This window comes from Tachypleus tridentatus, chromosome 7, assembly GCF_004210375.1.
Source record: "Tachypleus tridentatus isolate NWPU-2018 chromosome 7, ASM421037v1, whole genome shotgun sequence".
In the NCBI taxonomy this organism is placed as follows: domain Eukaryota; kingdom Metazoa; phylum Arthropoda; class Merostomata; order Xiphosura; family Limulidae; genus Tachypleus; species Tachypleus tridentatus.
In genome coordinates this window covers 56,692,627-56,980,984 of record NC_134831.1, presented here as the reverse complement: position 1 = coordinate 56,980,984, position 288,358 = coordinate 56,692,627, and the positions used below count along the sequence as shown (strand labels likewise).

The following is a 288,358-nucleotide window of genomic DNA, read 5'->3' as shown; positions in this document are numbered from 1 at the left end:
ACACGTAAAGATTATTTCAAGATTCCAGTTTTTAGTATCAAAGGTGTTCTAACATTTGCGTCTTGTCACACCCAAACACTTCCAAATAGCTCAGCTGTAAATCCAAGGACTCACACCTCTAAAAAACAGGTTTTGATACACGTGATGGACAGAGCATAGATAGGTCATTATGTAGCTATGTATTTAGCAGCAAGCAATCGTACTTATATATATTACTTTCAGATTCAAACCAATATTACATGTTTCTTTGAAATTAAGCACAAAGCTACGCTGTTTCTCTGTTGATGACATATTTTTCATTTAGGTAGGAGACAAGGATTCATTACTATCCTTCCATACACATACTAACATCTTCCACGGTTTTATTAACTTTAATCTACACTACTCCACTACCCAAATAGGTTTGTTCGATGTAAACTTAACTTTTAAAGTTGATATTCTATATTCTGATTTGTATCGAAAACCAACGGATAAACTATAATATTTACATTATCAAAGCTGTCACCCTCAACTCACCAAACTCAATCTCGCATTCAACCAAACACTTAGATAATTATAGAAGATATGGTCTGACAGTGAGAACTATGACCGTCACGTTAGTTCTTTGAAACAGGCCATGACTTAAAGAGGCTAGAAACGAAACACTGTTATCCAATAACTTGACAGAGTTAACAATATACCACCTGCATCTGCCTTAAAACAATTGGCTAAAACTAATTCTTCTCTTGTTCCACTGGTAATTACTTATCACCCAAAATTAAACAAATATTTTTACTTCCTTCAACTTAAAGATCGACCCAAATCCATTTTTTTTACGTTAGTTCTGTCATTTCTTCGAGAAAAAATAAAACTTTACGCTCACACTTAGTTCACGCTAAGTCGGCACCAGATGGAAATCATACTTACAACAGCACGCGTTGCCAAACATGTAAGCTCATGCAGGAAACGAAAACATTCTTGATAAAGACAACCAAAAGCAGTTTAAAATGATTAAACCCACAATCTGCTCTGCAAAAATATTATTTACTTAATCTAATGTAGAAAATGCAACTTCTAATATGTATGTCAAACCAAAACAACTATACAGGAACGTTTTAATAACTTCAAAACAACAATCACAACAAACAAAGAACTTCCGGTTGCAAGACACTTTAACATGCCTGGACATTCTTGAAGACATTAAACTCTCGAGGATAGAGACAACTTTTAAATAAGAAAGCCACATCTACTATCCATTTAGTGAATTACATTTTAGGTGCATTGAGGAATATAAAAAGTCATACCAGTCAATGAATGTTCTCCATTTCATACACCAGTGTTGGCCTAACTTAAATGTACCAGAAACCTTTAATAGTAGAATTAACACAATGTTCTAACAGATACGAAGTAGTACATATTTTGTGATTGCTTATAAAAGGCACACACTGTTGTTGAATACCATTTTTGCACAACATAGGAATAAATACTTACAGCTGTAGCGTTATCAACATTATACATGAATAAGGATTTACATTTATATTGGATCAAGTACCAGTAAATGAGATTTAAAGAACCATAAGGAATGAATAGAATGTTGAGCAATATTGTTAAAAGAGAAACTTTTAGTGTACAAAGTTGTCCAGGTTAATAATATGAAAATACTGATACACTCTTCTCTGTTTTAGTTGTAATATGTCTGTTTGTTGTCTTGAGCTTGTGAATAAGGCTTTTGTGGAAGTGAAGGCTGCTAAAATGATGAATAAACAAGGCAGAAAAATAGCAAGAACTTGTGTTTACCAGAAGATTCTAATGAACGAATTCTGAAAGAGCAACTTATCTATCTATACCTAGTTTGAAAGCTCAACGTGGCCTGGCAGTTATGGCGCTCGACTCGCAATCTGAAGGTCGTAGGTTCGAATCCCCGTCACAGAACATGTTCATCACTTCAAACATGGAGAAATTTTACTAGTCATTAATAGAAAGATGACTTAGAGTTGGTGGTGAGTGGTGTTGACTAACTGCCTTATTTTTATTCTATTACCACTCAACTAGAGACAGCTAGCGCAAATAGCCCGTAAAGCTTTGCGAAATTAAAAACAAACCGAACCTAGTTTCGATATCAAAAGTTAACTATCAAAAGTGTAACCTTCACGGCTTGAACAAAGAAGCCCATAATCTCTAGTAATTGTATAAATAATTTTATATTAAATCAGCTTATAACTTTATCTGTATGTCCGGATAACTCTATATTCATACCTCCTCTTACCAGCTATTTGGACTAAACGTTGCACACGTGCTCGTGTACCACAGATAGGTTCTTGGGGATGAGTATAGAAATGATTGGGGACAATAGAAGAGAATAATTGGTACATTGGAGCCTCTGAAACAATCCATCCATTCTGGTACAGGGGAAGGATGTGAGGACCCCATTGGAGAGTTCTACCCTTTGCAATCCAATCTCATATCTAGTCTTTGAATATTTTCAAACTCTCTATACTGTGAACCTTAGTGCCACAAAAATATTCACTTATCTACTTCCCAAATCAAATAGTGCTCATCTTATGCCCACAAATTGGAAACTCGTCGTGTATAAAATAATGGTTCTTTAATTTAAATCAACTAATATTATACCGCAAAGTAACATACTAATCACGAGAAATAACTAACATTATACCGCAAAGTAACATACTAATCACGAGAAATAACTAACATTACACAGCAAAGTAACATACTAATCACGAGAAATAACTAACATTATACCGCAAAGTAACATACTAATCACGAGAAATAACTAATATTATACCGCAAAGTAACATACTAATCACGAGAAATAACGAGATGGCCATGCTCCATTATAATATTCTGGTAACGCGTTACCTAATGGCATTAATAACTCTGGTCCTTCAATAAACGTTTGCTACAGCCATATTCATTTATAAGCTTAATTTCATACAAACCTTTTCAACCAAATCTCCAAACTTCAAATACAACGTTTCAACAGAAAATCCAAAAATTAAGGTATGCTTAACTTACTCCTAAATTAACTTATTAGAATTTCTCACTGATCAACTACTCACAAATATTTTGTTTCGCCAATTAGCTTACGAAATGAATCACAGGTAACAGACATGAACTAACTCTCCTTAAATTGAATAACTTTCTTACTCATTGCTCATTAATACTCTAAATTTGGTATTTCTTGTTTTGAATTTCGCACAAAGCTACTCGAGGGCTATCTGTGCTAGCCGTCCCTAATTTAGCAGTGTAAGACTAAAGGGAAGGCAGCTAGTCATCACCACCCACCGCCAACTCTTGGGCTACTCTTTTACCAACGAATAGTGGGATTGACCGTAACATTATAACGCCCCCACGGCTGAAAGGGCGAGCATGTTTGGTGCGACCGGGATTCAAACCCGCGACCCTCGGATTACGAGTCGAACGCCTTAACACACTTGGCCATGCCGGGCCTTTGGTATTTCTGTTGTAACGTTCTACATCACAAAGAGTTTAGATCGCAACGTCTTCTACCCTATATCAAACAGACATCTTAGTTTAAACATCAAAAATATTGCGTATAACAACATATTCAACAATAATATCGAGTTGAAGAGACAAGGAATTATATAAACTTTAAAAAGTTAGGCTTAAGCGCCAAATATGCAACAAAAACGTAACTGTTATATATTAAACAGATATTGTGGTAACAAAAAAATAAAAAATATGAAATTTATACCATACATAACACTTACATACCTAGCAAATGTATGGATAATTATCGCGTTAGTCGACTGCAGACAAATAGACCGTATTATGAATGCAGTTCGTTATTTTCAAACTAATTTATTTCAGCTTTGATGAAGCCAGATCGTTCTGCATAAACTAATCTCTTTTCTTCCATCAGTTGCTTCACTTTTACCTTTTCACGATAAAATAATCTCCCTACTCGATTAGTAATTCCCTTGTTCTGTTAAAATAACTGGTTTTGTTTTCCTACCACCTTCATTACACCTACAATACCTATCGTACTGCATACTAGATTCTCAATCCTTCTGTTATTCGAAGATCAAATAATTATGTACTAGATTTAACATTAAAATTACCATACACTTAGTTCGTGGAACAACATTTGTGTGGGTGTTACAATCCTTTTTTTCTGAGCTATCATTTAAAAGTTTATTGTAAGACATTGCACTGACTTTTTGTAATAATTGTTTGATCTTTTAAGTGAATTAAAGCAGCTTTAAACGGAATAGATATTGTTATACTGGTGGGAGAGATGTTGTCAGATAAAATGTTAGTGAACTGATGGTTGAAGACAACTGACAAACTAATAAGTTGAAAAAAAAACTTTGCAATCGCTGCTTTCCAAGCTCTGAAATTACGTTTACTGGCGAATGTAGGTGGGCATTTCCCTGTAGAATCTTCTTTTCTAAACCTGAAATCTGGCTCATAAGTCAATCTAAATTTGTTAATTTTCATTATATCCCTCGAATTAGTATTTGTTAGGTATTGACTTAAGGCCGTATATGAACTTTATTTGACAGTAAGTTCGACTGATGCTAGTGTTGGTTGCCATATCTATCGTATTTTCTGTTAAATGGTAACGTAATGTGTTACAAGTGTACTTGGGTTAACAGGTGAAATTGAGATAAATACGTTTCTGTGTCTTACGTTATGTGTGGACCAATTCATTTGTACTTAATTGCATGCATGAACATTATATATATATATATATATACAACAGAATTATATTTCAGGCAAATAAAGCATTGGCTTAACTACTGAAATGTTTAAAGCTTCGCAAAATAATATGTGTTTAGCTGATACAGAGAGACATGTAGTATTCTTTGCTTTTTTTAATATTGTAGTAATATTTTTGGTTTCGTACGGAACGAATCCCCCACTGGCTCAGCAGTATATCTGTGGGAGTATAAAGCTAAAAACCGGGTCTCGATTCTCGTGTTTGGCACAGTACAGATAGTCCACTGTGTAGCTTTGCGATTACCACAAACAAACAAACGTATTGGGTATTCGTGCCTAATTTTCTCCTGAGCCATCTCTATGGATGATCCAACCCTAGGTAAGAGTGTTTGTCGCAGACAATTTTTGGCTAAAATGTTTTGTGATAATTTACACCCAAGGAAGATTGTGGCAGAGAATTGACGATTACAATATTTTATGAAAGTGTTCAGTTTTTCTGCCGTTTCATTTTCTAATTTTGTTTAATGATTTTATAATCAACTTTATTTACTTTTTAGTGCCTGTTCACTCTTTTGGGCCGAGCATGTACAAAGTTTCTTGAAACTGTCAGAATTGTATGTACATCAGTAGTTGACGCACGTGATCCAATGACTTGCTGGATACCAAACCAACGTTTGTCCGACTATAAAAGTGAGATATCCATAACACAGGTCTTTGTCTCGATTCGTACTGTTCTTACCCTACGTACACATATTTAGAAGCTCTCTCTTCACACCAGTAGTCAGTTAAAGGTGGAATGGAAAATAAAAATCAGCTGTTGGGTAATAAAAAAAATGCCCTGATCAATAAATATTTTTGTTCCTTTGCAGACTTGTGTTGATCTCTCTTTAGATGCCCATGTTTACTTATGTTTCACCAATTCTCTGGAGTAAGAATACTGCTTCAGAGTAGAAACGACATCTTTATTAAAATGCTAAAACATCTCTAACAGCACACTACTCTCTACAGTTGACCAATCACAGAATTAGATACCTAGAATTCAGAAGTATCTCTTCTTTATACTATAATCGTAAAGCGATCTCACATTCCAGATCATACGATACAACTGTTCCATGAAACTATATAACATTTTTGGTCAACCTGCATCACTAGAATAACATCAAGGGTTCAATAAACTCGAGAGTTAATCCGGATTTAGCAAGCTCCAGTTTAGTGTCGAAAATGTTAGTGTTTGTTTATACTTACTATACATATATATATATATATATATTTAATATGAGAGTAAATTTGTATTATCTCAATACCTCACTACACAGTTTCTATATTAAAATATTTAGTTTTAAAATTATGACTATTCTACTTTTTTTATGATGAAAGTAAAACGATGTTTTAATTTTACAGTCATCATAGTTTGTGAAAGTAATGTAGAATTAAATGAAGAGCTTCTTTAGGTAAGTTTTGTTAGATTTTTGATAATGCTTGTGAATTTTAAAACTAGCTAAATGTCTGTTTATTTGTGGCTGGTTTGTTGTTTTTAAAACTACTTCAATACACATGCTGTATCTAATTCCCTAAGTTCAATACACATCCTGTATCTAATTCCCTAAGTTCAATACACATGCTGTATCTAATTCCTAAGTTCAATACACATGCATCTAATTCCTAAGTTCAATACACATGCTGTATCTAATTCCCTAAGTTCAATACACATGCTGTATCTAATTCCCTAAGTTCAATACACATGCTGTATCTAATTCCCTAAGTTCAATACACATGCTGTATCTAATTCCCTAAGTTCAATACACATGCTGTATCTAATTCCCTAAATTCAATACACATGCTGTATCTAATTCCCTAAGTTCAATACACATGCTGTATCTAATTCCCTAAGTTCAATACACATACTGTATCTAATTCCTTAGTCTGACTTTAGACTTAGGCCTTGGTATTTTTCTCAACCCTGTTATGTGAATATTTATTTAAATTACCAAAGCTTCTCCAGAGACATTATGAAGCGTACTTACTATATAAAAAACATGTGCCTATTTCTGTTATTTATAGTTTTGGATTCTTTAATCAATTTATATAAAAATTGCAGAGTCAGTAGGTTTTTCTCTTTCTTTCTTTTTCTTTTATTGGGCAACTTTGTTTCGTTGCTCGTTTTAAGTTATTATCCCTCATCTTAGTTTAGCTTACAACTGACAACATCTAAACTGGCCTAAATTTAAGTAAAAAACGTAAGAGCCAAGAAGACAGATTGGAGGCGCCAGACTATGCAACAGTGATCCAATAGTACAATATAAAAAAGCTTCTTTGTCTAATTGAAAAATATACTCATAAGTGAAATCTGTTAAGTGCCTTGTCAGGAACATAAACATAGAAAGAAAGGAGACTGTAGTTTTGGTAGGTGCTGCTTACCTTTGGATTTATATTCGAATAAAGCAAATCATATTACCTGAAACTGAAGAAATGATGGTAAATGTAGAGAAAGAAGAGTAGTGAGAAGGACAAGTGACCCGAGAGGTCAAATCCAAACAGACTAGAAGAAAGCAAAGTGTATGATATTGATTCTGGAGAATATGGAAACGCTGAAGTCTCTAAAACCATTAATGCTACACATATACAGATGTATCTTTTTTTCATACGTCATGAATTTTAAATCTGAAAAACAATCTAAATAGTAGGGTCAAGTAGTTTATTTTCACCAGTCAACGTCTTCTGGAACATAATATTTTAACATTTGGCGCGATGGTTAGAAGGTTCAATTGTTCAATTGTTTTGTTTTTGCCGACCGGAGTCATAAATTTAATACAGTTTATCTTTAAATATATTTTTTTAATTAGTTGTTTCACTTTTATCACAAGATTAGATAAAAACTATCATGTCTGCATGAGATAATGATGGACAGTTATATTTTGTTCATGTGTTTTTTACCACCATAGAGAAGCCACTTGATTTGCGTGATCTTTGTATCGAGTCTGTGATTGGCTAAAATGCTTTTGAGAGTTGAAACAAAAACATTGATCTAAGTAATATGAAAGAGTATCTCAATTATTACAGTTTTCTTTAGAGATACCGAACCTAACCTGGCATGGCCAGATGGTTAAGACACTCGACTCGTAATCCGAAGGTCACGGGTTCGAATCCCCATCACACAAAACATGCTCGCCTTTTCAGCCTAAGGGCGTCATAATGTGACGATCAATCCCACTATTCGTTGGTAAAAGAGTAACCCAAGAGTTGGCGGTGAATGATGATGAATAGTTGCCTTCCCTCTAGTCTTACACTGCTAAATTAGAGATGGCTAGCACAGATAGCCCTCGAGTAGCTCTGCGCGAAATTCAGAACAAACCATCCAAGTTTGTTTTAACGTTTGCTTGATATTGTTTGGTTAACCAGCAATAAAACGTAATATTCAATAATTTCGCTTTATCTTCTAAGTTTTGAAAATCATTATCTTTATTCGTTCAATAAAATACGTTTGTGAGAGCACTGTAACTATATTTTTACATCAGTTAGGTGTCTTAAAGTAAAACAAAATTAGACATGAAAGTGCTCCAATCTACGACTTATCTCAGCAGACAAATATATTAACCAACTAAGTCATGTGATTCTAAGAATTAGTTTTATAAACAGTACGAACAAGTTTATCATGATTACATAGTTTACACTAAATGAAAAAACCAATCAGCTAGTCCTATTCAGCTATCAATACCTAATCATTCGGATCTATGTATCACCACCAGTCAGTCACATCGGAACACTCAGCATTGTTTTTGGTAACATATCATTAGGATATTTTTCTTTTCTAGTTTAAAAACAGACTCTGATTTCACTGAATCACAACATTTATGTTTTTCCGTCTATGTTGCTTCTATATGTTTAGACCAGTAATTTAGTACAACATGCAGAAACTGGTTAGTAAATGTGTTTTTTTTATTTTATGAGTTCTAAAAAATATTTAAAAGGTGTTGGAAGTTTCATAGAAAAATGATTTTTCCATACTAAGCTTTCAGAAGAGCATTCTGATTTAGCATACTGTGGACACTGGTGGCTTGACGTTTCTAACTAGAATTCAATAGGACCTCTGATAAAAATGTTAGCAATGATAACTGACGTATTTCTTGTTACGATGCTTCTTTATTTCACAACTAGAATAACTTGTCAAGAAACAGAAGGTAACTTAAGAATGTCTATTGTAATTATGGTTATCATTTATATGTCTTTAGTTCTATCATGTATTAAATTATCTCCACTGTTACAACCATAAACCTATAATTTAGTGTTTTAACATTTATCGAGAGGTTACAACCTTGAATTATCTTCTTCAGTTTAATATTACTAATACATGGTACAGCTTTCTGGAGCGTATTATTTAGTTACCCCAGAATAAATGAAAATGTGAAAGATTTATCCTGAAAAATACGATCTATGTCCAGTACGATGTAAAAAGATTTGGTAATTGTCTATTCAGGCCCGACATAATCAGGTGGTTAGAGCATTTGACTCGTAATTTGAGAGTTGCGGATTCAAAACCTCATCACATAAAAAAAATTATCTCCTTTTTAGCCGTGGGGGCGTTATCATGTTACGGTTAATTCCACTATTCGTTGGTAAAAGAGTAACCTAAGAATCAGCGGTGGGTGGTGATGACTACCTGCCTTTCTCTTAGTCTTACACTGCTAAATTAGGGACGGATAGCGCAGATAGCTTTCGTGTAGCTTTGCGCGAAAATTCAAAACAAGTAAACAAACTTGCCCATTCACACTGTACTGAAGAAAGGACCGCTGTCTTTTCATTAGGTTTCACTGCTTTATAAATGTGCTAAGGAGTAGGTATGGAAACACATTGAATTAATGTTTATTTAGGGTCAAACATGTGGCATGATTCCTGACGACGCTTCTAATCTCTTTGTTTTATGGCGTTATGTCACTAAGTATTTGTTAACGTTCCATGATAATACAATGATCATTTTACAGTATTGTGTGTACTTGGTTAGAGCTAAGAAGTGTAATTTATTTCTTTTATGACTCCCACATCTGTAGTCTTGAAAAGTGAATTTATTCTTTATTTTTCAGAAAATTGTCGACTTACCTTTTAATATCTTATAAAGTGCAAACTTCCACTAACGTTTCAATGCTTCTTCATTTCAGTTATTGAAAGGCTCTGTGGATCAATGCTTAGGCCTAGGTTTTATATTATATTCGTTGATGATATTGATAGTGTTATAATTAGTAAATTGGTAGAGTTTACAGATAAAATTAAAAGCTTAATTATTTCTAACTGTACTGAAAATGTCGAGGAGTTGCAGATAACTTAAAGTCTAATCTTTGACTTACTTATAAATGCTGGGAAAAACATTGTCTTAACTTAGAAATATTACATGAAAAGGGGAAAAGATAGCAAACATATCCTCATTAAGGGGATTTATTTAGTTAAGATAAAAACTACCGTGAAGAAGAGATTAAAAATTATTGCTTCTTAATGAGATATTTCTTACCTGCTCAGAATGAAAGCTACCATTATGAAAAATAGACGATCCTTAAGTAAATATTAACTACATAGATAAAAAGTCACCTGAGAAAAAGAATTGGGAAATAAACTTTTTATTAAGAAAATTTCTCCTGTACAGGGAAAAAGATACCGTACTGAAAAGATTGAAGAATAGATACTTCTTGTAGGGCTGTTACATACCAAGTGAAAATACCCGTAGTAAAAGGACTGGAGACTAGATAGCTATCATAGGAATAGGATTAAAAATAGTCTAAATTAAGATCTCACAACTCGCTGAATGATTATTGAATTATATATAGTCAATAGACGATTACACTGGGGAACACTCATTTTGTTGCATTTAAAAAAAGACCTTTCTATAGTCAATTTGAGTGTGTTGATTTCAAATCTGAAGTCGGTTTTTGTCTGCAAGCTACAGATTTTATGCAATTTGACATTTATCGTCCAATGAAGGCAAGCCTTTGAAAACTGGAACAGGAACTTCTTCAGAGTGCGGAGCAGGCCGAATAGCTGAGGGAATGTTCGGATACGTAATCTTATGACGGTTTTTCTTCCCAACACCCGTTGTGTTTACCATGCAGAAATAACAGTCAGTTACATGGTTGGTGGGTTCGCGCCAAATCATTGGAACACCAAAAGGCAGACCATTGCGTTTTCCTTTGGTCCAGTCTCAAAGCATTTTCTCACAATTGTGGCACACAACATGAGGAGCCCATTGCTTCTCTTGATCACCAAGATGAACTTCAAAATATGCCTTGTAGGCACGCTTGACGAACAAGGATATGTTACGTCTCTGACGATTGAGTGTGTAGCATCCACATATGTAGCAGAAGGCATCAGACTTGTTTCTGCAATGATATCTATTTTTGGAAGCCATGTTTGATCTGAAACAAAAGAAGAATGATCAAAATATTAGAAGCTATCTATATATATGGACGTGAAAATGCTTATACATGGTTTACGCAAGTTCACATTTGTACAATTTCATTAACCTCAAATTGCATACAAACTAAAGGTTGTAGAGAAAAACTAATTTCAGATTTGAAATCAGCGCCTAAAACTCCTTCAGAATCAGTTAAAATATCCAATGCAACTCAAAGTTACTGAAAAAGTGTTCCCCAGTGTTATCACTCACAAAAATAACAACAGTAAGTGCAGGGTACAAAACTGAAATAAAGTTTAACACTTGAAATCCAGCTGAGATTTAGGGTACTGTTACTTTTTACACTGTTCGAAAATCTCACTATCCTATGAAAAAACTCAAGGAAACAAAATATTAAATAATCAAATCATTTCTTTTATATGTTTTTCTAACCTAACTGTCAATTGTGTATTTGGTTTAGTTAAAACAATAATTAATTTTAATAAATATTTTTTAAATAATTATAATATAGCATTTTAGAACAACATAGAACCTATTGGTCAATCGCAGCTATACCATCCTGTAAATAACATTTTTAAAAAAATATTATCAAGTTTTTTTTTCTTAAACCCATCCTAAAGAGCCAACCACCCTATTAGAAAAAGTTGTTGCAGCTGAAGCTGACTCTTACCTTCCCAAACTTTATATTTGTGTCCTACTATTTGAAAATAAATGATAATACATCATCATTAGCAATTCCCTTTACAATCTGAAACACCTCAATTAAATCCTTCCTAACTCTTCACTGTTCAAGATGAACCAATCTGAGATGTTTCAGCCTCTTCTCGTATAACAACCACTCCACCCCAGCCACCATTTTATTAACGGAAAATTTCAATGTCTTTCCTGAGGTAAGTAACTTAAGATATATATCATAAGAATACGTGTTTGATGTTGGTTAAAACTGTTCTGGAGTTATGGACTAGTTCTATTCAGTACTGTATTGTTCTAGCAATATCTATCCTTCACTGAATATTTCTACGACAGAAATTTCCTGAAAAAGAAAAGTTTCTGTTTTTTGTATATAATAGCATAAACCAGTAAGTTCTATTTTTTAGAAATAGATAGCTAAAACCATATTAGTAAAAAATTCAATTTGGTTTGATTTTCACGCAAAGCTACTCAAGGGCCATCTGTGACGATTATCTCTAATTTAGCGATATTGGACTATCATTCACTAAATCTTGGGCAACACTTTTACCGCTGAATAATGGGAATGGCCATTACATGGTAACGACCCTACGGCTGAAAGGGGGGAACATGTTTAGTGACGAGTATTCGAATCCACGACTCGCATATTGTGAGTCCAGCGCCCTAACTACCTGGCCACGCCAGACCTAAAATTTCAATACTTTAATTCTTTTTGTATTTATATTAAACTTATCACCATCCAAAATTTTGTCAAATAAACGGTTTCTAACAATCTGATACTATTATCTCTTTTTGTGTTTTTTACATCAATAATCATACAGCTTGTTGACAATAACGCAGTTTACTCTGCATTAAAAACTAACAATAAAGTTGCGTAGTTTAGAATAACTACTTACTAAACTCAGCGTTATACACTAAGTGATTATTTGGGTTTATTGGTAAAGTCCTTCTGCGTGTTTATTGAATACAAAGCTGTGAACACTTTTTTTTATATATATTGTGAAATATTGTTTAAAAGTTTTAAATTGCTGATGGTATTAACATTGTCTATGTAAAAAAATTTAAAATTGTTCGTAAAATATTGAATGAAATAAACATTTGAACGTTTGTTTGGAACCTATTATGTGAATATGTACAAAATTTTATCTATTTTTATAAAATACCCGATGACTCTGATCTTGAATGTTTTGTAAAAAACTCAGCTACTTAACACGTTTTAAGCATAAAATTAATTTTATAATATGGAATTCGTTTTCAAAAAATAAAATACGACACTTGCAAATTAACTATCATTTAAGCTTCAAATTGAGTATATCTGGCTTTTTTTTTTCTACCGTAACAAGTTTGCGAAAAAATATTGTAACGTCACATACTTGACAGTTAGGGTGTGATATGCGTAAATCAGTTTTCGAATTACTAAATACGAAATAGAATTTTAGATTTCGAAAAGTAAATCCATATATATGTATACTTTATACCTTTGTTTTTTGTATTCAAAAATAACGTATAATTTCTGAAATAAACTGATAAATAAAAATTCACTAGCTTATAAATAAAATATGTTCAAACTTATTTCTTAAATAATATCAATTTCAATTTAAATCAGTTTTCATCATTACGAAGAATAGATAGGGACAAAAATACTTCTGCAGCAGTGGTTCCTAATTTTTTATTATTATTATTCAACCTGTACTCCTTGAAACAAAGACAATCTCGCAGATCTTCAAATACAAATAGAACCATCTGATCTTTCACCGTTTAATAATAATAATATCTAAAAACAGCTCTGAAACAAACATACAACATAATAAAATTTTCAAACAAGTTTTATTTAATTGAACACAGAATATTTTCGTATTTTACCTACAACATAAAACCTGGGTCTTTACCATCGCGGCCCGGCAAGGCCAGTGGGGTTAAGGCGTTCGACTCGTAATCTGAGGGTGGTGGGTTCGAATCCCCCTCGCACCAAACGTGCTCGCCCTTTTAGCCGTGGGGGGTTAGTGTGACGGTCAATTCCACTTTTCGTTAGTAAAAGATTAACTGCCTTCCCTCTAGTCTTACACTGCTAAATTAGGGACGGCTAGCGCAGATAGTTTTACGCGAAATTAAAAAAAAACAACTTTACCATCGCGAACCACCTTTGGAATTTAAACGAACTCGTTGTGGTTCAAGGACCACATATGTAGGCTGAGAACCGTAGTTTTACAAGTTTACACTAGATTAAGATGTTATACGGTTTTTGTACAAAGCACATTAAATTGAAATAAGATACTCCAGATCAACCACATCCAAAGTAAAATGGCATAATTCTAGCCATAGAAAATACAATAATAAATATCCATTATGTATTTTGTATTTGTGGCAAAGCTACTAATACTAGCTACCACGTTACTGATTTGAACTACTGACCAGAAGAAAAGTGGCTAGTCTGTAGCACCTAACCATCCATCATACACTCTAAGGAATTGACTAGCACTCTTATAACACACTCAGAGTTGAATTTATGTTGAGTTCGATTACTAATATACCTGAGACGCATCACTGTATTATATTGAATAAATTGTGATGTGATGAATTAGAAACTAAGATGAATATAAACTCACTTTTTACAGCACAAGGATAAAATTATGCCAAGTTTTACTTTATGACATAACACCTATTGTTTGTGCTAAAGCAAACTTTTATTGTGTTTTGTATTGTTTTTCATTCAAATATATTTGGGAAGATTTTACATAATATTATCTGTTACATCAGCTTAAGACATTTATAGTAATTATATACAATCAAAAACTATGTATTTTTTGTTTTATTTTTTATTTTTGTATTTTAGCTACAGAATTATCGTTTAATTTGAGGTCATGAAAATAAATTTCTGAGCAAGAAGCTTTTTGTGAATTATTAATAATAATTACATATTTTGTTTGTTTGTAATTAAGCACAAAGCTACACAATGGGCTATCGGTGCTTTACCTGCCACGTGTATCGAAATGTGGATTTTAACGGTGTAAGTTCACAGACATACCGCTGTGCCACTGGGGCTAATTACATTAACTATAAACTATTTAGCTTTACACATACTAAAAGCCCGCCGCTATTACAGCGGTAAGTCTACGGTATTACAACGCTAAAATCAGGGGTTCGATTCCCCTCGATGGGCTCAGCAGATAGCCTGATGTGGCTTTGCTATAAAAAAAAAAAAAGCCACACTTTTTGTTGTCCCATGCTGGTACAGCGGTAAGTCTACGAATTTACAACGCTAAAACCAGGGGTTTGATTCCCCTCGGTGGACTCAGCAGATAACCTGATGTGGCTTTGTTATAAGAAAACGCATACATACATTTACTACTAGCAAATTTACATTATTCAATATGTTTAATCTTCCAGGATTAACATGTTCGTACAAGAACGTTTAAATAGCTTAGATATGCTATACTAATTCTTATAGTACTGCGCAAAAATGTTAGAACAAAGTAGAAATTAGAGTTCAGGCTATTTTAAAAGAACAATAGAATGTAGATCACAGGCGAAACATCAAAATGTTATTAATCTTCAAATTATTAGAACAGAAGCTCAGTGGAAGTATTTGAGTTCAGTAAACAGTTAATATTTTGTGTGACACCTTTTGTTTTCATAACTAATATTTTGTGTGACATCTTTTGTTTTCATAACTACACTTTCAGGCAACATTGTTGCAACATACTTAATCAGAATAAATTTTATGGGAATGTATTAGAGACGTTTGGAGTAAAATTCCAAAGAAGCTACTGGAGTCATTCACATGATGCAATGGCCCCCACAGAACCTTTTTTCTTGGCTATGTAATTTCTACACAGGTTGGATGAGTGCTTGAAGTCATTATTTTCCTGATGGTAAAATTATTTATTAATTATATACAAACTACTTGGTATCCAATGACGGATCAGTATTTGATGGCACTTGTTTTGGCCCATTATTCCATCTATTTTGCAAATACTGTCCGTCGCCTCAGCAGAAAAATACCTCTAAGCTACCCCACTAACTCCCTTCATGGTAGGTGCGACACATTGAAGTATCTTCCATTCTACTATGTACAATCTACGCTTTGAACTAAACCTCTCAAAATTGAACTCGCCCATCCATAACACCCTTTTCTAATCTCTATTATTTGTACTTTTAATAAATTTCAGTTTTTTAAAATATTTGGAGATCGAAGTAAAGATATTTTAACTGCTACATGACCAAATACTCTATTCTCGTTGAATATTCCTTATACTGTAGATCTGGAGGTTTTTCTCTCATTTGGTACATGGTCATTTATATCATACTTGTGATCAGTGTCAGTTTTCCTTCTGTTCCGAAGGTTGTATAAACGAAGATACTTAACATCAGTATCATTGAATTTAGGTGTTCTGCCTCTTTCTTTACTATTTACAAATCTACCTGTCTCGGTCTCACGATCCACGGAGTACTTGACAGTGTTTGGGAAGCATTTCAAGTTTACAGCAATTTGTGGAAGAGCCCAATAAGCATCACATAAAGCTTTTATCTGCTCTACTGACAATTCTCTACGCCTTTTGGGCCGTGGCATGATAACAAAACTTGATATGTGTATGTATATATACTCTTCAAAAAAAGAAACGCAAAAGGCAAAATTTGAGACAAATTGTTAACAAGTTTATTCCGGGTAGTTCTGTATGACATGTGTGAAACTTTGCACATTCACTGCTGAACATTCAAAGTCTGCAAAGGCGAAGTCCACGCTCACTAGTTGAAGTTTAACGTCACTCAACGTCAATAACGTGTATGTCCCCCGTAAGCATCAATAACAGCTTGGCATCTCCTGCCCTTGGAAGCGATGAGATGACGAATCACATCCTGTGGAATGACTGCCCACTCAGCCTGCAAGCTGCTGCAAGCTGAGGTAGAGTCTGCGGTTGAGGTTGTCGCCGTCGCAGACGTTGGTCCAACTCGTCCCAAAGATGTTCGATGGGGTTTAAATCTGGTGATCTGGAGGGCCAGGGATGAACGTTGATGTTGTGGTGTCTCAAAAAGACAGTGGTGAGTCGGGTTGTGTGAGGACGGGCGTTGTCATGTTGAAAAACGTCGTTGACGTTCACCATGATGGGTTGCACATGGGGCCTAAGAATCTCGTAGACGGTTGCGTACGGTCTGATCGGAAATCCTAAGCGGCTCTGGTATGGTTGAGGCAGTAGACGTCGCAGTGATGGTCCTATCCCGAAGGTGACGTAACCGGATGTAGCGATCTTGTGCGAGCGTGGTCACACGAGGTCTGCCAGATCGTGGAATGTCACGAGTTGATCCATGTTGTTGGTGACGATTTAATAGCTTTGTGATGGTGCTTGGGTGGACATTCACAGCTCTGGCAACATTTGATCGAGATTTGCATGCTTCCAAACGACCAATGGCGTTGTCGCGTTGTGCTTCAGTCAGTCTTGGCGTAACTGTATTGCGTGTCGGTGGCTTAACACTGAGCTATGGAAACCGAGAACTAGTCACATTTATAGGGATTTTGCACATGTTGCACTTGCAGAACATGCAGATCTCTCAAACAAATTTATTGGACACGAATGCGTTTTGACGAAAAATCCGATGTTTTCCTCCGTTTTCAAAGTGCACAACTTTTATTGTCATTTTGGTCTGACAATCAGTGCCTTAACACATGTAGCATCACATACTCTGAGCTTGTAACGTTATTACATATATTTCTCTTTAAAATAAAAAAATATCCCTTTTGCGTTTCTCTTTTTGAAGAGTATATATATATATATATAGTGTTAAATATTGTTTTATCAAGATTCATTTGTGGAATGCTATTAAGTATATATACTGATACTATATGCTAGCTTCTTTCAAAATAATTAATATACTGCATGGGGTACCATCACAGTTATTTAATACCCTAAATTTGATCAGTATGCTGATATAAACAGAACCCTTATGACATGCCTTTGGTACAAGTATATGGGAATTCTTAAAAATAATAAACAGTACTACACTATCTCATTCGGTTGTCAACATGGATCAGTGGAGCATTACCATAATGTTTTGTAATGGTATGGAATAATTAGCCTCTTAAAATGGAAAGAATGACAACATATTCTCTTGTCCTAACACTTTTACACATTACTATATATACGGCATCATTTAAAAAAAGAGTTAACACACATAGGATTTTGTAACTAAACCTTAAATGTTTTATGTTATGACAAGCCACGTGTTTTATTAACCTAAACGAGTACTGTTTTATGTTTTGATTCTACTTATATAAGGCTAGTTGTGAGGAATGTGAAACACAGCTATCATTTTTTGTCCTTTATTTTTCAGGTATTTCCAGCAACAACTGCTCCTTCTGCCACAACAACCTCTATGTCAGCTTTGTGGCACATTTGACGAAGTCATTACCTAAAAGTGTAATTCCTATCCTTGTGTTTGACATTGGATGCTGTAAGTGCCAATGTTTTTAATCGACTGTATATAATCCTTTAGGCTGACAGTGTATAATCCTAAACTATAAAAGTATGGAGTATGTGTCTTATACCAGTTCATCTATGATGTCAGTCATATTCATCGTTATCTTATTTGCTGAAAACAAAAGAACAAACGTTATTCTCTCTATTAGAAAACCTACCCTAGATAAAAAAAGAAAATCGTAAGGTAGGGCTATTGAACTTATTTTGCGAATTACAAAACTAATAAATATCTAGTAAGTCAGCAATGTACTTATAGTTGTAAGGAACTGTAAATATATAGGAAACACAAATAAACTCTTGACTCTGTATTAAAATGTTAAATTTTCCAGCTCAACACAGTTTGTATACCAATACGATAAACGTACAACGAAAAACGTGCGACGTGTAAACTCCCCCAACTAAATTTGGTTTCTCTATCAACAAAGTAAATTGATGGTAGGTTAATGTATTATAAGTATCACTATTTCATGATTTTCAACACGATAAACATGGAGCAATTTAATATGCACGCCCTTTCAGTCGTTGGTGCGTTATAATGTCACGGTCAATCCCACTATTCTTTGGTAAAAGAGTAACCCAAGAGTTGGCGGTAGATCGTGATGACTAGCGACCTTCTCTCTAGCCATACACTGCTGAATTAGGGATAGCTAACACAGATAGCCCTCGTGTAGCATTGCGCGAAATTCAAAAACAAACAAACATGCTTTGATATAACACTCCATAAAATTTCCCATTATATTGTTAATAACGAAATCACAGGATCATTGATATGTGTAATATATTTATTGTTGTTTCTCAGTTCATAGTTGCTGAATATAAGTCAATTATTTTTATGTAGTATTTTATAATGAATGAATTTATATGCAAAACACGTTGTTCCTTTTATTCGCCTTCAAACTCAAACAGAGACGAATTGAAATGAGGGTCTCGACCCATCTTTTTTTTTATTTAAAAATCTATCGACGTGTAAGTAAGGGGAATGTCTAAAACGATGGAAGATTTTTATAAATGTTAAATTTATTTTCTCACATCATTAATAGAATAACACATATCTTAATTCATGTTATTTTTGTTCTCAAAAATCTTACAGTACATTAATTTTTGGCCCGGCATGGCTAAGTGTGTTAAGGCGTTCTACTCGTAATCTGAGAGTCGCGGATTCGAATCTCGGTCGCACCAAACATGCTCGCCCTTTCAGCCGTGGGGGCTTTATAATGTGACGGTCAGTCCCACTATTCGTTAGTAAAGGAGTATCCCAAGAGTTGACGGTGGGTGGTGATGACTAGCTGCCTTCTCTCTAGTCTTACACTGCTAAATTAGGGACGGCTAGCGCGGATAGCCCTCGAGTAGCTTTGCGCAAAATTCAAAATAACTAACTAACATTAATTATCTTTTATTTTTGTTTAATAAATCATTCGGCTGAAATAAACGTAAAATGATTTTACTAATAGCACAAAGTTTGTGACCAAATCAAACAAAAACGGTGAACAGTAGTTTTACCATCTTATAACAACAATAACAAGTTAGCAAACTCTGAACTTCCACCCCATTTCTGAAAGTAGACAAATGAATGGCTAATCGGCTAAAAGAAAATGTACTTCATTGTGACCAAATTAAAATAAAAGAGATAATCTGTGCTTAAAAACAAAAGAGTAAATGAAACAGGACTTTCTTACATCAACAGGTATTAATGTAAAACAAGAATCCGACAAAAAGTTCTAACTCTTGAAGAGCGGAAATGAACCTATTTGAAACAGTCAAATCTGCGTTCACAGTTTATTTTCTCTCTGTAAACCACGTGCATCCCGAAACAAAATATCACCCGATACAACTATTCCACGAAACATGAAACAGTTGCCATGATAGAACTTTTCTACAAAATTCATGTATACCATAAAATAGTTACTTTAATCGAACTCTGATGCATAATACAAGCGTACAATTATCCAACAAAATATGAAACTTCTGCATGAGCGAACCTTCCTACCTTATACAATTATATCATGAAACATGAAACAGTAGCCGTGATCGATCTTTCCTATCTAATACAACTGTACTATGAAACATGAAAAGAGTTGAGTAATTGAAACTTGCTGCATAATAGACTTGTAGTTAAGAATGTGGTAAATCCAGTTGTGGTCTTGTACTCATCCTTCGGCAAAAGTTACTTAATGTGTTAGTGTTTGGTCAAAAAGGCTAATATTATGTATGAGACTATAATGCTGACATATGGACCAGAGATATCTCTGGACAATTTTATTCGATTTTATAATTTCTCGCTATTGTCGTGAAGGCAGATTTGTTTTCATCATGAGAGGGTAAACGCTTGCTTCAATGTGTCAGATTTATTTCCTTCCTGCATTTTAACTCCTGATTACCGTATGTCTTTACCTTCAGTCAGATTTCAGTTCTCAAAATATTTTGGTAGTTTTTCTTCCTGTAATATGAAGTTCCTTTTATTGTTGTTTTATTCGAGTACGATGCAGCTAAATATAATGCATGTACTTTCCATCTAAATGATCGGCTGATATGTAATCCGCCCTGTTAAAAAAGAGTTCATTTTTGTTTATTGTGTATCTTTACACCGATTCATCTCTCTTTTATCCCCTTATTGTGTTTCCACGAGCCTCTTGATATTGTGATAATCAGATAACTTAGTGCTTCGTATATACCATGAACCTTGTAATAACACCTGATATTTTTTAAATGCTAAATATTTTGAAGTGTTGTTAGACACTTTGTTCATTGAACAAATTTATACTTAATATACCAGATGTTTATCTAGCTGAGCAAGTTTCAAGTTCAATAATGGAAGAGATATACATGACGTCGAAAGGAATAGTTTTGCAGTCCATTACATTTCAGTCATCTGACGAGACCGATTCCACAGTTACCAGACTACAAGACGTTATCCTGACGATGTCCAAACGAACAAAGAAAATCTATGTTTTTTGTGTTTGTGTCCTCCATCCCGAGCTCGTGCCATTAGTAAGTTGTTTTTACTTCCTCTGTATATATATATATATATTGTTGTGCACTCTATTAACCTATTCTTGAGGTGCAATTTTTAGCTCGAAAGATGACGATCCAAATGAACACGGTACGTGAAATTCGAGGTGGACACAGTGTAGGTAGTCCATTGTATAGCTTCACGCTAAGAACATAAAGCACATTTTAAGATTTAAGTCTACTTAATCAAAACTTTAAACAAAGGACATTATAAACTGAAAGAAAGCTACTGCAAAAATATGTTGTTGTTTTTAACTTAGTTGTTGTTTTGAATGAAGCAGAAACCTATACAATTGATTCTATATGATCTCCCCACCACGGGTATCAAAACCCGGTTTCTAACGTTGCAAGTGCGCAGACATACAGCTGTTATAGTTAGGAGTTTTTAAATTAGAGATAACGAAATAAACGGTTTTATCCTGAATAAAATAAGAAAACATGTCGATTAAGCCTTCTTCGCCAAAATTGTATGCGTAGAACGCTATAAACCAGCAAAGGTTACTGGTAAAAATACCAGTTTTGATTTGACTACAAATTAACGTACTGAATAAAAACGGTAAGTGCTGTTATTTTAAAAGCACGAATATTGATAAGGTATTTATACAAAATACGCATCGTCGACAGTATGAATATACCCAACTGAAGATTCAAAACGTCCTAATCTTGTGTACTGATTTGCAGCATATAACAACTTTCGTTAGTTTTTACATAGACTTTAATTTATATTTTTAGTTCTATGTAGTCAACTTACTTTTGATAAGAAGTTACTAACAGTAATATTTAGGGTGAATCATTGCTATATTTTTTCTAAATCTATAGGTAATTTTTTAATAATTTTATTGAGCTTAGAATAATTTTTATAGAAAAACGAACATTCTCAATAAATTAATAAAGGTATGTGTGTGTTTTCTTATAATAAAGTCACATCGGGCTATCCGCTAAGTCTACCGAGGGTAATCGAACCCCTGATTTTAGCGTTGTAAATCGGTAGACTTACCGCTGTACCAGGGGGGGTACGAATTAAGATAGGAAGATCCCTTATTAGCTACCTCCGAATGATAAGACTAAGTTGTATTTAGCTTATTTAAAATGGGATTTACGGGTGTATACCCTAAATGTTACGATTCCTGCTGGAGTCACAAAGCAGGATTCCCATTGTAAAGCTAAGGTTGTTTGGTTGTCTACTTTGAATACAACATAAGAAATACAGATGCTGATTTCACAGGTCATGTGATGAAGAAAGAAAAAGATGGAACTCGTAGAAACAAATGACAAAATAAAAGAAGAGGGAAGTAGCGAAAGACAAGTAATAAAAATGATTGATGCACTAGCGGAAGACAAGTAATAAAGACGATTGATGCACTAGCGGAAGACAAGTAATAAAGACGATTGATGCACTAGCGGAAGACAAGTAATAAAGATGATAGATGCACTCACAAAATGATCATCAACACCTGTATGAAGACATGACGATGAAAAGAAGAAGTAACTACAAACCACAAGTTAAAAGATTCAGATTATCATTTTGATACAAATATTTGATATTTCAGAGTTCTAACACTCGAAAATTAAGTCAAGAACATTTTGATTAAATTACAACTATTTCAACTGAAAAGTTTGAGTTTCATTCTTAATTATTCTAAAACTTTCTTTATATAAAAAAATTAGAATTATAGTTTTATTAGACATTTACCATCATTCAGTAACGAAACCTCTTTTGTCTTCGATTGAATATTATATTTCATACCGTGCAGATTTATATTTATTTATGCATTTTATTAATGGCTACCTGTTTCGAAGTGGTGTGTCATTTGGCCTCAATTACGTTTAACAACTTCGCTCGTCAGACCAATAAACTATTCAATGGTTAGAATACCACGGCATGCTGCTGATGCGATATACCACAAATAGTTGAATAGAAATTACGTTATTTCCTTATAGTGGAACTTCATACATTTAAGTGAAATAAAATCATTAGAGACTGTTGTATTTGAATTACATACGGAATAAAAAAACATTAATGGTGCTCTCTTAAGTGTTTTCACAAAGAGAAAAACTTGTATAACAGATCGCTGGAAATGGCTAGGTTTTCTAAAAATGAATCCCAGTCCAATCTGAAGTTGAGCCAAGTAAAAATTACGGTTATAAAAGAGGATATTCCAATCCGAAATATCCATTGAGGTGAAGTAGGGCATATCGTTAACAAGGTAAGAAATGACGACTTTTCAAGTTGACAAAAGCCACATCTAGGAATGAATGCCGTTTTTATCAGAAAGAAAATATAAGAAACTGAAATCGCAACAATCCTATTCGACGACTTACTTGTCATGTCCCCTGATATAGTTACAGTTATCTTTTGTACTTTTGGTCTACTTACACGTCTGATGTCGACGTAAATTAGAGCGTCTATAGGAAGCCTGCCATTCTTCGCAGGGTATTTCAATGAGTAAAACTAAATATACACACGTGTAATAATGGCTGTCAGACCAAGCATAAACAATGGCAAAGAAAGTAATTCCACTGGTCTTAAAACATATCCATAATAATATATATATATATATATATATTGTGCCATCATATAAATTAGGTCTACATTAAAAAATCTTTTACTCCTGTGTACTGTGATAAAATAACAGAAACAAAAAATGTAAATTACGTTTCTTTATTGACCGAATATGAGAATGTGTAATGTGTGCTTATAGGTCCCTACGGAAGTCGCCAAAATATCTTCCAAATATTTGTGAGTGATGTTAATTCTTCTCATTACTAAATTGGAAGAATGTCCTAAATGTTTCATTGAAGTTTATCCCGTTTTAGTAGAAAAGAAATTTTACAAAAAATATGCTGGAGGTTTGGATTCTTTCCACAATTAGGCTGAAAGGATACTTTACAAATATTAGCTTATAAAACGGATGCTTGTTTCCTTTTTAAGGAAAATATACTTTTCAAGTACTTTTGAGTAACTTTAATTCTTTTCATAACTAAGTTTACAGAATATTCTACAAACATTAATATGTTGGGTAGATATTTGTCCCATATTTTAGGTTTATAACATATTTTACAAGCATTCATGGTTGAAAATTATTCTTTTCTTCACTAGACACAATATTCTTCAAACATCAGTGAGTAAGCGGGATGTTTGTCTGCTTTTAATGGTCAACAGAATATTGTCAGAGTATTAGTAAGTAAGAAGGATTTGTTCTTACTAGACCAATTGTTAAAGATGAACAGAAATTCAAAACGAAATATTCAAAAGTAAAAAATCTGTTGCCTGAATAATAAAGTGAGTATATCGGGTGAACAAAAGTATGACAATATAGGATTAAGTATTTTGAATTAAAAACCTCGTTTTAAGTTCAATACTACAAAAAACAAATGTATAAAGTAAACATTATGACCTAGGGTAAGTACTGAACATCATAAAACCTTTAGTTTAATGGTCAAAACCAAGCAAAATCTGGGTTGAAAATCTTTTACACCACATATCTGTCAGAGTTTCCAATACAGTTACAAATTTTAACATTCTCTTGTTTGATGTACTAATGCTTGGTTTTTGGAAGTCGATATCTTTAAAAAATGGACGATCTATACAAGAATTTGTCTAGAAGTGTGGTCTGAGATTATCCTCATTATTTTACATTGCTTGTTGCAATTAATACTGATTCTATTAACCAAAATATATAAACTTGGTAGTAAGTGAGATGATGTTTTAATTTTTTCAACATTCAGTGGCATGTCCACCAAAGTGGGTGTTGTGAAGATAGACAGTTATGCCCACCAACAGCCCTCACCCCCTTTAATCTGAGATATCATGGTTTAGTTTTTCATGATTTTTAAATTTTCTCTACCATGTGACTCCTATTGATGAAAAGCATTATTTTTTTTCTTCGATGGATGTAGGTAGTAATATTATGTAACTTACATCGAAACAAATATCTATCAGATGAGACTCAAGTGGTGATGGATTTAATGGTCAGTATTTCTAATATTCTTGAATTAACTGTCGTTGGGTATTCATTTAAAGTTACAAAACTATGTATAAGGAGCGGGGAGTGCGCATACATTATAACAAAACTTGATAAGGCATTATTATAAGTATCCGTTAATGACATATATGTTTACTGTCTTTTCCAGATTGACAAGATATTCTACAAGTTTCCATGGGTAAGGTGGGTATTGCTAACTGTAAAAAAGGATCATTCTTATACATCTTATCCAGCGTTATTCCGGAAGTATCCAGTGTCAGCTTGCAAAATTGCCCTGTCGTATAAGGAATCTTTATCTAATACATCTTGTACCAGCGTAAGTAACTGAATGTCCTAGTAGATGTCACTACTGTAACCATTAACATTTAAAAACTCGTTCAAGCAGTGTTGAATGAAAAACCATATGAGTTTTCCAAGGAAGATAAAGGCTTAATTCTTAAAATTTCGTACATAAATCGCCTCGCAGTGTCACAGCGACACATCTGAGAACTTACAACGCATAGCCTTATGCTTAACTTCAAATATAAATAAATAACTTTATAAACAGTTCAAGTTAGTAACCAAACGGCCCGGCATGGCCAGGTGGTTAAGGCACTCGACTCTTGATCTGAGAGTCGCGGGTTTAAATCCCCATTACATCAAACATGCTCACCTTTCCAGCCGTGAAGGCGTTATAATGTGACGGTCAAACTCACTATTTGTTGGTAAAAGAGTAACCCAAGAATTGGCGGTTGGTGTTGATGAATAGCTGCTCTCCTTCTAGTCTTACCCTGTTAAATTAGGAACGGCGAGCACAGATAGTTCTCGTGTAGCTTTGCGCGAAATTCAAACTTAGCGAACGGTGGTCACTATAACGCTTAATAAATCCCATAAAAATATTAATATAATTATTAATTCCACAAATAAATTCCAAAATGTCATCAACTCAGTGACTGGAGAAAGATTAAAATTATGTAAAAACTAGAGAAAACAACGTATCATATTGTAGATACAGTAAAAGAATAACAGTAAGCTTAAACACTGTCTGGTAAGTCTACAATCTTGATTAATTAAATACTTTTGTGCTTATAAAAATTATAATGTATCTATAAATACATATTCAATTTTTCAAAAGATTTATTTTTAGACATTATATTTAGGCCTGGCATGGCCAGGTGGGTTGAGGCATTGGACTCACAAGTTGGCGGTGGGTGGTGATGACTAGTTGCCTTCTCTCTAGTCTTACACTGCTAAATTAGGACGGCTAGCGCAGATAGCCCTCGTGTAGCTTTGCGCGAAATTCAAAAACAAACAGACATTTTTTTTATCTAAATATGTTATATATTGGTTATATTTTCAAGCTAATTACCATATAGTGTAGAAAATTGAAAACGTTTAATTTTAACTACAAATAAAATTAACTCATGTTCGAAGAAGCATTGTTAATAATGAATAAACACACATCAAATAAAATGAAAGTTAAATCGCATTACTGCTGTTTGAAAATTACCTGAGCTGATGTATTATTTTAACAAAAAATTCTATCAATGTCCTAACAGTGATAACAAGAACTGCTTGCTTACTGCCTTCCCTCTGTCCACAAGCTCAGAATTTGGAATAGCTAAATCTGATCGACAGGAACCTCTGACGTGACCATTTAGCCATTGAGCGTGCAATGTTTCCTTCGGATAAAAAAGAAAAATTCAAAAGCTACACTCTTGTACATTTACAAGTCATAAAGTTCCTCACTGGGTGAGCAGTAAGTTTGAAGGTTTATGTAACGTTAAAAATCTGGGTTCTCTACCTGAGGTGCAAGCCCGGATTAAATAATTTTGTGGTTCTATGTAGCACGAAACATTTGCGTGTTGTTCCTTTAACTAAACCAGGGGTTCTTAACCAGGGGTGCCCGCACCACTAGGGGGTGCGAAGATGATTCCCAAGGGGTGCGAGGATGCCCATGAATAATTAAAGCAAATCTATATTTTTACATAAGAGTATGCTTTATATTTCTCCTAAGAAGAAGTTTCCTAAGTTTCCAGGGGGTGCGAGAAATGATTACTGATTTGAAAGGGGTGCAAACACTGAAAAAGGTTAAGAACCACTGAACTAAACGGAGTATATGAAATATACTATATATATGTTAGAACAGTTCCCCTATAATATTAATATTATTAACAAAAAATAGATCTATGTCAGAAAATAATTTGATATTCTTACTCTAATGATTTAATGAAAATACATAAGCTGAGAAAGAATTACAGTCATTCTAAAACACGAATGAATGAATGAAGTTTATGCGTATTGTTATTTTAAAGTGGTTGTCTTATATCACATCCATCTATTCACATAATCTCATTGAGTATTTTATGGCCCGGTAGTCAAGAGCGCCCTCTCTTGGGGACCTTGTGCAAGCTCACTCAATCCAGGCCAACTGAAGTAGACACAGCGCAAATAACTCATTATGTAGTTTCGTGCTTAAACAGGAAATGAGGAAAAAATAAATTAATTACTATTTACCTCCACTTTGGAAATTTTTATTACATATAGTTTTATCTATTCTTAATTATCACTACCTTTCTATAGTTAAATTTTGTTTTAAAAACAATATTTTAATTCTGTTTGGCTAAAATCCTTTGTGGTTTACTTGTTGTTTTTTTCTCAAAGTGATCACTATCGTTTTATTGTTATGTAATGTTGCCAAAACTATTCTGGTCAGTGACCATTACCCTTTCAGAAAGGTAGTATTGGAAAAAAAATAATAACTTGATTTACTAGCAGTGGATAGTACGTACCTTTGGTTCAAACATAAGATGTTAAATTGATCTGGTACTATGGTATATTTACAGTGGCTATTAGCCGTGTAGCATTTACATCTTTGTTGAAAGTTAATTTGGTTCATTCAGAATGAGTTTTCTTTTTCTGTCATGTGATTTATATGAACAAGTAACCAGTGTATTCACTCTGGCTGTTTAGTCTGTCGTTACTAAAAGTATTTGTTTAGTGATAAGAATCGCTAACGTTTTATGAAAGCTCACAAAAAAAGACAATCTTTGTTTTAAAGGTTGTATAACTTTTAAGTTTTTTTTATACATTTTTATAAGACATAAACTGCTAATAACAGTTGTGAAAATAGTAGTATATTACGCTTCTTAGCAAACCTCTAATTTTTAGAAACTGAAAAAAATTTACTCAACAAAACACGTTTTCTGTCTGAGCAACGTAGTACTTGATCATGTTGGTGTTTTAAATATTATCCAAATCCAATGTCCTCTTTTGTTAGTTGTTGTTATTTTCATTTACTACAATTCATAAACAAATATGGCCCAGCATAACCAGGTGGTAAAAACGTTCGACTCGTAATCTGAGGGTCGCGAGTTGGAATCATCGTCACACCAAACATGCTCGCCCTTTCAACCGTGTGGGTGTTATAATGTGACGGTCAATCCTACTTTTCGTTGGTAAAAGAGTAGCCCAAGAGTTGGTGGTGGGTAGTGATGACAGGATAGCTAGCGCAGATAGCTCTCGTGTAGCTTTGCGCGAATTTCAAAAAAACAACAAACATAAACAAATAATATGTAATTTAACACATAAATTCAAACTCTACTTGAAATTATACTAGGGACACTGTAGAAAAACTGAAAGCAACTTCATCATTGATGGTCCCGATATTGAGCATAATAACTGTAGCCAACGGATAATAGTAGGAAAATGGATTACCAAACGCCGGAAACTTCTACCCGGGAAATCTAACGACTTCTTCCGTTTCACAAGACGCCCTCATTTTATTGGACGAGAAGTAACTGTAGCATCAGTTGACGTGAGTTTCAGGTTGTATGTTATACACAATATAATTTGTTGGTCCCATTTGTTTGTCTTTTATATATACATTTAACTTTAAAATAAGCAACTGATATATTTACCGTTGACTAAGATCTTAAAAACGATCAGAGAAAGTTGCATACATAAAGCAAAGCTGGTAGTAATTTCTTGCTTATAAACATTAGAGGACCTAGCATGGCCAGGTGGTTAAGGCACTCGTATCGTAATATGAGGGGCGCGGGTTCGTATCCCCGTCGTACCAAACATGCTCGCCCTTTCAGTCGTGGGGACGTAATAATGTTACGTTGGTAAAAGAGTAGCCCAAGAGTTGGTGGTGATGACTAGCTGCCTTCCCTCTAGTCTTACACTGCTAAATTAGGGATAGCTAGTGCAGATAGCCCTCGTGTAACTTTGCGTGAAATTCAAAACAAACCAAGTAAACATTAGAGTTCATTGTTTCATCAGTTTGATGCCATCGCTACCTATAAGCTCGCTCATAAGATCAAGGTTATTCATAAATACATTTATTAAGCTAATAATGCAAACAGTCTCTCTAATAAAAGTATAATAATTCAAATTAAATATATTAAACGTTCTAATCAATACTGTCAATTAAAGTGACAGTACGAAATGATAAAGTGCATATTAATTACGAAACACGTAAACGCTAGCTGTTGGCTTCACGTGCTGTCTTGTGTTATAAACTATAGGTATTGCAAACCAAATTTCAAGAGAGAGGTCAAAGTTGAAAAGTCAGAAATAGCTTAAAGGAGGCGTGATTCTCTTTTTGAATGTACTCACAATCATGGTGGCAATTTGTGGTACAAGATTTACTGAAATCAGTTTAAAATAAGCAATTTAACATTTTTCTTCAGTATATTTCGATCTTTATCTCTAGTTTCCAAATTCAATTTAGAATCTTATATGTTTATAATAAGTCATGATTTTATACTAAAACCTCAATTCAAGTTGAGCAAATTACAAATTTATTGAAATGTATTGAGTGTACCTAGTGGGAATTTGGTCTAGTGGAGGTATAATGCAGTTCCGACACCTATATGCTCCAAACACTCGCACTCATATAAAACCTACCGCTTGTGAAAAAATGTTTCATTCATACATAGTAAAGCTAAGAGAAATTTTAATAACTATCTGGCCTGTGAATCACAGCGTTTTCCTTCGCTCCACGTTTCTGTTATATATCTAAGCTCAATTCAAAGAAATAGCTTAACATAATTGCACACCATTTGCACTTTTATCACTTACAGAGCAAACGTTTATTACTACTATTATTATCTTACACCGTTTCATCAGGTTAACTTGGAATCCTCAGGTTATTTGCATGAAACGATTAAGTTTCGCTCTTTTAAATAGAAACTGTGAAAAAAGTAAATAACTTCTACAAATCTGAATTCCGGGAGAAATTAATATTTTAAAGCAAACTGTCCTTCTTTATTTTACGCCACATAATCAATGATGATTGTTACTAAGGGTCAAATAAATCAAAAATTTAAGAAACAGAAAATTGAAATCAAAGTAATAATAATATTAATTAATAATACCGTACTTATCTATATTTTCAGACTTTCCCGTTCGTCGCCCATGAACATGATTCAAATGGCAATTTGCATGTAAAGGATGGTATTGATATAAAAATGGTACAAGCTTTTGCTCAAAAGTTTAATTTCAGGTACGTTTGAGCCTAAAATCCATATTCGTACAAAAAGAACATTATGTAAATTTTAGCGAATAAAATAATTATGCCAGTTTTCACTGCTAACTGGCTAGTGCAGATACCCTTTATAAAACTTTGTGCGTATTTCCGAAGACAAACAAAACCTGTACAGAAAATATTACATATAAATTGCTCGATTTGTATTAGTTACTGGGCATTTATTACGCACTTAGTGTGACGAGTAAAGTCTTAATACATATTTAGAATCTTGAAACTTATTTTCTTTGTTCAGATTTCTAAGTTGGCATTTAGATTTTGGTTGAAAAGCAATCATTGACATTGTATTGTAAATTTATTGTCTTTTCTTGAGTGATTTGTTTAAAAGCAATAATTTACTGCATATTAATAAATATTTTACTGAAAGAAACTGATTAAATCAAAGTGTATGGATATAAATATTTGACACAAAACTGAGCTCATACCAAACATGCTCGCCCTTTCAGCCGTGGGGGCGTTATAATGTAATGGTCAATCCCCCTATTCGTTGGTAAAAGAGTAGCCCAAGAGTTGGCGATGGGTGGTGATGATTAGCTGTCTTCCCTGTACTTTTGTACTGCTAGATTAGGGAAGGTTAGCACAGATAGCCCTCGTGTTGTTTTACACGAAATACAAAACAAACAAACAAACAAACAAAACTTGGTCAGTTAAGTTAGTCTTAGGGCATCTTCTAAGATACGTTATATTACCACTAGTATAACACCTCTCGCACGTTTAAGCCCTCCTATAGCTCAGTGGTATTCTTGAGGAATTATAACACTAAAAATCGAATATTTTAACTACAGTGGGAAGAACATAGTTAGACCACTGTGCGACTTTGCTCAAATCAACAAACTTACTCTGCATTATTATACTTTGTAGAAATTCAGATGTAGTTATTACATATATTTATGATATATATCAAATGTAATTTTTATAATCATCTCCAATACAATCTTCTATTTTAAAATTCTAAACATGTGTTAATTAAAACCATTTGATCTTTTTCATCCTTTAAGGAATTATACCCATATTTACCTAATGTGTTTCAAATTCACTTTACTATAAAAATTCCTTGTTTTCATTAAAGTGAGTAAATAACTATTTTAAAAGTTCTTACGCGAAGCTTATTAAGAACTTAACTTAAAAATGTAAGTTCACTGGGAACAAAACGTATCACATGTTCAGCCTTTACTGTTTCCTGCGTTTAGACTACGACATGTGCCCTCTATAGACAACAAATTTGGTGCAAAGTTGCTCAACGGAAGCTGGAATGGTCTGATTGGAATGGTTCAAAGACAGGTTAGAAATGTTTGTCACATATAGTTATTTCAAGCAAGAAACTACTCTGAATAAGTTTAACAACATAAAAGTTGGTTTCAGTAATTATTTTACTGTAATTAAATTTTAGTTGTTGTTTTCTCTTTATAGCTAAGTTATAAAATATTACCTTATTACTCCTATAGGAAGCAGAAATCGCTGTGAGTGATATAGGAATGTCAAATTCACGTGCAGAAGTAATAGACTTCACTTATCCTTACGTCAATGATCAAATTAATTTTCTTATACAAGCTCCTCGTGAAAAGCCTCGCGCTTTAGCTATCATCAGACCCTTCAGTTTGGAGGTAAGTAACAAGATTTCTACGTCATTTAGAGATCTGGGTAAATGTTGTTTTACAAACAGAAACTATACTTTAAAACTTAAAGAAATGTAGAACATTATAAGGTGACTTAGGATCAAAAATGATATCCTTGCAATTTGAAGTTTTCGGTAATTTTGTTATACAGTTTTATTTATAATGTTTCATTTTTCCAAAGTTATTTATTGCCACCAAACATCATCTGTGTGATCGTATTCATAATGTGGAGCTAGTGTTCTGTACCAAAACCACAACCTAATTTAATTGTAAAGAACAATATTACGTACAGCTTTAATACTATAATGTTAGAGCACAGTTTTAGCAAAAACAATAGCATGTGGATCAAAGCTGAAGATTGATAATATCATTGTAAAGATGTTGGACAAACTATGTTAAAAAGATTTTGGTGGTTCACCACCTCTTTACAGGCCACGTGCGGTTACAGTCTATCTTATGACCGTGTTTCCTGAAAATAACCCTGTAGCACAGTATTCACTACAAAAGTCTCCACCATAATTTTACCATTCCTCCTTGCATGGTTTCTATAACCCATCTAGTGTACGATAGTGATTGTCTCCTATTGTCAGTTTCAACAGACAAATGCTACATAAATCCAATGCCTCTGCATAAGATCAAACATATTTGGTGGATAAATAACTGAATACTATTTCATCTCAATACAAGTTCCAACAGGCGCCTAAATATCGATAATTAAATTCTAAGTTTAAATACACCTCGTTCGTGAAGCACAAGTTCATCTGATATATAACCTGTGACACGTAGCCTTAATAATCATTCTCAAAACTTCATTCATTTTCAAGGTTTTATGGCTAACAGATTGCGAGAAATAGAGAATTCTCTATTTTATATCTATTATAAGTTTGAACTTCCTCAATGTAGGTAACTAAGCCTAAAGTTTAAATACGTTTCATTGTTGAGGCATAAGTTTACCCTCAAGGAAAGTATAATACACCATTTCCATTATTAGTAGTGGTGGACCTATCGTTTTGCTAATGCTGTAAGGAAAAGTAAAAAAAGAGAGTGTTGACTATTATAGAAGGCAATACAAGAATAGTTGAAATAGCGAAAAGTACATACAGTTTATTTCTTTTATAATTCTCCATACCTTATCTCAATACAGTCGACTTAAAATCGAAAATAACGCCTAGAATTATTGATAATAATGACAAAAATGTTTATATCACTATGGAAATAGAAATAAGTGAGAAAGCAACAAACGAAGAAACAGTTTTATACTTGATATTATAATTATAAGAATTCACTGTTTTATAACGTTGTATTAAAGGAAACACTTCAAGATCTTAGTTTAAAATGATGATTATAAAAAATAAAGTGTTTATAGAGAAAAATTATATACAGAAATATATTTCATTTACAGCCATTCCACATTTTTATGCTTCTTGACTTTAAATCTCACTACAAAACTCTTTATTCTGTCTAGTAAGTTCGTTCCATTCATATCCAATGATATAATACAACAGATTTAAAATATTTATCTTTTTGCATATACCGTTCTAAAATATATATAGTATTTCACTTGCTAATTCTGCAAAGGTGTAAAATGCTTTGACCATTAAGACACAGTATAAACATTTAAGTCTGTCTATAACCATGTTTTTAATTTTTTCTTTGTTTACTGAACAGTGTTTCAGCAATCAAATAATTTTAGTAAAACTTTAGGTATAAATGTATTTAGTAAACAAAACCTCTGTTTCATATTACACGATTATCCGTAGGTATGAAAGTCACGCCAAGCTAAGAATAAGACCACTGCAAGCTGTATTCACCACATATATTATACACAGTTTAATTAAGAATAATAAAACAAATTTTAGTAATATAATTTTGACAATGATCTCCGCAGATAAATTTGATTTGATATAACTGATTGTTTAGATGTGGATCGCCATCCTAGTCGTGGTTATAGGAACTGCCCTGACGACTGCCTTGGTAGCAAGAACGACCATTAGACCTCAGGCAAACAGTTGGACATTTGGACAGTCCTTGTGGTATTACTGTGGCGCTTTGACCTTCCAAGGTTTGCCTTTATTCCAATTTATGGTTTAGTCGATTTTATTTATATGGTAACAAATAGTGATAGTACGATTTGAGGTAATATCGGCATCGCTAGCTTGTTTGTTTTTTGGAATTTCGCACAAAGCTACTCGTGGGCTATCAGCACTAGCCGTCCCTAGTTTAGCAGTGTAAGACTAGAGGGAAAGCAGCTAGTCATCACCACCCACCGCCAACTCTTGGGCTACTCTTTTACCAACGAATAGTGGGATTGATCGTCGCCCCCACGGCTGAAAGGGCGAGCATGTTTGGCGCGACCGGGATGCGAACCCGCGACTCTCAAATTACGAGTCGCACGCCTTAACACGCTTGGCCATGCCGGGCCACATCGCTAGCTACCAAAGTGTAAAATCTAAAGCTAAATCTCAACAGCGATGGCACGTTGAGAGAGATCTTGCTTTTACAACTCGACAATTCTACCACGTTCAAACTCTGTCAACTTTTTAGCTTTTGCCATGTTTTTACCCAATGTAACACAGGAGATGTCAGAGGGAGATATTGACAACGCTAATGCTTGAACACAAATGACTAAATTTCGTTACGTGTTTACCGATTAACGCTTCGTTTTAGTATGGTTTTAAACTTTTGACCAGCTAGTATTTAGGTTAATTTCATAGTGTTCACTATTAAATGCTAAAAAAGTTCTTTATTTTTATTTTCCCTTTTCTTATTTTCATCTTTCGAAGCTGTACTCAAATAAGTGGTTGAGTCTAACAACGCAAATTGCATATTTTTTTATGTTCATTGGCCTTAAGATTTTAACCAGCAGTGTATTTGTAGTTGTATGACACTTTTATACATACTTTAAAACAAGAGAAGATGGTTAAGTTTTTTATTTAATTTTTACAGGCCACATAAGATACATTTGTTTCAATTGACGTAAAACCGTTTTTATTCATCTTGTAAAATGTTCATGTCAACTTAATAACAAAATATTACTTGAAAAATAAAAATAAAAGTTTTTGAAATAATGTAATATTTCTATGGTGTATATGTTGGAGACAACTTGTAAGTGGGATAATTTTTGAGGCTAAACCAGTAGTGATGGCGATACAATCTGATTGCTAACTTCTGTGCTATCACAGTGCATAATGCATCATCTGATATTTATGGTACCTACAACTCATCATAAATATTTCACAATAATGCCTTTTCTGAGCATTTTGTCAGCTGGAATAAGCAGATGGACTGTATTATAGGTACTCCTAGATCTAAAGTTAATACCAAGATGTTCTCAATGTAAGGAATTTACTATTATATATCTATTTTAATATCGATTTTTGTTTAAATTCAATTTATGTTTAGAAATGTGCATAAATTGTACTTTTCAATCTGTTTGGCGAAATTCCCTCCTATTCACTAAAGTTGTAGAAAATTCTCGAGTGTAAGAACCAACAATTAGCGTATCGTCAGTATCACTGTGTAGGTTGAACTTTCTAGAAACTCTCCTTACGCCTATAAATGTAACTAAAAAACAGTATCTATTATTGGCTAATTATGTTTTTTATTCTATAAACTTTGGACGCAAAAACTGTGATTAAAACTTATTAACAGAGAACTTCAAATACGTTGACCAGAAATATTTACATATTTCAAATATTATAAAGTATTTAATTTCAGCAGACTCAGATTGGACGTTAATATTATTTTTACGAAGACATTATATAACCTTAGAGGTAAAAAAACTAGACATTTAATCATGAAGATTTAGCTAGTTTCTCGTTAAGTAAATTGTACCCGTTTCAACTCAAAACTCATTCGCTCATCGTGAACCATCGAAAATATATCTAGTTACAGACCAGATACAATTCTAAATATTATCTGTAAGTTTGTGAAACTTATGTATATAAATCATTACTTGTAATACTCTTATTATAAACTGTATTATTGTTTGTACATTAAAATATATTTCTACTAAGAAAGAAAACTGTGTGTATCAATCTTGTTGACAGATATCATAAACTGAAAACATATCGACATTGATTTAACTTCTGAGTATAAATTACAATGTAACTCAATTTCAGGTTATTTGAAATTGTAATATGTAACATAGTAAATTAGGTGGTCGTGTCCGAGATCTGAATCAGAAACAAAATTCGATCTAAATTCAAATTATAATTTAAATTATATTTATCAGTGTCAACAAGAGTTGATCATGTCTGGTTATAAAGATTTCCTTAAATCACCCTCTCTCGAACAACTAGAAAGATATAACAAAAGTGAATTGATCGAAACTGTCAAAGTTTTAAAACTGAAGGTTAAGAAAGCAATAAGATAAATTAATATAAAAAGTCTATTATTCAAATACTAGTCAGTTTGTTGTCTTAGGAAGCATTAGAAAAATTCTAAAGTGTTACCCTTATCCAGTCGGGTTGAGTATTGAAGATAAGTTAGAAATCCAGCTAAACTCAAGCAAATCAAGTTTGAATAAGTTCGTATAGAAGCCGAGAAAAAACGAGTTTGTATCGAAACCAAGAAAGAACAAGCTCGTATCGAAGTCAAGAAAGAACAAACCTGTATTAAAGAAGAGAAAGAAGTTCACACTGAACCGTAAAACAAATTATACTGATAGAAATGGAAATTAGACTTAACCTGATCTACCAAGGCAAAATGACAACTTTGAACGTAATCGATATGTTAAAGTAACACCATTCAATGAAAATTAAGTTTTTAAATATTTCCAATGTTTTAAGAATATTGTCTAAACCATAGAATGCCCATTAAAAGAATAGTCATCATTATTACAGTGTTTTATCTGATCAACACAAGAAGCTCAGTTGCTCTTTCTCTCTAGAAGATTGTACAAATTATAACAAGATTAAAGCAGATACTTTCAAAGCATTTAAGTTATTACCGGAGGCTTATTGCCAAAAATTTCAGATTATCGCAAGCAAGATAATTAAACTTATATGGAATTTGCCTATGAAAAAAAAAAAAGTTATTTTGATTGGTGGTGTAATTCTATACATATTGATAACAGTTTCGACAAACTAAAATTGTTGTGCCCAAAAACTGAGGAATTCAAGCAAACGTTGTGTACGTGAGGACCTCAAAACTTATTTGGACGAAAACAAAGTTAAAATACCAAAGGAAGCAGCTGCTCTTTCCGATTATTACACTTTAACAATAAAACCACTTTTGATAAAAAGAAATTCCTACCATCTCAACAAAACCATTATCTGTTCAGCCCAATAAAGTTGAGAACTTTTGTAAAAAAATTTCATCTCTTCTACTTCAAAATCTTGTGACAGTCAGGATGAAACTTCATCAAAACCGTCAAGGTCTACCTGCCATTTCTGTAAAAACACCTGCTCGTATTAGGTCTAGTTGTTGGTGATTAAAAATGAAGAAAGAAAATGCGACAACACCCAATACATTCGTGTCCACATATGAATAGAGTTTTACCAGATCACCCGACGTCGCAGATTTGGCTACTGTTATAAAGACGTGTAGTCAAGGAGGAATTTAGATCTTCTGTGTCTGTTGATTCTATTTCTTTTACAAATTACACTGGTAATCCTATACCCATAGTATTTTACGTGATACTGTGCGACGCAATCGTTGTTAGAAGGTATATTACATTTTATGTCGAGTTTTGCTCCTGGTGAGTATGTTATTGCTCAGTGTATTCAAGGTTATCTTTAATATTCCTTTTCATGACAATAATTTAGCATCAGACCTACTTTCAGGTCCAGTTGTTGATAGAGTAAGACCTACTCTGCTAATTAAGGGTGTATCGCTATTGTTTGGAAACGGTTTGGCTGAGGGATGTTGTTGCCAACTCAGAAATGGTTAGGAAGCTGATCACTGTTTTATCTGAGGGTGACGATGTCATTGAGGAGAATTCTGATGTATTTCCTCATGTCCTGTCACTGGAGCTTAAGCTAAGAAATTAAGCCAAAAATAAAGACTGACATTATAGATTTGTCTCAAACACTTTTTGAATCCAACAGAGATCTTGTGACTGGTTGTCCTACCAGTGATTTCTCAGTGAGGGACAATGATGGACGTAAGGGATCTAGTTCATCTGGTGAAGTTACGTTTGCTAAAAGTAAACTGACCATTGAACAAGAAAAGGATCCACAGATCCCTTCACTTTTTAAAATTCACACCTAAAAGATAAACTAAAGAAAGTTCCAAATGGCTACTTTTCAAAATGGTAAGCTTATGATGAAATGTAGACTGCCAGACGTAACAGCTTCAGAGGACCAAGCAACAGTTTACCAAGTCGTTGTTGCCAAAGCATATCGTGATGAAATATTGAAAGTTACCTATGAACTCCATATAAAATGTCATTTAGGTGTCAACAAGACATGTAAAAAATTATAAGACATTTATTTTAGCCAAATATTAAATAATATGTTTCCCAGTTTTTGTAAAACTTATCATACCTATCAGTTGGTCGGAAAGCGTAATCAGAAAATTATGTAGCCCCTTTGAAACCTATCCCAAATTTCGGAGAACTCTTCAGTCATGTTATTGTTGATTGTGTTAGGCATTTACCAGAAAAATCAATCAGGGAACCAATATTTGTTAACTATCATGTGTGCACCCACTTGATTCCCTGAAGCTATCTCTTTGAAAAATATTTCAACCCAAAACAATCCTAAGGCTTTGAGTAATTTATTTACTTTTCTCGAGTTACTCAAAGAAATTCAGTCTGATCAAGGATCAGATTTTATGGAGAGATTGTTTCAAGAAGTTGTTTATCAGCTTTGTGTTAAACAGATCAAATCTAGTGTGTACCATCAAGAATTGCAAGGTGCTTTTGAAATATTCTTCCTTGAAAAATGTGATGCGGACTTACTGTCTCTATAACGAGAACAACTGAGATGAAGTAATTAATTTACTATTAGTTGTTCATGAGTAGGTACAGGAGTTATTAGGATTTAGCCTGTTAAGCCTGATGTTTGGCCATCCAGTGCGTAGTCCTTTGAAATTGCTGAAGGAACAATGGTTAGAAGATGATCCAAAAGAAATGTACTTATTGGATTATGTTTCCAAGTTTTGGTCCAGACTCTTATGTGCTTGTAAATTGGCTAAAAAGTCGAAGCTATCCTAATCTAAAATAAAAAAATCTTTTACAACTGTAAGGCTGAAGAGTGTAAATTCCATCCTGGTGACATGGTTCTAGTGTTGTTACCCACTAGGAGACATCCACTCAATGATAAGTATCATGGTCTCTATGAGGTCGTTCAGAAAGTTAACGATATGGACTATGCTGTAAATACCCCTGATCATTGAAAGGCTACTCAGCTGTGTCATATTAGTATGTTGAAGCCCTATCACACTCGAAATGCATCCAAAATATTTTAGCTATTGAGTGTGTTCATCTGATACTGATGGCAGTTACTTTGACTTAGACACCCGTATATTTAAAAATACTGGAAATGACTGCAAAAGCAAACTGAGTAACTCTGACATTCTGGCCAATCTTGATTCAAAACTTTATCACTCGCCCCCTGAAGAGAAAAATCAACTTACTAGTTTATTGATTTAATACAAATGTATTTCCAGACATTCCAAAGCAAACCAACATCAATGTTCATGATCTAAACTTAAATGATTCTTCTGTGAAACAACATCCCTATCATATGAATCTAATCAAAGCCGATAAAATTTATAAAGAAATATCTTTTCCACTGGAAAACGACATTATAGAGCACAGTGAAAGTGATTGGTCTTCACCTTGTGTACTGGTTCCTAAATCAGGTGGTTCAGTTAGATTCTGTACAAACTTTTGCAAGATAAACGCTTTGACAAAGATAGATTCCTGTCCCATTCCAAGAATGAAAGATTGTATTGATGAAATTAGAAAAGATATATATATCTCACAAAGTGTGACATATTGAATGGATACTGGGTTATTCCTCTAATTGACAAGGCCAAAGAAAATTCTGCTTTTGTTACTCATGATCAAGTTTTACTAATACAATGTAATGCCGTTTAGGATTAAAATTTCCCAAGCAGCTTTTCAGTGAATGATGAATCAACGTCTCAACAATCTGTCAGATGTTTGAATTTATGTTGATGATATTGTGATTTCCAGTAGCACGCGAGAAAAACATTTATATGTATCATGTGATGTTTTTGAGAGGCTTAATAAAGCCAATCTCACAGTAAATTTGGCAAAACGTGACTTTACTTAAGTCATGTGGTAAGCCACAACCAAGCTTCTCCAATTCAATCAAAAATTGATTGTATTGTGAATTATCCAACTCCTACCAACAAGAAAAGTTTTATAAGATTTTTGGAAATGACTAGTAATTACAGGAAGTTTTGTAAAAGGAATTTCTGACATCACTGTACCATTAATAGACCGATTGATGAACAAAATGAAAGTTCAAGTAATCTAAAACATGACAATCTGCTTTTGATCTTTTGAACAAACCAAATCTTTATTGTGCACTTACCCTGTATTAAAGACACCTGACTTTGATAAACCTTTCGCATTAACTGTTGATGTCAGCAATTATAATGCTTGTGCTATTTTATGACAATCTAACGACAGAGGTATTGAACATTGAACACCCTGCTTGTCTAAAACGTTACATTGGCACAGTAAGAATTATTCTACTGTGGATAAAGAAACATTGGCCTTAGTGTTAGCTTTAGAACATTTCAATGTATGTATACCTGCATCACAATAATCTATTTTCATTTACACTGATCATAACTTATTGATGTTTCTGAACCAAATGAAGAGCAAAAGCAGAAGGCTGTTAAATTGGAGTTTATCATTACAAGAGTATAATTTAAAGATAATCCATGTCAAAGAGATTATGAACATATGATTTTATGCACTTTCACATGATATGAAATGTTATGATCGTAAGGTTATTTGCAATGATTGTGCAACGTACTGATACGGTTACTGAAGTTTTGTAATTTTCTACCAGGTATAATATTTTATGTATTGTTCGCAATGTATATATGTAATATCTTAGTTGAAAATTGCCTAATGCCAATTTCTAATTCATTAAAGTGGGAGATGTGACGGATTTATTATATATATACTCTGATATTGATGTTCATTTAAGTTAAATTTACATCTAGAAATGTGCATAACTTCTACTTTAAACCTGTATTGTGATATTCCCACCTATTCACTAAAGTTATTGAAGATTCTCGAATGTACGAATCAACAATCAACAGTATATTATGTGTACATAAACATTTGTGCATCGACTATAAATGTAGCCAACGCGACCCGCCGAAAGACAGTATATATTATTGGTTTACTATAATTGTTATACAAGAAACTTCGGAAGCTACAACTGTAATTAACTATTATTAATAAATAACTTTAGGTATATTAACGAGGAATATTTATAGATTTCAAACATTACGAATCATTTAATTTTAGCAGATTCACATCAGATATTACTATTATATAACCTCAGCGGTGAAAAAAACCTCGACGAGCATATCAGCGAATAGCTAGCCAGCTCCCGGTTAAGTGAATTGTACCCATATCACCTCAAAATTAATTCACTCATAGTGAACTATCGATATAATATATCTAGTTCCAGACAAGACAGAAGACTCAATATTGTTTGTAAGTTTGTAAAACTTTTGTATATAAATCATTGTTTGCAAAAACCGTTATTATAAACGTATTATTGTTCGTTTATTAAAATATATAAATATATTTAAAAAGAAAACTGCGTGTATTAATCTTGTTAGCAAATATCATAAATTGGAGGTATATTGACATTTATTTATCTTCTAAATCTAGATTAGAATTTAACTCAGTTTTAGGCTATTTATAATTGCAATATATAACATGAACAGCCTTATATTATCCCTTGCAATAACAAACTAAAGTTAACGGCAGAAGTGGCTATAATCTTCTCTTGGAACTTCCCAATGATATTTTGTAAGATGGAAATTCGATATCCTTAAGTAAAAAAGAGTGATTCTCCATAGGGTTTTGATAAAGGCATCACTTCATATTTTAGAAATGTTAACTATCTTTTTACTCCAACAATAAATTCAACCGATCAGATTCCGTTAGGCCTTTAATGCTGTGAATTTTTAAAACATCTGCGCCTGAAGAACCGAATTTAAATACATTTGTGGATATGTATATTTCATCCATGCTAAAAATGGCTTCCAGATCAGTATTTAGTTGTACTTCAGGTCAGATTCTTGTATCATGCGCCTCTCCTGCATGTCACTTTGGTAACATTGGTCAAAATACCTCAAACTACAAAATGTACCAGAATGCTTACGTTAAACCTTTAAAATAAATTCTTGTTTGAACGGTTCGTATTACAGACAACTATTAAATAATCATAAAAGTGAAAATCATTTCAGTAAATATAATACAATTACATTCAAAAACACAAACACAGATATGTTCACCCTTTCAGCCGTGGAGGCGTTATAATGTGACAGTCAATCCTACTATTCGTTGGTAAAAGAGTTGGCGATGGGTGGTGATGACCAGTTGCCTCCCTCTAGTCGTACATTGCTAAATTATGGACAGCTATCGCAGATAGCCCTCGAGTATCTTTGCGCGAAATTCAAAAATAAACAAACACAGACATATATATACGTTTAAGAAAAAGGTATTATTCATACAACAAATCAATAGATCATAATGACAACACCAGAACAGAAGTTACAGTGTGAAACAATATAAAATGTATCGTGATGTCTGATTAAATATTACTTGCATAGCAATGGAGATGCACTATCTACCAAACTTAGCTTCCCTTCGCTTGTCTTATAAATCCTATCTCTTGTTTTGTGTATTATTTAAAGTATTTATATATTATATACATATATATTTGTTTTTAACTTAGAAGAATTATAAGTTTTCAGATAATACCATAATGATCATAGGTAGTTTAACATGACTGTAGGCCACCAGGCATCAAGTGAGTGGACTAACAATATGTACTTTTCCTTAAGGAGCTGATGAACTCCCTGACAGAAATTCACAAAGAATCATCATCGGAAGTTATTGGTTGTTTGCTATCATCATCGTAGCTGGGTTTAGTGGAAGTTTAACATCTTTTATGAACGTGCCTGGGAAAGAGTTACCTATAGACACCATATCCGAACTGGCCAGACGGGTCCAAAACAAGCAGATAAAAGTTGGAACAGTTTCAAACTCCCTGATGTATGCAAACCTAATAGTAAGACTCATTCGTAATCAGTAATGCCATTGGTATATTCTCTTACCTTTTATATAAATAATTATAAAGAATATTCTCTTATTTTAACATGTATTCTAAAACCACTACAAAAGATTGTTGCATGATTATTTTGGCCATAAAAAGGCACTCTGAATTTTACCTGCTACTTGTCATAAGGTACATAAAATACAACATGAAACTTTAAATATACTTTCAGGTTTAAGTAGGGTTCATATTTTACATTATATTAAGTTTATGATTTTTATGTTACAATACTCAGCATAAATTAAAAAAGAAGGTGAAATTATTCATATTCATAATAAATAATGAGCCCCAGTACTGAAATTAACTGCAGTATTGATGGTACGTTAAACATCTTTTGTATCTTTTATGTAATAAGCAACTTTAATCTCATTACAAGTCCGTACACTTTCTGGTGACACGTAAAGATTGTTTGTTTTCTGAATTTCGTGCGAAACTACACGCGAGCCTTCTGCGCTAGCCGTTCCTAATTTAGCAATGTAAGACTAGAGGGAAGGCAGCTAGTCATAACCACCCACCATCAACTCTTGGGCTATTCTTTCACCAACGAATAATAGGATTGACCGTACGTTATAACGCCCCTACGGCTGAAAGGGCGAGCTTGTTTGGTGTGACAAGGATTCAAACCCACGACCCTCACATTACGAGTCGAGTACCCTAATCACCTGTCTCTGCTAAGCCAACCCATGAAGAGTCAGATTTCTGACATACAGGATTCGTATGGACTTAATTAGCCTGTTGTATGCATGGTTGGTATAATGGTCTATTTTAAGTCTCATAACTCAAAATGTTGAGGGCTGTTGTTAAACTTCATATAAATACTAATCAGAAGACAGAAGAAATGTTAGTGGTGAAATATGTCAATAGAGGCACTATTTATTATGCATAGCAGAATGATTACTTTTAATTATTACGTGGTCAGTTTAATTCTGTATTATTTGAAATTGCGTGACACACAGTTCTCTGATTTCAAATTTCCAACTTGTGTATTTAACGATGGGTATTATATTTAAGGAAAACACAGTAAACAAGCGATCTCATCAGTACATAAAATGTTATTAAGCAACGTTTTGAACTGTTATTCTAACCAGAAACTTGAGTGCACCATTTAGACTTTCATTTCCATCTCTTGGTTCAAGTGGGTGAACTATCTGTACCTTATATGGTTACAGATCCAACATCTTACACTCAGCCTTCCAGAGTATCACATTTATGTGATTTAACAATATTTGGTAATCTAACTGGTGCTACATTCATTGCATACATTTGTTTCTGAAATATTCAGCTGAGTTATTCTAGCATTTATGACAGCGTAAACTGAAGGATATCTCTTTTATAAACTTCAGGAACATAACCTGATTGTTCAATCGATTCGCGATTAGCTGTAAGATTACATAGCCTTTTGCTGCACTTGTGTTTTGATAATAGTGTACACAACTCGGTTAAAACGAACAACAAGCATCTATTTCTACTACTTTCATACTACCCAGTATTATATTACTTCATACTACTAGTATAAATATATGTAAACATAAGCAGCTTATGTATATACATATATAAAGTTCAAAACGGGGGTTTAGAATTTTTCGGAAGGGAGTATCGTTTATAATTAACGTAAATGGAAAACAAACGAATATGGATCTACCTATGTATAAGGAACATTCAAAATAAACCTGCAAAGAGTCATAATCCAGCAGTGGAAGCGAAGTGCAAGAATCCATAAAAATAAAGGTCAGTGGTCAAAGCTGTCTATGTTCTCCAGGCAACAGTAAATATTCAAAAAGGAGCTCCATCTAACGACGAGAGCAACAGAGTGTGTTTTTACCAATCATTCCTTCCATTCAACAGTCAAATGCTAAAAGGGGTATTCATTCTATTCTGCACAGATGCAGCACGTTCAGATAGTTAAAATACACAAGAGTAGTAGGGCACTTTTATACACTTGTGACGTTTTCAAATTATTCAACCATTTCTAGCAAGGAAAATCCAACAAATCATGTAATAACACGAGTTTAATACAGACCTTAAAACGTGTCATAATTAACTGATTTAGTAACAGTAGAAATAGCTGTACGTATAGAACATTTACTCTTTTGTTTATTACAAATGTATTATAGTTAATAAGCCACATTTCAGCAAGCATGTACACATAATTATCTGCTCAGATATAATACATATATATACAGAGATTGATTTTTCAACACCTATAACTACTAACCTTACATTTTCTAAAACGTTATTGCAGAGCGCAACGAAAGGAGACCTTGCAATAATTGGAAATGGCATAAAAAACGACATTAAAGGAACACTGGTTGACACCACGAGAAAGGGAACCATCAAAGCCATGCAGGAATCCTATGCTTTCGCGTGGTCTGGTACCATAACGGAAGGTGTTCTCGTTAACCTTGGAATCACAGAATATCATTTTGGCAAGGGTGTTTTTTCCGACATCCTGTATTCAATTGTTTTGCCTAAAGGATCGTTAATGACGGAACCATTTTCCAAGGCGTAAGTAGATGTTCGTCATTTTTCACACTAAATAAACACATATCTAACACCAAAGTTTCCAAAGTACTTTTTTTTAATCCAGACTAAATAAAAAAACGTAATGGTTGTTTGTTCGAAGTTAAGCACAAAGCAACACAATGGACTATCTGTGCTCTACCCACCACGAGTACCGAAACTCGGTTTATATCGTTTTTAAGTCCGCAGATGTACTACTGTTCTATTGTAAGGGGATACGTAACTAACGACGCTTGTCACATCCACACTGGCCCGGTATGGCCAGGTGATTAAGGCGTTGGACTCGTAATCTGATGGTCGCGGGTTCGAATCCCCATCCCATCAAACATTTTCGCCCTTTCAGCCGTAGGGGCGTTATAATGTGACGCTCAATCCCACTATTCCTTGGTAAAAGAGTATCCCAAGAGTCGACGGTGATGACCAGCTGACTTCCCTCTAGTCTTACACTGCTAAATTGGGAAATAAATTAGATTTGTTTTGTTTTTTAGAATTAAGCACAAAGCTACACAACAGGATATCCATACTCTGCCCACCATCAGTATCAAAATCCAGTTTCTAGGGGTGGGAGTCTGCAGACATGTCGCTATAGGGTAATAAGTTGGCTAATGTGCGATTATGATCTAACTATCTTAATATCTTTAGCGTAGCTGGGCATACTCTTGTTTGTTAATGAGACCTTAGCATTATAACGCACTCATGGCTGAAAAGGCAAGCATCTTTGGTATGACGGGGATTCGAACCAGCGACCCTCAGATTACGAGTCGAGTGCCTTATCCAACTGGACATGCCGGGTCCTAGTCATTTGCACATGTACTCTTACGTAATTTGAACAATTAAAATACAAACTGTCTCTGACATGCAGGCTTAAGTATAGGAGTCATAAAATCTTTTACATGACAAATCTGGTTAAGTGTTATTAAATTACGACAGTATACGCACAGAATTACAAATGTAACTTGTTACGTTTAGTTATACATTTTAATATGTTATTATTATATTAATAAATTATATTTTATCATTCTATGACAGCACATCATTTATAAAAGGAGTCGTTCAATACAAAGGCATTTGTATTATTATTATTTTAACTATTGTGACTGATTACTATCTCCTAATAAAATTTACAAAAACAGACGCAAATGCTCAAAATTTAAATTTTAACAATACTTTATGTCGCCTGTATGGTTAATTTTTTATTAATTATAAACGCAAAAAAGTTATCAGAATGTTCCATTTAAGGGTTAAATTTTAAAACTTCACTGATGAGAGCCCGTCTTACGCATTTCTTTCGTGGGGAACTAAAGAAATTGCGCCTTACTTCACCCCTGATATCAAAGTAATTTCATAAAAATTAGACTAAACATTTAGTCAGAGTAATTCTATAATAACCTTACGTAATTTTTGTCTTCTAATATCACATGGATTATTTATTTAAATACGATTATCCCAACAACTTGTAATATTTTCTAATAAAAACAAAACAGTAACATCTACGACGTGTACTAATCACTTTTCCAGAATACTGTATTCAGGAAGTTTATTATTAATATTTTCTTTACTTTTTTTTACCAGTCGAATTCTAACAAAAATCATAAGCTTAACTTTCTTTTACGCTAACATGGAACTATGTAACTTAGGGCTAAACAGTTAATTAATTTATGTAAGTAAGTAAGTTTGTTTGTTTTGAATTTCGCGCAAAGCTACTCGAGGGCTATCTGCGCTAGCCGTCCGTAATTTAGCAGTGTAAGACTAGAGGGAAGGCAACCGGTCATCACCACCCACCGCCAAGTCTTGGGCTACTCTTTTACCAACGAATAGTGGGATTGCTTGTAACGTTATAACGCCCCCACGAACCCGCGACCCTCGGATTACGTGTCGAACGCCTTAACACGCTTGGCCATGCTGAGCCCGCAAGTAAGTTTTTCTATATTCATATAGATAAGCTGGAATGGTTATTATAAATCAAAAATAGAAAAGTAATGTTTGTTGTATGTTCATGTAACGACGTTGCAGGGCGTTCATGGATCTTCACTAAAAAAAAAAAAATGGTATGAAGGTTCGTTAGATCCACCCAAGGATACATTCATATTTTCAGTTTTGGGTACTTTGTGAGTGCGTTCGTGTTGTTTACCACTACTCTGCTCTCTTTTGATAGAACTTCCCCAACTTTGGCAAGAAGGTCTGTTGGATCTGTTTACAGTTTCACATTTTGTGTTTTGCAGCTGTGATGACATTTTTGCGTTTCATATCCTGAGTTACTCTTTCATTAATCATGAATTTAAACAGCTTCCGTACAGGAGACTGGTACTTTAGCTAGTTATAAATAATGCTTGTAAGTTATAGCTAAAACCAAAGGTCTAACAATCTATTTAACCGTGTTAAAATTGGTTTAGAAAAATCACTTTTATTTTATTTTTTTTGCTGATAGGTTAGCCAAGTTCCTAGCACTTCATTGTCTAAGCGCTGTGCTAATCTTGACGCATAACAGTGAGTTAAAACTATATTTACATAATATTATGATCTAACCTACATAAAAGCCACTGTGCGTCACGTCATATTGCGCTTGATTTCCCGAAATAAGACTGGTCATAAAAACCAAAATGTATTTATCCAGAAAGAATAGTTTGATTGTTGTCTGCCGTTACGATTTTAATGAAAGGGGTGAAAGGGAGCCCTGAGGAGTGTGTCTGTTCTGTGAAACCTTACAAGAGTAGTGAGTGTTGATATAATAAGCCTTAAGTAAAGACATAGTGTGTGATCATCTAGCCTACAGTCAAGTACATAAAATATATCATTAAAGTGAAAATTTCGGTTTCGTTTTAAACTTAAATCGGTAAGCGACATAAGATTTTATCATATGAACAAAATGATATGTTTCTTACACTCGTTGAGCTTATAAGAGACAAATTACAGTTACATTAATTTATCAAACATTTAGAGAAACTTGGTTTGTTGCTGAATGCTTGTAATAGTATAATTTGTGGTTCGATCCTACTGTGGACATAACATATCCAATCCAGTATCTTTGCGCTGAAACAACCAAACACCCTTTATGAACAATAATCCTAAGATATTGTGCTATAATACTCTTTACTTGTGTTGTTTTGTTTTTGTTCATCTTTATGTGAATATCTAAGAACATATGATTTACAATCCCAAAGAATGTTATTTGCTTGCGGTGGCCATGATTCTTTAACAAAACTCGGTATAAAAATTGTTGGCGGTAAGAATTATGAACAACACCACACCCATCTTAAGGAATTATATGTACAGTCATGCGAAAGAGTTAGGACACCCTATGAAAGCCTGTGTATTTTTTTAACATTTCTGGATATATAGATATTTCATCTCAATTTTAACAATACTGAGAGATTATAGGAATATAACTAAACAATTAAAACTGAAGAAAAGACTTTTCAAGATCTTCTGTAAATGTAATTCTACAAAAATGCATATTCTAACTGAGGAAAAAGTTAGGACACCCCCACATTTATTCCCACTTAAAATGGCTCAACTCACTCACAGGTGTATCACACCAGGTGCATATGATCGTTACTCAGCATTTTGAATGAGACTTGCCCCATTTGAACCTCAGACATTTAGTTTGGTGTGCTCCTAACTGTCGAAGTGAGAGTGAGCACCATGGTGAGAGTAAAAGAGCTGCCTGAGGCCTTCAGAAAGAAAATTGTAGCAGCTTATAAATCTGGTAAGGGATTTAAAAAGATCCCAAAAGATTTTGAAATCAGCCATTCCACTGACCGGAAAATAGTAAACAAGTGGAGGGCTTTCAAAACAACTGCCAACATGCCCAGATCTGGTCGTCCAAGCAAGTTCACCCTGAGGGCAGACCACAAGATGCTAAAAGAGGTCCCCAAACACCCTATATGTCATCACGAGACCTACAGCAGGCTCTGGCTACTGTTGATGTGAAAGTGCATGCCTCTACAATCAGAAAGAGACTGCACAAGTTTAACTTGCATGGGAGGTGTGCAAGGAGGAAACCTTTACTCTCTAAGAGAAACATCAAGGCCAGACTGAAGTTTGCCAGAGAGAATGTAGACAAAGACCAGGACTTCTGGAATAATGTTCTTTGGACAGATTAGTCCAAAATTGAATTATTTGGACACCAAAACAGAGGACATGTTTGGCGTAAACTAAATACAGCATTCCAGGAAAAGAACCTCATACTAATTGTGAAGCATTGAGGCTGGAAGTGTCATGGTTTGGGGTTGCTTTGCTGCAGCAAGACCTGGACAGCTCACAATCATAGAATCCACCATGAATTCTACTGTGTATCAGAGGATGCTTGAGGATCATGTGAGACCATCAGTACGAAAATTAAAGCTGAAGCGGAACTGGATCCTGAGTTGTTTCTGAGTGTATGGTTGATAACAAATGTCATTTTCTGTAATCATCTCTAACCCAGTCTTCCATTTTAAAATTATAAGTGTGTGTTTGTTTGAAAAATGCCAAATTTGGTTCACCAACCAAAATCAAATGTTAATCCACCGTGATAAAGTCGAGCTCCTGTTGTCTCAGCTATGAACGTAAGTGTTATAAAGCTGAAATTCTGGGCTTGATTCCCGTAGAGGACACAATGTAGGTAACTCATAATATACCTTTGCGATAAAATAACCAACCGAAGATGAAATTGGATAAGTCTATAGTCATGTTGACGAAGACATTGTTTATAGTAATAAAAAATAATTTATTCTCAATCAAATTTTCAACAAAAAAAGTAAAAAATAGATATGCAGTTAATTTGTATCAGCTTATTATAATTATTTGGTATCACAGGAGTACACAGATTTATTATTTAAACTAAAACTTTCTTCTAGAGTGAGACAGTTGAATGAAGGAGGCTTAATAGACAAATGGAAAAGGGACGTGTTGGATCGGCGAGCTCGTGAAAACGCTTTCTCTAAGAATAATAACAGCTCACCAGTGCTGATCTCAGTGAATCAGGGAGGACCGCGTGCTTTAACTCTAGAAGACGTACAGGGTAGTTTTATTCTTATCTCGGTAGGCCACGGGTTATCTATAGTCGTGCTTCTGTTGGAATTGTTTTATTCTAGACATAAAATAAAATCTGTAAAACAGCTGAAATGAGTACCACCCAAAAACAGCCTGTTGGAGTTAGTGGATTAATGTCATGGAAGAAACAATAAATGATGTAGTAATCGTACTGCTTTGATACACTATTTAGCGAATCACTAATCATAGAAGCCTTCTAAAACACACCACTAATACTCCTATTGTAAGCAAATTTAAGCCATGTAAATTAGTATGACATAAAATAAACGCTCGTGTTTTATGTAGTATAGTATGTCTTTCTGTAGATATTTCTTTAAGAAATTCTCCAATAGAGAGAAGCAGATCAACTGAATGTGTCATATGGTACAATAAATAGTTACGTTATACATTCTAATTAAACACATTAATCTCAGATATTATAGGTGTTTTACTCAAAAACTTCTGCAAGTAATTTGAAAATAGCTATTGGAGAAATTCGTGTCATAAAAAATGTTAAATATCTCAATGGTTTTTCTTTTGTTTCTAATACACATTCAAAATTTCAAGAAAAATTGTGTAAATTAAGCAATAAACAGCAAAATTAAAAAAAAAAATTATACGAGTTTGTATTTTGTGACGTCATATTTTTTTACTTGTTTAAAGTATATTGAGTCTGGTTTTCAATGTATTTGATCTAACATGTGACCCAATCAAACAGCATATTGTGTATCTTAAAATTTTAACAGTTTATTTTTTATATTAACTAGAAAAGTTAATATTTAATTTAGTTATTTCTGTGTTTTTATTCTTCCATTGTTAACCTTTTCTTGAACCAGTGAAGTGGCTGCCTCGCCTCAAGCCACTGCCTTCTTCCTCTTATATCCACAAGTGCCCTTTTTCATAGTTTTAAAAATTAGCTACAACTATGAAAAAACGCATCTGATTCCACACTTTACGTGGTACGAGTTTTTTTTTTTTTAATATTTTCACTTTAATATAAATAGCATAAAGGGACTTGTAGGTCTTTACAATAAAAATAATTGTGATATGCTATTAAGTGTTAATGCGTAAAAATTAACTTCTTAAGTTTAGATTTTAAAATGTTTGTAATACCGATTGAATTGGAATAAAAGAGAATCTGTTTGCTTCTCGTGGCTCTTTACTCTATTGTGTATCAAAAGAAACCCACGATCCTCATAGGCTCCCATATCACCTCCCCGCACACCCCATGAATGAAAAAAAATATTCCCTTATAATACTTAAAAATTGCTCTTTTTCTAAATGAACCCATCACCCTTTTAATGCCATCCGTACATTATTACATTATTATTTTTTCTAAATGAACCCATATCCTTTTAATGCCATCCGTACATTATTACATTATTATTTTTTCTAAATGAATCCATATTCTTTTAATGCCATCCGTACATTAATGCATAGGACCTTTCTTTAGCTTACTTAGCTCAACAAATTTGGTTTCTGTGTTTTCTATCACTTGTTTGCTATTTTTTATTGTTCATTATATTTCCTGAGCATTTTGGAAGATTATTATATTGTATCTTCATATTCTCCTAATAAACTATTTGCAATTAAATCCCTCAGTCCGAGAGATTATTGTTCCTACCACAACATATGTAATTAACAGAATACATCTCTCACATCGTCCACACCTTTAAATATATGTATATAAAAGTCACGGGAATATAACAGACTAACTGTTGTCTCTCTCCTTCGCAGCCTAAGGCCCCAGAGAATATTTGTTAACACTATTGTTTTAACTACTACATTTGGAAAACAAAAACTTTTGATTTTTTCAGATATTTTAAAGAAATGAATCTTTTATAGAAAATGCAGCACATAGTGTTTTGCAAAATACTTTTCACGGTAGTTACCATTCATATAACGTAGAGAGAGCCCTTGCTCTCAGTAAATATTCAAAAGGTTTTCAGCTGTGTCGAAAATAAAAGCTCATAGAAATATTTTACTTGTAGGTAAACGCTGATAAAGGTATTTGTTTAATCTTATGAATAAAAGTAACTTTGGAGCAATTTATAAGATCGTTCGAGATTGCACTTAAAATAATTAATTCATACGGCTATTGTTCTGCAATATTTTCAATATAAGAAAAACATCATCGAGTAGCAAAACGATCAAGAATTGTGCGTTTTTGTTTTGTTTTTAACTAAGTGATAAGAATTGAAAAAGTAAGTTCTGAAAAATCAGTAGCATACAGTTTTTACTAAACGTAATTGTGTAGATCTGAGAAGAAATATTTAAAAATGGGTGGTAAAAATAGCTGTAAAATTGTGATAAAATAAATAGAAAGCAATTCATTGATTTTTTGGAATTAAGCACAAAGCTGCACAATAGGCTATTTGTGCTCTACCCACCACGGGTATCAAAACCCGATTTCTAGCCCTGTGAATCACTAGACATTCCGCTGTGTTACTGGGGAGCAAATAGAAAGCAAATGAACTACAATAATGGGCAAGGTAAAGAGATAAAAATATTTAAATTTATATCGAAAGAAAAACTTATTTTTAAATTATAAGTATTTATAATAAATAAATACAGGTGGCATTATTTGCATATAAGCTTCGAAAATTCGGATTTGTTATCTGATTTTTCGATACTAAGTAGAACATATGTGTCACTTATAACTGATTTAATTTCGTATTGATAAACAAGAGCAATGTAATAATTTACATAATAATTTTAGGCCTTATTCTATATAATTTTGCATTTATAAAACATCTTTTTTACAAATTTCATGGTTTGTTGTAGAGTTCTTTACTTACTACTAATTACATAAAACTCTTTTAGTATTTGAATACAATATTACTATACAGTCACAATATCATGATTACAGGGTCTAAGACGATTTTATTGTCTTGACATTTTTGCATGTTTACGGTAATTCTTGTACGGTGAATTCAAAAATGATATCTGCTTTTCTCCATCACAAACAGGTTTTCTCAAAACATCACGCGTACTTTTACTTTACACAAATAGATCATTTTCATTCAAATTGGGTCACCTTTTGTTATGCTGAAAATGTTGGCAACCACAGGCTACAGATTTCTCTAAATCAGTCGCAACGTGATAGTTCTATCCATCGTTATAGAACCCACGAGAAACACACCTCTAGTATACAAACGGTTAAAAGGCCGTATGGCGTGTTATTTTTAGATATAATTTGTTGTTGCGTATACTTTGACATCATTTTATTTTCAATACTATTTCTTCTTCACAACGACAACAATAGGTTTTGTAAATGACCCAAACATATTCTATTATATGTGTGGTTAATTTATTGTAAAGAAACGAAGGCAAAACATTTTAGAATTTGTCAAAAAATGTATTACGCATATTTTGGAAATAAAACCTGGGAACCAAGACAAATGATATGCTTTGCACACAGTTTACCACGTTTATGTCGAAGACAGTGGACGAGAGGGAAAAAATAGTCTTTGCTCTTTGGAATTGCAGTGGTATAATATAAGCCTAAAATTCAAGGAGATGACTGCTATTTTAGTTCGTGTAACGTGCTAGGCTACAACACTCGAGATAAAAATAAAATTTCTTATCTGAACATTCAATCTTCTATCTGGCCTATTGCTCATGGAACCTGATGTGCCTACTCCACTGAAGACTCTGGATACAGTTTCATCTGATTCTGAATCTGATGTCAATAGAAATGACGATAGGGATTGTTGTTAATATAGAACGTCTGGAAAAGTTTTGTCAAAACGCCAGGAGGATAGAGAGGAGGTATCATGGAAGGTGCAACATCAGTATGATGGCTGATTACTGCTGGTCATTGAAACGAAATGCTCCAGACGTAATATATAAAAGGAAGGACACAACGCGTAGCTTTGATACTAAAAGACTTAGATTTCACAAATACGTCATGGTGAATGAAAATGCACATTTGTTTGGCAACAATGTTCTTCCCTTTTCTTTAGTTTGTCTGCACGTTTTTAACGTACATATTTTTTAATTCTTCATTGTAGTAAATAAAATAACAAGTTAATCTATGTAAAAGTTTTATTTTATCACAATCTATACAAATTCCTTATGTGAAAGAAAAAATGGATATCATTTTCGAAATCTACATAGCTGAATTATGTAAAATCCATTATTAAAACCAAAACGACTGTTACGAAAATTAATTTGGAAATTCTTGTTATTTGTTTGTTTTCAATTTCGCGAAAGCTACACGAGGGCTATCTGCGCTAGCCATCCCTAATTAACAGCAGTGTAAGACTAGAGGAAAAGCAGCTAGTCATCACATCACCACCCATTGGCAACTCTTGGGCTACTCTTTTACCAACGAATATTGGGATTGACCGTTACATTATAACGTCAGCACAGGTTGAAAGGGCGAGTATGTTTGGTGTGACAGGGATTCGAACCAGCGACCTTCAAATTACGAATTATGTTTTAACCATCTGTCCATGCTGGACCTCCGTGTTAGTTGAAGGAATAGTCGTTAACTAACTTAATATTTTTTTTCTTTCTGAAACAAACTTTGCATACACTTCTCTGTTTGTAAAAGTTAAACTAAACTTGTTTCATAGTAATTCATCTGTCACGAAAACATATATTTATTGAAAATACTTAAAGAAGCATGTATTATTAAATTTTGGCCCGGCATGGCCAGGTCGTTAATGCACTCGACTCGTAATCCGATCGTTGCAAGTTTGAATCCCTCTCAAACCATACATGCTCGCCTCTTTCAGCTGTGAGGGCGTTATAATGCAACCATGAATCCCACTATTCGTTGGTAAAAGAGTAGCCCAAAAGTCGACGGTGGGTGGTGATGACTACCTGCCTTCCCTCTAGTCTTACACTGATAAATTAGAGACGGCTAGCGCAGATAGCCCTCGAGTAACTTTGCGCGAAATTCAAAAACAAATAAAATAAACAATTATTAATTTTCAGGAAGGAAGCGAAGCAGATGCAAATAAGTATTGTTCACTTTTCCCTTGTTTCTCATTACTGTGTAGCAATGTCAATGCTAACTGTTTTTTATTTAGAATTCGTGTAACATAGTGTGATGTGTTATATCCCCTATTACAGACAAACAATAAACAATTATTGGCTGCTTATGAGGGCAACAGGTCGTTTGTTGACCAAGGAAATGATAGTTATTTATTTCCAGAGGCTAAAAATTCAGATTCGGACCAGCTGTGCCAGTGGGGTTTCTATGTATTTATAGATATATGGAATCACCTATTTCCTTGGTCCCACTGTATTCTTGTCAGTTGGACCAGGTAACCACTTATGATACCAGTTCTTTCATTGATCAACTAATTTCTGAGAATGTTCACCTCATATTCAGTAAAATAAGGTCTTCCATACTTGGTGATACTGAAAAATTAAAATCATTTCCAATACTAGAACATGGTTACCCTGCAATTCACATTAAAGGTAATAACTTTCTAATTGAGATAGTATTTTTGTGTGGTTTCCCAAATAAAACATACCAGGTAGGTCTGCCTTACAACGAGTGTTTAAGCAAGATAAATTATGAAGTAAAACTGAATTCCACTAAACTTTGCTGATCCTGAGCTACGAAATAAATGGACTGAAGAAATAATGTAAAACACAATGATAAACAATATTTATTATAACACAAAACAAATTAACAATATGTGTACTTCGTCTTATTGATGGCAAACACACACATTAGCGTTGTGAATTGTTTTATCTGGATCTATTTGATCAAATACTTATTTCCAAGTTGATTAATTCACTCAAGATGATGTTACAGACTGACTAAATCTCGCGTTTCTTAATTAAATCAGTTACGTTAGACTTATCCATAGTGATTAATACTATCCACATGACTGGTCATTTTCATTCAAGCACGAGGGAGATTTTAACTTAGAGATATCGCTTAATCTACCATTAAAGCACACTACTGTAAACCTTAATGCGCGAGATGCAACTTCACAGCAATACCACCAACAGGTAAACCAGATGTTATTTTCAAGGGATGACAAATAACAAAATTAATTAGAACATCAAACTCAATTAAAATATCAAGTACACATGGCCAAGAAGTATTGTAATTTTCTCTCGATTTTAGGAAAACTTATATGTAGCACAGGCAACACAACCCTTTAAAAAAGATACAATTTGCCATATACAATTAAAACTTTTGAACAATGATAAAATAACATTCAATAATGAATTACAGTCCATAATAATGTATAATAAAATTAAAACGTACTTAGAAACAGAAAAAAATATCTCTTAGTTTTACATATATAAATTATTACGCACCACACAATTAAAATCACACATTTTCTTTAACATAGATACTAAAAACACAATAATGTTTAACAATGAAACAGTCGCTACTGTACAAAATATATTTTCAAAGTTGAAATGAAATAAACCTTGTCGCATATAAATCTCAAATGCAATTCATGCGAAATAATAAAAATTAAGAAACAAACTTCTCATATTTATGGACAATAATTATTACTATAATGTAATACAAAACAACTCAATAACTGTATTTAACACTAAATCAAAACACAAAATAAATCCGATAAAAATACAAAATGCACAGAGATACACAATAAAACACGAATCAATGTGAGTCGGATATGAGAGAAAGTAAATTACCATTTAAGTGAAAAATAAACTCTCTAAAATTAAGTTATTGTCCCAACTGGTATAATCCAGCAGCTTTTATATGATAATGTATTCAAGATAGCTAGAATGTGTATTAAAACTTTAATTAAAATAAAGTACAAAACAACGTTTTGACCCTCTTAGGTCATCTTCAGGTTACAAAACATGCGTGAGAGGAATTTAGTTTTTAAAGGAAAGTATACTTTCCTTAGTTGGGGTGGTCAACATACTCACCCCGTCGCTCTACTCGAGATAGAATTTTAATTGTTGTAGTCGTGATTTTTAAGATTATATTGGGGCTTGATCTTACTTTAATTAGCTGGTATTTGAAGTAGTAAGTGTAACAGAGAAATGCGGAGAAAGGTCCAGTAGGGTCCAAGGTAATGAAGGAAAGACGATCAAGACTGATGACGTGACGTTGAAGATGATGGTTAAAAATGAGTTAGCAACTTACCGTTGCTAGACGCATCTCTTAGGGAAGAGAGTGTGAACGGGTTCGAAATTTTAGGGGCGTTGCAATTAGACTGTTTGTTTGTTTTTGAATTTCGCGCAAAGCTACTCGAGGTCTATCTGAGCGCTAGCCATCCCTAATTCAGCAGAGTAAGACTAGAGGAAAGGCAGCTAATTATCACCACCCACCGCCAACTCTTGGGCTTCTCTTTTACCAACAAATAGCGGGATTGACCGCACATTATAACTCCTCCACGGCTGAAAGGGTGAGCATGTTTGGTGTAACGGGGATTCGAACCTGCGACCCTCAGATTACGAGTCGAGTGTCTTAACTGCAGTTATGTGTTAGGTTACTGATTAAAGTAGGTATAAAGGAGTTCCTTTCTATTCGTTTAATTTTGGTTTAAGTTCTTATATAAGTAGGACTGCTTTGATTTTGCGTTTGTTTGTATTTGTTTCCCTACTTAATATTTCGGTGTTTTCGTTGGTTATTTTGTAATTATTTAATTCACAGTGTTCAAAAATGTGCAAAGGTGTTTTTGTTGTCATTGTTGTTCTTTAAATCTGGTTTCATTTTTCTGCTTGTTTCTCCGATATAGAAGTCTTGGAAATTGTTGCACGAGTGTTTCACATACAACGCATATATTAAAAATATTTGGTCCTGTTAATCTTACAACGAAACACACTGTACAAACTTTTTTCAATTGTTAATCAGTTTCAATTATATTAAATAAGAATTAGACTTTTAGAAAAAAATCACCTTTAAAAACTATGGTTTTTAAAAATTATTTTTTCTCTAAAAATCTAGTTTCTTTATTTTATAACCTTCATATTTTTCTACTTATTTATATATTGGTTAGGAGGTTAGCATTTTCTCCAGCATTTTCTCATCTGACTCATCGTGGACAACCAATTAAGTACAGTTGAGTACAATAAGTTATGGGGTGAATTAACATGAAAAGCATCTTCGTTTTTCTCTAACACATTGGTCTCATTTCAAAATTTGTTTCCTAGTCGACCCAATGTATTGGAAATATTTTGTAGTATATTGACAAACATCATTTTACTTTATATGTTGTGGTGTCTATCCATAAGTTGAATCCCCATCTGCATAATTTGATGTTGATAAGGCTGAAATGGTTTATCTCCCACATGGTGTCTACATTCATTCTTGAGAAAAATCACCTTTACTCTCATGTGTAGTTTATTGCCATTTGCCATAATTAAATTTGTTTTCACTGGTTAGGATGATGATTATACTTGAAAACCCTGATACGCTGTGATATTTACCAGTGATCCCTCACTCTTCTACCTTTACAAGTATGCACCAAGCTCTTCCCAACCCTAAAAGCGTTGTCCTAATCACCAAACCTTTTACTGTACCTCTACATACCCTATGAGTTTTCTGAAAATGTAATGTCAGCATTTACCACCTGCTGTTTGTTCTTGACTTTCTGAGCTTACAGCATAATTTTATGGGTTTAGAGTCCCCCGCTCTTGATGAATTATCATTCAAAACCAGTAAATAGCCTAACCTGTAATGCTACTTGGCAAGGTATGGATATTTCACTTAAACGTGATCCAACATTCCACACCCAAAACATACACTTTGTTTCTCTTTTCCAAACCAACATACAAGTAGAGACATCACTGGTATAGTCTGCAGAATGAAAACTAATGGAAACCAATATGCTTATTTTGCAATGTTGTGATATGTGCGAGTGTGACTGATTAATCCTGAGGGTGGCTTGAAGTCAGCGTGCAGCAGACTTCTTTTTTCTGGTTCAAAATTGTCACTTCTTACTTTGTCATGACAGAAACTGCTTTTAAAGGATGTGGATATCTTACATGCCCAGTTTCATTCTACCGAGATGTTCATTGGATATCTCACTCACAAGAATATCTCTGCAATGTGCAAAAGTGATCACAGTTTATACTTTGATGTGCAGATGACAGGTCATCCAAGCAAGTGACCAGACTTTTTATAGCACTTCTCCTATAAGCCTTAAACTCTGACTGATGGGCTGCTAAATTTTCCACTGGGTCAAACCTTTGACCATGATTCTATCCCCGCCATTTAGTGATGCCTAATTTATATTCTCATTGGAGTCAGGTTTAGACCATCCAAGTTCAGGATCATGCATTAAAATACATATTCCTGAGACTGGCCATTCTGACCAGATGGTTAGGGCACTTGAATCGCAATCTGTAGATCGTGGGTTAGAGCCCCTTTCATACCATGCATGTTCGCCTTTTCAGTCGTTAGCGCATTATAATGTAAAGGTAAACCCCATTATTCGTCGGTAAAGAGTGTCCCACGAGTTGACAGTGGATAGTGAAAACTAGCCATCTTCCCTCTAGTCTTTCACTACTAAACTAGTGCATACAATCTCGTGTAGCTTTGCACGAAATTCAAAAGAAACCAAAACTAACCATTCCAACCAGTTATATACAATGCTTCAGGAAATGGCCTAAGTCTGGTTTTGCGACACATTTGAACGTTAAAAATAAAATCTGCTTTGCTTTACCCACAGGGACGTGATGTTGCAGTCAAAGCCTCTCTATTGGAGGTTATCAGTGAATACACCGCAACTGTCATAGATACAGTGTTGCAGGCTTACTCAGGAACTTCAAACATCTGAAGAGTAGTCATTCCATAATTAATGGTAGCAAATCATTCATCATCTTAGTATAAACTCAGATATTTTACAATCCACAGTTATTCTAGAAGAATGCCCCTCAGCTTAAATAAGCTATCAAGTGTCCCACGGTTCAGGATTTTCAGTAGTTTGTGTCCACTATCACATCTTGTAAGGAAACAGTCCTGATTGAATTGGTACCTTCATCCACCAGTAACACTTTGTGTCTATCTTTGCCAATCTCAGGTGATTATAACTAGAGCTGAGGTTGTGTTTTTATTGATGATGATCGCGTGGGATTAATTTACAAACTTACACTCGTCAGATGCTATTCAACCTCAGAAATCTTCAATCATCCATGCATCCCTTGTGTTAAGATTATATTTCGGGGATAGTAACTGATCTTCCATTAAGAGCGCTCTAAACATTAACTGATTTTTTCTGAGTCTGTGGTTGAAGAGAGTTCAAAAGTATAAACTTTTGTGGTATCGTCAAAACTTCATTGCCTAGTAGAGAACTTCTCCTGGATACAATAATTCAAGCTTTGATAGTTAAGTCTAGTTCTTTGTCAACCAGGAGTACTTTTACTTGTAAGAATATCATATTTTAGTAAAAAGCATTTCGTTAGACTCGATTACACAAAAGATTAAATAAGAGCAATGAGCACGTTAGAAATGAACAGAAATCTCTCCAATAACAACCTGAGGCTGTGTTACCAAATTTTTCTTCCTACCTACTATGTGACATTGTTAAGTAGAGTTATTTTCCAAAAGGCAAATTAAGTAGGCTCACCATATAGTAGATTGTTGTTTGTAATTAAATACAAAACTACAATTGGGCTATTTATGCTCCACTCACTAAGGGTATCAAAACCCGGATTATAGCATTGTAAGTCCGTAGATATACCGCTGTGCCACTTGAGGATGTACATAATAGGAGGTTTGGCAAAATAAATAGTGAATAATACTGTGTTTTACTAGAAATAACTGATTTTGTGCTAATAAATACACGTAATGGACACAAAGTTGATACATAATGAAAAATCATTTTTATTACAACACAACATGAATCAACAACATATGTACTTCATCTGACTGTTTTCGTAAATTAATGAGCTTGGTTCTGCTTCATCAAGACTTATTTTCAGGATGACTGACTCATGCAAGATGATGTTCCATACTGGCTCAGTGAATCAAACTGATTAATTTTTCATATCATAATCGGTAACATCAGACTCATCCAAGACGCCTCTTTCTATCTGTATGTTATCATTCCTATTATTCAAGCATAAAGGAAGTTCTAACCTCGAAATAAACTACACGGCCAAAAATATGTGAACACCTGACCATCACGCCCATATGTGCTTGTTGAACATCTCATTCCAAAACTATCTGCAGTAATATGACGTTGCTCCTCCCCTTTGGTGCCATAACAGCCTTCACTCTTCTAGGAAGGCTTTTCACTAGATTTTGAAACAGGGTTGTGAGGATTTGCTTCTATCAGCCACAAGAGCATTACTGAGGTCAGGCACTGACGTCGGGCGAGAAAACCTGTCTCGCAGTCGGCATTCAAATTCATCTTGAAGGTGTTCGATGCGGTTCTGTGGAAGCCAGTCAACGTCTTCCACACCAACCTCGAAAAACCATATTTTTATGGGCCTTGCTCTTTTGCACTGGGGCATTGTCATGCTGAAATAGAAAGGGCCTTCCCCAAACTGTTTTCACAAAGTTGGACGCACGCAATTTTCTAGAAAGTCATTGTATGCTATAGCATTAAAATATCCCTTCACTGGAACTAAAGAGCCTAGCCCAAACCATGAAAAACAGCCCCAGACCATTATTCCTCCTCCACAAAACTTTATAGTTGGCACTATGCATTCAGACAGGTAGCATTCTTCTGGCATCTACCAAACCCAGATTCATCCGTCAGACTGCCAGATAGTGAATCGTGATCCATCATTCCAGAAAAAGCGTTTCCGCTGCTCCATAGTCTAATGGTGGTGTGCTTTACATCACTCCAGCCGACGCTCGGCATTGTGCATGGGGATCTTAGGCTTTTGCGCAGCTGCCTGGCCATGGAAACCCGTTTTATGAAGCATAAAGTGTTGCAACTGTGGACAGACATTTTTCATGCGCTACGCGCTTCAGCACTCGGCGGTCCCGTTCTGTGAGCTTGTGTAGCCTATCGCTTCGTGGCTGAGCTGCTGTTGCTCCTAGACGTTTTTAATTCACAATAACATTACTTAACAGTTGACCTGGGCAGCTTTAGCAGAGCAGAAATTTGACGAACTACTTTGTTAAAAAGGTGGCATCCTATGACAGTGTCACGTTGAAAGCCAATGAGCTCTTCAGTACGACCCATTCTACTGCCAGTTTTGGTCTATGGAGATTACATGGCTGTATGCTTGATTTATATACCTGTTAGCAGTGGGTGTGGCTGAAATAGCCGAACCCACTAATTAGAAGGGGTGTCCACATACTTTTGGCCAGTAGTGTAACATCTGATTTGCTATTAAAGAACACTACTGTTGATCTTCATGCACAAGCTATAACTTTACAGGTATACCAGACTTCCATGAGCAGACTAGATGTTTTTATCCAAACAGTGAGATAGAAAACAAAACCAGCTATAATGAAATTATCATAAAAGCTTTTATGACTGCATGTCATATGAAAACTACAAATACTTATATTAAATGAATTTTTACCATTAAAATAAAAGGGTAGAAAATTCATCCCCCCCCCACACACACACACACATGCCTTCATTTACATTTAGATAAGCAACAATCCAATAATCGGGACGCAGTTATTACTGATTTATATACCAGAGTCAACATTGTGTGTAAATTGAGTTACTCACATTGCTGAGTTAAAGTACTGGATATGAGGTCATAAAAGGTTAGGTATTTAAGTGGAAGATCTAAGGAGGGTACACGATAAGACATTCCCAATAACGTTTTCTGTTGATTGTAATGAAGTACTCATTAATACTTTGCACGAAAAAACATACCATATTAACTAAAACCATCCAAATAGTTATAGGGAATGCTTCAGAAAATGGCCTAAGTCTGCCTTTGCAACATCTTTGAAAATTAAAGACAAAATCTGCTTTGCTTTACCAACAGGGACTTTCATCAAAGAATTATATAGTGAATCCTGTGATGTCATATGTGTCTTAGGAACATACTATCTCCAAAGGAAGTATTTTTATGATAATATGAAGAAAAGGAATTAAGTTGTCAAAGATTCCAAAAGTGTGAGGGTAGAAGTGAGTGTTTCACCTGTGACATAAACATGATGTATGTCCATATCCTGTTACAATACAGGATTGTTGGGCACAAGAACAATTTTAACCGATGAAATAAATATAAGAAGGTTGATGTTAAGCTGTGGCTGCTCTTTATAGTTTGAATTAATGGAGCTTCTGTTGGCTCTGGCCACCAAGGTATGTAAACACAGTAGTCAGCATGCAACCAATAGCATAGTGATTAGCTCAGATAACAATGAACTTGGAACCATTTGGAATGTAATGTGTTTATAACAATACATTGATATGAAGTTATATTTCTAATGGTAAATGGAGATACCAGAATCTTACTCGGCCTCGCTGTTTATCAAGCACTGTAAATGACATCTTCATGTTGGACAGTTGCCTCAAACTACTTTCTGCTACGTGGTGGTAAGGTAGGTCTCCTACTCTTCTTCTAAATGCTGCTCTCCAAAAAAAGTAGTTTGTCCAATCTTGTTTCAAACACTGGTATTTTAGGGATCGACTGCTAAAGAAGCAATCAGCTGTGAAGAAAAAAAAACATCCAATGGCAATCAGTTTGTCTGAGAAAAATAGCCTGTAAATGTGCGTGTTGAGAAAATAACGATTACAATTAACCTTTATATAGTGTTTCAGGGTGCGCTACTATGGATGTAGTCTGGTATATGTTTGCTACCTGCTGTGATGATAGGACTGACAAATGAAGCACCGTTTTCTTTCTGTAAAATATGTTGCACTTGTTTAATTAAATATCCATATAAATACTCACATCTGCTAGTATTCTGCTATTAAACGACCAACTGTAATGGTCATCATCATGGTAATGGAAACAAAATTTATACAAACCAGCAGGTAGTTAGCACTGCAAATATTGTACTTTGTCCAAAAATTAATATGCAACTTTCTCAGCCCCTGTATCTCTTTTTTTTTTTACGATTGAGCTAATAATCTGAACTTGATACAGGAGCATGAACTCTGTTAATGGTTCAATACGTTTTTTTGATTGCTGATGTATTTGTTGGAAGCAGATGACTTACTGGGCTAGACATTATCCACGTGTCATTAAAATATAAAACAATCACCACATAGGCTTCATTAGATAACCAGATATGTTTACTATGGTAAGTTAAAGGATAGGATGATAAACTTTCAAAAATAGTTGATCTACAACTGTGAATTTCAGAAAGAAAAAAATATAAATGTTATGAGTACAGCTTAACTGGTAACACACAACTGTCTTTCTTATGCCATGTACAAAATGAATACATTATAGAAAGCCAACTATTTCAACTATTTTTATAACACTGAGTTCACGAACATAGCTGAATCTGTGTGTGCGAGGAGTGATTTTGTTTATTTATATTATATGTAACTTGTATTTGTTGTGGAGAGACATTTAGGAGTAGAAACTTGTAAGTTATTTTGGCTTAACTTCAGTTTCAAATGTAAAGCATTAGTTTGTTAACCTTCTCTTCACTATTAAAACTAGTTCTCTGGTAGAATAACACACTTGTATCTAATACAGCAATACCCTGTGACTGGTAAGTCTGTTAAAGGGTATGAATGATTAGGGATCTTATGTGCTATTCCCTAGAAAACCATGTGTTTTGAGAATTCAGTGATGCTTGTGACAGTTGCGTTCTCATAAACAAAGGTGAGTGCATTCACCACACATACTAGGTGCATATATGCAATATTCCATTAAATGGAATTTTTCAATGAAAACGTCGGAACATTGCCCAATTGGCCATGATGTTTGCTTTCACATAGTTTACTGAATTTTTGGCTTATAACTGGTTGTGTTGATATCAAGTCCTCAATCCTCGCTTTTACCTTAAAAATCATGATTATTAACTTTTGTTTTCGAAGATAGTGAGTGTTATGTCTTTATCCCTCGAGTTTCAGTGATAGAGGAAGACTATAAATCGGCATATCTGGAAAAAGAAAATATTAGTGATAAAATGCTAGAGAAAGACATGCCATAACTAAAGACAAAGGCTTCGTACAATCTTGTTGAATCTTGACATGTTAACAAGCAAGTCTTCACCTGCTATCTCACCTTTAGTCTTCAATTTTGGTCTCATATGACACTTCCAAACTAACTGTGACAATTGTCACAATAGTTTCAAGAAACAACACCAACATTGTATGAGGTGCAAAATAATAAAAGTGTTCTGAGAAAATTTCAACAGTCTTCTGTAGGAAATATATAACATTTCTGACCCACAACGTGCCTTTCCTGGCCTGAAGTGTCCCTCCAAGTCTAGCAACTGTATAAATCCTGCTCCAGTCTCCAGCACCATATAACCAATAAGTGGCTACTACCCTCTATTAACCTGTTCTATTTTCTCAAAAAAGCCCCTTTCCCAGTGGCATAGCGGAAAATCTGCAAGTTTACGATGCTACAATTAGGGTTTCTATAATCCCAACGGGCACAGCACAGATAGCCCATTCTGTAGCTTTGTGCTTAATTCTAAACAAACATACAAAATTCTCAAAAAATTGTTTTAAGTAGGTTTGATCGAGTGCATAGTGAAGTAAAATTAAATCCCTGACATGTACACTTAAATCGTCACAGAGGAACCACCAACAAAAGAAATGAGCTTCTAGTCAAGGAAAAGTATCAATTTATGATGAGATAATATATCTCACAAGGACATTGAGAGGACTGAAAGAAGACATCTATGGTGGATCTGAATAGTTCTGTCTCTCTAAAATAATTTTGAGAACTTTGTATATCTTATTATTATGTGCTCAAATATATCTGCATTTTTCGTATATATATTTTACGCAGATTTAATTTAGTTTTATTTGTTATGTGGCTGTCTCTAAATATGTAAACTTTTCTAGTTCTTTATAGTCCATTATGCTTGGTTCTGATGCACTTATCATTTTGTTCAATTTCACAGCCAGTTTTATTTAATTATTACGTTTACTTAACATTTGAGAAATTAACAAACGGTTCAGTTTTTTATTATTTTTTTAAAATACTCTTCTATTATCATATTAAAATGTTTAAGTAATTTCTTTCCTTTCTATGTAAAATTTTTTGTATTTCTAATAATTCACAATACTTTGTACTATCATCAGCTTTATTATATTTTTTAATATATTATTTTATGGCCCGGCATGGCCAGGTGGTTAAGGCACTCGACTCGTAATCCTAGGATCACGGGTTTGAATCTTTGTCGCACCAAACATGCTCGCCTTTTCAGCCATGGGGAAGTTATAATGTGCAGGTCAATCCCACTATTCGTTGATAAAAGAGTAGCCCAAGATTTGGCAGTGGGTGGTGATGAATATCTGCCTTCCCTCTAGTCTTGCACTGCTAAATTAGGGACGGCTAGCGCAGATAGCCCTCATGAAGCTTTGCGCGAAATTCAAACCAAACCAAACTTACGTAAATCAGTTCACTGATATTTGGTTATCTTATCTACCAAAACATATCCCTGACTATCTCTTTCGTTATGGCACTTTTTTGTTTTCGAGAAATGTTCAGACACTCTCGAAGAGGTGTCAACTATTTTACTAAAATACAATAAAGTTCAATTCATCGTAAACATTATAGACATTTTATTAACCTAAGGCAAATACTCTAATATCACAGAATAATAAAATTGAGTACACGTATAACACGTAATCCATACTATATTATATTTGAAATCACCATACCGTTTATAAAAACATGACTTATGTAAATATAATGGAACAAATGCCTTAGAACAGCATACCAACAATATTGTTACTTTTCATAACAACATACGCATTGTAAGTCAGTTGACATAGCGTTTTGCCACTGGGAGGTAACATGGACATCACAGAAACATATATAGCTCATAAAGTTTTTCATAATTGCTAACATGAATATCTATTTTTAATTATTTTAATTTCCCTGTCATCCTGGATGCTCATTATGTCTTATGACTTGTAGCGCTTAACAACACGAAAAAGAAAGGGAGAGGCTGAGGAATTTAAATGTAAGATATAGTATTATTACTGTTCATTCTAGTTTTGCAGGGGATTCGAGCATCCAAAATATTAAATAACATACATTTAACCATCTACTAAATATTTAAAAAATGATACAAGAGATGGCGCTTTATATAAATTTTCTGTTTATTGAATTTTTATTGCTTTTTGCCCTGTGTGCGCTGAGTCATGAGTATTTACGACACGTATGAAGGTTTTGTCAAAACAACAGCATTCCCTTTACATTTTGTCTCGTAATAATAATGAAGAAAGAGTTATGTGATGATAACGTGTAATATATCCACCAATAACTCTTATTGTTTTGAAGAAAAATACACTTCAGTTATGTCGAGGTTATACCCACTATGAAGGGCACTTACAAAGTTTATCTGACGCTCTTCAAACCTGTGCAGGTTAATAAAATTATAGTTTAAACAATTATCATTGCTAATTTGAACAAATATTAATTATAAATATGTTGGAAAAATTAAAAATGTAACACAAAGAAATACTTGAGCATCCATGTTTTTTTTTAAAAAAATTAGCCTGCATCAAAGCAAGAAAGTGTATTTCACGCCGCAATCACGTGGACAACACGCCTGTTGCTTCCATCCAATAAAAAGAGGGTAAGACGAAATGTTTATACCATACTGAATCTTTTATCTGACATCAATCTTCAGTATGTAAAATACTAATTAGCATTTGTCGTATATTTTAATCAAGATTACCGCTTTACAAAGTACTTTACCTTTCAACATTATTCACAGAATTCTGGTACTTTGTATTGATTAGTAATATTACGTATTTCGTTTTCTCAGAGCTTATAAACATTTAAGTTCTTCTGAGTTCGATTTTACTTTTAATCAACTTACAGCTACTTTAACAGACAGAGCTGGTGAAATTAAATATTAGCGAAACTTTCGAAAGCACTACATCTTAGTTATAATCTTGAAGAATGCCATGAACAAAAACTAAAGATCCCCGTCATAAATAGTAGAAAGTTTGTCAATGAAATATTACATAAAACAAATATGGAAGTTTCTTTGATTTAGTTTGCACGTCTTAAGTTTAAAATCATGCTGTATGCAAAACTGTTGCTTCATTTTTATACAAAGACAATTGAATAAATGCATTTCTCCGTTTTAGAAAAGCCTTGATAAAAACATGTTAATTGAGCAACTCCTCGCGAGATGAAATATAACAGATATAAGGGAATGATTGATATCGTTGACAGGTCACTGTTAGGTGTAAAAACGTGCCTGTTTTATAACTGTACTAATCTTGAACTATTTTATTATTATTATTATCACAAAAAGTATGAATTTGTTCAGACTCAACGATTATAAGCTTTGGTTTGGTTTGATTTTCGCGCAAAGCTACATGAGAACTATTTGTGCTAGCCATCCCTAATTTAACACTGAGAAACTAGAGGGAAAACAACTAACCATCATCACCCATCGCCTATTACCAATGAATAGACGGACTTGCAGAAACTTTATAACGTCCCAACGCCTAAAAGAGCTAGCAGATTGCGAGTCGAGTGCCCTAACCACATGGCCATGCTTGGCCTCGATTACAAGTAGAACTTACTTAAATAATTTTATTTCAAAGTAAGAAATTGTAAAGATATCATACTTGATATTTATAACGCATAAGAATACAAATTTGTAAGTAATAAAAAGAGATGGTGATGACAGCACCCTTCTTTCTTGTTTTAACTGCTTTTGTGGAGAAATAAGGAGATTTAAAGCAAAGCATACATAGAAATGAGAATCAACATGAATAACAGCAAGAGTACATAATCTGCATCATGAAACATTACACACAGAACAAAAAATAAAAGTTTAAATATTCTGAACTGAAAACTGGCGTCAACTAAAACATTTATACAGATACCTACCTAGAGATATTTGCTAAGAAAAAATGAGAATGTAAATATTTTGAAATTTTAGTTGGTTATGTCGTTTGTTCATGGCTTCACAAACTTTGCAAATATTCACTCAAAAGCTACAGATGTTGTTGGAATGCATAAATACTTTATGTATTATTGGGAGCATATTCCTTTAAATATCTCAATGCTTAAGGAGTCATTCATCACGAAACAGAACCTATTTCTAATAACAGTGTAATTTAATGGCTGTTTCGGTATTTTGAGTTCAATGGAATGTGGCTAATTCCACCTTTTTATCGAAAGATTCCAACAAAATAAAAGTGCTGGTGTTTCGCTGGGGTTCACGTGACTTCGCTCATTTTGCTCTCGGTTGTTAGCTGTGCAACAAAGTTATTCATCTGTCATTCAGTCCTTTTCTGTACTTTATCCAGAGCATTTTCCTTAAATCGTGGGTCCATCAAGGTTGAAGCACCAGACACATTGCGCATTTAAACCATTCCAGAGTTCACCTTTTGTAAGTGATTCAATAGTATTTTTGGAAAAAGGTCATGTGATGCTGATGTCATTTTTATAAAAGTGCATCACAATATGATCAGTTTACTCAGCATGTTCACCTCCTCTGCATTAATTTCTGTTGTAGGAAGATCAAATGGCCGCAACGCATCTGGAACTTGCGCATCATAGTAAAGTCCTCCTGATCACAGATATTAAGTTTCCTATTCGAAGCAGATTTAGTGTTGTTACTGGTTCATTTTGATCTGTCATTCACTGGAACATTTGAAGTGTGGAGTTCCAATGCATTTTCACATTGCTGATGAGTTTGTACTGTAGGGAGTTCTGCTGGACTTATATCTACTTATTTTTGGCAGTGGTCTTGATAACAGTGCAACAAACGTTACAAATGTAATTTTTTGTAGTTCCATTATCTCTGTACAGGAATCCATCGATTCTTTTTTGCCGACTTGCTGCTTCTCCATAAGGCTGTCTTCTGGATGGCAGCAAATAACATCAATTGCTGAAGTATCTTTTTGTTTTCTCGCTTGTGACTTTTCACTTTTCTACCTATTGAAACCTTCACTTCTCGTCGAATGTTCATTTTTCAAGTTTGTAGCGTTTATGCAATGTTTAAGCCTCGAGCTGCATAACGTGCATGAGGGAGTCTGTTTTATCTCTTTCTAAGAACTCCCATGCTGCATTGCGAAACGATCTCTGTCTCTCTCTTGTTGTTCTTGTTTTGTTCTTTTTACTTTCGCCATCCAATCAAGAATAAAAAAAGCAAGGGGGAAACTGCTTATTTCGAAAGTTATGGAAATTTATAGACGGATTAGAAACATTTTGTTCGTCCTCAGAGTGGATAATCAATCATGTAGTTAAATCTGGATAGATTTAAACAACTATGGATAAAAATTGGAGAGAAAATGAATAATTTGTAAAAAAAATATGTATTTTATTACTTTAAAAATCTTGTTGTTATTGTTATTCAGTTTTCTCAGTAGGATTTTTTCGAAAATATAGGAATTCATCAATATATTTCAAAATTTGAAAATCTATCTATCTATATATATATGCATATCTAAAATCACAGCAGATAGCTGACTGAATATAGCTTTGCTCTAAAACCTTCATTACTGTATATGTTGGGTTATTGTTTTTAATGAAGTAATATGGAATCGAAAGGTACGGTACGTACGAAAAAATAGCAAGTGGAACTTCTGTTGAAACTATTTGTGAAGTAAACCTGTCAGTTAACTAAAAGTTGGCCCGGCATGGCCTAGCGCGTAAGGCGTGCGACTCGTAATCCGAGGGTCGCGGGTTCGCGCCCGCGTCGCGCTAAACATGCTCGCCCTCCCAGCCGTGGGGGTGTATAATGTTACGGTCAATCCCACTATTTGTTGGTAAAGAGTAGCCCAAGAGTTGGCGGTGGGTGGTGATGACTAGCTGCCTTCCCTCTAGTCTTACACTGCTAAATTAGGGACGGCTAGCACAGATAGCCCTCGAGTAGCTTTGTGCGAAATTTCCAAACAAACAAAAAAAACTAAAAGTTGTAGTCGTTGTTGAACTTGTAGTCAAAGAAATAAAACGTTTTCGTTATCACTAAAAGCACTTTGTATTCTTCTTTAAGTGGAAAATCCAAAAGTAACCATTTCAATAATACTTACACAGCACCTGAAAAATTATATAGTCGTCTAATTTATTTCACTGCTTTTAATTTTAACTAGTTCAAGTTTCTTGAACTTGCTCATCACCACCCACCACCAACTCTTGAGCCACTCTTTTACCAACGAATAGGGGATTGATTGCTACATTATAACGCCCTTACGGTTGAAATGGCGAGCATATTTAGTGCAACAGAGATTCAAATCCGCGACCCTCCGATTACGAGTCGAACGCCTTAACCCACCTGGCTATACCGGTCCGTCTGCACAAGAATAGCGCCAACTTCTTTAAACAACTTTACTCAAAACTTTAAGCAATGAGTTTTAATTCTTTATAGTTATCTAATACATTTTTATATTTGTCACAAAATATTTTAATAAATTTTGTTTACTTAAAGAAGTAAGACTTGCGAATGGAGGTTAAGACTGGTAGACGGTGCATTCCCACCGTAAAGTGGGGCCGAAAAATGTATCTCAAAACGGCTGGTATGAGGATTAAGATTTTTATTAAAATAAAGGGCCCCCCGTTAGTACAGCGGTAAGTCTACGGAGTTACAACGCTAAAATCAGGAGTTCGATTCCCCTCGGTGGGCTCAACATATTGCCCGATGTTGCTTTGCTATAAGAAAAGACACACACACATTAAAATACATAACGAACAACGTTTCGGCCTTCTTACGTCATATTCACGTTTGCAACTGACTGTTGTCGGGCGCATGTCTTAGAGACGAGAGTATAAACGGGTACTGAATTGTAGGTGGTTTTGCAGTATATGTTAGGTTATTAATTTGTATAGGTATAAAGGTGTTCCTTTATATTGGTTTAATTTTGGTTTTGGTTGCTGTATAAATAGGGCTTATTTGATTTTGCGTTTGTTTATGTTTGTTTCCCTACTTAGTATCTTGGCGTTTTTTTATGGTTATGTTGTGTTTGTTTGATTTGTAGTGTTTAAAAACGTGTGAATGTGATTTTTGTGTCTGGTTTCCAGTTTTGTGCTTGTTTATCCGATATAGAGCTCGTGGCAGTTGTTGCATTGTATTTTATAAATAATGTTAGTGTTGTATGTGTCAGTGTAGTTTTTACATAGTATGGACTTTAGTTTTGTACCTGGTTTTTGAATAAACTTGGTGTTTACTGGAATGTTGTGTTTTGTTATAAGTTTGTTTTTTTTCAAATGTTGGTTATTTTTTCGCTGATGTCGGTAACATATGGTTTGCAGCAGTATAAGGTTTTGTAGTTTGTTGTATCTTGGGATTTATTGTTGTTGGTCTAGGTGTGTGCATATAATTTCCTCAACAGTTTTTGGAGGAAATATGTTGATGCTGATTAAGTGTTGTTTTGTTAACTTTATCAAATGAACATGGTACCGATATACAATTCAAAACAGAAATCCACAGAGACATCATACATACTACACTATACATTCCCTGGAACTCGGCACATGAAACAAAACCAAAACTCAACATACCTGGGTATTAATAAACACAGCCACAAAACTATGTTCACCCGTTAAAATTAACGCCCCTACAATCCCGTGCCTGTTTACACTTTCGTTTCTAAGACATGTGCCCGGCAACGGTCAATTGCAAACTCTTTTTGTTAACCTGAAGATGACCTAAGAAGGTCGAAACGTTGTTCTCTACTTTATTTCGATAAAAGTTTTAATATCCATACCAGCCGTCCTGAGATACATTTTTACTTCAAGTGAGGCCTACTTCCACAGTCATCTTCAAAACCTAAGGCACATTTTGTACCCTGAGATCCTTTTAATTTAGCGTTCTCGATTTTGTTGTTTGTTTGGGCCTACTTTGAACTCATGTGTGTGTGTGTGTTTGTGTAAATAGCTGTGATCCTGTTAGCTACAATAATTGTTAACAGGCAATTAGATCAGCACTGTAAAATAAAAATTTTCGGTCCTAATAGTCAGCTTCGTGTCCTAACGGGTAATGCTTGTGGCAATAGTACCCAAATTCGTTGGGGATATCCCATCTGTCAGACATTACCCATACACTTATGCATACTAGTTAGTTATCACGGAAAACCAGTTCTGGGTATGGAGCTGAGTGCTTACATCCTTATCATCTCACCCTAAAACTTCCACTATGTGAAACTCTGTTCTAACAAAAGGAGATTATATGGAACTAAATAATCTTAAAGAACAGCAAACCCTACCTCAATAGTTCTTACATAGTTCCTGTATATCCGACCTCCTCCTTTTCTCTTGGGTCCGACATGGCCAGGTGGGTTAAGACGTGCGACTCGTAATCTGAGGGTCGCGGGTTCGCATCTCCGTCGCACCAAACATATTCGCCTTTTCAGCCGTGGGGCGTTATAATGTTATGGTTAATCCGACTATTCGTTGGTAAAAGAGTAGCCCAAGAGTTGACGTTGGGTGGTGATGACTAGCTGCCTTCCCTCTAGTCTTACACTGCTAAATTAGGGACGGCTAGCGCAGATAGCCCTCGAGTAACTTTGCGCGAAATTCAAAAACAAACAAACAAACCTTTTCTCTTGAAGATTTGAAGATTAATTCAAGTATAACGTGCTAATTATTCAACTTTAAATACTAATTTTGTAGAAGACAAAATAAAGTTGGCTATTTTTGACAAAAGATGGGAATTTAGTTTTCCCATTGTTGGTTTACCTACCCCAACAGTGTTATTCTGTGTATAATGTTAAAAAGTATTACTGTGTCTCAGTAAAAAATATTTTAATATACTATAACAATAGTAATTCTTTTATGGATAATTGTTTGTTATTCATAAATAAATGTTGACTGGAATTAAGCACAAAGCTACACAATAGGCTATCTTTTCTTTTTTCACCATGGGTATCAAATCCTGTTTATAGTGGTGTGAGTCAGTAAACATATCGCTGCGCCACTGGGAAGAAAATGAATAAGCCGAAGGATGAATATAAATAGTGGTAATTATACAGATTCTTTATACTTTTTTAAAATTAAATACGAAAACATCTTAAAAATTAAACACTCTATTATGGAAAATACCTTATTAAGTCATTAGAGGCCGTTATTTTCTCTTGATTTCGAAGTAACTAACTTTGAAAATATAACGGGACGAAAAGACATGACTTGAAGTAGCTGGATTTGTCTCGACTATCTCGTGGTGTGCTGTATAGATCTTCGAGAGAAAGAGGAATGTTAGGTATATACGAAATATTAAGGTTGTTCTTTTCAAGAACATTTCGTCCAGTTTAAAATCTTTGTAAGTGCAATGATTAGGAGCTTCATACAGTAGAAATTTTAGCGTGGTGTGTGGTTCCACTTCTATTTTAAGAAATTTAAGAGTAACTACCTTCCTACAACTGGCTACAGAAAATGAAAGACAGAAGGTGCTGTGACGTCGTAGTTGAGACAGTCCACAGTCGGTTTTCCTTAATAGCTAACTACAGTAGTTATCAGCAGCGTTTGAATATTGTCTGATAGATTGGATGGATGTCCATAAGGAACTTGGGTGCTATTACCACAGGCATTATCCATTAGGACATCTAGTTGACAACTATGACCGTCAATAGCAATGAATAATATATATATATATACCAAGGAAATTCCTAATATTTCCAAAGTACACCCTAACCTCACATTTCATTGTTAACTGAAAATAAATACATTTTTAAAAATCAAACTTGATCAACAAAGAGATAGAAAAGTGCAACTGAGGCAGCCAAACGTCGGTAAATTCCTTTGTAATTCAATCAAAATTAAGACCACTAATAAAATGAATTCATGGTATATTCATATAATAATTATTGGTAAAAAGCAATTAGATTAATAGCTTCTAATATATAGAAAGCTAGTTCGTTTTGGCAACACTATGTTCCAAAAATGTTTTTTATGACAATGTTTACCAAGGAAAGTATAACCTAATATTGTCGTTAGTCAACATACTGAAATTATCAAATGAAATATACAGACAAAACTGGAAAAAAAATATTTGTTGGTTTCCTAATCTAGAGTTTCCATTCATTAAAGAGATTTGTTTTTAATTCAAAGCTCTGGTGATATAACAGAAAATACGGTCAATCCCACTATTCGTTGGTTAATGGTGATGAAATGAGTCTTACAGCTAAATTATTTAGCACAGATATATGAAATTCAAAACAACAACTTTTAATTCAAATTGAATGAGAAATGATTAAGTTTATATGATTGAATAGATGTTTTTACGATCTTATAAAAAGTAAAAAACATAAAGGCAACTAAAGTTTGCAAATAGAAAAAAAAAAACAAAATAAATGGTTAAAATCACTAAAAGGTAAAAAATAGTTTAGAAAAGTTAACCGTTTTTTATGTTTTACAGTTTATACTAATACTTCAGTAACTCCTTTTACAAAGTAAAAGAAACAAACTCGGTTCTTTAATTTAACTTGAATACACCATCACAACTTACATATCTACTGCTCGAACGGATGCTTTTTTTTATATTTGTAATTAAGTATTTATATGTTCCATTAACAAGTGATTTCTCAGGTTGCTTTGCCCAGGTGTTAGCCTCTGTAACGGTTTGACAGCACTCAAGCAATAGTAACTGAGTTATCTTGACTATATGTATCCTTTTTATTGGTTGCAAAACACCGAATAAAGTCTCTGTCTGTTACGTATTGTGATTTATCTCGGACAAGCCTCCAATGTATTATATTAGGTATTAAGATTTCAAATAGCCTGAAACTAAGTTTAATTTTAAAGTGAAACAAACTTAAAAACTTTAGGGTTCATTGACTTAATAATCATTGAAGATGAGATGAGCCTAAGTGAAACTGTATAGATTCTTCAGATATAATAGATTTTATGTGCTATAGTTCGTTATTAAAGTTGGATTTATACATAGCAATTATATGTATCTACATTATCGTATTACAGGCATAGTTATTATAGTTTCTTTTGTTTCTTTCGAAACTCTAAATTATGCACGTGTATGTTTTGTCTGCTTCTAATTTAAAGTTTTGATTACAAGTTTAATTGTTAATTTTAGTCCACTCTGTCGGCTTGCTATATCCCTTCAATGATCTAGGTACATGCACTTATTGAAACTTGACTCAGGTGAACACCTTTTCGTCAGAGAGAAAAGACCATGACAGACTGTTACCAAAGGTTCAGATTACAAACATTAGTACAACTGCAAATACTTATATAGCTTATTTGTCAATTGTAAGACTTCAGGCAGATAAACAGCGTTACAACCCTTTAAAAATAGTATCTCTCTCAACCAATGTAGACGCTCAGAGGTAAATCACCTGTAAGAAGTATATTCAAATGAAACACGTAAATGACGTAAAACATTGTGTTGTAACTGTAACTACTTAACAAAAGGAAACCTGAAAGAAGCGTACATTGTACTGGAACTCTTTTATATATGTGTAGGTGTGTGTATGTATGTATGCGTGTATCAATATATAGCGTGAATTTAATTACCTCATTAAGCAGTTTTGAATTAGATCCAAATTATGGTTTAACAATAACTTTGTATAAAATAAACATATTAACCAAACATAAAAGTCTCTTTACCAATGGTTAATGGAAATAATGTAGAATCGCTACAAATCTCCATTGGCACGAGATCAGCCAGCGAAGTCTCATTCTCGCAACGTTTCACCACGTGCATTATTCAGTTAACAAGGAGGACAAAACTGATACAGCACCTAATATTGGGTAAGCCAGTAGCCGTATACATAAAGGGTAAATATGTTAAAATAGAATTATCAGTATATTTTGTCTCCCCATAGGACAGCGGTAAATCTACGAACTTACAACGCTAAAATATTTGGTTCAATTACTCTCGATGGACACAGCAGATAACCCATTGTGGCTTTGCTCTAAAACAAACAGTATATTTATATGCGCAATTATGAAAATTCTTATGAGTTTGTTTGTTTTTGAAGTTAAGCACAAAATTATACAACAGATATATCTATAATCTGCCTATCACGGGTATTGAAGCCTGGTTTCTAGCGTTGTAAGTCCGTAAACATATGACTTTGCGTTCGACCAAGTAATATAAGTTGCGTGTTTTGAAATTGGATTTTCGGCGTTACTGATACCAACATCTATGGAGAATATTGTACGCGCCTTTCTTTATTAAAATAAACCCGCAGCATCGATATCTTAGCCATGAAACCCTCCCCCCCCATTGGCACAGCGGCATGTCTGTGGACTCATAATGGTAAAAACTGGGTTTCGATACCTGTTGTGAGCAGAGCACAGATAGCCAATCAATCAACCTTAGCCATAGAGGGAGGAAGAGGTCATCTGGGTCTCATAACCAAAAATCACAGCCAACAAATCAACGTTATTTATTTTTTAACAATGGAACGGTTTGATATGTTATAAATTTTGTGCAAAGCTACACGAGAGCTATCTGCGTTAGCCGTATTTTAGGATGGGGATTCTAACGACCACACTGTAATTTTAAATACGAATCTTACAATTAACGATTGGTCTCATTAAACTAACTTGAAAGGATCAAGAGAAAGAATGAAAATATATAAATATATGTAAAGTCGTGTACATCAGTCTTCAACTCAAAGAAGGCACTTGGTGATAAAGGTGAAATTTTCAATCTGGAAGGTATCTTATATTCACATGGGCTACTGACCAGAATGAAGGCAGTCATTTGTCAAAAGCACTTGATCCTACGAGGATTTTTGTCAAGTTCATGAAAAATAACTGAAAACCAGTGTTTGCTAAAAGAAAGAAAAAGAAAAGCGAAATTTCAGCCGAGATCATGGAATGAAATTAGATGTATTTCTGGCTGTTAGGAGAAACACTGGATCTTCTCTATTAAGTGTGGAATCATTAAACACAAGTCTACCATTATTAAATAATGCTTGGAAGGAAGTTTTCAATACTATCTTAATTTCTATAACTGAACGTTCTATTAAGACGCTAGGCATGTATAACTAAAAGCTAAAGCTAAAAGTAGGAGATTTAGAACTTTAACACTCGTTTTACTTTAGCAAACAGACAGATTTAGAAACAGATGGTATCTTAGGGCAGAATTTATTGTGAGATTATGACGTTGAAGTACCTATTACCAGAAGTAAGTTGCACATAGAAATGGAAATCTTAAGTTGTGAGAGAATCATGACTTCAGACTTATGTATGAACGTTAAAACAAATGATACCTTCTCATTGACTAAAATAAGCATTCAAATGACAAATACTAACATTGGCGAAGCTAAGAAGTCAAAAGACAAAAGCAGTGATATCCCTCTGCATAGTGAAACGTAACAAAATCAGCATGGTGAGGTTAGTAAGTGTTTGAAGAGAAATCCAATTAGGTGAAATTAACAAAAAAGCCCTAAATCTAGTGATATTGTTAGCAGCAACACTGATTGTAGTAATAATATAAGTTAAAATAAATAATAATAAGATAAGGAGAAATAAACAGAAAAAAAGAAACTGAAGCAGGTAAGTAACTATGAAGATCATTTAAATAACTCTACAATTATACCTGAAGTAAACAATAGATCCCAACAGTAATGTCTGATAGGAAGAATATCTGTAATACTAGTTGAAGTAACTGAACTATTCTGCAAAAAGTCAAATTATTGTTAAAGCTAAAGCAAATGTTTCTTATTAATACAATCTATAGAAATACAAGAAGCACAATTATACAACTGTTTGCATTAGTAGAGTGCTTGAGAGAAAAACGGTGCCCATGAAAGTTCTGAAAAACAAATAAGGAAAAATAGTACTATCTAAGTATATTGTAATAGGTAATGGCTAGTAGTGGAAAGAAAGTAGCTGTGATGGGGCAGTATAACATAGAAACTACTAAAACAAATGCTACAAAATAAGGTTGACTGGGATTCTGTATTCGGAGCTGTAGGAAAGAAGTATGAACAGAGATTAATAAAATTACTAGAAGTGTATAGAGATACATTTGTATCAGAATACCTGCACAAACAATGTATAAAATTGTGTTAAATGATAGCAAACCTTTTACACATCGACCCTGTAGAGTACCATAGGAGCACAGGGTAGAGCTAAAAGAGTTTGTAAAGGAGATGCGTGAACAAAAATAATAGATGGTAGTAGTGTTACATATACATCTCCTAATCCCGAAAACGATGGTTGTTTGAGGTTCTATGAAGATTTCAAGAAGACAAGTGGTATCATTACTAAAGACATTTATCCATTACAAAATATCCATGGAACATTAGGTAGACTTTGTAAGTGTGGGTGGTTATCGTTTATAGGCTTACAAAATGACAGGTAGAGACAGAGGAAGAAAATAAAGCAAAAACTACACTTGTGTTACCTGTGAACAAGCACCAATTTACTAGAATGCCATTTCGGTTATTCAATGCCATGTTGAAATGTCATATCATCTATTTTACAATATCTTAACTGTTTCTGTTATTTAAATGATGTCATTATTTTTACAAGTTCTGAGGAACACGTAAAAATATAAAGATACGTGTTTGATAGACTAAATGAAACAAACTTAAACTGAGACCAAGAAAATATCAGTTTCTACGCAAGAGGTAGAATATTTAGGTCACGTGGTAACCAGACAAGGTGTAAAACCTTACTTAATAAATTTCTTGTTAGATACATTTGTTTTCAGTTCGCATATTGTAATAGAGATTTTCTTTTAGTTAGTTTCTGACAGTAACTCAGGGACTAAAAATTTTCATTATTTTATTGTATTCAAAATATGACAGTTTTATTAAACGATTTTGAACGATTGAACTTAACCTGCAAGATTATGACCACATAGATGTAAATTCGTAAGAATATGATTTTCAAACTTAAAGCATGGATTTTCATTCGTCAAACAATTAAAATCTGAAACATTTGTAAAAGTACTTCATGATTACATACTATATTTAAAATGGACAGTTTCTTTTTGTACTAGTAAGTCTGTTATGTGTTATCTAGTTAAGCCAAGAAAACAAAAACACACGGAAGTAGAAATATCATATCTAGAAAACGTAGGGCATAATGAATTATGTGTTCATCACAATTAAACTTATTAGTAACCAGCTGTTCGAAATTCTTCAGTATTGACTACAAGTATCTGAGAATTCCTTTCTCCTCCTTAATTTCGTTTGTCTTATATGGGATTTTCTACTATGAATGCAGTGAGCTAATGCTTATGCATGTGTTTTCTTGTCACTCTCTAGATGTGTTTTCAAATTTCAAGTGTCAACTAAATAACAAAAGTTTCCACGTAAGCCTATGCTATGAACTTCACCAATACAATTGTGTTTTATGATTGTGATGTGAAATGTTTAAAATTTATTTCTAATTTGATATATTGGCAACAATATCACTCTGTACGAAACTTCAAGAAAAATCATTTTTAATGTTTATTTTATTTTTAGAGATGCATTTCAAAATAATTAAAATATTTATATTTTATATATTCAATATTTTATGTTATTTTACTTAACAAACCTAATTAGCGCAATGATACCAGTGCTAGAAAACTATGAACAAGTACGATGTAACACAATTTTATAACTCAATCTACAAACAAATTCATGACATCTTCTGTTTTCGAATACCTGCTGTCGGTAATACGTACCATATTATTGAAACTTGTGTATATTATAAAAACAATAAATAATATAACCACAATTTTAAGATCAATACACAACCTAAAACATTTAAATTCAGGTTACTCTATGGCTTCTAAAACGTGGTTTCAACGTTTACCACATCATCATCATAAGTGAATGTGTAAGGCAAAAAATGTGGTGCCATATTTATTCATATTAGATAGATCCTATGGCCTGTGTACGTTTACGTTTCTGCATAAATTTCAGAAGAGGTCCTCCACATTCTAAGATGGGTATAATTTCAGAAGAGGTCCTCCACATTCTTAGATGGGTATAATTTCAGAAGAGGTCCTCGATATTTCAGAAGAGGTCCTCCACATTCTTAGATGGGTATAATTTCAGAAGAGGTCCTCGATATTTCAGAAGAGGTCCTCCACATTCTAAGATGGGTATAATTTCAGAAGAGGTCCTCCACATTCTTAGATGGGTATAATTTCAGAAGAGGTCCTCCATATTTCAGAAGAGGTCCTCCACATTCTTAGATGGGTATTTGGCAGATCTTCTTCTCTATTTGATAACTCAGGATCTTTTTTAAAACTTTATTATTTCTAAATATTCATGAATATTATCTGCTCTAATACCTTTAGGTTGAGCCAATAATACTGTTTTTAATAATATTTGGTGTTTTATTTTTGTACATGTTCAACTATGGCTTAATTTTCAGGTCTTTTATTTTTTAGACATCTCTTATATTCTAGAAAACGATATTTCAAATAACGTTTTCTATCCAATATAAACGCTTCCACATTCACATTCAACTTTGTAAATTCAAACTTTTTTTGTTAACTGTATATTATTTTTAATATTATGTAAAATTTGTTTTATCTTATTTAACAATTTAACTATAGAGTAAAATATCTGTTGTTTGTTTAGGCACTATAAATGAGCTAGAAGTTAACCTTGAAACATATGGCAATACTAAACATTCCTTTTTAATTTTGTTATAACTAGGTTTTAAGGTAATTCTTTGGTTCATCACAACGTTAGTGAATTTGTTAACTGCTCTATCTATGATAACTGTGTTAAGTCCTTTTTCAATGCACATGGCTAGGTGGTTAGAGTGATATACTCGCATTCTGCTAGTCGCTAGTTCCATTCACCGTCCCACCAAACATGCTCACCTTTTCTGTTTTGGGGGCGTAACAATGTTACGGTTAATCCCACTATTCCTTGTTAAAGAGTAGCTCAAGAGCTGATGGTGGGTGATGATGACTAGCTGCCTTCCTTCTAGTCTTTCACTGCTAAAATAGGGACGTGTAGCTTTCTGCGAAATTCTAAACATGTCTTGCAGTGCTATATATTTCATTAGTAACAATTCATCTCTCAAGACTTATTGTTTTGTACATCTCTACAAAATCCATTGAACATGTATATGAAATGCAGTGATTTTTGTTTTGTATTTCAGAATGACATGATTTCTGATGTGGTGACATAAGAACAGAAAAAGATGCCTGATAAACAGATGTTCCTAAATTCCGTTGTTTATTCCATTCTATCACTACATCTAAAAACGTCGTACTGTTATTTTTCTCAATTTCACAGAAGAATTGTATAGAAAGAACATTGCTATTTAAATAACCTTCAAACTCTGTTAATGCCTTATTACCATAGCTCCACAAAAATAATGCGTCATTCACATACCTCATCCAAATATCAAACTTATATTTTGCACCATCTATGCCTTTAGTTTCAGATTCATTCATATATAAGTCACCTAACAACAGTGAAAATGAGGATCCCATTGCTAATCCTTCATTGTCTTTATAAAAAAACGTACTTTACCTACAAACATTACTTTTAGCCACATGCTAGCTAGATTAATTATATATATTATTTCAACAGCTCAAATTTAATTTTGTAACAATGTATTTTTGAAATACATAATTACATCTTCTACTAATAATAATAACACTACATCAAATAACACTAACAAACTTCCTTATTTAATTTTTCATTTTTGATTTTCTTTTACAAATTTTAAAGAATTTTTAACTATATATTTATTTTTATTTCTCAAACAAGAATATTTTTGTGCAATATATATTTGGATATCTGATATGATGATGTACCTATCACACAAAAACTATTATTCATCTTATGTATTTTTGAAGTGCATCAAATCTGGAAGTAATAAAAATAGTTGGAATAATTCTAGTCTTCTCTCACCTTGTTAAAGCTAAATAGTTTATAACTCTTGATTTTTACCAATTTAATGTATTTATTTGTAGTTTTTAATAAGTATTTTCATCCCATGCCTTTAACATAATCACTTTTATTAAGTGCCACAGCTTGCCCTCCTTTATCTGCTTTAGAAATACATTTTCTTTATTATCGCTTTATATGATTTTATGGCTTTTATATACCTATATTTTGTTTTCTTCACACACGGTTGAAATTCCTTACAAGTCTATGACATTCAGCTCTAATTACGTTTTTATAGTTCTCATCTCTTACTTTACCTAGATTAATTTCTATATCACTCTTCATTCTTCCTTTATAATGCTCTAAACCTTTATTAAATACCCCCAGCTGGCTGTTATTGAGAAGTAGATCTGACTTATTATTTTAGAGTTTTCCCATAATTTCAAATATCTTGTAAGTAAATTATCCAATTGGATTACTTCTTTCTTTTTATTTCTTATACTTCTGATCTAACTTATATTTATCAATATATCTCATTGTTTTTCCAAGCAAACCTTCCTCCTTCAATCCAAGGCTCGTCATAGTTTTCTTTTGCCACTTCTAAGTGTAGTTGATATTCCTCCTTTTTGAGGTTGGCTGTGGCACTTCTTTTCTGTTGAACCATAATGCACAGTATCTGTTGTTAGAAATTTTACACACAATGTTCCACTTTTATCCTATATCCTTTTTGCTACGGATAGGACTCAGAGGGTATGTCATCATATTTGTAGAGTTGCATTCAGATTCTATTGAACTACTGTTTTATGAATGTATGTCAGTAAGTTTGTTACAAGATTGTAGATTTTTAATCAAATATTAATATTGCATTTTAATTAATTTCTTAATTTAAAAGTAAATATTAAAACAAAATTGCCACACACACCCACAGTGGCACAGAGGTATGTCTGTGGACCAACTTAATATTAGTACACTCTTAGTACATGGGGCCACTACAAGAGGTGGTAGATGGTAATTTTCCCTGAACCATGTCAATAAGAGAGCTTTAAAGGTCCCACTCTCTATTACGGGTGTCTCTTACAGGAGCGAAACATAACATGTCGGAGGTCCTATCTACTACATAAGAAAATAACTTGGAAAGAGTCTCTTTTACGTAGGCGAAAATATACAAACTCTGTTAGGGGACTCACATAAGAAAATATTAATGTGTCCTTATTTCACGGAAGGCAAAAAGATATTAGTTCCACTCTCCCAAAATATAATGAAAAGTACAAAATTACCAAATGAGTGTTGGAAATGGGCACAAGCAGGTTGGACACTTTGGACTGATTCCCATATAATGGAAAGCGGAGTGCCATGGATTTGCTTCGGAACCCAAAAAACGTTATGACAGTTTTGTAAGTACAAAGAATAATAATCAACCATTCATTAATATATCTAGTGCTAAGGATGATAAATTTGAAAACACACATACAGTGTGTTAGCTTACTTGTCTGATTCATACGTTATGGCACATCGAATGATGCTTCCTGTTTTTTATTTTCTACAACGTGCGCAAATTGCAATCAAATCTAACTCGACATTGTTTGTTTTAATTTTCTTACTGTTTATGAAATTTGAAAATTTTTACACTGTGTGTACTTGATTTTTTTGTCGAAAAAACACATACCTTTGTTATAAAATTACGAAATCTTACATATATATAGGCGTTCGCAGGATAGAGCTAGGGAAACATTTGCCCTCCTGGAATTTCAGAAAAAAATCTATATTAATATTTTGTTTTTAAAATGTATAAGAATACAATCTAAATATAAATGACATAATTAGTTAGAAAAGTTATAATCAGCCAGAAACTCGCATTTAAACTCCAAGGCTTGTCCTCGTCTGGAATAAATTCCGCGAGACGCCCGTGCCCATACGTGTGCAGGAGTAAATAGTCATAAAATCCGAGAATATAGTACAGGTTATCATATTTCTTTATTCATTTAATTTACTATTTCTTAAAGTGCTGGAAACAAAATAAGTGAGAATAGCAACCGTAGTAATTCACGCAAGACAATTCAGAAAACGAAGTTACAATATGGTTGTTACTAATGCTTTGTTCCTTGTTGGCTACTCGTAACAGCATGGTTTAAGTTCATTGTAACTATAACTTATTACGGTTATCTACGAGTTTTATCACATACTGTAATGTCGTGTGTTTTATTCAACAGGATACGTGTATCAACAACCAAATATGTGAGTGGGACCAGTATGACCCGTTCACAACTGTTTGGAAGGTGTGCCGCTGCAACAAGGACATTCGTGTTTGCCGAAAATAATTCGTGATGTCACTATCACCTACGTCATAAAGATGGCGAGTCGATGCTGTACGCCCACAAGAACCTGTGCACTATATTGACGTTAGGGCTTCGCTTTTGTCACAATGAACAAATTAAAAATTGTTGCAAGACGACAAAACACATAAATGCTATTTTCATTGAAGTACAATCTTTATAAATCATAAAAATACTAAAAAATGGAACTGTTTCAAGCTTACACCATAATCTGCCTTAATTATTTGTTTATTGTCAAGCTCAAAGCTGCACAATAAGCCATTAGTTACTGTTGTAATGGAAAAAAGATAAAACTTTTGGTAAACAAAAAGTCATGGAACACTTGAGTAACTGTCCTAAATACAAATGGATAGAATTAATGCAGACTTTGTCATTAAACATTATTTATTTTTTGTATGGATTAGTGTATTCATTTTTTTATAGTCTAACAATTTATGTCTCCAAAAGAAAATCGCTTATCTGACTAGTTCCATAAATCATGGTTCTTTACAGCTTAATTTGTTGATAGTACCTAGAGGGTGAAATGACGCCATGCCTGGCATACTGATATCAATAAATTATATCTATTATTTTACAAAAAATGCTGTGTATTATATCAACCACACAATTTTTAACATTTCATTGAACTCCGTAATATTTTGCAAATTCGTATAATTTTCAATTAACCAAATAAAACGTAAGCATCGTGATATCTAGTGAAACGAATTAACGAATTTTTTTTAGGTAACAATTATATAAGTGAATTAACACATAAGGCTAAAACACTTGAAATAAGACGAGGAATCGCAGTGAATTGAAAACGTAATTTTTCAGTAACGGAGTGTGAATCGCTTACTCGCTGTTATTTTATAATACCTTAAGTAGTGTCTTTATTTTTACTCATACAACACTAATCTGTGGTATATTTATAATCCAAACTTAATGATGGAATTCTCTATTTTGTCAGTTTCTCATACAGATGCTGCATGTATTAAACGAGTAATCGGAAGATTTTAAAGAACACTTTAATAACTTCTTGGAAATAAATAAAATTATGATCAGGGCTCTCAGTTGCTGACGGTTTTCGTTTAAAACAACAATTACAAATCAAGCACGTGGGTGGACAATTTATGAAGATTCAAAATCTTGTACATGTTCATTAACTTCTCTAAGTAAAATGATCTGAGATAAAATATATAAAAATTGCATTTTAATGAGAAGCCTTACACGTCGTATATTTTGAAAAATAATCTACAGTTACCAATAGAGGAAACGAATCTGTGTATCTGGTAACTATTTTAAACCGACTGCCTCAACTAAACGTTTATTGTAACATAAAGTTCAATCAGTCCCTCTCCTAATACTGTGGAATGTTTTCAGATGAAGATGGTTTAAGAAGGCGAAAGTAGAATATTTAGTTTGTTACTAATTTTAAACACCTCATAAGCTTTCTCATATGTTAAACTCTGACAATCGCCATTCTTACACGTTATTATTATTCTTTCTTTAATATCTTATGACGTATAATATATTAATGTAACACATACTCGAAAATTTAATGTTGATATCACAACATAATCGTGACCATATTTTTGTGGTAACAAGTAAACAAACTAGTAGCTGTTTAAAATACTAACAAGTGTTTCCAATGTGAATTGTTTTGTAAAATTTCGAACAATATCCGTCAAGCATGTATTTCGACATAAACCAACATAAACGATACGTGTATAACCCACAGCAAAACAGAGTCGCATGGTTACTCATGCTCTTGTCATAGACGATGCACGTGCTCAGCAGACTTAGTTTCACGCACCGATCACATGAACACTTAATGTTGATTGGCTCCGTTGACTGTCCCTCGAATCTTATTTGATGCTTGATGGGCAAACAATTCTACCATACAGCAATTTGTTTGAAGCAATGGGCACGCCTTTTCTCTCTTCAATAAAAACTCATTTCGAGGGGTGTAGAAACTTTTATGTGAAATAAAATACAGAAGTGAATGTTGCAGCTTTAAAGATGTCTAGCCTTTCAATTTCTCCATCATGTACTCCTCCACATTCGTTCTCTGTAAGTATCGGGAACGAAGTAGCTTATTAACATGTATATTAATTATTATATCCATTTTATCGTGAGCTACAACTTATTGATAAGAAGCATGTGAGAATTTTCTCTTGTTTGCTACATCATACGTGATGAATAGCGTTTTGAAATTATTTCATTAAAAAATGATAAGGGCAAATAAAATAGCTTTGGCTTGTCACAATTTATGTGATTTTCTTAAATTTGTTACCCGAATTTTTTTCTTATTAAGTTATAATTTTAACCTCGCTTGTCGTTACAAACAAATGTGCCAGTACTTGTTTAAAATCTATCACTAAGGAGGGAACCATACATTGAGCATGCGTTTTGGGAATTGTGCTGTACATGTGGTGTGCACGTGAACTGTCGTTTGTAGGTTGTACTTCATGTTAGCGTTTATTATTTTTGTATACTATTAATGTAAGAAAAATATAAAGTGGATGAAATGATAACTATTATTTTACAAGTAACACAATGTAATTTGAATAAAACTATAAAATATTTATAATCCAAAGTTAAATTTTAATTGAGGTGTCTTGTATACAAGTTACTAACTGTATGTTTAAAACTGTTCTACAAATTTATTACACATCAGTACGTGTAAAATATTATAAACGACAACTTTTGGTACGAATTTGTTGACACATACAATTTGGTTAAGTGAAAATGATTGTTAAGAATTTAAACTTATCTCTGCTGACGTGTACTTGGTTTAAATTTTATGTTTATTTTAAATGGATGGAATATTTAAAAAGATTCTGATGAAACTTAGTTAATTGGTTAAATATAAAAGTAGACTTACTAACTCTTAATGTTAACTTATTTTAAGAATAGATATATAAATTGAAATAGACTTGATGTTAAATGTTTGTTTCAAATTAATTTTATATATGACATAATTTTAATAAAATACAAAATTCTAAACAGTTTTTAACTCTACACAAAATATTACTATTTTGTAGTGTCTTATAACTTGTATGTCTGAGATACAGAATCATATAATATGAAAATTCAGAATATTGTGCTGAGAATTAGTGCAAGTATGAGTGAAGTAGAGGCTGGAACCTCAAAAGTGTATAAAGTGGGGAATTGACGATTTCCTGAAAATTTGATTAAATTTAAAAACAATACTCAATGTGACACTTAATTTGTATGTTCTCAAAGTAAATTTTAAAAAATATTCTTATGTGATATATTCTACCTTATTGTCAATATTGTTACTATTGTTTTTGCATTGTTTCTAGTGAAAATGTATTTCAAGGTTCCCATGTTGATGCTAAGTAGCAGTTATAACAAATTGTAATAATGAGTAGCTTATCATAAATGCAATTTTTTATTATATAAGGATTTAATAAAGTTTTAAAATTTTTATATGTTCAAAGACAATTAAAAGTGCCAAATGATAGACAAGTTAGTTCAAAACCAAAAGTTACCAATAGGCAATACTTACAATGTAAGTTGGACCTCATAGGATTCTGTTATATACAAATTCTGCCGTGTTTTGCCATCTGTTTTAAAGATTCTCTAGATGAAATTTGCATAGCTTGCACCTTCACAGAAGACTTGAAATTAAGTTTGGTTATTAGTTAGTCACATGTTCAGACCCCAATTCAGGAGTACATTCAAGTTGGAATTGGAATTTAGTATGATAGTCAGGATATGAACTTTGACTAACTACTCATGACTTCTTTGTTTGGAGAAGTATATAGTTCTTCCTGGCCAATTAACAAGAGAATTGAAGATGTAGTAACAGTAGGATAGTGATTAAAGTGAGACTGAACTTTGTTTTTGTATATAAGTTTAGTATTGATTAGTGATTCTTGAGAAAGTAAACAGTTTTATAAGTGTTTGTAAAATGACCTTTGTTTTAGTTTATCATCTCAAATGTTTTCCTTAAGTTGATTTAGCATGGTGAAACAATAAGGTCAGATTTGTTTCAAAATGCAGTCTGGTATGTAAATAACTGTTTGTGTGTGTAAAACTTAAACATGTTGATATTGAAGTGAGACATTCTTAGGACAAATTAATTTTGAAAATGTTTATTTAAAAAATGGAATACTTTATGATAACTTTTAGATGCATTTTTCAATTTTTTAATATTATCGGTATTTTCCTAGAAAGTAACCTTTGCCCATTTGACTAGATGAAAAAATGATAGCATTGTATTTTTTTAAATTGTTAACAATCGACATTGAAAATTCTAAAGTTTAATTAGAGAATATGAAACATGAAATTAATTCTTTTATAACTATGATAGTAGATATCAATTAGATAAACAGGTGAAGTAAATTTATTAAAATTTAAAGGTCGTTTGAAACTTAACATTACAGGAGAACGTTCATCATGGAATGGTACAAGAGAGATGTGATTTTGATGCAGTACAAACACTATTGTCCATAAGTCAACAGACTTTTCCACAGCATGACAGTGGCCTCCAAGATAGTATGGACTTTTTCTGTCATAGGCATATAGAGATGACACCCCCAAACTCTGAGGATGAATCAGAAGAAATTACTCAGGAAAACAAAAATGGCTCTGAACATGATAAGGTACGTTGTGCATTTATCAAAAGTTTTTCCATAGTAAACTTGGCATTTCTTCACTATTTTAATTCTTTACTGTGTAAGGTAATTTATATTTTATCTTATGATAATTATAAGTTTATAAGCAGTCAAAACATACATGTGTATGTGTACAAACCTAAGTATTTTGTTTTTTGTGGTGTATAAATTAAATTTAGTATTCAAAAGTTGTTATGGTTGAACATTTAGCTTGTGAATCAATGAAACCAAATTCAGGGGTTTGGGTGGGCTATAGAGGGTTGCCACTATTTCTAGTATTCCAGTTTTAAAAAAAACAACTTTGATAAAGAGCTTGATCTGTTACCCTTAAAAAATCACTTTAATATACTGCCAAAAGTTTTCCTTTCAATTGTGTTTGGTCACTTAAAAGTGGATTTTGTGGGGTTGGGTAGGCTATTTTCCTTTTACACAAAATAGAAGTATTAATGTTCAAACATGTATGGCACGTAGCCACTTTACAGTGCAAGTTGCTTTTGTTGGCCACCTTTATCAGGGGAACTTGTGAAACTACAGAGAAAATTATCTTGTATTGCACAACACATGCTGTCATTATCACGTTTGTATGCAATTTTTGGATTGGTGAACAAGTTATATTTTCTGAGTCTAAAAGTTAGTGTGAATTTAGTCAGATTAATGGGAATGTGTGATTAATATTATTTTAGGAAGACTACTGAGTTATTGGAGAGGGTGTAGAAGAGTGCCAGTAAGATTGATTGTAGGAATAGGTGGTTTTTCATTAGAGATTTCTTAGCTTGTTCTCTCTTGATAAGAGGATGGTCAGGAATAATATATAATTGAAGTATTGAAAGTTTTAAAGGGAGCTTATAAGACTGAACCATCAACTTTTTTAATGTAAAATTTTGGAGCGGTAGGGTAAGAGGTTGTAGGTTTAAAATTTGAAAAGATCAAACACATCTCTAGTTCAAACAATTCTTTTTTTTTCTTTAAAATGTTAAATTTGGATCAGATTTATCATCTAGAATGGAAGAAGTCACAATTTTATAGGAGTTTAAAGTTTGGGAAATAGAAGCTGTATATAGTGGTTACTTTTGTGCTTATTGAAGGAGGTTGTGAATAAGGTCATTCATGATTAGCCCAAGGGTATTTTGATGCCTCACAATTTATATATTGCTGATATTTAATATTTCTCAGTGCTATTCTGACAATGAGACACTAGGAAATTGTACTTGAAAATGAATAAAATACTCATTATTTAAAAACGTGAATTTTCTGTAAGTAAAGTAATGAAATATGGTAACAATTCTTTTGATGCAATATTTAAAATATGGGATGAGTGGGTCTTACTTATAAACACTGTCACACAACTCTGTTTTTATTGCAGAAGAGAATTTGAAACTGTTGAATTTCTCAAATTCAGTGCTCTATTTACATTACCTAGTGGTAGTGTTTGTTCTAATATTATAGCCTAGTGATTCTAATTTGGTTAAACTTAATGCCATGACTATCAGGGAACCTTAATGTATAAGTAAATATGGTTAGTAATTGAGAATACCAGTAAATGTTTTAGCTAAGTATAATTTTTAATTAATATATATTCCCCTTAAAGCTGAATTTACCACTGATTTTCATCACTTTGTGGTGCTGTAAAAATAATATTTCTGTTCAAACATTGGTTCTTAGCTGACTGTCATCATGATATAATAATTAGTACATAATGTGAGCAAGTTTTTTATGACAATACATTTTCTAAGATTTAAAGCTTTTATGGCTAGATAAAATAAATGGCTTGATTTTATACATAGGGCACTTTTATTTCTCATTTATTGAAATTTTTTACAGGTACTTCTGACTCCATCTCCTCCACAAACTCCAAGTTCACATGTAACAGGCATGCCAGTGTCAGTCATTAGGAGGGCTCCACGGACACAACATTTATCAGAACAGAGTGACTGTGAAAATATAAGAACGCTTAATGCTGATAACTTAATGCATCTCCCTTCCTGTAATGAAAGTAATATGTTTCCTATTAAAAAATCAGTTGTTTGTCATTCTGTTAACCTACCTCTCACAACCACTGCCCAGAATCCTGTAATTTCTAGTTCTGTAACATTTCAGAATACCCCAGTTACAACAGTTCTTCCACTTAGTTCTAACAACTCATCACAGCAGTCTACATTTGGCAAAACTATTTTACAATCTACTGCTAAGCCCATTGCTATTGCTCCAAAGATTACTCCCAATACAGTTATTCCATTATTTTCCACTGTCACTCCATTAGTTACAAGTAGCAGTAAACAGCAAGACATTTCTGCTAAATCTTATATTGTTTCTCAATGTTCATCGTCTACTAACATGACTGTTAGCCCTACAACCTTGATACCCATAACAGGAGCAAATGGAGGAGTGCTTCAGCTTATGGTCACAGGAACTTCATTTGGATTATCTGGAACAGCAATGACCTGTAGTTCTGCCGATGGACTTTTTACAAAACCAAGAATTCTCTCTCCTGCATCTGTAGTTTTTTCATCATGTGATAAGTCAGATTTTGTAGCAGATACAAGACGAAGAGCTTATCATTGTTCCTTTCCTAGTTGTTCAAAAACTTATTTCAAGAGTTCCCATTTGAAAGCTCACATCAGAACTCATACAGGTAATACATCTACATAGTTCTACAGATTTACTGTTTTAATTAATTTTCAACAGGAAAAAGGAGATTGGATAAATATTTAGTTGAAGTTTGTATCTGCCATTATATATCTAAACATAAAAAAATTTAGATTCTGTCCAGTAAAACATTAATTTATACAATAAATACACACACACACACACACACACATATAATTTTTTTTAAAGTAATCTTTTGAATTCATCAATGAAGATAGTTTTTGTTGTTTGAGATTAGAATAGTCTTGATTGAGACTATACTTACCTTATTTGTATTCCATATGCTCTGAAGAAATAATTCAGTATCGTTATTTAATTAATATTGCTTTTTGTTAGTTTAGTAGAACTCATTCCTTGTATAACATCTCTTTTTGTTTTACAGGAGAGAAACCATTTGCTTGTACTTGGGAAGGGTGTAACCGAAAGTTTTCGAGATCAGATGAACTTTCACGTCACAAGCGCACACATACTGGTGAGAAGAAATTTGCTTGTCCTGTTTGTGATCGAAGATTCATGAGGAGTGATCACCTTGCTAAGCATATAAAGCGACATTCCAGTGGGAAGCGAGTTGGACTTTGGGTTGGTCAGCATTCTGCCAATAGTAGATCTAGTGTAGATGGATCAAAATGTGGTATTTTAGGAATTGGAAATGGAATGGGAGCTGCTACACTCCAAGTACTTTTTCCAGCAACTACATAGATTTTCCTGAATGATTTCTGGAATTTTGGCTGTGATTCAATGTATTAATAATGTTACAGAAATAAATATATCACTAGAATTGTATAGTTTAATTGATACAAGGTATTTGAAAAGACCTGATTAAAGGTAACTTAGTTAATATCACTATCAAAAGAACAAGTTTTTAAAAAACGTAATTGTTCTTATACAAGAAAATATATTTCTTTATTGGAGATAAGTGTTCTTGGTCAATTCATGCTTTAGAAGCAAAATATTTTTCTTATAGATCTCAGAAATATGCATTTTATCTCTGTACCTGTTAAACAGATGAGATTTTTTTTCAAATGACATTTTTTTACCATAATGCTAGTTTTGAACATTACTGTAAATCTTTAACATTATTTAATATTAGAATTTTTCTACTACATGGTTGGACAATTTCTTGGGTGGCATTTCCAGCTGTTCTGTTAAAAACACTTGATTTACAAATATTTATTTATAAGATATTATAACTTAACTAAGTCAAATTGTGTAAATATGTGATTTGTTTCTTACATATGGAATAAATGAAAACTGGAAAAGTTTCGAGTTTTGTAGTTTTTATTGTGTTGTGTATTCATGCATGAAGAAACCATAAGCAACAAATCAAAAGTAAGGCCAGTTCAACTATCGGATGTTTTATAATAAATGGGATTCATAATAAATGTAATTAACAGGTTTAAGTTTCCATTACACATACTAACATGTTGTATCCATTGGCATTTTTCATATTTGTTATTACTCTTATTACCTGTGACCAATTATACTGTGCCCTCTAAACAGTAGTATTATTTTGTGTGCTAAATTTTAGAATGTTTCAAGTGCTCTTTTCATTGCAAACATGGTAAGATAATTTAACTTTTGGGGTGCTCATGAATACAGTGAACTTTCCCATTGATTTGTTCAATTTGAGTCTCAATTTAAGAAATTCAAAAATGATAATAGCATTGGTTTCAGTCGAATAACACATGTTAAGAGAGCATTTTGGTCACAAAAGGAAATAATGAATATCTCTATGTACACTTTTATCTACAAGAGTATCTAGATGGAAGAACAAAGTTGTTACAATGTAGTTCTGTCAACCTGGATGAATATCACAAATAGCGTACCTCAGGGCTCTGTCTTAGGACCTTTGCTCTTTTTGATTTACATGAACGTTATATATGAAGGAATAATCAATAAATTACTCGAATTTGCAGATGATATTAAAGTCTTGGGTGTTGTTAGTTGTGAAGATGCTAATGGATTTACAAAAGGATTTGGATCATTTAATGAATTGAGCAAATAAATGGCAGATGGAATTTAATTGTAATAAATGCATGTGGATTATCATAATTTTAACATGCATAATTTGGAGGGTAATAACCCTTCACTGTTACAAAGGAAAGCAATCTTGATTAATAAAAAGTATGTAAGACCCTCCAAGCAGTGTGCTGTTGTTAGTGGTAGGGGAAAATAAGATTTAAGGTTGCATCTATAGAAATGTTGAATACAACTCTTGAGAGGTTATAATTTCATACCACATTTTGAGTATTGTGCTTTAGTCTTGAGCTCCTTACCTCAGGAAAGACAATGAAGTGTTGGAAAAAGCTCAGGGAAGAGTTACTAGAATGTCTCACACAGAGGAGTTGTCATATGAGGAGAGGATGAAATTGTTTTCCGTTGGAAAAATAAAAAGGAATAGTTAGGGAGGTTATGATTGAGGTGTTTCAGCATATAAAGGGAATTGATAATGGTAGTGCATCATTTATATTTCATGTTCAACAGTATAAATAGGGAACACAAATTTTGGCAAGGTAGGAATCATCTTTAAGATAGTTTTATTTTTCTAACAGGGTGGTTGGCATTTGAAATGGGTTACTTTCTCATATACAAGCAATACGTTTAAGTGAGTTAAAGAGAAACTTGATAGGTATACGAGGGATAAGGGCTGGCTCTAAGAGTTTTAGTTTAGACATTCTCGCCCTTTCAGCAGTAGGGGACGTTATAATGTGATAGTAAATCGCATTATTTGTTGGTAAAAGAGTTAGTGGTGGGTGGTGATGATTATCTGCCGTTCCTCTAGTTTTACATTGCTAAATCAGGGACTGCTAACGCAGATAACTCTCGTGACGCTTTACGCGAAATTAAAAACAAACGAAAAAGAGTTAAATGTCAAAATAAAAGTCGTTAATAAAATATCAAATTAGAAAATAATATTTAATCTATTGTAAAATATATTTTACGTTCTGGTTAGAAAAAGGGAAAGCTTTTGAAAAATTAATTCTTACAGTGTTAAAATATATCGAGATTATATACATTATTGAGTGAATTGTTAATATATATGTATGTATGTGTGTGTGCGTGTCTTAGATTTATATATTTCATTGTATGTATAGTATTTAATAAAATCAACTAATCGCCGAATAAAGACAAGTATAAAATGTCAGGTTGTCAAGAAATAAATGACGCTTTTGAATTGCGAAGTTTGGAAAAGTATAAACCAGTATTGTACAACATGCTTTAATCGAAGTAATCACCATTTGCTTCACACTTTCGCCAAAGTGTAAAGATACTGTTTATGCCTCTGCTGTAGAAATAAGTTTCTATGGACAATGAACTCCCGGAAAGCTTATTCTGCAGCTACCTGGTTTTGAAAGCGTTTATTGTTCAAAATGTGCTTGGAAAATTGAAAATACGTAGAGGAAAAGTTTGAGGAATAAGATGGATGAGACAGAACCTCGATTTCTAATTCGTTCAATTTTTGGAACGTCATTCTTGACAGGTCTCATAACACCGACTTTGTTGATCTACAGTCAGCTCATGCAGAACACAGTTATTTAACTTTTTTGTCTTTCCAATCGCACTCAGGTGGTTGGTAATACTTGTGCCTAGCTTTTCTGCGAGCTCACATACTGTTTTGTGAAGGTCTATCTCAACTGCTTCCATTAATGTGTTTTTATCTAAGGATGTCTTCCTTCCACGACCTTCGTGATCTTCAAGACTTTCATCTCCATGTCGAAATCTTTAGAACCAACACTGAACTGAACGTTCAGTAACAAATCCATGGTCGAATGTCTGGTTGATGTTCTGTATAGTTTTGGTAACCTTTCGTTCAAGTTTAAATTCTTAGAGGAAAATCAGACAAAATTCCTTGTTCCTTGTTCATGCTGCCTTAGGGGTTACGAAACTAACTCTGAGTAGAGTTGAAAGAGCAGACAATTAAGACACTTTGTTAGCGACAAACGTCGGATTAAACCGACCAACCAACGATAAGTTACTCAATATTCAGTTTCTAAATGCCATCCTGAGAATTACAAGATTTATTTCTGAACAACTTAATGCATGTATTGTGTGTGCATATATAAAAGTATAAACATTTATAAGTTAATTAATTATAATAAGTAAATATTTCATAAATATACATACATTAATTAATATATATGTGTATATCTATTGATTATATTTCAGTAGATTTAATAACCTGCCACTAGGTTTAGTTTGTAATATAAGCATGTCAAAAGGCGTGAGAAGAGTTTAGGGGTGTTTATTGGAAGGAAAGAAGATTTTGTGTGTTAAACTTGGTTTTACGAAGTTTCTAGTTTGAAAGACAAAGATGGGGTTTCAATTTCTAAAGAAATCTCCGGCATTACTTTTCGTAGCATTTTCCTTTTTCGGTAGGTAGCTAACAAAAGTAGTATAATAATAAAAATAAACTCGTAGAAGGTCGTGATTCAGTGTTTCGTTTTAAAATTTTATCTTGATTTTATTATAAATTATATGTATATCTAATAGGGATTAAAACTTCAATTCGAAGTACTATTCTTTTAGCAGTATTATTAATAATATTACTGTTACTAGTATAAGTAGAAGTGGAATCTAGATTTGTGCCTCCTTACCCCATAGTTCTTACCAGTAATTGATTAATAATGACAATTTTAAACAAAGTACTGCTTAGCTTTTGGCCCATAACAAAATATAAGATATAACTTATAAGTATCGTGCACTGTAGATATTATTTAAAGTGACTTTAATATTATTTATGAACTTTAACGTTTGTTATTTGATAGGAAAAAATTAAATTTGTGTTTGATTTTCTTAAATAGCTAACATCATGATTAACTGATTTTTTTTTTCTTAATGTTATTCTGATAAGAATCTTAGTAATAGAATAAAAATACTTTTGGATTACATCTTGGATTACTTTTATATAGCATTATTTACCTATTAGAATAGTGGTGAAATTATCAGAATATAGATGTAGTTATAGAAGGTAAGTAAATCTTGTAAATTTAATTTCCCAGTTAATTGATCTTAAACGTAGTGTACGGGCAACAAGGAGTATTTAGTCCTTCAAAGCTGCCCTTATTCACCCTGAGAAAGTAAAATTTAAACTCTCCCTTTATTTTGTGAGAAATCTTAATTTCTCTCTCTCAGACTTCTGTGAAGTGCTAGCCTTCATTAGTGCTTATGACAACTCATTTCATAAGCCAGTCACTCTAACCCCAAAAAAAAACTGCCCCAACTGAAGCTTAGTGCATTTTTTTTTCTGAATCTTAAACCTATGTCCTCTCATCTTTAGAATATAGAAAAAAGAATTAAAAGGCTTTACTCCTATTGATCCCCTAGTTAATCTTGCAAATGTAAATTAATTTTTTGTTAATACCCATGTATAGCCCTATGGTTTAAAGTAGCCCTTTAACAAAACCATCATTTTGACATTAAAAAATGTCTGAATAAATCTTAATGAGTATGTTAGAACATTATACTTGTTTTTTTCACTATTTAAGATAAGTCTTTACTAAACTAGTGTAATTAGTAGTTCATAACTGGTTGTTAATATACAAGTAATTTTATAAATGTATTGTAAATTGCATACTTGGGTAATGTTTAAAAGAATTGATAATGATGAGAAAGTTATTTTGCACAAAAATTAGACAGAACTTGTTTATTTTATTGTTTGTCAATGAAATCTCTGTTCTCGCTATCTTTAATGCCATATACTCAATCTTTCTTTATTGGTAATCATAACTTGTGTCTAAAACTGGGTATTTTGATTATATAAAGTGGAAAGTGGTCATTAGTAGACTTAATTGCAAGGTATGGCCATACAGATGTTTCCAGTGTTGGTGGTTCAGTCGCTCGAAGATATGTCATAGTTTCTTGATGTATGCTCATTGTGGTGGCAAGGGCCATGATGCCAATGAGTGTGAAACAGACCCTCATTGCATTAATTGCAATGGCTTTCACCGATCCTACTTTTATTCTTGCTCTAAGTGTTTGAAGACAATTCAAAACATTACTTAGTGTTTGAAGACAATTCAAAACATTACTTACCCTGAGGCCCGAAAGTTATTTTCTATTACTTCATCTCGGACGTATTCTGCTGCACGTATCTCTGTGCCTCCAAAAGAATCATTTTCAAACCATGTGAAAAACCTTTTCACCTCCATAGTTAAAAAGTCAATGAATCAATGTAAACACCTATCTTTCTCCTGAACATTCATTCCAGCAAACCTCAAGATCCACTTTCTTTGGTTCTGGGTACAGGCATTTCCTTGAGTACATCTTTTTTTCCTGGTCTAAGATGCAAAAGGATCGTTCATTGATGTCCTCAGTTGCTGGAATCCTCTTCCAACAACACCTGCACAATTGACCCAGGGCAGGATTCATAGAAGTTGCCAAACCTCCCTCAAATAAAGAAAATAAATAAAAAAAACATGATCGATAAAAGGACTCTCAACCCAATTTGCCTATACGTAAATACAAATGGCCACCTTGATGCAATGGAACTTTCGAGGTTTATGTTCTAATCTGGATAACATCAAAGCTTTGATTGCTTTTCTTACCATCCTGTAGATATTTCCTTAAAGAAAACATTTCTGAAACCTGCCAATATCATCACTTTTCTGCTGTTTTCTTTGTACAGAAATGACAGGTTGTGTGATGGATGAGTGCATGCAGGAGTGGCACTGTTGGATGATCAGCATGTGCCCACCCTGTCTTTGCCACTTGACACACCCTTGGAGGCTGTAGCCATCCATGTTTCCTTTGATTGTACTATCACTATTTGTTCTCTCTATCTGTCTCCTTAAGAGACATGATTAATCAGGCCTTGATGCTCTCATTGAACAGTTGCCATCTCCCTTTTTAATCCTGGGGGACTTTAATGGACATAATCCTCTCTGGGGAGGTACTGATATTGATGGGAGAGGTCAATTCACAGAGCATATGCTCTCAGAGCACAACTTTTCTCTTTTCAATACTGGTTCTTATACTTTTTTTTCATGCACCCTGGCAGTCCTTTACTGCCACTCATCTCTGTTTGCTCCCCTTCACTATTCTCTCACTTTCCATGGAGGGTTGATAATAACCCATGAGGCAGTGATAATTTTCCTATAATTTTGAGAGAGACTGGCTGTGGTTGATGCCACCTGACCTATGTACCTTGGTGGAAGCTGGATCAAGCCAACTGCCTTTGCTGCTCTCACAGAACTTGATTCTGCCATCGTCTGTAAACCATCACTAGATGACTGCTTGGCAGCAAAGACTGACTGTATTATACAGACAGGTGTTCAATGTATTCCTAAAACCTTGACACACTTTTCCATGATATCCTCATCTGTAGTGGAATCCTGCCTGCCACATGCTGCGGAAGGCTCAAAAACAGGCCTGGGATACTTTTTGTAGGTATCCCATACTCTCAAACCTCATCGCTTTTCAGCAGGCCCGTGCACATGCTTGGTGAGTAAGACATCAAAGCCAGAAGGAAGCTTGGATGAAATTTACAACCAGCATATCTTCTACCACCAGTTCCAAAGTTGTATGGGACAAGATTCGAAAGATGGCCAGGAAGTAGCTGATACTCTAGGTGAAAACTTTTGCTAGTTATCTAGCACTTCTGCTTCTTCCTCCACCTTCCTAGCCATCAAGACTTGGCCAGGTTGATCATCTCTTTCTTTTGAGCTGATTGTCTCTGAATATAATTGCCCCTTTACATTGGTAGAACTCAAACTGGCTCTTCATCAGTCTGGCAGTACATTGGACTGACTGATCTGATGATGCACACCACAATATGCTGCACCATCTGTCTCCTGCTTCTCTTGCTATTCTTCTGATTGTTTTTAACTAGATTTGGCAGGATAATGTTTTTCCTGATGCCTGGCACCAGGCTATTGTTCTACCTTTCTCTAAGTCTGGAAATGATCCCAAGATTCCTTCAAACTATTATCCAATTGCTTTGAAGAGCTGTCTCTAAGACCTTAGTGAGGATGGTTAATGCTAGTCTTGTATGGTTCCTCAACTCAAAGAACCTCCTCTTGCCCACCCAGTGTGGGTTCCACCAATGATAGAGTTCCACTGTGGACCACCTCATTCAACTTGAAACATCAATCAGAGAAGCCTTTCTCAAACAACAACATCTTGCACCAATATTCTTTGACCTTGAGAAAGCTTATGATACTACATGGAGCAATAGCATTTTGTGAGACCTCCAATGAGTTGTATGGTCATTTGGCTATTTTTATTACATTTTTTAATGGACAGGCAATTCCAAGTTTGTGTAGGTTCAACACTTTCCTGTTCTTTTCTACAGAAACTTGGAGTTCCTCAGGGCTGTTTTTTGAGTGTCACATTTTTTAGTATAAAGATTAATGCCATCGCTTAACAACTCCCTCTTACTAGTACAAACAGACTCTGTCAACTACTTTCACACCTTGTGTCAGTCATCAAACATGAGATATATTGAGCAGCAGCTACAGACTGTCTTCAGTCATTTACTGAAATGGACCACATCAAACAGTTTTGCCTTTTCAATCTCTAAAATCATTTGCATACACTTTTGCCACCAACAGGGAATTCACACAAATTTTGAACTCTGTATCAGTGAAGTTGTGCTATGTGTAGTCCATGAGACAAAGTATTTGGGGCTTATCTTTGACTGTAAGCTGACCTTTATACCATATAACAAACAACTATGAGTCAAATGTACAAGAGCACTGAACATCCTCCATGTCCTCTCTTCCACCTCTTTGAAAGCAGGTCAATGTTCTATGCTAAAGATGAATCGTGCTGTTACTTGATCAAAACTAAACTATGGGTCACTGGTCTATGGCTCTGCCAGAACCTTGGCCTTGAAGATGCTGGATTCCATCCATCATCAGGGACTTTGGCTCTGCACTGAGGCTTTCTGCACTTCCCTAGTTCAGAGCTTATACACGGTCTCATGAACCTCCTCTACACCTCTGCCATTTACAGCTGTCTTTACTGTATGCTTTGAAACTTTGATCCTTACCATAGCATCCCATCTGGGGTTGTGTTTTTTTCTTTTTCAGTGAGTCTTGCTTTTTCAGAGTAGATGATCTGCCATTGCTCCTTTTGGCCTTTGTATCCAGACACAGTTGGATGACTTGGATCTGTCCTTGGATAACATTACTATATCCATTAGTCAACCCATCCCACCATGGCTTATTACAATCCCCAAATGTGACCTTTCTTTAAGTCATCTGAGAAAAGTGGTTACTCCTGATGGGAAGTACCATCTTTTATTTGCTGAATATCTTTTGAACCATCCTTCCATTCTTATTCATATGGATGGTTTAAAATCAGGTGATTCTGTGGGATCTGCATTGGTTTGTTGTGGTTCAGTGGTTGCACACAGAATTCCCTCTACAGTTTGTGTTCACTACCAAACTGTGTGCCATTTCTCTTGCCCTGGGTCACATAGAAGCTAAGTAGTATTCAAATTGTACTATTTATACTGACTTGCTTAGTTCTCTACTGGCCCTGGAATCACTTCACATTAGTTCTCACCCTGTTCTTGCTGATATTCAAGACTGGCTAGCACATTTCTCTTTAACATCTACTTCTTTTTAGTTTTTCTGAGTACCAGGCCACATTGGTATTTACAGGGACAGGGTTGCTGACACTGCAGCTAAATATGTCTGCTCTGGCACTATCACTGCTGTGCCTGTTCCATACATGGATTATGGTCCTATATTCAAGGCTTGGCTCAGTGCCACTTAGCAGTAAACTTAGAGTGAGCAATGTGAAAACAAGCTTTTCAAAATAAAACCCTCTGTTGGACTTTGGCCATCTTGCTTCCACAAGGATCAGAAAGAGGAAATTCTCCTAACTAGACTACGCATTGGTCACAGTTTGTTAACCCATTGTTTTCTTTTATCTGGGACTGATGTACCAATGTATTTTCTATGTGACACTTGGGTCACAATAAGCCACATTTTACTGTCTTGCCATTGTTATGATTCTCAACAATGGCACCATTTTAAACATGTTTTGTCCAAAGGTTTACCCATAACGTTAGTGTCATTGGCAATGGTGACACTGTCCACCTTACAAATGTTTTAATTTTTTAAAGGCCATTAACCTTTTTAAGACTATTTAAGTTTCTAGTTTATGAATTAAATCTTTTTTTAAATATGCTTCTTTTTAAGAATTAAAGTACAACTAGTTTGATATGAAATTAGAAAATGACCATAACATCAAATAACTCAAATCCAGGACTGGAAAGGCTAACTTCAGGTGACTAATGCTGACTTTTTAACTTATCCATTAGTCATCCTGGCAAATTATAATAATTAAAATTATGCTGTAGAAAGTCTTAAAACTTGTATTACTTTACTTTTTGAAAACAATTGTGATGTCAAATAACTTGAAACCAGGACTGGAAAGGCCAGCTTTAGGTGATTAATGCTGATGTTTCAATTTTCCCATTAGTCATCCTGGTGAGTTATAATAATTAAAATTATGCTACATAAAGCCCTTTACAACTTTTATTACTGTAGTTTCTCTCTTACTACTGTAAACTAGATATAAAAATTGGATTTAATGTTATTTGTTTTTAGTTCAAAAATTACTTTTTGTTTTACCTTGATTCCTTTTTTAAAATTTTAATAATTTTACTTTAATTAAAACTTTTTCCTGGATGTTTGGTGCAGGCAGTCTAGTTGCTTTGCCCCATAAGATGCCAAACCATTCATTAGTAGACAATATTTTGATATGAAGAAGTATTACTTATTTTATGATTGAAACAGTTTATATTTAACAGTTTCATAAACCTAAGATTTAAAAACAAGAAACCTATTGACCCATCTGGGCTGTTCAGTTTATTAAACTAAAACAAAGTGGAAGTCATTCCTTTTGTTTTAAATATTTATCAAACCTTCAGCTAGTCTCCCTCAGATTTACTGCATTAAACATGTGTGAAGTCAACACATTTCAGAAGCTTACCACCATTTTAGAAAAATAAAACCATCTTGGTTCAAAATGACTCCTACTAGTTTATACTGGTGACTCCAAATCCTATAATTCTCACCAGTAAATACAAAATAGGTGATGCATCCACCAACAGTGTAAATTATTTATCAATCTTGAATATCTCAATTAGGTTCTCTTTAACTTTTTTTTAGAGAAGAGAGTTCCAGAGATTTTAACTTATTGTGTTATGACAACCTTTCCAACCAAGGGATCATTCTAGCAGCCCTGCAGAAGTTCAATGTCCAGGAAGATAACTGTTGCTTTGTGCAATGATATTGTATTCTCTTTAAACTTGTATTCAATATTTCTGTACATGTTTGCATAACCATCAGCAACAGCAGATTGCTTGACTGAGTTCAGAGACTGATTAACCAGAAAGTCCTTTTTTACATAACACTGTTAAGATTATTTCTATCAAAATTATATTTCTAATTCAAACTATGATATCCAAAATGCATTTATTGTAATTAAAAGCCTTCTGCTTTTTATTCACTTGTCAAATAATCTAAGTATGTAAAACTTGTCTATCCTTATTTGTTATTGAGGATTCCTGTTTGTATTTGGAAAAAAGTATTTCTTTAAAAATGGATAGTTTCTAGAAAGTCAAGTAATTAAATAGGTATGAGTAAAGTTGCAAAGTTGTTTGTTTTATAAGTATGCTTGAAAAATTACTTTTATTAGTTTTTGTCCAACAATTAGTTATTCTAGATAAACTTATCTAGGTCTGTATATCAATTATTATAGTTTTAATGTTATTCACAAATTGTTTTGATACTAGAATGCAATTGGTTTTTACAGATTTTGACCACTTGTTCTTATTTCCACAAAAACTTTTTTGTATAATAAAATTGTTTATAGTTAAAAACAAAGTATTGCTTACCTCAATTTTTTGTCATCAGAACTGAGGGTGCTACAACACCCCCACTTTTACATATTTTGCTTATATAGCAACTAAATAGTTATTATCTGAATATATAGCCAATTACCCCCTCTTTGCTACTTCTTCCTATGTAACTGCAATTGTTTTAACACTTTTCTTTGTTCCTCTGATTCTTTACAGAATTTTGTATTGGGAAAATGTCAGAACTGGTGTAAAATGGATGTTGGAAAATGACTCATATTTCAGTTATCCAAATACAAGCATGCATCTTTAACAAACATGTAATACAGTAGAACATCAAGAAATTTTTCTCCATGTAAGAAAATACACATTTAAAGATAATACCACTAATTCAATTGGCAATAAATAGTCAGTCGGTTTCTTTTAATATGTGGTTGTGTCCTTCTTAAACTTTAAATATTTGAATTACCATAGCATAAAATGCATGAGGGACTGATACTATGCATAAATTGGTACTTCCTGCAGTTCCAAAGCACTTCGTGGTTTCTCCTCTTGTTCTTTGTTACCCACTGCCTTCCAGCAGCTTTTGATAGAGTTGATCTGGATTGTTGTTTGGCTAGCATAGTGTCTTGATCCTATCCCTTCAAAGATAGTCCTTTACCAGAAGCAATGAAATAAAACCTGAGATGTCTTTTGCAATACACTTAGAGTAAAATATCTTCTGTTTCATGTATACTGCATAGAGTGTATGAATGTTAGGAACTTTTATAGCTCTGTGGCATAAAGCAGACACATTCTGGAATGTGCGCTGGTGCACTCCACTGAAGTGATCTCAAATTGTTGGCTTTGTGACTCAAGGATCTAAATTTCCTTATTGGCAATGCCAGTGTCCTTTACAAAATGCAAGTGTCCCTCTATTTATAGCCAAAAAACAGCTGGTGCAATACCTAGACAGCCTATATAGCTTTTGATGTAACAATTAACATTTTGGAAAACCATGAGACCTCTTTGTCCATATCAACTGTTTCATCTTTCAAATTAAACTAAAAGGATTTATACGTTCTTTAAAAACTCAAAGCCAGCTCTGATCATTCATATAATTACAAACCATTTTCTTAAATTTGTTTAAATTTACTATCTCTACAACATCTGAAGGCAACCCATTCCAATGGCCAACCATCCTGTTAGAAAAATAATTCTTAGCTGCTTTAATACTTCAATTGGATCCTCCTTCCAACTCTTCTCCTCTCAAGAAAAATGTTCAGTGATGTTAACCTTTCCATCCCAGAATCCATTCCAGTAACCCTTCTTAACCAAGGCTGAACACAATATTCGACATGTGGCTTAACAATATAAAAGCTGTACAATGAAATTATAACCTTTTTAGACTTGTATTTGAAATTTCTATAGATACAACCTAAAATCCTTTTTTCCATACCACTAGCAACAGCAAACTGCTTAGATAGATTTAGAGACTGATCAACTATTACACTGAGATCCCTTTCTTTAATGACACTGTTAAGGTTATTCCCATCCAAGTCATAATTAAAATTATGATAACCTACATATATTACCTTGCATTTATTATAGTTAAAACCCATTTGCCATTTATTTGCCCAATTCACCAAATGATTGTAAATCCTTTTATAAAGCACTAGCATTCTTTCCACACTTAAAAACAACCAAGACTTTAACCCTTTGACCTCCCATTACAGGTTGAGTAGAATAAACCCAGCTCATAACCACAAAATTATACTGTGATTTTTGATAATGTGCATGTATTTTTACAAAATTCTGCAGATTATTGGCAAATAGTTGAAAGCTTTCAAACACAAAATGTCAGGTTTTTAAGTTAAATATTAACATTTTTTAATTAAAAATGTTCTCTTTTTTTTTTCAGAACGTTGACTACTCAACATATAAAATTATTGATTTTAAGATTAAAAAGAACTTCTGTATTGGAACATTTTTAAAGTTTTTACATGCAAAATCTTTATAACCTTCAGATAATTATCAAACTTTTTGTAGAAAAAATTATATTTTATCTGTAATTTTCACTACTATACCTTTTGAATAGTTCACTTTAACAACTTAACCTTTGTTTGAAAAAAAAATTCTTTATGGAATATAGTGACTACAGATTCTAACATGTTTAGTCTAAGTAGCTTAACTTTCATAACATAACGCATGTATGTGCATATATTTATATACATATTTATTGCTGTTGTTGTATTCACCTTTCAGCCAGGCTTGGCTAGCATTATAAATGTTGCAATGTGTAAAAAGATAAGTGGCATTTAGTCTTTACAAAGTGGTCTGTCTTAGCTGTGTTGTAGTGAACTATTACTCTGTGAAATACTCACATTTCAGTTTTAATACATTATATTTACATATAACTGTTTACAATAAGTTCATAAATTTCAATTTTTTTTTTAAACATTGAACAACAAATAAAGACTTGTAGAAAAAGTTTGCTGTATTTGGGTCTAAAAACAATATTGCAAGTATGCTAAGGTTTCACACTTTTTACTGTAAGCATTGAAAGAAGGAGGTTGGTACTGAATAATTCAATTATGCTGAGAAAGCCACTAGGGAGACATTCTGAGCTTTTGATTGGTTATTTGCACATTGTAGACTAGTGGTTCTTAACCTTGGTTCAGTTAAACCTCAAGGGTTTGGCAGAGGTCAAAACACACACACTGTGTGTGTGTCCGTTCCGTTCACCCCACTCGTATGATGTCATGCTCCACCTGGCCACCATTGGCTGTGGCTGATCACGTCACATCACTTGGCCTGAATATCTGTGCTGCAGGGAACTTTGTGTACTTAGCAGTCGACTTGTGACTGTAGTAACTGTGTCATTTGTGAATTTTTTCCTAATCTCTCAATCCCTTCATACTAACTATGTTGAGCAAAAACAGGAAGTGGTTGGACAAATATGTACAATATGGATTCATGTGTATAATGGAACATGATGGGAGTCAGCATCCTCAATGCATGATTTGCAATGCCAAGTTGAGCAATTCTAGTCTAGCACCAACAAAACTAAGAGAACACTCCCTAAAGCTGCATGAAGATGGGAAATACAAGAACACATTTGCTGAATTCAAGATAAAGAGAGCCAGGTTCGATGAAAAGGCTACTTTGCCTGTTCTCTGCTTTGTAGCCATCGACAAACTGATCCTCGTGGCATCGTACGAAGTTGCTTACTTGATCGCAAAGCAGGGCAACCCACACACCATTGGTGAAGCACTTGTAAAACCAGCTGCATTGAAGATGGTGAAAAGCTGCTGAAAATAAGTTATCTCAAATTCCTCTTTCAAATGAAACCATCAGCAGCAGAATAGATGACATAAGTGATGACATTTTGGCTCAAGTAGTTGTGGATCTGATTTGAAGCCCAGCAAAATTCAGCCTTCAACTCGACTAGACTATCGACGTTTCCAATCTAATCCAGCTTGTATTCGTGCGCTACGTGAAGAATGACAAGATTTTTTATTTTGTAAGCCTCTACAACAACAACAACAACAACTAAGGCAGCCGACGTGAAGAAACTTGTGGATGACTTCTTCAGAGACAATGATCTTTTATGGGATATGGTTTCTGCAGTTTGTTCAGACGAAGCTCCAGTCATACTGGGACAATACTCTGGTTTCGGTGCCCTGGTGAAAGCCGATGCGCCACACATCATTGTAATGCACTGTGTTCTGCACAGGCATGCATTGGCAACAAAAACCTTGCCCTGAAGCACTGCATTTTCAAAGAGCTGTGTAATGAAATGGGCTCTGAATTCAAGGTACTTCTGTAACATTCTAACATTCAGTGGTTATCCTAGGGAAAGGTGCTGAATCATGTTTATGCCATGCGTGTGGAATTAGCCGTGTTTTTGCAAGAGCACCAACATTGTCACGCAGATTGCTTCAAAAAATCTGAGTTCATTCTCATTTTGGCATATATGACTGATATTTTCAATGCTCTCAATCAACAGATGCAGGACAGTGGAGTCAACATCATCAAAGCAGAAGAAAATCTGAAGGCTTTTCAAAAAAAGCTACCATTATGGAAACGATGAACAGAGAATGATAACTTCACAAACTTTCCTCTGCTGGATGACTGTGCAAGTAAGATTGAAGATGTCTGAAATCAGAGACATTTCTGTACCCAGGGAACTGAAGCAAGCAATTGCCATGCACTTAGATGAGCTTGCAAGGTCTCTCGATGGATACTTCCCCACCAGAGAGTCATATTCAGCATCGGTGAGACAGCCGTTCATGTTTAGTGTTGAGACAGCAGATGTCAAAGATTAATACCTTGATGAAATCATTGAACTTCAGCAGAGCCAGGTTCAACAGCAACTTTTCAGAACAACAACGTTCTCAACGTTTTGGTGTCATCAAATTGTAGCATACCCTCTTATTGCTAAGAAAGCCCTTAGGATACTCATACCATTTGTTACAACGTATCTTTGTGAGCAATCCTTTTCGAGGATAGTAGACAAAAACAAAGAAAATGAACAGACTTTGTTGTGAAAATGATGAGAGTGGCACTTGCCAAGGTGAAACTGTGCATTTCTGAACTTGTCTCTGAAAGGCAAAGGCAAAAGTCACATTGATTTGCAGTAAATATTCATTAAGCTATGTTTTTGTTTTTGTGTGAAATTCATGTTTTGTTGGTTTTGTTCTTTGAACACGGTGATATTGTGTGCAATTGATGCATGGTTCATTTTGTACACTAATAAAATATCTACTTATGTTTTGAATTTGAAAAAATCATATTTTATTTTTTCAATTATAAAGGATTCAGTGAGTGCAAGTACAAAACTTCCTGGGTTCAGTACCTCCAACAAGAGTAAGAACCACTGTTGTAGACAGAAGTATATACAATGTAGCATTTTCAAAAATGGAAAGAGGTGGTTGAGGCCACTTTTTGTAGTAAAAATAGCAACAGCTAAGTAAAACGAAATGATAGGAGATTTTTGTTCAATATTCTAACTTGTCGATATTGATAATTTGAGTTTCTAATTCAGAAGAAACTATAGAATTTGTATTTGAACATTGGAAACATTTAAGTTTAAATCAATGCTGCATTCAACATACCAAGTGACACACCATAATCAATATTTAAAAATTCATTTTAATATTTACTTTTAAAATAAGAAATTAGCTAATGTATAATACATGAATTATAATCTATAATTTGATAATGAACTTGATGATGTGAAGTTATAAAATAGTAGTTCAATAAAATTTTGAATGTTGATAAACAAATGCAGTACATGATCTTTCATTCATAGTGATAGAGTTAATATCTTCAAATTAAGTAATTTTTATTGACCATTCCTTCATCCATATCATTGATGTAAATTAAAAAGACCAAAGGTCTTTGAACTTCATTTCTAACAACCCTCTGATATCTGACACCCAGTCAACTTGTTAGATTTTTTTTTACAAGCCTTTTATATGGCACCTTGATAAATGTTTTCTAAAAATTTAGGTACATCAAATATACAACTTTACCCCTATCTACATAAGTATTTTCCTCTTCAAAAGATGTGCAAGGCAAGATCTTCAATTAGTGAATCCATGTTGACTATCCGATAAGATTCTAAACTTTGTTAAATGACTTTGCAAAACATCTTTTATCAGAATTTTTAACATTTCCCACAACTGGCATTAGACTAACAGGTCTATAATTATTGGGAAAATTTTTATAATTTTCCTTGAAAAGGTACATTAGCTAACTTCCAATCCTTCTGTACTTGCCCACTCTTCAGGGATTGATGGGAAAAAAAAAAAAAAAGTAGCAAGTAGCTCAGAGTATTATATTATCCATGAAACACATTTCCACCAAAATGCAATAGGATCTCAAAAACATGATGGTTTGGAAGAAAAGAGTGATGAGATTAGGATATGCAACACATTTTTCACTACTTGTATTAAATCTAGGCAAATTTTTAAAGAACAAATAAATGACTGTATTCACTTGGTGCATTTTAATATACATTTGATTTCCCTATTCTCACATGTTTTTGTATTTGTCATAATAATATGCAAGTTGTGCAGACCAGTACATTTGTACAGAATCCTTGCTGTGTTATTGAGGTAACAAAATAAACAAGTTAGACACAAAGCTTTCCTGCACTTGATACATCACAACTAAAACAACTTGCCTGTTTACAAACCAAAAATAAAATGACTTTTAAACATATGTGCATATCTTAAACTTAGAATATTGAAATGCTTACCCTCCCACTTGTCTGTACTGCTTTTCTATGCTACCGCTTTTTTCCACTACAAGCATTGCTTTAAGGTAATTATGGATACTTATTTAATAAAACTGTTGATAATTTTGTTCAGGTTTTGATAATACTGTGACTGTTATTGATTGTCACCTACTTGTATGTATCTTCCTGCAGTATTTGTATTTTAATTTGCCAGTTTTTGATGTTCAGAGAAGTTATTTGTGTGCTTCTAATGTCATTCATTCGTGGTATTACCATTTAATTTTACACTGAAAACTTTTGTAATCTGTATCTTCATTAACAATGTAATGTTAATTTGCTCATTGTATCTGTCATCCTGTTATTTAATAAAGGCATTCATCAGATCTACCTTCATTATCTTACATGTTAGCATTCATTTCTTTGCTATAATGTAGGTGTCAGTGACAGGTGGATTGGTGAAGTGGGTAGTCTTGGGAAGTGATATGTCCCTCTTAAACTTTGGTACTTTTGGCATATTTTCATTTTCTTTATGAGTCTTTTACTGCATTGATGTTTCCATATATGTGCCTTTCTTGGATAGTGAATGGTAATACAGGCCTGTACATTTGAACTTTAAAAGTTTTAGTTTTAATAATAAATTTTCTATAATTCGGCTACACTGATATTAAAGATAAAAATAACATTCATGTTTTTCTATCACAAAAGGATTTTTTTACAAATTGAGAAAATAACAAACTGATGAAATTATTTGGTTTACCATAATGAACATTTTTTTTATTATGTTTGGGTTCTAGAATGATTGGTAAGGCTCTTGTACTTCATGATTGTTCAAGGTTAATCTGTAGTCAGTGGTTGCCAGCATGTTAAACATAAAATGTGACCTCATTTCAATGAAAATTATTCACTTGTGTAAAAGTACCTACGTTTTGTGAAAACTCTGTATGTGGTGAAGAAAAATGGATATCATTTTTGGATTCAACTTCCAAGAATTACTTTGGAACATATGAAAATTTCAAAACAATAAAACTGTCAGAGTTGTGTAATCTGTGTTAGTAATAATTTTGACCATTGTTTTGAGAGTGATTAGCATTGGTGACATCAAAATTGTATACTATATTTAAAATTTGAAAAGAGCCACTAACCTACCTTTACTGTACTTTTAGAAACTTTTCCTTCAATTGTTTGACAACAGTTTGTTAAACTGTATTTATAATGTTGTTAATACAATGTTTATCCTTTTTATCTTTTGACCTTTTGGGTTTCTGACTATGAAGAGCCGGGTTGTTAGAAGAGTAATAACATAGGCTAATAGTCTTTGCTATCTTCACACTAAATGTCACAACACAGACCAAGGTAGTATGGTAACATCAAATTTGATCTTGCATTCTTCAACTCTAAAGATAAATTCTTTAACCAAGATGTGTGAAGAACACTGAGTTACTGACTGTGAGAGCATGACATTTGTATACATAAAAACAATAATGCCATCCCTCTCTTGAGTGCTAGTGTTACTTAAGCCATACAAATACTGCATAAAAACATATGTTATTCACTAACTATTTCATATAATTTTTTGAGATAAAATAAAGGGAACCATAAAGTGTATTGCACTGGTGCACTCGGGCATAAAGAAGTTAAACTGATGAATTTTAGTAGTGTATTCTTTGTGGTATTTATTTGAACATGTTTAAAACTCCAATTGTAATAAATGCTGTTGTGGGTAATATATGTTTTTATGCAATAAAATAGATCTGCAGACAGCTGTTTGTTCCATTTAGAGACAAATGTGTTGTGTTACAACTATGAAAATACATAATTAAAACTGTTCCAAAGTTTATTGCAAAAAGAAAAATTAATTGTCAATCCTAAGAAATAAAGTAATACTAATTTTGTACAGAAAATATTGTAATAAATATTTAATTGTAAATAATAAAGCTAACAATTTTCACCGCTTGTGAATTGTATGTAAAATACCAATGCGATTTCCCTCCCCCCCAGGTTTTGGATATAAATCTGTCCAAGTGAAATAATTTTGACAGATTATCCATTTTATACCTGCAACATTTTATGCTAAAGTCTCTAAAATTTAATACAAGTGCAGATCTGCAGACAGCTGTTTGTTCAATTAAGAAACTAGTGTGTTGTGTTAAACTGTGAAAATACATAATTAAAACTGAAACATAACTAAAACAGTTTTTCGATATATGAAATATAATATTGTCTGTTTTACAGTTTCATGACTGTATTTTTAATTTTTTTACCTTTGATATATCGTTTTGTTTATTATTTGGTTATGTATTTTGTTTTCTGATTTTTAGGTCTCATTTCTAAACTTAATTGAAATAATGTAAAAGTAATTGAAATTTTAAACTTTTGTAATATTGCATGCATACTTCTAATTCATTTGTAATTTTGTTTCACTAGAAGTATACAGTCTAGAAGAACCTCAAAGCTTTCAGAAAAAACGCTTGCCAGTTTTCAGTGACACTTATACTGTAAATGGTCTTTTGCACTTACCATATGCAGAGATTAAGGAACCATTTAAAGCTTACTTCAACAAGTCCAGTAATAATAGTCGTATAGACTATTATGGAGGTATGGTATGTGTATTATAGCTATGTATTTGTAGGTGTATCCTAGCAAAGAACACCTGGTTTTTGTTGTTTTTTTCTTCATAGGTAATCTGTAGATTAAGTTAAATCATTAAGTTGTGTCAAAAATTATAATTAATGATTATAGTTAACCCTACTTACATGGGTGAGGGTCAAAGTGTATGTGCCATGGTATTAGATGTCAGAGCTACCAACTTTATTTCACCCTACATTTCTGATTTAGTAGTGGTTAATGGTACAGTAAATACCAAATAAAATTTACAGGGATATACAATTAAGAGGTTCTAGAAGTTATTTCTAAATGAATGAGAATATAAATGTTTAATAAGTCTGAATTTTTTTTTTAATTTTACATGAAAAAATGTTTGGAAACATTTAACTTTTGAATACTTCAATAAAACTACTGATAAAAAGGTTCTGCTTTATTATAAATGACTTGTGGATGTAACTGCAATCATGTGTATTGTTTAACTGTTAAAATATTTAATTTTGTTTTGTTTTAAGGACCTATGTATATTCTATTTGTTAGGGAATGATAACTTTTGGTGCTTTGTAAAGTAAAATATCAATCATATTCCCCTGTCTCTTCCAACTTCTGTTATTGTAGTATTTTTTACTAATAGAAAAACTTGTTATATAAAAATAATCTAGGTTGGATGAATAGTCACTACTTATTTTGTGTTTGAAGTTGTTAATTCAGAATTTATACATTATGTATAAAATATTAACCCCTTCTGTGATTTGCCAAAGATGACTCAGATGCACTCCATGTTTAAAAGAATATTTACCCAAATTTATTCACATATATATTAAGATAGGTTACCAAAAAGCAAAATAAAATGGCCTAAATTTTTTAAACTCCTGTCCAAACCAAGCTTGACACTGAAGGGGTTAATATATTTTACAAACTTTTTTGAATTGGTAATTTTATTTGAAGGAGTGAATTTTTAGTATACTTATTTACATATACTGTTACAGACTTAGTACAGACATACCAACTTGAAAGTGAGAACCAAGCCTTTAAAATTGCCTATATGCCAGATGATCAAGGAAAACCAGTCCATACATGCTTCAAACTCAATGTAACTGACAATGAGACTGTTACCATACAAAGTGTTTTGCCAGACTTGACAAATTTTACGGTAAGTATTAAGCTACAAATTATCAAATTTTTCTTATTGCAGCTTGTACAACTTGACTAAAAATTATCTTTCATCCTATTCCACTAAATGAATAAAGTGTGTGTGGGAATAAAATTACACTATTAACATATTTTTTGAATGTTAGTAAGACTGTATAGTTGATAATATAAACAAAAACATTTCGTAGATGGAGACTCATGAGTAAAATATTAATTTTGTAGCTTTTTTCTTTAAAAGTTGTACAGCTTTGTGTGGGTATTTTAACATCTATAACCTTTATAAATAATTTGTTAGACTATATCAATAATTCAGAAATGCAACACAAAAAGCTGTTACTTCCCATCATGTTTGTCATCTTGATACCTCTAGCTGCTTATGTTCCCTGCTTGAAATCTTTACAGAAGGAATCACATTTTCCTCTGTGACTATAAGAGTCCCTTTACACTGGTGGAACTCAGACTGGCTCTTCATCGGTCTGGCAGTACGTCAGTTGGACCTGATGATGTACACTATGACATGCTGCTCCATCTATCTTCTGTTTCTCTTGCTATTCTTCTGATTGTTTTTAATCAGATCTGGCAAGAGAATGTTTTTTTTGATGTCTTGAACTGGGTTTGTCCTACCTTTCTCTAAGCCTGGGAAGGATCCCAAGATTCCTTCAAACTACTGTCCAATTGCTTTGCTGAGCTGTCTCTGTAAGACCTCAGAGAGGATGGTTAATGCTCATCTTGTTTGATTCGAGGAATCAAACAACCTCCTCTCGCCCACCCAGTGTGTGTTCCGACGACAGCACTCTGCCATGGACCACCTGATTCGACTTGAAACCTCAATTAGAGAAGCCTTTCTCCAACAACAACATCTTGTATCAATATTCTTTGGCATTGAGAAGGCTTATGATACAACATAGAGGTATGGCATTTTGCGAGACCTCCATAAATATGGGTTACTTGGCCATTTGGTCATTTTTATTAAAAAATTTTTAATTGACAGGAGATTCCAAGTTCATGTGGGTTTGACACTTTCCCATTCTTTTCTACAAAAACTTGAAGTCCCTCATGGCTGTGTTCTGAGTGTCACACTTTTCAGTATAAAAATTAACGCCATCACCGAACAACTCTCTCTTACTGTTGCAAACAGGCTCTATGTCGATGACTTTCACATCTCATGTCAGTTGTCAAACATGGTATATTGAGTGTCAGCTACAGACTGCCCTCAATTGTTTACTGAAGTGGATCACAGCAAATGGCTTTAACTTCTCTCTCTCTAAAACTGTTTGAATGCACTTTTGCTGCCAACAGGGTATTCACCCTGATCCTGAACTCCATATTGGTGAAGTTGTGCTACCTGTGGTCCCTGAGACAAAGATATTGGGGCTTATCTTTTACCGTAAGCTGACCTTTATATCACACTTAAAGCAGCTGCGTTTACCACCAGTTGGGAAGGGTATAGATGTTCCATGTTAAAGATATATTGTACTCTTATTCGATCAAGACTCGACTATGGATCACTGGTCTATGGCTCTGCCAGACCCTCGACCTTAAAGATGCTGGACCCCATTCATCATCAAGGACTTCAACTCTGCACTGGGGCTTTCTGCACCTCCCCAGTTCCGAGTTTATACGTAGAATCTCATGAGCCTTCTCTGCACGTTTGCCGTTTGCAACTGTCTTTACTATATTCTTCGAAACTTCGTTCCTTACCAAAGCATCCCACCTGAGGATGTGTTTTCCTTCCTCGGTAGGCCATACTTTTTCAGAACAGATGATCTGCCATTGCTCCTTTGGGCCTTCGCATCCAGGAGCAATTGGATGAATTGGGTCTGTCCTTGGATAACATTGCAGAATCCACTGGTCAGCCCATCCCACCATGGCTTATTACAGTCCTCAAATGTGACCTTTCTTTAAGTCATCTGAGAAAAGCAGATACTCCCAATTGGAAGTACCATCTTTTATTTACTTAACATCTTTTGAACAATCTTTCCATTCCAATTTATATTGATGGTTCCAAATCAGGTGACTCTGTGGGCTCTGCCATGGTTTGTTGCAGTTTGGTGGTTGCATGCAGAATCCCCTTTAGAGCTTCTGTGTTCACTGCTGGACTGTACGCCATTTCTCTTGCCCTGGATCATATTGAAGCGAGGCAGTACTCCAACTGCATTGACTCGCTTAGTTCTCTACTGGCCCTGGAATTGCTTCACGTTGGCTTACATCCTGTTCTTGCTGATATTCAAAACCGACTGGCCCATTTCTCATTAACATCTACTTCTATCCAGTTTTTCTGGATACCAGGCCACGTTCGTATTCGCGGGAACAAACTTGCAGACACGGCAGCCAAATCTATCTGCTCTGGCACTATCACCACTATGCCTATTCCATACATGGACTATAGTCCTGTTTTCAAGGCTCAGCTCCATGTCAGCTGGCAGTCAACTTGAAGTGAGCAATGCAACAACAAGCTTTTCCAAATGAAACCCTATATTGGACTGTGGCCGTTTAGCTTTCAGAAGGAGGAAGTTGTTCTAACTAGACTACGCATTGGTCACAGTTTTTTTAACTCATTGTTTTCTTTTATCTGGAACTGATGCACCAGTGTGGTTTTTTGTAACACTCAGATTACTGTAAGCCACATTTTACTTTCTTGCCATCATTACGACTCTCAACGATAGCACTATTTTAAACATGTTCTGTACCAAGGTCTGTCCATAACATTACAGTGTTATTGGTGACGGTTACACTGTCCACCTTGATAAACTTTTTAGTTTTTTAATGGCCATTAATCTTTTTAATGTCATTTAAGTGTTTGATATTTATTCATTACATGTTTTTTAATTTTGGTTCCCTTTTAAGAGTCACAATCTCTCTAGTTCGATTTGAAATTGAAAAATGGCCATGTCATTAAATAACTCAACACCAGGACTGGAAAGGCCAACTTCAGGTGACTAACGCTGCTGTTTGAACTACCTGTTAGTCGTCCAGGTGAATTATTATTACAATTTTGCTGCATGTCTTTTAAAATTTTTATTACTTTACTTTTTGAAAATGGCCATAATTACATATAACCCAGAACCAGGACTGGAAAGGCCAACTTCAGGTGATTGATGGTAGTTCTTGTACTTACCTGTTAGTCTTCCTAGCAGGTTATGATAATTACCATTATGCTACAGAAAGTCCTTTACAACTTCTCTTACTGTAATTTCTCTCTTAACATTGTAGACTGGATGTCAACATTGGTTTTATGCTATTTATGTTTTGAAATGCTATTTTGTTTTACCTTCATTTCCTTTTATGAATTTTACTACATTTACTTTATTTTTACTTTTTTACTGGACATTTGACGCAGATAGCCTAGCTGCTTTGTACCATGAAACACTAAATCAACCAACCAACCAGAGGCAGTTTGGAACTCAGTAGTGAGCATTGCAACTGTGGATAGATGATTTTTACAGGATTCAGCACTCGGTGGTCCTGTTCTGTGAGTTTGTGTGGCCAAACACTTCATGGCTGAGCTGCTGTTGCTTCTAGACATTTCCATTTCATGATATCAACACTAACAGTTGACCAGGGCAGAAATTTGATGCAGTGACTTGTTGGAAAGGTGGCATCCTATGACAGTGCCATGTTGAATGTCACTGAGCTCTTCAATATGATCCATTCTACAGTCAGTGTTTGTCTATGAAGATTGCCTGGCTGTATTCTTGTATGTCTTTGCACCTCTTAGCATTGAGTATGGCTGAAATAGCACCTGTTAGCATTGAGTATGGCTGAAATAGCCAAACCCACTAATTAGAAAGGATTTCCACATACCTTTGGCCATGTAGTGTGTGTGTGTGTACATAATTTCTCATGGAGAAGATGGAGCCTATGTGGTATTTTATGTTCTGTGTTTCCAGTTGAGATGAGTTTTCCACAAGACTGCTTTGGTAGTGTTTATAAGGTACGGGTTCTGCTGTGTGCTTGCTGTTTTTAGTCACAGCAACCTATAACACTGTCTCATGGGTCCCAATTCCAAATGATTGTGCCTGATGACACAATACAACCAACTCTCTGTTCCTCTCCATACAAGAATTTATTCCAATATTTCTTGTATTGGAGTGCAGAAGTAGAGCTGTGCAGTTTAAATGATATAATCAATTATTTAAGAGCAGCCATTGCAATGATTAGTATGCCTTAAACTAACAGGTTAATCATAATTAGGGTTTTCAATTATTTTCAATTTTTGATTATTCTGACAATCCATGTGGTCAAACTATTACCATTAAATTTATTAAGTATAAGCCTAAAAAGGGGTGAATGAGAAAATGTTTAATAATTTGAGAATTTGAGGTTTGATTCCTATTGCCACTAAATTTGCTGATCCTGTATTTGTTATTATAAAGCTGTTAGGGCTATCTGCCAATGTCACTGATTTTGAACTGATGACTAGAGGAATGATAACTGACTGTTAGCACCCACCTCTAACTCTCTGGTTACTTGATTACTTGAGTATTAGTGTCAATTTATTGTGTTTTATACACAGTATTATATTTTTAGTTTATAACTGGACAACTGCATTATTTAATGTATAAGTAGCCACAGATCTAGGGGAGGAGCTCAAAGGGTTCAGGTTCCCACTTGTTTTTCAAAAATTAATAACTATTTAATATTAATGATCAAAACCTCACTCAAACATTCAACTTTTTTTTTTAAAAGTTCATAAATTATTTTTTTTAATATTCTCTAAATAGCATAGATCTAGGGTGTATAAATCCACTCTATTTTCTCTTCACCAAAAATTAATTTTCACACTGCAGGCAGGTCAAAGTGTGCATGTCATAAAATTTTTATGGGTTAAATTCAAATTTTAATTAAACTATGCTGTAGTCATGGTATATGAATAAACTTGTCATAAAAGCATTGTTAATAAAACAAACTTTTTTAATTTTAGAGCAAAATACTTTTAAAAATTCTGTCTCATCCTAGTATGGGAATTGTGACACTCTTTCTACATATCCCCTCTTCTCTAATTCATTTACCACTCCTCTAAGAAATGGAGAATTTAACATAAATTACACAGTGTAATATTATCACTCAGGTAAAAATTAATTTTTATAGCCTTCAATCTTTGGTTAGAAAATCAGATCCTTCCTGCCATGCCCAACCTGTCACTTCCTATCTTTTACAAAATGTCAGTAATTCTTTAATATTTAAAACTATATGACTTATAACCAATAGAAAGTCACTTTTAATCTGTCAAATGACATATTACATTGCTTTATTTTCTCTATGGAGAATTATATATTTTGCTTCTAGTTCAAAGTTTATTTTTATGGGAAATATATTGACAAAATTATGAGAATCCTTAATGGCTCTTAAAAAGACAGAGAAATTATGGTAGGTGTTGCACATTGCTTATGTTTTGTATGTGATTAAAGTCTGTTCTTTGGTACATTATTTAAGTAGTTATTTAGTAAAGTTGTACCATTAGTATAATAATAAAAAACAAGGTTAAGTTTCCATAACAGTCAAAGAGTAAAAAGAAAAAAAGGTCCATGTAAGTATTATGTTTTATGGGTTTTTTTTTGTGTGTATTCTATATTTATCATCACAAATTTAACTGAAGTTTAAGAATTATTCATTGTGTTAAAGTAAGTAAGATAATGGAAAACAAAAGGTAATCATGAAAACAAATATTCATGAGGGACACTTGCAAGCAGCTCAGTAACCTGTGCATTATGTAATTCAGTTGAGTAACATGAGTTACTAGACACTTTCTTATTCAAAAAGCCAAGGAGACCACAAAGTTGAAAAGATTAAAATCTCAAAAACTAATAATTTCACCACACAACTCATAAATAATTTGTTTTTGAGATTTTAATCTTTTCACTTTGTGGTCTCCTTGGCTTTTTGAATAAGAAAGTGTCTAGTGTCTTTTGGTCATCCTATACTATGTGTTTTTATGAAGAAAATAGAGAGATATTGTTCAACTGTAGTGTCTTTGCAAGCTTTCATTTTGTATTTTAATATGTACATATTTAACCGTAGCTCAATGTTTATTTACTCTTCATACCAATTTAGTTTTATTAAAATGCCTGCATATGTGTGCATGCATTTAATTTTCTCTCCCCAGGTATCTGTTACTGTGCATGACACAGGATTTTAGTGTCTTATGTTTAAAATTTTTTTAAACTACTTTTTTTGTGATATCAATTTATATAGCATAAAAGCTTAGCTAATAACTCATATTTTAATGGTGTATAAGTTTTAAGATATTTTTTTTATAAGGCAATATTTAAAATAATCCTGAATTTACTCTAGTGTGAATCACCTAACACGTTTCTAAGTATATAATATTTTTAAAATTTCTATTTAAATTTAATTGTATCTTACCTACAATGAATAGAAAGTTGAGGTTTTTCATCAGTCAAATGATTTATTGTTTAATGTTGTATTCAAAATAGTCAATTTCACTTTTAATTCAACTTTAGTTCCTGTAAGAATCACAATGGCTAGCTTGTATACATTTGTCTCTTGTCGTATATTTAGAAAACCAGAAAAATTGTGATTGTTAGAGTGAATTGTCTGCTTTTTGCACATTATTAGTCTCTTTTGTTGATGCATGTAAACATTATTTAATGCACTTAAAGTAGGGTTAACTGTCTAATGGTAGAGAGCAAAAAAAATACTCTGTTAAGTACTACATTTAATGTCTGTTATGTTTATTTATCATTATAAAAGTAACTATGTCAGTTAAGATTAGATTAGGTAAAATAAATAAATTAATATAATAAAAAGTTTCACAAGGCATGCACATGAGCAGCTCAAAGCAGCTTGTGGGTAATGTAATACAATGCCACAAAGCAAGCTGCATGTTCCCCGAGTGATTTACGACTTTTAATGGCACAAATAGTAATAAGACATTAGTAAAAGGACAATAAAGCAATAAAATGTATTTACAAATAAATGTATACTGTTATTAGTTCAGAACTACTTAGAATTAATAAATGTAGTTTCATGATACACTTGGAGTCATTCTAGAAAGAAAAAGAGAATAATTTAGGTTATTGTATATGGGTGAAAGTGAGATCAGTCATATTGACCAACCTTGTATAAAGTAAGGGAAGATAAAATAACAGCTAAAATAGTTTTATTGAAAACAAGCTTTTGAAATGTATTTAGGAGGTTTTAGAGATTACTAAAATGAAGTTTGGATTTTTGAGATGAAAATTATTTTTGTCTTAATATGAAAAACACTTTGCACATGGTTTATTCAAAACAAATACTCAATATTTTCATGGACAAATCTTTATTTTAGTTTATTTAAAATGCTTCACTGAGAAATATGATGTTTTGTGTGTACAAAGACTTGTGTTAACCAAAAGACTGCTTCATTTTCTGAAGATGTACATACTGTATTGAAAGTTAGAAGTATTAAATCTGTAAAGAATTTAACAAGTACAAAGGGTTTACATGGTTGGTTATCTTTGCCGAACCCATGTGAAGAAAGTTAATGTATTTCTATTCCAATATATGATAACATTGACCATTAGATCACTATTGTATGAATTACATGAAAAAAAAGTATAATGCTACATCTGTAAGTCTACCTGTGCACTGAATGAAAATGTTGTGGTGTCTTTTGTGTTGACTTGAAACTGGAATACAGGACGAGATTTGTATGTTATTTCATTCACTAAAAAATGTCTAGCATTGAAAATAACCAATTGGTAACTTAACACTGAGAATATGTCAAAATGGTGAGAAGTCTTTGTTAATGTATGTAACTACTGAAAGATTTTAAGTTTGTTTTTTTTATAAACACTTAAGGAAATAATCTTGTTTATTTTTAGTATGTTGTTGATGAATTTTGTGAGAATACCTATTTTCAAATCAAAACACTTTGTTCTCGCTGGGAATTCACTGAAATCTATGGGAAAAAAGTGAACAAGTACACCATGTGGGTCCTGCAGAACGATACTATTCCTATACGTTACCAAATGAAGGGTTATAATTCACTTCTGGGATCCCATTATGACAAGTATGAAATTTACTATGGAAACTTTACAAGAGATGTCTCTGATTTGGTTTTCAACATTAGCAAAAGTGAGTTTGAGATTCTTAGCATTGTAGATAAGGTTTTTTTATCTCTTAAATAATTCTTAAGAATGAAAATAAATTATGTAACTGATGATTAGTAACCAAACATCATTATCAGACCTAGTATTCAATTTCAATTAGAATCCATTTTAGGACTATCATATCTGGGGGCACTACCACAGTAACATACTGTTTGTACTGAAATAGATCAAAAGTCTTAGCTGATCATTGTTTGGTTCTGTTTTGGGTGTAAAGCACTCAAAATATTTTGCACGGAAACATTGGTTTCACCGCAGAAATTCAATTGTAAGTGTTCATAGATGTTTAATTTTTTTCATTAAATGATAAAAAATGAGTTTATTGTATATAAAATTTAAAAATATATGATCATTATGCTTAGATTTTTAAGGGGGCTGGGATACCTTTTTCCTCCTTACCTCTGTTTTGCTTTCAGGATTTTATGGGGCTGGACACACTCGTAAACCAAGATTTGTTCCTGTCCACTTCTAATTGGGACTTATTGATGGCTCTTTTATTCCACAGGCCCCTTTATTTTATTTTATTTTTAGAAGGGGGATCTATGATTTTATCATGTGTGATATCTGTATTGTTTTGTTGTTATTGTTTTTTTTATCTCTTAGCCATTGCATTCTGTATTCATGCTCCATTTCTGCAACATTCCTGTCATTTTTCCTACCCTCTATTATGGATGCTCATGAGGTATGTTCTTTCTTTTAATTTTCTTGTATCTGTCACTTTTAATCCTAGACAGATCTGGTTGGCTCTCTTATGTCCTGTACTTACTATGGGTTGCTTCATTACCTTCAATGCTTCTTTCCATTGGTTTCCCTTCCTGATGTTTCATTCCCTAGCACCTCTTATCTGTTTGTGATTTTTTTTTCCTTCCTTCCTTTGCCTTTTAGATTCAGTTTTTGATTCAATTGGCCTTTGTCTTTCTTGTCTCCTTTTTACCTCATAATCAATTCCTGAAGTCTTCACTCTGATTATGCACCTTCCCTTCTACCTGTATCTCACCCTCATTGTACATTGAAGATACTTTTTCTGTCTACACCTCATGCATTTATATCCCATGTTTCTCCCTCGCCAGGGTGCAGTCTTCCACCTGTTTCCATCCTCCTCTTTTAGTAAAGCTGTAACTGGGTAAGATACTTTGTGTGTGTATCTTTACTATCCTTTTTTTTTAGGAGCATATCACAGTTGTTTTTTTTATGGATCTCATTCTGTGGTACGTGGTCCTGTCCATATATGCAAGATTGTTTGTATGTTATCCTCAAAATATACTTGCTTCATTCATACATCTGTTCTGGATTGTACTAACCCATGTACTTTGTAGATAAAGCATATAGCTGCTAATCCCTGCCCTTCCTTAGACTAAATAAATCAGGAATGGTCTGCTTTTCAAAATAGTTTTTGTGGTTTATAATGTTAATTCCTTTGGACTCTTCACTTTTTTCCAGTGGAGTATGGGAGTCCTTACCACTTTCCAGTTCCAAGTTACTGGTGTGGTGGACAATGGAAATATCCTTCTGAATGTGATAATGATGTATGAAAGCAGTAATGATAAAAAACCATTCAGTTCATACTAGGATGGTGGTGTTCTGCTGGTGTAGATAATATGTCCTCCAGTCTGATACTCCATCTCTGTATGGGTTTATCTGAGGTAATATGGTAGTTATGGAATGAGGCATCAAAATTGCATTTTAGTCCTTTGATTGGGATCTGTCATCCTACCCTCACATGGATTTTGATTCTCAGTAGCTGGGTTTTGGATTCACAGATGTTTCAATCAGACACAAGTCCTCACACATGTATTACAGATATCCTTCTTTCCTCATTCAATTATACTTTTATTCCTTCATCCACATTGTGGTTTATGGTTGTGATACTTGCAGATTAATGATTCTTCCTCTTATACAATATCTCTTATTTTATTGTATTGAGGTTGTTACTCCTCTTTGATTAAGTGGAATAGTTTATATTTAAGAGACATATTTATTATCCCAGTCATCCAGATGCTGGGTTCCTGGATCAAACAACTTTTCTCATTGCTATCATGCATCCTGTTATAGGTTGGTGATATGAGATTCCCTCTAGCCTGCTGAACTTAAGGTGAAGATAGTATTATCTTCTTTCCTATCCTACATGTATGTTGGTTCCCAGTTGCTGGGTTTTGGATTGTAGTTATCTTACTGATGGTATTATCCTCATTCTACGTTTGCAAGAATGTCATTTCCCAGTGGACTGAGTTTTAGATGCAATTGACATGTAGTGTATAGTCTGTTGTAACCTAGCTACTCTATGCCTAGGGGCAAATCCTTTTGCTTTCACTCACATTCCAGTACTCTGTGGGACTGAGATTTGTTATATGGTGGTTCAGAACCCTATCTCACCATTGTTCTCATTCCTTTCTTTCCACCCATGTCTGTGACACCTTATTCCACACTGGACGAAGAATATAGCTGGTATGGATGTGGTGTGGTTTTCCACATCTGATGCTCTGTTAGGATCTCTTCTTTTAAGAGGTGCTTTGGATACTTTTGAGGAATGCTACTTTGTTTTTCCCTTGCTCTGATCTCTCCATCTATTCAGTGTAAGATTCTAACTACTTATGAGTGGAGATAATGTACTGTATCAGAAGTTATAAGTTTCCTATGCTGAAAATATATTTCTGATAGACACTTGCTTCTATTCATACTTCCACCCTTTCTTCCTTATTGAAATATAGTGCTTCCATATTCTGCCAGATCTCAAAGTGATAGTTTGAAATCAAATAGAGGTAGTCACATGTATCGGAGAGTGTGCAATGTTATTGAGTGAAAAATTGTTGCATGACGACTTGCATGCAAGATGCATTTGAATCAGTTAATCGTAAGGTACATGTGAGCTCAATATTTGCAGCATATGAAAAAAATTATATTTGGGTATAGAGGGCAACACTTTCAGTGAAGGAAAATTATTACATTTGGCAGTTCCTCTCAATTGCAGTGTAATGGTTAATCTTCTTACTTGTGACTAACTACACATTTGTGTGTGATGTAGCAAGAAAGACATGAAGAAAAAACTTGTTGCATTTGTTCTTTCCAGGCTTGATTCCTGTATGAATCCAGAATTATGTCACTAATTTACAATAATATACACAGTGCTGAAGATTTCTATATTACTTATTTAAGGCATTAGGCTAGTGGTCTAGGCTATACTCATCTCACAAAGTTTGAGATGTCATTGCTTTTCAACCTAACTACTGTACTTTTGCTTCCTGTATTTTTCTTCTGTTGAAATCAGAAGGGAAAAATATATAATTCTGATTCCTTTTCTGGATGATTCATGTAACCCCAAGCACAACAATCTGATATTTCTACAAATTATTATCAATGCTCATTCCTTGCATATGGTAAGTGACATCTAGGCTTATAGACCTTTGGTCCAAAATATTTCATGGATGTACATTGTTACTTAATTTCCAGTATCTATGTCACAATGCATTCTCTCTATACATATTTGTGATGCTCCTATACTTGACTCAGTGTTGCTATTGCATTTCATTGTTTTCTGGCCCAGTTTCACTGCTGGAGATAATAACAGTTTCTTTGCTTTTGGCATATACAAGGTCAGTAGATGGATATATTTTGTATTATCTTTAAAATCTTCAAAAAAACAAATGCAAGCATATTTACAAAGTAGTAATTCAGAATTGTTTTTCTAACCCCAAATACTTTATAGAATAAGTGAAATTGCAGTACATGAAAACATATTTCAAGTGGTATCTTGACCTTTGACTCCCATATTTCAAACCTTCTCCAGGTTATGTAGCTTAGAAATAAAAGTGACATATGATGGCACTTTTCTGTTTCAAACTAGTTAGAACACTGATCTGCAAACTGAGAATTGTTTTAAAGAATAAACAAATCCTGGTGCTGCTTTTGTAGCTGGATTTTTTTTAATTCAAAAAGTTAAAATTTTCAAATATAATTTTCATTTGCATTAACATTTCTTCTAGTTGCTGGAGAAACATGCTAAAATATTGTTTTTATAATTGCCTCACCTTGCATATGCAAAGTTTTGTTTTTTTGGGCACAATTAGCGCCCTCTGAACAAATGCCCATCTTCTTGTTTCTGTTCATGTTATAAAGGTTTTCATAATTTCTATGAAATGCTTCTTGAATACTAATTCTGATATTGATTTTTAATGACTGATGTTACCTGTATTTCTTTGTTTATATTAATATACAAAGAGTAAGTAAATGGTTTATTGAGCTTTGGTTTTAAAACCTTTCAAAATAAACAACAAGAAATGTAATAAAAAAAGAAAGATTTAAACTTCAAGTGAACCATTTCTTGAACATTGTTTTCCCATTTGTACAATATATTTTTCTTCTTACTGTAATAAACACATTAATTATCTTTTTTATTAGTAAAGTTTATTCTTACTGTAAGTTTTAAACAGTTTCCATTAGTCATGTTCCTGGTGGATCAGCAGTAAGATTCAGTATATATAATGTTAAAATTTGAATTTTGATCACTATGGCAGATGCAGTGCAAACAGCTCATTGTACAGCATTTGCACGAAACAAACATAACCAGTTCTTTTTGAAATGCTTCTCAATAATGGGCAGTTAAGAATTTAAGCAACTTTTATATTAGTACAAGTTCAGCAGTTGTATTTTACACAAGATTCAATCTACCAGAATATAATTACAGCCATGTCTTTTGTTTTCTTTTTGTTCCTAAAATATGTTCTTCACATTGAATAGTTCATATGCATTTCATACTTCTTTGGATTCAGCATATGATCCTTGTTATTTAAATTCCTGATCTTATGTGGTTTGGGTGGTTTGGGCCCTTAACTCCCAATCTGTGGACTATGAGTTTGAATCCCCACCCCACCAAACATGCACATTGTTTCAACCATTAAAGCATTGTAATGGTCAATCCAACTATTTGTTGGTAACAGAGTAGTCTAGATGTTGGCAATGGGTGATTATGACTAGCTGCCTTCCCTCTAGTCTTTCACTGGTAAGTTAGAGAAGACTAGTGTAGCTTTGCATGAAATCAAAACACTAAACTCATAATGTGATATAATATGACCTGTATGTTTTGATAAAAGTATCATTCTCCCTCATTCCACCTAACAAACAAGTGGGGAAAAAAATTGCAATGTGCATTAGATTTTTGTAAGATAATACTACATCAAATGTTAGTTTTCAGAGTGTAGACAAAATTTAGATTGTAACATAATTTGCTTGGTCTGTTCATAATTTTACAACACAATTACAGCTACTTAAAACTACTTTTTCAAATATTCAAAAGCTAATTTCTATATATTAATCTTTTTGTTTATTAATTAATTAATCCCTCAAGTAAAACATCCATTAATATATATCATACAAATATGTATTTACAGGTATTAAAAAACAAAACAATATAAAACCTTTAGTATGTGTTTAAAAGTTATTATAGTAAAATTTTCTTATGAATCTTATTTTTAAAAAAATCTGTATCTAAAGTAAGGTATACAAAATTTTACTGTCCACTTAAGAACTTTGCAGACTTTTTTTTAATTCTGTTTGATTAAATGAAGCTACATTTTGAAATCTCAAGCTAAATTAACATCTGTCCTAATAGATATCTTTTGGATCATGATATGGAATAAGAATCTCAGTTGTGGTTCACTTGAAGCTAGTTATGATCTAACATTTATTAAATGTTGTATGTACATGAAAATTACATAACTCTAAGCCACATAAAAGCCTAGAGCATCTAATTCGGAGATTAGGACCAAGTCTTAAGAGCACTGTAGGCGATCATATTTTATTATTTACACTATTTATTTGAGGTTAATATGGCTTCACCTAAGAATGTGCTACAGGAATAATTTTATTTTTTTTCCTTTTAATATCTTATGATTAATTTTACTGCTGTTAATTGTGTTACATCTGTGTTGGAATGCCAGTTTTGTAATTGTTACTTAAAAACACAGACCTAAAAATTCATTATCTGATAATCTTACAATAAAGATGTATGTGTTAGATCTATTAACTTGAGTGTGCTGGCTTAACTACCATAATTTATTTGTATATGCTAACTGGAAACTATTTGACAATATACATGGGCTATCTTATTAGGATTTTTGCTTGAGATGAGAGATAAAACAAACATCCTGAAATAGGGCAGATTTCCACTTTCTTTATAGACTTTTATATTAATTGTAAATACACACGTATTTAATTAGTGTAATGAGTTGATTATTACTTTTCATAGGGCAGGATATGCAATTATACAATTAACATCTAATGAAATCATTAGAAATTTAATAGGAAAAGAAAGAAAGAAGGGGAACATTTTCTAATATCATTCTTTATACAAGTTTTGCTCCTTCATGGGTGTGCTTAGCTGGTAAATGTAAGGTTTGTAAATTAAACTATTTTAACATTCTTGGTTTAGTAGGTTAAGCCATAATAAGATGCTCGACTAATCATTATTACTGTTTGCACATTTAAATTAAATCTTAACACATTGTGTTAGGTAAAGTTGTATCTGTTTTCTGAAAGCTTAAATCTAAATGTTTTTAAAAACTGTGTATTACATATGATTTGAAGTATTTTAGTGTGGATCCACTGAAGTAATAAAAAATTAATTATGTGTGCATTTAAACATATAAAAAAAAATTTTTCTTTTGCTTTAAATGCAACATGTAATTTAACTATTTAACACACTTTTTTCATTTTTAAGATTTGACTTGTAGGAGTTTCCCAGGACCAGGTTTGGAAAATGTTGGGGAACACAATCCCATTAAGGAGTTTATTGACAAGCATGATTATCACATAAATCAAGCTTTTGAAGACTTTAAGCAGACTCATGATAAGAAGTATAAGAATGAAAAACATCATGAAACAAGGAAGAACATATTTCGTCAAAACTACAGGTGATACATTTAGCTCTGTTTCTATGGATACGACAGTTTTTGAAAAATGGTGCAGGGGACCATATGTTAAATTCCTTCCTGTGTATGGCACTACATTAAAAATTTAATTAAACCATTCTACTTTCAGTACATGGCAATGAAGTTCACATTATAATGCATAATTTAAATTTTATATTATCTAAGTTGTAATTCTTTTGTTTCAAAGGAAACAATTTTAAAAAATTACTTTAAACTGTTGTTCTCATTGCATGATTCACATGCTGTGAAAAATCTCTACCTCAACAGCAGTTGTTCACTGTTACACACATAAGCTTGCAGAGTACATGAGTATTTAAATGCTAACATACATATGTTTTAATACTTTGATATGAGATCCAAAGTATGTAGCTACTTTGTCTGAGAAAGATAAAAAAATTCTATTTTTTAATGATTGTCACATCCACCTTCTGTATTTCGTAGATATAAGTGTATTTTGTCATTTTCGAATAAAAAGCATCTTGCAATCGAACTAATCAGAGTCTGAGTGTAAATAACTAAATTAAAAGGTCTTTATTAGAAAGAATAGAAAAAGATTTTGTTTTCTGAAACTATGAACTTTTAAGAACATTCTTGTCAAATCTTAAATTTATCTACCAGTTTTACTTTTGGAATGAAATAAGAACAACATTAACTGAAAAAAATCTTGGCATCCATGTTTTTAGGGTTAAGGTATGCCTCAAAGAGAAGAGTAGCTAATGTACAACAGATAATCTAAAGTTTTATTAAAGTTTAATACCTTGTGAAAAATATAAACTCCAAAGTTTTTGTAGAACCTATATTTATGTTGTTTTTTAATTTTTTAGGTGTCAACAGTTACAGCATAGTATAATGGTCAGTTAAACTCGGACTTAAGTTTAGCAGTAAAAAAGTGCTTGATGTTATTTTTCATGCACTGTGAGCAAATCTCATACTTATCAAAATCCATGTATTCATACATGTGTGTGGTAAACATTCATGAATGCATTAGACAAAATGTACAAAATAGTTTGAGCACGTAATTCAGGAAGTGAATAAAGTCATGAATTGTGAAAAGAAAGTACTGCAGAGATAAAAATATTTTGTGTCATTTTAAATGTAAGCTATAATTTTGTGATTTGAATAGTTCAGGAAAGCTGAGTGACTATTGTATTGTACAGTGGAGGAAGTAAGCAGAATCTAATTATAACATTTTTTGTTTTTGGATTAATGAAAGTTTCGAATTTTACACTGTTTCTGATTTTTTAAAAAAGTATTCTCATTATGTGTAATAAAAACTTAAATTGCTGGTGTAATGTAATATCCTCCAATGTAGCACACGAAAACAAATGAGAGTGAGCCATCAAAATTTCAGTTCATCCCTTCAGTTGAGATCTCTTGTCCTACCTTCTCATGAATGTTGGTTTACAGTGGCTAGATTTTGGATTAAGAGTAGAACCACTCAACATTAAGTCCTCATGCAAAAGTACAGAATTCAATATTTCTCATTTCTATTCCATCAGTGTCGTGGATCGTGGTAGAGATATTTGGGGATTATTCTGGTTTTTCCTGTTCAGCTGTCCCTTGTTTGTTATTCTGAGAATGTTACTATGCTTGGAGCATTTCTGTTCAATTTAACTTTTGAGGGAAATGGTTTACATTATACAGACATCTTTTCAATACTAGATGTCAGGTTCTTGAATTGAGCTGTCAATTTATCATATTAATATGTGGCCCTGTTCATGAGTTAGGGATTACCAGATTCACTTCAGGTTTATGAACTTGGTGAATATGGTATGGTCCTCTTTCCTACCCTTGCCATATGGCTGGGTTTTGGATTGTAGTTGACTTGCTGTTGGTATGATTTCATCCTACTTCTTGGAAATGAGTTCTTGGCAGACTGAATTTTGGAGACAGTTGACAAGCTGTGTTAGTCTTTAACACCCTAGCCACTCTGGACCTAGGGGCACATCTACATTTTACCTACCACTTTTATTAAACTTTCTGGGATTGAGTTTTTCATAAATATTGCATGGTTCAGATCACTATCTAGCCATAGTTCCCTCTCCCTTGAATTTTTTTTTATGATGTATACCTGTTTCAAAAGCTGTGTGGTCTCCCACTTCAGATCTTAGAATCTAACTATCTCATCTTTGGGATTGTCTTTTGGACACTTTCAAATGATGTTTTTTTTCCCTTGCATTGGTCACTGTACCCATTCTGTGTAGGATTCTAGCTATATGTGTAAGTGGAGGTAATGTACTGTATCAGAAACTGTAATTTTTTAATACTGAAAACCTATTTCTAATAGATACATACTTCACACTTCTTCCTCACTGAAAAGTGATGCTTCTGTTTTCCTTGTCAAAATTCAAGTGATTGGTAAGTAGAACTGAATAAAGGGAGTTACATGCATTAAGAGAGTATGAGAATCGTTGGAATCAGTCAGTTCCAATTCAAGAAAATTAAAACGTATAGTATGCATAAAAAATATTTTTACGTGTGAAAGGCAGCACTGAATGAGAATATTTATTTACTTTAGCAATAGTAAATACATTTTCAGTAAAAGAAAATTATATCTTTCACATTTTCTTTCCTATTTATGTGTAATATATACATTTTGATTTTCACAATTTTACTGTGTAAGATATTTAGTCAAGCATTTGCTGTTTCTATATTAAAGGCTTTGTTATTTTGAAATTATTCTTAATGAACTGTAAATATATATGCTGTATTAAATTCTAGTATTTTATTTTTGTAATAGTGTATTTGGAAATTTAAAATTTTTTATCAGTTTGTTTTGAATGGTGCTACTTCTCTAGTGTTTGTTTTTGTGGTATGTCTGTTAATTATACATGATGTATCTAGTATCTTAACATTATACAGTATGATAAAATGCTGTGCATCCAGTGGTTTCTTTGTTTGCATCCAGTATGATTGATAGTGACCTTTAGGTAATTTTTTCTGGTTTACATTGTAACTTTTACAGTGGTGTTGAACTTATTCAGATGAAGGATACATCTAATGTAAAGGAAGAAATGGTTGTAGTACACAAATATTATTTACCTTACTCTTCTCTATTTTTATAACATTGTTTTTGAGATTTCTCATTGTTCTAGACTAGAACTTGCTAAATCTATTTGGTGTCCTTTGCTGCCTTGAGCCTTGAGTGCTATTTATTTGCTTAGTCCAATTGAGGAATGTACCTTGGGTTTCATGGGTTATTACTAACATCTACTCTTTTACTCTGCATTTGGAAAACCACTTTGTCCCAAACCACTTTGTTGCTGTAATGCAGGGAAGAGATGCTTTTGCATTCCAGAACCCATTTACTGATTGATCAGTTAGAGACAAGTGTTTTATGACTACAAATTTATTACCTTTGGAGCAACTTCTCTCTGTTTTCAGAGAAACAAAACTTTCTTGTGAAATTTCCTCTATGTGATTGTCATCACTGCTTTTTATCATGCACTTATTTCTCACTTCATTGATTTTTCCATTCACCTTTACTTATATTTTCATAACAATACAATAGTTCTACTATTTTGATGATTGTTTAATTTTTTAAATAATGTTTTATTTTCATTCTGACCAGAACACACCATATCTTTTTCTTCAATCCAACTGTAACAAATCATTACACTCATCATTTTATGTAAGATACTTGAATCTTCAATCCAACTGTAACAAATCATTACACTCATCATTTTATGTAAGATACTTGAATCTTTAGTTTTTGCAGAAATCAAGAAGCTGTGAGTTATGTTTGACCTTGAGATCACCACAATGTTTTAAAAGTATTGTTCATTTATTTTATCTGAAATGTATATTTAACAGGTTTATTAAATCTACAAACCGTGCAAGTAAAACATATAGTGTTAAAGTGAATCACCTGGCTGATTTGACTGACTCTGAAATGCGAATTCTGAGGGGTAGACTACCAACTCGTGAGAGAAACAATGGCAGACCGTTTGATAAATCAAATTACAATCCAAATATACCAGAAACACTGGACTGGAGGCTTTATGGTATGGCATTAAATGATAGTTGCACATAATATATTTGAAAGTTGTAGACCTTTGGCTAGAATGGTTTTGAGAATATCTTCTTCCACAGGTATATGTACTTGTAAAGAAAGACCCTTATTAAAAACATGAGTTAAGTGCTTAAAATGAATTCAAAATATAAATGTAAGTTATTAAAATGTATAAACAAAACTTAAACTATCCTTCAAATCACTAACAACCCCATCTACCCCCATCATTACTCACAATCATGTAATGCTATTTACCTGTATAACATTCTTGTAAGGATTAGTTGATTGAATTTTGAAAGCAACTGAACTTTTAAGTTGCATCATGTAGTAGTAGAACTAATTGCATCTTCCAATAGTGACATTCATTGTTTTAATTCTCATCATTCATACATATAAGCAGGTAGGAGGTGCAGTGGGTGAGATTACACTCAAAAATTGCTGACATATGTAAAATGTATATTACAATTAATGTACCTTAGTAAATCCTTTAGATTGCACAAGGATAAAAACTTTTAAAGTAGCATACTATAAACTTATACTTATGTCCCTGTTATTTCTCTTGGCAATGGATCTGTCTAGTTAAATGCGTTTAACAAAAACACCCTTTTCTGAGCATAATGTTTTCTTTAAATGTTGCTTAATCATTTGTATAAACTTTAAATTTTAAGATGTAGCAGGACTAATGTTGTTTTTCTGAATAATGTTATGTAAATGAGAAGACTACAGTTTAATGGGTTAAAAGCTAAAGGATAATGCCGCATGTAACTTGTTTTACTATAGATGAGTGTAATTTTTAAGTCAAGGACATTGAAATTTCTACTTGGTGAACTCTGTACTATCAAGAAGACTTTTACAGTTACTAGGGTAGATGGTGAATTGTTTGTATTAGTTTAGGAATGTCATTTTGAATTATGCTATCAAACATAATTTTGCTATCATCCATGCTGTTAAGAGTGTGTGGATGCATATCCATTCTTACGTATTAAAACACTTTAGTGATACCTATTTAGTTCTGTCATTGGTTTATAAGTCTTATTTCAAAGACAGTTACCAGATCAAATGGCCTTTGAGGTTGTTGTTGTTTGTTTGTTTTAGAAAAGGAGTGGGTGGCATGACATCCAGGTATGCAAGGCATGCATGTGCATCTCAGTTCAAACAAATGCATTTTCTACAGCATTTTTAAGATTATCAAATATATGTAGATGTATTTTAGCAAACTGGTTACATCAATTATTTTCTTACTTTTAGGTGCATGCATTGTTCCATCACATTGTCAGGCAAGTGAATCCACGTGCAGCTAACCTTCCTGTTATTCATGCATTGAAAAATATAGAAAAGACATGTAACTGAAGAATTTAATTATCTGTAATAAAACATTTGCTACTAAAGGATACTTCACTTACAGGTCACATCACCACTTTAATCAAAGCTAGTTCACGTACTGTCCATAACTTTGAGCAGTTATGCAGCTAATAGGTGGGGTATTTCAACACTTATCTTGCAAAATTACTTACTTCATAAAGTAAGATATTTAAATAAAAATGAACATTTGTGAAAAATAACATTAGGTATATGCAAATTTGCTAGATTTTTCATACACTTAAGAACTACAAATTGATAACAAAATGTGCCATAGACATACTGCAAAAGTATTATTACTCCTATAATTATGTATCTATATAAAATATTAATACTCAACAGTCTAATAAAATAAAATCAAGTGGATGGAGTGCATTAAAAACAGGAAATTCAAACCTGTAATAAGTGATATTTTATAATAAATAAAAACAAGCCCAAACAAAAAGTAAAATGCTGTACATATTTGAAAGATCTCCAGGGTATAGGCTATAATGTGGGGTATACAATGTACCTTAGATTTTGAGGAGACTGTTGAAGTAGTATCCACATTGTTATGGGGATAAACCATCTAATTAAGTCCAACAATATTTATTAACAGTTTATTTTAAAAGCTTTATTTATTAACTAATAGCTCTAGTTTTTTAAGAAGTTTTCAATAATGTTAAAAGATGATTTAAAAATAAAATATAAAACAATTAAACAGCTAGGTTAAAAATTAATTGTTAAACTACTGTTTTACTGTTTTGTTGCTGTAGTTTAAGTGCATCTAACAATCTACTTTTACTGTCACTACATTTTAGCCAGTTTTAGACTGTTTCTGCTTTAACCACCTTGAAAACCAGATTTTTAGTATTATAAGGTATCAGACTAAGTGGTGAGCCAGTAGTTGGGACTATTTTATTTGAAAAATTTTAAATTTAATTTAATATAAAAAATTTACCTCCTATTATTATTTGTTTAGGTGCTGTAACGCCTGTGAAAGACCAGGCTGTATGCGGTTCTTGCTGGAGTTTTGGCACTACTGGAACAATTGAGGGAGCATATTTCTTGAAGGTTAGATAGAATATGTAAATTATTTTCTTGATTAATTAAGAATTATTGAAACATTTGATATGGTGGTGTTGATTTATAAGTAACTTCTTGACATTAAAGGAAAATTGTTGGTCCAAAACATTACTATCTGGATGGCTGACTCCATCCAGGCTACATCACTTATCCAAGAGGTGGCTATTCTGAGTTAGCCAGTCAATTTTCTAAGTTTTTTTTTTTTTTTCTAACCCACTATTTGGTCCTTCACGGAGTCTTCTTCAGTTCTCTTTCTTTATTCATATACAGGGCATGGAGCATCGAGTCACCCCAAATCTTGTCTCTCCTAGATGTTCTATCTTTTTGAGGATTTACATATCCCTAACATCTTGTCTGTCAAGGCTGTGTTTACACTGGGTTTTTTAAATGGACTCTGAATAATCACTGGTAAATTTCTCTGTTCTCAAGAATTACTAATTCAGTAACTTGACATTTTTTCTTGGTTTTCAAAAATTAATATTTGAAGCTTACAAAGTTTATCTCTGGATCCTCCACCCAAAAGGAAAAACAAAACTTACAGAGGCTTAGCACATTTGATGCATGAGCACAGCATCTCGTAACACAATTATGTACTCAAAATCAGTGTTTTCCAGTGTATTTTTCATTTAATTTCTTTGTTTTAACAAATGTAACTAAAATTTAAATATTTGAGTAATTAATTACACACACACACTTGTATACATATGTACTGTACAGTAGCCAAAATATCACTGTAATTTTCAGTATACTTGTAGTTATCTTTGTATTTTCTAGGCCAGTACAGTTACACCTACTGAATGTATTATTTTATTTGTCTAATTCATGGGTAAATTAAAACAAAATTACACCGTGTTCAAAACTTGACTACTTTTTAACCCTTTTACAATGGGTCACTGGTCAAAGGACCATGTTATTACATTTGTTGACTTGCATTCTAAATTTTGTTGAACTATTATTATATGAATTTATGTCTAAATTTGGAATCAAATTGTAGATATAATTTGAACTTTAATATTATATATGAGTTAATTTCTTAATTTAAAAGAATTAAAATAGGTTATTAAAATAACCTATCTAATTATAGATTTTAGTGAGTCACATGGTATGTTGAAGGCTTAGCGAGTCACATGGTATGTTGAAGGCAGCACTGGTTATATCCATAGTTTTGTACAAATTCAGAACTTAAATATCCAATATTGTCAACCTAGGATATAAAATACAAGCCTTGTATTTTTTTTATTCTGCTGAAATTCAGTTTGCACAGTGGTTCCATTGATCTCTTTTCATTTTTAGAAATGGTCCCTTGTATATTCTTACTACAATATATGCCATGTGAATAACCAGTTAATAGCTCAATGTGTTCTAGTGGTTTTCTCAGCCATTTTAATCTATGAAAAGGCTATTATGTTAATTTGATCCAATATTTCAAGGAGGTATGTTGTCTTTAGTCTGCTTGAAGTTTTCTATATTTTTTTAAACTGAAATACATTTTAGTTACTGAGCTTAAAAATTCATAGTGGAATTCTATGGTTTTGGTAAAGTTATTTATGATATACATATACACTGGTGAATAATGAATATAAAACTTAAAATTATTTTGTTTGGTATCTTCCATGTTCAAAATTTTAAGAGGCTTGTCAACCTGTCTGGTAGCAATTGAGTTCAAAAGTCATAGAAGAGATAATTGTTTGCTTTACGTCTTGATTTATTGTTCTATATTTTGAGAAAGATAAGTTTCGTAACCTATTTCTAAATAGTAATAATCTGTATACATATATAACTTAAATGTTATTGTATAATACAAAATACTAGTCCACTAAAACACAGGAGGTATGTTGTCTTTAGTCTGCTTGAAGTTTTCTATATTTTTAGACTGAAATACAGCTTAGTTACTGAGCTTGAAAATTATAATGTATGGATAAAGGAAAAAATGCAGTTACAAAATGCATAAATCAAAAACAAATGCATAAATTTGCACACAGAAAAATCTATACAAATGAATAGAAATGTATAGAGATCCATTTTATTACAAATATTATAGAATACTACAAAAGCCATACTTATGATACTTTGTATAGTATAACATTATAAGCTCATTTTGGCACATGAAAGGGAGCATCACTATTGTACCTTTTATCTTCTATATAATATTAACTTCTTTTAAGACTAACACTAGTGCAATACTTTTAAGTGTTTAATACAAAGAAACTCATCACACATTTTACACTTTGTACAAACTTTAATTTCAGAAAGGTATAATCTGCATCTTTTTCTGTTACCTGTTTCAACATGTGTATGGAAATGCCTGCCAAGAGCAACAAGTTTCAGAGGTGATAAGTCCTGTACAGTTCTAGAGAGTAGTATACTACAAGGACTTGGTCTGCTTTGAAGTAGAGGCTCAACAAGGTCTTGACCAAGTCCATTTTAAAACCATTTTGAATTAATGCAGGCAGAATGGTCTGTTGTATGTACAAAATATAAGCATTTACAACTGTCAAGTCAGAAAGTCAAAACAGTTTTTGTTCCATTTTATTGTCAGTTGAATAGAAGCTAAAATTTGGTCATTTAGGTCCACTCCTACTGCAAAGTTACTGCAGTTAACAATTAACTGAGGTTTTGTGACCTCTTGTCAATATTGTCATAGTACTAGAGTGTATAATCAAAAGTGCATAAATATTTTTTGTCAATTCACTTTACAGCTTTCAAGAGTTCCACATTTAAAAACACTCATGCTTTCCCTCTGTTTTTAGAAACCAGTTGCAATAGGAAATTGTCTTTCCTGCATGTCCCACAAGCATAATTTTCTATTGTCAGTAGTTTGTTAAATAAACAAGGGGGAAGTACAAAAGTTGTCCATGAAAACCTAGTGCTCTAATCTGTTATAATTGTCCATCAGTTCTATCACAACAATATCTGCTAAACCTTCAGCTGGTATTTATTCCCCTTTGCCTGTACAGATTTTAAACTTCGGACACTATTCATTCAGTTTTTGCCAGGACTCAAAACTTCATACTGCACTTGTTTGGTTTTTTTTTGGCAAATGTTGGAGAAAACCAATCTGACATTTTGTGCCAAACATCTATTTGTCTATGGTTAATTCTGTTATGAGAGTAGTGTAAAACAAGTATTTGGTAGATAGTCTCTGACAGATCTGACCTAAAAACGTGTGTCAAAATTAGGGTTAGTTCTAAGAAGAACATTTGTGTTATTGAAATTTAAATTAATATGGATAGCAAAACCACTTCCCTAGAAAAAATGTCATAGACCCAAGGAGTATGGAAAGAAAGATGGGTAGATCAGAAGTTTCTATTAGTTAACATACAAGTGTAATGAAAGTGAAAGAGATGAATAAATCTTGTAAGTATGTGCCTAGATGACACCATCGTACAAAATTCCACACACCTCATATAATTACCACTATTACTGAAACACCTCTGATGTAATTGGATGGGTGTGGCACAGAACCTACAATGTTTACTGGACCAGCTTAACTCTGATTCATATAATAAATGTTTTTTACATGTTCTAATCACAACTCTGCAAAATTTCTTTTGTAAAAGGTGTAGGAAACATAAGCCACTTAGTCTAGTATTGTGTTCTTGGAACAAGGGATATATATAACATTTTACTGCTTTGTACATACATTGTTGCTCTCAAGAGTATTGTATTGATTGTATGTAAATAGTAATAACATGGGTAATGATTTAAGTTTTATTTATGGTGGGTTTCAACATTAGAGGTAGACAGAAAAATAAACACTGAAAACGTGGGATGTTGAAACTTTAAAACTTCACGATTAATAATGAAGAAAAAAGGACACAGCTGCTAATTTTTATTTTCAATTAAAAAAAACTTTGTTTATTATATTTAAGTTGTCTATAGGCTGTAGAATTAAGCAATAAACATAATAACAGATAAACCAAAGTTTTACTAAAAAAAAAAAGATATGTTTACTTAAGTTTTGGAGGTTGTGCAAATGAAATGAGATTTTTTAGGCAAAAATTATATTTTTAATCTTAAAAAGAAAATCGTTTTACCTTGGTACTAATTAAAATTGATATTTTTACAGACAAATTTTTAAAAATACTTCATTAAAAAAACAAATTTTGCATGCACAAAAGACTTCTTCACTAAAAGTCTACCAAATTTTGTGGAGATACACTTAATATATTAATATGTAAACTAATGAGTACAAGTGGTTATGAGATCAGTTACATAGACTGATCCCATGTTGAGAACTCTCTCAATATATGTTTCTAGATGCTCTTACTCATTCCTCATTTGAACCTTTGGCCACATGCTTCTTTTATAATCTCTTTCTCTTAAAACGTATTTCCTTTTTTCTTGATTCTGGTAACCACAGCTCTCATCTTCGTACACTGTGTGCCTCCTGTACTTTGTTTTACACATCTTTTTTTGACTGCTAATTTATTCTTACAACTTTGGTGGCTCAGAAGAGATTGTACCTTTTCTTCCATATTTCTTCCATCAGTGGTTGTACTGAACCTGATTGCCTTTTGTATCCAATTTGGGTGGTCAAATATTACTTGGCATATATGGTTCCATTTTGTAATTCTCACAGTCCTTTATTTTTAACATTGAATCCTTCTTGTTTAAAGGATCTCTCATCTACCATGTTTATCAGATGGATTTATCAACTCATCTGGGTTATCTGTTCCTCCTCTGAATGAAGAAACTTGCAGGTTGTATCACATCTGCTGCTTGACTCACTCTCTAGCCTTGCACTTCCAACAACTTCTTGATCCTCCATACTGGAATTTGAACTCCAATTTTGTCTCTCATTATCTCCACCATCTGGCAGAATCATCTCCTTCAGGATATTACCTTTAATTGGTGCTTTTTTTAATTTCTTATCTGTTTCTATAATTCTCACATTTGCTTTTAAGAACACTCCTGGTGGTTGATGTTGCCTCACAGGATATATTTACTTCCCTAGTCACAAGTCTGTGATAACAGAAAGCATCAAACCCATTTGTGCTGGCAAGATCAGTATGGTGGTGTTTGTAATATTTCATTGTCTATTTCAAATCTTTCATCGACTGTTACGGAAAATGCCTGCAGGGTTCCCTAGCTTGTGCATGCTGGCTTTTCATGCCAGGTATCATGGTAACCCCTTACATTTTTTTTATTAAAAAAATATATATATATCTTTACAGTAAGTCCAGTTGAGTCCAGAAATCAATGTTCCCTCTAATTGTGTTTAACTCTATGTTTGGAATAAATCTTTTCACGTGCACCTAAAGCAGCATGTGGATATTTGCTACCAGTTTTTGTTTTTTGAAGGGGGGTGTTAAGCCCTTGATTTTATTGGATTATTAAGCCACTTTGCAATGCTACCAGTTGATGATTTGGGCTTTAGGCCTATCAACTGCCATGGTCATTGTCCATCAGTGTGTTGAGAATCCTCACCATTATCGAGTATGTGCATTGCTTTAATAATAGCGTGCAACATTTTCATTAGTTGTCATGCAGTCATGTAGCTGAGGGAACACAACCATGCTCCTCTGTGATATTTTCCAAATGTAAATTTCTCCACTCTTGTCTTGTGTGAACCATGAAAAACCTTGGCACTTTTAGTTTGTAGTTGTTGAAGTAGTTGACATGGAGAATTTTTCACACGTTGCATAGACTGTTCTGAGGGGGGCAGAAATGGTAGCAGAATGCAATAGCAAGTAGCAAAGGAGTTTCCATGTAAGTGCAATGCAAGTCTTCCTCATTATATAATATATCAGTTTTCCAATGGTTTGGCCAGGGATGGACTCTGCTCCTATTTCTATTTGTAAGGTGAGTAAATTATGCAACAGAATACATATCAAACTTTGTGGTTTGATCATTGACATTGCTACAGTACATCTCACGTCCAACTGACCTGTTGTGTGCAGGTAGTTGGTTGATCATTTGTTGTCTGTTTTTTGCCTTTCTCCTTTCATACTTCTATTCAAGAAGAGTGTACCCTATATGAGGTGGATGAAGCTTCCAGTAAATGTTTCCCGTTCAATTTTATAATGTCACACTTCATAAGTTTTCCCCTTCAGTCATCTTCTATAAAGGGAGCTCATCTTAACTTTTGCAGCTGCACCAGCTGCTTCATCACATCAATAGAATTCTAGAAACTGTGTGAAGAAAGGTAAGTGTATTGTTTCTGAAGTAATTTTTTTCTTACCTGAAAATGTATTTCTGATGAGTTCTTACTTCTCTGCATATCTTCCCACAACCAGTACACGTTATTCATGCAAAGCTTTAAGAATGAAGTTTAAAAAGTGAAAGTGCTTGTGGAGAACTACTGCCCATGAAGGATGTATTGCTTCTTCTATTGCTAGAGGGCTATTGTTACATGATTACATTATTATCAATTGGTGCAGTTCACATTAAAATGTGGCATGCACAGATTCTCAAAAGCAGATTCACAAGGAAGAGGTAGTGTGTGCAGAGAAGTAAGGAAAATGTTAACTTTACTACCCCGTGTAAAAATGTTTTTAAATATTCCATTACATTCTATACTTTAGTATATGTTATGCAGTAATTTCTAAAATAAATAGAATAAGAAAATGAAATTGTTACACTTTTGTCAGGGTAAAATATTAAAGTTAGTCTATTTTAATTTGATTATAGATGTAGGGCTCTCAATGAGGTGAATGTTTCACCCACGGAGTTTTTCAATTCTTGTTGTATTCATTCTAGTTGTAATTTGATGTATATTTAAATCATAATAAAGAATTTTTGCCCTTTAATTTAGTACTTTTGTCTTTTTCGAACTGGGTTGAGTGTGCTATTGTGAAAACCTGTTAGGGATGAATGATATTGTAAAAGGTTGATAAGACCTGACAGAGATTTAAGCCTATTTTGCATAATTAGTTTGGCAAAACTAAAATCTAACTTGCTGATTAACTGTACATGTAAAACTTTTTAAACAATATGAACCAAGCAAGGTTCATATTGCACATATATAGACCATATATGCACAAAATCAAAATCAGATTTGAAAGAGAAAGTCTTGCATCTGTCAAAACTTAAACATATACTGTGAAACTAGACTAGAGCTCAACTTGCAACATTTATATTTATATATGTGCATTAATAAAAGTAAATGTCCAATAGATTTTTCATAATAGCAGTCTTTTACAATATGTACATGTAGATGGATGACTCTATGTGGAAAGATGGTGATATATATTTAAATGCCTTATTTGTAGGTATGTGGCTATTTTTGTCCATACGTGGAGGATAATGGTACTACTTAGGTCAATGCTGTGTTCATCAATTTGTTTCCTTTTTTCAGACTGGGAATCTGGTTCATTTATCTCAGCAGCAGCTTATTGATTGTAGCTGGTCTAACCAGAACAATGGTTGTGATGGTGGTGAGGACTTCCGTGCTTATGACTATATAATAAAAAGTGGTGGTTTAGCTACAGAGGAAGATTATGGCCCTTATCTTGGTCAGGTAAAAAGGTTTTTTTCTATCAAGTTTTTTTTTGCCCAGTTAGTCACTTATGAGGACTGAATTTAAAACATTACTTGATTTTTTTGTGTATATTTTAACGTTATTGCTGTAACATTTAGAAGGTGCTTCAGTCATTTTAAATATCCTAAGATATATTTGTAATGTCAGATTTTTAATTCATTTTGAAAAACTTTTTATTTACTGTAATCTTTTGCAATTTCCTCTTTACGACTCAGTTTTTCAAGTTATATGATTGAAAAGCATAAAAGTAAAGGTGAGTTTTATTTAATTTAATAAAAGCTATTTATAACTACCTAGTTTTATTTGTTACTCTGGAATTTTGAATGTTTATTTTAACTGCATATCATTTAAAATGTATACTTCACAATAAATAAAACTGTTGTATAATGGAATAAAATTAAGCTTCACCCTCAAAGAAATGCTTGCCAGGAACTACTTATTAAAATATTAATCATTAACCAATAAGCAACAGATTATGAAATGTTTCATAGCTACAATATCACATGTTTGTGCTGTGTTCTCGAATGAAACCTATCACTGTCTATTAAGAATTACGAGGAATTAAAGTTTAACTAGTTTTGCTAAGATACCAGTCAAATTTAGGTTTGTGTGTAATTTTTTTATAATTAGAATATAATCATATCAAGTTTTGTTTGGCTATGAGCTATATTGTTTTTTGACACAAGTTTGTTAGTAACCACTCAAACTACGTATAGAAAATACTTAAGATTGTTTCTAATTTACAGAACAATTGGATAGTACTGAAGCAACAGAAACCATTGTAAACTTTTACTTTAATATTATACAACTCCTTATATTTTGCAATGTAAGAACAATGTATGAACTACAAGTTCTTTGATATATTGTGATTTATCACACTAACTTACTTCTTGGCTATTAATTTTTTTTTATCAGAAAAAAAATTATAAAATAGGACAACATTTATTATTGTGTTGCGTGCTTCACTCTGGACATTCAGAAATAAAAATATTCTGGTTTTGATTGAAATATCGATATTTGCTTAAGTTTATAAAATGAAAGTTATGTGTAAAATGTGTACAGATAAACTTTACACTGAATGTACTGCATCCCTTTCTGTTAACATAGCTTGGATGAAAACGTATACCTACAATCTGTAATCACAGTTATTGTTTGATAGATTTAATTCTGCTTTTATAATTTAATTTCAAAACCAAATGGAAAAATCTCTTAATTTGTCATCAAAGACAAAAAAAAAAGGTTTAGAAGATAAACATTTCATCCAAAAGTTATTTTAAAAACTACATTTTTTTATTGTTTATTTAGGATGGAAAATGTCATGATAGAAATGTAAATAAGACGGTTCAAATAACGGGTTATGTAAATGTCACATCAAAAGATCCTGATCTGGAAGCCTTGAGACTTTCCTTAATCTACAATGGACCAATATCTGTATCTATTGATGCTTCGCATAAAAGTTTTTCTTTCTATTCTAATGGTGTATATTGGGAACCTAAATGTGGTGAGTATTAGATGATAGATATACAGTGTTTAAAAAGGAAACTGATAACTCTTTCTTTAGAATGAAATGCGAGTAAAATGTCTGTTATGAAATATGCTTTCTAATACAGATAGAAATTATCCTTTTTTTTCATTTAAAGTGAATAATCAGAAGTGTATTAAACTACATTCTTCTTTTTAATTACTGTTATTATTATCTTCATTATAAAATCTGACTAATTTAGTTGTGTAATTTTCATTCATTTTAACTCAAAATGCATTAGCTAAAACCAAAGAACAATGTAGCATGCTTTGAACTGTGTGTTGTTGGATTATGAAATCAGAACACTCATTGTGTAAAGTCACAATGCATTTTTTTGTTTGTTTTGAATATTGTGGTCAAAAAGTAGACAGAGTCATTGTACGAAGTTTGTTTTGGACTTTAGATAGTATAGCATGTTATAGCTCAGCTCTTATCTGTACTTGGAAATGAAACATAATACAACTAGCGTGATTTCATTACAAGAAACCCCTGTCATTAAGTATTTTTAAATGTGCTGTTTTGTAATAGCAAAGGATAATATGGCTAAATGCCAAGATTTTAGGATTAAAGGTTGATTTTGTATGGAGAAATACTGTTTTTGAAACCTCTCTCTCTCCTGCATTAAGAGAATGTTGAATGTGTGACAGTATATGATGATGTATTTATGACAAACCTTCTCTTTATAAGAATTGGATAAAACTCTTCCTTTGTCCTGTTTTGTTCCTTTGAATACTCAATTGTTTGTATTTTATGCATGTTTACATGAATGTAATGCACATTATGATTTGTTCTTAATTAAACAGATGCCTTTATGACTTGCTTGTTTAAATATTTTGTTTTCTGGACCTCAACAGGTAATAAGAGTGATGATCTCGACCACTCTGTCCTAGCAGTGGGCTATGGTACATTGAATGGTCAGCCATACTGGCTCATCAAGAACTCCTGGTCTACTTACTGGGGGAACGATGGCTATGTTCTCATGAGTCAACAAGATAACAACTGTGGGGTTGCAACATCACCTACCTTTGTACTGATGTAAAACGTAGGGAAACTTTTCTGATTATTCTAAAAATGTTAAAGAAGAAAAATGTGAAAATTATTGTGGAAGATAACTTTTTTTTTATTAGTTTCATGGTCATGCATTCCATTTAACAATGACCTAACTTGATTTGTATATGATCACTGCTTACACTGTCCTGTGCCACAACAAAGAGACATTTATTTTTGCTACACCAGTCGATGTTTTCCTATAGGTCAAGCCTTTCAATGACCTAATGAATCCATGATACTGATTGTGCATCACATTGCTCAAGTAAACAAAGGAAACCAAAGTGATAAAAAGTACTTAATTGTTTGTATTTAAAAATTCATTTTTTGTTATACAGTGGTGTAATATGGATATTGATAAACTATTGTAGTATCATTAATTAATAATAAATAAAGTGTTGGTAAACTTTGTACTGTTTGATCATTTGCATCTCAGTCGCCAATAATGAGTTTGTTATAATTACCATAATGCACTAAAAGTTTCATGAATTATTTTGATCATCACACATTAATCATGATTTATTACCACTAATAATAAAAAAAAAAAAAACTTCTGACCAGCACACTTCATGATATGCAAATTTCTAACATATGATTTGAATATATTAAGTATTTTTGTCTAAAATAATTTCACTACAAAAGTATTTGTAATCAAATATGTTCTCTGATTACATAGTTCACATCTATTAGTAGTCTAGTGATAAATTCACATCTAAAAAAACAAATCTGATGGTCAATATTTTATTTCTTTTACTGGTAAAATTTCTGTTTCATTTTTGCTAAAAAGGATAATGAAAAATGCTACCAAAGAAACGTTGTATGGTTTAGGGTGTTTATCAACTTCTTTTAACAAATATTTGTCTATTATTATCTAGACATGTGACATTCTTCTAAACCTGTCCTCTCCAGTGATTCAGCTATTAGGTTAATTGCTTATTATGAAAAAAATCTGTTTTTGATCACAATTTTAAAGGTATTATTTTAGTTCATCCTACAGTTTTGTTGCTCCCTAGTGGCACAATATTTGTATGGACATGCACTGTCAGAAATGGATACCTGTAACGAAAAGTGCATATATAGCCCTTTGTGTATTTTCATGCATAACTGCAGAGTTTTGTTACAGAAGGATCTAACAAACAAATGTTTTGTTGGTATTTCCCAAAACTCTCATGTTAAAGCATTTTTTTGACGCGTCTGAATTGTTTTAACAATAATTCAGTTCTTTTCTGTGAATTCCATATGCTCTTGTCCGGTTATAATGTATACAAACATTGGTCATATTTGAGGATTTTAAGATATTTAATTACAGCTTGTTTTTTTAAGCATACAAGAAACTAACACAGTTGCATTGTTCCATTTTTCTACTACATGATTTTATTTTTACTTATGGGACTAGCTAATTGTTTCTTCATAAGCAAATACTTTATTAGCATAAATTTAAACATTTAATTAAAATACAGAACAACGTATCTTAAGTCATCTTCAGGTTCACAAAGAGACTTGTTCTGTACTTTATTTTAAAGTTTTAGTACCTATACCAGCCGTCTTTAGAATACGTTTTTACTTCAAGTGGGTTTCTCGTAGTCATAATTAAGAGTTGTATACTCTTCCAATCACAAATATATTTGAATCTATTACCAATGTGATTTCACTTGGGTACTGCTTAGTGTGGTATTTAACTTGTTAATCATGTCGATTGTGGCCTCTTGGTTAGTGTAATAAGACCATAAATTCTAAAATTAACGACGGACTTTCTTTCCATTAAAACTTTGCGCGAAATTCAAAAAGAAATGAACAAACAAGTTGGCTACGTTTTCTAGGAACTTTGTAAATCGGTAAGGTTACTTCATATCAGTATGCATTATAGCCTAGTGTAGTGTACGAGTTAAAGCAGCAATGGGGGAAGGGGATTCGTAATGCAGAATAAAACACGAGAATGATGATAAATATTTGTGTTTTCTTATAGCAAAGCCAAATCGAGCTGTCAGCTGAGTCCACCGAAGGGAATCGAACCCCTGATTTTAGCGTAAATATTTGTGAACTAATGTTTTGTTTTCAACGTTGATACACTAAAATTATGTTACATAAAATACGTTTGAGATTATTTTAAAATTTATACTAGGTTCGAGAATATTTTTGACAGACACTTTCGTTCATCATTTAGTAAAGGACCTGAAACATGTTGGCGATTATTCATTGGTATGTATATGTTGTATTTATTGTGTGCTCTCCTGGATCCTAATGAATATGATATTGATTACACAAATTTTACACATATTATACATTAGACTATAAAAAAAACTAGTTACCATTTCTACTTTTTTAATTAGATGGAAATGTGACGGATAGTTATATATTTAAATGTGCAGGATAAAAACCTAGAGGTCCAATCAAACAAAATTTACAATAAAGAGGTTTCTGGACTTATTTTTTTTCCTCGAAAGATGTTAACACTAAACACACTTGCGCAGGGTCTCCAAAAGTGTTCTGTTTGAACAGTAGACAAAACCAAAATTAAGAGCAACAAATATTTGTGTTTCTTGGGTTTGAAACTCGTGCCATGCTTTGTTGTAGCCTATAGGGTACTAATTCTTCCCGTTATTTATGGCATGCGTAGGTTTTACTGACATTACGACAGTACCGATTAAAACGTTATTAGTCCCTTATGTGACGCAGTTTTAGTTTCTATCGAGTGATTGAGAGAGAACATGTTGATAAAATCAATCAACATTAACAGTCTGACGTCTTCTAGTATTTAGACGCAGTGCTTGGTTAGCGGTTTCAAATATGATTTCCTTTTCTTTCTTTTTTGATTAGCAGTGTGGATTTCTGGTGAAATATTTCTTTAAACAGCGACTGATAGACAAACATTTTCTAAAATTGGAAGGTTCCTATTCCTTACCCACTATATAGTAAATTAATTTTGATAAGACTAAATCTTTATATTTGTTGGATTCTATTAATCACCTGATAGACTTTAGTGCACATACAAATAAACATAATTTTAATAAAGCGACCAGTCGATGCTGGGTCCACAGAATAATGGGTTGTATGAGTAATGATTGTAATAGTTTTTGCAAGTTCTTTCGTTGAAGAATTTTTAAATGTTTTATTTAAATTTCTTGCTTAAATATGCTTCTGTTGCACACACATAAAAACTTTTGAAATATAGGTTGTTAAGCTATAAATGGTTAATGGGTACGCTACCTAGAAGTAGCATTGTTTAATTAAAGAACCAATAAAACAGATTTCATGGTTTGGTTAGGCGATCACCAAGAAGGTAAGACCTTTCAGCTACAGAATTGAAGCCTTTATGTGTTTAATGAGCAACAATAAAGCATGAAGCAATAGTTAGCGTTTCGGCCTATCAATAAACACTCCAATGTTCGAATTTCATTACGTAAATAATAAATAGCGCTTTGCAGTTTGGTGCCGACGGTACATTGTAAGGATGATCAAATTACACTATTCGGCAATACATTATTAGTACACGAATTGGTGGTGTGTGTGTTATTGACTAGCTGCCTTTTTCCAGAATGCTATTCCGTGATCGTGTTCGTTACTACAAGGCCCGGCATGGCCAGGTGGTTAAGGCACTCGACTCGTAATTTGAGGGTCGTTCGAATCCCTGTCCCACCAAACATGCTCGCCCTTTCAGCCGTAGGGGCGTTATAATGGTGACGGTCAATTCCACTATACGTTGGTAAAAGAGTAGCCCAAATGTTGGCGGTGGGTGGTGATGACTAGCTGCCTTCCCCTTAGTCTTACACTGCTAAATTAGAGACGGGTAGTGCAGATAGTCCTCGTGTAACTTTGCGCGAAATTCAAAACAAACAAACAATCGTTACAACAAAAATAAAAAATAATCGCAATTTGGAGTCTAGGTGCATTATAAAACTTGCTATTTAGTCATTATAGATATATCACTTAGTTTTTGAACATTCAATTTGTAGTATCATTTTTTATTTTGCGAATATTAAAACTGCCGTATTTTCCAACGTCGAAGACTATTTTTTCCGAAAATAAGTCAAAAATTTACCCTGCAACTTCCAGGCCGAAGGTTGTGTTACTTATAGGCCTAAACCTAAATGGCTCGGTATAACCATGTGATTTAGGCAGTCGACTCGTAATTCGATGGTTGCTAGTTCAAATCCCTGTCACACAAAACATGCTAGCCCTTTCAGCCTGCGGGCGTCATAATGTTACAGTCAATCCCACTATTCGTTGATAAAAGAGAAACCCAAGAGTTTGCAGTGAGTGGTGATGACTAGCCGCCTTCCCTCTAGTCTTACACTAATAAATTAGGAACGGCTAGCGCAGATAGCCCTCATGTAGCTTTGTGTGAAATTCAAACATAAGCTTAGAGGAAGCGTTTCGGTACTATACAGTAATACAAGCCCTTCTATATGACCCAGAATGAAAAGTATAAGTCACTTAGTACTAAATAACAAATAAACAAACAAGAACAGGTTACCGTGCATATGGTGCTGTAATACCGACACTCTTTTTAATTCCCAAGGCTTAGAATGACGTTATTACTATTAATAATGCATATATTCCAGTGGTAATATAAGATATACTTTCAAATTATACATACAAAAAACGAGAAGTGAGCAAGAGGACTTGTGTACCGTAAGTCTCTAAACAGTCCACGAAACATCTTGATAAGATTGGTGGAGGTGCTGCGACTTTATTCTTATGTTTGTTTTTGTTCTTTAATTTAACTAATCAAAATAGGGGTTCGTCTTCGACGCCGGGAAATACGGTAATTTGAAAAAGGAAAATTAAGTCTTACATTTATAACAATCATTTGATTTTAAATGCATCTTGGAAAAGTATTAAAATGCATTATATATGCTATAAAAAATCGAAGGCAGTAATTTGAATATAATTCTTTATATTTACATTTTGGAAGGCTCTAGTGAATATGGGGTTGGTCTTGACCCAGCGTCAAAATATTAAATATTAAACTGCAAAATATTAGAAAGTATGTTATTTCATTTATAGCTCATTGACTTAAAGTTTTCCTAACACGCATAGATAAACGTTTTTTGTTTTTTTTTATGTTACTGGGAATCAGTAAATATTAAAGCAACTAGAATGAAAAAAAATTATAAAACGAAAATCAAATATATTCTTTTCGTAATTGTTTTCTAGTCGAATTTTTGATGGGACAAACGTTTGGACATGAATGTTTATTCACTAGCTTTTAAAATATTTTACGAAAAAAAAGAACAAAAATGCAGTAATAAAGGGTTAGTACTTGCAAATTCTTCGACCACTCTCATCATAGTAAAGTATAAAATATTATAGTTCAACTCATAACATTTATTTTAAAGTTTAACCTTCTTGCCTCATACAAGCCAGCTAATCAGATACTGGAGAAATATGACTCTGTGCCAAGGCCAGCTTAACAGACTGATGGGGCGGAAATTATCTGGATTTGTTCTGTTAGTTTGTTTCTTGGGGATCGTTGTTATGATGGCTTTTTTCCACGTGTCAGGGTAATACCCTGTCGCTAATGAAATGTTCATGATGTTTGTGAGGTGTTGTAGTAGGAGAGTGGAACTTTTTTGAGAATAATATTTGGTATTTGGTCATGTCCGGGGAAGTGTTCTTCAAGTTTTGATATTAATCTTTAGTTCGGTTATGGTTATTTTTCTATTGATTGAATTTGAGTATGCTTCTAGTGTCTCTCCGGGAAATCCTGGTGAGAATGAAGCTTGGTTTGCATTTATGTAGTTGTTGACATGGTGTTGGTGTTGTGTGTCGAAATCTACTGAGTTTAAATCGCTAAAAGCGGATTTGTAATAGTCAGCTAATAAGTCAGCTTTCTCTTCGTCCGTCCTTGCGATTTTATTGTTGTGTGTGATGTGTTGTAACATGTGATTTGTGTTTTTGTCTGACGCAATACTCTTGAATTTTTTCCAGAATTCTTTTGGATTTTTCTTGGTTTTTTCTAAGTTCTTGCAGAAGTTATGCCAATTGTTTTCTCTGACTTTTTTAATTTCTTGTTTAATTTTTGTATTTGTTCTATTGATTTCTGTTTTAATGTGTGGATCACGTGTGATGTAGTGTATTCGTCGTAATTGTCTGCGTTTGATTATTAGTGCGTGAATTTCTGGTGTTAGAGTCCATTGAATAAGTGATTGTTTTCTTTTTGATTTAGGAATTGTGTTTCTTGTGGCTTTCTTTATGGCTTCTGTAATTTGATCAACATATTTGTCTAGTTCTGTTTTGTTGTTTACATGTTCGATTGGGTGGGGTAGGTATGAGTCCAGAGAGGCATTAAAGGTGAGCCAGTCTGTTTCAGTGTAGGTGTATGCGGAAGGAGTCACGTACGCCACAGCCGGGTGGCGTGGATGAATCATACATGACATGGGGAAGTGGTCACTGGTGATTTCATCATGCACTTTAAAGTTAGATATTCTATTAACCATGTCCTTGGGAGCGATGATGAAATCGAGTACATCATATGAGCCGTTAGCGGCTGAGAAGTGTGTAGGTGTATTGTCATTAATTAAGTGCATTTTATTGCTAGAAATAAAATTTTTTATGCAGGATCCTCTGCGTGTGTCTCTGTTACCCCCTTAATTCTGTGTGCGGTGAATTAAAGTCTCCAATAATAATTGGTTTGGGTTTACGATTAACACATTTTTGAAGGAAGTTAATGTCGATATTTTTGGTTGGTGAGCAATATATGGCTAGAATCGGAATAGTTAGCTGGTTGTTAAAGTGTATATTACAAAAATGGTCTCATTAATGTCAGATTTAAATGAATCTTCTATCGAGATTAGATGCGATATTTTTGTACTAAAGTAAGTTATTATACCTCTGTTGTTTTCTGAGTGAGGTATGTTGTGTGAGATGAATCCGGGGATTGTGGTATTTTGTTTCTCTGTGCAAAGTGTTTCTGAAATGATGATTATGTTGGCGTTTATATGTTTGTTTATGTTGTATATTTCTATCCTTTTGTCTTTAAGATTTCCTTGGCAGTTGATGTGTAAGATTTTAATGTGTTGTATCATTGTGTTGTTTTATTTCCCTCGCGTGAATTTTGAGTGAAAGATGGTGTGGTTTCAGGTGAGGGAGGTTAAAATAGTGACTTGCAAGGCTGCAAACAGCCTTGAGTGACTCGTGCCTCGATTCGAATGAGGGGAGATCACTCAATTCTATCAGCATTGCTAGCAAGTTTGTGGTGAAATCTGTTGGGTTAAATGCTTGTGTTGTTTTTGGGCGTGTTACGTCCGCGTAAGTACGTGTTGGTTGAGGTTGAGCGTGTTTGATTTGCGAGTCGGTTGGAGTTGGTAGTAAAGGTTGTTTGGTGTTGTTTTGGTAGCCGTGGGTTTGATTATTGATGTTCGTGGTTTTGAAAAGGAATCTGTTACGTATTTGGGTGTATTTGGGGCAGCCTTTGTAACTGGCTGCGTGGGGGCCCTGATCACTGAGCTAATCAGATACTGGAGAAATATGACTCTGTGCGTTGGTCCACGTGTTAGCATAACATTTAGCCTTAATTATTTACTAAAGTAAGACGCCTGTTGACAGAGGGAAATCCAGTCGTGTATGTGGAAAACAGTGTCGTGTTGGTGTTTTTTAACTGAAAGTAGTTTTAAGTTTAAAGTGTCTTGTTATCTGACACTGCAAAAATGAGATAGCAATTTCGGATTACGAGTCGAACGCTTTAACACGCTTAGCCATGCCGGGCCAAGTCAATTGTAACACAATAATGAGGAGACAAACATGCTATGTATTTCCATTCAGTATAATTTTGATTTTTGATTATACAATAGAGTATAATCCACAAATAGTCAATTGCATGTGAAAATTTACAGGAAACAACTACGTAATAATAATTATTAATATTTCCTTTTCAACGACAATTTACATGTTCTTATAATTTTTTAACTGTCTAAGTAAACTTGATAGTCCCAAATCTCCTTGAGACTAAATTTTAAAAACATCCAAGATATAAAAATTATTTCTTGCCTTGGAAGTACCAAAATATGTGAAGATAATATATAAAGAAATTACTTTTATCATGAAATAAAATTTTTGATCTTGGACTTGCATTTAAAAAGTGACTTTCTTTGTTATATATTTTGATAAAATAATGGAAATGAGATTACAATTTCTTTGTGTTATTTTTTGATTAGAACAACTATTTACATTTACTTTTAGTAATGTCTTTTGGACGGAAAGATAGGTGAGGCCAGGATATTTTCCAAACAACTGTCTGCAGAAGACAGGAAAAACTTTCTTCTCTCTTCATTTGCTGTTATATAAATATTTTCCTGGATATGTGTTCCTGTTTTTGTTAACCAGCTAGATAATTTTACACACTTGCGAAATAAAAAATGTATGCCAACAAACATACTGACTTTCGAGTGTTATGTCTTCAACATCCAAATCACAACCTGTCTATTTGGAATATATATTTATTTAACTATATTATGTTTTGAAAAACATTACTTGGTTTATCCGCAAACAAAACTCTTGAAATGCGTTTTTAATGTCCTATTCATTTGATATATTTTGCATGCTTTATTTTAACTTATCAAACTTTATTACCTTTCCAAAAATGAAAGCTTCTTTATTTTGGAATGAGTTATGTATTATCATGGCGTCACTTTGCTAATTTATAACAAAGGTTAATACATTAACAGTACATACGTATAAGTGGGGCCTGGCATGGCCTAGCGCGTTAAGGCGTGCGCTTCGTAATCTGAGGGTCGCGGGTTCGCGCCCGAGTCGCGCTAAACATGCTCGCCCTCCCAGCCGTGGTGGCGTTATAATGTGACGGTCAATCCCACTTTTCGTTGGTAAAAGAGTAGCCCGAGAGTTGGCGGTGGGTGGTGATGAAAAGAGTAGCCCGAGAGTTGGCGGTGGGTGGTGATGACTAGCTGCCTTCCCTCTAGTCTTACACTGCTAAATTAGGGACGGCTAGCACAGATAGCCCTCGAATAGCTTAGAGCGAAATTCCAAAAACAAACGTATAAGTGTGCTTTTATCTATAATTACTGCGAATACAGCATTTTCGTTGTATTTTTATATTTATGTCATATCAATATGTACATTTCCAGGAAATGTATCGTTTTTTTTTCAAGTTTCATGTAATATATCTGATGTCTCTAAGAAATTCCAAGATATTCACATGTACTGTGGATGCTTGAGCTTTCAACGTACTTCCCCAATTCGGGCGTTGATAGAATTATACTGAGAGGCAACTACGTGTGATGTACTTTAACCAAAAAAAAAAAACAAAACAAAAAAACACCTCCCCCCCACACACACAAAATATTTTAACCAATTAGATCTTCCCGAATCAACGCGGAAGGTTGCCAGAAATTATATTTAACGGAAAGGCTTCTATATTTTGTTGCCAGGCGGTACTTATCTATTTTCTGTAAATCATTTGATTTTAGTTCAGTTTCTTAAGTTATCTGGTAGGTTAAATGTTGTGAGTTCAATCGATATCATTCCGAAATGGAAAGTCGAATATTACTGTTTACGCTGACAGTCATTTTCTTGTGTATACGGATAGAAGCAGCGTGAGTCTTTAAATTTTATAATCAAATATTAAAAATACAGTGTTATACCGTAAATTATGAATTTTTATACTAATTTGGTATTGTATTAAGATTTAAATACATTAAGCCTTACTTGGTTGTACGCCGTAAATCTATAATTTGTGAACCTTCGAAGCTTAGTTTATTATTTTAACCCAATGTATATTAAATAGTACTTTTACTTCGTTCCATTGGTTTAAAAAATGAGCATGTATTTAATGATATTCTTCGAAATCTTAGTTTGTGTTTGCGTTATTTATATCTTCTGTACTTTTTAATTTCATTTCTTTCGGTTCTTAAATTTTCTTCTATGTAAGTTTAATGTACACAAGAGTATTTTGAAGCATATATTAATTTGACTAATCACAAAAAATTACTCAACTGTTATAATTTTTTATTGGGTTAGAATCATGACTGTTTATTTAAAGCACTTTTTACTCCATAATCCACTACCACTTTTCAATAATCTTTTCATTAACTAGTTATTACATTTATTCATGACCTGTTGTCTTCATTAGCAGGATATTAATTTTTAAGTTTATAATTAATTACGATTAACATTTTCTGTCTAAAATATTAGTTTTGAACAAATGAATGTGGCAGAATAAAATGAAATGTTACCATTTTTTGGTTTAACAGTATTACAAATATTTGCTTTTAAAGTTCTTAACAAATATTTCAAAATTCGTTATCAAAATCCTTTAGCATGGTAAAGCAAACATGTTTTGAAGTCATTCACTTATATTTTGGACTCATAATAACTTTATATATAAAATTCTTTAATATATTTCAACAACAACAAACTTGAAGATCAACTAAGAAAGTCGAAACGTTGTTCTGTACTTTATTTTAATTAAAATGTTAATACCCTTACTAGCTGTCTTGAAAATATAAACAACAAAAGACATTAAGTTCAGGTTCCATTCCATACACCATGGTCTAGTGATAGCGTTCCAGAAGGTCCAAGATTTGAGCCGCAATATGCTACTGAAGTGTTGACTGGTTACTTTCCTTCTGGATGGCTATGCGTGAACCTCATGGATATCTATCTGGTCAATTAATCCTTCTGCCTTTCCGGTTGGAAATACTAATTGTCATTCCTTCCAATCTGCTAAGTTTATAATCCGAACTTCACTTAAATAACTTAAGAGTTGCAATTCGGCTTTTGTGGTTGTATCTCACTCTTATAAACATCCAGTTGCGAGTCAAGGAGACACGTTTGGTAGGACAATTCCCAAACAAAGCTTTTCGGTACCAGAAACAGACTGGATCCTCATTTTGGGCCGTGCAATTTCATTATTTGTTGGGGCCTGTACCATCCCATCAGCACTGAAAGTTAAGTATTACCCATGCATTTCTGAAAAGGGTTTTGAACTCATCAGAGTGTCCGAAATTGCATTACTTTCCAAATCACATATCCCAGTCCCAAAACTATACACAAAACATGGTAGTGACCACATGTGTTGCGTAATACTGGATCTGGTTCCTTAATTCTATAAGTCTATTTTCTTCACAGTTTATGCGGGTTAGGCCAATAAAAAATGTCCAAGAAAAGGTTAATTAGGCTTAAGTGGTTAAGTACAGTACCTCTCTCAACAAGAACAATTTATTTTTTTGTGCCAGAGAACATGGTCTGGCCAATCCTCTAAACTCAACATCTCCGTGGCCGAGCATTATTGACAAACTAGCGCATAGCCCGTAAAACAAATTACGGGACAAATACTACCAACCCCACCCCATAGTATCCTCTAACTTCACTCTTCATAGCTAACTGAAATAAATAAATTTTGCGAAATCAAGCTTCAGTACCAAAGAGAAGGAAATGTGTAATCGAAGCAGTCAAACGTTGATAAATTTCTTTATGAGAATCAAAATTAAAATCATTTATAAAACGAATTTGTGGCGTATTCGCAGATTAATTATCGGTAAAAATCAGATTAACAACTTGTAATATGTAGAAAAGATAGTGTATTTTGGTAACACAACGAACCAACAATGTTTTTCATGCTGTTTTATATGCATGTACAAGTATAACCTGATATTGTTGTTAAGGTATAAAAGGATAGAAGTATAAAATAAAATGTAAAGACAACAAAACTGGAAAAAATATTTGTCGATTTCTTAATTAAGAGTATCCGTTGATTAAAAATGTTTGTTTTTTTATTTAAAACGTTAGTAATATGACAGAAAATAGCTTAATTCAGAAACAATTAAATTGTGAAATTATGATTGGTTCACAAACGAATTTACTGACGTTTGACTGCTTCAACTCGCTTCTTGCGTCTTTATTAATCAAGCTTGATTTCGGATTTTCTTATTTCAATTGGCTATGAAATGTGCGGTTAAAACTACTGTGTAACATCCCAAAAATAGTTAAAAAGTCACTATATAACATTCCATTATAGTAAAAAACATTATAATATCAGAAATTACTGTATAACATTCCATAATAGTTTTGTTGCTAAGCGGTGATATCAGTTGTTGAGCATTACTAAAAAGGAGTGTGAAAGTGTTCTCAAAAGAGTGACAAAGGGAACAAGGCGTATTTATAGAGTAATTAATAGTAAAATCAGTTAGATTAACAACTCCTAAGATATAGAAAATAACTTAATTCAGAAACGGTATAAATTTAAAATTGAATTAATATTTTTACTTTCATAATAACTTTTATAGACTTGGTTGTAGGCTTATTACAGTAACACTCACAACACGTATAAGGTTTCACGGTGTGTTCACACATTTAGGGTCACTTGTATACCTGTCACTAAAATCGTTATGAACAAACAGCAATAGAACTGTTCTATCTGGATAAGTGCATTTTGTGGCCTGGCATTGCCAGATGGTTAGGGTGCTCGACTCGCAATCTATGTGTTGCAGGTTCGAATCCATATCATAACAAACATGCGGCCCGACATGGCCAAGTGGTTAAGGAGTTCGACTAGTAGTCCGAGGTTTGCGAGTTCGAATCCCCGTCGCACCAAACATGCTCGCCCTTTCAGCTGTTGGGACGTTAAATGTACGGTCAATCCCACTATTTGTTGGCAAAAGAGTAGCCCAAGAGTTGGCGGTGGGTGATAACGACGACGAGCTGCCTTCCTTCTAGTATTATTACAGATAGATATGAAACTGTGCGTCTTTCAGTTTGATTCCTCAAATATATTATGCTTGATTGCATAACTTCAAAGCGTAATTAACTAATAAAACACTTAGAAGACCATAACGATTTAGTGAAGATTCATCCACAAAGAGTTAAGTAGTGGTTAAAAGCCCGAAATGCAAGATACGAGACAGAAATTTGTCATTGAATGTATTGGAGCGTCCTAATTTCTATCTTTTGCCTTTCATAAGTAATTGCCTAAGGGGTTTTTCATTCAATATCAGAACTTGTCAGCTGGCCCAGACAATGTGCTAAATCAAGGATGGTTAGCGCAGATAACCCTGATGTAGGTTTGCGCGAAATTCAAAACGAACAAATCTATTTCCAAAAATCAAAAGACAAAACTTAACGTGACAAAAATTGTCTTTTATCGAACTCGTACTTTTTATGGCTGTACATTCTTTTTGTTCTAAATTGAATACAGGAATTTGTTGCATTGTTCTGTCGCCCACATTTTCCATAAATTCGTTATTTTCTCGCAGGCTATTTTAAGAGTTAAACACAACCACACATACATGAATACTGGTTTTATGTTAAGTAACATAAATCTGACATTTATTTGGAGCCCTTTTTCATATCAGTAATCATTGATTGATAATCCGACACATGGATTGTTTATTTGTTTTTTGTTCTTTTTTCTTTGGCTGAAATCTTTGTCTGTTGCGAAGCTCTTATATGAATCTATTACAATAAGGAGCTAGGAAACGAGTGATCCACAGTATACAAATAACATAGGTATATCAGCATACGTAGGTATCATCCGAAAGAATAAAACGTTGTTGTTTTTCATTATAAAAATCGCAGTTTTGTAATGTTTAATCTTGTATTTAGATGTGATATAATATTGAATAAGTAAGTACTTGTATATTTTTTACCTGTATAATCAATAACAGAATGATTATGGCATTCTTAAACGTTGGAAAAGTTTATACCTTAGTGTTTCTTAGGTTAACATTCCTCCTAGTTCGAATTTACTCCCCCTTTGCAGCTCTCCCGCGTACTGTCCTTTTACAGTTTTGAAACTGGAACGATTTATTTTTGTTTCTTTTTTAATTTTGCACAAAGCTACTCAAGGGCTATCTGTGCTAGCCGTCCCTAATTTAGCAGTGTAAGACTAGAGGGAAGCCAGCTAGTCATTACCCACCCACCGCCAACTCTTGGGCTACTCTTTTACCAACGAATAGTGGGACTGACCGTAATATTATAACGCCCCTACGCCTGAAAGGGCGAGCATGTTTGGCGCTACGGGGATGCGAACCCGCGACCCTCAAAGTACGAGTTGCACGCCTTAACAGGCTTGGCCATGCTGGGCCTCCAAACTGGAACGAAATAGGCTTTTATGTTCAAAAATTTCGAAATTCCGATCGACAGCATTAATATTTTGAGGCATTTAAAACAAAACGACTCCCAGGGAGATTGTGTACGCGCGAATTTTTAAGAGCTCATTTTTAATTTTAGGATAATAAACTAAATTATTAATTGAAACATTTTTAATAGTTCTTTATTGTCACAATCTCATCATTTACCTAAATATTCACATTTTCCTTGTTTCGTGAATATGGCGCAATTACAGTTTATTTGTATCACAAATACATTTGTGAAATAAACTTTGCTTGCTCAAAATGCCTGGCATGGCCAGGTGGGTCAAAGCGTTCGACTCGTAATCTGAGGGTCGCAAGTTCGAATCGCGATCGCACCAACCATGCTCGCTTTTTTAGCCGTGGGTGCATTGTAATGCACGGTCAATCCCATCATTAATTGGTAAAAAACTAGCCCAAGATTTGGCGGTGGGTGGTGATGACTAGCTGCCTTTCCTCTAGTCTTCCACTGCTAAATTAGGGACGGCTAGCGCAGATAGTCCTCGAGTAGCTTTGCGCGAAATTCAAAAACAAACAAACAAACAATGGCTCAAAATACCTGTTCTAATTAGTAACTTTATTTGATTTTAGTTTAATTTTTTTAATGTTATCACCAATAAATATAAACTGACTTCCATTTCAAAACAATTGCATTTAGAATTTCCTAAATCAATTATAAAAATGGCTGTACATATCCCAGTATGAAATTCTACACTAAACATAGTAGCGGCCGCATGTATCTTGTATATATTATGTAACCCTTGGCAAGTTATGGTCTGATGATTAGGGCACCTGCCTCGTAATCTGTGGGTTACGAGATCGAAACTTGTCACTTAATATGCTGGAGCGTTCTAATGTCATAGTAAAACCCACTATTCCTTGCTTAAGAGTAGCCTAGGAGCTGGCTTACCTCTAATTTTTCACTTTAAAATTATGAATGGCTACCACAGAGTGGTGTTGCGCAAAATTGAAAACAAAACAAAAACACACAGTTGTTTCAGTCTTAGATGTGTGCCATAGTATGTGACATTAACAGTCTTTACTTTTTCCTACAACCTTGGAATTTCAGTGATAGTCAATTTTAAATTAATAACTAGTTTTCTAATTTCATAATGCTGACTGAGAGAAATAAGGTTTTTAGTTCATTAGACTTTACGAATTACGACTAACGTTATTAACGTTAGAAATGATATTAAGATACTTTTTTTTTATGGAATACAGATATTTATTGGTGTAAATATGGGCCTGCACTTGATTGCAAGAGGAGAGGATCAAAGGGCCTTACAAACTTCATTATTTCCGACAAGGGGAAGAAAATACAGTTATTGGGAAATAAATGTAAAGGGCACAATTACTTTTTATAGGGGAAAGGGCATATTTTGTAGTTACGCCACTGTTCACGCTGTAAAATTAAGAAACGTAATCATGATAAACTTGTGTTTCAAAATATGTAATGTATATATGCAATCATACTATTTTGTAATTAGAAATAAATTCTAGCCTGGTGGTCAGCGACAAGTTTAGGGATTTGGAAGACTAAAAATCCGAATTTCTTTTCCTCCTCATTATTGTTTGTTTGTTTTTTTAATTTCGCACAAAGCTGCTCTAGGACTATCTGTACTAGTCGTCCCTAATTTAGCAGTGTAAGGCTAGAGGGAAGGCAGCTAGTCATCAACACCCACCGCCAGCTCTTGGGCTACTCTTTTTCCAATGAATAATGGGATTGATCGTTACATTATAACGCCCCCACGGCTAAAAGGGCGAGCATGTTTGGTGTGACGGGGATTCGAACCCGCGACCCTCTCATTACGAATCGAGTGCCTTAACCACCTGACCTTAACCTGTTTTCGTCCTTTCTTGTCTTCATGTTGAGTTTTATATATTGATAAAATGGAACCAAACGAAGTAGATTTAAGTAGGCATATCACTTAATCCAGGTAATGATCACTTAGTACACTAAACCGTCTCGACTTTCAATAGAAAATAAAATCCCTACATTCTTGGCTTTCACCCTTTGTTTATCGACAGCTTGATGTTTGAGTAGAGTCTTAGTTTTCATCGTCACACATTTCCTTTAGTTAGCTTTAGTATACTGTTTTTATGACTACCTTATAACAGAATAACATTTTATGAATGAAAATTCCGCTTCCATTTATTTTATCAGTGAGGAAGCCATAATGTAGGGATGCATAAAAAGTTAATGTTATCATTAGCCGGATCATGTGATACGTCTACTTTCATCTTTATTTTGTTTTGTTTTGTTTTCAAATTCAGAAATCAGCCATATACCTTTTTCATTTAGTTTCATAATATTTGTTTGCTTACTTTTTTTATAAGAAGGCATGTGTGGATTATGAAGTTATAGAGTGTATTATAAATCTTTATAAATTTTTGCATATAAAATAATAAACTGTGTAGTTAAATATTCGTGAAAACTGTTTTGTTCTATCAAATGATGATAATATTATAGGTCCTGCTATAACTTAATAGACGCTAAGCCTGTTGATGAAAGATGATGAGGAACAAAAATAATTAAAGTCTGTTTTGGCTATTTGCTTCTTTTTTGATTTTCCGAACGCTCTGGATAATTGAAAAGTGGTATATACACTGGAGATAGAGCGACTATTCGAGTTATATCATCATGGCAACTAATACAACAATTATGTTACTGGAAAGACAGATTCAGAAAAATTCCAGATGAGTTTTGTACTGCTTAAATATGGGCGTCTATGCTGTCCTTACACAGAGAATGCTAGTACACTCTTTGATAAATCATCTATTGAGAACTGAATGTTCTTCAATATCTCAGTAAATGTTTCAGTGCTCACACTCTTTCCAATCACCATCTGGTCCTCTCAGGATTGCTGATATTGTAACCTTGCAGATCAGCTGACCTTAAAGATGTCATATAAAAAGTCCTTTTACAGAGGAAACTGACTGCAGTTGCCCTGCGAAAACATACCTTAGCAGCTAGTGTTCTCAACTCCCATAAAAGGTTGAACTCTTATTAATGTCAAAAGATAAGTGTGGTAGGCAGATGTTTTTTACTGACGTGATACTACCTTCTATTAGACAATCAGATCACTATCACACTTAACGTGTGATGTATTATAGATCAGACAGAACCTTTGTCGTGGAGAAAACTTAACTGTTGTTATTTTAAGACCAACTTGAATATCATCATAAAAATACCTTGAGCCACAAAAATATTGATATGATGATGTGTTTTGCAAGTGAAGGTTAGAGGGATATCAGTATTCTACAGAATACAATAATTATGTCACTGGAAAGACAGATTCAACTCCAGTAATTACACCTGCTTTACAACTGTCTATGACAAATGACATATTTACACTTATTCCAAGACCATTGTTAATCAGTAGCATATTTATACTTTGTTTTACACATTTAATTGAGAAGTTGGAGACTTTAGTATCTATATTTATGAATATTTATGTTTTTAAATATCAAAAGTCACTTTAATGATAATTGTAATAGATCAAGTTTGACTTGATATTGTTTATTTGTGTAATAGGATTATTTAAGAAACTCCCCAATCCAGGGTCTAAAGGGACAGTGTTTTAGGCTATACTCTTTACTTTAGACATTTCTTTTATTGTTGGCTGACCAGAATGAGTTGTCATATGACGTAGTGAGTTCGTGGTTGATGACTAGAACTTTCTAGTAATGTATGATGGAAAAATGATTATTGAATTTCGAATCTCTTACAGTGGTGGGTTGATTATTGGGATAGCAAGTTCATTAGTCTGTTGTCTGTTACCTAATTTGTATGCATATCGATATTGTGTTACAAAGAAATACTAGAAGAACAAAAAAGTACACGAAGTTAGAAAAAAACAGCAAATAAGTTAGTGTTTTGTTATCGTCTAATGTGAACTTAGGCTAACCACTCAAAATTAGTTAAGCTAAACGATAATAGTTGTTGTCGAAGAAATAAAATGTTTTTTGTTGTTTTTTTAATTATCGTTAAGTGAAACGGATTTTATTGTTTGCACCAAACGCTCCAAAACAACACGTCAAACAATAAAAATCATTAAGCAATCGGTTTATGTGAATTTTTCACTTGCTACTTTTGACAGTGAGTTATTATTATTATATTGTTGCAACGTATATAGTGGTTTTAGTACCTTGTATTAGGAGAGTTTTCAACCAAGAGTATGTTCTTTATGATTGATACATACTTCCTTTTGCATAGTGTTAAATACTTTTACTTTTATGTTTGGGGCTAGCAGAAATTTTACGAAATTACAACTCTAAAGTAGTGAACAAAGCGCAACTGACCTTTGGTATGCCCAGTAAATGATGATCCTCCTTTTCATTTCGCCCCTCAGTAGCATAGCGGCATATCTGCAGACTTACAACGCTAGATACTGGGTTTCGATACCCACGGTTGGCACAACACATATAGTCCATTATGTGGCTTTGCGTTTAACTACAAAAATACAAAACTCATATAAACACTTTTATTTTATGTTACTAGTCTGTATGTGTTTTGCATTCGTTTGCATTTAAAAGTTTCTTGCATGAACTTTTGTTTAACGGAATAATTTTGAATTTCCTCCTTTAAAAAGGGGTTTCAATTGTTATGTGTTGCGTTGCCTGTTTAATTGTCTATTTGGATCATAGTTAAGACCGCTTGCCATAATCTCATTGGAGGTCATTTATTATTTCTGTGACATGCGAATTATGCCGTTGGGTGACAATAGTATCCAATAGAACGTGGGTTGTAATTCATGATTTAGTCAGTTTGTGTTTAATTGCAAATAGTGTTTTTAAAATATTGAACTTAAGTTACATCAATAAATTTATTTTATTTTCTCTTATTGTTCATGACTAATTTTATGAAACTTGTAAATCTACAGTGATAATATCAAGAGGTTGAGTGAGTCTTATTATGTGAGGACTTTAATGTTTAGACACACTTTAATATAAATTAAAATTCCCTCTGACTCTTCTCCTCTCTAGAGAAAAGAAGTTTGGAGATTTTAATTTCTTCTCATAGGACAATTTCACCATCCTAGGCATCATTCTAGTGGCTTTTCTCTAAACCTTTTTTAACAATTCATTACTGGTGATTTGTACAGTGAAATATTGACATCTGATGTCTGATATTCTGTGTATCTATAGGTGATACCCCAAATGGTTTTAACCCTATTGCTAGCTACAATACACTGTTTAGATGACTTAAGTGAGTTTTATTATGAAACCAAGGTCTTTTTCTTCAACCACAGTATTCGATGTACTCCCATTTAAATAGTAAGAATGATTTGAATTATGAAAACCTTCATGCATCACTTTACATTTTGGATAGTTAAACATCATTTGTCATGTACTTACTCAATGCATCAAATGATGTAAATCTCACTAAGTTTGCAGCATTTTTGAAATAGTTAGCTACTCCAAAAATCTTAATGCCATCTGTAAACTTCAAACTTTTTAAGTCATTTCAGAGTCAACATCATTAATATGAATCACAAACAGCACAGAGCTGTGAGACACATCACTTGTAACAGTGATCTAATCAAATTTGTCTCAATTTATTATTACTTTCTGCTTTCAACTATTCAGTTAATTATCTCTTCAGTTTAATTATATTTGTACCACATCTACAGATTTAATTTTGTAACAAACTTTATGTGAAGCACCTTATAAAATGCTCTCTGAAATTCAAAGTAAACCAAATCCACAGTGTTGCCTTCATCAACTTTTGTGCTATCATCCTAAAAAAATGTCAGAAGATTTGTTTTAAAAATCTTCTATAGTGAAATCATGCTGGCTCATTTATAGTAAATCAAATTGCTTTAAGTGGCTCTGCAGTGCATTTTAATTCACACTTTCCAAAATTTTTCAACTACAGGTGTAAGATTAACCATCCTATAATTGCTTTGACAATGTTTATCACTTCCTTTAAATATTGGACCAAGAACTGCCAGCTTCCAATCTTCTAACACTCTTTTCACTATAGACCTATAGGAATTATTAGCTAGTGCTTCATAAATAAAGCCTTGAAGCTAGGATAAGTTTTCTGATCCAGAGGACTTATCAGCTTTTATATTTCCTAACTTTTCTCTTACAATTTCAGAACTTAAAATAATATCTTTGACATTAACATTTTCCTCATATGTTAAATGCTCAGTTTAGGCATGATACTTGTATTTTCCTTCATAAAAACTGTAAGAGTTGTTTTTAAGAGACTCACTCTCCATTCTGACATTTTGCTTACCCATCATATACCTAAAAAATTCCTTATTGTGTGATTTAATTCTCTCAGTCAACCACCTTTCATATACAGTTTTTGCCCTTTTAACTTCCTTTTTAACCAACTTTCTTGATTTCATATAGTTCTCAAAGTGCCCTTATTAATTTCAGTAAGTTTAAATTTCATGAATTTATTCCTAATGTGATTTCTTAAACATTCACTACATCACATTGGCTTGTTCTGTGTCCTTCCTTTTTTCCTGTGGGGAATATATATGTTTTGTAGGCATGCATATTAATTTTTACCTAAATGCTTCCCACATGTGTTCAAAATCCCCTCTCAACTCTTCAGTCCAACTACAAAGGCCAAATAACGTCTCACTCCATCAAAATAGGATTTCTTGAAACTTGAAAAGGGATCCTCCATTTAGTTTCAGTTTTTTCTTCCTACCTCAAAATCATTAATATAAATAGAAGACTGCCTGAATACAAGCCAAATTACATAAAAGTGGTGTTATGGTATTTAGATACCACATATATTACTTTCCTGTAATATATATTTATAATGTGCATACTATTTTGACTTTTTTTAGAGTTTTAATTTGCAACATAGTAAATTCAGCTTAAATCATGTGTTAATTCAACTGTAGATGTTACTTTTGTGGCAATGTGTAAGTTAAACCTAGTATGCAGATACTTTTTTCCCCTGTGGTACTGGAGGTTTGTGAATTTCATATATGGTAAAAAGTGGTGTGATTTGTCAAATGAAAATTAAAACCATGGTACTGAAGCCAGTGCAACAAACAATGCTGTTTGGATCAAAATGATGAACTTTAAACTATTTAAACAACATAAAGAATGGGAATTAACTTTAATTAAGGATAAACAAAAAGAATATACATAATCTTTAGACATGGAAATGTTAAGATAATAGGACTTTCACAGCAAGTATTGGCTCTCTGAAATCTCAGGTGAAACTTTCTCCTCAACAGTTGAAACCAATCAGACCTGAAAACACCAAAATTGCACCACAATATACATTTTCTCTGCAGTTAACTATTCAGAAAACTGGAAATATCTGTTTAATGAGAAAGTTGCAAAGTATAAGGTAAAGCAACATAATGTAAATAGAATATAATCCAATCAAAGATTAGATAAGCTCTTTGAGTGTACAGTCTACCAAAATGTAACACCTGAGTCTTAATTTACAACATGACCTTAAGAGCAGGTTAATCTGTTCCAAACTTAGACCTTCAGAAAACTTTAACAATTTTGTGGCCACAAAATGTATATTACACTTTCTGTCTGTAAAAGGATTTGATTAAAGAAAATCTCTACTGTTTCATGGGATAGTTTTATTTATCATTAATTTTTATATCTGTGACAATTTTGTAGCTATCACATGGAGCAGGCAATGATGTTTTCAGTTATTACCTGTCCAATTTACTTATTGGTTAACTATGGAATAAATGTAGTTAGTAAGAGAAGTCTAGTGTGTTTCACATATTTTCAGTTTATTCTTGGAAGAGTCCAGATTTTTTGTTGTGTAGCTTTTGACTCCTTTCTCAACTCTAAATTACCTCTCTTGTTTTTCATGTTTTGTTCATCATCCATTTGCTCTGGCTGTTGGAACATTCGGACAAGATTAGATCCAGTTTATAAAATTTTTTTTCTCCCTCTCATTTCATCATTGTTATTCCCAAGGTGGTTTTGATCATGCATGTCATTCTGATTGATCTTTCCTGGCTGTCACAAATTTATTTTTCTTAGCTGTTTTAGCTCATTATGTTCTTCTTGTTATGAATTGATTCTACTAAACTACACTTTGGAACCTACTTTTGGTATTTTTTGTTTCTTACCATCTTCTACCTTTATCCTTGGTTGGATCCAGATATCCTTCTCTATTCAGTACATGCATGGGTTGCTTCATTGCTTTCAAGGTTTTTTTTCATTGATTCCATTTCCTGCAGTTTAATTCCCTTACATTACTTCTCTATTCATGATTTTTTTTTCCTTCCTCTTTTACCCATAGTGTTTGGCTTGTGATTCAGTTGGCCTTTTGTTCCTTGTTTCCTTCTTCTTGTAATCAATTCCTGGTGTCTTCACCCTGGTCAGGAACCTTACCTTTTACCTGCATCCTGATGCCATTGTTTGTTGGTGGTACTTTGTCTGTTGAGCAGTGGGACTACAAGTCATATGTTCATCTCTCATTGTCTACTTGGGATAGCTGTTTCTTTGTTGTCAGGGTACAGTCTTTCATCTGTTGCCATCCATAGCTTTATGGTAAGACTGTAACTGGGTGAGTTTCTTTTTGAACAGATATTATTTTTCATGGCCTGTCCCATGTTTTGACCAGGATTTCACTCTGAGACAAGAAGTGCCTGTCCAGGTATACTTAAGTCATATAAAATGTTGCTAAAACCTCCACTTTAAGGCCATGTTGACTTCATTTTCATAATTTCCATGGCTAAAAAATACACACTCTTCATTGCAATCACATAAACTATAGATGGGGTATTCCACAAGATTACTCATAGGTTATTCCTTGTGATATATGTGTTTCATAAATACACCTGTTCCAGCCTGTATTAACCCATGGGTAAAGCAGAAGGGGATTACTGCTCATCCATGTTATTCCTTAGACTGAACAAATTGGATTTGGTCTGCTTTACAAAATAGGAGTTTTGTGGTCACCCACTGTACTGTCTCGGATGTACGCGTTCCTTTAGACTGTCTACTGTGTTTGTTCTTCTCTCCATTTATTTCAGTAGAGTTAGCAAATTCGTACCACTTTCTAGTTTCAATCTGCTAGAGTGGTGGGTCACAGAGGTGTTGTCCTGAGTGAGATATACAATATAAACAATAAACGCTTTGTTCAGTTGAGAGTACAGTGGTGTCTGCTGATGTAGATGGTGAGATATAGTTGAAATGAATGCCCTATCTAAGCATGAGTTTGTCTTTAAAGTAAACTGTCATAATGATTTGTATCCCTCTATGACACCTAACTTGAAAGTAGGTTTCCAACAGTTGAATTTTGGATTTAGAACTGAAATGATCACCAAATGTTCTCCTGTGTGTCATTCATTTGGAATCCCTCATTCTACTTTCATATGAATGTTGGTTCTTGGCAGCTGAGTTTTGGATTTAGAACTGAACCAATTGACATAAGTCCTCACATATTTGTTCAAGATGTCCCTGGTCCATCACTCAATTTGCCTTCAGTGCACTGCACATGTGTTGTGGGTCATGATGGGTGAACTTGGTTGTTCTGCACCTTCCTTTTGTGCTACCCATCTATATCTGTGTCAAGAATGTTACTGCATTGGATGTAGTTCTGGTCTGTTTGATTTGAGTGATATATGTGTATATGTTATTTTTTCTGCTCATATTTACCTTGTTTACAGAATGGTGGTGGGACTTCTCCCTCTGGTTGTCTGAACGTGAGGTGAAGACAGCATGATCCTTGTTCCTACCCTGCATGAATGTTGATTCTTGGCAGTCAAGTTTGGGATTATATTCAACTTACCAGTGATATGATACTTGTCTTTGCATTGCATGGATGTAAATTCCTGGTGGACAAATTTTGATTGCAGTTGACTTGCCTTGTCCAGTCTGTTATGCCATAGCTATTCTATACCACAGGGAATGTCCCTTATTTTATACCCATATTCTGTTAATCAGGATGTTTGACATTATAATATATTGTGGTTAGGATCACTGCCCATTCATTTTCTTTCCCACTGGGATTTGCTTTTCATAATTTTCTGCCTGAACCTGTCAAACAGTTTCCTCATTTTGGCAAAGAGTATACTTGGTACAAAAATGCTGCTATCTCCAACATATAGTCCTTTTATTACTGTCCTTCGAGTGCCTCTACTTTTTCTATTCCACCAATCTTTTCACCTATTCAATGTGGGATTATGGTTGTGTATGTGAGCAGAAGTAAGATACCTTGTAAGAAGTTATTATCTTCCTTCAAAAAAAAATGTATTTTTGACAGATTCTTCTGCTTGCACTTACACTTTTTCACCCCCCTGTCAATCTGCCTAAACTTTAAATAATAGTTAGGTGTAATAACAAAGAGGAGTCATGTTGGTGTGTGGCACTACTGTTGGTGGTGGGGTTTTTGCATGATAATTTGCATACAAGAATCAAGTAAACCATGCAAATTGTGGAGTGCGTGGGAATGAAAGGATTGTGGTATTCCAAAACATTTGTTCAAATAGAGGGAAGCACTGAATGAGAATAGCTATGTATTGAGCTGAAATAAGTACCTGTAAGAAATACATTTTTAATGCAGGGAGATCATAACGTTTGTGGTTACTGTGCTTCATCTATTTTGAAATTTGGAATACTACAGCTAGATCTTCTTACCCAAATATGTTTCTGGTTCGGCTTTTCTTTAACAAATATTTAAGGATGAACAGTCCTTAGTGCCAGTTTTTGTTGCCATAGCATAAACACATTCAACCATAACATTTGATATGAATTATAAGTTTGAAAATTATTATATTTGATACTGTATGTTGCAGGCCTGCTCAGAAAGTTAATCTAGAAGACTACAGAGTTTTACAGGCTTACAAATATGTTCATTGTGTTTTTTTTGTAATTTTATTACTAAAGGTGTATGGAAAATTAATTTTGTGTATAGTTAGCCTGACTATATAAGAATGAGTGGACTGACATTGTATCCACTGTGCACCATGTCAGTAAGAAAATACAATTTCTGCTAAGTTTTTTTTTCTTTTTCTTTTGCAGAAACATCTTTGTTGCTTCGCCGAACACATTGCGAATAGGTGAACAAGAAACTGTCTCGGTACTTTTAGAAGGAAATAAAGCAGAGACTGTTGAAGTGTACCTTCAGGATCATCCTGGAAAAACTAAGACCTTCTCCAGAACAGTTGGACGTGCTGAGCCAAGTATGTTTAATTTTAAATCATTATTTGAGTATGAACATCACAGTTTATAATACCAACTTTTGTATGTGGTAGACATTTTAGCTTTAAACTTTCATTTTAAGTACCTTATTATGTAAAAGTTATTAAATATGTACTAGGTACTTCTGTATTTATCTTTGTGGAGCTGATGAAATATATGAAAAATGAGCATGCATGAACTGGAAAAAAAGATATGAAAAAAACTCATAATTATACCAAGACATATTATAAAGTTCTCTCCAAACATCAGCGATGCTGCTTGGTTGCATGTAGCTTTATGTGTCATAATTTGACAATTCATAGTTAGGAGTGTAGAAACTTGATTCTCATTCTGATGTATATCAACATAACTGGCTAACTGATTTGAACATCTACGATTGTGTATCTCAACATTACATCAGAAGAGGATGAACCAACTGTGTTATTCTGGTCTTTGATTCTAGCAACTTGACATATCTTTAAAAATAGGGCTGGTTGTACTTGATATTGTCTACTTTTCATATCTGATGTTGAAAACCATTTAAATCCATATAAAGCATCTGAGGTAGAGTAAATGTTTGGCAGAAGGTAGATATCCTTTCTTTTTACTTCATTTATCTTCCATTAGTTCACACATAACCTTTGTGATTTATTATTCTTCATTACAAGGACAAAAACAAAGACAAATACTTGGATTTTCTTATTCCTCATTCTTTCATGATATCTTAGTTCTTTAAGAATCTCAAGCTGTTTTGCAGCTTAGAGACATCTGGCTGACTGAGGTAACTGCAGCTGTATTTGCAGTACTTTATTTGTCTATTCTAACCAATGAGGTCTAATGGAGAATATATTTTGGTGTTCTATAAGCAAACTAGTCATCTGTGGAACTGACCAGTTGTAACACCTTTCCAGCTCCTATAGGCAAAGAGGTAAGACTGCTTTACATGGAGATTTGATATCAAACTTCCTAAATCCTGTATCTAAGGTGACTAGTACAGTTCTATTACAATTTAATTAAATTTCATAGTTTATTATCATTGGTCTAATGATGGTATCCTTATTCTTCAGGATTGTAAGAGTTTTTCTATCAAATAATTCTTTGTGACAAGTTGAAATATTTGACATAAAGTTGTTCCTAGTAAGTCATGGTATGAGTACCTTACTTCTTGGTGGTATAATAACTGTTATTAGTTACAACTGTGATACTGTTTGAAGTAAGTCTAACCTCACATTCATGTTTCTTCATGAAGTCTGTTTCAAATACACAGTTTTCTTTGATGTCAGTTGCACAAATAACATGTTATGTAGGGAAACATTCTATTGTTATGTTTAACTTCAACCTTCCTTGTGCTGAAACTCTATGATTTTGCTGTTTGCGGGTAATTTTCTATCTTTTATTGCCATATTGGACCAAACAATGATAATTATAATCCTATTGTCAATCAACATATTGTAAGGTTTTCTGTTAGAGTATCCATAGATTTAAGAGTGAGTTTTTTTTAAATAGTGAACTACTTATCTTGATTCTGATACTTTGTGAACTGTCAGCTGAACACTGCCCATTAAGCCCTACTAATCCCTATATATATATGCAAAAACAGCTTGTTTGGGTTGAGAAAATATTTTACGTAGAGGAGTGAACAATGTTTTGACCTTCTTCGGTCATCATCAGTTAACTTTTGAGTATTATACATTTTACCCCCATATAAATATAAAAAGATACATTATATCATAGGTAAATAATATCAAATTGAAAAAAAAAATTCAAGTAATTAATATTGAATGCCTAGTTTTTAAAATATATATATATTTCTATATGGCTGTTTCTTTCCATTTTTGTTTATCTCATAATAACAGTTTGGTATAATATTATGACATTTATAGATTCAGAATATTGAAGTTAACACTAATTTGATATTTTATCAAATATAGACTTGAAGCTTATTATTTGAGATAGTACATAGCAATAGCAAGGATATTGCCATTGTGTATAGCTTAATACCAAGTAATTGTAATTAAACAAAAGAACAAACAAACAATGTTACTCAGCAAAGAACTTGCATACTGAGTGCTAACATTTTTATAATACCATAAATTATATTTTAGTAAATCATTTTGAAAAGATAAATGTTTAAAGTAAATTAAAATTATACTGATGTAATGTATCTTTTTTATAATTATTCTTAAACATAATTAATTGTGAGGATTCAAGCATTTTTCTTAAGCTAATAATTTTTCTTTGTTAGTTTGCATTACTTTCTTGTGTTGCTATAAAATTATTGAGTTTATTATTGATTACATAAATTTAAATTTTATTTTTAACTAGTTTTGGTATAGTGTAATTTTTAAAATTTTAAACTCTAACATATCTTTCCATGAATAAAAGTTGATCAATTTCTTGAGTTTTTCAGTGATATTATAGTTTAATGGCAGATTAGAAATTGAGGAACACTGTATGTTATGATGCAACACATGCACTTCTTAAAAACATACTGGTTTTTCCTTTTGTATTGTACTCTGTTAGAAACATGACTAAGAATTGATTTAGGTTAAGTCTTGTTTATGCTTTTGTAGTTACAGACTTAACAGGGACCCATATCTACAGCAGCTTAGAAAGAAGTGTTGTAAAAATAAGCCTATGAAATGCTACATTGCTGTTATAGCAAATGTGATTTAAGATATATATTTGCAAGTTTGAACTTGTTTTGATTACTAAGATTTGCTATTTTTATGGCTCAGTCAATTTATATATAAAGCACAAAAATCTGTGTGTCTGTTATTTAACTTTTCCTAGGTCATTGGAACTATCTGAAACAGTTCTTATTGTGTGCTAATTTGGAATAAGGAGCATGTTAATAGGGCTTCAACCCTTTTACCTCCATTATTGTTGTAATTGAGCATTTATTACCTTTGATGTACATTAATGTTAACTACATTCATTGATGACATCACATTGTTACACAAACAAAAACTGTTAAATTTCCTATAACACAACATACACAGTGTATGGAGAGAGTATACAACAGTATGATATATCTCAGAGAGTGTATTATTTATCTATAGAGGAATGTGATGAGAGAAAAATGGCTGAAACTATTGCAATAATACATAAACTCAGCAGAAGTTTCTACTCCAAGAGCCATAATAAGGTTAACATGAAGAGCTGTTTCTTGAATTATGGTCACTTAATACTTTGAACCCACGATCTTTCAACTTTGGCATGTAAGACACTTCTGTCACTAACAGCCATCAGTTAATCACATGGAACTCTGTGGAAAGACATTAAGGGCTGAATGTTAAAAAAAAAAAAATAAAATAATAGAAAGCATCACTATTGCCATTAATTTGGCCACTACCTCTTTCTACCAAATCAGCTTGAATAATGAACTTTGTATACATATTAAGTTCTTAAAGCTTATATAAAACTTTTGGGAGATAATGATGTGTTATAAATAAATTGTGTGAAAGTTAAGATTTTTGTGTTATTTATCATAGCATTTACTCCCACATTTTAAAGTTCATAATCAGGACAAAGGATGGATACTTCAGCTTGTTATTTATATAAAAGTTTTAGTTAGTACTTTTAAGTAGTTTAATTCAACATCTAAACATAACTTATATTTTTTGGAACAGAAAAAAACTCATACAAAGTACTAGTTGCATGCATTAAGAATTTCATTTTTAATTTGAAAAGAAAAATCCTTAATAATGAATTATATAATGTTTTAGAATATTTAATACCATATGCATTTAGAGTAAATAAATATTTTTTTGCAAGTGATATGTTTTGTGTAGTTAATTTTTAGGAACTGGTTTATTAAATCTTTTACAAAGTGTGAAAATCAGAGCTTACATTTAATAATTTTTGTCAATCTAATATTTATAAATATGGCTTTTGATACAGGAATAAGTACTGAATTCAAAGTTCAAGTGAACCCAGAAGACTTACCAGATAAAGATATTCTGGCTGCAACTGCAAAACACTATGTGTCTCTTGTGGCAAAGGCAGGAAATTGGTTTCATAAGGAGACTTTGCTTTTGGTTAATCCAAGATCTGGATATGTTTTTATCCAAACTGATAAACCAATTTATACTCCAAAGCAAACAGGTCAGTGAATTATGTTATTGCTGTATGCTTGATTAAAGCTTATGTATATTAAAGGATAAAGATGGAAGCTAGCAAGGAACCAAAAAGGCCAAAAAACAAAAGAGTTTAGTTTAGTGGAATCTGTCCAGAACTATTAAATTTATCTTCAGATAAATATTTTAATTTGAAGAAAATGTATACCAATATATTACTTGTCAATAATATTACTGAGGTAAATGAGGAAAACATATCAATTAACTTTAACAACAGTTACAGTTTTGCAACTAGTGTCTTTTACCTTGGTAATTTGTAGAGAATCTCAGTCCATTTCATTTCATGCACTTGGTTGCATGCACATGCATAGACATATTCACACACAACTCCATTTATACACAGTACTTGTTGGATTTGTGAATGGCTAACTTTCTTTACAATTTTGAATACTCCTGAGGAGAGCAGAAATATGTTATTTTTAAAATTTTCTTGAGCAGTGTAGTAATAGATCTTTAAGTTGATGTGATTGTTTGTGAAGAAAAATGGCAGTCATTTTATTATATTACTTGTCAATAATATTACTGAGGTAAATAAAGAAAACATATCAATTAACTTTAACAACAGTTACAGTTTTGCAACTAGTGTCTTTTACCTTGGTAATTTGTAGAGAATCTCAGTCCATTTCATTTCATGCACTTGGTTGCATGCACATGCATAGACATATTCACACACAACTCCATTTATACACAGTACTTGTTGCATTTGTGAATGGCTAACTTTGTTTACAATTTTGAATACTCCTGAGGAGAGCAGAAATGTTATTTTTAAAATTTTCTTGAGCAGTGTAGTAATAGATCTTTAAGTTGATGTGATTATTTGTGAAGAAAAATGGCAGTCAAAGGCAACAGAACCAAACTGGAAATATTGCAAAGTTATGAGAAACCTGAGATTATTTGATTAACATGGTATCAATTGAACAATATGATTCTCTGCTTTATGTCTTTTCCTTCCAAGTAACTAGTAATTAAAGTTTAGTAATCATGTGAACCATTGGAAAATATTTTGGTTTATGCATTAAGTAAATGAAAAAACTGCTGGTAGTTTAGTCACTTGGTCCTAAACCTTTTGGTAGAAATGTTAAATTTTAGTAGTCTTCCTATATGCGTTACCCTTTTTTTGCTAATGGGTTATCTTGTTCTTACAGTTCATCAAATTACATTTATATACAAAATGATACAGAAGGACATGATACATTAGACCAAGAAAGTATAAGCCTTATAGAGTAGTAAGAAGGTTAATGCAAGCCACTTAGTTCTGAGTAGTAAGAAGGTTAATGCAAGCCACTTAGTTCTATTGCTTTTGTGCAGTGTAATTATACTAAGGATCACCATGAATTTTGTTGTTTTTCTTCCTTCGACATTAGTGGTTGTTTTACAAAGGACTAGTGTTCAGAAATAAAGTCATTGGAAGAAAGTTGCAGTTTTGGTTAGGATAAAAGTTTCAAGTTTTTTAATACCCAAACACAATGTAAAGCAGTGCAATAAAGATACATTTAACCCTTTTGCTATGGACTCAGTATAATATATATACAAGTTCATCTACACAGTTGCATATGTTAAGTATTTGCACCATAACTTTTGATACAGCATGTGTGTCTTCACAAAATTTGGTAGACTTTTAATAGAAATTACAAATATTCTGTGTACAAAAAATCAGATTTTATAATGAAATATTTTTATTAAAAATTTGTTTGTGAAAATAGTCTTCTTCATTACTAGTTTAAGTGCAGAGTGATTTCACTTTATGAAAATAAACTATTTTTCATTCCAAAAATTTCAAATATTATTTGAATAATCTCTAAGACATCCTAAATAGGCATCAAATATTGGTTTCCAGTAAGACTTTATATTATGTTATTTTCTATGCTCTAACTATATGGGGTCTATCACTTAACAAACTTCATAATTGTCATAAAAAATTAGGGAACAAATATAAATTATGCTTTTTTCATGCTTGAATAACTACTTATTATAACACCAAAATACAAATGTTTAGTTTAAGTAGCTTAAGTTTCATAGCAGTATATATATATATAATTTTTATTATATTAACCTTCCAGTTATGGGTAACTAATATAACATAACTTGCACTGATGCAGTGCACATGCACTCAGGTCATGTATCCAGTAATATAAAACTGACCTTTAATCTTCCCTGTCTTGGCAGTGTTTTGTGGACTAGTATTTTGTAATATACAATCACATTTCAATTATTCTACATTATATGTGTATATAAATTATTACTATTTAGAAAAAAAATATTAAGCTTATTTTTTCTTAAAATATAGTACAATAAATCAAGAAGTAAAGCAAACAATTATCTCTTCTTACTTCCACCTTTTTACTCGGTTGTTGCTGGATATAGTTTGCTAAGACTTTCAAAATTTTGCATGTGGAGGATATCAAACAAAATTTTTTTCGGTTTTATATGTATAGTTGAATAACCAAAAAATCATAAATAACTACACTGATACCATAGAATTCCATTATAATTTATTAAGCTTAGTAACTGAGATGTATTTAAATTAAAAAAAAAATTAAACTTCAAGCAGACTAAAGGCATAACATAACCTACCTCCTTGAAAAGATAGATCAAGAGAACATGGTAAACTTTTCACAAATTAAAATGGCTGAGAAAACCATGCTGGGGACATTCTAAGCTGTTGATTGGTTATTCACATGTCACACATTGAAGCAAGTGTATATAAGAGACCATTTCAAAAAATGGAAAGAGTGGAACAGGGCCACCATGTTTGATTCAGTACATAAGCCCTTATCTCAGTAAAATAAAAAGATGTGAGGTTCTTATTTTATATTTTAGCTTGTCAATATTAATAATTGGAGTTCAGGTTTAGCTGAAAGTGTGAGAGGAGGTAAATGTGTTTCAGAAATTAACATTTTCGTCAATTGAAAATGTATTTCCAATAATACTAACCTTTTTCATGTTCTTCTGCCATTCCTCTCTATAAGAGCCAGTGTTAGGGACAAGGATTGGGTGAGTCTTAAAAAAAAAATTATAACTTTATCTGAATGAGATGCTTATATACAGTACCAGGAGAAAGGGCATACTAATATAGATGGAGAGTGTCATGAGACAAATATTGCTTAAGGGTAATTAAGTGGGGTATAAGATACTGGAGCAAGCAATGAAAAAATCAGACCAATGCGTAGATGGGCAAAGGAAAGAAATCTGTAAGTTGAATAATACCTGTAAGTGTAAGAAGAGGTAAATATTATTGGAAATACATTTTTGATTTAAGAAAATGTTAACTTTAAACTATAAAATAAGCTTATGTGTACTTAATGGTTTAGAAGCTTGTATTGTTTGTTTCTAATTGAGCTTAATATCAGGTCTCCTGCATTTTTTACTAAGCTGTATTAATATTTTATTGTATATCATTTAATAAGGTATAAAGAGGTTTATTTTTAAATATCTGAGGTTTAATGTGTTACAGTTAACATGGAGACAAAAAACATTGAGTTTTGAGGAGAGGAATGCTGTTTTAAATGAATAGTGTAAGCAGGTTAATAACTATACATTTTCATAGAAAAATAACTATAACTAAACTTTAAATAGAACCAAATATATATGAAATTTCTCTACAAAATAATAGAAAAAAAAGTACATGATATAATTAATTTCACCTTCAGCCTTTAAGAATTTTATTATTTACAATTAAAAGCGTATCTATGCATAACCTGCAAGTTAATTTATTTCTTGCCTTGGCACATAAGGTTAATGCTTAACTGTGGTCTTCTCTGACACGAGCAAATGAGAATGGTACATTTCCAGTGAATGGAATGTCAGTTAAAGGCAGGTTAATCCCTGACTGTCCACTAGTACCAATTATATATCCGAGAAGACTGAAGCAGTTTGGATAGTGTCATGTTTGAGGATACAGCAACATATTCTGGACATGCCTAGAGTATGTAATCTTTCGATTATGATTACCAAATCTTAACCAATTGGCAATGCTGCTCCATAAATGTCATGACTGACTTAATAACTTAAATAAAATTAAGTGTCTCACTGTTATGCTTCTGCTTCAAACTGACATGTGTAAAGTTAAATGAACTATGAAAATAAATGATTTTCATTATCAAATGGATCCGTGGTGAAATTTACAAAACTAATGTCTTTAGATTATTTTATTTACTAAGGAAAAACCTTTATTGTGGAAATATGTTCATTAATATTTAGCAAAGACATGTTTTAAAATGCTAATATAATACTTTTAATTTCTTTCAGTACACATGCGAATTATCACTTTAAATGAAGATCTGATACCACAAAATAAAATGATTACTTTGCAAATTAAGGTGAGTTATGCATTTTTTACTTATTTATTTTTTCAAGGTTATTACTTATTTGTGATGGTAAACGGATTTTTTACATAATTAGTTAATTACTGATGTGTCTTAAATTTTACTTTTTCATAGCTGGACAATTTTTATCACACAGAATAATGTTAAAGTATAAGTGTATGCTAAGACTTGAATGTTAACATCATGATATCTGTATATAAGTATTGCAAATATCATGAAATATGTGTTAAAAATATAGATATTAAGCTGCAGCTTATTTATTAATTTATTAAGCTACAGTGTTGCTATATTTTTATGTTGTTTGTGATATTTCAGTATTTCATGAATGAGACCAGTTATTATATAGTAATACAAGGCTACTACTATAGAGTTATTCATAATGCTGTCAATTTGGGTAAGGATATTAGTGACAAACTAGAAGTCAATGGATCAGTTTTTTAATACATCTTTTACATTATCTTTACCAGTATGTTTTGATTTTTTTTTGTGAGTGAAGAACCCACAGGATATCACAGTAGAGCATCAGAATTGGAAAGTTGGGAAAGTTGGAAGAAGGATAGAGTTTTATACATATGATTATAGTTTTCCACCCTATCCTCTCTTTGGTGAATGGTCTGCAGTTGTTTCATATGGCTATGATGTAAGATATCTACCTTTTCTAAAAATTATTTTTATGCAAATTCATTTATGTTCTATCAGTTTTGAAAATTATCAAAAACATACTTAAGTGTAATAATTTATCAATTTAATTATTATACAGGTTTTTTTATATCTTATGTGGATTACTTTCAAATTCTAATATTATTCAGTTTAGAAATTTTCTACTAAACTATATTGAGAATGATAATATGTCCCTTGCATTTCTGGTCAGAAACGTATTACTCTAAAAATATATGCATTTTAATTTCGTAAAATTTACTTTAAAATATATTCTTAAATGAGAAAAAAAAAGCATCTGAAATATCAGCACTTTTCTAATAGTTATCCTATGTTTTAATCTTCAAATTGTGTTCTTTTTTGTTCAGACTTTCTAACATTAAAAAAAAACTCTTTTGCAGTTTCTTAACATCTCTGAGATAATTGCGAATAAATGATGGTTGGTTTGCACCATTGTCTGTAATCTGAGGTTTTTCAATTTCACATTTTACAAGTCTCAGAAAAAAAACTTAAATAATTTAAAGTTTTTTATATATATTTTGCCAATTCTAGCTGTTGTTATAAAACACATAATGATATAATTTCTTATGCAGAAAAACTGATTTAAGGCTTTCAGTATTTGGAACTTTTTTGGAATTTTATAGATTCATGAATATTTTGGGGGGAATTTTTGAAACTCACTAGTTCTTGGAATGTTGTGCAGCTCACTACGTGTTTGGTTTATTATTTTCTGGCTTACAAAGATCAGTATGCTATATGGGTATTATTTGAAATCATTACTTCTCTTGCCTGCAACTTGTATGTCAGTTTATAGCTCACATTTATATGAATGTTGGGTAAATTCATTACTTCTTGGATCTTGTATGAACTAAATAGGTATAACTTGTTAAGTTTTGGATACTGAGTATAAGGTAAAAAACTGGGATTCATAATTCATTAAAAAAATCATAATATTCTTTTATAAAAACTTGAAATTCATTTTCCAACATTAAAATTAAAAACTGGCTACTCATACATTTTCATACTGTTTGTCAAGAAAGTTTTGGATTTTAGAAATAATAGCAGTATATATATAAACAAATTATTTATTACAAAAAATATTCTTTACTTTAATAGTATTTAGTAATAATTTAAAATCATGTCATTTTAGTATATAGTTAAGCACTATAAATATGCTGTATATTTACACTGAAGTATCAAATTTTAATAGTACTGTAACTACAACACAACATTTGTAGCAGTATTGTAAAAGCTGTATGATTTCTTCATAATGTTTTTCACATGAAATTATCCTTTTTTTGGAGGGGGATATTACAAACTTCTCTTGAGTATATGTTAGAGCAGTTGTTTGTTACTGTTTTAGAATAAGTAATGTACAAAGCACATATAATCAGATTTCAGTTTTTTCCTGCAATTCATAAACAAGTGGAGTAATTTGTTTTTGATATTTAAGTTATCAATTTTTATATACAAATCTTCTTTTTTAGGTATTCAATTCTTAACTGTGAGATGACTAACACAGTTTTTATATATTTTTTAGCTGTTATATAATACAACTGTGAAGTTTGAGGTTAAAGAATATGGTGAGTAGAAAATGAATTTTTATTTTAATAGTATTTTAACTAATAAAGGAAAATTTACCAGTCATGTAGCTTAACTGTTAATTGGTTTTCAAGTAAAATACCAGTAACTTTATAATCTTATAATGCTAAAATCCATGGTTTGACTCCCCTGGTGGACACATCAGATGGCCCAGTGTGGCTTTGCTGTAAGAGGAACAAATGATTTCTGTTGATTGGTAAGCACTTATCATCTGTTTAATACCTCTATCAAGCAGTAGGTTTAAAATTTACTTCATAAATTGTGATATGTTTTCTACTCATTTTATCAATAAGTATTAAATGGTAAATATAGTAAGTATTCACATTTTAATACTCCATTCCTTACATCATATAAAGTAAGTTCTTTGTTCAGTGGTTGAGTTATAATAATTCTAATTTGTTTAATGATTACTTATTGTTTGGAAAACTGCTGAAACTAGAAAAATTGTTTCCATTGTTTATAGGTTGGCCAAAAATTTTAGCCTTTTTTCTAACAGCTTGAAATGGAATATATGTAAAATTACATCAAGATATGATGTTAAAAAATTGTAGTATGCCACAGGTAAAGCTTTGTACATTTACATTCCATCATTTGTTAGTTACCTTTGTAAGAAAACTGGAAAAGTCTTGATTATTGAGAAAACATATTTTTTGTAGCTCACTGTTTATTGTAATAGAATCTTATATAATGAATTAAGGGCTTGAAGTAAAGTAAAAACTTGCATTTCAGGAGTAAAATGCCAATAAATAAATTTAAATCAATTTTTAACAAGTTTAAAAAATATACAGTGATTTTTGCAAGAGAGAAACAATGTTGTTAGATGTGTGTGAACCTTAATATTATAGCTATATTGGGTAGGTCTACTAGATAACACTAGATTTATCTAAGATATTAGTTGCAGCGTAAAACTAAATCTCTTACCAACAGAGTTGATGTAAATTGAAATAAAGAGACTGGACACAAAGTGTAATACAAAATAATCTTTATTAAACACAATGTGTTTACTTGCTGATACTAACATGGAACAATTGCCTTTACTAACAACTGAAGGCAGATTTCCACATTATGCTAACTAAAATGATATTACAGATCAGATTAATCAAGAGAAGATGAAATTCCAGACTTACAAAATGCAACATTCCTTTGTTTGGAAGGAATGTTGCAATTACCCAGGGCAACTTGTGTAACTTATGTGACTAATTATTCTTATTACAACCCAAGTGAGACTGTAACCTTTAGGTTTCACTTGAACAACCACTAAAGGACATTGCTGTCAACAGTCTCTCACAATGTGGTCTATTAAGAAATAAACTCTCTTGGAGGTAACAGGTATTATTTATTTCTGAGAACAACAAAGAAATAAGGGTAATGTAGAACTATATGTTTTGTGATGCATGTACATGACAGAGATAAATTCAAAATAAACATATAGTAAAACGAATAAAAAAGAAATGTTTGTAATATTCAAATACCACAGTAGTAGATTAATATTTTTATCTAACAAATAAAATTTTACATCTAAAGTCACATTACAGCTTTTTTTTTTGTTCAACTGTCATTTTCCTTAGGAGCACGTAAAATAAATACAAAGTGTGGAAGGGTTAGATGTAACTTAAAATGTGTTCTGTTGACTTCTCTAGTTAAACGGTTGGGAATGCACAGTGGAACATCAAATAAGACTTATGACTACATAAAGCTGGTAGAAGAATGATCCATATTTTATTTAAAAATTAATTTTAGTCAATCAAGCATAATATTTTTTTTATACTAAAAACATTTTTTTTTAATTTTCATGAAACTTCAGTTAGGATTTATAACAGAAATAAGCTTTGTTTGTTGTTTAGTTTATTTATAAATTGAGGTGTGAGAAGTAAAATGTGCTGATACCAATGTGACAATAACTAAATCAGCTAAAGTGAACCTTACAGGAAAATATTTAATACTGTAAGTTAAGTATTTGACAATTTATTTTTAAAACAGGTGTATTGAAATATGTTTTGGCCATTTTTTATAAAAAAGAAAATGCATAGCTAATTGGAGATTTTTGTCAGTCAGAAAGAAATTATTTTAACACTCTTACGAAAAGTGGGGCCTAATAGGCCCCAGAGCAACTTGAAAGGTTATTAATATTAGGCTAATAAATTTGTATTTAAATGAAATTGCCATTTCATTTGATGAAATGTTTTAAGCAGGTTATATTTTTTAACTTTTCAAAGATATCAAGAATATTATTTTTTGTAAACAGTAATATTTTACTGGCTGTCTTTAATTGTAAATATTTTATCAAACTTACTTGCATAACCTACCATGCTAAATATGATGTGACTGAGTTAATTCAAAAGCATGTAATCACTAATATGCATTTTCAAACATTTTTTTTCAGTTTTGCCAACGTTTTCTGTTGATGTAACAGCTCCTGAAATTATTTTAGAAAGTACCAAAAAAATCACTGGAAGTGCACATGCTAAGTAAGTTGAAACTTTAATTTGTATAATAAACTTATAGTAGACAACATATAATGCAATTATGATTTATTGTTGCTTTTAAGAGACAAGTCATGGTATATGAAGAGGATGGTGTTAAGTACAAAACAGTTGAAAGGAACTATACAGAATTTGTTTAAATCAAACACAGGTAAAAGAAAACAGACTTTGAAAGAAAATAAGACAAAATTTTGTGGTTGAGTCTTCTTTGAAGATGGCCAACTACTCGAGCTTTCAACACTACTTAGCAAACAATCATATAAGGCTAAGTCTATTTATATTATGACAAATGTGATTCTGATTTGGTGTGCTAACTTTACACATCAAGTAACTACTGCTAACTGTTTTATGCATATGAGCAGTACACTTGTCTTTGTATCTATTTCTGCATACATCCAACATGCTGCACTGTGACAGAAAGATTGATGACTACACTGGCCACTCAATAAAGTCAAACATATCTACACTAGCCATGTCTGTGTGTGTGGGAGCTTGATTCATTTTATTTGCATAGAATAACTCACTATTTATATGGTACTGTAATGGCCCTGCAGGGACTATTATGCTAATACCCATATAATTGAAACTTATGCATAATTATCAGGTACAGTATTAGTTCAAAATGTTCTATTGGTACAAGGAAGAAGGAAATAATAACTGAAAGACATACAGAAAGCTTTATTAATGTATAACAGAAATAAAATTCTAAGTTCAATTTTTTTTATAAACAATATTTAAGAGATTATTAAACAAAATTATTTATCAGTAACAAATGTTTTTATTTATGTGTATAAATCTTTTTAACTTTGATATTTTACAAAGCATAAGATCCTACTTTCTGTTCCAAACAAACAAATCTTTTTAAACTGAACGTAAATGGAAAAATTTAAATATTGTGGGTGAGTATTAAGATTTTCCAAAAATCTTTTCAATTTTTATTAGTTAAACTGATTTTAGTTTAATCAGTCATTTACTAAATAATCCCTTTAAATTTTATCTGGAACATTAGATATTTCTTGTGTAAGAAATTGAACATGTATGATCCAGATCTGGTAGTAATCCAGTATGGGCATTATGGGTCCATATCTGGGCAGGATGCATCTAGATCTGAAACCATCATTACATAAAGATGATCAGATCTGCTAGATCTAAAGTAGATGAAGACAGATATAAAACTTATATTATCAGATCTGAGTATGCTATGGCCAGATGTGGAAGGTATTCTTCATGTTGAAAATAGATATTAATACACTTAGGCCAGAAATGGCCAGTTTTTGAAGGTTTAACTATTATCAAGAATAAATATTACTATGCATGGAACAGATGTAGCCAGACCTAGAAGGATTAAGGCATATCTGGAGTAAAAGTCATCATACATAGAAAAAATGTACCCAGATCTGAAAGTATTAATTCATATCTGGAATGAATATCACCAGATCTGGGTATTACATGCCAAAATCTGTCAAATATAGCTCAGATGAATTTTGTTTTTTGTAAAGGATTAGTTGCAAGCAATCCTACATTTTTAAAGGAATTTATTGTTGCTGTTTTTTCATATTAAGAAAGTATGTATCAATTAGTTTTCAGTAAAAGTATTCAGTAGGCTTAGGTGTTTTTGTTTTACATTAATGTAAAACTAGACTCATAGCAGTATTCCATAAAAGTTTATTACTTATTGAAAGCACACTAGAGTGGTCGCTTTTGTACTAAGATTTCTCACCCAGATAATCTTGTTCTATACTTAAAGTTAAGAAGTTTTGAGTTTTGATGTAAAAACAGTAACTGCTTTACATTTTATGGAAGCAACTGCTTCCTCTTTACCTCAGAAATGTTGCCAAATGAAGCTGACTGGAATTTTCATGTTAATGGGGATAGTTTTAGAAATGTGTCCTTGTTCAGTTTTCAACCAAAATAGTGAAATACTGTCTCTTGAAAAGTGGTACAAATAAATAACTTCTCTGTCATGACCTGTTTGACTGCATCATTAATATCATAGAGTTTAGCTGATGTTGATACCAGAAAGAGTTGCATGTTTCTTGTCATAAACAGGGTAGTGGTGGTGTTTCACATCCTCTTTATTTTCACTGACATTTGAATGTAAAGTTAACCATTTCATTGCTTTCCCCATCAATTTCTTTTCATTGCATGGTTGTTTTTATGTATGAAAAATGCTTTGTGTTTTTGAAAGTCTAGTTTAAAGCTCTTCTCTCAAGGCTACTTTTATTCCAAGGTACCTTTAGCAATCTTACATCTGATGATAGTGGAGAGTAGACAAACTGAAATAACTTTTGAAATTATTGGACTTCTATAGTTAAAATCTTAGTAACAATTTTTATAAACTTGCTTCTGGTAGAGATTTGGGAGTATTACTAAAATTGTTGATGTTGTTGGAGGCATACCACTTTCTTGTTCCAAAAACTTTCCTTTCAAGGAGGGAGTATATTGGATTCAATTTTGTATGGGCATCTTGTACAAGTTTCTTTTGAGACTGGCTTTAACACAACCTTAAAGGTGAACAGAAACAAAGCAAACTCTTAACTTTACTTTGAGTCTTACCTTATTGAAGCAAGAACTATCTCAAAAAGCATGTAAAAGTTTAGGATGCTTCTAAGAAAAAAATATGTTTCTAAATAATTTTCTGTTCATATGACCTGAGCTTATGTCTTTAAGAATAATGGTCAGCTTGACCTTAAAAAGATACCTAACTCACTGGTGATTTATTTACCTCTTAACTACTTGAGATGGTTGAATTTTTCTGGTCACTTCAATATCAGTTTCTTGAAAATAATTACTGTATAATCCCTAGATATTAAATTAAATAACTTAGGAGAAGGTATTAAAAATAATCCACTTTGTCTGAAATTTATAAAGAATAATAATTTATTTGGTAATGAATCCAAGGTGATTTATATACACTGCTTTAAAAGTAAATGTATTAACAGAAATTAAATAATAAGTAGTTCTCTAATGGATCCAAAGTGTTTTACATATCTTGCTTTGAAACTAGATGTATTAAAACAAATTAAGTTTAGCAAAGGTATATTTAAGTTGGTTTTACTGCCAGTAAGGAGATATGTTCAAGGAGGGCTAATACTGTATTATAAATTTCATATTATTACATTTGAATGTATATTATCGTTTTTGTAATGTTTTAATTTTTGTAGAAAATAGTTTGTTTTATATAAAAATGAGAACATAAAACAGCTTAAATTATTTGATTACAGTGTGTCTTGTATTAGAATGTTTCAATGAGCAGATATCAGTCAGCACTTCGAAACTTGTGCAAATTTATTTATTTTTGACAATTTCTTTTTAAATATGACTAACATACATGATTTCATGGTTATTCATTTTTTACACTAATATGATAAATGACAAGTATTAAAATAAAGGTTGTTTCACAAATGTTTCTTTAGAACTGATAAAACTCCAAAGTTTCAGTTCACAACTTCTTACTCTTTTCATTCAGCTCATAAAATAAATCATGGGTATTAGATTTTTTTAAAATTCAGTATCATTTCTTATACATTTATACACATAAATATACAGAAATTTACATTATGATCATATTATAGATTTTTCATTTTACAGAAACTAGGTTTGTAACTGGACAATTGAAATACTTTAAAACCACTAAAATAAATTAATCCAGGTTTTACTATTTAACTGTGTCAGTTACTGTTAAAATTATTGACCTCAGTTGACCATTGTTGGCCAAATTATGAAAAATCTGTACAGTCATCATTTGTTGCATATTAAAAGTTGCTTTCTTTCTTATCATATAAACAAAACTAAAGTATTTATATAAAAAGTATTAAAGTATTTGAATTAGGACAATTGGCTTTGTAGTCTTTTTGATATAATTTCAATGTTGTTACATTTCTCCTGCTGTAAGAAAAAAGAATTCTTTTTTATATTTTTTTATTAGTTTCTTTCAGAATTTATGGTTTCAAATTTTGAAAAATTAACAATTCTATGTTAATTTGGAATCATAGGTATGTGTATGGTGAACCTGTGCATGGTACAGCAAATTTCAAATTTGGGGTGAAGTTAAACACAGGAGACATTATTATTATTGGCACACTATATAATAAGCAGGTATGTTATTACCTTTTTGTTTGATTCCTTTTTTAAGTTTTTTTTTACCAAGTGTTTTATTGTTCCATATGTAATGAGCATAAAATATGCTACTACAACCAGGATTGTACAAAATCAACTTATTAGAGATATAAAAAAATTAAAAAAATTCTTGATATAACCAAAATACACATTTTATCACTTACAAAATTCAGTTAGTAAGCTCATGTTTGGCCAGGACTAGGTACAGATGTTAATAAACAATACAACATAAATTTCAGTGTGGTCAATTTCTATGAATATCAAACGAATTAGGAAAAAGGACTAGAAGAATAAAAATCATAAATCACCAGAAAAGAACACAAAGTCCAAGAACTAAACCACTTCTGAATATTAAGAACAATATTGAATAATAATTCTTTCAAACATTATCTCATGAATTAACAAGTTTCAATGATTAGGGATGTGTTTTATTTAGTGGTAAGGTTATATTTCATGTTTTGTGCTATTAATGTAAATTTGCATAATTTTTCACAACATTAACATCTGTATGCCATCTTTGGAGAAAGTTAGTGTCACTTTGATAATACACACACATTCATAATGATGTGTTCTGTCTAGAAGGTGAGCTAACATTTTAACATAACTATGAATTGAGGACTGTTCTATAACTGTCACATGAAGCTGAGGTATTTTTGGATTATTGTGATCCAACTCTTCTGATTGGTCAACCTCAGAGGGGAGGTGAATTGTGAGCAGTTTGATGTTTTCAAACATTTGTTTTTTTTGTCTTAAAGGAGCCAATGTATGCTCATCCAAGCCATAGCCATTTATCCATTGCTTTTGCTAATCATGCCAGCTATCCTTGTTTCACTTTCAAATCTGTTTTCATTTGTCACTTTATTTAAACAAAGTTTTGTTTCATTTTCTTCTTATCTTAATACACCTTTGCACCATGATTCAATAGTTCAGCCACTAGTATTGTAAATCCTATTTATTATGGTTGCATCATCAAAGAAATGTTTTATTTTTATTCAACCTTATCAAAATGTCTTTCTTTTTTCTAAAAACAACTAAATCACACTGACCTACCACATGATAGATCCTGGTGTGAATCTTTAGTTGTTGTACAGATCAGATAATTGTGTGTTATTGTTTATCTATAAAAAGTACTAAATGTTGAACTATTTGCAGACTTTAAACAATGTTAGTTCAGTTAGTACATTTAATGAAACAGTTGAAAATTAAGCCTAAACTTATGAATTTAAGTCCTGGTTAAGATGGACAGCTCTCTATTTTAATCCATTATTCCTGTTGTAAAATAAATTAAATTGAATAATTTTGAGTAAGTCAGCAAATGATAATTTTAAGGGTGAAGTATAAATCTATATAAATTAGAGTATTTTCATGATAAGTTCAAAAGGTTGTGCAATTTTTTATTTTACAAAGAAAGGCAAGAAGCAGTATTTGATGTTACAAATAATTTATATTTATAAATAACATTAGTGGTGTTTCATGTAATTTTCTCTTAATGTTTCTTAGCTTCAAGATGGTAAAGTTGATTATCAAATTGATGTGAATGAGTTTATGAAGCATGGAAAAATATCAGGTTTTCCTGACTTGGAAGGAAACCATCTTTTTGTGGAAGTGTCCGTGTTGGAACAGGCCACAGGACAACGAGAAACTGGAATAAATGAAAATGGCATCTTTACACTCTCTCCTTATGATGTGTCATTCAAGCGGTGCCTCAATAATTTTATGCCTGGATATACAACATTAATACCAGTGAGTGTGAATTTGCAGAGCAGTTGCTAGAAGTATATCATGTAACAATGTAACAAAAGTGTGTGTGTGTGTGTATATCATATATCAATATATATGATTTTAATAGTATCTTAAATAGAGCAAGGTTTTCAATATTTTCTATTAAAATTTAGATGAATATGAACTTTAATGAAAAGGATACTATTTTTCAAAGCATTTTGTCTTTTCACATTCAACTGTATTAAGATTTTTCTTGTAGAAAATATCATAGCAATTGTAGTTAAAAGTTTTGAGTAGATGATAAAAATCAATAAAATAACACATTCAAACTAATTACACCTTATATGTAATTATCTCTTTCAAACTTTCAAATTCATTCATGAACCACTGTCTTATTTTTTAGATAATAATTATTGTTTTTAAATATTAGTGCATTAAATAACAGTATAATTCATTGTTGAACATTACGATAACTTTTTCATTTTTGTAATTGTATCTGTCACTTAAGAATTAAAATATTCCTTTCATAAAGAAGTGATTATGAGGGAACTTTTAAACTTGCAGTGAATAAATATTATGCAAAGATAGCTTTAACCTACTATTATAATGTAGTTAACTTTGAAGTTATATGTTTTCATTGCTAATTTATTCAAGGCTATTCCTTTTACTTGACCACAGATAGAGAGATTTGTATTCTTGTTAACCCATTAATGTGCATCATTTATTACAAGATGAGACATTTGGCTACATTAAGAAGAGCATCTTTACAACAACTACAATAACGTTTCATACATTTTTCCTTACCATTAATTTTATACTAAAGTTTATAACCTTAATGCCAGGAAATATGAATTTGTAAAGCTTTTAAATTCTTCAGTGACATGTTTATACCTTAATTTTTAGAAAAATTACAGAAAGTAATTCAGTTTTCAACCATTCCATAATGCTTTATAATATTAAGTTGTTTTTTTTATAACACTAAGTGTTACTTCTAAATCCCTTAAAGATGGTCCTGTGAGATGGACTTCAGTGCTTGAGAAGGCTGGACACAGCTAGTTGTTAGCATACCAGACTCTAAATCTGAGAGTCCATGGTTTACATTAACACTGCCATGAAATAAAAAATCATACTTCACACTCTTGCTAAAAAAAATTTTAAGTAGAGAAAAGAAAAGCATTAGAAGCTCAGTTGATTTGAAATGATGAACTACTTTCATTATTTAGTAACTAATATAACATTCAACTTATACTTTCAGGTGGACATAAATTTTGTTAGTGGTAAACCAGCTCCAGGTATTCCTGCTGTTATTACTGTTACAGATGAGAAGGGAAGAGCTGTTGTAGTCCAAAAGTCAGAAGATACAAGTGATGAACGTGGGCGTTGTAACTTTCTTGTTAATCCAAGTAAAGACCTAAAACAGATAAAAGTAGAGGTAAGCTGATACCTTGTTGTGACCAAATGAAACTTACAGAATAAGAGGTATTTTAATGTAATACTTCAAGTAACAAAGGTGGAGTTGAAATAAGGATAATTGATGTAGAGAAAAATGTATGTTAAGTTTGGAACGTTAGTGATGTAGTTACAGAAGCAGCCTGATGTGTTGCATATAACAGTGTTGAATTGGTGTACAAAAATGTATTATAATGGTAATATGATAGTTTATAAAACAAAATTGGTACAAATGATATGAATGCAAAGGTTGGATGATGATGTACTCCTTATTGAAACATTGTACAGGTATGTTAATGATTTGAGTATAAATATGAATTATGCACTACCTCAAACAGAAGTGGTGTACAGGCAGGCTTTTGTAGAACACAAACTGGTTATGTAGGGGAGTGAATTGAATACAGAGTTTGATCTGTTTTTTTTTTATATTTTATACAGAAGTTCAAATATTTGGGAGTTTGGTCTGTTTTTTGTTTTATACAGAAGTTAAAATATTTGGGAGTTTGGTTGCTTTTTACTTTGTACAGAATTTTATTTATTTGTAGTGTGTTTTACATTTTTATTTAAGGCAGTGGTTTAATTTATGGTTGAGCAATTTTCTTTTATCTTAATATGATTTTGCTCTTTGTATCTTATTTAAACCTTTTTACTATATAGGTTAAAACAAATGATGGCAGAGGAGCTCAATACCAGAGAAAAGGTCAACACAGAATGAGTGAGCAGTCTTCTGAATTTGGAGGAGTTATTGCCATAGACAGAGGCACAACTAAACAAGATTTAAAGGTTGGTATATCGTGCATATTTATTTTAAGATTTTAGCTCTACAGTAGTTATATAATATTAAATTTGCAAAATATAGTATTATGATACAAAGAATGTTACAGCTTATAATGGATTCTTTTCTTCACACTAATATTACAGATTTCACACTGTAATTTTTAAAGGGACTTGTTATTTCTCCACTCACCCAGTTTTAATGTGCTAAATTACTTCGAACCTACAATGGCCTTCAAAATGCACCTTGTTTTGAGTTTTGAAGCCCATACTTGCAGACATGGGAAAGAATCAGAAGATTTTTGACCACAACCAGCATATCTAGTAATTCTCTTTTATTTTTAAAATGGTTTGATGAATAATGGTCAAAAGCATAAACTTTTCAAGACACCTTCTTTTAGTTTTTAAACCAATGTTAACCTTGTACTTTAAAAACTTAGTAATGTACCTCTCAACAATATCATCAAACTCAATGAATAGAGTATTTTCTCTGCACAATCAGTTAGACTAATCAGTCTCTTATCTGGCATGTTGGTTTTAAGGTGATTTTTGATAAGTTTTAGCTTGCTGAAGCTCTTTTCTTAGTTGGCTTAGCTTACTGGGAAAGCTATTGCTATCTTTATAACATTGTGAAGTTTAGTAAAAGCCATAAATAGAGGTTTCAGGTGTTCTGTAAACTTCTCGATTGCTCAAAATATCACACCTGAATGCTCATTTACTGTCTTAGCTTGCGTCATTTCCATTTTTATCTCTTCAAGATTCAGCCTTTCATGGGATAAAAGAGAGTTAATAGTTTTAAAATCAAGGAACGTTTCAAATTTGGAGTCAATTGTTAACAGGAAGCAGAACATTAAGAGATTTTTTTCTTTTGAATTGTTTGTTTAGTTTTCCAAGAAAATTATCAACTGTTGGAAACAAAATGGCTCATTTCATACGTAATTCACCTCATGTGGTGTCTTTCATTCTAAGTGTGGTTAGAACTATAAAACTATCCATGCTTGAGGTTGTGGAGCTCTGTAATTAATACCAACAACAATATTTCAGGTCATTTTTGGTAGCAACATGGAAAATAATGTGAAGCGTTTTTCTCGCATCTGTAGGTTTGCAACAATACTCAGTGATATATGCTGCTTTCAAGTAATCAAACATGCAACTTTGCAGTATACCTCATACCTAATGCTCTTTTTGCTTCACATAAGATGTTACTCAGAAGCAGTATACAGTACATAAATATCTGGTCAAATTTCACCAAAATGGATCAGGAATGTAATGCATGGTCTCAGTTAACTTTTTTGCTATAGGCTTGGTATAATATACACAAGTTTGTCTGCACATTTGCACATGTTACATTTTTGCACTATAAGCTTTGATACAGTATGTGTATCTTCACAAAATGTGTAGGCCTTTAGTAACAATTACAAGTATTTTGTATACAAAAAAGTGAGATTTTTTTAATGAAATATTTTGTGTAAAGATTTGTTTATGAAAATATAGTCTGTTTCATTACTAGTGTGAGTGCAAAGTGATTTTATATTATGATTAAAAAAGCTATTCTTCTTCTCAAAAGTCTCAAATATTATTTGTGTAGTCTCTAAAACCTCCTAAATACATTTTAAATGTTTTTTTTCAGTAAGACTTTATATGTTACGTTGTTTTCTATAACTAGGTGAGGTCTGTCACTTAACCAACCTGATAACTATCATAAAAAAATTAGGAAACATAAATTATGGTTTTTTCATGCTAGAATTACTACATATTATAATATGAAAATACAAATGTTTAATCTAAGTAGCTTAATTCTCATAATGCTACATATTTACATATATATTTTTTATTTTTATTATATTGACCTTCCAGTCATGTGTAGTTAACATTACATAACTTTCATTGACGTGGAGCACATTCACTTTTGTTACATGCCCACTAACATAAAATTGACCTTTAGTCTTCCCTGTCTTAGCTGTGTTTCAGTGGACTAGTATTTTGTAATATACAGACACATTTCAGTTTTTTTATACATAATATATAAATAGATTTTGACTATTTAGAAGTAAATTATTAAACTTATTTTTTAACATATAGAACAACAAATCAAGAAGTAAAGCAACAATTATCTCTTCTCGCTACGACCTTTGTAATCGGTTGCTGCTGGACGTAGGCTACTAAGCCTTTTAAAATTTTGTATGTAGATGATGACAAACGAAATTTTTTTTAGGTTTTATATATACAGTTGAATAACCGAAAAATCATAAATAACTACACTGGTAGCATAGAATTCCACTATACTTTATTAAGCTTAGTAACTAAGATATATGTAAATTTAAAAAAAAAAAAGAAACTTCAAGTAGACTAAAGATACATCCTACCTTCTTGAAATCTTGGATTGAAAGAAAGTAGTAGACTTTTCATAGGTTAAAATGTCTGAGAAAACCACTCTTGGAACATTCTAAGCTGTTGGCTGGTTATTCACATCTCGTATATTGAAGTAAGTGTATATAAGAGACCGTTTTCAAGAGTGGAAAGAGGCAAATGGAGCCACTGTGTTTGATTCAGTACATAAGCTATATCTCAGCAAAATAAAGAGATATGAGATTCTTATTTTATATTCTAGCTCGTCAATATTAATGATTTGAGTTCCTAATTTGTACAAAACTATAGACTTAGTATTTTGACATCAAAAACATCTAATTTGAAACATACCACTTGACTCATCTATATTTGGATGTGTTCTTTTAATATTTACTTTTAAATTAAGAAATTAACTCGTATATAATATTAAAGTTTTAATTACAATCTACAGCTTAATACCAAACTTATTCATATAAATTTATAAAATAGTAGTTCAAGAAAATTTTAAATGCAAGTCAACAAACACAATGATATGGCTTTTGACCCATGAACCATTGTAAAAGGATTAATGTCAACATGTCACAGAAATGTAATAAAACAGTCCAGCCTTGCCACAACTGCACTAGCAACAGTCGCCTGGCACATTCATCTTGTTTTTATCATTGTATTAAATTCTATAAGCTTATCATTTTGGTGCATGTTTTTTCTTCTTTGTAAAGCAATCCACTGTGTGCATGAATATTAGAACTACTTAAAAAAATTGTAACAGGTCTGAAGTGTTGAGATGTTGAGAAAAAAATCAATAAGTGGTAATAGGTTTCATATTTTCTGTGATGACCAAATGAAGACAATGAGCAAAGCAGTGAATGTAATGGCTTGAGGTATGACTTGTTTTAATTTCTGTTGAAACCCAGAGCACTTACTGCTCACGACAGCAGCACCATCATGTTTTTGACCAAACAGATCAGTGGCATTAAGTATATTGTCCTTTCAATTACTCTAGAATATATTTGGCAAATGATTCTGCATTAAGTCCATCATCTTCTTCAAAATCAATAAATTCTTTATGAACTTCTGAATTATTAAAATACTGAAGTACCAAATGCATCTGCTCTTATTTGGATAGGTCTTTAGTTTTATTGATTAAGATTGAAAAGTGCTGGGCTTCTCTTATTTCTTTTATTTCATCCAAATTTACATCACTCAGGATGTCCAAAATGGCATCTTGTATACTGTTGTGCAGATATTTGGCATTTTTAGATTCTGTTGTTCATTTAGGATCTGGGAATAAGTCTTTAAGAAATATAATATTTCCAAAACGTTTTATATATTTTCACCTGTGTCTTTTTCACAGTGACTTCTCTGAGCTATATTTTGGATAGCTGTGTGTTTCAACATATTTGCAAGTATTTTGATGTATTTCTTCTTTTTTCTTTTTCACAATCAGCCAGTGAGTTTCATTAATACAATCTACTACTGTTTTCTTAGAAAGCTTTGATTTTAAATAAACATTACATTTGTATGACATTTTCAAATTTGCACCAGACTACTTGTGTTTGAGAAGTTTATTATCTTTTAGAGATTCAACCATGCACTTTTTCCTTGTATTTAGCCCTTAAGACAAAAACACTTGCTCACCTTGATATATATACCTGTAATAAAATATTGACACAGAAAACAATAACATTTCTCAGTAGATTTGGAACATGCAAGTCAAGTACATGCTTTATACCATTTATATATGAGATTTCATCCACAAGTCTTTGAAAGGTGGAAGAGGTCATTAGGATCAGGTTAAATTGGTCCTTATTATATTAAAATGTTATCTAGTAGTTTGCCTAGACAGAAATGAGTTTCCACTGCTGCTGCTTGGCTTGTGTAATTCTCCAATGCTAGAAGGTTCACGTAATATATCTTCATGTTCTGATCAGAAGTATCTACACTGCTTCTTTGGCTCAATAGTCTGTTCTTCAGGTATGACTATTTCATCTTTAGCCTTTTTGCTGTTCTTGCTTAATTCACCTGTATCCTTGATAGATTCATCATTTTGGGAATCCTGTGATTTATGTGGATTTGTGCAAATTTTTTTATATCCATTTTCTCAATAATAAGACTTGATATATGTACACATGCATGCAAAACATCAACTTTATGTAACAATTAAGAACAGTAAAATATATTGTTTAAATATACCTGGAATCTCTTGACATACAAACTTGAAGAACAACCTGTCACCACAAAAATGGATTGAAGACCTCATTTATTAACATTTCTGGTAATGTTAATAATATATCTGATTTACTTTTAGCATACAAAATGGTAGTGAAACTGTGAACATGTTTTCTTGTTATACACATTACATTTACTCTATGTATGTAGAATTGAAGTTTGAGGGGCAAACAGGTGGGACAGTAACAAATTTGGTGGACAGGTGTCCCCCTGTAGCACCACCACAGCTCCCAGTTAATCAAAGACAAAATCTTCTTGTTGTGTAATGTAGAGATTGTGTATGTTATATTAAAATGACTTTGAATCCTTCTCACATTATAACAGTACATGCTGCCAAGTCTGGTCATGCTTTATCTGATGACTGTTCCCATTGCAGAGGGTTCATTTTAAGGCTGTCAAAGTGCACCAGTAATTCCTGTCTGTTTTCAATAATCCATCTAGTGTCAGAGACAGTGGTTTCCAAACATCCATTTTAGTAGTATGATTGCACAGAATTACAAAGTAACTGCATAAGATGACTTGACTAGTATGTCTTCTCATGGAATAGTTGGATAAAATGGAACCATTGTGAATGCTTCTATTTACCCTTGTTGGTCATACTCACCCTTTAAATTACACAGAGACAGAATTAGCTGAAGTAGACAGAACTGGTGACTTCTTCATCTTGAACCATACTGTCATATAAATAACCTTAGCCAGAGACAAAATGTCTTTGAAAAATGTAATGGAAATAGTTCTTACACATGTAAATTGTGTCACCTTTTCAGAGGGAATGTGTTGCATATTGTTGTGTAGAACACATGAACAGATTTTGTTTCTAACAGTTCTGTTTATGAATTTTCACCAGTTACAAAAGGCCATACTTTGCTAGTTGCAGCTTGGGTATGACTTGTAGTAGGTCTATTTCTTGATGACCCTGAAGGCTCAAGTTGGTCCATATTCCTTTGTTTTCCAGTATCATTAAATATAAATGATATCACTGTCTTGAGAACTCTAAACCCCTTATATTAAAACATTTATGATTATGAATATTTTGCATCTGAAAAGACTCTTACATACCCTTCTTAAAAACAGTATATTTTCAGTAGCATCACACAACTAACATAATGATAAAAAAATATGGAAAAGAAGTTCTACTGTGTGTCATTTATTGATTTGGTTTTCTTGTGATTCACTGATTTGCATATTAAAAATATATTAATATAACCTTTATAACATTCTATACAATTAAAAATACTTAGAGATACAGCACATAGTATATTATTTAAAAAAAGATTTATAATAAATTTTAAGCAAAAAAAAAACTTTGTTTTGTTGCAAAAAATAAGTTGTACGCTTGGGTATTTTTGTTTTCAAATTGTGAGCGTAAATATTATATACATACTTTTAATGACATGTATAATACATAGGTTATGATGTGTGAACATTACTAGTTTGTAGACTGATTCCATCCTGTCACAGAAATAGTTTGGGTTGATGAACATTATGATTGTTCAGACAACAAAAAGACCTTAATATGCCTTCTGTCTCCATACATTATGTGTCTGTTGTACAGTATATAAATAAACTGGAAAAACTAAATTTTCTTTGTTACTATTTGTGTGTGTAAAATGCTAGTTGCTAAAAATGTAATATATTTTGTGATGTATAAATGATGAAATAATCATGTTATGCGTTTTAGAACTATCAAGCAATCTGCACAACTGACTGCTTTAATTTTCTGTATGCCTTATAGGTCAATGAAGAATTTTCAGCATCTGTTTTGACAAACCCAGCAGGTGGAATTTCCTTGATTTCGTATATGGTATGTTAAGCTTAGAATACTGTTCAAATTTTGATAGTTAGTGTTTAATAAAGGTTAGTACAATGATGGATTTTACATAAATTTTGAAAGATAGTATTATTGGTTCTCCTTCATGATTCTTCCTGTAAAAATGTTTGACTTTTCCTCAAATAATGCATAGGATTTTGTGAAAGATTGTGTTTTAGAACATTTAAAGCTATTTTTTTCTTCACTTATCATTTCAAGAGTGTAGTGACAACAGATTATTTATTGTTTTATTAAGCTTACTAGAGTTCTGAAAATTTCTATATCTTTGCTCTTAATGTGTTAATTAGCTGATGAATCTTCACATTGTATGTGTGTTATTTTTAATCCATTTTTCTTATCTTAGAATATAAAAACTTGTTTTTATTTTCTAATTAAAGTAACTATTGTAACTAAAATTGTGTTGTTGTTTATATTTTTGTTGTTAGAATTTTTTAAAGTAACACACTTAAATAATAAGTGACAGAAGAATATATATAAGTTTTCAAAACATGTTATTTGTTTCTTAATGATAAAAAATATAGTGTTTAATTTTAAAAAGATATTATTTTGCAGGTAATTTCAAGGGGGAAGATCCTAATCCATAAATTTCTTCCAAAAGTTGAATTAATAGGTCATAAAATCTTCTTCGTAGTCAATACAGATATGTCACCTAGCTTTCGACTAGTTGTCTATGCTGTGTACAAAGGGCACCTGTTGACTGACTCTATCCTGTATAATGTAGAACCTACTTGTAAAGACAGTGTTAAGGTGAGGCAGACTGATCAGATTTGTTGTAACTTAATGGATTTAGAGAGGATTTTAATTCAGTTGAATTAGTAAATCCACTGTAACAGTAGTATGTTGAATATTAATTTACTTTGCACAGGTTCTGTAAAAGCTGATGTTCTCAAACATTATTGCCCACATCCTTTTCTGAAATCAATGAATTATATGAGTTTGCTTTTTTCTTTGGTGAGAGAAATATTTACTCACCACTTTCTGTCACAGGTTTTTCTCAAGATTACTCATTTTAAATATTTTAACAGTATATGAATATATATATATAAACAAAAATAATTATGAATATAAAAGTTAATTACTATGTGAATTTTATTGTGTGAAAACAAAAATGGGCTAGTGTTATGTTGATAGTTTACACTGTAATTGGTTGTTATTCAACCAATTAGAAAGTTTTTACACAAGTGTAAATCCAATAAAAGTACAAGCAGTGATACTGTGGTTCCCAGGAATGAACAATGTGACAGTTAGCATAAAAGTTCCTTGTGATGCAAAATATTCATACACTGAGATTGTAAATTTAGAATTGTACTTGGTGGCATTGGAAAACAAAGGAATGTGGATCAACTTGGAGAACCAAGACCATTCAGAAACTGACTTGCAACAAGTTGTATCCCATTATTGATAAAATGAGAATTTATGAACAGAAAGGTCAGTGGTAAAAGACATTTACATGGTCCAGACATCAATATATTCAACATAGTCAAGAAGAATCTCCATATGGAAATGAGGCCAACAGGGAATAGGTTCGCTGAGTTAAAGCTTGATTTCATACTTACGTCTCAACTATAGCACACCTGTAGCAGCTTGAGAATGTGTATTATTTACTGTATGTTTTATATGCAGATATAATGGTCAAGTTTTCAGATGCAGCGCCTATCGATTTGTAATTCAATTGTTGAACATGTCCTGGAAAAAGCACTATTCTTGTACACTGGATAGGCTATTGAAAGCTTTCAAGGAGGAACAATGTGCTAAAGATGAAGTCTTTAAAAATAGAAACTACACTGTATGGCTGATGTAAAGATGCACTTTAGTTAGATAGAGAATGACTTAAAATATCATGTTGACTATTATGACATGGTGAGGCTTCAGAATCAGTGTAATGTACATATAATGAACTCATATCTGTGTAATAGTAATGGAGTCAAGGCTGTATACAGATGAATACAAGTTTTAATTCTTTGGCATCAATTTTAAGAGCAGTTTTTGACAGCAAAGCATGGCTGGTGACTAGTGCAAGTTTGGGGCTGCAGCTTGACCAATGAGTCAGTGTTTTACACAAAATTAATGGCACCTTGTATACTGACAAGAAAGGCAAAACTTATTCGTCATTTATTTCACATAGGAACGTGATAATGGAGTGGGGATTCATTTTCCAGGAGGAAGATAATGAGAAGCATACAGCAAATATGGTATAATTATATACTGGTGAAAAAATAGACAATTGAACACTAACAGTCATAACTTGATGTGCATGAATTCACTGATATGGACATTTTGAAGCAGTATGGACTTAATTAAAAACTGAGAAGGTCAAAAGGTAATCCAACATCTTGGCTGAATTGTGAGAAATAATATAAGAAAGTGAAACAATATTCCACAATTGTGCAGGGATCAATTTTATGACAGCACGAGAAAAAATGTGCTCTGTATAAAGCAAAAGACTTGGTTGTAAAAAACTATTTCTTAAATCTCAGTGGACTTTAGAGTATGGATACCTAAATATCTAAACTGATAAAGAGATTAAGTGTAAATGAAACTTAAGCTTCCTATTCTTTTGTAGTGAATTTTTCAGGTGTTTGTACTGACCAACATACAAGTTATAAGGTTGTGTTTTATATTATATGAATATCTACAGCAATATAAAATAACATTTTAAATTTATATAATTTATTCTAACTTTAACTCCAAAATTGAGCTACAGTAATAATGCAGTAATTTCATGCTAATTATTACTTTTGTAAATCTTAATATGATAAATGGAAGAAATTAATCCACATATGTTTGTGAACTTTTATTTGCATCAACTATGTGGAATAAATTAGAAATATTAAAAAGAGTATTGACCCTTGATGATACGTTTAAAATATTCGTATGTTTGTTTCTTTTTAGTTTAAACTTGAAACAGATGTAATAGATCGTCCAAAGCCTGGACAACTTGTAAAAATTAATATCGTTGAGGCCACAAAAGATACAAAAATTGGATTATTAGCTGTTGATGAAGCTGTTTATATTCTTCGTAACAAAGACAGATTGACTAGAGAAAAAGTAAGTTCTTAAAATTTTTGATATATAGTTAAACAATTAAAAACCTTTTATGTCAGGTAGTTTCACATTAATAATTTTAGAGCAAATAAATAGTGAATTTCCTACCAAAATTTTTTAAAGTTATTGTTTATAGAAATAGTAATAATTTCCAATCAGAGTTTACTATGTATTTAGAGTGAAACTAAATCAATGTGGTCATCAGAAGGCATTTTTTCATCAGTTCTGTATCCCCTGTGTTAATAAATTGTTGGCTCTAATCCCAACAAATATAATGAGGTTTGGCCTGCCTATGAAGGTTAGGCCAGTCCTGAATACTTCTTTTGATTTATAATAAAGGTACAAAAGAAAACAATATATCAAAATAAGTATTGATTACTTCCATCATGATACCATACTTTGGCTCACATATGTAGTTGTTCTTGTTGAGTGCTGCCCTTGATTTCCAAAGTTTTTTGCATGTCATAAAACTTTTCACCCTCACATATCCCTTGATTTACATGGTTTAACTGATTCTGTCGTAAAAATGATCATTTGACAAATCTCCAGTGATAGTAGTGCCAGAAATGCTATTCTGCCTAACTATCACTTTTCATTTGGTAGTGTTTGTGTTCAAATGTTTAGTACATGCTCTCATTATTATACAGTGGTGATACTTGTAATTTATTCTGAAATAGAATTATTTTATATTTCTATCCAGCCACAGAACTTAATACTTAATTACAAGTATTTTTATTATTTTCTGCTAACTCAAAATGAATTCCAAATTCTAAGCTACCACTTCAGAGGTTATATCTTCTATCAGCCTATGTAGATAGGCTTCTGGTGGCAGTCTTCATCTGAGGATTTATCAACTTTACTTCACTGGGAGATTGATCGTGTCTTGACTTAAGTTTTGGAACTCACACATTTTAAAATAAGGCCAACTGACTTTGGAAAGATAACGCATTATACTGTTATGGTTAATGAATATTTTTATTGTTAAAAGTATTATCAGTAGTTATTTGAATTCCATAACATAAGTTTAATTAGAACGGTCAATAATCATTGTCACATTCAAGTTCAAAATTTAAGTTTAGTTGCATCCTTTTCCTTGAACATTAATTAGGCTTAACATGGATTGCATCCTTTTTCCTTTAACATTAATTAGGCTTAAAATGGGTCTTTGTTAATTTTAAGGTTGCCTGAAAATTTTAATTCCTCTTACTGGAATATTGTAAATTAGGTTATCTCTCTATATATTTTTCTAAAACATTATATTTGTTACTGCACACTTACTTAATTCTATGACGTAACATCTATTTCATTTTCATTATCAGACTTTTATGCTTCTTATTAACTTTGTTTTTTGTGGACTCCCTATAGCTGGGGTCTGCGCAAACTTATTATATTGTACAAATTATTGTTAAGTTATGGTTTTAAATTAGAACTTTGTAGTATACTTTGCACTGCACAGTTTGATGCATCTTAACAAGTGTCTGTTCTTTTCAGCTTGCCTTTAGCTCATTTTATGGATTAATTAGTTGGTTAGATATCTTCTTTTCAGAGAAGAATAGTGCTGTTCTACTGTTGTAAATGTTGAGATATCCTCCAAATAAATGCTGCATCTGTACATGGGTTTCTCCGAGAGGATGTTGTAGCATTGGAGTGCAATATCATAATAATTAGGATCCCTCATCCTACTTCTGCATGAAACTAGTTTTCTGGCAGTTGAATTTTTTATTTAGAGCTGAATCAATCAACATATTATCCATACTTTGTTGTATCAATTAAAATCCCTCATCCTACCTCCAAAAATTTATACTTTTTCCACTTAAGCTACATTGTTTTTCACTGTTTACATTCTCTTTCATGCAGAGTTGCAGGTTATTTTAGTTATCTCCGCTTTCAATTTCAAGACTTGTATTCTCGTGTTTTGAGGTGGTCATGACTAGAACTACTGTTACTGCTGGAACTGAATTGTTGACCATTTCCAGTGGGTCAGAACTATGATTCTTGGTCCATACATTGATGGCTTTAGTTCCATCAAAAGTTGACCAATTTTGTATTGCACTTAGAACAAACTGATTGTTCTCTCATGCATGTTCAGGATTTCAGTAATCAAGAAGAATTGGATTTGGGCAGCCTTTTTCCCTGCTTGAATGTGCCTTTCATTAGCTTCTAGTTTTGGAGGACTTGTCCAGATCTCCTTTTCCTTTTGTAGAATTGATCATTTGGATATGCTATGTTTTGTCTTTATCTCCTATTTTCTATGGTTCCACCCTGCCCTTCTTGGGGATGAGCTTTTGGGTTATGTTTCCCTTTCCTTCCCTGTATATTGGAGTTTGTAGTTGTTTCGAGGAGAATTTGTATTTGAGGGTTAGTATGTCTCTATCCTCATGTATTCTAGACAATCATGTGTTTGCTTTCCATTGTTCCAGCTTCTCTTATTTCTACTCAGAATTTGATATTGCTTCTCCCTTTGTGGGGACCAAATTCTTTGGTTACCTTTTTAAGTATTTGTTTTACTTTACTTGGATCAGGGCCGATGGGGTTCATCAGACTCCTTCAGTCTGCTCAGGTTTAGAGGTCCTCTGCAATCGATCCATGGGTTCTGAAAGTCATTTCAGTAAGTCTGGTCTTCTACTTCCATTTATCTCCCCTGTTGTCTTACAATTCCATTTCTTTTCCTTCTCTTTGGAATTCTATATCTTGCCAGTATCTTTAGAAGGCAGTTTGGGATTTACTTCAAAAGGGTGCCATCAAATGAGAAGATCCATATTACCTTGGATTTTATTCTTATTTGTTTGTCGTTCCATTGCATTTGCACTCTAAATTTGTGGGTGAAGAAGATCAAGGTGTCAGATGCATGTAACATACCCATCTCCCCTGCATCTACATCCAGACAGTATCTTCATCTTTCATCACATGTGTATGTGTTTCAATTTTAAGCATTCTATTCAGATTTGCCTCAGCTCCCTCTGTATTCTATCAAGTATTTCAAACTTTTTTGCCTATCTGATTTGTTCCAGGGACCTTTGTTTTTACCATTGTATAGACTATTAGCTGCTTTTTGCCTCTTATAGAATGAATCAGTTCTTCATGCTCAGTTTCTTCTTCAAGAAGCTGTTAGGGTGGGTTGGCTGCACAAGTGGAGAAGTTTTTTTCTCAAATTCACACTGTATTTGGCCCAACCTGCTCCACTTCATTTGAGAGCTATAGCATATCTCATATACCGTGTCTTATCCTATCCTACTACGGTGTGAAAGGTTGTCTCTCTATTGGGGATGTGAACTTCTCTTGAAGCCCTCATTCTTCTTGATCATGCCCACATACATCATTATTAGTGATTTTTAACATCCAATGTATCCTTATTAAGGATTCCTTAGGTGCCCCTCTTGCCATTCCACCTCCCTTACAGTCTGACTTAAATTGGTGGTTGGTTCAGAATAATATTACTGTGAGTGTTCCTTTTTTTTCTACTTGTCTGGAATCTCACCTTTTATGAATACTTCTCTTTCCAGTTTAGAGGGACATGTCTTGACACTGAGGAGATTTTGTGGAGATGGTCTCTTTCTGAGTCCTCTCTCCATATCATTCTCTTGGAATTTCTTGCTGTTTGTTGGACGTCACTTTCTGTGGGCTCTTTTGGGCTAGTTTTTTTTTTGGGGGAGTAGGTGGAGGAGTTGTTTGCTCAGTGGGGTGTTCCAGACTTGAATATTTTTGCCACTCTTTTCAGTGCACAAATTCCTCAATTTTGGTCATATGTTTCTCATCTTCTGTGCATATCTTCCTTTTCATCTTCTCTTGTGTTCTTGACATACTTTAGACCACTTTATGTAGTGTTATGCTGATAGCTTCATATTGGTTGGCTCACATCTGATTTCAACTTTAGAACTGGTTTTTGGTGTCATTTTCCCTTTTTTCTTCCTTTATCTCTGCTTTCACTCCATCAGCTCCATTCTGGTGTGTTTCATCTGTCTCTACCTGCATTCTGTCTTCTTGTGTGTTTTTTTATCTGATTTCATTTCAGAAGGGCAATACTTTCATGTATAGTTTACTTCTTTTCTCATTCTGTTTATCCTTTCTCTCTGGTGCACATACCACTGTTAGTCTGTCCATAGGGATTATAGTCCTTCCCCTCTTACTATTTTTCACATACCATCCTTTTTGTCTTGGCTTTTAGAATGCCACATTTTGGTTTACCAAATTTTCTTGTCTTCCAATTCCCAGTATTTTCCATGTTGTTTTATTCCTTCCATTTTTCCCATCCCCCTTGCCCTGCTTCCCTTCCTGATTGGTTCATCAGTGTGGTCCTCCATTTTCTTTTTTATTCTCCTTTTAAACCTTTATATTCATGTTTATTAATCACCTCTCCTTGAAGTCCCTATTCCTGCAGACATCATCATTCTATTGTGTTTGCAGTTGATGTTCATTCACTGTATTTTGTTTCATTCCTTTATGCCCAAGACTTTGGCTGCTTGAGAAGTTAATTCTACTCTCACACCAATTTTCCTTCCATCCATTTCCCAACTTTATGACCGTTATGACCACACATGTCTTCTTTGACTGGTCAAGGTTCTACGATGGTATATGATGCACTGTTCCCTTCTGTTGTTCCCAAGTCCATTTGTTTCTTTTTTAGAATTCTCATACCTCCCATTACTTTTATGGGTTGGTTTTGCCAGTTAATTCATCTGGCATTTTCCCCCTTTCTTCTGAGGATTATTGCCTTTTTCATGTTTTCTTCTGATCCAATCTCTCACCTTACCATGTTCCTGGCTGCACATTTCCATTAGAAGACATCATCGATGCTATAACTGTTTTTCTACGAGTGATAAGATCTCTGTTCCTTTTCTTTGTAGTGGCCTTTCTTGCATGCTTTGATCCCACTCTGTGGCAAGTCTTGCCTGATGAGGTATACTTGACCTTAAATCCATACTGTGTGACCTGTGATCATGTATAGCATACTAAATGACTGTGATGTTAAGGCTCTTCATACTGCAAACTTGATACACAGTTACAGATGCCACTAGATGTTGGTTGTTCTCTGTGCTTTCAGAATATCATGTAAAAACACATATCAAGTAATAAAATAATTGCTTTTGCAAGGAAATAACAAAGTGCAAAATAGAATATAAAGTAGTGGTGAAAAACTCACTAAGTTAAAATATGAGAATATGAAAAATAAAATAAAAAACGAAACTGTTAATACAAAGGTTAGATTGAGAGAACAAATAACACATGCTTGCAGGCTCAAGAACATGTTCCTAAGCTACAAATATGCTCCAGGAAATAACATATATTAAACCAAAAAATATAAAAATTGAGTAAATAAACTAAAAGAAAAGAAAAATTAGAACAAAAATACAGGCAACAATGTAAGGAAATGACTGAACATATGCATTTGGTATTATTGTTCTAAGAGATAAGATAGTAAAAGGGATGTGAACTTAATAGGACTGAAGAATGATGATTAAAAGAAAACAATATAAAGGTTATAAAACTGGGCGACTCACGAGGGTGGGCTAGAGATGAAAAAGAGTGTGAACCTTGAACAAAAAAGGTTGTAGACACAAATTGTCAGTGTGAGAAAGTGAAGGGCAGGAAAATGGAAAGGGTAGAGTTAAAGAAATGAGGACTATCTATTCATTTCAATGGATTAACTGTCCCTTATCTCCAAACCAAACATCTTCTCAGACATTCTCTATGTGTTATGATGGCTGAAGCAAATGTGAGTCCAAGTATGGAGAAATCAGACATCAAATGTGGAGAGTTATTAAAATGTCTACATGTGGATTTTTAGCATAATTATTTCTTATGTAAAAGAGATGTGTGCATGAATAGTTCCTAAGTGACAACTAGTTTGACCATTGTATAGTATGTTGCACTTTTTACAGCATACAGTAGTATATCAGGCTTGTTTAAATGCAAGCGGATAACTGTTGTATTTGAATTTTTTTATTTGGGCTAGATATGGATGTTATGGTATTAATACATTTGCAGGTGATGCATTTCTTTCTCTGATAACAGGCTGTACCTGGGTTCACACTAGGGGTAGATTTCTGGATAACATTGTGGACTAAAATGTTTTTTTATATTTTTATCATTTCTATAACTGACAAATGAAGTTTTTTAAAATATTTTGGACGTTATAGGGTCATCAGTGAAGTTGTTGAAGTTTTACTTGATGAGATATCATAGTGAAAGTTAACAATTTCTTAATCTGAAAATGTATTTCCAATGGATACCTCCTTTCACATTTCTCACCCAAATGCAAATATTTAGTGTTAATATACATAGGAATAAGTGGGAGTATCAAGCTAATGGCAAACAAAAATATGCACTGTTAGAGGGCAGTTTTCAGTTTCATAAAATGTTAAATTTAAAAGAGTTTAATGAAAGGCTTCATAAATTCTTTTTTAATAGAATGATTAATGGATGAAACAACCTTGATGAACTAAAAACATCCTATGCTGTCCTTAAGTGTTATTTCATGTAGAAACTGAGAAAGTCAAAAGGTTATATAACAGCTTGACTGAATTTTAGAAAGTAATACAGGACAATGGAAACAAAATTCCACAATCATAAATTGGTAAACTGTATGGCATCATGAAAATTATGTGTAATGCTCTGCATAAAGGAAAAGGGTCGAAAATAAAATACATTAATACATTTTTCATTTTGTTGTCATTATTCATTATTTTTACATCTATACTGTATTGCTTGTGTGTTTCTGTAATTTTTTATTACTGTATATGTAAGGTCTGTTGAATGTGTGATTTCTCTATGCTATAAAATCATTTTGTACATTTATTTTTAATTAGTTGGGTAAATTTAAATAAAACTGTAGTATTATAGTTCTGTTGTGTACTCATTGTTCTGAAAATTTACAAGTATAAATATTAATAGGTTGGTTTTATTCAAAATATATATAATTATTGATCTAGTTTTAATTAATCTACAGTAATTGTGGACTTTAAGTCATATATATGTTTTTATAGCTGTTTTTCTTCTTGCCTGTATTCATAAGTGTTTATTTTTTTCTAATTAGATGTTCCAAGAAATGGAAAAGCATGACTTAGGATGTGGACCTGGAGGAGGTAGTAATGTACAGAGTGTGTTAGCCAACGCTGGAGTTGCAATTCTTTCTAGTACAAAACTTACCAACTACAAACGTGAAGGTAAGGCTATCTAGGATCATAATTGTAATCTATACTTATGATATGTAATCTGTTCTTATGTTTACAAATAGCTTTTGTTTCTAAAAGTGAGAGGCATGCTTCCCCCCAGATGAAAATCTGAAACTGTGATGTTTATTAATTTTTACATATTCTCTAATTACCAGTAAACCTGAAACTATTCAAAAAGAGCTACATTTACAGACTGTTAAATTATTTTGATGAAAGAAGATTATGAGGAAGGAGAAAAATAATGTTTGGTATTTGTTAAAATACATATGAGTGATTGATTATCCAGGTAAAACTGTAAATACACTGAAGTGTTGTCAGAAGTTAAACATTATGATTACATTGTGAATACTAGATTTGCATAAGAAATTAAAAAGCAGTACATATCAGACATGAATAACACAATAAGAGCAGAAGTTTAACTTGAGAAATAACAGCAGTAATACAATTTTAGTATGAATACTGCAAGGACTTGATAGGTTTACTATAAAGAATACAAGAGCAATACAAGTTTATTACAAGCAGGCCAACTTTATAATTATGAATAAGTGGCAGTTATATGAGTTCCATGCAAGAAGTACATGAACAGTAAGCTAATCATGAAAAGTATAGAAAAGTATAAAATTTAGCACAGGGAACATACAGCAATAATTCATACCTCGAAAGAAAGCACAGGTAAGTTCAAATGAAATTTCAAAAATTGAAAGTTTTATTTTGAATTAAAAAGATATGGAAAAGATTCCAAAATAATATTATCATCAGTTGTTTATCTTATCCTCCTTTCTTAACTTTTAGTATATGTGAACTACTGTTAAACCAATGTATAATATCCATTCTAATGATTTTATTTGACCAGCAGTATATCATATGTCAAAGCTTCTTGTGCATCAAATTAAGAAATAAACTTTTCATACTCTTGAGTGCCAAACTTTCATTTACAAATGTAAGAGAAATGCTTCTCATCAAAAGAGATGTTATTTCTCAGCAAACAGTAACACTCTCTCAAGACATTATTTCACTATTATGTCATATTGTTTTCACTATTATCTATATGGAGCAGATAATAGACAAAATTATAAACTATCATTTAGGTTGTAACATGTGATATACACTGCTAGCCGAAATCTTAAGGCCAATGAACATAAAGAAAAAATATGCATTTTGCATTGTTAGGCTCAACCACTTATTTGAGTAGAGTTTCAAAAGATGAAAATAAGAAAAGGGAAAATAAAAATAAAAAACCTTTTTAGCATTTAATAGGGAAAATGTTAACACTATGAAATTAGCCTAAATACTAGCTGGTCAAAAGTTTAAGAGCATACTGAAACGAAACGTTAATTGGTAAACATGTAATGAAATTTAGTCATTTGTGTTCAAGCATTAGCGATTTCAACATCTCCCACTGATATTGCCTGTGTTACATTGGATAAAAACATGGCAAAGGCTAAAAAGTTGAGAGATTTTGAATATGGCAGAATTGTTGAGCTGCAAAAGCAAGGTCTCTCTCAACGTGCCATCGCTGGTGAAATTGGGTGTAGTAAAACTGCTGTTGCAAATTCCTTAAAAGATCCTGAGGGATATGGAACAAGAATTTCAAGTGGTCAGCCCAAGAACATTTTGCTGGCGTCGAGCAGGAGGATTTGATAGGTTGTCTGGCAAGACACCAGTCGGTCGTTGAACCAGATTAAGGCTCTTACGGATGCAGAATGCAGCTCAAGAATGATAAGACAGCATCTACGAGAGAAATGCTTTAAAAACTGTAAATGTCTTCAAAATCCACACCATGAAACAGCTTGGTTAAACTTTGTTGAGAAGCTCCAAACATGGAATGTAGAAAAGTGAAAGCAGGTTTTGTTCTCTGATGAGAAAAAATTTAACCTGGATGATCCAGATGGCTTCCAATGGTTACTGGCATGATAAGGATATCCCACCAGAAACATTTTCTACACGACACAGTGGAGGAGGTTCTATCATGATCTGTCTGGGGTGCTTTCTCCTTCCATGGAACAATGGAGCTTCAGGTTATACAGGGGTGTCAAACAGCAGCTGGCTACATTGGCATGTTAGAGAAAGCATCCTTATTGACTGAAGGCCTTCATTTGTGTGGAAATGACTAGATCTTTCAGCAGGACAAAGCTGCAATCCACAATGCCTACAGGACAAAGAACTTTTTCATGGCAAATGATGTGATTCTTTTGGACCATCCAGCGTGTTTGCCCAAACTGAACTCTATTGAAAATGTTTGGGGGTGGATGGCAAGGGAAGTTTATAGAAATGGACATCAATTTCAAACACTGCATGATCTTCGTGAAGCCATCTTCACCACTTGGAATAACATTCCAGCCAGCCTTCTGCAAACACTTATATCGACCATGAAAAAGCGAATGTTTGAAGTTATTCACAATGAAGGCACTGCAACTCATTACTGAGACCTCTTGTTGGGTATTTCCTACCCTGTTTAGGACTTCTTTTTGGTATGGTTTTGAACTTTTGACCAGCTAGTATTTGGGCTAATTTCATAATGTTCACATTTTCCCTATTAAATGCTTAAAAAGGTTTTTATTTTTATTTTTCCTTTTCTTATTTTCATCTTTCGAAGCTCTACTCAAATATGTGGTTGAGTCTAACAATGCAAAATGCATATTTTTTCTTCATGTTCATTGGTCTCAAGATTTTGGCCAGCAGTGTATATTGTAATTATATACTTGCTGATGCAGTTATTTGGTCAGAATATTGTAATTGTGGATTTTAGGTTTATTCCTAACTGATGAATTAAATAAACTTCTGCAAGGATTCTAGAATATCTTAACTTGGTGAATACAAATTGTAATTTCTCGACACAATACTGAAGTGGTGTCAGCACATAGGACTGAGGGTGGTCTGGTGGTTTATGTGCCAGAATATAAATTAATAAGTACCAAGATTTTCACTACTACCAAATGCTGCTCAACTTCTTGAATATTTTTGTCTTTTGACATTATAATAACTGTGACAGTCTCTCCTGTTTTTCAGTTAAGGTATATGTGTGGGTGGCAGGTGTCTCTGACTGAATGGTTGCAGCTCTAAATACTGAATGGTTGGTTGTGTCTGAAAGAGGGAGATCCCTGACCTAATTATTTAACCTATACCTAGTGTAAGGTGGCTCTAACATTGAAAATACCAATACTAATAATTGTATCTATGTTTGGTTATTACGTAACCAAACATACATGCAATGCAGGAAAAACAAGAAGTTGTTCACTCATTAAAATGCTGTTTTAAAGTTGTAATGACATTTTGTATTAACAGTGGTATTGAAATTTGCCTCTTTTAAGATTTTGCAGTATAAAAATTAGTTTCTGCAAGATAAGCTCTGTCCTTGTGGTTGGGATGCTCAGTTGGAGTCTATAGTTTGTGAGATTGAAATTCTTCATTGAACATGCTCACTCTTTTATTCATAAGGTTGTTATACTGTGAGAATCAATACCATTTTTTGTTAATAAAGACTACCCAACAAGCAAGCAATTTTTTGCACAAAATGAAATAAGTAAAATTAAATTTCAATACTAATGGTTAGTGTGTATATTTAATTTAATAGGTATAATAACTTTAGGTACTAAGGATTAATATATCTCAATTCGTATGATGTTATTATGCAAGTGAAGAATGAAAAAAATATTTTTTCAGATGCATTAAATTCTATTTAGCTTCTTAAATATGATGGACAAGACTCAATAAATATAAGTATTTGTATGTAAGTTGTATCACATTGATGTACACAAGAAAAATGGAATTTTAGACATTGGTTTCAGATTAGTGGAGTCAACAGCATAAAAATGGCAAATTTCCTATTTTTTTCTGGATAACTGTTGTATATTTAAAACAAAATTGCACACTGAGATAGAGTAAGTACAAAAACTTAATAATTGTAACATGTTTGACCATTCTAATTATATGATAATTTAGTCTTGTAATTACAACTTATTTTTTGTGTTAACTGTGAATTGTCTTAGCATTTTGTTGAACAAATGTGTCCAACATTTTTGTAACTGTTATAATCTAAGTATTTGGCAGTTCATGTAATGTCCAAGGAAATGAAACTGTTTTTGGAATTCTCTTTCTATCACTAAAGCTTTTTTTTTTTTTTTGTATAGATTATATTTGTGCTGTGCGTATTCGAAAGAAGCGAGAAATAATGGAAGAAATAGGTATGTTAGAATTATTATGGTGACAGGAAATGTTTTTCAATTTAATAATCCTTTTTATTTTATTAACAAACTGTTTTGCAATAATTTCCTGTAGGCAGTAATAAAACTGTTAATTAACTGTTAAAGTTATAAAATTATTAATATACTAAGTTGCAAGAAGAATATTAATTTTGTATGCAACTTAAATATAGATTAAGTTTAGAATGATAGCATAAGTGTTAATTGTTGGTTTTTCTAGAAATAAGCAATATGTAGTAATGAGTCTACAATGAGACTTATTGTCAGATATAACTAAGTGTACAAGTTTGGATTTTATTGTGTATTTATACATTGTACAACAAGAATGTGTACAGGTTGATCAAAATTATAGTAATGATGTAATACTGTTTTGTGAAGCTTCCTTTGTCATTGTATTAATATAAGGTTATTCTTCATAGTTGTACATAGATACACTATAGAAAATAATATCTAGGGTTTAAAATTAGCAGATGTCATAGCTTTTTTTACAGTATTGCAGCACATAAATCAGAAAGTTAGAAAATTTAGCTTACTCTATTAAGAAATAGAGATCATTACATGTCTGTGTTGATTCAGTAACTTTGTTATAAGTTTTAATGATCATCTAAGTTAATTTAATTATGCTCTTAAAATTTTTTGTTTGAATTATATCACAGAATTAGTGTTGTTTGTATAAGTTTAGATATAGTGGAAGGTATAAATAAATTAACAAATCAACTAGAAGATTATTTTGAACTGTAAAATGTGTATTTTAATATATATATATATGCTAGTAAGTTAACAGTATAAAAAACATGAAAAATGCAATTCTGGTGGTGTTCTTGCTTTTGATATTGTTCCCAATGAAGAATGTTATGCTGCTGTAAGTTATATTTCACCCATGTTTAATAACATCAAGGAAAATAAACAATCATTTTAGTTGTAAAAAAGTATATAGTGTAAAAAGTAGAAAACACTCAAGATATAGGTAAGGTTTACAAGTTTTGTTTTTAGATAAAAAACTGTAAAAGTACAACTTACAATTTAATCTAAATTTTATGTTGCTTCATATTGTGATTTCTAAATTCAAATTAATTTTCTACAGCTTAGTTAATTCTGTGTTTTCAGTCAAAAAGTATGAGAAAAGAGACAAACAGTGCTGTATGCTTGGCATGAAACATGATCCAGACCAGCGAAGCTGTGAAGAAAGACATGCCATTTTTGAAAAATATGACTTTGATGGGAAAGAAACTTGTATGGCAGCATTTTTAGGATGCTGCAATGAAAAGCATTTGTATTTACTTAGAAACATTGGTTAGTATATTTTTTTACCATTAATTGACCAACCTGTTATTGTCATCAACACAGTGAAGTGTACTGATTTTAATATTAGCTAAATGAAAATCACACATAATGTTTACTTGTAGAACCTTATCACAAATTCTTTAAAATATCTTAAATACATCAACTCTTAACATCCTTTTTATTATTGTCCAGATAAATAACATCCTTAGAAGCTAAATTAGTAGGAAGAGATTTTACTTTAATAAGTCCGTGTTAAACATATTATATGATATCATATTTCACTAGATGATTTTGCAAAAGTTCTTTTACCATTCTCAATCTCTAGAATTTTTTTCCCATTACATAGATAAGATCAGTTGGTCTATGCTTTCTAGGTGAATATCATTACACCTTTACAAAGAGGAGTAACATTAACATATCAATCTTCAGGTACATGCCTACTTTCTGGTGATGTATCAAAAATAATGTTGATGTCGAAATGGGGTGTCATAATAAGATGTGTCACAGTTATCTATAATTGAAGAATGTAGAAGCAGTATGATATTACTTAATAATGAACCTTCTTTCAGTATGGTGGTACTGTTACTGAAGTCATATATTATAATAAAATCTGTCACCTTATAACTCTAAAAATTAGGTTTTAATATTTTTGTTGGGGACAACACATATGGCCCACACATATATGTGTAGATTTTTACTTAATAATAAAGACATTTTCAAAGCTGATAAAGGTGCAGCCAGTAGTAAACAATGTACATATCTAAACAGTTCTAAGAAAATACTTCAAATCAAAAAGTGAAGTATTTGTTGAAATATCAACAGCAGAAAAATATTAGCACTGGGAATTATTTTTAATTTTCATCTGAAGTGAATTACTGAAATTACATTTTCTGTCTTATTTGTTTGAGTTGTTGCAGTAGCAGATGAAGGTATAATCACTAACAAGATAATATGCATTTGATAATTCTCAGTTTTACAATATGTTGAAAATCTGGAAACTGTGACTGATAAAAGAATAGCAGTTTTTAAATAAGCTCGTTCTTTCCAGTTACTAACTGTATATTTGAGTTATATCTGATATTTATGGGAAATATGAATCTGCATTTTCATATCTGTAAGGATAGCTATTACAAGTCATGACAACTGAAGTACTGAGTTGACTGTGAAATGGGGAGCAACTGCCTACTAGAGAAAGGCTTGTAGATGTGTAATGGTGACTATATGATCTACTTACACATTTCAAGTGTAGAGGACCATGTTTCAAAAGTCTTCTACCTATCAGGACTTCTTTCTTTAATGGGCAGCTCCCACAAATTTCATAGTCAACTGAATATGAATATTCTGTATAAGCTATATGTCAAAGAAAAGTTTAACTTGTTAATAATAGTGGTAATGTTTTCTAAAGCAGGATTTTTCGGACAAATTTGATTATGGTATTCATGATTATGTTTTATTTCATGTGAGCGAATGATAAAGTGTAGAAGCTCTAAAAACCTCTCAAGATATATTAGGATCTAGTATGTAAAAGAACAATTGTTATGGTTGATTGTGTATGGGGGGAATGAAAATAAATAGAATTGGGTGAAAAACTGAAGCTGAACTAAAAAGTAAAAAAAAACCAACAAAACTTTATTGCTAAAAACATAATGACTGACCACATTATTGAATGTACTACTGTAAAACACAAGTTAAAAAAGGAATTAACGAAAGGAAAGCAAAGTATATTGAAATAAGAAAGAAAACAAAACACATATCAGTTTAGGGAACAATGATGAAATGACTACAGCAAGTTTTGACTCTTAAAATCAGAGAAAATTTGTTTGAAAACACCAAAACTATTAATATAAATTAGCTTTTCTCTATAGCTGACCACTCCAGAGAGCTGGATTATAAGAATCCCAAAATATTCCTGCTTTGTATGAAATTGTACAGTAATACTCTAGTAGTACTCAAAGTAAAATGGGACACAATAAAACTATCCTATAAAACAGTACTTTTCTAGATCAAATCTTCCTATAGAAAGTAATATTGAGAGCTGAATTTACCACATGACCATATTTATGATGTTTGAAATCAAAATTTAGGAAATTGTAAATTTTTGTGGAGATTAGATATGTAATTTCCTTTATAGGAGAGTGAAATGTACAGTAATAGCATACTATAGTGATTGTGAATTGAACATAGTTAGTTAGAAGGTTCAGCTATATGTTTATTTTCAACATATCTTAACATTTGTATATCTTAAGTGATGAAGAGAATACATAAGAATATAATTGTGGATTGGTTAAAATTAATGTGAAAATTATTTTCTCTTATATATGTGTGCTTGTGTATAAACACACACATGAATAAATCATAACTGAGAATCATTGTTGAATGCACTCATTCTGTTATCTGTATTGGATATATTAAATAGTGATTCTCAGTTATAGTGGATGAACTAAATAATTTTACTTGGTTGTAGATATTTTGAAACAATGAAAAAAATATTATTTATAGCAGTGGTTAATTTAGAGATAAGCTGTCTGTACTTATCTGCTGTTTAGGATTACCAAATTTTAAGTCACATGTTGTTAATAAGTAGTTGTATTCATAATGCATGTTGTTGTTTTTTCTATGTAGCTGTTATATATGATAAAGTAATGTTTTGTTTTGTTGTTTTTTACCTACATAACTGTTATATATAATAAAGCAATGTTTTGTTTTAAAGAGAAGGAAGGCCGTGGTAGGTTTGGGTTTGATCCAGCTGATCAACTAATTACTGTTGGGTTAGAAGAGGAACAAGAACTTCTGAAACAACTAAATGTTAGGAAAGACTTTAGGGAAACTTGGATATTTGATGATGTTTATGTTGGGTGAGTGTTATTGTTTTACACATTTTTTTATGGTGTTCATATTTATGTTTAAATTAATGGCAATGATATGTGTAATGAAAAAAATGGATGATAGTCTTTTAAAAGATTTTCAATACTTATATTGGATGAATGATATTGGGTTAAATGATCTTTTGCTTGGAAACATAGTACAGAGATATACTGAGATTTATTTTTTAGTTTGGTCTTTCATTTGCACAAGTTATTTTTATGTATGGATTGCAGATTAACTAACTTAGTTACGTGTATGTTATCTTGTAATAGGTTTGAATATTAAGGGTAATTTGAAAGTACCACATTAATATGAACAGTATTCTTATCAGTAATACATAAACAGATAAAATGTACTTTTTATTAAGGTCTGTAAGCAGTTGTAATGTAAAGAAAAGAAAGAGCTAAGCAATATGAGCTACAACAAGCAATATGTCTTTATTTTATAATTTGCATTACTAAGTTAGTTTCCACACAGCTCCTTGTGGGTTTTTGAATACTGATTAAGTTGAAAGAAAGTATTTTCTCTCAGTAATATATATTTGTATTGTAAATGTTTTTATTACCATTGCAATTTTTTTAATTCAAAGCATCCCAACAAAATTCATAATCAGGGAATGTGGTAATGATGTCTATATAAGGATGGGTCATTGTATGGCAGGCTGTACATTGTGTATGGTAGCATGTATGCTAGAATGTTAGCAAAACCCAGGATCATAAATAATATACAAAATTGCTTCTAAAGTTTGGCTAACCTTCTATGATGTCTAAAAAAATTAGCTGCAAAAAATAGATTTTTTTATTTTTTGTCAGCTATAACATGTAAACTACAGTGTGCCTATAACCAGCCTGCCTGCCAAAACATTTTACTACCTCCTAGGATGTGCCTTTTTATACCTGGAGCAGCACATTGTCCATGATAGATTAGCTACCACCCAAAGTACTGATCATTATCTGTGGTCAGTAAGCCATTATGTGAAAGTGGATAATCTACTGTGTACTCCTTACTGTTATCATGATTATGACTTACATTCTTTCCAGAAGTAACGTCTATTATGGCTATTTATTGAATAGAACTGAATAAGCTAATGAAATGCTGCCTTCCATCTAGAAGTTACAGCCCTATTAGAAGCCAAGACTTCAACTTGTAAAAAGTGCATTAAACTAGTAACAAAATTTTTTTTTCTGAAATTGTTGGGATATAAGAATATAAAAAATCTGAAACTAGATAGCACTTTGGATGGAAGGAAAGTGTAATAAAGGGTATGTGAGCAACTTGTGGGCTTACTTATTGGGTTGAACTTTAAACTTATTACAAAGAAATGTATTTGGATTTTCAGTGGTGCTGATGTGAGCAGAACACATAAACCACCAACTCAAGGAAGCTTACATGTGAAATAAAGAATTTACACAGAGACAACTGAATGCAAATAAAATAGGTTTTTTTATTTATACACAGTTGAGCATTTTATCTGTACTGAAACTCTCAAGGTTATCTTGCAACAACTGTAAATCAAAACACTGAGTTTTTAGTTCTGAAGAACTAGATGTTCATTAATAATGCTATTTATTAAGTTCAGTGACATAGCCATATAATTAGTAAAGTTTTCAATGAAATTAACACAATAAATCCTCTCTGTCAAAATCTTTATAACTGTATTAACAATTTTTCTAGATATCGTTCAGTAGTTCCACTATAAACATCATCAAATCTGTTGTTATTACAGTTAGTATTCTTCACTTTTCAGTTTTCGTTCATTATACATTATTGAATCTGAAGTGAAATACTGTTAGACTAAATCACAAATAGTGTACTTTCAAGGAGTTTGTGTGGTGAACTTCTTGCAGGTTTTTGGATTACTCCAACTTGATAAGTGTGGAGAAGTCAATTTTTGGCATTGGAAACACAGTTATATACATAATGTTTAATGGTTTTCTGATTATTCAAGATGTTTAGCAGATCTGCTTTCAAAAGTAATTCATTAACTTGATTGGTACAAATGGAATCTTCCATCAACAAGTTGACTATTCCATAAGACTGTAACTAAAATCCACTTTGTTATTAGACCTTACAGAACATATTTCTGTCCCTTATCTAATATCTTTGGCAAAATCACCCAAAACAATTAATTTAAGGTGTATAGAGACAAATCATTAAGAGTATTTCACCCTTATCTTTCACATCTGTCCTGTTAACTGCTTTTTTTATGGCATTGGTTCATTTGGTAGTGTGTTTTATCTAACTATTGAGGTTTTATCAACTTACCACATCTGTCTCAAGGTTTAGACTGGTATGTCCCAGGCTAACTCCTGCAAAGGGATTCAACCCTGTATATTTCTTATTTGGTATTGTGGTTCACTATTGTCCACACTTTTCTTATAACATTTTTGATCTGCTACTTTCTACCTACATTATGTTATGTATATTAAAAAAAAAATGTGCCTCTTGAAAATCTTTAAATAGACACACACACACACACACATATATACTTAGTATTCCACAACTACTTCAAACATATGCGTTACTCAATCTGACATTTTACTGCATAATGCATGTATATGTGTATATGTATGTGTAAATATGTGTATGTGTGTACATATAAATATATACACACATACACATGCCCCTACACTGTAAATGCAGTATATGAGTGGTAGAATGCAGGAATGGGTAACACCTATTTTCCTCCCATCCCAAATACTCTCTTGTTTCTGATCTTTTTTCCATCCCCACATCCTGTGAAATTTAAAATAAAATGTTTTTTACTATGTTAAACTCTTTATCCCTTTCTATGATTTGTTTATTTGGAATTAAACACAAAGCTACACAAGGAGTTATTTGTGCTCTGTCCACCGTTGTCATCAAAACCCAGTTTCTATTGGTGTGAGTCTGCAGACATACCACTGTATCACTGGGGGGCCCTTTTTATAATTCTTCGAAGATAACTCAATTACCCTTCACGTTACAATGAGTATCTGCCTGAATGTATTTGTTATTGTGTATTACAATCAGTACTTGCTAAATGGCATTGATATCTATTAGATTTATTCTGAATTATGTACCATTGAAATAATATACAACATTGCATGTTTTCATATGTTATAATAAAAGCTAATTTGATGCCATTGGAAATGTTGTTAGTGCTGATCTTAAGTGGATTTATTTTTAATTATGTATTGTAAAGATTGACTGTAATTCATGATAACATGCGCATGAATCTTGGCAAATAGTAAAAAAAAAATATGGCGAGAAATTGTTTGCCATAATAAACCCTGACAAATATTTTTTGAAACATGAAGAATGCCTTAGTTATTTTGGACAAATAAAGATTGTAACTAATAAGAACGTTTTGTTTCCTTCCATCCAACTACTCATCCAATTACTCTACGATTCAGTTAACTAATTTTTTTACAACCCTTGCCAATGTGATTTTCCTATCTAATCTTTTGAATATCACCTTATCCAAAGCTGTTTTGGAAATTTAAGACCACCCAGTTTCTTCACTCTTTCTATCTTCCAATGAATATATAACATTTTAGAATAAAATTGATAGATTAATAAAGGAGACTTAAATTAAATGAATTCATCTTGACTTTCTTTTATATTATATTTTACCAGACAAGTGAGGTTTGAAAATAACATACTTTTTACAACAAATTATGAAAGGAAACATAATAATTTAATTGTTTTTTTATTTTCTTTGTTGAACTCAAAGAAATCACCTGTGATAATTGTATTTTGTAAGATAATACAAACTTGCATGTTAATTACAGGCATCAAAATTTACAGTAAGTTTTATACACTTTTAAAACGTTCTTTAATCTTGTAGGTGCAAAATCCCATTACATTGGACAGTTTTATTTTATTATAATAAAAGGTAACATTAAAATTATAACTTCTTATGCAGTTTTTTCTTTTCTTCATAGTCCTAAAGGAAGGGTAGAAAAAGAATTATCCCTACCACATAGCATAACCACATGGGTAGTACAAGCTGTGGGAATCTCCAATACAGGAGGGATGTGTATAGCTGAACCATTGAAGATTACTACTTTCAAAAGCATTTTTGTTCAGCTCAATATTCCATATTCAGTTGTCAGGAATGAACAAGTGGAAATTCAAGCAACTGTTTTTAACAATCATGCCCACCAGTCTGTCAGAGTGAGATGAATTATGTTGTGGATATCAGTGAATTATCTACAAAACCTTGACATGCTGTAATAGATTAATAAAATAAAATAAATTACAATTACTATACACTCATGCATTTTTCAGCATGATTAAGGTATTTCAGATAAGAATATAGAACATGCAGAATAACTAAATTTTATCAATTTCCCTACAAAATGAGACATTTAAGTTTACAAGATAGTCTATAAAGTAAGATTAATTTATTACATATAAGTGAAAACAAATAGGTAAAACTTATTTAATAAAACTTGACAATATTTTAAATATTAATAGTAATCAAAATTTTTACCCTCCAAGAATTAAATAACAAAATGTGTGAAATACACTTGTACATTAATGTCACTTAGTTCTGAGTGAGGTTATTATTATACTTAATATCATACAGTTGATTACACAACCTAGCAAAGTTGATCAGTACTTAGAATTATGGTATAGATGAGATGGTAAAGTTATTTAAAAATTAATTTGAATTAAATGCAATTTCATTCTAGGACTATTATTATTATGATATCAACTACACACTGCATTCCATGTAAAAAAAAACTATTTATTAACAAGTTTCTCCTATAAGGAAACATTATGCCACATGACAACATTTATATGTAGGATCTGTATGAATTCCAAGTATTTTTGGCAATTCTTCAGACAAAATAAGCCTTAAATATTATGCATTCATGTATACTCTATACATAACACTGAGTTTACCAGTTCATTATTTAATAAGAAATTTTTGTCAATTTTTAAGATGCACAGAACAAATTGATTGTCTAGTGTTGAGGTTTCAAAAATAATCTCAATAACCTTATGTAGTTCATATACTTATGTAGCAAGAATAAACATTGTATATTCATGTGCTTACAGAAATTTATTTAGCAGATGGATGATATTTAGAGCATTGCTAGTATTTTATTGAATTAAAACTTATTCATGAACCTTAAAAATTGGAGAGAGAATTGTCAAGTGTACAAAAAGTATGTACAGCTTTCCTTGCAGACAACTTTATAATAAATTGTTTTATTATTATTTAAGGCTTCAGTGTATATGTATGGTGTGAAAGGCTTGTGCTCTGGAGCTGAGGAAGGTCAGAGGACAGAAAGGAAAGTGCTAGATATTGGACCAAGTTTAGCAAAATCTGTGAGCTTTCCTGTTGTACCTCTGAAAGTGGGCGAATTTCCTGTTAGGGTTGTGGTTTTCACTGTTCATGGAAGTGATTTCATTGAGAAAAAAATTGAATGTTGTGGTAAGTAACAGATCAGTTGTAAACTCTTTTTTTTAAAATAGTCTTTTGTATTTCCTTTATCTAAGACTTTTTAAATCCAGTTTTTTCATGTGTAATAATAAATACTTTGTGTTATATTTTACAAGAAGTTATACATGTAGACACTTAATATACAACATTCTCTACTTCTTTTATTCTTAAGCTATCCCTCCTACTTTCTCCATAGCAGATAATGCTCCTGAACTATAGAAAAATATAAACACGGGTAGACTTGACTATTACTATTAAAGATGTTTTTAGTGATGCATTCGATGAAATTAACATTAAAGTACAAAAAGTTAAAGGTTTCATTCAAACCAAATGGTTAAAAACCTGTTATACATTTTTACACATTCAACTAATTTCCTTAGTGGTAAGTGTTTTATGTATGTGGCTTAAATTAAGTTGTTTCAGCCTTTTATATCTTAAACTTGACTTTGTCTAGTGTATCAGTGAAAAGGTTTTTTAGTGTAATATAAATTTTTCCAGACTTTTTTAATCATCCTTTATATTGGTTAATACTATTTTTGATACGATATTTAATATAAGTTGAATTTTACATAAATTCAGTAAAGAATATTTAGTTTTATAACATTTATAGCTTTACTATATTTAATACAAAAATAAGGTCATCTTTATGACATATTTAAGGAAACTGCCACAATTATTGTTTCAATCTGTGGAAAGAGAAGCGTTAGCTGTGCTTATTTATGGCTTTGGTAGTTTTACCTAGAACAGTTGCTTCCAATTTTTATTTTTATTTTAAGTTAAGGTTAAAATGAATAATGTAATCTTAATCGTTTGATGGAACATTAATATATTTTTGAAAATATTTTACTGTTTATAGCCAGAAGGAGCTAAGGACTCAAAACTTATATCACTGCAGCTAGATCCCACTAATCAACAGAAAAGACAGAAAAGAAGTATCCATGAAAAGTACTACATTGGTATAAAAGCACATTTTCTCTTTTCAGTGTTGTCACATCAGACAGGTTCATGTTTTTGTGTAGTATAATTATTGTAGGATGGCAATGATGGGGTTTAAACTGTGGAATGACTAGATTGAAATTTATATTAGGCAATCTAAAATTAAGGTTAGGGAGAAATGATACTGTATTTTGAACAAGGTGAGTTTGCTTTCTTTACACTTCTCATTGTGTTGAAAGATTTAAAGTTATATGTATTGATAATTAATCTTTTAATTAGACTAGTTGTAGATACTAAATGAGTAATAAGTTTATGTTTTAATTTTTATATATCTCATTATTTTCATACTTAAGTGTTTATCATGGAAATAAATCTACTGATTAAACATGAAGAAATAACTTTTGTTTTCAAAATATACTATAGAACCACTCTGTGTTTCAAAAATTTCAAAAACATTAAAAGAGATTTAGTATTTACTTTACATCTGTACTTTATTTATTAAATTAATTATATTTTACTAACAGATTCCATAGATCCTGAAAAGAAGATGCAGATCTCAATTGTGGAGCTGCAGCCACCACCTAATTATGTTCCAGACACCGCTAGATGTTTAGTTTCAGTTATTGGTAAGTCTATAGATTGCACTATGTCAGTTTTATAGCAAATCTATAAGGTAATGATTGAAATAATTTATAAGTTTATCTAATTTAGTTTACAGAAACTAGAAAATCTTGTCCAGTACAGTGGATGTATCTCTGTGTGAGGCCACTTTAACTACTGTACTCACATTAAGTTATCTTATAGTTCTGTCTGCAATCCAACATTTCTCATACCATACTTTCTATACATAAGGTCATATAGGTCCTTATGTATATGACCTTAATATAGGTCATAGTGAAATTTTACACAGTTGCTTTATTCAAAGTTATCAGAATGAAAACTGACAAAATATTTAATTACTTTCCAGAATTATAAGTGTAATATATATTTCTTTTATATTTAATTTAATCTAAAAATAAAAAGTTATGCAAAACAAGATGTTTTGATTTTGATTTTTAATTGCATCTAGCATTATAAGGTATTAAGTAAGGTGTGTTTGTATGTGTATAAAAACAATGTTTTGAAATCTATCAGAGAATAAAAGTCTCTGTTGCTTGAACACCAAAAATTAAGTCATTAGAAAATCTCAATCTTGTACATGTGTTTGAATGAATAATCTTCAATTGTAACTATGTTTATAATCAAATTAGTTATTATGTGTTTCTTACTTCTAAATTATTAGTAGTTTCATAATGAATAAAAACTTGTCACTTTTTGTGGATAATATTATTTTGTAAAATGTTTCTAGAAATGAGCTTTCTTCATATGATTATTTACTTCATAACTTTAATCAACCATAAACTATAAATAAAGGAAGTATTCCTGAAAAGTTGCTTAGAAATAGTAATGTGAATCCAGAGATGCAAATATTTTTACACCATTTAGCCTTTATTTAACCACAATATTCAAAGGTTATTTTAGTCATTATTCCTATGCTATTCTTATAACCCTGTTATGTATTCATAGTATTCCTATAGAAAGGTTTAAGTAATGAATAATACTGTTTTCATTTTTTATCAAACTCATATTGTATGCCATCATTAGAAAGAAGGACTAAATTTAGGCATAAGTTAGGAAGTCTTTGAAACAATAAAAGAAACAAAACAAGAGAACACAGAAATTTTACATGCTCATAAAGCAGTGCCATATTTTCTAACAATGACCATTGTTTACAGTAGTAGTCTGAAGAGAACATAGAAATTTTATGTGCTCATAAAGCAGTGCCATATTTTCAAACAATGACCATTGTTTGCAGTAGTAGTCTGAACCTTGACTTTCTTTTCTTGTTTATAATTTTGTTATTTTTTTTTGATATCCAGACTAAACAACCATGTTATTAGAAATGTTATTTTATTTTATATGTTAAAAAGGGGGCATTGAATGAAAGAATAAAACATCATAGGTGATTCAGAAGATTAATGTAGTATGTCATTATTTGTTTTACAAATCACTTATTCATTTTAAGCTTAATATTATTATTATTTCCTTATCCAATAGAGTTGATTTTTCATTAAGAAATTTTTGTTGTTGTTATATCACTCAATTTTTATTTGTTTCAGATCTTAATTGTATTACACAGTTTATTAAATGCAACCTTTGTGTTTTTGTTGGGGATTTTTTTCTGGGATGTATAAATGTTAGAAGTTAAAACATGGTTCATGATTTTCTATATTTTCAAAAACTTTGTTATTTCATTTGTCTTTTAATGTAGCTGATCGATTCGGTCCAGTTGTTGAAACAGCATTAGAAAATACTGAAAAACTCATTCAACAGCCCCGTGGTTGTGGAGAACAGACAATGCTGTTTATGGCACCTACTTTGTATACTGTGAAGTATTTGAAGGTCACTGGTCAGTTAAATGCAGAAACAGAAAAGAATGGATACAAGTTTATAAGAGATGGTAAGTTTTTCAATTGAAATCATGATTAGAGATAAAAATAGTTCAAAAATAAAATTATGGTTTAATTGAAAAATATAATTTATATTCAACAAAATTTTTTTTTGCTTTTGCAGAATCAAAATCTAATTGGTATTTAAATGTTTTTCTGTATGTGTTTAATACATACATTTCTTTCTCTAAAAAGTCCATGTAACCCTAAGCCTGTGGCAGATGTTTAGTTTTACAGGAAGATGAACTTCCCAACTGGGGTGTTAAGGGATACTGATATTACCCTTCACCTTGCTCCTGAATAGAATTTTGATGTAAACATTAAGAATTAGATATTAAGTTTTCAGTCTGAAAATCTTATAGCACATTAAACCCTTTATACTGTGGTGAGAAAACATTCATATGTATATTGTTTATATAAAAACATGAGAAAAACATTTAAAATAAAAACTAAAATATGCGGAGTATGAGAATTTGCAACTGTTACACATTAAAATTGGTTATGTAGACTTGCAGTGGATGTTGGACAGTCACTTTTACTGGACTGTACAAGCAAAGCTTCCTTGATAAGATTATATGAGAGGCTGTTTAAACCTTACTTTGCCTTATTAAAAGGTAATACCAGACTTCCCAGATGAAATACCATTTTCATTTGGCATAATTATCAGATGTTACTTCAAGAGAATAGCCAAGAATAAAGGCAGCTAGCATGAGAGCAACTTAAACTATTTTTTTACAATGTAGTATATAAAGTCTGCAGAATAACTTATTAGTTTTGGAATGCACGATTTTAAAGTAAGAAGGTAGAAAATATATGTATAGTATGTATACCACAATGGGAAAGGATAAAGGACTGTTGATTCTATGAAGTCAGACCCACAATGAGGGCATACAAAACTGAAGACCATAAATGAATGCTGAAGTACTTACATTTTATGCATATACTCTTTATTGAAATGTTAGAAAAAGCTATCATTTAACCAACCTCATAACAATCATAAAAAAATTAGAAATATAAATATAAATTATGCTTTTTTGTGCTATAATATAACAAGAAAATAAAAATGTTTAGTCTTTAGTAGCTTAGGTCTCATAACACTATGTATTTACACACACACACACATATATACATATGTATATATATTTTTTATTAATATTTTATTGACCTTCCAGTCATGCCTAGCTAACATTACATGCATTGACATGATGCATGTGCACTCATGTTGTGTATCCAGTAATATAAAACTAACCTATAGTCTTCCATGTCTTGGCTGTGATTTAGTGGACTAATATTTTGTGATATGCAGTAATATTTCAATTATTATATGTTATATATATGTATGTAAATTATTGCTATTTATAAAAAATTATTAAACTTATTTTTCTTAAAATATAGAACAACAAATCAAGAAGTAAAGCAAACAATTATATCTTCTCACTATAGCATTTGTACTCGGTTGTTGCTGGATAAAGGTTGCTAAGCACTACAAAATTTTGCTTATGGAGAATATCAAACAAACTTTTTCTGTAGGTTTTCTATATACAGTTGAACAACTAAAAAAATAATAAATAATTACACTTATACCACAGAAGTTTAATATAATTTATTAAGCTTAGTAACTAAGACGTATTCAGATTTTAAAATATATAAACTTTTGAGCAGACTAAAGAAATCTACTTTCTTGAACACTTGGATAGAAAGAATGCAGTAGTTTTTTCAAAGATTAAAATGAGAAAACCACTCTGAGTACATTATAAACTGTTGATTAGTTATTCACATGTCATATATTGTACTAAGAGTATATAAGGGACCATTTCAAAAGATGGAAAGAGTTGAATGGGACCACCTTGTTTTATTCAGTACATAAGCCACATATCAGTAAAGTAAAAAAAATATGAAGTTCTTATTTTAAAACCTAACTTGTCAATATTATGAATTTGAGTTCCTAATTTGTATGAAATTATAGACTTAGTATTTTGACATCACAAACATGTAATTTTAAACAGCACTGCATTCAACATGCCACATGACTCACTAAAATCTATATTTACTTTTAAATTAAAGAACTAACTCATATATAATATTAAAGTTTCAATTATAGTCTACAAGTTGATACCAGACTTATTCATATAAATTTATAAAATAGTAGTTCAATAAAATTTTGAATGCAAGTCAACAAACAAAGTGATATGATCTTTGAACCCTGACCCATTGTGAAAGGGATAAGAGAATCCCATAAAATAGTCAACCTTAGAATTAACATCTCACATTGAAAGTATTAAGCTGTAGAAGTCTCTGGGATTAATATAGGACTTTAGTTTTTAGATAACATGAGAAGTTTCTTGAAACACAGTTGTAGTGTTTTGTTTGTATTACTCTAGAAGATGATCCCATTTGATCATTAGGTGTATGAAATTCTAATTTTGAAATGTTTGGATATTAGGTACAGCACTATATTATTTGTTCACTGTGTAATATTATCTATGCCATTTTAACTCAGCTCAATGTGGCATGATGTTTAAAGAAAATGTTTTCCATCATTTATAGGCCTTATTAATAAACTAGTAAGCACAAATTTAGTTGCCAGTGTCAGATATAAAAAAAAAATATATTCAATTTAAAAAATGTGTGGTACATTAGGAGCAAAGGAGCTAAGTTTCTCCACTCTGGTAAGATTAGCCTCATATAACCTTAAAATTGTGTCTCTCTTCACACTTGTTTTTACCTCTGAAGGTAAAGAAGAGCCTGTCACAAGTTATTTACTTTCTTATTTATCCACATTAAATATTATATAAGTTATTAACTTTTTTGAATTACTTGTACTATTATTTATTTATTTTACTTTAGGTTATAGTAGAGAGCTTACCTTCAGAAAAAATGATGGATCATATGCAGCATGGCAAAATAGACCTTCAAGCACATGGTATTTATCTTTGAATTTTTGAAAAAGAAAGGAAAATTATATACTTATCTACTACAGAATTATCATAATCTTAAGTGTGTAATAAAGAGATTAATAAACTTCAAAATATTTTTAGAATAGATAAAACCATCAAATTTCTTCATCACATTAGCAAGTGATTAGCTATTGATTATTTGTTAAAATAGTAACAAAAAAACTACATGATAATTAGTATGAAACAGTGAATATAAAGATTACATATACAGTTCCTGTAATATATTATTTTATTTTTCAATAGGTTTAGAAACGTAATGAAATACTAGACATGAAGTTTTGATTGATTCTAAATACCTTTACACACTTTAAAAGATAATCTAAACTCACGAGGTGCTCAAGAAGCTGTTCACATGATGAAGTCATTACTAGGAATTACTTAAAATTAGCTTTGAATGGGGCCTGGCATGGCCAGGTGGTTAAGGAATTTGACTTGTAATCCGAGGGTCGTGGGTTCGAATTCTCATAACACCAAATATGCTCACCCTTTCAATCATGGAGGCATTATAATGTAATGGTCAATTCCACTATTCATTAGTAAAGAGTAGCTCAAGAGTTGGCAGGTGGTGGTGATGACTAGCTGCCTTCCCTCTAGTTTTACACTGCTAAATTAGGCACAGCTAGTGCAGATAGCTCTCATGTAGCTTTGCACAAAATTCAAAACAGAGAAAACTATGAATGTACTCTGAAGAATGGAATTGAAAGAATATTTGTTAATATAAATTAAATTTCATATCTTCAAACAGAACATCTTATAAAAAAAAGTGATTGAATTTCTTTTCATACATCTATGAGCCAACAGAGCACATGAAGTCAAACTGATATTAGGAAGAGGAATGTCTTTAGTATTTACCTGAAAATATATTTCTATGTTACTATCTTTTACATATTACATTGTGTGTAAGTTGGTAAGTTATTTATTATACATGTAAATTTGATTAAGAAAATATGATGGGTTGAATAATATATTGCCTTATAGATTTTTTGTGAGCAAAATTCTTAAAGATTTAATTTAAAAAAACATTTAAAACGGATACTTTCCTTAATCATTTATTGTTACAATAATCTTCTTTTATGAGAAATAAGTTTATTGAACTCTCTAATTTTGCAGAAGTTTTCTTTCATTAAATCCATTCTAACTTCTATGCTGTAAACCTATTTAAATTTTTTATGATTGTATTAGAGAGTAACTTTAAAGTTTTGGAGGCTGTAGGTGAACTTTCAAAAAAAAATTTCTCATGAAATTAACAGTTACATCAACATTTATTGAACCTCAATTCTTCTAGGTTAACAGCCTTTGTGATGAGAGTGTTCTGTCAGGCACAAAAGCTAATTGAAATTGATGAGAAAGTGATATGTAGTGGTATGCAATGGCTTGTTCAGAGACAGAAACCAGATGGTTCATTTGTAGATGAAAAACCTGTCATTCATCAGGAAATGATTGCAAGTATAGTTTAGGTTGATCTTGAAAATTCTGTTAATTCTTTTTAAACCAAGCATAAATATGATACTCAACATTTAATATAAATCAGTTAGGTTCTTTATATTTGTTGTTTGCTTGTTTTTAATGTTTTCATTGTTATAAATGATACACAACAAATCTATCTATTGACCTTGTTTATGCTGATAATATATACAAAAAAGAAGTTATTATCATTGTCCTTACAAAGAAAATTAAACAATTGATTAATGTTAAAAATAAAAAATATACCAAAACAAGCACAATAACATATTTGGCATTTAGGATTACTTTTTTAACCTTCAAGAGATCCCCAAATGAAAATTAAATTCATTTCATGCATTATAGAACACCCAACAAGGAAAAAATGTAAAGGTGTATACATTATAACATTTGTGTGATAGTCCAAAATTAATTTTTTGTATTCCGAGTACTAAAAAATCCTACCTCATATTTCAAGTGTTTCCCAACTTGTATTGCATAGATATTTCGATGTCATATAATTCTGCATGGTGTTTCTCTTTTAGTAACCAGATTTAAAACTAAAAGCTGTGGATTTGGAATTAATTATATGTAAATTTCATTTTTTTTACTTTTTCATATGTTGTTTAATAAAAATAATACTGTAAACAGTCAAACTATTTAAATAAAAAACATGATCCACAAATCATTGAAAAAAACGCCTTTTTCATTCATTTTATGTTTGATATGTAAAATAGTTTTTTATGCTGATATGTTACTTTTATGTGTAGAACATGTATACTTGTAGGCATGATAAGTCATAATCATAATTTTATTGCTAACATCATAATAAGTTATTCATTTTAAATTGGAAAACATGTGATTTAATTTGTGTTATTGTAAATGAAGTTTTCCCAGAAAAAGAAACTTGAAAATTATTTTTTCCTTTTCTTAAAATATTTTACAAAAGTTTAGACTTAATAGTTTAGGTTGATCAATACAGATATCAAAGATCTCGAGGAGTGAAACCTGTCGATTGCATTTTTATGTTTGTTACAAAAATTATTTTTAATGTAAAAAACATTCATCTTTATTAATATTTTAAAATATGTTTACAGACGATGTTAAGCTACTTGACTGTCCACCAGTTTGTTCTGGAGCAGTGTAGTAATTCTTTTTTACAATTGTATCAACATTTTGGCATTTCATTTTGCAATTTCTGTTTGTTGAAATGCTAATTATGTACTTAACTACTGTGATGGAAATTAATTTATCTGCATTATTCTTTTCATACATCATCAGTGTGTCTCCAATATTCAAGCTTAATAATAACTTTTTTATTAATAATTTTGCCATATTCGGCTTGTACATATAATCTGCAAGATATCATAAACTGAACCTGATGATTTTGTAATTCAGTATGGCAGAGATGCCAACCATTACGATTTGAGCGTAATCATTACGATTTTGATGTATACATTACGACTATATGCTCATACAGACAAATATTACGACTTATTGTAATTCCCAAATTATTATATATTATATAGGCCTATATAATAAAGTGATAAACTGTTCCCCCCAGGGCTTGAAAGGGGTGAAAAGAAAATTTCTAGTGAGATACAAATAAATTTTGATAATAAATAAAAGACATAGTCCAAATGGCTACTTGTGATAATCAAGTTTGTGCTTGAAATAATAAAAAATATTTGTATCTCTGACGTCTACCAATAGTTTTAGTGCAGTGCTTCTCCATACTGGGTACATCTGGGAATCCATAGTTACATCATCAGTGCTTGTCAGCCAATCAGCACTGGCGTAGATGGGTATTTCTTGTTTTCTAAGCGGCATAGAAACACCAACGTGATCGTTCGCAAGATGAAAAAAAAAGAGGCCTCATTCACCAAATTGTCTTGTTTCTAGCAAATCTAAAAGGATTAAAACTGTGAATCACAAATTTAGGAAAGAGTATAGTACAAAATATCCAGTCATTGCATCAAAAGTCAGTGATAGTTATGCATTTTGTACAGTTTGTTACATCGATTTTTCTGTGGCGCATGGCGGGATAAACGATTGTTCCAGACATACAAAATCGGCATCTCACCAACAAAAGGCTGAGACGAAGACAAAAACGATGCAGATAACGGCATTTATGAGTAAGAATTCAGAATATGAAACCATAAATGCAGAAGTGATGTTCACGCAATTTGTCATTGCTCATAATTTACCCCTAGCTGTAGCCAATCATGCAGGACATCTGCATATTCAGAAAAATGTTCCCAGACTCTAATATAGCAAAAAATATGGCTGTGCTAGAACCAAAACTACAGCCATTGTACAAATGTTGGGTTGTGAAAATGACAAAATGATTTCAAGCATACTTACTAACAGTGCTTACAGTTTAGTCACAGATGGATCCACAGACATGAATGACTCAAAACTGTATCCAGTGGTTGTATGATATCTTGACCCTTTGTTTGGAAAAATTGTTTGTTCTCTTTTGACAATGGTGGAATGGAAAGAAGCTTCAACGGAGAGAATATTTTCAAGCTTTTGGACCATGAACTGACAAAGAGGAAAATTTCATGGGAAAACTGTCTTAGTTTTTCTTCAGGCAATGCCTCAGTTATATCTGGTATAAGTAAAGGTGTGATGGGACACATTTCAAGATGACAGCCTAGCATTTACTTCATGGGCTGTGCCTGTCACCTCATGAATATTGCTGCCCAGAAAGCTTCCAGAGAACTGACCTGCCCAGTTTCTGATATATTGATAGATATCTACTATTTTCTGGACAAAAGTGCTAGCATAAAACAACATTTCAAAGAGTTTCAAGGATTGTATGACAAAGAAACAAGAAAATTTCTACAACTTATTAACACAAGATGGCTCTCACTTTGGGTGTGCCTCAACAGAATATTGGACATGTGGAAGCCATTGAAGAAGTATTTTCACTGTGAAAAGGAAAAAACCAGATTCAAAAGGATCTAAATGTGCAGCTCAGTCAGGTAGCAAGACTTTAACAGTCAGGATATCCTCTCAGCCACACAGGGACACAGTCAAGACATCCTCTCAGCCACACAGGGACACAAAAGCAGACAAAGAAACATTTGATATAACTCAATATATGTTTAGGCAATCTGACCTTGAAGACAATCAAGAAGAGACAATCAATGAAAAAAGAGAAGAAAATGAAAGCTATAAAGGAAGTAACCAAGAAAAGTTATGAGCAGAGCAAGTTAGGTAAGTTAACAGTTTTCTTGGGCAACCAAATGAACTTGTTATTTTGTCTTTTTCTTCAGTTTGCAATTCCTCTATTTGAGCAAGCCAATTTGGTATTGCAAAGAGAACAACCTTGCATACACATTATGTATAGAACTCTGATTACACAAGTTAAAAATATACTTGTCAGATACATCAAGCCAGAATATCTTGAAGGCAACATCACTGAACTTGACTACAATAATGAATCCTTACACAAATCTGATGAGGCAGTTTCTATTGGAAATGCTGCCAAGGAATACATTGTTAAATATGAAAAGGGCCTGGACCTGATCAGCTTCTACACCAGTGTCAAGAAATACTATATTGCAGCTACAAATTACATGATGAAACATTTCCCTCTAAATGATGAACTTCTGATTCAAGCAGAGGTTGCTGATCCAAAACTGAAAGTCAGCAAATATTTCTCTTCTCTATGCTTCTTCACAGACCAATATCCTGCCCTTGTCAATATACATGAGCAGGACACTATTGACAAGTTGGAAGGGCAATATTTGAACTATTAAAGTGATACTTTCTCAGAAACTGTTCTTCAGTTGAATGTTGACAAGTTTTGGGTTCAACTATCTACAGTTAAAGAAGGAACTGGCAACCAGAAGTATGACATTCTTACAATCATCCATTCTCATGCTGACAGTGAAAGGATATTTAGTTTAGTGACTAAAAAACAAAAGCAAGTTCAGACCAAACTTGAGCACCTCAGTTTTGAGCAGTATTATAACACACAAGATGTATATGTAGTCAAATGGACAATGTTGTTATAACTCCCAACCATCCAGAAACATTCTCATGAAAGCAAAGGCTGTAGCAGCTGCAAAACTATTACAATATATGTCATAAACATGATATAAACTAGTCCTTACACAAAGGCTTTTTCTGCTTACTGTTTGTGCATGTTCAATGCTGTTTTACAAGTATGTTTGTTACTCTGAACTAAATAAAGACATAATTTTAGAATGCTTTAAAATTTATTTATTAAATACACAAAACACAGTCATAAATGAGCAATCTATAGCAGTAATAAATAATAATAGTTATAATAATAATATAATAATAAACAGCTTAGAGACATTGGTCAGGCCTAGTAGCCGCAAATGATAACAAGCTCTGTCTACAGTCATTACACTCAGTCATTTGAATTAGTTGGCATCTCTGGTATAGGTATAATTTAGTTTTAAAACCCATTCTTGATCCCATTATCATATTCAGCATGGAGAAATAGATCTGAATGTAAAAAATATTACACTACTGAATGTTTCTTAACCAAATCCTAGTTGTACTGTTAGGATAAGTTAAGATCTGTATTTCTGTGTGTGACATACCTTCTCCAAGATCTGTCCTAGCCACTTTTAACAGGTTAATCTTTATTTCTAAGTTATTGACTAATTAGTTACAGTTTAAAATAACAAATATTTGTTATGTTGTTAAGATTTATAAACCATAGTATCTAGGATGAAAAACTGTCGTGTTATAGTATTAACTGAGAGGCCTTTTCAGCATAATATAATATTATTCAAAGAAATCGGTTGACATCTTTTTTATAAATTTTTCTAAATAGTAAGCAAGTGCTATCCTTGCTTTCTTGTGGTAGTTATAAGGATATTAGTACTCATTTGTTATACTTTATTACATACAATTTCATAGAAAACATACTTGATTTGTAGTTAAACACTGGAATTTCTTCTTTTTTCTATACATTATAGGTTTGGTGTTTTAATAAATGGATTTTTTAAAAGACATGATTAAAACACATTCAAAATATATATATACTGATATTTTGCTGAGGATGATATAACTTACATTTTGTAATGTTAGAAAAATTTTTCTATAGTTTGATTGTCTGTCATTATCAATATCTAGCTCTGATGGCATAGTGTAATAATTGTTTGATGTTTATTAATAGTATTATTTTAAGTTGCCATTCTGATAGCATTGAATTTTAAGAGGTGGAAAAAAGAAAAACAAAATTGCTATCTTGTGTTTTCAACATTTGATGCTTTATTATTACTTGCTTGTTTTGTTCACAACCTAATGATTGATGAATGAATTGTTCAAATCTTTAGGGTGGTGTGAAGGGAGCATTACCAATGACAGCTTTTGTACTGATGGCTTTGCATGAATGTTCCTGTACCACTGTTCCAGTACGTAAATATAAGATATGCTTTTAAAAAAAATATGTATTGACTCATTCACTCCATATAGATTTAACTTCATACTTACCTACACACAAGCAAACACTATAAAAATAAGTGATATAGTTTCATTTTGGTGCTACATTGTAAATAAGTTAGTTTGCTCTCCAATTTACATAATAAATAATTTTATTCTTTAGATGCTTTTTCTCAATGCAACTAATCTCTTTAATTTTTAGAATATTTTTCAAAATGTTACTATTTATGTTGCTTTTCAAAGGGCAAAATAATCTTTTTAATACTAGCTTTATAATAAACAATCAAGTACAATTATTTGGTTTTAATTTTTAAATTATTTAAGTTAAAATATTGATGTTAGAAAGTTTTTTGTTTGTTTTTTTCACATTAGGGATTAAAACTTGCAAAAATCCGTGCAGCAGCATATCTGGAAATTAAGGTTCCACATATCCAGGACCCATACATTATGTCATTAGTTGCATATGCCCTGTCTTTAGCTGGTAATAATGCCAAGGTGGAAGCCAATCGAAAACTTCTTACTATGGCAACCTTTCAGGCAGGTACGTTGTCAGTTTTTGAAATTTAAGTATATACTGTTTTAGTACATAAAATAATGTTGATCTTGACTTGAGTCATAATGACTAACTACCAGAAAGCACTGTTTGTTTTTCATTCAGAATGCCAAGTATAGAACTGAAATTCAAATAAAAGAATTATGTTACTTATAAAATTTCAGCACAAAATGTTTTTGCCTGATGATTAATTTTAAATCTAAAAAATTAATTTTTTCATTTGAAACATTATGGAAAATATATTGAGTTGCTCCTTTTCCATATGACAAATATAAAAATGTCAAATTCACTTGAAGGACTTAATTATTTCTGAATCTGTCTCTTCTCTTTGTTGTTTTAATTTGCCTAAACAGTTAAGCTCATACCTTAGGACAATATAAGCAAGATTTAAGCTTAAATCAAGGTGCTTGATGGCAACTTCCTTTGTTCTACTTCTGCTAGTGAAGAGTATTAACAAGAAAAAGAAAGTATTGGTTTTATACTCAATAGAAGAAGTATTGTGAAATATGTATGATATTTCTCACATTTTGTAGAATAAAAGAATATCTGATTTATACATGGCAGTAGTGTAAATGTTTTGAAGACAGTAATGAGCTTTGTATGAAGTTAATTGTTTGTCGCATTCTGATTTAGAACTGTTGTGCAACCATTGAGACATTAGAATTTGCATCTTGTGTGTGTGTGTACAGAATCACATCAAAAAATGTACTTCTGTTCCATTTTGTTTATAAGTAGGGGCACAATAATTGTTTTCTGCACCATATGCTTGTATTTTCTGTAAAAGCTGGTAAAATTCTACCTAGCATCTTGTTGATAAGTGTTTATATAAATACCATATTAAGTGTCGAGAATGTAAAAAATTTACAGTGTGAGATCAGTATATATACTGTTGTATAGCAAGCAAAAATAAAGCATAAACCACTTTAGAAAACATGTTTATCTCTTTAGCCTTAAAATATTAATAAAAATAAAATAAAAATGAAATATTGAGTTAAGAGACTACTGCAGTTATTTTATTGAGTAACAATTTGTTAGTTGTAAGGCTTATGATGATATCAAAATAGTAGATTTATAAGCTTGTGAATGAAGGTATTTTTTATTGGAGTTACCTAGTAATCATAATATTCACTTTGTGTGAGAAAAAATAAGACTGGTGCTACAGAAATAAATATATTGGATTGTATTTGAGTTGAAAAAGCCTTGTTCTTTGTTTTTTTGGGACACAGTTGTTACTTTGTATGATGTGTCAAAATATATTATTCTGGCAAAAAATCCTAATATGTATATGAAAAAAAATTCAAAGTACATAGGTATTTTCTGATTACAGTTATTTATAAGATATATACAAGATATTATGCCTTTTTTAATTTAATAATTAATTACATAATTACATTTGACATGTATTTTACACTTTTTTGAGGCATTTAAGTTTAATGTTTTTTAATGTGTTTAGTGTAAGTATTTATTTCTTATTTAATTTCATTGTTATAGACAAAAACTACCATTACTGGGGAGACCCCAACAGTCCCCGAGCCATTGAGACTGCTGGATATGGATTACTGGTTCAAATATTAAACAATGATATTGAATATGCTAACAGTATTGTAAACTGGCTGAATTCCAAAAGAACGTTATCTGGTGCATTCAAGTCCACACAAGTATAAACCAAAGTTACTCCTTTAGATTTAAGAATCAAATAAGTTATAGTTATTAGCTATGAAACATACTTAATATTATAAGTTGTTGAGGATGCTATTTATGAATTTATTAAAATATTTGCCATTATTATTTCATCAACAGGCTGTAAAATGTTCTGGTAACAAAGAAAGCCAAAGTGTGTTAACAATGTCAGGTATTACTTTACTTGTATATATTTAAGTTCACTAATTTCTTCCACTTAACACTGGGTTCATGGTTCTGTTTTTTTAAGACAATTCTTAATATTTCGTTTTCTCTTCAAATAGGAAGTATATTAATTATTAAAGGTTTTTTTAATTATGACATAGGTCTGCAATGGTTTATTGTCTTGAAATTTTAGCATGTTCTACAGTAATTCGTGTATGATGAATCTGAAAATGATATCTATTTTTCTCCATTACATACAGATTTTTCACAAAACACTATATGTACTTTTACATAAGAGAATCATTTTCATTGAGATCAGGTAATTTTTTGTACTAAAAAAGTTGACAACCACTGGCTATAAATATGAGTCTTCTCTACATTTCAAGAACACATGGGGAGCATACTGCTAATATATACATGGTTAACAGGCTGCATAACTTGCCATTTCTGGATGATATTTGTTTTTGTGTGCACATTGACATTATTTTTTTTCTTGGTGTTATTTATTTGTTACTGTGGCAACAAGCGGTTATGGAAATCATCCAAACATATTCTATTATACATGTGGTCAAGTTTATGTAAAAAAAGAGAGGCAAAACATTACAGAATTCGTTAAAAAACCATATTACACGTATTTTGGAATTAAACTTGGAGACAAAGACAAATAATAGGCTCTGCACACAGTTTGCATCATTTGTGCCAAACATTTGAGACAATGGACAAAGGTATGAAAAAGTATTTGCATTTTGGAATTCCAATGACCTGGTGTTAACCTAGAAATCATGGAGAGGGTTGCTATCTTTGCTCATGTAACATGCAAAGCTATAACACTCAAAATAAAAGGGAAATTTCTTATCTGAACCTTCAGTCTTCTGTAAGACCTGTTACTTGTGGGCCTGATGTACCTGTACCTGGAGACTCTTGATACAGTATCATTTGATTCAAAATCTGATGTAAATAGAAATGGTGATAGGGATTGTTTTCAACCTGAAACATCTAGTGAACCACAACGTTTCACATAAGGCAAACTTAATGATTTGGTGAGAGATTTGGGCCTTCAAAGGATTCTTCAGAGATTTGAGGTACAGACTAGAGGCTAACAACTTACTTACTCAACGGAAAACCTTAAACTGGTACAGAAATCAACAGAAGGAGTTTATACACAAGAAGGTTCATTGGTTTATTGCTACAATATTGCTGAATTAATACCAATGCAAGGAGATGCAGTCTATGAACCTAGTGAGTGGCAATTGTTCATTGATTCTTCCAAAAGAAGTCTGAAAGGTTTTCTCCTTTACAATGGTAACATATATGCATCTGTTTCTATTGCTCATTTGGTTCATTTGAAGGAAACATACAAAAATCTCAAACTTTTTAATAAGGTCAAATACAAATGGCATGGTTGGCTATTTTGTGGAAACCTAAAAGTCGTTTGTATGTTGTTGAAGCAGTTTGTAAAGGCCTTAGACAAAGATAGCAACTATTTCAATTATCTACGTAGGCACTTCTCAGCTCTTACAGAAGTGAAACTTAAAGGATTTTTGTTGGGCCTTAGGTTAGGAAATTGACTTCAGATGAACAGTTCAAAAGGACAATGAAGAAAGTTTCCTTTAAAAATGTTATTAAATTTTTAGGAAATAACAAGGGCCCAAATTTATGAAAATAGTATCAGTAGCATTCTCAATAAATTCAAAGAGTTGAATTGTAACATGAGCTTGAAGCTCATTTCTTAGACTCACATATTGACTATTTCCCTGAAAGTCTCAGTGCCATTAGCAAAGAACAAAGGGAAGAATTTAATCAGTACATCAGGGAAATGGATAGAATGTACCAGGGAAGGAAGAACATCAGCATGATGGCTGATTACTGTTGGTCATTGAAATGAGATACTCCAGATGCAATACATAAAAGAAAACCACAACACACAATTTTGACATTAAAAGACAAATTTCACCAAAACAAATGAGGGTGCATATTTGTTTGACATCAATGTTTTTCTCTTTTCTTCTCAATTTGTGAAAAGATTCTTATGTGATAGAAAAAAAATGAATATTATTTTCAAAGTGTGTGTAACTGAATTAGGTAAAGTATGTTATTAAAATTAAAACCACCATTGTGAATTTTAAATTTGCAGGCCTGTGTTATTGAAAATGCCAAAATTTATGAAGCAAAAAGTGGACTTAAAGTTTTAGGGAATGTTTAATATATTTACTTAAAACAATTTTATATGGGGAAAGAATATGTTAATTGTTTTTATCAGACATGAAAACAGCGTGAAATTCTTTTTTCATCAAAGAGAAAATTGAAAAGAAGTCTTTCAACATAATTTTTTTTTGGTTGTATGTTTATTGGAAAAAAGAAAGTAATATGTAACGTAAATAAAATCATGAAACAGTTGACGTGGTACATAATGCAGAGTGATAAATTAGATGTAGTGCTGTAACATTATTCACATATCTAAATTCTGATGACTGTATGTTGAATTTTAAAGGACTCGGAACCCCATAAATAGTTAGAGAATTTATTGTGTGAGAACCAAATAAGACAGTAACTACAGAAATAAATATAATAGATTGTATTTGAGTTGAAGAAACTTATAACCTTGCTCTTTGCTTTTTAGGATACAGTTATCGCTTTATATGCTATGTCAGAATTCAGTATTCTGGCAAAGAAACCTGAAACAGACTTGCAATGTAATGTTACATTGAACAATGACCCTTCTTTCTTCAAAGAACTTCATTTCAAAGAGAGCACTGCTAATATTCTCCAACAGTTTCAGGTAAGGGTTATTTAATATAAAATATTCCACTATATATATATATCTAAAAGGGTTTTGCTTGGAACATTATTAGTTTCATTTAAATGTGGTATTACAAGATTCAGGGTAGACCAAGCATACCAATGAAAAATTTACATTTTAGTATTTGGAAGCACAAATGCAGTAATTTGTTGCAGAGGGGAATGAATAATGGAAGATCAGTGTGAAGATAAACAACAAGAAACTTTTTTTAAAGGTAAATAGTAAAGAATCAGTGGAACAGTTGCTGTCTGATCTAGCAGAAAGAACTATTGCATTGTAATAGATTGAAAATTTTAAAAAATACTTAAAAATTGAAGAAAAAACTAAACTGTAGTTAATTAAATGTTAACTTATAAAAGATTCTTTTAAATTTAAAATGTAAACTGAAAACACTAAAATCAACAGTTACTAATGAAAACATGATTGGGTTTCTAGTAATAATGATAAAACTTATTAAACACACCAAATATTGCTTATATATTCCACATTTTCTCTGTAGCATTTAACCACAAAATTGGATCACAAATCTTCAGAAATACCTCTGCTTTTTCAACAGCAGAAGCTTCAAAAGTTCTCTTACAATCCATGTTACTGTGTGGCTGACAGTTTTTGCATAAGTAATAATTGTGAAGTGGCCCTATATACACAGGATAGTGTAAGATATAACTATCCAATAAAAAAATGCGTATTTTCCTTGACTGATTTTGCTACAGAAAGTAATACCTGTTTTGAAATTATCACATAACCCTGACTTAATTTATGGAGCTCTGAATGAGAATACTAAAGAAATATGGTATTATGTAATATGTATTATAGGAGAGAGAGAAAGATATGAGTGTCTGTTTACAGACCATCTAGGAAACCACTGAAGCCTGTAAAAATCATTTCAAATAGCCTACCTTTAAAACATTTACTTTCTTCAAGTACCTTGTAAAAGTCTTTATTTTGTGACATTGAAAATATCTGCACTGCAAAAAATTCTAATTCTGTCTTGCATATATTCATATGATACCTCTTTGTAGTCTGGTTATTGCATTGTGTTTACAGACATGCAACTTGGGGTGCTTTAAAGCTATTTTTTGGCCATCTATGACATGATTCTACTGTTTTGTTACCCCATCTGCTAGTATAAGGAAATAAAAAAATTATTTTTAAGTGTTTTGGTGTGGAAACCAACATAACAGAGTCAGTTCCAAAACTTTTAAGCTAAATGTGATTTCATGAAACAGTTCAGAATAAGTACTGGCAGTTTGCCATAAATTGTCATATTTAAGTAACTAAACACAAAACTTATATTTATGGTAAATAACAATATAGTGCATGACATCAAAATAAATATAAACATGTACATACACAAGATTACAGTTGGGTATCTGTCTTGCTGATTATCTTATATTTTAATAATATTAAGTACCACAAAACATTGATGAAACATATTATTTATTTTTATGTATTTTAAACATTATTTTCATATTTGCCTGTGTTTTGAAAACCTTTAAAAATGATTGTCTAGAAGAAATATACATGCTAAGTTATGAATTAACATTGTTCTGGCTTAAAACAGTAGGATCTTTAACAAATATTTTTTAACTTTTCATTTGATTAATAATATTGGTGAAACATTTCCTTTCTAATACCATAATGTAGCATTGCTTGTAGAACCATATCTTTCATAAGCTTGTTTGTCCTTCAAATTTAGTAGGACATTAGTTGTAAGATTACATTTGTCTCTTCAAATTATCCTGTTTGGTACTTTTTCATTAATTATTTAAAAAAAAACAACCTACATGTGTTAAGTGGCAAGTGTTGTATATGAGGTAATGCATGCAACACATTAATAATAAAACTGAGAAAAGTCGTATCACATCTTCAACAGTAAATATGGCTTTGTTATGTAGTGTATTTAAAAAACACCAAAAATAAATGCCATAGATTTGTGGTGTTTAGGTATAGTTAGTTAATTTTGGTATTTAATATCAGGTTTATAAAGCTTAAAAATAAAGAGAATTGGTGGAATACACCATATATACACACACACACATACATGAACAGGATAGAAAAAGTAATGTACATGTGGAGTTAAGAATTTCATGTTAATTATAGATAGACAGTCATTGTTTAGTGTTAATTTCTAAGTTAATAGCTGTATTTCTTGTATTAAAAGAAATTTTAGTATTTATCAGGTTATATGTAAATACATGTTATGTCAGAGTTACAAGTATTTTTTTGAAGAGAGTCTGGGTTTTTTGACTGAAATTGTGTTTTTCTTATTATTTTTCTTGTGCATGTAAGCTTGTTTTTATGATATAAAGTATTAAAGAAAAATATTTATTGTTGACCAAAGCATATATTAATGTTGTTTTTTTTTCATTTCATGATTCTTATTACTTCAATATTGTATAGAATATGTTAGAGCCAATTAAAAATATGTAACTCATGGTTGCCTAATATTACACCTATTTCTCCGTGAAAACACCTTATTCAGAGGACTGTGTAGTGTTTTATGTTAGCTAGAGACCTATTTCAGCTATGGATGATGAAATACCTATCTGATTTTGGGCAATAACCAAAAATTATCCAACAGGGCAAGGTTTACTAAACTGTGTTCAGTGATTAAATTGATTTTTCATTAGAATATAAAAAATGATGCTATTAACATTTGAATATGTTCTTCTCAGGAAGTGTATGTTCTTTATTGTGTCACATTGCTAATACAAAGCAGATCACAAAGGGAAATTACATCTCTCAAAATCTCAATTTAACCACTGAATTTGTTTGTCACAACTCTTTTACAAGTTTTAGTGCTTTGCTACCAGTATTTATTAAACTTAGAGCTTCAGATACCAAAACATGGAATATTGATTAGAACAATAAATGTAACTTTTTTATATTAGTACTTGTTTATATAATAAACAGTAAAAGTGGGAAGATGGTTCATATCTTTGTAACTCCTTGGGAGACTTTTTATAACCCTTTCTGGTTGTGACACAAAATTTGTGCTGATAGTCTAAAAGGAATTGTGTATTTAAGTTTAAAATGAAACAAAAGAAGTAGAATAAATGTAGACTTGCAGATTACTAACTGGATTGATGGTAACTTGAAAGCTCATCACACAAAAATAAGTTTAGAATAAAATTTTTGATTGCTTTTAACTGTTGTATGATTGTATAAGGAATTAAGAGTGTGAGGATGTGTGAATCTTCCAAACAAAATAATTCTTTGCTTGTAATTTACCCTTAAAGATACCTGTCAGGATCAGTAGTCATATAATGATATCCTAAAGGATAACATAACGTGTGTTATGTCATTTACTGGTTCTCTTAACTCTTCTGATCACATTATTGGTTGTGTATAAGTTTATTTCTTTGTTTGAAGCTATTGATGAAAAAATATATATATGTTGAATCACCTTGTTTTTTCATGTTTGTCAAGTACTTTTCATTAACTTTGTCCCCTGACTATGGTATAACATAGGATAAAAAAGTTGTTGTTACAGTTTAGAAATGCCAAAGATACACATCTTATTGGGTTATGCAGTTAGAAAGCAATGATGTAGATTGATAAACAGTGACAGTCTAGTAACTACAAATGTTGGGCAGAATATTTCTCTATCAGTTCAGGTCATGGGCTAGTGAGAACACTTAAATTATAGTTTCAGAATAATTTTTGAGTTAGTTTCAATAGTTTTTGATGAGTTTGTAGTTAAATTGGAGTTAACTTTTTGCAGGTATCATTTTTTTTATTTCCTATCTATAAGTCTCTAATTTGCAGCTCCTTACCAGGCACAGTTAAAGTTGCTGATTTTACTTATGAAACTTATTTTTAAAATAATACAGTCCAGTGGTGGAATTGTGTTCTCAGAGTCTATCACCTTCAGTAATTAAATAAAATTATTATTGTCTGTTCCTATAGTATTTCTCATAAGTTAGTTCTATTTTCTTTAGACACTGATATCTTAAGCATTAAAAATTAAAATTAATTTTAACTTTTACTTAGAAAATTTGTTCTTTGTCTGTTAAACCGTGACATTCTCTTCTCTGAGATTATGGCAACACAACTGTGAGTGTAGGAACAGTTTATTTAGTAAAAGATTAAAACCTTTTAGTACATTAAGAAAAAGCAAAACTTCAAGCTGAAACATAAATTAAAATATAAAAATTAAAGTTATAGGTGGAGAGAAATATAGGAAATATATGATTACTAAAACCTAGGTTACTGGTCTGTCCATAACAAAGTATATGAAACTAAAAATTTAACCAAAAAAGCCTCTGTGCATTTACAGTCAATAAACAAATATTAAAAATAAACTGAAAAAAGTATCCTAACTTTTGGAGGTTTAAGACTTCTTTCTCTAAGAGCACGTGTATGAACGCAGTTTCACACATTTTACAGTTTTGTTTTTCCTTTGTTATATTTTTTACCTTTTAACTTAGCTTGCTTAATACGATACAGAAACCAACTTATATAAATTTTGAGTAGATTAATACTTATGTTCAATAATAATCTATTATGAATATCACAAGTAGAACAATAGATCAAACTATTAAATTTTCTTTTCAGCATCAGTTAATTTCCACAGGTTTTTTTTTATTGATATAAACTTTCTGTTCACTAATTATTTTTAGGTTTTAACTTGCTTCACACAGATATATATAAGTAGTCTTAAGGAAGTTTAGTAACCAAGTGGTCATATTTTCCATGTAACTCATTTGTTGTAAAATGTTGTTGTTAATTCTAAAGAGATCAAAGTATATATACCATGACCTACTACAAAGTGCCATTTAACTTAATATTATCTTAGAATTATAATTTATTTATTGCCATCTTATGCTGCTGATTTAGTGACAGTTCATGTTAGAAAAGAGTAAATACCAGATACAGAGTACAGGAATAGTGAAAAAAAAAACTTGTACATGCATTTCAGAGGCTCTAGAGGTAATGTAAATATATAATATGCTCATTGTACAATGGACAATAATATACTTATTCTTCACACGAATATCATCTTGAACTCACTCAACTTATCAGAGTTTGAAGCAGCCTGATGTCAACAAGCCTCAGATATTTACTGAGTACAAATATGTTTGTAAAACATCTCATTTTTGTGTAGAACCAACTTAGACATTTGACTGAAAGCTTGACCTGTTTTGTAAAAATACACAATGAAAACTGAGAATTCTGGCAATATTTGGTTAGTCCAATGGACCATCTCTGTACACATTGGATTATTATCATAATTTATTTTCCATCTATAGAAACATTTTGTTTACACATATTTGTGTAATAAACAGTTTTTAGTGTTTTTTTCATAGATTGACTTAACTATTTTAATCACAAATTCCAAGAAGAGAAGATATATTCAAGAAAAATTTAATTTTTTTACCAGATTTCAAATCTAGGAGGACATCTTATCTTTAACACAACAGGTTATGGAATGGGCCAGTTAGCTGTTGAATTGAAGTACAACGTTCCTGTGCCTCCAGAAAAGTTATGCAAGGTAAATTACTTTTGTAAGTTAGAAGTGATGGAATTACAAGTGATTACTGAAGTAAGTAAATCCGTTGAAAGTAAACTAGCTTTGTTGTCATTTGATTGATATATTATTGGCATGTATTACATTTCAACAGTGATATTATTTTTAATAGTTTTTTTTTTGTTTTCATCTTTAACATTTTTCGTGAAAAGTGCAGGATAAGGTTTACATAAGTTATGTTATAAATATGTATTAGATTCATATAATAACACTTAGTTATTTTATGCATATTGGAATTTACATGGAAAATTTACTTTTATAAATTAGGACTAGTTTCTATGAGACATTTCTTGTCAGATGAAGTTAACATGTACAAGCAAACAGTGGCATTGCATAAGGCCTCCAACTGAACTGGGAGAGGCCATGCAAGGTCAGACTATCCCCCATGTTTTTGTGAAATAATGCTCTTGCAATAAAATTTTTGTTTATAGTGTAAATGACTAAAAATTATTTGTGAGGTGTTTATCCTAAGTACATGAATATTTTAAGTGTTTTTGTGTGCCATGACCAGTGTTTTTGCTTTTTAACATTTAATTGTTAATTCTTTGTGTCAGTGTCTCTTTATTAATGAACACGTAAGGCATTATTTTTAAATAGACTCATTTTTCATTTAGTTTGATATTGATGTTAAAGTGAACGAAGTTAAAGAAGAAATACAACAAGTTATAAATCCAAGAATGCCTGGAAATGATGTTTTCGATCTGTTGCCTGACGCATTACTCCGAAATTTAGGTTTCCCAAAAAGAAGTGAGTTTTTGTTCAATTTTTATGATTTTATTAAAACTTCTTAATGAGAAAAGGTAAAGGAAAATTTCTTTAATTTGTTTATTTTGTTTAAGTACTAGCTATAAAGTATACATATTTTAAAAAAAGATTTTAATTTGAAATGAATAAAAAATAAAGAACTATAAAGAAATAGCTTATGAATATTTCAAAATGCATTTTGTATGACCTTTAACTTCAGATAAGATTTATAATATTCAGAGCTTTTAACTTATGTCTGTATAAGATTGTTTTGCTAGGAATATGTACATCTATTCTCTTTATTATTATTAAGTACCATGCAAATGACCATTATAGCATATTTGATTATTTATTAATGTGAAACAGATATATGGTTTTTTTTGCATTCACTATTACAAGTGTTTCTTTAAATATCAAAAATGCTGTTTAGGAGACTTAAAGATTAGGACAACTCAAGGAGAATTCTTTAAGAAATAAAGAACACAAAGTTGTAATTCACAATGCAAAAATATTTATTGAATACATGCTAAGCAATACTGTAAAATACAAAACTTAAAGTTTCAAACATAATCATTTTAATTTTCCAATGCATTAATTATACCCTTTTATTTCTTTATCACTAATATCTTCTAAAAGCCTTATGCTCTTCTCATATAATATACAAATTGATAAAATATATTACTCATAAATAAACCTTGTTTCAAGATCTGAAAGCAAGAGTGTGTTAATTTCTTATTTTGACTGGTTTAGAAGCTTTGGCTGCAACTTTTTTTTTTCTGTTAATATTTTAACTGACCTCTTGATCAGATGTTGATGCCCAGATTGTATACTATACATACTAAGGGCTAGCTCTGGATTATATTATAGGTTCTATGAAGGTTTTAGGAATCACCCTTCACATTTATTACATAAAAAATACTTAGTTATCTAAGCTAAACCAGTGATTTGATGTATGTTTGATTCATCACCTTATTCGAATTTAGAGGTGTAAACTTAAGTGTTTTACATGCATATATTGCTAAATAATTTCTTAAGTCTAATTTTCTGATAGAGTTCATTACTTCTATTCATCTAAATGACTGTTCTTGTTCCATGCTGCCCTTTATATCCAAAACGTTTTTTTTACGAATGCCACAAGCCTTGGTTCTCCCACCCATTTGGAATTGACTGATTCCAATTTATTTCATGTACAAATCATTATGTGACAACACTCCACCTATAAGAGTGTGATATACTCTCTTAATGCATGTGATTCCCTCTGCTCAATTCTACCAAATTGTTGCTTTTCGTTTAACAGTTCTCATGTTGTAACACTTAATTTCTGATCTCTTCAGATCTCTTCAGCTCTTTTATTTTACTTTTTTTCCATATTTTTGTATTAACTACTTCTGTCAACAGGTTTACTCTTTATTATACAATAGTGATAACTGTAATTTGTTGAGTTATTCTGAAGTGGAATTATTTTATATATTTGTACATAGTTATGAACTTATTACTTCATTACAAAACTTTTTTGTTTCTGCCAACACAGATGGTTATTTATTTTTGCATTATAAATTCTATGTTACCACTTTGAATGCTATATGTTTTATTAACACATTCACACAAGCTTCAGGTTGTGGTACTTTACAGGAAGATTTTTGGCTTTACTTTATCAGGAAATTGATCATCCAGTTAAATAAATTTCATCAGGCCTGGGCTCAAGTTTGGAGGCCCTCACATTTGAAATATAGGACATTACACTGTTATGGTTTTTTGTATACTTTTATTGTTAATGTTATTATTTGCAGTTATTTAGGTTCCACAACATAAGTTTTGTTAGATTGGTTATTACTGATAGTCAAGTTTAGGTAAGCATTTAGTCTGAATTCTGTCTTTTCTTCTGTGGCATTTGGCTACGCTTACCATGGTCTTTTTTATTTTAGAATTACCTGTAATTCATCTTACTGGTATGTTAATCATTAGTTTAATTATTCAGTTCTTTCCTCCTGATGTAATGTCTCACATATAGGTTATTGTGAAGACACATTTATTTCATTTTATAAATTACCGTTTATTTCATTTCCATTATTATTATGCTTATTACCTAACAATAGTTAGGTAAGAGTTTTATTTTAGAGTTTAGTGATATCTTTTTTCCTACACTGTTCGATTAGGCTCAACATGTGTGTTATTTTAGGTTTACTTCTATTTGCAGATTAATTGCTAATTAAGTTAAATATCTTGCTAGCTTATGCTTAACAACTATCTGTTATTATTGGTGTAGCTGTGGTTATACTTCTGATTCATCATTAGTTCAGTTAACCATTTCATTGTTCTTCAACACATAACATGTACTGCACATGTTTCTATCACTACCAAATTTCTTACCATTAATTTCATTTAATTTATAATTTGTACTTATTACCTTTAAATTAATTTATGTGGACCTCTGGGGCCTGGGATCCATGCTACTTGTTTCCAGTATTACTCAATTTTCTTCTATAATTTCAAACTGTCCAGCATGGATATGCTTTCTAAGCCTCTATTACAAAATCTTTTTTAGCCCGTCTCAGTTTTTGTTTTGTTTTAAACACATTTCACAGTATATTCTCCTTTGCAATTGTTTCTTTATGATCTTTTTGTCTCTCTTTTGCAAATGGATACTTCTTCACCTTGCCATATACAGGTTTTAGTTCTTTTTGCCTTAGCTTGCCATCATGTAGATCTTCTTGGTTTTATGTCCTTCAGATTCCTATCCACTTTCTTCCCTACTTAGTTTTTTCAGTTTCATTTTATTCTATCTACTCTCCTTCAGGTAACATTTACCTTTCACTTCCTTTCATAGGTTTCTATCTATTTTGAAATTTTCATGGAATACCTACTCCTTCTGCACTCCATGTTTTGGGTGTGCTATTTTCAGTTCATTCCCTCCACATGTTATGTCTTTCCTTTTTGGATCTTCTTGGGTTGGGCAGTGCTGTTTGTCTACCATCCGCTTCTTAAAATGACTTACAGTCAGTTTTTTTCCTCCACTGGTCCATTTTTTGTTTTTTTACAGGTCTGGCTATTTCAAATTCTTTACATGTCCTGCATATAGGTTTTCTCCATTTATCTTGTATGTTTGATGCTGTTCAGGGTTCTGGATTGCTTGGTCTCAATTCAGTGACTTCTTGGGTCTTCTCTGTTTTCATATGTAGTTTTTGATCACATTTGGGTTTGACATTTCTCTATGTCTAGGAATGCCCACAGTTCACATACCTATTTTCCATGTTGTGAGATGCTATCTTAAGGTATTTCACCATATGATTCAGTCTCACTTTTGTGCCTTGCCCTTTTGGACTAGTTTTAGTATCAAATGTCTTTTGTGGGGTGGTTTGCATTTTACTCAATTTTCACATTTTGAGAGATTTTACCTACACCATTCATTGGAAGCCTAGCTGTGGTTAGCTCCTTCTGAATGAGATAGTTTTAACTTACTCGCATACTTCTTCCCCAGTCAGTTCAAGTAGTTGGATATGTTTTTCTGCATTTTTAAACACTTCTCCATTGGTACCATCCATTTGATTATCTTCATAGATTTCTTCTTTCCCTCTTCATCTACATGTATTGACAGATGATCATACTCCCTACAATAGTCAGTTTTCTACTTCCTTCCTCTCTTCTGGATTATTTCTCTTTTCCATGTTTATCTACAGTGGTTTGGATGTGATTTGATCATTAGAAGGCTTGAGGACTATGGTTTTAAGGAAAAAGGTCTTATTTCCTTCATATCCTGATATTTCCACCAGTCCAATGTGCTTTTGTGTATTCTCTTCATTTTGTCCAGACTTGACTAATCATGTTTCATTTCTATAGAGGTGTCAGCTTTTGTTCTTTTTGTTGTAGACAGTGGATCTTCCTTTTCGAACACATGTACTTAGCATACATCTCTTGAAGGGTTATATTACAAGTATTTGTGTTTTTGCTTCTTATTGACTTTCTAGTCCCATTACATTTTCTCTCAAGGAATGAACTCTCAATCCTTAAAATATTTTGAGCTGTGTCTCCTGTGGGTACTCCTTGATGTGAAGTTTTGAATTTTTATCAATTCTCAGGTAATTACCTCTTTTGATTTTGTTCTCTAATACATCATTCACTTGCCTCAGCTGTCAATATGTTTAGACAGGATTACATTCAGTTTATTATGGTAGTTTATTCTTTTTTCATTAGTTTTCCCCCAAAATGTTTGTTCATCCATGTCACTCCAATTCAGGTCTTTCATGGTGGTTTCCCTGACCAGTAGGTTTCTCTGCTTTTTCAGCCTGCTTGTTTCCTTTATTCTGGATTAATTTTATTAACCTGTATTTTTGTGGCATATGTGGTATATTCCTTTCAACTTTTCCATCTCTTACCATCTTCCACATTTCTTCTTGGATGGTTTCAGATTATTCAGATTATCTTGGTAGTCCAGTACATAATTTTGGTTACTTCATTGTTTTCAAGTTGTTGTTTTATCCATTGTATCCATTTCCCACAATTTCCTTTTCTTGCTCCACTGCTTTGTGTGTACATTTTTGCCCCTTCCTCCCTGATCCATTGGGTTTGGATTGTGATTTTATTTGCCATTTATTCTTTATATCCTTCTTTCCATCATCAACTCCTGATGTCTTCACACTAATCATGCACCTTCCCTTTTACCTGCATTTCAGACCCATTGTCAATTGGATTCACTTTGTCTATCAAGTACTGGGACTACACCTCATACATTCAACTCTCATTCTATACGTTAGATAGCTATTTATTCCTTGTCAGGGTACCATCATTCCAATGTTGCCATCCTTCATCCTTTTGTGAAACTGTAACTAGGTAAGTAGATAAGTTACCTTCTAGTATGCGTACCTCTTATTTTCAGGCGTACGTCCCAACTTTTTATATATATATACAGGATCCCACTATGTGGTGAGTGGTGCTTCTCCAGGTATATTTAAACTAGTAAAAGCCACACTGTAAGACTATGATGGCTTAAGAATTATAATTTCATGGCCACCAAAGGCACAATGCTGAGATAGGGTGTTGCACAAGGTTGCTTCCAGGTTTGTTCTTGAAACATATTTGCTTCATTAATATGCATGTCCCGGACTGTACTCACCTACAGACCTCATGAATATAGTAGAAGGGAATAGCTGCCCATCCCTTCTTGCTTTGTATTGAATAAATCAGTATAGTCTGCTTTTGAAAACTGTGTTTAGTGGTCACCCTTTGCATTGTCACAGATGTTGTTAATCCTCCAGACTTTCCACTGCACTTTATCTCCCCGTTTTCTTCTTGTGGAGATTCAGAATCATTAACCCTTTCCAGTTCCAAGCTGCTGAGGTGGTGAACCATAGAGGCATCTTCTTGAATGTGTTAATGAAAAACAAATAATATATACTTAGGTGATGATAAATCCATTCAGTTGAGAGTAAAGTAGTGGTGTTCTGCTGGTGTAGATGATGAAATAACCTCTGCTATGTAACAATGAAGTGAGCCATTACAAATACAGATCACCTCTTCAAATTGGGATATCCCTAATCCTACTCCCATGTGGATGTTGGTTCCCATTAGCTAGGGTTTGGATTTAGAGCCAAACCAATAAACATAAGTCCTCACACTTGTATTACATGTCTCTATTCCCTCAATCAGTTATACTCTTGTTACTCCATCCATGTCATGCGTCATGGTGGATGTACTTGCACATTTTGCTACCTCTCAATGTTCTTATTACTCCAAGGATGTTACTGTGCTTGGGATGGTTCCCATTATTTTAATTTTGAGTTGGATGGTTTACATTACACAGACATCTTTTTGATGTCAGGTTCCCAGATTGATTGATCAGTTTCTCACATTGCAGTTATGCGTCTTATTCGTAGAGTATGAGATTCTCTCTGGACTCATAAACTTTCCTAACCTCACATTGCTGTTGATTGTGAGTGGCTTTGGTTTTGCATGCATCTAACCTGCTGTGTACAGTCCATTGTACCTTAGTCACTCTAAACTTGAAAGCACATCCATTTACTTTCACCCACATTTATGTATTATGGGACTGAGATTCATGTATAGTATGGTTCAGATCACTATTAAATCATAGTTCTCTCCCTATTTGTTGTACTACTTCCTTATTTCTGCCCATATCTGCAACACGTTTTTCCTCACTGAGTGAAGAATATAGCTGGTACAGAAATGGTGCACACTCTCATGTGTGATCTTCAACTCCGAATATCTCTTTGGGAGTGTCCTTCAGATGCTTTCATGGGTGCATCTCTTTTTCACTCACACTAATCAATGTGAGATTTTAGCTATTTATATCAGCAGAGGTAATGCATTTTATTGGAAGTTATAAATTTTCTAAACTCAGATATATTCCTGGCAGGTATTTACCTCTTCTTACACCTCCCACTCATCCTCCCCACTGAAAACTACTGCTTTTATTTGTCTACCTAAATTCGAAGTGATTGTTTGGTATGATTGAAGATAGTCACAGGTGTCGTGTCAAGAACATATTGCACTCTTATTGATGGAGAGTTGTTGCATGATAATTTGCATGTAAGACACATTAGAATCAGGCAATTCCAGGTGGGTGGGAGCATCAAGACTTGAAGTATGCAAAAAAAAAAGAACGTTTTGCATATAGAGGACACCACTCAATGAGAATAGCTATTTATGTGAGATCATATTAGTACCTGTTTGAAATATTTTCATTATAGGAAAATTATAACTTCACTTTTTAACTTAAATTAAATTTTTATGTTCTTTTTTTAATTCTGTGCTCATATCTGTTAATGCTGTTATAGATTTCTTATTTAGCTCACTCCTAAGGTTCTGAAAAGTTTATGATAATGCTCTAAAATTTTGATTAAAAGTTGTACATTTTTAAAGTGTTATGTAATTTAGACCTGTAGTGGTTACAGTTATCTTCCACTACTGCAACTGATGATTTTAAACATTTTTAATATGTTTGTCTTGGATTTTAGAAGAAAGATCACTTTCTGACAACATTCAAGACTATGCAAGAGTTAAGCGAGATGACAGTAAGTGTTACATTTACTATAAAGTATTGTGATTTGGTTTGCTTCACAGTTTTAATTGTTTTTTTCTAAAGTGAAATGAAACAATTCATATTGTATAACTATAACTGAAACTTTGATACTGTCACTCAATAAACAGAATGAAATTTAAATTGTAACTTAACATAAATAGACTGCATAGTAGCATGTTATATATTCACTCACAAAATAGATTTCCACCTTAGATGAGTGATTTTTTTGCAAGAATTATGTTACAAAATACTCATATTCTTACTATACTCTTTACCTAAAAATGACAGAGTTTTCTCAAGAAGTACATCATTAAACACAAATGTTTAAGATTAGTGAAAAAAGTTTGAAACTTCATCCACAACTCACTTTGAGTTCTGAGTGTGAAGAACATAGTGAAAGAAATCCACCAGAACTTGCTGCTTTAAGTTACATTACCTTTAAGTTTAAAGTTTTCAATAAAAACTCTGTGTGAAAATGTTTAATATTTACAGGTTAGTAGATACATTAGAATTGATTCACCATTACAAGATTTGGAATAACAGAGCTAAGAATTTTACTCTAATTTGTCAGAAGTAAAGGCTCTCTAGCGTTTTTATGATACAGATTTGTTCAGTTTTCAGGAAATTCAATAATCTTGCTGTTATTTATAATTTTATTGAATATTATGACTTTTTTTAAAATTCATGTCTACACATTGACACTTTAACCAATTATTTAAGATAGTAAAGAATCAGTATGATATTGAAACCAACATTAGTTTTATCTCCTGCTACTTTTAGATTGTTATTTTAGTGTATAACATAATTTTACATCATTAATTAAGTTATAGTTTTATCTATTACATTGTTCTATCACCATTTTGTTGCCTCTTTGTGTAAACATTATTATTATTAAATTTTTTAGTTTTATTGTCAGCTGTAATACATGTGTGTACATAATATTTCTTACATACTGTTAATTAGAATAGTGAAAATTTTACTTTTCAAGGAATTTTTCAAAATTTTAGCAGATGCATGCTTCTGAACTTATATTGTTATACCAAGGTAGATTGTTCAAATAAGTGTGATAATAATTATTTATTGTTGTGAGTCATTCCATATTATTATTACATGCAATTTACCACAAAGAGATGGGCAATAAAAGTTTTACAAGTAGCAAAGCAGGTAATATCTAAAGGGTGTAATCTCTGTTACTGTATAATGAAATGACCAACAGTGACATGAGGTTTTACATGTACTCTGTGAGAAAAGATCCTGCTCTAATAGTGCATAGCTGTGTCAATCTTGGCAGTTTTTTAGGGCAATGAGTATTACTTATTTTTGCAATAATTTAGTTTATGGATATAGGGCTAATCTAAATTTACTAATTTGGTTAAAGCAAGTGTAACTTTTACTCTGTTGTGGTGGTATACACTTAGATATCAACTGAAACAATGAATATTCTGCATTATTAACTTAATATATGGATTTATGACTGACCCTAGCCTCTGGGGCTGGTTAAGTTGGTTGATTTACTGGTTGGAATTAAGCATGAAGCTACACAGTGGGCTATCTGTGCTTTGCCCACCACTAGTATCAAAACCATCAGACATACTATTATGCCACTGGGGGAGGGGGGCAGCTTGTTAAGACTTGTGAGATATTATTGAGTTTACAACCAAGTATATTGTTAACAAAAATGAAATGGATTAAACAATGTATTCTTATCTTTATAAGTGACATAGGTTGAACATTGTATTTAATTAGTTATGTTTTATACAACATATGTATTTTTAATTTTGAATTATGTAGGTACCTTGCTTTGATCAAAAGTTAATTGTAATAGATTTTTAACAGAAATATTATATATTAAAAGTAACAAAAAATGCTATTTTTATATTAGTAAATAACCTAGATACTTCTATGTGTAAGTGAAATTACAGTGTAGTCACATTTTAGGAATGCCATTGTGTTACACAGTTTTGTTGATAAACCTCTACATTTCTGTGTAAATGTGCAACATGCTAATACTAAACATTTTGGGTTAGATTATTAAACATATTAATTTAAAAAACAATAATTTTGTAAGAGTGTGAATAGTTCATCACTTTATGGAAGATATCATTAACAGAGTTAGATTTAATCATTCTTCACATATCATGATTTTTTTGGAATTGTGTAAAATGGCCACAGACATGTTTCAGCATGACTTGGCACAACAATTAATTTATGTTTTGAAAATATGTCAATATATCAGAAGCATACTACTATTAATATTTTCAGTTAATTTAAAATGTTACTTACACAACTATGCATTTGTATCATACCTAAGAAGATATTCAAACTTTAATGCAGCAATGGATAATCCACAAAATACTAGAAATGTTTCAAATTACAGTTTTAATGAAGTACTAAATATTATATACACGAAGTAGGCATTTCTTAAATATGTCACAGAAAAACAGTAGTAGATATTATAGTGATAATTTATTAAATACATTATAAAACAATTAAGAATATATACAAGTATAACATTTTTTTTTACTTTATTATTGATAAGTATCAATGTTCATATGAGTTCAATTTGTGCAATTTATTTGTTAGCTACCATAACTGTTTTATTCATTTTGCTATTAAGGTTCTGAACATTAATGGTAATATTATAAAATGTTATTTCTTAGTTTTATATAATTTACCTTGATAATAGCTGATTGTTTCCACATATCAATTGATAATTTTAAATATTTACAGTTTGTTGCATTGACTTTCAGAAATATGATGAGAATATATTTTGTGTTGTTTTTGGAACTGAGAATAAGTGACTTATTATATTGTTGCTTTCTTTACGTACTGACTAATATTTTAATGTAGATTAAGATTTTCTCTAATTTGTCTTCATTACTTAAATATTCATAAACTTCACATGAGTGACTTGCTACACCTGAGACTAAAATAGGCATTTCTCTGGTTATCTACGAGCTATAACATGATATTGTTTGGTTTTTTTTACAGGAGGTCGAGTTGGAGATGGAGGAAAACGTGGTAATGATGGGAAGAGCAAACTATTGTTGGAAATCCAAATATGTGTGAAGTATGTGGATAAATTTAATCAAAACATTTGTTCTTTGTCTTAATGTTGAGCTTTATAGATAGAAAAAACATTATTGTGCATAATATAATAATGCAGACCAGTTTTTCATTTCTGTTGTTACAAAATAAAAAGTAATGGTAAAAAAACCTAATTTTGTGAAGTCTGTAGCACAGTAAAAATTATCTAACTGAATGTAAAAAAGTTGTATATAAACAACAGTAAAACTGAGTAACTTAAGTATTAAAACATTGTCAAAATGAGATTCTTTGCACTAATTATAATATTTTTAGAAGTTGATAAATATTTGTTTCTGAAAGTGATGTGTTTTAGAATATGATGAATTAAGCACACTTGATATCTGCTAATCTGATACAGCATTTTAATGCTCATTTCTATAAAGGTTTTTCCAGCAAGTATTGGTGATGCAACTGAGAACGTTCTGACCTGTTGTTTTAGATATGTATATCTCTTCTTACAGACTTCTTTTTTTAAACGACTTTTGATTACTTGAACATTCATTTTTTGGAAGAAACCAAGTAACTGCATATGATTAGTAAAAATATTGCCAATTGGTTTATAAATTTATTTGCTTGTATTTTCTATCTAGTTCTTACTATTATTTTGAAAAGTTGATGATGCTCTGAACGTACATCAGTATCATTATGAATGTGGTTGCTACCTTTGTGTGACAAATGTTTTTTTTTATTTTGACTAGGAACATTGAATATACTTTTTGGTTGTCTTGAGTGTTTTTGATGAGAATTAGTGTAACTCAGTATTTTACTTCTGCATGTACCAAATAACAATTTAAGACAAAGATTTAGATTTACTAAAATTTTGCTTCATCAGAATAACGTATATGACCTTCATATGGATATTTTGTTACATAAGAAAGTGAGAAAATTTCATTAATTACTTCCTAAAATTACAGTTTATCAGATCGCAGAATATAACTTTGATTATGTGTGAGGGCTCCATATCTTGAATAGTTTCCTAAATGTTTTTTAGCTGTATAATGAAATTTTAATATAATGTAAAATATTTTATGGCACTGTCTGTTTACTAAATAAACACAGTGCTGTGAACTTGTGTTTTATAATGGAAGAAAACACCAAACAGAATGAAAAGTTATAAATGTGTATAGAACACACAAAGTAATACTGAAAATAAAAAAGAATATGAAATTGTCAAAGTTAACATCTCAAGTTTTAAACCTTGTTGGATCCTATAAAGTACATGTATGTTAAAGAAGCAAAATTTACAAGAATTATGGAGGGTTAAGTATATTACATTAAAGCAATTTTCATTTCACATGACAGCTACAGCTAATATAAAGGTGCAGTGAAATGGAATATATTAGAACTACTTTATAACTTTGACATTTTACAGATAGTGTGATGCTAATGAAAATATTGGTTTTGGGAAGGGTATGTAACAACCCTTTCTGGCTTAAAATATTTATACACTCAAATCACAAAGATATGTTCAAATTGGAGATTTAGAATTTCCAGGATGGGATGGGGATATCTTTTTTACTTAATGGTGAAAACAAAGGACCATCTAAAGGAAATCAATAACAAGTTGAAACCCAGCAATGGTAAGCAAAGTATGGAAACTTGTAATGGGTGAGAATCATCAAACAACACAAAGATCAAGTGCTCCAGGTAATTTTATGCAACATTATCATGAAGGATCTCTTTCTGAAAAAAATAACAGAAGGCATGTATGTGTACACAAACTGCTTCTGTGAAATATCCCACCAACTGCCATACACCTCAGACATCTGAACAGTGGAACAGGTGCTATTCCTTATGTGTAATGTTTATGGATTTCTGTCTAATCAGACTCTTGAAACACGTACTGAGAAACTGTCATTCTTGTACTCTAGATAGCTTATGGAAAACATGGAGGGAATAGGGGTGTAATTCTAATATGGCAGTCATACAGTAGAATCTTTTGCAATGTAACTATGCTAAGGAGCATTATCAAGATGTATGCTATTGGATAGAGAATGACTGTATATGGTGACATAAACTGTAAGAGCATGATGAAGCTCCAAAACTATTTTAATATATTGTCCTCCAACTCTGTAAAGTATTATTTTAGATATAAAAAAAAATTAATCCATTGGATTAAATGCACTAACAGGTCTTCCTTATTTTCAGTACCATTAAATGATTTAAAAGTAATCATACATTTAAAGTAAAAAAAAATATTAAGTCTGTGTGGACCTATATGTAGGTTTTTGTAGATATATATTTAAAAACTGAACTGTCATTAAGAACTGAAGTTTATTTTGTTATTTTCAGATATTTGTCTCATGTGGATTCTAACATGGCAATTATTGAAGCTGGAATATTTACTGGTTTCAAAGTTTTAATAGATGAATTAAAACAGGTTGGTTCTGTAATTTTATATGTGTTATTACACTGAAGCTGTTTCATTTAAACAGGTTTTCAGTCTTATAAAACTTGCCTTAAAGATATAATTCACAGTGATACTTAAACTATGTGTTGTGTACTTGTATAATTATTATGTTTGTGTTAAACTGTAAAATGTGAAAGTTTATTGCCATGATGTGCATAAAGATAAAAAAATCTTAGTATGGTTCATGGGTTCAAATCACCAAACGTGCTTGTCCTTTCAGCTGTGGGAGCATTGTGATGTGGTGATTAATCCTTCTATTCTTTTTAAATGAGTAGCCAAAAAATTGGCAGTGAGTGGCATTGACAGTTGCTTTCCCTCTAGTTTTCACTGTTAATTGAGGGAAAGCTATTGCAGATAATCCTTGAGTAACTTTGTGCAAAATTCAAACCAAGCCATTCAGTTACCTAGGGACTTTATAGCTAGAAATGTAACGTAAAAATACATTGTATTTTTGAAAATATACGAGCTAAACTGATGTAATTGTGCTATAAAAAAGAATTATTAGTGTTGTAATATTTTATTTCAATTTGTTTAATTAGAGCTCATATACCAACCTTATAATTTGAAAAAGAACTAAACAGACATCTCTAACATATAATAGTATATTTGTAACAACATTTAGACAAGTTTCTCCTTTTTCTATGATAAACTAGCATTTAAGATGTTAGTTAAATAAGAACTGACAAATGAAACAACCTAAGATTATCTAAGTCTTGATACAGACTTAATCATGTAAAACTTGGAAATGTAATTATGTTAGAATCATCAGAAGTACAAGTTATGAAAACAATTGTAATTGAACTATAAATTAATTACAATCAGTTTGCAGTAATTTTTTTTCATTTTTTGTTTTTTTATAGCTGGTAAAAGTGAAGAATTCCAAGATTGCAAGATTTGAAGCATCTGACAAAAGTGTTGTATTTTACATGGATAGCGTAAGAAATGTTTTGTACTGTCTAGTTTACAAAATATGTCTGCGACAGAATTTTCTGTCTTGCTCATGATCTCAGGTACATGCAGAATATTTCTGAAGTTCCTGTCATATTGCTTAGAACTTTTTTTCCTTTCTGTAAATTTGCTCATCATGTGTCATAACATTAGTTACTTACAAAGCACTTTCTAATTTCATAATATTGAAAACGTGTTAGGTAACTCTTCTGATTTCACAATATTATTTAAATTTCACATTACATTTCATGTTTCAGTGAATATTTAAACTGTGTACTAAATGTGGCTCTGTACATGTTAAGTCTTATCATAAGCTCTTCTGTGGGACAGTATTTTGATACTGAACAAGTTTATTCATAGTTTAAACAAAATTATAATTGAACCATTAAAAATAAGAGTAATTGAGACTATAAACGTGTTACAGCTTTAGTAATTTTCAAGCAGTGGTTTTGGAAGTTTTCACATATTATGAAAGACAATTGTATTATACTGTTTCATTTAACTGTATTTCATGTTTTGAATCATGTTACTTGCTGGACTTACATGTACTTTGTTGAAGTAAAATTTTCTATTAAATTGTTTCCGTGTGTTTCACTTCTGTATTTTATTTTCAGGCTCCCCATGATAAACCTTACTGTTTTAAGTTCCGAATTGTACGACAGTTCATTGTGGGTAACATACAATCAAGTGTTGTCAAAGTTTATGACTACTACAAACCAAGTATGTATTTATGTCTTTTGTCATGAAGTTCTTCTTTGTTCTTAAATAACTATAATTATATTCTGAATTAGATATGTTGTTTCCCAGTATTTTGTATTTTATATAATTCTTTTCTCCATCCTATTTCAAATTGTTTTCATTAATGTTATGGACTGGCATGGCCAGGTGGGTTACGGCGTTCGACTCATAATCTGAGGGTTGGGGGGTTCGAATCCCCGTTACACCAGACATGCTTGCCCTTTCAGCCGTGGGTGCATTATAATGTGATGGTCAATCCCACTTTTCATTGGTAAAAGTATAGCCCAAGAAATTGCAGTAGGTGGTGATGACTAGCTGCCTTCCCTTTACTCTTACACTGCTAAATTAGGGACATCTAGTGCACATAACCCTTGAGTAGCTTTGTATGAAATTCAAAAAACAAAACAATAAATACCATTACTATTTGTTTTAGTACCTAAGTTGTTGTTTTTTGCCCCTTTATAATTCTAAGGCATTTTTTACAGCAGAGTCTACAGCCAGTTAGATAGGCAAATACTCCTAATATTAATTAATTACAAAAATGATTAAAATTCATAATTAAATGTATACTGGCTATATATTTGGAAAATTATTCTGTTATATATACATTTTAATATATTGACAAAACTGTTAAATATTACCTATAGTACCATTTCAGCAACTGATAAGGCAAGTGTGAAAGCAGTCTGAGGTGTTACTTTCTTCAACATTTCTCAATTAAGGATGATAATAGATACTATCTCATTGAATAGTTATAACATAATAAAGTTCTCCCCTTGTTTGTGAAGTTATTTTATCTCAGTCACTTGAAGTAGGAACTTGCATCTCTTTCTTAGAACTTCATTCTGTAACTGGTTAGGCATAGAGAGAAACAAAAGAGACTGGGAACTTTAAAAATAGTTTTGACACTTTTATAAAGATAATGTTCTACTTTGGAAGAGTCACTATGTAATGTTAGTCTTGTTCTTATTCTACACTTCTGTCATTGTGTTTATCAATGTGTTACTACTGGCCATATGACTCTGTCTCTTACTGTTATGTTTCAATAATTTTATTTCCACTCCATCTTCGTTGTTGATACCATTTTCATTTATTTTATTTTTGTCTTTACAAATCCTGTCACATATCACAGTCAACCTTTGTTTTCAGTAACATTTTTTCTAATAAAGTGTTTAATGTGCTTGTCTTCCCATTGAAGTTTGTCTTTTTTTTAAATTATGGATAAATAATTATTTGGTCCTTCACCATATCAGGTCATTGAACCCGTATTATTGTAATAATCAGATGGTCATATGCTGCTTTTACTCTGAGACTAGAAACACAACCGATCTCCTAAATACACAGGTTTTATTTGTTGTGACCAGGATTTATAGTTAGTACTGAAATGGTATTTGGTTTATCTTCTTTCATTCATCTCTTCTGTCATGCTTTTGTGTATGTGTGTGTGTGTGTGTGAGATACTATCAGAGATATATATTTGTCAAATGGTAAACTGTATGGCAAAAAGAAGATCACCATACTGATTTTGGCCTAGTCATCTGCCAAGACAACCAAACCATCATTTGAGTACTTATTTGGTCAGAAAGTGTCAGTTGTTCTAGTGTATATTATACATGTTCAAGATGACAATGGAAAGTTACCATAAGAATGCTGAAAATAAATGTATTGAGACCATTTTGTCTCATAAGTCAGCATCTGGTACTCCTCAGTCCCTGTGCTTGGTGGACTATCCAATGAAATCAAAAAACAAGCTGCAATAGCTGTATGATGGTTTTCCAGCTTGACCCTCTATGCCACCATAGTAACCTTAACTGAGAGCACAAAGCTACAAAGTTTTATGAAGCTTTGTACTATCAGTTATAGTTTGTGCATTAGTGAAATTCTCCTAAAGAAGCTGTAGAGCAAAACATTCACATTGAGTGTCCAATTAAAGAAAAATAACAAACTGTGTTATAAGAATTTTTTTCTCTAGTATTAAAATGTATTTAGACACCAGTATGCACTATAGAAATTAGATCATTTTTTACCATTCATTTATCAGAGTTTCTTCAAATTGATGATGGAAATATGCTTTTAAGGTTGGTTTCAAGAACTAATTATAGAGGCCCGATAACATTTAATGCTGATAAGTGGTTGTCAAGTTAGGTGACCATACCTTTCTTTGTTGGCTTTGAACAATGTAAGCAGTATAAATTGGTGCATTGCCCTGTAAAACAGATTATATGTGTGGGAATAGTGTTAATCAAAATTGTGAACTTGGTATGCAGTAATTTTTAATAATCACTTGATGTCACTTTACCTTTCAGTAGTATCTTAAGCCCTACACTATTCCAAAGAAAATTTGCCCATTCTATGATAGATCTTCCACTGCATTTAACAGATGACACAAGAAGTTAAGTATTGTAAGCTTTTTTTGATTTTCTCCATATAGAAACATATCCAACTGGTGATAAAATTTAAAAGATGGTTCATCTGACTAAATCATACTTCCATTGATATTTGGTCCAAATTTTATGTTCTTGACACTAATTTATTTGGGCTTGTGCATTTTTTGGCATTATTAGAGGTTTCTGAATAACCAACCAACCATGGTAACTCATATTGTGCAGTTCCTTTAGAGTTGTTTTGGTAAAAAATAGTTATTGTTTTCTTATGTCTTTTGTTTTTGTCTCATTAGTGATTTTAATGCTCCTTTATCATAATCTGTCAACCTAGCATTTTTACTACTGTTGTTTTGGGAATCCAATGAAGTTTAAGTTTTTGATATCTATGCTTACACTGTTTTAAAATTTTTCTCAACATATGGTTATTAATCTAGGTGCATGTTTTTCTAAGGATCTAATTAGATATTCATCTACAATCATGCCTCTTTGGAAATATGAAGATTTTTTAACTTGTATTTTTTAACATTTTTTCCAAAATGGTTACATACACAACTTGCATACAGACAAATTCAATGATATTGGATACTTTAACAAGTGCTTTAGCAAGTAAAGGCCTGAGGAAAGGTCTAGCCAAAACAGAAGTTATAGATAATCTTTGTTTCAGTTGAACATAGTAAATTGACTAATTGGTAGCATATTTTAGCTACTAATGCCCTCTAATATTAAAAAAAAAATCATAAAAGCAAGAGACCCAAGGCAGCTATCTCTTCTGCATTACCTGAAAGCTGACTCTGGTTTCACTTCCCCATTTGAGACAACAGAACTTGGAGTTTAAAAAATTAAAATATTTCCATAGTTTTGTCCAACTCCTTTATATGAACCACATGGCAGTATTGTTCATAATGTTATGGTATATGAGGAAGGTATGTCGGGTCTTATTATTGTTTGCATTGCTGATTTTATTGTATATAATAAATATTTTGAAGAATGTTGCATATTAGCATTGTTCTTTTTGTTATTGCGTACTTGAAAACATGCTTGCTTTATATTGTTTTTAATTAATTTTAATATTACAGATGAATCATGCTCCCAGTTTTATAGTCCAGACAACCAGAGTCCTTTAATTCGAACCATCTGTGAAGGAAGTGTATGCCAGTGTGCTGAAGGTGAGGTGAAGAGCAATTTTAGTTTCATGAAAATCAAAATAAAATACAATCACAAATTATTATTTAGCATTGAGATAAAATGTTTTGATTCTATACTTGTTTTCTTATCCCTCAAAGTGTGGGAAAATAGTGAGCTACATCCTCATATATGCAAATTAAAATTGTTTTACTAACCATCTTTCTCTTCTTAGATCTGAAAAAAACAAATTTATTAATGTTAAAATAAATTTCAGATATCTTCTGAAAGTAAAGAAAAACAAGAAATGTTATAATTAAGTTTCACTGTTAAAGATTATTTGTGCAAATTCAGATTTTAGAAATGGAACTTTTAAGGTCATTAGTGATTATTCCTACCAAAACTTAGGACTGTATATATTATTACGTATAAAAAATTGAGTATATTGTATTAAGATGATTTTGTAGCCTTATCACATTTTTTTACAGTCCATAATGAGATATAGGGTCATACGCTATCTGACAATTGAGTATTCGCACAATGCCTTGGAACTTAGTTTCCATTGGCCTTTGTATCTGCTCCCTTGCATCTTGACTTGCCCTTGGTACAGTATCTCAAAATGATCATAAATTTCTTTGGAAAATGATTTTAACATGCCATGTAACATTTTGAATGCTAGTTTGTTTGTTGTTGTTTTTTTCTTTTTTAACCTATTGACCAGTAGATATAGCACAAAACTTGTTACAGTTAACAAGGTGCTCATAGACTTTGTCTAGTGTCACCATGTATTGCTATTTTCCCTGGCTGGGTACATTTCCTACAAATTTTCCATAGTTGACTTTCTTTTCCTTGATTTATTATGTACATGTAACTTATTTTTATAGATGGAAAACCTTCTTGATTATGTTGTATATAATGTTGCATAGGGCAAACATGTTCTCATCTGATACAAGATGCCACAGTTTCCTCACTATACCTGGGGTATGCATTATTTCACAACTCTTTCTGAATGGTCCTGGTTCCCCAAGTTGATTATTTCTTATTTTCCAAGACATTACATGCAAGGGACATCCCCATGTTGGAAACCCTAATTGTATGATATGAACAAATCTTTATGGGTTTAGTGTATGAATTGTTTGTATTAGAATATATTTGTTGGTAGCAGTTCACTACCTATGACATGCCAGGAGGTGTTAAAGTGTAGTTTTAAAATATGCTTTTCTGTAGCAACTCTATATTAGGTGTATTTGTCATGAGGTTTATTGATTTGCATATTCAAAATCATTTTGATGTAACATACCCAACATTCTGTATAGTTTATTTTTGTTTTCTTAGATTAACATAAAAAACCTAAATACTCTAAAATGAAATCATTTGTATTTAGATTTTAAAATCTATCTAAGTTAATTAAGATTTTTGGTGTCATATCATAGGTGGCTGTCCTCCTAGACATCCCTTTGAAGGTATAACACAGGTACATGATATTAGTGAATCAAGAAAATTACTTTTAGACCGAGCTTGTGTGGATCATGATTATGGTATGTAAGAAAAATTCTTTCAATGTACAAGGGTTTAATGCTGCTGGACTAAAGTATATTTTTTTATTTTTGAATAAGTAATTTGTACTTATAGCTAATTTTAATTATTCTGTATGCACTTGTAATTGAACTCCATTATGTAATATATCCAAATGTAGACATTTTTTAACTTTTTATTAAACTCCCCATTTTTTTTTGCATTTATTATATGTAAACTCTTTTCCAGTTTTTCTTTTACATACACAACATTTTAGTTTTTAAAAATGAATTATAAAAAAATCTTTAAATGTAATGAACTGTTTTTATTATCATATATGAAATTTCTTTTTAAAAGATCCACAAACAAAAAACGTTTTTTTTGCTTTAATAATTTTTGAAAATGTATATGCCTAGAATGGTGTTTGCTGCAACGTGGCAGCTCATAGAATGACTATGGGTTGTTGTTTTTTTTAAATACAGACTTTTAGCTTATATTTCTGTCATCTCCTGACCAATTTGAGATCTAATTATATTTTTGGACTCAGGTAGTCAAACTCTTTCAATTGATGTATGGGCCTGACATGGCCAGGTGGGTTAAGGTGTTCAACTCATAATCTGAGGGTCACTGGTTCGAATCCTGGTTACACCAAATGCCCTCGCCCTTTCAGCCGTGGGCATTATAATGTGACAGTCAATCCCACTATTCGTTGGTAAAAGAGTAGCCCAAGAGTTGGCAGTGGGTGGTGATGACTAGCTGCCTTCCCTCTGGTCTTACACTACTAAATTAGGGACGGCTAGTGCAGATAGCTCTCATGTAGCTTTGCACACAATTTAAAAAAAAAATTGATATATGTGGCCATGTCGAAGGTCTAATAGTTTAATTTACTCTACTCTTGCCTAAAAGAATTTCACTTTGAGGATAAGCTAGTAGGGATCCTGGTGAGTAATACAATAAAATTAGGTATATGGGTGCCCCACACTTGTTATTGTTAGTACACAAAACTGTAGCTAATAAAAGGGGGAAAAAGAATAGAAAAAAGTCTCATAATATAATTTACTCTAACCTTAATTAAAAGAATTTCAAGTGCTATAGCTATGGAATATTTTATCTTGTGTTTGTTCCAAAAGAAGTTGAATTCATATATTATTAGTTTCATAGTGTTTTGGATGTAAATTGAGAATTAAGTTTAAAGAAATAGAAGCATTTAAATTATTCAATTTTCTCTGTGTTAAGAAAGATTTAATTATTGGAATATTGATGTTAAAGTCTATATGAATGATTATTATTTGTATTGTTGTTATTCTGAACTTTATACTTAGTTGATTTAAAAATTTGTCATGCTCATTTTTACATGTGTGATGAGTTAATACTTGGTTATTAATATTTTTAGTGTGGAAAGGTACTGTTGAAAGCAAAAGAAAAGAAAATGGATTTCGTTATATTTCATTCAGAGTGACTTCAGTTTTTAAAGAAGGTAATACTAGTTTGAATCTGTTTAATGCAGCTTTACAAGAGTTTATTGTATTTGTTTGATAAAACAGTCTTATAATATTTTTTCATACAGTGAAAACAAACAAACGTTTAGATTTTTTTTACAAATAAAAATACGTAATGTTTAAACCAACCTATCCAATAGAATTAACACAAAACTAGAGACTTAACTTAAAATTACGTTTTCACAACTTAAGTAAAATATTAGGTTGTCCAGAAATAAATGTTGTTTTTTAACTGTGAAGTTTGGAAATGTATAAAACAATGTGGTAAAACATGCTTTAATCAAAGTAAACACCATTTGCTTCAACACACTTTTGCCAGTGTATAACGATGTTGTTTATGCCTCTGCTGTACAAATCAGCTACCTAGTTTCAAAAGCATTTATTGTTCAAAAAGTTGTCAAAGTGTTTGAAAAAATGAAAATCTGTAGGGGAAAGGTCTGGGGAATAAGGTGGATGAGGCAGAACCTCAATTCCTAATTTGTTCAATCTTTGGAGCATCATCCTTGACAGGTGGGGATGAGCATTGTCATAGAGAAGAATGGTGCTCCTTCAATTGACCAGAGATAGTTGTTTCTCATGCAACTTTCGATGCATTTCAGCCAATTCTTGATAGTATTTGCCCACTGTGATTGTTTTCCCTGGATTAAAAAAGTTTTAGTAAATGATGCCTGCTGCAGTCTACCATACACTGACTGTGACCTTTCTTTGGGGCTGTTTTGCAATTGAGGCATTGTGTAGATCCTTTCCGATTGTCATACAGTATCCACTTTCATCGCATGTCACTATCTGTTCAAGAAATGGATCATTTCATAGCAGCGTAGAACAGGTCTCACAACGCCGATTTTGTTGATTTTCAGTCAACTCATGCGGAACCAACTTATCCAATTTTATCGTCTTTCCAATCACACTTAGGTGATTGACAATACTTGATTGTGTCTAGCTTTTCTGCAAGCTTTCATACTGTTGTGCAAGAGTCTATCTCAAATGCTTTGCTTAATGCATTTTCATCTAAGGATGGCTTCCTTCTATGACCTTTGTGCTCTTCAAGACTTTCATCTCCATGTTGGAACCTTTGGAACCAACGCTGAACTTTACGTTCAGTAACAGATCCATGGCCGAATACCTTGTTCATGTCCCATGGAGTTTGGACAGCTCTTCCTCCAAGTTTGAAGTCGTACAGGAAAATCAGATGAAAGTTCTTGTCCATGCTGCCTTGGAAGTTCTGAAACTTACTCTGGGTAGAGTTGAAACAGCAGACAGTTAAGACACCTTGTAAATGACAAGCATTGGATTAACCCAACCAACCAATGATAAGTTACTCAATATTCAGCTTCTAAATGTCAATGTGAGAATTTTAAAATTTATTTCTAGACAACCTAATATATCAAACACAGATTATCATGTTTTCTTATAGTTAAAAAACATAGCCTATTTAGAGTTACTATTTATATGTTACATGTAATTATATATATTTTCATCATTAGAAAGAGAAACTAATGAAATGTTTGCAATTTTAATGGTTTGTATAATTTCTTAATAGAATGTTCATAGTTTTCATAACTGGCATTTTATCATTGAAGTCTGTGTGGATGATGTGGGTATTAGTAAATTGTTTGTAAACATGTAGTTGACATTAATAATGTTGAGAGAAACTTCAAATCTCAATTTAAAAACATTAATGAAACTGAGAACTAAACTTAAAAATATTAAAATTTAATTGATAATAAATATATGCATGGAAAATTGTTAAGTTATCTATTATAAAAATAACATGATACTTAGGAAGAAATGGGTTTCATATATTTATATCTATTTCTTATTCTTAAGGTATTGAGCAAAAACAAAATATTCTGCATACAACTAAAGTTCTGATGGTACGAGACTCATGTTCAGTAGCTGATTTAGATATACAGCAAGAATATGTTATTATGGGACGTGATGGAGCCCAGTTTAAAGATGAGGATACTGGAATACTGCTGTAAGTCCACTCCAGGATCATATAATACATTTCTGTTTGCTTTTCTGTTGCTGTTACAGTGACTTAATTGTCAAATTATGTGTTATCAGTTTGGTCCAGTGCTTTATTGTTCTTCATTGAAAAGGACAAAATTCATCAATAATTACTAAAATAAATATAACGTTTTTAAACCTTTAAGTCATAAACATTTTAAGTATTTCTTAATCCTTAATTAGTTTTAATAGAATTTTTATGTCATTCTTTGACTTCCCAGTGCTGTGAATTATAGAAGTCGAGCAGCCATTATTCACATATTTCTATTGCATGAGAAAGATAAAAAGAATACTTAGAAATAAGCTGTTAAACCTAAATGTTAATTATTAGTAATCTACTAAAAAAAGTAAAACAACTCCTATAAAAAGTAATGTACAACAATAGAAGTATTCACAATACTACCAAGCTATATGTGGATATAAATTTGTAAGTAGATTTATCAGTAAAGCAACTTAACACATATAAAAAATTCATGTAAAACAAATTTATTAACAGTATCAAGCTGCATATGGATCTATAAAATTTGTAAGTAGACTTGTCAATAAAACAACACATATAAAAATTCATGTAAAACAACAAATTTATTAACAGTATTAAGCTACTGGTGGATCTATAAAATTTGTAAGTAGGCTTATCAGTAAAACAAAAATACAAATTCATAAAACTAACCAAAAATGGATATTTCAAATAAGTATTACAGTAAATATTAGAAAGTGGGAGAAAATGTGATTTACCAATCAATCTTTGATTGTACTGAGAAAAATTAATTCTATTATTGTTTCTTTAAGTTTTTTCATGTGATAGTATTAGTATGAAAAGCAAACGCTTCATTAGTGTATTTACTATTTTTAACTTTATGAATTTTCAATTTACTGATAATTTCTATTCAATTGATAAAGCATTTTTTTATATTTGCAGGTATCGATATATTTTAGACCAAACTACTAGCATATTTAAATGGACAAGGATATCAGTGGCAGAGAATAAACAATTGACAAAAGCATTCCGTTGGCTTGAAAAACACATGGTTATGGGAGGAGGAGGCTGTCCCCAGTAAAGTTTTGAAAAGTTGTTTTTCTATTGTCTTTTCATTGCTAATATTTGTATTATTCAAGAACAGTGTTTTCCCTTTGCAAGAATTCTTTGTTTATAATGGATAAAATATTTTACAATAAGATTGTTCAGTTATTAGAATCAGTGACAACTGGATATATATGTTAAATGTTAAATATTTAGCATTATGCCAATATTTTTGTTCTGTTAGCCATAATTTCATTTACATACAAATTTATCCCAGCAGTTTCAAACATACTTTTAAAGAAATATTAGTAATTACTAATTATATTTAATGACATAGTTGTATTTTTTTAATTTTATAAAGCTCAAAAACATCATTTACTTCTTCAGTCAGTATGTAAGCTTTATAATCATATTTTGCTGAAATAAATCACTATGTATTTGTGTTAAAGTTATTAACACTAAATGGCCTTATTATACAAATGCAGAAAATATCAAGTGTCTGGGTAATATTTTGTACAATATTTTACTACAGAGAACAGTTTTTATTAACTTTCAGTAACTTACTAGTATGTGCTGAGATGTTTCAAAAGAACCTTCTTATTATTTTATGGTTAGTGTGGTCAGGATGTTAAAATGCTCTGGCATACATATTTTCTGTAAAAGTGTTTTGTATCAAGTAAGTGACAGACATTAAAGAAGTTCTTCACCAGTTGTATTTTTCTTTACAGACAACCCAGTGCTTTAAGTAATTTACAGTAAACCACATGTCTATCAAATCACGTCCTTGCAAATTAAAGTGACTAACCTACAAATAATCCAAATTTGTAATATATAAACTAGAGTGATCTCCAGCAGATAGAATATTATTTTATTTGCCCTCGCATGAAATTTGTTAGTGAGTTCATGATCCTATTACAATTGAAGAACTTGTAAAAGCTCAAACAACCATCTCGTATTTAGTATTTGGTTTCTTTTCAAGGAATTATGGATTAGGATATTGAGTTATTATGATTTGTGGTGATAGTTCATTTAATTTCAAGAGCTACTTGGTGAGGCCCATTATTTATTATACATTTAATAAGAGTGAATTCACCCATTTTTATTTAATTACTTATATTAGTTATTGTAAAATACAAAAACACAAACTTACTCAGTATGATGCAAGTCTCTAAGTTTAACATAAATTTGAAGTCATTTTTAATACTATGCAAGTAAAACCTTATAAAACACAACAGTTAAAATTATGGATATCTTCCTTTATGGTCCAACTAATCATGTAACAGGTTACTGAAAACATGTTGAAATAAGAAAATTATGATATCTTTGGGTCACAGGTTCGAATTCACGTTCCACCAAACATATTTGCCTTTTCAGCTGTGGGGACATTATAATGTGATGTGATGATAAATCTCACTATTCATTAGTATAAAAGTAGCCCAAGAATTAGTAGTGGGTGGTGATGACCATCTGCCTTCCCACTAGTCTTTCACTGCTAAATTAGGGACGGCTAGAGCACATGGCCCTTGTGTAGCTTTGTGCAAAATTCATAACAAACAATCTATTTGTTTTCCCATTTAGGTTCTCTTGTATAATAACTAAGAATTTTAATTGAATCAACCATGGATAAAACATTTGTATTAATCTTCAAATTGGCATTAAGACAGAAATAATTATACATTGTGACTTATGAATATTTAAAACTATGCAATTTTCAATAAGCCAAGTAGCTATAAAAAAGCAATTCACTGTTTTGTAAAACTTAGCAAAAGAATCTGCATAACAAGAGTCATATCATTGGTATAAAGGTTGCAGCTATTCTTTGAACATATAAATATTAAATCATTAAAATAAATAATAAATAAGAAAGAGGGCCAATGAATGACCTTTGAGGGACTCTGCAATAAATATTACAGAAATTAGACTTTATACCATTAATTGAAGTAAAACGTTGTCATTTTTTTTTTTTTTAAATAAGGTTTCATAAGCCTTGATAATCTTTGCTGTAATTTCTAAGACACTTTTCAGATGATTTGAACTTAATGAAACCAAATTGAATTACTTAAAACAAACAAGCAATAATTCTATCATAAAGTATACAGGCAAATGCAGATAAAATAGACGTATGCCAATAATTTTCTACATTATCTTGATCATCATATTTATAAATGGATACGATCTTGGTAACTTGAAATATTGAGAAATTTTCCTGTACTACATATTTTAACTACAAGTATTGTTAATAATTCAGTTATTGGTTCACTAACAAGTTTCATCACCAAAAGTAGTGCATCACCACAATCAGAGGAATAGTAATTTAAAAGTCAAATATTTGTTGTACATGTTTTAGTCTCAGCTATAGATGCGTGGTGACCTGTGAAGGGGAGGAGATGGCCCTGATGGTTGAGAGATCCAACCCTAATACACCACTTTGATCTTGAATTCATGTAGACAGGTGCCCACCCCCCAGGGTCAATCAGCTGCTCTACTTGGGCTAGAGTGAACCAACTACCAGTGTGGGACTTTCTCCATGGGTGTTGTGAACATTGTGTTTAATGTTGGTGTTTGAGTATAGTACTCACGAAACTCTGGCACTGCTGCAATGCCTTTGTTTAGCAATATAGTGCATCCCCTCGTATGGCTCAATGGTGAGGTGGGGTCAGTGGGCACCAAAATATTCTTTCTTTTTTATGGATCCCTCAAAAAACAGGTAATAGGTAAATGGCCATGTCTTGAAGATTCTGAACAGCAATCTTCAACTTCTTCAACAACATTTTCTGATATTACATTCTTTATCAGACAAATCTTTAGGGTAAATTTCTCCTTTTTTTTATTCAGAAAGGACAAGAGGGACTTACTGGTTCTTCAAATTCAGTCAAAAAGCTACATTCTGGGGACATTGGAAATAATTGGAGATATACCCATTGAGGTTTCCCATGCTGCTTTGAATTTGTCATGAAGAGTTATTGTTGAGAGGGATTTGACGAACATCCCTGAGTGAGAGATCCTCGCTGTTTTTCCACCCAAGGTGTTTCTGCAGTGAGGCATATCTCTACTTGAAAAGATGGAATTATGACGCCAAACAAAGTCCTAATTTTGACGTTCACATCGCCACACCCACCTGCCACTATCAAGGCAGGTTATCTAAATTGCAAAGTACGGCCATATATTCCAAACCCTCATTGATTTTTTTTTATATCAGCATTTCGGTTACTCAGAAACATGTGCTCGTTGTGGTGGCAAGGACCATGATGCTTATGAGTGTGAAATAGACCCTCATTATATTACTTATAGTGGCCTTGACCAATCTTACTTTCATTTATGCCCTAGGTGGGTGGAGAAAAGATGTTCAGGATTTGAAAACCGTTCACAACATATCTTACCCCAAGGGTCAAAAGTTACTGTCTGTCACTCCATCTCGGATGTATATTGCTGCACTCCATTCTACTGCTACAGTAGGAGTGCAGACATATCTCTCCGTGCCTCTGACAGGGTCATAACATCACTGTCTGTTCTCTTTACCTGTCTCCTGGAGAGACCTATGATCAATTGGACCTTGAAGCTCTTATTAGACACATGCTGTCTACCTTTTTAATCCTTGGAGACTTTAATGGGCATAATATCCTGTGGGAAGGTGCTGATATTCATGGGAGGGGTTGCTCCACATAGAGCGTATGCTCTTGGATCACAACCTTTCTCTCTTCAATACTGGTATTTATACCTTTTTCATTCACCTAGTCAGTCCTTTATTGCTATTGATCTCTCTGTCTGCTCCCCTGCACTTTCCCTCACTTTTCATGGAGGGTTGACAGTAACTCATGGGACAATGATCATTTTCCTGTCATTTTGAAAGATACTGGCACTGGTTGATGCCATCCGACCCACGTGCCCCTGTGGAAGCTGGACCAGGCCAACTGGCCCTCTTCCACTACTCTTTCAGAACTTGATCCTGTAAATATGTTTTATGAATATCATAAATATTACAACGTAGATCGTAATGAACACATTTATAGAGCAAAACTGTGTTGACTAATACTATCAAACGCCTTGGGATTCAAGAACACAAAATAAAACAGGTTTTGTAGCTCCGTAAGTTTCAATAAGTTACTTAAAATCTTATTTTAGAAATAAACAATATAATTATATTGTAAAATATATGCTCAAGAATACGAGCTAATGCAGATGAGATGGAAACTGGCCTATAATTTTCTACATGATCAGGAACCCCTCCCTTGTAAATGGGAAAGATCTTAACAATTTGAAGAATTTCAGGGAATTTTCCAGTTGAGCAGTTTTTATTTACCAGTACAGTTAACGATTCAATAATTGGATCAAGTTACTATTACAATTTTGAATAGCCATAAACTGGAGTAGATGGCAGTTTAAATTTAGAATTTAATTAAATGTCGATCTGTGTCAAATGTTTAATATTTGCCAACAAAATTAATACAGTTTTCTTTCTTAATGCAAATACATGTTAATATGCAACCATAATTTATATACAAAAGTTTTACAAATTTATAAACAATATTGATTATTCTATCTGACCTAGAGCTGGATGTCTTTTCGAAAGTTCACTATTGGTGAACTAATTTCGAGTCGATGTAGCTACAACTCACTTAACAAGAAGCTAATTAGCTCTGCGTTCATCGACCCGGCATGGCCAGGTGGTTATGGTCCTCGACTCGTGATTTAAGGATCGCGGGTTTGAATCCCCGTCACACCAAACATGGTCGCCTTTTCAGCCGTGGAAGCGTTATAATGTAACAGTCAATCCTACTATTCGTTGGTGAAAGAGTTGGCGGTGGGTGGTGATGACTAGTTGCCTTCCATCTAGTTTTACACTGCTAAATTAGGGACGGCTAGCGCAGATAGCCCTCGTGTAACTTTTCGCGAAATTCAAAACAAACCAAAATCGTCGTTCATCACGCGAGTTTTACACTGCTAAGTTATATAATATTTTGGTAAAAATGCTAATGCCCGATGTGAATCCACTGAAGTTAAATGATTTGTTAAGTTCGAAATGTATAAACGTTCCTGGTCAATATATCTGAAATCCCGGTTAATAAGTGTTAATCGTAGTTATAATTTCGAAGTTTATATTATACCAACTAAAACAAACTGATAATATATACTATTTCTTGGCATGTTGCTTTTGTTACGTTTATAGGCATGAAAAGAGTTTCCAGAAGTTTCAGCCTGCACAACAATACTGGTGATACGCTATTTTGCTTACGTACACACATATATTGTTGATTTTTACACTCAAAAATCTTCTATAACTTCAATGAATAGGCGGGAATTTTGCAATAGATATTTAACAGTATAATGTATATACATTTCTAAATATGAATTTAGCTTAAACAAACATATTGAAATATATATGTAGAAGTAAATCAGTCACAATCACTAGCAGGTTTAACCACTGAAGGTAAAACATCAACCCATCCAGCTGAAGAAGGACTAGAGAGTGCCTCTCTGGCAGCTTCAATTTCAATAACAATTACGACTGCAAGGTAAACAAGGTATATGCTTATCTTGGCACTTTAGTGTTACTAGCAGAAACACCTTGGCTAGTAAAATAATCATTAAAATATTAGCAATAGCTACAGGGTCAGTAACACAAGAATCTGTGTTGCTATAAATAAGTGTTATCTTTGCATTAATTTTTAGTCCTACCTAATTGTTTGTTAATGGTTCTTCAATATAATAAGAGTCATTACCCTGAAAACATTTGTTAAAGTACTTAGATTTACGATCAGCAACTTGACACTGAACAAGAACCTTAAGTTCTAAATAGTTATTATATGTGTATAGATTTCCTTTGTCTTTAAAGATCTTATAGTCTTTGCTTACGTCTAATCATAAGTAACAAAGTTAAAGTCATCCACGGTGATATCTGAATTGTTCAGGTTAATAGTATCAACAAACGGAAAACCCGAATTACACAGTTTACAATAATACTCCATAAAAAACGAAAATAGGCTAAACAATTTCAGCGGCGTGTCACTATTAATAAGTCTTTAATGTATTGTAATAATTTTTGGTGGAATTATTGATATACACTACATGGCCAAAACTATATGGACACCCGACCATCACACCCATATGTGCTTGTTAAATATCTCATTCCAAAACCATGGGCATTAATATGGAGTTGGTCCACCCTTTGCTGCTATAACAGCCTCCACTCTTCTGAGAAGAGTTTTCACTAGATTTTAGAACATGGCTGTGGGGATTCGCTCCTATTTAGCATTAAGAGCATTAATGTGGTCGGGCACTTATGTCGAGCGAGAAGGCCTAGCTCGCAGTCAGCGTTCCAATTCATCCCAAAGGTGTTCGATGGGGTTTAGGTTAGGGCTTTGTGCAGGCTAGTCAAGTTCTTTCAAGCTCTTCCACACCAACATAGGCAAACTATGTCTTTACGGACCTCGCTTTGTGCACAGGGGCATTGTCAGGCTGAAACAAAAAGGGCCTTCTCCAAACTGTTGCCACAAAGTTAGAAGCAAACAATTCTCTAAAATGTTATTGTATGCTGTAGCATTAAGAATTCCCTTTACTGGAACTAAAGAGTCTAGCCCAAACCATGAAAAACATCCCCAGACCATTATTCTTCCTCCATAAAACTTTACAGTTAGCACTATGCATTCCAGCAGGTAGCATTCTCCTGGCATCTGTCAAACCCAGATTCATCCATCAGACTGCCAGATAGTGATGCGTAATTCCTCATTCCAGAGAAGACGTTTTCACCGCTTCAGAGTCCAATGGTGGTGTGCTTTACACCACTCTAGCCAATGCTTAGCATTGCGCATGGTGATCCTAGGCTTGTGTGCAGCTGGTCGGTCATGGAAATCCATTTTGTGAATCTTCCAAGAAACAGTTCTAGTGCTGGCGTTGCTTCCATGGGCAGTTTGGAAGTCGATAGTGAGTGATGCAACTGTGGACAGACGGTTTTTACGCACTATGTGCTTTAGCACTCGGCGGTCCCGTTCTGTCAGTTTGTGAGGTCTATCACTTCGTAACTGAGCTGTTGTTGCTCCTAGACGTTTCCACTTCACGATAACAGCACTTACAGTTGACTGGGGTAGCTCTAGCTGGGCAGAAATTTGACGAACTGCTTTGTTAAAAAGGTGGCATCCTATGACAGTGTCACGTTGAAAGTCACTGAGCTCTTCAGTACGACCCATTATACTGCCAATGTTTGTCTATTGAGATTGTATGGCTGTATGCTTGATTTTATATACCTGTTAGCAATGGGTGTGGCTGAAATAGTCAAACCCACTAATTAGAAGAAGTATCCACATACTTTTGGCCATGTAGTGTATAAAAAGATGATGTTAACGAATAATGATATGAAATATTACAACGAATTACTTTAGGAATTCTATCACAACAATTTGTAAACTGTTATCAAGTGTCGATATAGCAACCCCTACTACTTTATTAAGTTAGTTGTCCTCCGCTGATACAGCGGTAAGTCCACGGATTTACAATACTAAATCAGCGGTTCGATTCCCTTCGGTGGACTCAGCAGGTAGCCCGATGTGGCTTTGCTATAAGAAAACACACACACACATTAAGTTGGAAAATAAAAGAGTCTGCATTAATGACAAACATATTATTATTCATTTCAAACATACGGCTACGATCAGTAAGAGTTTGAGTATACTGAAAAAACTCAAATCAACTTAAAAGAATACCGAGTTGTCTAAATTGATATTATCAACAAGTTACATCGACAAATATATAAATTCACTCCATTTACCAGAAAGTGGATGATAAATACAAAAAAAATATGAAAAATTTCAATAACAAAACCGCATAATTGAACCTGATCAGTCATAAAATCATAACTGAAATTAAATTTACACTTTAGGTCAGGAGTTGTATGTGTGACTATTCTACCACTACGTCTACTAGGTCTCCTAATAAAATTTATATTATAATTTGGTAAGGGGAATGGAGGCTTTTCTTGACAATACCGTGATGCAAGAAATATCAGTATATATAACTGTATATTAGGTTTAAATTCATAATAAAAAATTGAACAATCGCGTCATTTATCTTTCGGCTAATACTTCTGGTGTTTAAACATACTAAATTAATCCTGTTTTCCATTATTATCTTATTAGTACAATCCTCTTTACTCCGAATTACAGTATGTCTTGAATGAAAAAACGTTCTAAGAATTAAACCTTCTGGCCATAGTTCAGAGGAAATTTTTGTTATTTCAGGAGACCAGTTGAGTTCAATACAAAAAAAGTTGATCTATTCATCATTTCAGAAGTGAGATGCTGACATTCTATTCACAATAAAGTAATTTATTTCCAAAAATGACTCTGTATCTCTTACCGTGGTATATAGTGCACTCCACCAAATAAACAACTAACCTTTTGTTACCACCTTAAGCTGATTTCAAAGAATTGTCTTTATTTTCTCTTTTAATACCTCAAGTGACTTACGATGATAATAAACCCACGTGAAATAAAAATATATTCTAAAGACGACTGGTATGGGTGTTAAAACTTTAATTAAAATAAAGTACAGAACAATGTCTCGACCTTCTTAAGTCATCTGCAGGTTAACAAAGTGTTTGCAACTGACCGTCCTTGGGCACGTTTTAAGGACAACAGGATAAACTAGTACGTGATTGAGGGGTCGTTGCAGTTAGATTTAGGTTATTAATTAGTATAGGTATAAATTTGTTCCTGTGTATTGATTCAATTTTGGTTTGAGTTCTTGTATAAAAAGGGCTTCTTTGATTTTGCGTTAACAACAACAAAATCAATAATAAATTAAAATAAACAACAAACTATAAAACATTACACTGCTGCATACCATATATTCCCGATATTAGAAAAAACAACCAACACTTGGAAAAAATTTACAGCAAAACATAACATTCCAGTAAACACTAAATGTATTCAAATTCTAGGTGCAAAACTACGCTGACAAATATAACACCAAGGCCTGGTTAAGGCGTTCGACTCGTAATCTGGGGGGTCGCGGGTGCGAATCACCGTTGCATCAAACATGCTTGCTATTTCAGCCGTGGGGGCGTTATAATGTGACGTTCAATCCCACTATTCGTTGGTAAAAGAGTAGCCCAAGAGTTGGCAGTGGGTGGTGATGACTAGCTGGCTTCCTTCTAGTCTTATACTGCTAAATTAGGGACGGCTAGCGCAGATAGTCATCACCACCCACCGCCAACTCTTGGGCTACTCTTTTACCAACGAATAGTGGGATTGACCGTCACATTATACACCCCCACGGCTGGGAGGGCGAGCATGTTTAGCACGACGCGGGCGCGAACCCGCGACCCTCGGATTACGAGTCGCACGCCTTACGCGCTAGGCCATGCCGGGCCATTAAAAAAGAATGTATTGTCATCTTCTACAAGATGAGTCAATAATCCTCGAAATATCATTCCATTGACTGTCTCACGTTTAAAACCAAGTGTTACTGCATCAATCCAATGTTTATTACTTAATATGAGGCGTTGGATTTACTCATAATGACTAATACTATCATATCATTGGCCATTCTCATAATTTAGATCATAGCCTCTTAAATGTATCTACTCAGCCAGTGAAAGATACTACTATTATTCACTTGCTTTGTACAATGTGCAATTTTTTAGCAATATCTACGTGATCAAAAGTAGGTATTATTTATTTTAAAACAATAAAGAACTAAAAATAAATATGGTGAAACAACTCAGTGTTTTTCTGGACCATATGTTTATGAAAACAAAATTGCATAGAATTAGACTACATAAAAATAATTGAAAATTCCTACACTAATATAACAAGTTATAAAATGCGTGATAAGCCTATCCATATACATTCTCTTTTTTCCTCTCTTTCAGACTTGCTTTCGACCTTAAAAATTAGATTAAACTTAAAAAGTTATTGACTTTAAACTCATAATATGGTTTGATTGTTCGAAATTAAGTACAAAGCCACACAAGAGGTTATCTCTGTTCTAGCCGCCACTGGTATCGAAACCTGGTTTCTCGCGTTGTAAGTCTCTTAACATATCACTGTGCCACGGTGGGTGTGAGAGCATAATATAATGAAGAAATACATTAACTTTCTCTTGTTCCTACAAATGATTACACGAAAGTGGATGTATCAATGCTTAAACAAGTAAATATATTCAAATTCAAAGCAAAATAAAACTTTCAACTAAGTCAACAGTATAAAGTATAATAACAAATATATACTAATTGTAAGGTAAAGCATCGCATCTTAAAATGCAAGTATATAGAAAAATGTTTCTACTGTTGCAATGAAATTTCAAATATTCATATGAATAAGCAAATGCAAATATACTGAAATGTCTGATAACAGGATTAAATAATACATATATAAATATAAAGTATTTAAGTGATCAAACGGCATAAAACCTTAAGAATGAATTATTTGTTTGTACTTAAGCACAAAGGATTATCTGCGCTTTGCCCACTACGGATATCGAATGCTGGTTTCTAATGTTGTAAGTCCGCAATTGTGCCATTGTGCCTCTGGAAGGCTTTAAGAATAAAATACTAGCCTACAATGTAAAATAAGTAAACCTTTAATAATTACTACAAAGTATTCTTTAAGGAAGCCAACATGACAAGGAAATTCTAAACGAAATTAACCCTTCAACAATGAGAAATTACATTTCAAGGACAATTCTTGAACAAAGATCAAATACACCCTTTAGAAGGAGTAAAATTATAAGCTAGGGAAATGTTTTGATGAAGATAAAACTGTAAAGTATTCCCATAATTATGGTGTAAAATCAAATTGATGACATACAAAATACATTAAGCCATTTCAGAAAAAAAAATCATAATGGAACTCAGGGGCAATACAAGTGCACATACAAAATGAGTCTTTACTGTTCACAAGATTAAAACACAAACAAAATACAAAAGAAACGTGTTACATAAAAATACATTTGGTTAATAATCCCTTTATCAAATAAAAGTAATGAGCACACATATCATCAACTACAAAATGAAAAAAAGGAAAATACCATGTGAAATAACCATTGTAAGAAACATTTATCAAATATAGTTTTCAGCTTTGGAATCTGCTCTAGCATAATGTGATTCTTTATGGCCTTTGATGGCTTGAATAGAAGTTTCACTCTTGACATTTTCTGGGACTACTCTCATGGTTACTTGGCCAATGGAGTAATGACATCTGCTTAGGCATGTAAGCTTCTCCTGGTCTCATGCCCTTTTTAACCCTAAACTCCTGGTATGGAGGAGAATACCCAGCAAACAGCTGACACATCTGCCTCAACAATGAAGTTATAGTATAAACATTGAGTTGAGTGGTCATAATCTCCGCAGTAACCAGTGTTGATCGGGAATTTATACCACCCTGTCGTCCCTAAAACTGGTGAATTCTCGAGAACATCCAAGCTACAATTACGTTCTTGGATTTCAGAATAGAGTGCTTCATTAAATGTGTGAAAACATTTGGCATTACTGCTTGTTTGTAATGATGCACTCTTTGATGGGGCATGTGACTGTAGACTTAATTTCGTCTGCTACAACTCTGGTTCCTCCTTCAGTGGAGTCAATGAATGCAGCATTAAGAATTACAAGGATACTATGGGCTCAAATCCTTTGGAGCTAGTGAAATGGTTATTGAAAATAACAACCCTTCCTTAATGAAGATGTCCACAGGCTTAGCTTAATCAAAACTACCATTAATAGCTGCATGATCCCTGGAATTTCGATGTCAACCTGACAACAGATGTAGTGAGTTCTCTCATGTCTTATGCATAAGCAACAATGCATCTTATTCAGTGGTGAAATTCAAAATTTTTAACAACCGGTTCTATTTCGTTTTACACACTACCATTTTTTTGCAATGAAAAATAATAACAAAAATATCTTACTGAAATAATTTATTTAGCATGATATGAATATTTTCAAATCGCCACTCGATTATCAACAAAATCTTTATTCCTTCCACGTTTGATCCTGTTGTCATCAGCTGTGTGTTTTTTCTTCTTAGCCACATTGGAACTGAAGAATTGGGATCCCATGAATTCAATGGGAGGCCAATCAAATTAATTGTTATGAGGTTTACTACATTTTCAAATGTAAGGCGGCTTCTTTTATCTGAATATATTATATTAATTCTTGAAAACCCTCCTTCTGCCTGTGCGGAACTCAGAGCAACAGTATTGATGATATTTTAGCCTTTTGTACAGTTCTTGGAAACTCATAATAATGGCGAATTCGTAAGACATTTTCCACATAGCCTCGGAAATCATTAATAGCGATTTCTTGTTGAAAGAGTTTACTGAATTCACACAACTTTTCAAAAGACAACAATTTCATCAATATTTCAAGAATCTGGCTCAAGTATGTTTACCAGTTCATGAATTGTATTGTCATTTTCTTGTGCATTATTTTTTTATTTTAAGTGATCACAATCCATCAATCTGGCTTTCATATTTTTTATCATTGCTTACAGTCGTTTTTGACGAGGAAGGCCTACATATCTTTTATTTTCAACAAATTTAATATTCCTAAAGGCGTCAGAAGCAATGGTTTCATCAATTTTCTTTTTAAAGGTTCCTCTACTTTCTTTGAGCATTTCAAATGCCTTAATGGCTCTTGTTATTAGTTTTTCAGCTCTTTCTAAATTTAAATTTCTGGCTTGAAGGGCATTAGAAAGTAAATAAATTTCTTGTAATATATCTATCATTACTGTTAAATCCTCCAGGAAACATTTGTTGCAAAGATGGCTAGCCATTCTAGAATATTTTTCTCAGTAGAAAAATATTTGTATAATGCTGGATAAGCACGCCATACAGCAAATGTTGACCTTAGGCTGCAAGCAGCCTATCTTGGTCCCAAATCTCTACCATTCTTCAGAATCTCTAATCCAATTTCTTCCAGAATGTTTAAAAGTTCCATTTTGTTTTTGCTTGATTGGAGAAAGATCGTGTAGCTTTTATCTGTGAACACTTTGAAGTGATTCACTTGTTTCATGTGGTGACAGATCATCTAAAACGAGTTGTAAGCAATGATTTAAACAATACCAAATTCTGATCTCAGAAAAATAAATTTTAAGTTTAGTGCTCACTCCTGACTTGCACCATCTGAGCAGAATGAGACCAAATGATTTATCATATCCTGCATCATGCAAACGTTTCAATGAAGATGTGTATATAGTTTCAGCATTTTGTCCTTTCAATTCAACCAAATTAAGAAAACTTATTGCCGATAAATCACAATCTTCAACCTTTATAAAAATTATAATCACTGGTTTAATAGATACGGTTGAAGCTTCATCAATATGACACAGTTTTAAATTTTGTTTAGTTGTTTAAGTAAATATTTCATTTTTAATTTTCTTTGAAATGTGATAAACTAGTTTAACAGCAGTTTTCCGAGAATAAAATCCCACTCCCATGTCTAACCCATTTTTCATTCGCAGCTCAATCTCATCTTCAGCGTCAGAAAATGGCCTGCTTCATTTTGCTACACTGTAGATTGTATTAAAATAAAAACTTTGCATTTAGAACTCATATATTTTTGGTTTATTTTATCTAGGCATTTGGTAATTGAATCATCTGCATATATTATGTGCCTTCAATGAAAAATGTTCATTCATTTTTTTTTCTGAGATATGCTTGCTGGACTGTTTTATTCCTTCCTGATGCTTCAACACTGTAGCTTCTCTATTCCATTTATACATGAATTTCTTTTATGTTTATGGAATCAAATTTGGCACAGTAATCACAACCAAGTTTCTTGCTGCGAACAACTAAACCATCATATTTTTTCTTGAACTTTTCGGCCTGCTTCATAATACTACAGCAATCTGGAAGAGCAGTTACTGGACCTTCGTCATCTCTAGTTTGCGCAGTATTAGAAGCGAAAGTTTCATCTCTTCTTGAAGTTGCTGGTGTTAGATGTTCAATTGGATCTTGCTTTGAAATTTCAGTTCTTGGGGTTTTTCTTACAAACTCCAGTATATCATGTTGCTGCTTCCTTTTAGCAACTTAAGCCTGAAATGCAAAAAAATCCTTTATTCAAAAATAAATGTATTAATATAACTTCTTATTAAACATTCACCACAAAAGCTAAAAATATAGAATTATTTTCTAATTATTTTTATAAATTTTCATATGAAAACTATTTTTATAATTATATTTTAATTTTTTCGGCGGCATATAAACAAGGAAAATTAATTCAACGTTTAACTGTTTTTGCAAATATTGTTTTTAGGTGACTCTGTTTCGCTTACATAAGGAATTTTATATGAAAGTATATATCAACAAACATAAATATAGTCAAATATAGTTTTACCAAGCCATACAATTATAACATAAATGTAGTACTATGGTGTTATGGTTCATATTTATATCTATTATAAGAATAGTTTTTCTACGTGACTACTAGCCTACTAAGACTAGTATCCAAATTTCTTATCCTGTCAGTATGAAAATACAAGCAAAGAGAGATTCAGTATCATGAGATTATTTTCTTCCCTTAGACGGTCAGACGCCATCACGTACTATATTTAACATTTTTGGTAATATGCGTATTAAAATAACTTGTCCGTGTCTGAATAAATTAAGTGCTTAACCGGCACAATTTGGCTTTAAAAATGTGAGGGGCAACAATATTAACCAACTAGTATTGAAAAGATCGACAATGAAAATGTCAATCCAGGCTAAATCTTCAATTCATGAACTTTTAATTTTGCTTTAGAATAGTAAAATCTACAAAGCAACATTAAGCCTCACAGTTTAATGTTAATAGCGTAGAAGTTTAATAGACTACATCAATTTTCAAACTCACCTTCTTTTTTCTGTCTGCTCCAAGTATGATAGATGACTAATACCAAATGTTCACACAGGAAAATGTAGGCCTACATTAGTCTACGGCAATGCTCTTCTTCCTTTGTCTAAGATGGCTGATCTGTCACTTGTAGAGGCCCGCGCAAATCTGGCCTCAAACGTTATCGTACTAATTTACATTTGTGTTATTGCGCGTGACTTTATACGTAAAGAATCCCAATAGTGACAGTCGATTACGTAGTATGAATTCCCAATATGGCAGTCGATACATTGTACATCTAGCATCAAAGGGCTAAGAGCCAGTATGAACCGCTTCTGCGAACTCGTAAAATTTTGTAAACCGGCTGAAGTTCACTTTCGATATTATTTTCTAAGCTCAGCAACAATGAATGTTAACAAATCCTAAAGTCATAGGTTCAGTAGTATTGTTAGCATCTTTATTTTAGACGAAGTTCTGGGTATTCTGGTACTATTTCATCCGATCATAGATGCTTCAATTTGATCCAATTGAAATATCTTTTGTACTACTCTTTGTGGAAAATGCCAGGTAAAAATATGTTATAAGCAGACACGAAATTCTCAGCTAAAAAATACCAGTTCTCATATGTGCATAATTCAAATGATTTTGCTCATGTTTGTAATTTATAATATAGTTTACTAAAAATGAATATAAGTATAGCCATTGTTTTGACAGTTAAAGTAGACATATGTGTTAAATAGGCAACAAAATTAAATAGTTCATTATTAGGTGCATTGAAATCACAATGCATCAATAAATGCAAAATATCATATATATAAATATTTCCATCGTTGATTAATGATATAACTCACAAAGCCAAATGAGATTTCTTGATTGGTTTAATAATGATTTACATCAAGGTTGCTAAATAATTTCTCCTTTTAATCTTGTTGTCAACAAAAAGTTATGTCGTTTATTGGTTAATTTTAAGAATAGTTAATGATTGTTTAAATTCTGTGAGTTATGATATGTCTGTATTCTGACACCACATTGGAAGACATGAATTGGATGAAAACCTGATCAACAGGCTACCAGTAGCTAGTACCAGCATAAAAAAAAATCCAATAATGAATACTGATAAATATTGGCAGAATTTTATCTTAGGTTATAATATATATATCAGATAAATCTATGCTGTTTTGTTTTTTTTCTGAGATGTAGTAAGTCTCTATGCCACTTTTATTTCATTCGTAAAAATTCACTACTTCTGAATATTTTAATATCAACATTGAATTATTCCCTTTCTATCATTAAT

General features: G+C 32.3%; 4 protein-coding genes and 1 long non-coding RNA gene across 6 annotated transcripts; 4 read left to right on the top strand and 1 right to left on the bottom strand.

The window, feature by feature from the left end:
• Positions 1-30,617: 30,617 nt before the first annotated feature.
• LOC143258001 (putative glutamate receptor) lies at positions 30,618-52,795 on the top strand. Its single transcript, XM_076517044.1, has 7 exons — positions 30,618-30,723; positions 31,956-32,046; positions 32,211-32,369; positions 34,302-34,443; positions 43,398-43,624; positions 45,912-46,174; positions 51,028-52,795. The coding sequence occupies exons 1-7, from the start codon at positions 30,689-30,691 to the stop codon at positions 51,296-51,298; spliced, it is 1,188 nt and encodes a 395-aa protein (XP_076373159.1). The 5' UTR covers positions 30,618-30,688; the 3' UTR covers positions 51,299-52,795.
• Positions 52,796-87,377: 34,582 nt separating this feature from the next.
• Positions 87,378-90,094, bottom strand: LOC143255728 (uncharacterized). The gene is made up of 2 exons (XR_013030803.1): positions 89,797-90,094; positions 87,378-88,332 (listed from the first exon to the last, which is right to left on the bottom strand). It is a non-coding gene; the product is annotated as an uncharacterized LOC143255728 (long non-coding RNA).
• Positions 88,180-94,812, top strand: LOC143255727 (uncharacterized). 2 transcript variants are annotated; one of them, XM_076511862.1, is made up of 4 exons: positions 88,180-88,334; positions 90,677-90,895; positions 92,729-93,539; positions 93,936-94,812. In XM_076511862.1, exons 1-4 carry the CDS (start codon positions 88,284-88,286, stop codon positions 94,250-94,252), a joined length of 1,398 nt encoding a protein of 465 aa, XP_076367977.1. In that variant the 5' UTR covers positions 88,180-88,283; the 3' UTR covers positions 94,253-94,812. The 2 variants fall into 2 exon arrangements, with proteins under 2 accessions (XP_076367977.1, XP_076367978.1); XM_076511863.1 differs by lacking the exon at positions 88,180-88,334 and adding an exon at positions 88,645-88,718.
• A 2,936-nt stretch (positions 94,813-97,748) lies between these two features.
• On the top strand, positions 97,749-147,272 carry LOC143255726 (digestive cysteine proteinase 2-like). Its single transcript, XM_076511861.1, has 10 exons — positions 97,749-97,926; positions 114,013-114,183; positions 115,179-115,342; positions 123,168-123,420; positions 130,165-130,357; positions 134,189-134,379; positions 136,708-136,799; positions 144,112-144,273; positions 145,600-145,795; positions 146,671-147,272. Exons 1-10 carry the CDS (start codon positions 97,866-97,868, stop codon positions 146,853-146,855), a joined length of 1,668 nt encoding a protein of 555 aa, XP_076367976.1. The 5' UTR covers positions 97,749-97,865; the 3' UTR covers positions 146,856-147,272.
• An 8,685-nt stretch (positions 147,273-155,957) lies between these two features.
• On the top strand, positions 155,958-272,973 carry LOC143255725 (venom factor-like). Its single transcript, XM_076511860.1, is given in 42 exon segments — positions 155,958-156,414; positions 171,925-172,085; positions 175,987-176,190; positions 180,471-180,541; positions 181,044-181,187; positions 182,745-182,787; positions 185,190-185,274; positions 189,285-189,387; positions 190,909-191,151; positions 192,386-192,562; positions 193,237-193,362; positions 199,667-199,735; positions 200,315-200,509; positions 202,655-202,810; positions 209,841-209,970; positions 214,110-214,163; positions 215,289-215,474; positions 218,176-218,320; positions 222,257-222,488; positions 223,548-223,739; positions 223,741-223,758; positions 224,624-224,723; positions 225,228-225,329; positions 227,015-227,203; positions 230,040-230,115; positions 231,435-231,591; positions 236,914-236,991; positions 237,392-237,560; positions 239,064-239,230; positions 242,038-242,196; positions 247,604-247,714; positions 248,365-248,497; positions 255,466-255,522; positions 258,522-258,600; positions 260,910-260,997; positions 261,888-261,962; positions 262,590-262,695; positions 266,174-266,263; positions 267,653-267,757; positions 269,128-269,211; positions 271,061-271,211; positions 272,163-272,973. Coding segments are annotated over 42 exon segments (5,214 nt in total). The 5' UTR covers positions 155,958-156,349; the 3' UTR covers positions 272,302-272,973.
• The last annotated feature ends 15,385 nt before the right edge of the window (positions 272,974-288,358 follow it).

Bases quoted from the DNA above. Each gene is read 5' to 3' on its own strand.
- LOC143255726 (XM_076511861.1), top strand. From the start codon at position 97,866: ATGGGGTTTCAATTTCTAAAGAAATCTCCGGCATTACTTTTCGTAGCA. The intron at 97,927-114,012 runs GTAGGTAGCTAA...TTGTTTCACTAG, and splicing joins CGTAGCATTTTCCTTTTTCG to AAGTATACAGTCTAGAAGAA. The intron at 114,184-115,178 runs GTATGGTATGTG...ATACTGTTACAG, and splicing joins TCGTATAGACTATTATGGAG to ACTTAGTACAGACATACCAA.
- LOC143255727 (XM_076511862.1), top strand. From the start codon at position 88,284: ATGTCTAGCCTTTCAATTTCTCCATCATGTACTCCTCCACATTCGTTC. The intron at 88,335-90,676 runs GTAAGTATCGGG...TTAACATTACAG, and splicing joins CTCCTCCACATTCGTTCTCT to GAGAACGTTCATCATGGAAT. The intron at 90,896-92,728 runs GTACGTTGTGCA...AATTTTTTACAG, and splicing joins ATGGCTCTGAACATGATAAG to GTACTTCTGACTCCATCTCC.
- LOC143258001 (XM_076517044.1), top strand. From the start codon at position 30,689: ATGGTACAAGCTTTTGCTCAAAAGTTTAATTTCAG. The intron at 32,047-32,210 runs GTTAGAAATGTT...TTACTCCTATAG, and splicing joins TTGGAATGGTTCAAAGACAG to GAAGCAGAAATCGCTGTGAG. The intron at 43,625-45,911 runs GTAAGACTCATT...ACGTTATTGCAG, and splicing joins TGATGTATGCAAACCTAATA to AGCGCAACGAAAGGAGACCT.